This window comes from Solanum lycopersicum, chromosome 1 (assembly GCF_036512215.1).
Source record: "Solanum lycopersicum chromosome 1, SLM_r2.1".
Classification (NCBI taxonomy): domain Eukaryota; kingdom Viridiplantae; phylum Streptophyta; class Magnoliopsida; order Solanales; family Solanaceae; genus Solanum; species Solanum lycopersicum.
In genome coordinates, this window is record NC_090800.1 from 82,241,055 (window position 1) to 82,529,412 (window position 288,358).

At 31.7% G+C, this 288,358-nt stretch overlaps 37 protein-coding genes, 1 long non-coding RNA gene and 3 other non-coding genes across 59 annotated transcripts; 29 read left to right on the top strand and 12 right to left on the bottom strand.

Annotated features, from left to right (window-relative positions):
* The first annotated feature begins 2,813 nt into the window (after positions 1–2,813).
* LOC101267559 (heavy metal-associated isoprenylated plant protein 39) lies at positions 2,814–5,706 on the top strand. 2 transcript variants are annotated; one of them, XM_004229903.5, is made up of 3 exons: positions 2,814–3,227; positions 3,494–3,569; positions 4,896–5,706. In XM_004229903.5, the coding sequence occupies exons 1-3, from the start codon at positions 3,222–3,224 to the stop codon at positions 5,450–5,452; spliced, it is 639 nt and encodes a 212-aa protein (XP_004229951.2). In that variant the 5' UTR covers positions 2,814–3,221; the 3' UTR covers positions 5,453–5,706. The 2 variants fall into 2 exon arrangements, with proteins under 2 accessions (XP_004229951.2, XP_069144195.1); XM_069288094.1 differs by lacking the exons at positions 2,814–3,227; positions 3,494–3,569 and adding an exon at positions 4,250–4,703.
* Positions 5,707–20,024: 14,318 nt separating this feature from the next.
* On the bottom strand, positions 20,025–22,941 carry ACS2 (1-aminocyclopropane-1-carboxylate synthase 2). Its single transcript, NM_001247249.3, is given in 4 exon segments — positions 20,025–21,248; positions 22,127–22,287; positions 22,373–22,501; positions 22,600–22,941. Coding segments are annotated over 4 exon segments (1,458 nt in total). The 5' UTR covers positions 22,771–22,941; the 3' UTR covers positions 20,025–20,251.
* Positions 22,942–36,340: 13,399 nt separating this feature from the next.
* Positions 36,341–44,686, bottom strand: LOC101255628 (uncharacterized). 3 transcript variants are annotated; one of them, XM_010328367.4, is made up of 10 exons: positions 44,333–44,686; positions 42,832–43,102; positions 42,008–42,109; positions 41,800–41,882; positions 41,590–41,706; positions 40,534–40,636; positions 40,204–40,449; positions 39,783–40,125; positions 39,309–39,508; positions 36,341–36,649 (listed from the first exon to the last, which is right to left on the bottom strand). In XM_010328367.4, exons 1-10 carry the CDS (start codon positions 44,449–44,451, stop codon positions 36,536–36,538), a joined length of 1,698 nt encoding a protein of 565 aa, XP_010326669.1. In that variant the 5' UTR covers positions 44,452–44,686; the 3' UTR covers positions 36,341–36,535. The 3 variants fall into 3 exon arrangements, with proteins under 3 accessions (XP_010326669.1, XP_010326668.1, XP_004229910.1); XM_010328366.4 differs by having other exon boundaries at positions 39,843–40,449; XM_004229862.5 differs by having other exon boundaries at positions 39,783–40,449.
* On the top strand, positions 37,226–39,958 carry LOC112941843 (uncharacterized). Its single transcript, XR_003247498.2, has 2 exons — positions 37,226–37,549; positions 37,743–39,958. It is a non-coding gene; the product is annotated as an uncharacterized lncRNA (long non-coding RNA).
* Positions 44,687–65,286: 20,600 nt separating the features above from the next.
* Positions 65,287–67,128, top strand: LOC101261749 (WRKY transcription factor 22). Its single transcript, XM_004229884.5, has 3 exons — positions 65,287–65,877; positions 66,008–66,118; positions 66,253–67,128. Exons 1-3 carry the CDS (start codon positions 65,414–65,416, stop codon positions 66,743–66,745), a joined length of 1,068 nt encoding a protein of 355 aa, XP_004229932.1. The 5' UTR covers positions 65,287–65,413; the 3' UTR covers positions 66,746–67,128.
* Positions 67,129–69,164: 2,036 nt separating this feature from the next.
* Positions 69,165–72,121, bottom strand: LOC101265078 (pentatricopeptide repeat-containing protein At3g61520, mitochondrial-like). The gene has a single exon (XM_004231145.5). It carries the CDS (start codon positions 71,947–71,949, stop codon positions 69,664–69,666), a length of 2,286 nt encoding a protein of 761 aa, XP_004231193.2. The 5' UTR covers positions 71,950–72,121; the 3' UTR covers positions 69,165–69,663.
* A 1,149-nt stretch (positions 72,122–73,270) lies between these two features.
* LOC101249860 (alpha/beta-hydrolases superfamily protein) lies at positions 73,271–80,490 on the top strand. 3 transcript variants are annotated; one of them, XR_003246607.2, is made up of 11 exons: positions 73,271–73,670; positions 74,833–74,969; positions 75,041–75,214; positions 75,474–75,707; positions 75,836–75,936; positions 76,030–76,102; positions 76,968–77,036; positions 77,182–77,289; positions 78,530–78,655; positions 78,890–79,155; positions 80,193–80,490. XR_003246607.2 is itself a non-coding variant. In NM_001347165.1 (10 exons), exons 1-10 carry the CDS (start codon positions 73,343–73,345, stop codon positions 79,082–79,084), a joined length of 1,545 nt encoding a protein of 514 aa, NP_001334094.1. In that variant the 5' UTR covers positions 73,329–73,342; the 3' UTR covers positions 79,085–79,211. The 3 variants fall into 3 exon arrangements, 1 of the variants encoding a protein (NP_001334094.1); XR_743320.4 differs by having other exon boundaries at positions 80,263–80,490; NM_001347165.1 differs by lacking the exon at positions 80,193–80,490 and having other exon boundaries at positions 73,329–73,670; positions 78,890–79,211.
* On the bottom strand, positions 79,912–85,939 carry LOC101265377 (E4 SUMO-protein ligase PIAL2-like). Of its 4 annotated transcripts, none has more exons than XM_069288112.1 (13): positions 85,545–85,909; positions 84,749–84,824; positions 84,363–84,428; positions 83,091–83,156; positions 82,913–82,995; positions 82,299–82,350; positions 82,156–82,227; positions 81,609–81,676; positions 81,471–81,510; positions 81,265–81,349; positions 81,090–81,176; positions 80,881–80,932; positions 79,912–80,572 (listed from the first exon to the last, which is right to left on the bottom strand). In XM_069288112.1, exons 1-13 carry the CDS (start codon positions 85,697–85,699, stop codon positions 80,215–80,217), a joined length of 1,260 nt encoding a protein of 419 aa, XP_069144213.1. In that variant the 5' UTR covers positions 85,700–85,909; the 3' UTR covers positions 79,912–80,214. The 4 variants fall into 4 exon arrangements, with proteins under 4 accessions (XP_069144213.1, XP_010315453.2, XP_069144224.1 ...); XM_010317151.4 differs by having other exon boundaries at positions 84,749–84,821; positions 85,545–85,836; XM_069288123.1 differs by lacking the exon at positions 81,090–81,176 and having other exon boundaries at positions 84,749–84,821; positions 85,545–85,939.
* Positions 85,940–89,055: 3,116 nt separating this feature from the next.
* Positions 89,056–89,925, top strand: ER5 (ethylene-responsive late embryogenesis-like protein). Its single transcript, NM_001247009.2, is given in 2 exon segments — positions 89,056–89,310; positions 89,402–89,925. Coding segments are annotated over 2 exon segments (483 nt in total). The 5' UTR covers positions 89,056–89,113; the 3' UTR covers positions 89,688–89,925.
* A 1,977-nt stretch (positions 89,926–91,902) lies between these two features.
* On the top strand, positions 91,903–93,404 carry LEA14 (late embryogenesis (Lea)-like protein). The gene is given in 2 exon segments (NM_001247502.1): positions 91,903–92,180; positions 92,896–93,404. Coding segments are annotated over 2 exon segments (525 nt in total). The 5' UTR covers positions 91,903–91,977; the 3' UTR covers positions 93,218–93,404.
* Positions 93,405–93,476: 72 nt separating this feature from the next.
* LOC101254733 (pentatricopeptide repeat-containing protein At4g37170) lies at positions 93,477–96,229 on the top strand. Its single transcript, XM_004229860.5, has one exon. The coding sequence runs from the start codon at positions 93,831–93,833 to the stop codon at positions 95,916–95,918; it is 2,088 nt and encodes a 695-aa protein (XP_004229908.2). The 5' UTR covers positions 93,477–93,830; the 3' UTR covers positions 95,919–96,229.
* A 707-nt stretch (positions 96,230–96,936) lies between these two features.
* Positions 96,937–97,776, top strand: LOC778266 (plant cell wall protein SlTFR88). The gene is given in 1 exon segment (NM_001246985.1): positions 96,937–97,776. A coding segment is annotated over 1 exon segment (681 nt). The 5' UTR covers positions 96,937–96,996; the 3' UTR covers positions 97,678–97,776.
* Positions 97,777–100,098: 2,322 nt separating this feature from the next.
* On the top strand, positions 100,099–103,005 carry LOC138337782 (serine/threonine-protein phosphatase 7 long form homolog). Of its 2 annotated transcripts, none has more exons than XM_069288126.1 (5): positions 100,099–100,231; positions 101,028–101,207; positions 101,325–101,750; positions 101,831–102,358; positions 102,460–103,005. In XM_069288126.1, the coding sequence occupies exons 1-5, from the start codon at positions 100,229–100,231 to the stop codon at positions 102,667–102,669; spliced, it is 1,347 nt and encodes a 448-aa protein (XP_069144227.1). In that variant the 5' UTR covers positions 100,099–100,228; the 3' UTR covers positions 102,670–103,005. The 2 variants fall into 2 exon arrangements, with proteins under 2 accessions (XP_069144227.1, XP_069144226.1); XM_069288125.1 differs by lacking the exon at positions 100,099–100,231 and adding an exon at positions 100,425–100,929.
* Positions 103,006–103,539: 534 nt separating this feature from the next.
* On the bottom strand, positions 103,540–106,067 carry LOC138337784 (uncharacterized). Its single transcript, XM_069288127.1, has 2 exons — positions 105,449–106,067; positions 103,540–105,361 (listed from the first exon to the last, which is right to left on the bottom strand). The coding sequence occupies exons 1-2, from the start codon at positions 105,717–105,719 to the stop codon at positions 103,617–103,619; spliced, it is 2,016 nt and encodes a 671-aa protein (XP_069144228.1). The 5' UTR covers positions 105,720–106,067; the 3' UTR covers positions 103,540–103,616.
* Positions 106,068–114,058: 7,991 nt separating this feature from the next.
* Positions 114,059–115,258, top strand: LOC104649382 (RING-H2 finger protein ATL67-like). The gene has a single exon (XM_010328404.4). The coding sequence runs from the start codon at positions 114,177–114,179 to the stop codon at positions 114,954–114,956; it is 780 nt and encodes a 259-aa protein (XP_010326706.2). The 5' UTR covers positions 114,059–114,176; the 3' UTR covers positions 114,957–115,258.
* A 629-nt stretch (positions 115,259–115,887) lies between these two features.
* LOC101265683 (probable methyltransferase At1g29790) lies at positions 115,888–118,556 on the top strand. Of its 2 annotated transcripts, none has more exons than XM_069291800.1 (2): positions 115,888–116,326; positions 116,952–118,556. In XM_069291800.1, exon 2 carries the CDS (start codon positions 116,999–117,001, stop codon positions 118,397–118,399), a length of 1,401 nt encoding a protein of 466 aa, XP_069147901.1. In that variant the 5' UTR covers positions 115,888–116,326; positions 116,952–116,998; the 3' UTR covers positions 118,400–118,556. The 2 variants fall into 2 exon arrangements, with proteins under 2 accessions (XP_069147901.1, XP_010326694.1); XM_010328392.4 differs by lacking the exon at positions 115,888–116,326 and adding an exon at positions 116,364–116,760.
* Positions 118,557–119,977: 1,421 nt separating this feature from the next.
* Positions 119,978–122,972, top strand: LOC101262660 (reticulon-like protein B1). The gene is given in 5 exon segments (NM_001347166.1): positions 119,978–120,402; positions 121,380–121,560; positions 121,645–121,786; positions 122,355–122,424; positions 122,515–122,972. Coding segments are annotated over 5 exon segments (792 nt in total). The 5' UTR covers positions 119,978–120,173; the 3' UTR covers positions 122,685–122,972.
* A 203-nt stretch (positions 122,973–123,175) lies between these two features.
* Positions 123,176–135,972, bottom strand: LOC101247258 (golgin candidate 4). Of its 4 annotated transcripts, none has more exons than XM_010328416.4 (15): positions 135,512–135,972; positions 133,083–133,181; positions 132,417–132,509; positions 131,331–131,462; positions 130,395–130,533; positions 130,245–130,309; positions 129,314–129,481; positions 129,069–129,152; positions 128,805–128,948; positions 127,953–128,249; positions 127,744–127,809; positions 127,173–127,375; positions 126,333–126,387; positions 124,367–124,543; positions 123,176–123,718 (listed from the first exon to the last, which is right to left on the bottom strand). In XM_010328416.4, the coding sequence occupies exons 1-15, from the start codon at positions 135,737–135,739 to the stop codon at positions 123,398–123,400; spliced, it is 2,271 nt and encodes a 756-aa protein (XP_010326718.1). In that variant the 5' UTR covers positions 135,740–135,972; the 3' UTR covers positions 123,176–123,397. The 4 variants fall into 4 exon arrangements, with proteins under 4 accessions (XP_010326718.1, XP_004229882.1, XP_069147915.1 ...); XM_004229834.5 differs by having other exon boundaries at positions 128,805–128,951; XM_069291814.1 differs by having other exon boundaries at positions 130,395–130,482; positions 135,512–135,970.
* Positions 135,973–138,741: 2,769 nt separating this feature from the next.
* On the top strand, positions 138,742–138,892 carry LOC112940816 (small nucleolar RNA snoR145). Its single transcript, XR_003245081.2, has one exon. It is a non-coding gene; the product is annotated as a small nucleolar RNA snoR145 (small nucleolar RNA).
* A 7,128-nt stretch (positions 138,893–146,020) lies between these two features.
* Positions 146,021–151,524, bottom strand: LOC101244903 (U11/U12 small nuclear ribonucleoprotein 59 kDa protein). The gene is made up of 10 exons (XM_004229909.5): positions 151,416–151,524; positions 151,179–151,336; positions 149,812–150,157; positions 149,595–149,678; positions 149,227–149,292; positions 148,661–148,733; positions 147,660–148,042; positions 147,444–147,484; positions 146,635–146,723; positions 146,021–146,552 (listed from the first exon to the last, which is right to left on the bottom strand). Exons 1-9 carry the CDS (start codon positions 151,419–151,421, stop codon positions 146,645–146,647), a joined length of 1,236 nt encoding a protein of 411 aa, XP_004229957.2. The 5' UTR covers positions 151,422–151,524; the 3' UTR covers positions 146,021–146,552; positions 146,635–146,644.
* Positions 151,525–151,585: 61 nt separating this feature from the next.
* TRNAL-CAA (transfer RNA leucine (anticodon CAA)) lies at positions 151,586–151,669 on the top strand. The gene has a single exon. It is a non-coding gene; the product is annotated as a tRNA-Leu (tRNA).
* A 6,502-nt stretch (positions 151,670–158,171) lies between these two features.
* On the bottom strand, positions 158,172–159,020 carry LOC101266274 (probable membrane-associated kinase regulator 6). Its single transcript, XM_004231148.4, has one exon. The coding sequence runs from the start codon at positions 159,018–159,020 to the stop codon at positions 158,172–158,174; it is 849 nt and encodes a 282-aa protein (XP_004231196.2).
* Positions 159,021–159,231: 211 nt separating this feature from the next.
* On the top strand, positions 159,232–162,938 carry LOC109121376 (acidic endochitinase-like). Its single transcript, XM_019216172.3, has one exon. The coding sequence runs from the start codon at positions 161,898–161,900 to the stop codon at positions 162,792–162,794; it is 897 nt and encodes a 298-aa protein (XP_019071717.2). The 5' UTR covers positions 159,232–161,897; the 3' UTR covers positions 162,795–162,938.
* A 1,817-nt stretch (positions 162,939–164,755) lies between these two features.
* LOC101266570 (acidic endochitinase-like) lies at positions 164,756–165,887 on the top strand. The gene has a single exon (XM_019213282.3). The coding sequence runs from the start codon at positions 164,756–164,758 to the stop codon at positions 165,650–165,652; it is 897 nt and encodes a 298-aa protein (XP_019068827.2). The 3' UTR covers positions 165,653–165,887.
* A 112-nt stretch (positions 165,888–165,999) lies between these two features.
* On the top strand, positions 166,000–169,437 carry LOC101245497 (uncharacterized). Its single transcript, XM_004229911.3, has 2 exons — positions 166,000–166,692; positions 168,632–169,437. Exons 1-2 carry the CDS (start codon positions 166,316–166,318, stop codon positions 169,131–169,133), a joined length of 879 nt encoding a protein of 292 aa, XP_004229959.2. The 5' UTR covers positions 166,000–166,315; the 3' UTR covers positions 169,134–169,437.
* Positions 169,438–171,362: 1,925 nt separating this feature from the next.
* LOC101245797 (protein ABIL1-like) lies at positions 171,363–175,943 on the top strand. The gene is given in 9 exon segments (NM_001347037.1): positions 171,363–171,713; positions 172,465–172,547; positions 172,812–172,962; positions 173,047–173,146; positions 173,287–173,376; positions 173,464–173,548; positions 173,667–173,719; positions 173,806–173,909; positions 175,558–175,943. Coding segments are annotated over 9 exon segments (918 nt in total). The 5' UTR covers positions 171,363–171,617; the 3' UTR covers positions 175,714–175,943.
* Positions 175,944–176,547: 604 nt separating this feature from the next.
* Positions 176,548–181,359, top strand: LOC101246090 (UDP-D-xylose:L-fucose alpha-1,3-D-xylosyltransferase MGP4). The gene is made up of 4 exons (XM_004229913.5): positions 176,548–177,404; positions 178,250–178,411; positions 178,793–179,008; positions 180,744–181,359. The coding sequence occupies exons 1-4, from the start codon at positions 176,907–176,909 to the stop codon at positions 180,954–180,956; spliced, it is 1,089 nt and encodes a 362-aa protein (XP_004229961.2). The 5' UTR covers positions 176,548–176,906; the 3' UTR covers positions 180,957–181,359.
* Positions 181,360–181,734: 375 nt separating this feature from the next.
* Positions 181,735–181,806, bottom strand: TRNAG-UCC (transfer RNA glycine (anticodon UCC)). Its single transcript has one exon. It is a non-coding gene; the product is annotated as a tRNA-Gly (tRNA).
* Positions 181,807–190,561: 8,755 nt separating this feature from the next.
* On the top strand, positions 190,562–200,762 carry LOC101246380 (uncharacterized). Its single transcript, XM_004229914.5, has 14 exons — positions 190,562–191,453; positions 191,582–191,668; positions 192,627–192,736; positions 193,055–193,105; positions 194,169–194,340; positions 195,162–195,479; positions 195,627–195,830; positions 196,524–197,009; positions 197,186–197,395; positions 197,992–198,180; positions 199,033–199,196; positions 199,301–199,450; positions 199,558–199,636; positions 199,924–200,762. The coding sequence occupies exons 1-14, from the start codon at positions 191,019–191,021 to the stop codon at positions 200,383–200,385; spliced, it is 3,117 nt and encodes a 1,038-aa protein (XP_004229962.2). The 5' UTR covers positions 190,562–191,018; the 3' UTR covers positions 200,386–200,762.
* Positions 200,763–201,042: 280 nt separating this feature from the next.
* Positions 201,043–202,011, top strand: LOC101246963 (acidic endochitinase-like). Its single transcript, XM_004229916.5, has one exon. It carries the CDS (start codon positions 201,043–201,045, stop codon positions 201,949–201,951), a length of 909 nt encoding a protein of 302 aa, XP_004229964.1. The 3' UTR covers positions 201,952–202,011.
* A 740-nt stretch (positions 202,012–202,751) lies between these two features.
* LOC101246665 (BAG family molecular chaperone regulator 6) lies at positions 202,752–207,903 on the top strand. Its single transcript, XM_004229915.5, has 3 exons — positions 202,752–202,981; positions 203,596–205,525; positions 205,964–207,903. The coding sequence occupies exons 2-3, from the start codon at positions 203,654–203,656 to the stop codon at positions 207,797–207,799; spliced, it is 3,708 nt and encodes a 1,235-aa protein (XP_004229963.2). The 5' UTR covers positions 202,752–202,981; positions 203,596–203,653; the 3' UTR covers positions 207,800–207,903.
* Positions 207,904–211,978: 4,075 nt separating this feature from the next.
* On the top strand, positions 211,979–213,334 carry LOC101247259 (BON1-associated protein 2). Its single transcript, XM_004229917.5, has one exon. The coding sequence runs from the start codon at positions 212,287–212,289 to the stop codon at positions 213,097–213,099; it is 813 nt and encodes a 270-aa protein (XP_004229965.1). The 5' UTR covers positions 211,979–212,286; the 3' UTR covers positions 213,100–213,334.
* Positions 213,335–224,215: 10,881 nt separating this feature from the next.
* HWS (F-box protein HWS) lies at positions 224,216–227,349 on the top strand. Its single transcript, NM_001347312.1, is given in 2 exon segments — positions 224,216–224,677; positions 225,908–227,349. A coding segment is annotated over 1 exon segment (1,218 nt). The 5' UTR covers positions 224,216–224,677; positions 225,908–225,929; the 3' UTR covers positions 227,148–227,349.
* Positions 227,350–238,590: 11,241 nt separating this feature from the next.
* LOC101247859 (uncharacterized protein At5g41620-like) lies at positions 238,591–241,908 on the top strand. Its single transcript, XM_004229919.5, has 3 exons — positions 238,591–239,108; positions 239,407–239,535; positions 240,197–241,908. The coding sequence occupies exons 1-3, from the start codon at positions 238,764–238,766 to the stop codon at positions 241,682–241,684; spliced, it is 1,962 nt and encodes a 653-aa protein (XP_004229967.2). The 5' UTR covers positions 238,591–238,763; the 3' UTR covers positions 241,685–241,908.
* A 2,475-nt stretch (positions 241,909–244,383) lies between these two features.
* On the top strand, positions 244,384–249,257 carry LOC101266876 (BTB/POZ domain-containing protein POB1). Of its 2 annotated transcripts, none has more exons than XM_010328458.4 (6): positions 244,384–244,822; positions 246,069–246,191; positions 246,887–247,023; positions 247,114–247,177; positions 247,474–247,753; positions 248,131–249,257. In XM_010328458.4, exons 1-6 carry the CDS (start codon positions 244,567–244,569, stop codon positions 248,942–248,944), a joined length of 1,674 nt encoding a protein of 557 aa, XP_010326760.1. In that variant the 5' UTR covers positions 244,384–244,566; the 3' UTR covers positions 248,945–249,257.
* Positions 249,258–250,306: 1,049 nt separating this feature from the next.
* On the top strand, positions 250,307–251,991 carry LOC101248917 (S1-like RNA-binding domain-containing protein). The gene is given in 2 exon segments (NM_001347319.1): positions 250,307–250,671; positions 251,613–251,991. Coding segments are annotated over 2 exon segments (435 nt in total). The 5' UTR covers positions 250,307–250,416; the 3' UTR covers positions 251,793–251,991.
* A 926-nt stretch (positions 251,992–252,917) lies between these two features.
* Positions 252,918–255,621, bottom strand: LOC101248615 (uncharacterized). Of its 2 annotated transcripts, none has more exons than XM_004229922.5 (2): positions 254,722–255,621; positions 252,918–253,243 (listed from the first exon to the last, which is right to left on the bottom strand). In XM_004229922.5, the coding sequence occupies exon 1, from the start codon at positions 255,458–255,460 to the stop codon at positions 254,729–254,731; it is 732 nt and encodes a 243-aa protein (XP_004229970.1). In that variant the 5' UTR covers positions 255,461–255,621; the 3' UTR covers positions 252,918–253,243; positions 254,722–254,728. The 2 variants fall into 2 exon arrangements, with proteins under 2 accessions (XP_004229970.1, XP_010326781.1); XM_010328479.3 differs by having other exon boundaries at positions 254,717–255,621.
* Positions 255,622–256,043: 422 nt separating this feature from the next.
* Positions 256,044–259,395, bottom strand: LOC101248140 (protein CURVATURE THYLAKOID 1A, chloroplastic). Its single transcript, XM_004229921.4, has 5 exons — positions 259,005–259,395; positions 257,093–257,190; positions 256,756–256,863; positions 256,545–256,616; positions 256,044–256,367 (listed from the first exon to the last, which is right to left on the bottom strand). Exons 1-5 carry the CDS (start codon positions 259,171–259,173, stop codon positions 256,302–256,304), a joined length of 513 nt encoding a protein of 170 aa, XP_004229969.1. The 5' UTR covers positions 259,174–259,395; the 3' UTR covers positions 256,044–256,301.
* A 3,102-nt stretch (positions 259,396–262,497) lies between these two features.
* LOC104649398 (uncharacterized) lies at positions 262,498–263,775 on the top strand. Its single transcript, XM_010328490.4, has one exon. It carries the CDS (start codon positions 262,691–262,693, stop codon positions 263,597–263,599), a length of 909 nt encoding a protein of 302 aa, XP_010326792.2. The 5' UTR covers positions 262,498–262,690; the 3' UTR covers positions 263,600–263,775.
* A 1,305-nt stretch (positions 263,776–265,080) lies between these two features.
* Positions 265,081–267,420, bottom strand: LOC101249210 (GDSL esterase/lipase At4g01130). Its single transcript, XM_004229924.5, has 5 exons — positions 267,095–267,420; positions 266,123–266,332; positions 265,875–266,032; positions 265,490–265,760; positions 265,081–265,405 (listed from the first exon to the last, which is right to left on the bottom strand). The coding sequence occupies exons 1-5, from the start codon at positions 267,318–267,320 to the stop codon at positions 265,137–265,139; spliced, it is 1,134 nt and encodes a 377-aa protein (XP_004229972.2). The 5' UTR covers positions 267,321–267,420; the 3' UTR covers positions 265,081–265,136.
* A 10,927-nt stretch (positions 267,421–278,347) lies between these two features.
* LOC101249493 (transcriptional activator TAF-1) lies at positions 278,348–285,074 on the top strand. 4 transcript variants are annotated; one of them, XM_026032081.2, is made up of 14 exons: positions 278,582–278,725; positions 278,821–279,631; positions 280,860–281,025; positions 281,234–281,278; positions 281,369–281,461; positions 281,582–281,662; positions 282,406–282,462; positions 282,596–282,756; positions 282,973–283,039; positions 283,142–283,190; positions 283,689–283,912; positions 284,063–284,140; positions 284,268–284,393; positions 284,488–285,074. In XM_026032081.2, exons 2-14 carry the CDS (start codon positions 279,498–279,500, stop codon positions 284,719–284,721), a joined length of 1,515 nt encoding a protein of 504 aa, XP_025887866.2. In that variant the 5' UTR covers positions 278,582–278,725; positions 278,821–279,497; the 3' UTR covers positions 284,722–285,074. The 4 variants fall into 4 exon arrangements, with proteins under 4 accessions (XP_004229974.2, XP_010326797.2, XP_025887866.2 ...); XM_069291838.1 differs by having other exon boundaries at positions 282,991–283,039; XM_004229926.4 differs by lacking the exon at positions 278,821–279,631 and having other exon boundaries at positions 278,348–278,725; positions 282,991–283,039.
* The last annotated feature ends 3,284 nt before the right edge of the window (positions 285,075–288,358 follow it).

Below are 288,358 nucleotides of genomic sequence, written 5' to 3' on the forward strand. Positions count from 1 at the left end.
ATTGTATAAACATTATCCTTGTAAAAGTTCCTTCCAAAAAACTATTAGACTTCATTCTAATATTTTCTTAATTTTACACATAAAATATTAAGGACTCTGATTCTGATGTTAAATTTTTTGTTAATTTCATGATTCTTATCAAATATTTTTCTCATGAAAATTTCAATTTGTTCAAAAGATATTTCCAAAATTATGATTTGTGTATTTTATTTTATTTTGAGTTAAACAACGAGAGGGTGACTACAAAGTGACGAATTGAACTTCACTAAACTAGGTTTGTCTATTGGACGGATTGAATGAATAATTATACTTAATGATTTGATTTATAAAATATTTTACTAATTCGCTAGTCAATCAATAAGCTATCGGTTGGTTTAGTATCGGATTAAGAATTAACGTACGATTTTTAGACAGTGTATTGGCTCTATAATTTCATTCTTTCTTCTTTCACTTTCACTCACCAATATATTGATCTACCATCTAACGAAATATTTTTTGTAGCCCTACTTAAGCTGGTAATTTGGTAATTGTGAGTCATAGTGACACATAAAAGTCTAAATTTTGTGGGTACGTACACCTAAGTATTTACTTAACAAATATGCTTATGGTAAAAATGTAACTACGATAAGTCTTAACAACTTAACGGTTCACCCAACAAAAAAATTGAGTAATCCAACCCGCACTAATAAATCATTAACTATAAAAAATTAATTGTTAACCAGCCGTTAATTCGATAATCTAATACCAATAAATTAATTTTACGGTTGACTTATTGAACAATCCCACACTGAACAAAGTATTTCATACGGTTCAATTTGTTTGTCTTGTTTTCTTAGTCCATTTAAAAAATAATATTATTTTCATTTTTTAATTATTTTTTAATTTCAACTTTTTATATGACATATTAAATTCACAAAATCAAATGTCATTTTAATACATACAACACACAATACAAATTAATACTCGATAAATTAATAATCTCTCTAAAGTAATCTTTTTCTCGATCCCGACTTGAGCTGATGAAAAAGTACCAATGGTCCCATTAATATCATAAATGAATAATTCTTTTAAATAGTACAAATATATCTAAGACAATTTAGTAAAATATGATTCTATTATGTTTTGTTTTTTCGTAAAATTTAAATTTAGTTGAAGCTCATTTCTAACTTCTTATTGCATCAAAAAGTTTCAGTATTGTCTTTTCGAACTGCACCATAAAATTGTGAAGAGTTCTACATTCGATAAGTGCTTTCTTACGTATAACTGTTCCAAAGGTATATTGACATCTTCAACTTCATCATCAACATTGTTTTTTCGGATGGTATTCATAATTTCTTCTAAGCTCTGGACCTCTAAACATGTATCACTTTCACGTGGATAATCCAACAGGTTATTAACATCCATTTATTGTGGTAACCGAGATCATTAATCATGACTGCAAGTTCATAAATGACGTTTTCACAAGTAGGTTCATTCAAATTTCTTCGAAATTGCATCCCCCGAATGAATGTTACACTGTCGAAAACTATTTGCTATTGTCTCTTGCTAAACATTTGTTGTCCAAGTAGGGATTACAAAATTGATAGCATCCAAAACATGAATCTTTGTTGGATCAGTTTGTCCACTTCATAGCCTTGTAATTTTGTTACCATAATACATTTTGAAAATTCTTATTATCCCAACATCACAAGGTTAAATTTTGGATGTCATGTTAGGTGACAGAGAAAAACAATTCAACATTTTGTAGTCATTCAGTATTTCCATTATGGGTTGATCAATTATCTACCATAAGCAAAACTCGTCTAGCATGCATTTTGTGGTCAAACCAACGAATATATTAATATAAAGAAACACACTTGTCATCCATGCTCTTTCGTTTGCATGTTAGTGATAATTCAATAAATATGATACAAAAATTAATAAGATACAATGATTTAGATATACCCGTTGTACTTTATGTATAATATTTTATTTTTTTTATGTTAAATCAATAAATATAATACATAAATTAATAAGATATAATATTTTTAATGTATAATTAAATACTATCCCTATAAAATAACAAAATTTTATTGATTTATAGAAAGTTTACTTCACGTTTAATTTATTTAATTATAAAATTTAAAACTCTTTTTTATTTTTTAAAATTCTGGGTCAAATATTTTTTTTTTAAAACTGTAACGGAGGAAGTATAACTTAACAAAAGGTATTTTTGACTTTCACAGACTTCAATACCTAGAAATATATGCATAACGGATACTCTAGGGATTTAAAAAAAATTCAGCATAAGTTGTTATAAAATTACATAAGTTTTTAAACTTCAACATAAATTTATTATTTTTTAAAACATAAATTACTTATATTCTTTCCATTTCATATTTAGGAGTGATTATTGTCCTTAAAATAAAACATCGACTTACTTAGCATAAAATATGTTAATTTCTAGTTTCCCAATTTCTTTACTTTTATGATTATTCACATACTTTCACAAACACATTTTTTATTTATCGAAGAAAGAGCTACGTTGTTATTATTGTTGTGTCAGTTCATCAACTAACATTGGATGTATCAACTTTTAATATACAAAAAATTAAACAAACCATTTTTCTATTGATTATTTATTTGATCTATTTTTATTTATTTATATTTTAAATATTCTTTTTTTTAATTTAATTATTTTTTACATTGAAATAACTGTTTATAGATTTAATATACTTTTAATTAAAATTATGTAATTTAAATTTCGTATCAAATTAAAATTGATCGCGAAATACCACTGTGGCTATATGAAGAATAAGCATGCAGAGAGCTCCACTTGGATCAAAACATTTTAGAATAAATTTAACATGTAACCCCTTCTCTAAATTAATTTATAATTTAACTTTTAGGCCCCCACTTTTATTTTCCCTTACAAATTGCCACTGTTGCCCTCACTGTTATCACCTTTCTTCTCTGTAGCTCCAAATATATAATAACACCATAGCCCATAACACCTTTTTCTATTTTCTCTCTCTTATTCTGCATTTTTGTTCTGATTCGGAAATTTTTTCTCTATCTGGGTTCCTTTTTCTACCGTCAAATACTCAATTGAACTAATTAGAAAACCATATATTCGGTTTATGTCTCTTTCTATTCACTACCTCTTCATCATTTTCTAGCTTATTCTCTTTCTCTCTCTACAACTTTTTCTTCTTCTTCTGGGTTTTGATTCTGACTGCAAGATGAAGGTATCTCTGATGAATTATTTATTCCCTTATCTGATTTTTGCCCTTTTTTTTTTTTTTTTGTTATTCCACTTACGGAATATTTCATAAGATGCATAACTTTTGCTTTGAATTTATTTTTGGGTGTCGGATTTTTTTGGGGTTTTTTTGAATTTTTTTTTTTTTTCTTGTAAATTTTGTCGGTGGTTGATTCTTTTGTATTTTGATTTGTTTGCTCTGTTTTGCTGCTACTGTTTTTCATTTTTTATTTTTTCACTATTTTTCTGCAGAAATTTATCTTGAATTTGGAGGTGCATGATGTAAGAGACAAGCGCAAGGCCTTGAAGACGGTCTCTGCTCTTCCAGGTATTGAAAAAATGTTATTTTTACTGCATTTTTTCATATATCTAAATTTCAAGCTAAAATGGTGTGGTGGGGGTGGGGGAGTGTTTCCAATTAATTTATTTTGCAGTTTTAAAGTTAAACACTAGCGATTGAATATTTCGAATTATTAATGGTTGCCTACGGGTTATGTTGCTCGAACACTCTAAAAATGTTGCCATTGGCAGGTTAGATTCTTCGAAAATGCACTACTTTTTGATAATCCGATATGAATGTGGAAGAGTTCGAGCAACCTAGTCTCTTGGTACAAATGGTACTCAGTGGACATTTTAGAGAGTTCGAGCAACATAGTCTGTGGGAATTTCATATTATGATTTCATATCACATGGCCAGACGGACCCTTGATATTAAGCAAGTAGTGTCATCTAACACCTCTTTGTCGAACAATTTAATTGATATGTATGTGAATAAAATTAAATGAACTAAGTATAGGCATACCGGTTTAACGACTACAAGTAATTCTTTTGATGTGAACACATATTTATCTTTAGCAAAAAGGGAAAGAATTTAGTTTGGGTAATCAATTGAGTTGGTGGTGAGTCATTGTTAAAGGATTAGGAGGGTCTAATACTGAAGATGGTAGTTCTCCAACTTGGATTAGGTACTAAGCCATTTAGTACCAATAGTCTCCAAATTGGATTCAACTTTCAACTAATTGAAATGAAAATGAGAAGTCAATTTTTACATCGATTGTGATGTGGCGCCACGTCAAGTGGGGTCCACTTCATGTAAGCTGTCCTCCATTTCAATCTCCATATTCTTTCTTTGGGAGGATGAGTGGTTTTCGTTGAGCCGAGAGTGTATTAGAAACGGGCTCTTCCCAGACCGGGGATTGCTCTCTGTGTGTTGTTGTATATATATATTTTGATATATTTTACATTTTAAAGTTTTTTGGTGATGATTACGAAAGCACTACCTATAATAATATTATCCTAAGAAATTATTGAATGAGTGGTTGTTCTATCAACTTCAATTGCTGCATTATTTTCAGTAGTGGTCAATTCAATTTGCTGTAATGGCCTAATGCTCTTTGGAGAAAAATGATTTGCTTTAGAAATAACCAAATCATGATGGTTGTGCAGTAACAGTTAAAATCTGGTGAGAAAGTTGTTCCATAACTTTGTTTCCAATATAAGTGAAAATTCAGATAGTTGAACTCCCTAAAGTCCTCATCTTTTTTGCTTTCGTAGAGTTGGTGACGGTTTCTTGAGTTTGATTCAGCTATTTGCTGTGATGTCTAGTATTTTTAAAATGAGACTAACCAGGGGATGTTGGGATGAGATGTTGCAGGAATTGATGAAATCTCAATGGATATGAAAGGTAAGAAATTAACCATCATCGGAACAGTTGATCCAGTGAGTGTAGTGAGCAAACTTCGGAAATTTTGGCCAGCACACATAATCTCAGTAGGACCAGCGAAAGAGCCAGAGAAGAAAGAGGAACCAAAGAAAGAAGAGGCCAAGAAAGAGGAGGCTAAGAAGGAGGGCGAGGGCAAGAAAGAAGACGCTCCGAAGGAGGAAGGTAAGAAAGAGGAGGGTAAGAAGGAAGAAGAAGGTAAGAAGGATGAAAATAAGAAAGACGAGCCCAAAAAGGACGGAGAGAAGAAGGCAGAACCACAGCCACAGCCACAGCCACAGCCACAGCCAATGCCGATGCCTATGCCATTCCCACATCATCAAGGCTATAATCAATCCGTGGTTGGCATGGTACCTTATCGGCCATACTATCCTCCTCCTCCTCATATGCAAGCTATGCCCTATCGTCCATATTATCCTCCTCCCGCGCAAACATACTACCAGGTTCATCACAGCATGGAAGAGAATCCTAATTCATGTGTTATCTGTTAAATTGGTTCGGAGAACGAAATGGGATCATATATATTATATATACATAGCTCTCCGTTCTTCTTGTTTCGAGTTGGTCTAGGGTTATAATCTATTACCATGAACCGAGACTAGCATTCAAGAACAGAGAAAATCCATTGTGAATACACAATGATCATGTCATCATATTTGTCTTTGCAGAATTAAGAAATTGTGTATAGAGAATTAAATAAGAGTTTTGCTCTCTTCTTTTTTGCTTATAAATTCTTACAGAGAAATGCTCATTGTGTTCACGGACTAAGTTATTTTGAGATTATCCTTTTGAAATTGTAGTATTTCAACCAATTTAAGACAACATCAAGTTTGAAATTCAGGATTAATTTTTGGATGATTACGTTAGGAACCAAAGTAGCCTAATTTTATTAGGGAGGGACAAAATAGATTGTTAATTATTTAGTACAAAGAATGATTTGCTGGCAAGTTGCTTAATATATGTTTGTTTTTTTTCACTCTCTCTAGTTCCCCATGTTCCTACTTAATATTATTTGTTACAAGTACAACATAGTAAGACAAACTTTACAGGTGCATACTCCTTGTAATTCTTTTATCTTTTTCAGAAAAACAAATTTGGGTGCAAGTCATGCTTCATTTCACATGAAAATTAAGCCACTGGGTTGTTTTATTCGATTTTAATTATTCTAAAAACATGTGATTTTTTTTTTTAAAAAATGTTATTATCAATAAACCTCACTATGTTGTAACTTTATGACATATTCTTGTCAATTAGTCAATGATGAGTATTCTCGTATCAGACATATATTTAGTTATGTTTTTTTGTTTGGTATTCGTCTTTTTTTTTTTTTTTACGAATTTTACTAAATTGAGATTCGTACCAAAAAATTCGAGGACATGAACACTCCACCAAAAGCCTGATTGTGTATTTGATTGTGTTGAAGATGTTATAGAAAAATCTTTGACCGCAGGCTTCTGTGAAAGTGAAATTAGCCATCTAAAAGTTAGGACAATATGTTATAAATATAAAATAGAGGTCCAGATTCAAAGTGTGCTGAATGTCACTTTTTTCTTATCTTTACTTTAAGCAATGTACCCCACCATTATGATATATGACTTTAGAAAACAAAGTGTTAGCCATTGAGAACAAAGTAAACAAAGATCAATTACCCTATTGTTTGTGTGATGTAACATGTCACTTTTGGTGTTCCATGTTTTAATCTAATCTTAGTGCCAATATTGTTTTCTATTAATCTTTCTTTTATAAGTACATATATTGAATTTTCCATAGCTTTTGTTTGAAAAAAATTGATAAATATAGAAGAGATATGTGTAATATCGTAAATTATTATATCGGAGATAAGTGTCGATGGAGGAATATTTTTTAAATTTACACAATCTTCTTGTTGTTGTCTATGTTTTCAATATTTACTATTAACCATATCTTTTTCATTTAAAATAAATAAATAAATGGAAAACATGATCGCTTGGTGTACGGTTTATTTGTACGTGCCATGTACCGTTAATTTAAATATTGTTACTGAAAATTCTCTTTACATTTTGAAATTTTATTTTATTTTTTTTTTAAAAAAGGGATATGATATATGGTAAGGTAACCATCACGATTTTACACTTTATCTTTTGAAATTGTCACGTAAATGGATATATAAGTCGGCTTTTTCACTTTTTAAGCTTTTAATAATTGTTTCTTTTGCTCGTATAGCTATTTATACGTTTATTTAATATTGCTTCACTTTGTAGTAAATTGAGCTCAGAACATAACCTATATATGTGATCTACATCGAGAACAAGAATACTGGAGGATTCAAATTATATATTGATTCTTTTTAGACAAATTTTCACGATGAAATCAATGATTGAGATCTAATTAAATATCACAAGAATCATCACGAACGTGATCTATGCTTATCTTAAAGTTTTGAATATAAATCTTATATAAAATCTCTTCATAACAAGCTTTACTTATTAGTGGACGTATCATACACGATTTTAAATTAATCGAGTCAATAAATTAAAGGAAAAAAAAAGATGAGATAAAAGTGAATTTGTCGTTTCACTAATTAGTATCACGCGTTGTGAAAAAAATTAGTTTTCTTAATTAAGGCAGTCAAGTTCACTGAAAAATCTTTCTTGCTAGATATATTGGATTGAGTGGGACTTATTATAATCTCTCCGTAGATTAAAGGTACTTTATTTGTGTACGTTTAAAAGCAAATAGTGACAATTTTAATTTGGGAAAATCGTATATAATAGCAAACTAATAACCTAAAATAAATGGAGTAGCTAGGGTTTGATTTAATTGTGCTCCATAGCAAACGTTAGCCAAAATTTGCCAGGCGTCTCTCTCCCAAAAATCTCGCTCGCCACTCTCCCATTCTCGCTCGCCACTCTCTGCTCGCCTCTCTCGCTTTATACACAGAAGTGTATAATTTTGTTTCTGTTTTGTATAAAGCGAGAGAAAATTGTATATACACATGCAAAAACATATATCTCCGTGTTATACACTTAATTATACAATTTACAAACATTTTACTTCAATTCAATTGTAGACAATGCAAATTTTATACAAATATTGCAGAGAAAAAGGCCAACGAATTATACAATTGCGAATTATACAATTGCAGTGAAATACAATTTTCTCTAGCTTTATAACGACAGAAGTGTTTCTGTTTTTGTATAAAGCGAGAGAAAAACATATATCTTCTTTCTATACACTTATAATTATGTAATATACATACAATTGTGCATTATACAATTGTAGTGAAATAGGATAACGAATTTACAATTACAGCGAAATAGGCCAGCGAATTATACAATTTAGGCCAGCGAATTATACAATTGTATATGTATAGCGAATTATACAGTTTTACGTTTGCTATGAAGCGCAATTATGCAAACTTTGCTATAACATACAAATATGAATTTTTTATTTGCTATATGTGAAAGTTGCCCTTTTAATTTTAATTTTATTACGTGTTTTTATTTTTCAAAGACAGCTAATTAATTATAATAAGCATATAGATAATTTTCTTCGAATTTAAGAACTCAAAAATACTGCTACTCATGGTGTGGCCAAGTTGAGTTAAGAATGATGACTGAATGATTCATTTATGTGTCAGCAGAATGTTTGGACGGCATTTCTGGACAAAAGCAATGGGGCTCACGTGTACTCGTCTTAATTTACGTGATATCATTTTAAATAAAAAAATAATTATTTAAAAGAAATTATGATAAACAATAAAATCTTAAATATTTATAAAATTATAAATTATTTTACTAAAAATAAAACAGAATTTTAAATATTTATTATTTTTGCTTTTGAAGAGTATGTTAAATTTGGGAAATTTCTAATTTTTCACATATATGTGATATATTCTTGTCTAGTGGAGTACTACGTCCTGTCCCTTTTGATGCCAAATCAACCCATGCACACACATGTTTTTTCTTATAGAAGATCTCAAATTTCACATAGAAAGATTTGAAAATAAACATATTTTTAATTTTTATCTTGAAAGATTCGGAATAATAAAATATGTCACATGCTACGATACATTCCATTCCAAATCATCTGATATACAGCGATGGCCTAGTACTTCTTTCCAATTCATGTAGCTAATATTTTGTTTTATTTTACAGAATTTACATAAAGTTCATCACTTGCCTATTGGTCCATCTGCAAAAATTGGAGGACAAACCTTTTTTTTTCCTTTTATCGTTTTTTCGCTAAATTCAAATTTGATTCAAAAAGTTTTAGGGATTTCGAATTCAAAACTTCTGACTCTGATTGGTCTTTTGCTAGTGACCTTGTTATTTCCCTTTCTTATATTAAGTTGATTAACAAATACATGTAAGTAGTTTTTTCGTGTTATTACCAATTAAGTCAATTGATCAAAAAAGTCTTTAAAGAGATAATAAGGCCGATTTGTCAAATTGCCCCAATTTAGATGTTTGAAAAAGTAACCATGCACGTCATACTTTTTTTTTGAATTAAAAATTGTGTTTTTTATTATAAAATTTGAGTTACGAATTTATAGATTATATATATATATATATATGAAGGATAAAATAGGATAATATATTTATATAGGATAAAATAAATGACGAAATAAGTAGTATTCCAAAAGATCACGTACTACAATATGGTATATATTATAGGCATATATCAATGTATTGTATTAGGAAAGGACTCAACTAACACCACACAATTTTTTGTACTTAAATTTATTTTATGAAAAGAACAAAAAAAACAGCTACACATAATGCACAATTCTTGCATCATAGAGGGCATGAGTCATGTTAGTGATTTTTTACTTCACTTATTTGTTATTTTTAAAAAAACATTGGTGTTTACGTAATCAAGACAATCTACTTGAGCTGGTCATGTTTCCCACTATTTTATGAAAGTTTTGTTAATATCATACTCTATGCATGATAGAGGCGTATGTGTATCCGGGATTTACGGATGATGAGTGTGTTATTATAAAAACGTAGATTTAATTGGTTTGATATTTAAGTTTTTATCATTGAAAATAATTAAAATTTTAAAATTATATGTTCAAAATTAAAATGCTTAATTAATTGAAACGTCAAAGGTGTTGTCAATAAGCATCATTTAGAGAGGTGTTACTCAATTTTAGAAAGAAAAATAAAACAAGATAGATATAAAATTCAAATTTCTAACTTCAATAAAAGGTGCACCCAATCATCATCACATTATATGATATTTCGTGTGTGAATTCACACGTCCTAAAAAAAATTTAAAAAATTTAACACTATTATATATAATATCGAAATGGGATCATGAGTTCACGTGAACTCAATACCCCCCTCCTGCATACATTTCTGCATGTTAAGTGATGTTTTTTATCTTGTACATATTTACTTTTAGTTAGTAGAAAATCTTTTAATTAAATTAATCTTGATAGATTAATTAGTAGTAGGAATCAAATTATATATATAGTGAATTACTAATTTTACGTCTACTCATTAATTTAATTTGAGAACCTATATGATTACTTATAATTATAGTGAATGCTTTGAAAATCTTCAACAGTATATTTTTGTTCAATTACATGTTACACCATTTCATTATGAGATCTCATTCTCTCTCAAAGTCTAAATTAAAGGTCTACTCGCTTTCGGACAATTATTGATTACAGAAAGAAATTAGCAATAATATGTCTATCAAAACATCATAATATAAGTATAGAAAAATCATAGATTAATCCGAAATTTAAACTTTATGAGTTCACATTTTTTGAAAATATATTACTCGTAATTTAATATTTATACATATTCACTGGAATTTCTAGTACTCTTTCCGTCCAAATTTAAGTGACTGTTTAATTCAACTCAAATTTTTTTTAAAAAAAATTTCTTTAAGTTCCTGGTCTAAACTCTAAATCGATCCTTGATCATATATGTAGATATAAATCATTTTATTTGAAACAGACCAAAGAATAAAGTGTGTCACATAAATTGACACGTACATTAATATGTATGTATATACCCCATAATTATCGAATTTATCGGCCCTCAAGAAAAAGGTTATTGATGACATGGAATGGTAGCATAATGAGTCAGTTGATGGATATGCAAACCTAAAACGTGACAGTTATAATGTTAACGTCGTCATTAGCTAATAATATTCCTCGTGTCTTAATCTAATGAATATATAAATAATATTGATGTCATACCAAGTGCTACCTAGCTACATGACTTATTTCTATAATTTAAAAATTAATCGTATTAATTAAGTAATAATAGGTTCAAAACAAACAAAGATTTAACAACTAAATCTCTTGGCCTTTCAAAAGTTCAACACTATGTGCTTAAAAAAGTTTAAATTGAATATTATATTCATGCACATTACCAAAAGATTGGAACACCATGAAAACATTCCAACGGGAAAAAGTTTTTGCACTACTAATTGGATGATAAAAAGTAAAAAAAAGTTGTCTTGTATGGGCGAATTATCTAAAAAAATTATGCGTTTGTATTTTGAGAGGGAACAGATGAAGAGTTAACATTGTTAGGTATAGTTCGCCCATTTAGGGACAAACTGTATGTTTTAATTTATATTTTTAGGAAATTTTTTTTTAATATGTAATGTTTAAAAAGTGTTTATTTTAAATCAAACTCGTCAAATTATCGGGGCAAGACCACAAAATGCTATGGTTATAACTTATAAATGATGAGAGTCCGAAGTGGGTGCCTCTTCATGGTTGTAATGGGCCAATCAAGCAACTAGTACAACACGATATAAGCCAATGTATTCTAAAAAATATGTGAATAAAGAACAACTATAATTTATAGTGTGATTTCTGCAAATTGAAAAGGCATCCCACACGAAAATTTATTATAAAATTATGGGGCCTTATAAAGTTCCTACTATGGATGGATATAATAGGATCGATTGTCATGTTTCGGCATAAATATAAAATTTTATATTATATTTTAATATGCTAATTATTTGGGTTTGAGTTCCATGAGAAGATTCACTACTTGACATAATTGTGTATTTTGAAAAATGTGAAACCTGTAACTTGTTCGTAAATGTTGATAATATTGTATATATTCAGTATATGCATGTGATTATATTGTTGTAATAACTAATGTATGTTGCACTTAGTGGGATAGTCGCGTGATTCTGCCAGTATACTATGATTGTGCACTGATACTATACTTGTTTTTTCTTTGTTGAGTACAGGACATCTTCAGACGGCTATTGACATACCTCGTTTAGAAGATCAGTGAATGCCGATTGAATTCAAGGGTGAGCCAGTTCTTCCGGGCTGCCATGAGTTCTCCTTTCGTCTATGTCCACATTTCGGACTTAAACTTTTCTAGTTAATTAGTTATTAGTTCATTAGCTTGGGGTTGTGACCCTTCTTGTTAGACTATTGGCTCTTGTTAGATGTTTTGATACATTGACTTTCAGGTTCTAGGTTATTTCTTACGCATTGTTTAGTTTCGTTGTTAGATTGTTTGGAAGTTTATGAAAACTTCAGTTTTTAGTTATGTAAACCTGCTTCCATAGTTTTAAATTGTTTAGTTGAGTTATAGTAATAGTTCTCCCATCGAAGAATTAGTGTGAATGTCAATCACGATGGTTTGAACCATGACATATTGCAACTCAACCTATGACTCAAAAAACAAGAATATCATTGCATAATCCCTCAGCCAGCTCATTTGAGAAAATTTAAGAAATATAACTTCCTTTTTAAAAATAAAGTCTCTAAAATTCATTGACATAATCAACAATAGAATGTATACATAAAATTGATATCTATTATATTTATGATAAAATTATATATATATATATATATATATATATATATATATATATATATATATATATATATATATCTACCACAACGATTTACTACCCATGATGGATAACCGAATCCTTTTAATAAGATCAATTTCAGTAAAATTTGTTTATAATATCACTTTTAATTCTAGAATATGTAAATAATAGAATAATAAAAAAATATTAATTCAGATAAATAAGATGTTAGTTATTAATGTGCAATATTATTTTGGATGTTATTATAAATATCATATTTATAAATATATAAATTTGAATTATTTAATTTGAAGTTCGAAAATATTTTCAGTAAAAAATAGATACTATTATTAAAATATACATTTGGCGTTTTTCATTAGTTACATTTCCATATAGTTTTTAAGTGAAAATAAAATCATTAAATTCACTACTAAATTTTTTTGGATCTCGCAAGATGAGTTAAATGGTGAGTCATATTCTAATTTGTTCAATTCTAATCAGAGTTAAACAGTCGATCATAATACAATCAACTTAAATTTTAATTTCATTATTTAATTTTAATAATTTATTTAATTATGAATGGAAGGTCAAGAACACATTTAAACTATCTCTAAGTTATATACCTGCACTATTAGATGTGCGAGTTTACTACTTGAACTATTACTCAATAATTAGCAAAATACACCTAGACTAATATTTGATGGTGTGCATGTATACTATACTCTCTCATTTGTTTAACCATCACTAATAATTAAAGTAGAAAACTTATTTTCTCAATAGTTCATATAAGGGATAATTTAAATGTTGTTTGGACCCTTGACTCTTTCATTATCAAACAAATACTACTAGTTAAAAAAAGGGAAAATTGTATATAATAGCAAACTAATAACCTAAATTAAATAGAATAGCTAGGGTTTGATTTAATTGTACTCTATAGCAAACATTGATAAAAATTTGCCAGGCGTCTCTCTCCCAGAAGTCTCGCTCGCCACTCTCCCATTCTCGCCTCTCTCGCTTTATACACAAAAGTGTATAATTTCTGTTTCTATTTTGTATAAAGCGAAAGAAAATTGTATATACACATGCAAAAATGTATATCTTCGTGTTATACACTTAATTATATGATTTACAAACATTTTAATTCAAATATTGCAGAGAAAAAGGCCAAAGAATTATACAATTGTGAATTATACAATTGCAGTGAAATATAATTTTTTCTAGCTTTATACAACAGAAGTGTATATATTGTGTTTCTGTTTTTGTATAAAGCGAGAAAAACATATATCTTCTTGCTATACACTTATAATTATGCAATATACATACATTTTAATTCGATTCAACTGTATGCAAAGCTAATTATACAATTGCAGCGAAATAGGCCAGCGAATTATACAATTTAGGCCTGTGAATTATACACTTGTATATGTATAGCGAATTATACAGTTTTTATGTTTGCTATGGAGCGCAATTATGCAAAGTTTGCTATAGCATACAAATATGAATTTTTTATTTGCTATATGTGAAAGTTGCCGTAAAATAAATTCTTTTGTTATTGCTATGTCTAATAACTGTCATGTCAAAAAATAATTCTTTAAAAATAATTCGATGTATTCTATTATGTATTAGATTAGGTTACCTGCTAAGCCCAAATAAACCAACTTTGGGTTGTGGCCCAAGTGATTCTCCATAAAATATGAGAGTCGATCCAGAATAACTTATGAAAATTATAAGGGCAACTTTCACACGTAGCAAATAAAAAATTTATATTTGTATGCTATATCAAAGTTTGTATAACTGCGCTCCATAGCAAACATAGAAAATGCATAATTTGCTATATATATACAGTTGAAGCAAATTGTATAAAATGAAGTGTATAAAATAAGAAAGAGAAAGACACTTGGGCGGAGAACTGTATAAAAACGAAGTGTATAAAGCGAATTGTATTATAAGTGTGTAGAACGATTATATACAATTTGAATTTGTATAAAACGAGAAAGAGAGAAAGACAAAAGAGACTTGACAAGGAATATGCAATTGAATCGAATTGTATAAAACGAGAAAGAGAGAAATTAGATACAATTTGAAAATTGTATAAAACGAGAAAGAGAGAAAGACAAAAGAAACTGGGCAGGGGAGTATTTTTACTGTATAATTATAAGTGTATAGGACGAAAATATATGTACTTGCATGTGTATATACAATTTTCTCAGCTTTATACAGATAGAAACACAATTTATACATTTCGCTTCTGTTTGTATAAGCGAGAAAGGCGAGGGTGGTGAGCGAGATTTGGGAGAGTGGCGAGCGAGATCTGGAAGAGGGGAGAGAGGTGAACAAAAATATATGTATTTATACAATTTTCTCTGCTTTATACAATTAGAAATAATTTTTATACACTTGTGTTTATATAAAAAAGTGAGGAAGCGAGCGAGAGATTGGAGGAGAGTGGCGAGCGAGATATTTGGGAGAGAGACGTCTGACAATTTTTTGCAAACGTTTGCTATGGAACACAATTAAATCAAACCCTAGCTACTCTATTTATTTTAGATTATTAGTTTGTTATTATATATAATTTTCCAAAACTATAATATTGTAATGCAAATATGAACTAATGCTCCCTGAAAAAAATTATTTGTTATGAAAACATAAATTAAAGACCAGCAAAATATAGGGTCAAAAGGGTAAATAATCCCCAAATTTTGTGTTGTTTATGTCAGAAACAATAGATGTTTATCCGGCCCAAAAAGTATATACATTGTATTCCATTCAAATGTATAATTCTGATGTTATATACATTAATAATATACAACAATATGATTCGACTATTCAGATTGTTATATATCATCAGGGTATATAATTATGTGAGCTACACTCCATTGGTGTACAAAATACACAAACATGTGCTGTTTAATTTTTCAATAGACGAGTTCTGTAAATTGGCAGAGGTAAATAAAAAGTTTTATTTCTTTTAGAAAATAAAAAAGGTAAATGTATGTTGTTTATGTAAATATACATGTGTATGATCAACTTTTATAACAGAAAGTATATCAATTACAAATGACAAAATTAAAGAATATATATATGAGATAATTTTTAAATATTCAAGAGTTGCCTTCCAAAGAAAAGTCAAGGCTTGGAAAACAAACAAAAAAAAACAAAACAAAGAAATCAATGAAACTATGAGTTTTACTTCTTTTTTAATTGGTGTGATAGGTGGATTAATTTTAGTCAAGTCAATCCTAATTGCTTATAAGAAAATCATACTTCAATTTAGTAGCTAGATAGAAGTGTGAATGAAATAAGTTAACCTTTTGTTTTTGCAAGTATTATATTTGTTTTTTTCGTTCAAATTGACATATTTCAAGTTACCGCTAAACAATATTTGTGGTTGATGATAAAGGTTGAATTGAGGTGAATTATGAGATGATATTTTGAATTCGAATAGCATACCCTTCAAATGAAAAATGTGAAATATGTAGTGTCATTCCTATTAGGATTTAACATTAGATAATTCTTTTTGATAAATATTTATCCGTAATCTTGTGATCTAATAAAATGACAACAATTTTGAAGTTCTTAATGGATTGTTTGAATCTTTTCACAGCTTTGCATCAAATTAATAAATACAAGGAAAAATGTAGGCTTTCTTAAATTAGATCTATCACTTAATCATGATTGAATATTATATATTTTCATTTAATTTTTTTTATTCTCTCTAAACTTTTAGGTGGTGTTTGAATTGACTTAAAAGTTGATCAAACTTATTTTTAAATTAATTTTTTATTTCTAGAGTGTTTGATAAATATAAAAAAAATAAGATAAAAAGTATTTGGTATTATAAAAAATGACTTAAAATAATTCAAAAGTCTCCTCCTACTTTTTATTTTTTTAATTTAAAAATCTTTTAAAATAATTTTCTATTTTTAATTTAAAAACTATTTTTTTAAAGTCAATTCAAACGAGGTCTAAACACCCGTCACGGGATAAAACCTAATGTGACCTTTTTACATAAAAAGCAAAAATAACATTTTTTTATATATGTAAACAATTTTAGCAGATAAAAAATTGAGATTTGAAAAGAATGTCAAGATGTAAGAATACGTCCAAACCGACAAAAAGATTTCAGTATAGTTTATTACTCTTCTTTTAACTTGTTTCCTATTAAAAAATAGATCGTATTTTAATTTCATTTTAATCAAATACAACAATTATCTTTTTTCCTTTTTATATTTTACTCATAGTATTAATTATTTATTTTTATAATTACTTTTAAAATTGGATACTATGCTAAAATAATTATGTCAAATGTTATTGGTATGAAGTTCAAATATAACAAACAAAAGCAAATGATGAAAATAGTTGGTAGCAAAGAAGCTTTGAAAACATAATGCGATTGTTGTTTTTTTTTACTCTTTCACTTAGAATCCTATGACTATTTTAATTTCACAAGAAAAAGTCAACATTTGTAAGATCGTTTACTTGAAACTTAAGCAAAAACATTTCGATATTGCTTGCTAGCTATATGGTTGGTGATTTTAGTCTTTGATATATATCCAACTATATTCATACTTGTCTTTAATTAATTAATAAATTAATTGTGCTTTATTTAGGATTTAGGGGTAAAGATAATGAGTGATGATAACAATACACTCCCTATTGTTAAGTGGTAGTCAGGGGCGAGCTACTTCGACGAAAAATTATATTATTTATATATGGTTAAAATAAATTTTATATGTATATATAATAGACGTTGAACCCCTTTCGGCTATTTCTCTACAGATTTTGAACCCTCTTATTAAAAATTATGAATCCGCCTCTGATGATAGTGATAAAGTTCAAATTGACGGTGTTAAATGAATGGATTAAACTTTTTTTTCTTAATTTTGGGGTTCTTAGACTTTGTCATAATGTCACTACCCATTCATGGTCATTGAAGATTAACGGGAAAGATGGGAGCAAGTAGGGCTCCGTTTGAATCGGTTCGATTTTAAAATTTGTCAATTTAACTTATAAATTATTGATTTGTAAAGATGTTAAATTAATCATTAGTAATGAAGTCGTAAATAGATTAGACTGATTTTATATAATATATCAAATACATATTTTCTTTTTATAAATATTTCAATAACATTTCATCATATATTTGTTCAAATTAGAGCGGTTCATATAATTCATTATTTTATAGGTTAATTTTGTCACCAACCCTATAGTCCAAACTAAAGTATAATAAAATACATAATTATTCAACAATACGCATACCGTATATATACTTTTAGTCAATGATTTGGCATGTATTGGAACACATTCCACGTGTATATAAACCTAAGTCAAAATCAGAGTTTGTAGTACTTGAAAATTAAATGAATTTGAAAAAATGTCAATTAATGATATGAAACTCATGTTGTATGTAGCTACACATTTATTCCTTTCACTTTTCGTGTGATCATACAATATGTTTCGTGATTCATGCATTTTATTGTTAAAAAAATAATACTATTTCATAATTTCTAAAATAAAAACATGCTTGTTCCCCATCACCAACTTTTTTTTTTTGGGGTTATTTTACATTTTCTTATACTTGATCTTGTCTGTAATCTGAAGCTCATAAAAAGGTAATATTATCATCAAATTATCTTCCATTCACTTTTTCTGACCATATTTAGGTAAAAGTTTTATAATAAGTAATTATTTAGTTTCATTGTTAGAGGCTTAAAGTAATAAAGAAATATTTATCAATCTCCTTTTTTAGTGTTAAACAATATTAAACTAATATAATACTGCTAAAATTGTAGTATGAATAAGATCTTTTAATCTTTAAACGAAAGTTAAGTTAACTAGATCTGATTTCTAATAGAAAAATAATCAAAACTTGAATTCAACTCAAACAAAACTTTAATATGAAATTTGTTTTTTTACTTACCTTAGTCATTTCAATATAAATATTAAATCATGAAATAAAGCCAAGGAAGCAAAATCCATGTTGGAGACATCGTTAGCATCGTTCACATGAGACAATATTTTCATCTCAAAAGTCTTATTAATCGATATTTTTTCTATTCATTGTAATTGTCATATTACGTTTTTTAAAAGTCATTGATTAACTAAAGTTAAAATATATTCATTTAATATTTTAAATAAAAATTTTAAATATTTAAAAACTATATAAAAAATATTATAAATTATAATTTTTCTACATATCAATATGATAAAAAAATATATTATAAAATATCAATCAAAATTATTATCGTTTGATTTATCGAAGTTTAAAAGGCTTTGGGTGGGGTTGACTAAAATATTATAAAGTCGTCCGACAATTTAACTCTTTTCAGTTGGACCCTATGTCAGTTTGTCTTCCAATAAATCCATTTCTTTTGTCAACATTTTCTATTTACATATTGGCTCAATTTATGTGGCGGTTTGACTGGATATCAAATTCTATAATAAAAAGTAAATATCAAAATTTTATATTAATAAATATGTACGATATTCTTTTATAAATAGATTAAAATAAAATAAAATGTATAGTAGGAATAAATTCAAAATATTTGTATTTCTCTTGTCCAAGTCATGCCACACACTACTAGAAATGAATTCGAAAAACAAGTTTGATAAACAGTAATGTAGTATTACAAAATTAATCATATGTCAAGTTATTCGAAATCATAAACTACAAAGTATGATAAGTACTACTTATCAACTATGAAGATGTGATTAATTAGACAAACATGTAGATTGTGAATTTCTAATAATGTTTTTGCGTTTGATGTAATTGATTAGAGGACATTATTATCGTGTACTCATCTCCAAATGATAATTTCTCCAAATTTAGAGAAAATAACTGATTATAGTTTAATTTGTATTTGAACGTAGAGAAAATTCAAACTCCTAATCAAAATCATTACATATAAATACAAGTAAAAAGAGTATGTCAGACTTTATCTCTATTTAAAAAATAGATAAATTATTTTTGATAGACCCTCGATAAAGTAAAACATAAATAAAAAACTAGGAGATCCATTTCTACTCTATCATCTGGAGTCAATCCCCCACAAACACACACTGTATTTTTCCATTAAAATATATACAAACACCATAATTTCTCCATCTCAATTTATGTGACACATTTTAAATTTTAAAATTTATACAAATTTATCTTTGATTGTAAAGTTTTCATATATCTTATCAATTATTATGACTTACGACACTTTTTAAATATATAAAATATATGAAATTTAATAATAACAATATAATCGAGAAAGTCCAATAAATCAAAAGATTCTAAGAGTCATAACATAACTTCACTTTTGCATTCATTAATTAGCTAAGACAAATTATGATGTCTAAGTACATAGACCAGTTGTCAATACATACGCTAACAACTATTTCTGAAAATACTCCTCATCCTACATACTTATTTTCTTTTCCTATTATAATCTTATTCTTACAAATTTTTTTCAAAATATAAAAAAACATAAATTAAATTCTTCCCTTTTAATTAAGTCTTAACGAACTAATGGTGAGGGAGGAATAGGTGACGAAAGTGGTGACAAAACACTTTCATCATACATTCTTTTCGAAAAACTAAGTCTCAAATTATTCTTCTTCCATTGTTGCTTCTTTTCCATCGAACTCGATTTATCTCCACTTTTCTCAACACCTACGAACCTCCGAATCCTCGCGAGCGCAATATCAACCGTTCCATCATCCATATTTGCAAAACAAACTCGGAACCACCCTGGCTCTTGACATTCAAACGAAGATCCAGGCGAGACGTTAAGCTTAACATCGTTTATAATAACTCTCCATAACGACATTTCGCTATCGAAAGTCGATTCCCTTAAAAGTGGACGCAAATCCATCCAACAAAAAAGCCCCGCATTATTTTTCAAGCATTTAATTCCCACTTCTTCAAGTCCATTAGTAAAATGTTTGTGCCTTTTACCTAACCTCATCGCGCTTTCTCTTAGAAAATTATCGACGAATTTTTCGTCCGATAGCATTGCCGCTAAAAAATATTGCGTTTGTGTAGATACTAAACCGAAACTCGACATTTTTCTAGCACAATTAACGACATCGTCGTTAAAAGAATATATGATTCCGACTCTAAATCCTGGTAACCCCATGTCTTTTGAAAGACTGTAGACGATGTGAACTAAATCTTTGTTGCAGTAAGTCATTTCCTGTTCATCGAGGATTTCAGCTATACTGACGAATTGAGGCGTGTCAAAGACAGTGGCTGCGTAGATTTCGTCACAAACAAGGTGGATGTTGTGTTGGTTGGTGAAACTCAAGACACTTTTCAGTGTGTCTTTGTCCAAAGTGGTGCCCAATGGATTTGATGGATTGGTCAAAATCAAACCTTTTACTTTGATGTTTGATTTTTGTGCATTTTCATATGCTTCTTTTACTGCTTTTGAAGTAATTTTGAAATTATTGGAGCTCTCACAGTGAATTGGAATAAGTTGTACTCCAGTTCTCCATCTTAAATCTCTGTTAAATCTGCATTAGTCAATTGCCAAAAATATTGTTAGTTAGGACTTAGCAAAATATATATACTAATATATGCAACAATTGACTATTGTAAAATGTATAACGTGCTTTTACTAAAAATAAATAAGTACTAATAAAAAAGATATATATGTCAGATGTTATCTTATCGATCCTAATGAAATAACGAGACAGAATAACAAAATTTTGACTTGTGGTAATTACTCTCTAACAAGTCATAGTCAATGTTTGAAATTTTATTTTACCTCGATAAGCAATGGTCACGGGTCAAGCAAGAAATTAAAGTGGGGTTCAATTCTTCAAAAAAGTTCTCAGTAATAGACCACTATACCTTAATTCTTTTTTTTAGTATTTTGTGTATTTTTTATTTCTTTCCTTATTAGTCTTTTGACTATTATTTTTTTATATTTCTCTCTTTTCAATTACCACCAGATTTTATTTTTTGTTGTTTTATAAGTGTGAATACAAAGCTTCACGAACAAGCTGGATTCCACAAAAGAAAGATATTATGCTATCATGTGTTTAATATAAGAATAATAAAATTCAAGAAAGAGCTTGCGTGATAATCCAGTAATTAAGACTAATTAAACTCTCGCTGTCTTAAAAAAGAATGACAACACATCTATTATTAATTAATTAATTAATTAATACACCAGAATGTTCTTCTGATGGCTCAACATAAAAAGACAAATCCGCCAAAGGAATTAAATTATATACATCGTTAATATACTGAATCGTTTATATTATTAGGTACTTTGATGAATGTGTTACAATCTTGAAAATTAGACAATTTATTTGGTAATACAAATAAAAAAAAATGATTTGATGATTTTAATTTTTTTTACACATATATAATTAAATATACTTACGCTGGGTAGTATGGTGAAGGTACTAAAAATGCATCGCCAGGATCAGCCAAACAAAATATAATTGTCTCATTAGCTCCAGTGGCACCACCAGCCATAACAACTCTTTCTGGATCAAATCTAACTCTTCCTCCTCTTGTTTTCTCCATAAATTTCGCAATCGCCTGATTAAATAAACTCGTTAGTTAAATATATTAACGAATTTTTATACTATCAGTATAATTTAACTGACTATAGTACGATACGTACTCTTCTGAATTCAGGCAAGCCATGATAATCTTGAAAGTTGGCAATGGCCTTGAATGATTTGATTCCTTCAGAACAAATTGAACCTTTTGGGTTTCTCTTAATCCAATCTTCTATCAAGTCTAAACAAAGCTACAAAAGAAATTTAACGCCATCGAGGTTTCAGAAAAAAATTATAATAGTCTGTTTGGTCAAACTGCGAAATATATAAATAAAGGATAATTAATTACCTGATTTTCAGCAAGACCCATTTGGATAACTCCGTTGGGGTTTTTTAGAGGGTGGAAAGGATCACTATCGTATGCTTTCCACCCATCAAAATATGGCGAGTTTTCGCCATGCTCTTCATTAGTAGCCAATTTTGATAAGATTGAGTTGGTCTTTGCAATCTCAAATCCCATTTTTTTTTACTAAATGAGTTTAGAAGTGAAGAAATTAAAAACTGAAGAGAATTAAGAAGATGAAGATTAATAAAATGTACACAACTCACAAGTGCTTTACTTTAAATACTTCTAATAAATAACTAATTGTATTAAAAGTATTATGTGTTTGTTGTAGTTGTGTTATGGTGTAAGAGAATTAAGGAATGTGAGGGATATATATAAGGGGAAAGACTGAAGTATGTAATGAGAACATGTCAACTAACGTATATAAGAATTACATCAGAAAATAAAAATAGAAAAGTCTATTTTATTGTTCAAATCTTGGAAAATAAAAGTACGCATTAAAAGAAGATCTACGATTCTTACTTTTTTTTTTTCATAGCTCTTTTAAATGTTGGATATTTGACTAATTTAGGGTGCATTTGGTAGGAAAAAAAATATTTTTTATTCATATTTGGTAGCTTAAATGTTTTTGGAAATTTTTTTTTAAGAATAATTTATTTTTCTCAAATTTAAGAAAAATGATTTTCCTTCAAAAATTAAGAAAAATATTTTTCAAAATTCTATTTTATCTTTAAATATTTTTTCTTATCCAACCCAAAATCCGCCCCTCCCCAACACAAAAAAAATACAATTAAAACTTTTAAAATTTCTTATGTTTTAATTATTTTTACCCCTAGCCTCGAACCAACCCCCAACAACCAAACAAAAAAATATATTTTATAAAACTATATCATATTTTAAAATAAAATTATTTTTACGCCACCCTGTCAAAAAGAATTTATTTTTAAAAATATTTACTTGAATCAAGTTTTGGATCGGAAGTCTGGATCGAGTTTTGGATCAGATTTTAGGGTTGATTTTAAAGGTCATCGAGGTTTTATCCTAATTCGATTGTCAGAGTCGTTTCCTGCAACAATTATCGAGATTGATTTTCACATCAATAATTATTTTCATAGAAAGTATTTTCTCAAAAATAAAAAAAGATACTTCCTCAAAAATATTTTCGGCTTATTAATCAAATATGAAAAATAAATTAAAAATTTATTTATTTTTTAAGAAAATATTTTCTTTTCTTATCGAACATACCCTTAGTCGTAATTGCTTGCGTCTAAATAGTTATATGAAATTTCATGTTCAAGCTAGAAGCTACACGTGAGAAAGAAAAAAGTTGAGAATACAATGGTACTACTGGTAATTTATTTATTTATTCTTTTTACCTTTTTCAAGTAGTTTATATAAATAAATAAAAATATAATAGGGATAATTACTTTCCTGGGAAGGGACGAGAACAATGGACCGCAGATGATAATTGTAATTGATTTTGATTTGAAGATCTTACTAGGCACATTGAGATAGTTATGATTAATTTTGATCGAGCTTTTCTATCGTATTGCATTACTCTAGCCGGCCATTTAATTATCTAGTTTACAAAATATGTATAAAGTGCATACTGCATTAATAGTGTATAGTTTTTATTAAGCAGGTGTCTGGACATATTAATTACATATCATGATTTAAATTTTAAATTTTTGATCATACGATTTTATATGTATTAATTATTTATTTTAGATGTAAATAAATTTTTTAGTTGCAATTATTATTCACACCACCTTTAAACCCTTACATCATTTATTATTACAAAACATGAGAAGATTGTTTGTACTATGTGGGAGGATTATATTAAATATGTGATACTTTTTTTAGAATAGCTCGTTTGTGATTGTATGATTATACTATTGTAGTTATTAACTTTTATATATTTAGTAAGATTGCGTAAAGAATTAAGTAAATATTGATAATTTTACAATTCATAGAATTTTATATTTATGAGCAAAATATACAACTTAAAATCTAAATTATATGTTCATATAAAACTCTAGCTTCATCATTTCACATACTTATATATATAATATATATGTTAATAAACTATTTGACCAAACAATATATATTCTCAAAGTATCTTATAATAATACAGTGATTTTGATATTTCATTTGAATGGAGGCTTATCATGGGCTGCTTAATTGGCCCAGTCTTGGTTAGGCTCGTATTCCTTCCTTCTCCAGAATATTTTTGATATCAAATAGGGAATTAAATCTACAAAATAAAAATGTGGGAGAATTCATTCATTCTTTGTGTTACAGGAAGTTTCCCAACAAGCAGCACATAGAAAAATATATCAATGACTTTTCGAAGCTAATTGTATTGGTTTATACAAGACTAGTAAAATTCAATATACCAACTTTTTGACTTTGTTTAACTTAATATTGTTGAAAATCTTTACTATAGGAGGTAGGTTATTTTTATTTTGTACATATCTGGATCTTTTAATAATTAACATTCCAAATGAATTGTTAATTTCTTTTACAAAGCCGGTTTAAATTAACTTTAAAAAATTTGTAAGTCAAATTACGTTTAAACGACTTTTAAGTCAAAAAAAAAAAAAGAATAGGGGAGACCTACTTTTGGTTGATAAATTATTTTAAGATTTAACTTTGTCAAACACTTCCTAACTTATTTTTAGTTATTTTTATATTTATCAAACACTTTCAAAATTCAAAAACGGACTTCAAAGTAGATTTGATCATCTTTTAAGTCAGTGCAAACACCCATGGAATTCATCGCTAAATTTGAAGCCATAACTAATTTCTATTGCTAAACAATAGAAATATGATTTCAGGTCATCGATTCTATTAAGCCCTCGGCCTTGTATGTGTATATATAATGAATTTAAGTTTTGTGCATCATTAGTGTACAAATTATTGTAATTTTTACGCTATCAGGTAAATTGAAGGATAATATCATAACTTAGGAATAGATAATGTAAAACAATTATAGGCCTAGCTATTCTCTAATCAAATTTATAATTGAGTAATATCATTTCTTTTTTTCTTTTTTTTTTTGCGTAAATCAAATCTGTATCCCTCATTAATATCGTTAGGAAGTTGGTCAAAATTTTAAGTTCTTCATTTTATTTTAAAAGATCGTCACTATTAGTTGAATAGTCATTAAATGTGTTAGATATTGTGAATAATTCTTTAACACTTTAGCCATAGACAAGTAATGAGGATCCAAAGTGTGTGTATATATATATATATATATATATATATATATATATATATATATACCACAAATAGCCTAAGGTAACAGAGTTCTTTTTCTTCATTATATTCTTGTCTTGTAATACTGAACAGAGTGATTCATGCACTAGTACAAACTCGTTTATTACATGGCATTGTACCAAAGTGTATAATATAACAGGAAAGCCTAGATTTATTTATCCAATTTTACATAAGTAAAGAATAAACTGAAGTTGTTCGATTATAACATGTCTAGTGAAATCTGATTAAGTGGGGTCTGGAAAGAATAGAGTGTAGGCAGATCCTCTGCTCATAAAGTGCATCAAACCTTAGAAAAGACGAAGAAAAAACAATGGAGAACGCATAAGAGTTGATAAGAAAAATAAGTGCAAAGTCTACGAGAATAAACAGTAACAACAATAAAATATTGTAATAATCGAAATACAATAAATAATATATGATAAAAACTAAGGGTATATATGACTAGTACTACGACATGCACTAATAAACCAAAACCTTCTAAAAGAAGATAACACTTTATCCCTACTAACATTCTACCCTAATATGTCTTTTATGGAATAAAAATTAGGAAATCATAACACTTTATCCCTACTAACATTCTACCATAATATGTCTTCTATGGAATAAAAATTGGTATTTCCTACAAGGACGTGACTAAAAGACCTTTTGTCAAAATTATGAACGGAAAAGGGTCTCAAATACCCTTAAAGTATTGAAAATGGTACAAAATTATCTTTCATCCACCTATTGACTCCAAAATGCCCTTCTCATCCACTTATTGGCTCTAAAATACCCTTGTCATCCACCTTTGCATTCAAAATTGACCACTTATTTTAAATACTTGGCACTCAGCTATTGGTTATAATTTAATTCATTAGTATCATTTATAAACCAACCTACTACCCACTCAATTAATAAACCAATTCTAATATCAAAATCGCCTTAAACATTACTAAAACACGAAGAAATTACAAATCCTGAAGAGGTACATCCCGAATTAATTCATGTACTTTTTTAATATAATTTTTAAATATTTATGATTTATTTTAAATATTAAAATTTTAATATATTATTTTTTTTAAAAAAAAATTATCTATTAAGTATCATCACATAATTGAGACGAACGAATAATTAAGATGAACATAGTTAGACTTTTAAGTTTATCGATAATTTTTATTTAGACACTTAAATTATAATATATTTTGAGGACTTGAATGTATGATAATGTACTTCTATAGACATTTTCACCTCAAATTTTTGAAACTCATTGGCAAGAACTTTCATGTTGTTGCATTAGTAATAAGACGGGTTTATTAATTGAGTGGATTTAATTAGTAATTGGTGGTAGTAGATTGGTTTATAAATTATATTAATAAGTTATATTATAACAAATAGTTGAGAGTCATGTATTTAAAAAGAATATTTAAATAGTATAAATTTGAAACTGTTAAATAAGTTTTAAATTTTGAACCCAAATGTGGATGACAAGGGTATTTTGGAGCCAATAGGTGGATAAGAAGGTTATTTTGGAGCCAATGTGGATAGAGGGTAATTTTGTACCATTTCTAATACTTCAAGAGTATTTTAGGTCTTTTTCCGAATTATGAAATACATTTTTATTTTTATAAAAGTAGTAATTTATGTTTGATCAAGGTATCAAAAATATTTTTGAATTTTCTTTAATTTCAACATCAACTTATACTTAAAAATGCTCTTTTTTTTCTTCTTCTTCTACATCTTGGTCAAACAACTCAGTAAAATCTTGAAAATGAACATTTTTAAAGATTTAAAAACACTTAAAACAACTTATAAATTTGGTCAAACATTCTATACATCCAAATAATTGAATTAAGGGATAGCCAAAATAAAGACATAACTTGTAAAATCAATAAACGAGTTGTTTGTTCATCACATTATTATTACTTGATATATAGGGATACCTATTAGCTTAGTCCTATTTTTTGGGAGGTCACCAAAATAACGTGTTTGGAAATTGGGGCTTGACTGATCGATCACTAGTGTGTTTGTGTAATTTTTTTCTTGGATAACGTGTACATAGACTTCCAATTCTTTAGGATTAATCATACAATTCAAGATTTCATGTGCATGGGACGGTGAACAAAAGTAGGAACCCCCCACCCCTCAACACATATAAATGTGTTATATGATTATCTATGTTCTTTTAATTTGAATATGAAAAAATAAATCTTTAGATTTGTAAATATAAGCAGACACTTGTAACGTTTTATATGGCGTTTAATATGTATTTTGTCACATATGACACACATGTTTTCTTGTCAATTTTAGATAAGTTTACGTGTTTTTTGTGCACACCTATAATTAAAAGACATAGATGTCAGTTGAGTCCAAATTAAAGTACACATTCATGTTATAATATCTTCACATTACACTAACATGAATCCAAGAATTTGGGGAAATTTGATTTTCTAGTCTTTTACAAATTTTGTTTATAGTTTCATGTAATTTTTATAAGAGATTTTTAATTTATTTGTGTAAAAAATTAAAAAATTTAAATGGTAAGTGATCATAATAAGATCATTTTGAAAAGAATGAACAATTGAATGCACATACGTACCTAAATAATTCCCATGGAATGATGGAATGGGTCCATTTTTGGATCATGGTCGATTCTCTTCCGTATATGAAAGAACTAATTTTTTATTTAAAAAAAAAAACGAAACAAAACAAAAAACGAGTAATGCATGCAACACGAACATGGTGTTAATTATCGACCTAATAACAGTCATTTATATTTCCTAACTAAAATATTTATATTAAGTGGAAATATAAAGATTTTTTGTTAATTATCTATGTTGAAGGTGTAATGGAATTTAAATTATTAGTGTAATTGTTGAGTAATTATTATCACGAGTCAAATAATACATGCACAACACAATCTAAGACGAAGCAAATAGACAAAAAGAAGTAAGACCAGATTTTAACGAGTTGTTAAAAAGCGGAAAATTTATTTTTTAAAAAAATAAAATTAAAAAAAAATATAACAAATGAATTGAAACAAATAAAATGTGTCCGTTTATTATATATTATAATAATTGGAAGCCAGAACACGATTAAGTGGGTAACCGTGTAACGAAGTAATTAACTACATTGACGTATATAAATATAAATTAAGAAGATAAAATTACATTCCTAATCAAGCATTTCCTTTTGATTAATATATCATTAAAGAAACTCCATCTCAGACAAATTCTTTTCTACACTGAGGTAATGTTTTCTGTAGTTGACCATTTTCTATTAAATAAGCAAAAATGATTAAAATAATGCATGATATCAAATTCCAGCTAAAGCAACAATTTATAGATTTTAAAAAACATTTTGTAACATATACTTTTGAAAACATAATTAAGCTTTACGCCGGAATTCGCTTATTTAATTAATTAATGTTAATTAAGGAAAAGGTAGTTGAGATTGGGAAAGATCTCACAAGGTATAATTATTATTTTTTCTCACCTGACTAAATATAGATAGTCATATAGATCACGTACTTTACGATCCTTATAATTCATTACTGCATCACACTCATATGGATATAAATTACAATTACACGTAAAAAGCGAAGAAACATAATTTTATTGGTAAAACAAATATGAGTATAAATTCATTTATTCCTGTGATTTTCTCTTTTATGTTTTTTAACACGAGTGAAGTTAGTAGCATATCTTTTAAAGATATGATAATCTTTTTCCTCCTTGGGATTTATTTGATGTCCCGAGAGTTTTTGAATTTCTTTGAAGTATTTAGTTGTCAATTGAGGGTCGCATCTAAATCTGGTCTTTGTGAATATTCCATTAATTTAGGAACTTTTTAGATGTCTCTTCAAGAAAATATATTGCCTTAAAATTTAGTTTAATGTTAAATAGCTTTCAAAAATCTTAACTAAAATTGAATACATCTTGTAAAATCTCATTTGAAATGAAATAAGTCTTAAAGTGTCTAAAAGATGTACATTTGTCTCGCAAGGTATAATTAAGATTGCGTTCAAAATAACAAATATTTAAGTATAATATAGTCAAGTAGTTGGTATAAAACGACTTTGAAGACCTCAACTAGCTCAACAAAGATATGTTTTATCCACAAATTTTAAAATATTGTGTTCATTATTCTTCTTCTTTACTTTCTACAAATGTTTGAGAATTTTTTGGTACTATTATTAGAATTAATGGATAAAATTTTAATTTCTGTAACAAAAGTCAATGCAAGTAATTACATACGTGAAGCTTAAGAAATAATATTAATTGCATGCTTTTTGACTAACATGGCTTATTTGGCTTGCTGATTCCAGCCTAGCTCTGATTAAATTCCAACAATGTTCATACTATTAAGTCTACCTTTGAGAAATTTAATAGGTCTTTCATATGAGGACTTTGAACATTATTTTCTATATTTCCTGGTTGTGTTTATACTCATTCAGTGTTATAGGTTTGTTTTGATTGTAGTTGGTCACCTTGTCCAAGTATTAACGTGAAGATAGAGGTGGATTCAAAATTTTAAATTTATATATATATATATATATATATATATATATATATATATATATATATAATATTATTTAATCAATTACTATGTTGTATCAATAAATATACACACCGTTTGGAGTGAATAAGCCACAAATCGAGTTAAATTGAAAAAAGCTCTTGACTAGTGGTTTAGTTCAATTTTTGATCTGGTATTGAAAATAAAATTTGATTTTGCTTGGATTAATTTGATTTTAACTAAAGGAAATTAACCTGAGACTATATCTATATACTTTTATTTAATTTATAAATATTATTTTTTATATTTTTCATAGTTTTTATCTTTTGATATATTATTTCATATTTAAGACTTAGAATTTTGAATAGTCCAATAAATATTATATATAAGATGTATACAAATCTTACTTCTATCTTTGTATGATAGAAAGCTTTTTTCCAATTGCAACAAGTGCAAATAATTAGGGACGGAGGCGGAAGTCTAAATACGAGTTCGGATGATCTCAATGAATTTTACTTAAATAATAATGTACCATTGAGAATTTATTAAATATGTAAAAATATTAAATTTTAATCTCTTATTTTCCTCCTTTCACACACTAAATTAAAGAGGCAGAAGGAAGAATATATAATTAAGAAACACACTTAGGTGGAGGTTGTCATTTAATTAAGATATTGACTCATATTTCACGTTTAATTTATACATACGAGTATGAACTAAGTGTAAGATAGAATTTCAAGTATGGTCATTTATCAAAATATTTAATATTTAATTAATATGTAAACCTACTATCATGGAGAATAACTAGAGTCACACATATCTAAATCATACCTTTGTTATGTCTCTATTGTAACCTAATTGATCATAGATTAATTAGGTACGTCATTATAATAACTCTCTTTTGTTAAAGACGATAAGAACGTGATATAATTAGTACATATTTCTCCAACGTTGAAAAAATGCTTAAGTTTACCAAATTTAATTAATTAGTATAATTTTTAACTTAAGAAACGTCAACGTGTGCCGCAGAAATTTGGCTGCCCAACCTGAAACATCAACATAACGTGCTTATAGTTCCATCTTTATCTTTTTGTTAGACTATATAATAATATATTACAACAAAAATATGAATGGTGAATTAATTGTTTCTATAGAAAAATGTATAATTATTTACACAATCAATGAATATTATTTGAACTCTTAGACCCATAATTTCTTATAGTTTCGAATGGTTAGTTAGAAATTTTTCTTCGAAAAATCAAATTATATATATAAAAAATTGTATAAAGTATATAGATCAAAAAATATTTTAACGTATACATATATTAAATTTTAAACTTAGAATTTCTAATTTCATCACGATATTTTGTCACACTAAAAATAGGTGCCATCAGCCATGACCATAAAAGTATAGTATACAACTCCTTCTTGACGTGTGCAAAGTCAACTCATCAAAAATATCAGTGTGATTATGAATAATTACTTTTTTGATAAACTTTATAGATTTAAAAATTAAACAAAATGATTACAGAGCACAACATAAATAACTTAAACAATAAAAAGATTGTGATGAAAAAACTTTTTGACTTTTAAATACTATACGGAGTATTAAAGTATTAATTATAGTGTCGTATTGAACGGCCTAAACAAGTTACCTTGTAGTATCAATCGGATCCAAGAAAAAAAATTCAAAAGGACAAAGGGTGTGTTTCTTACTCCCAAATAATGTTTTTCATTTTTTTCGTCAAGTTCAATTAGTCAAATAAATTCAAATGATATTTTTATATAAAAAAAATAATTACAGTATAAAAAATAAATTTTACAAGTGATATTTTATGTGCTTTCAAATCTCACCTTTTGACACACCTTATATTCACTTTTACTCTCATAGCCCCACTATTCCATTCATAATTTTCGTAATATTTATCTAAATAATATATATATAAATATTTTTTGGATAATATGTTTTGTTTGCATATTATACACTTGAAAATTTGTTTAAAATTTTACCTTTTTTTTTCAATCCCGGTGTATGGAAAAGGAATAGCAAGGTGAGGATTCAATGCTTCACCAATAAACTAAAAATTGAGATAGCCAATAAATTGAACTATCAGAGTTCTCTGTAAAAAAAAAAAAAATTACCCTGAAAGAACTTATATCCTATCATACCGAACACAACAAAAGTCAAAAAGTGAAATATTTTTAAAGTAGAAATTATCTTAGTTTCAAAGCAAAATCCATGTTGTTAGCTTCTACCCCATGGCCATCATCGTTCAAACTTAAGTCTTAGTTTTACCAATAAATAAATGTAAATGAAGTCAAAGCTGGCTAGGCTTGTTGACTCATGCACGTATTTACAAGTCAACCAAGAATTTAATTGGACTAATCCACCTATCAGGTTGATTTCCAATAAATCAAATTCTTTTCTTGCCACGAATGCTTTTTTTTTTAACCCCTTCACGGAGCTCCCACGTATCTATGAATGCATTAATTAGTTGAGGGAGTTAGATGGCGTTCATTGTTTCGAACGAAATTATTATTTTTTTTTGTAAATTTTATATCTTTATTACAAAATTAAATAACAATACGTATATTAACATGTGAATTCACAAGTAAAATTGATTTAGAACTTCAAATTTTTAACTCTAGTTTCGCCTATCAAATTAATTAATGGGCAAATACAGAAATCACATATTTTTAAGGTAACGTTATAATCTATCCCTTAAAAGTTTATAATTATAAAAATTCCTCAAAACGAATACAATAATAAAAGCGTTGATACACTAATCTAATGAACGAGATACATTGATTTAATGCGCGAGATACACTAATATGATGCACGAGATACACTAATCTAATGTGTGTGGTACATTTCATACATGATACACTAATGTGATGCGCGAGATACATTAATTTGATGCGCGAGGTACACTAATCTGATGCAAGAGATACATTTTATGCATGACACACTAATCTGATGCGCGAGAATGAGAAATTTTAAAAATTTATAAAACTTATCGGAGATAATGATAATAAGTAAACTAAAAGATGTATTTCCGTAATTAATCCATTAATTAATGTACAATTATTAGTATATTTCAAAAACATAGTGTCCTGGTAATACTCCCCTGTCCCTTTTTACTTGTCCACTTATGAATTGACACACCTGTTAAGAAAATAATTAATGATGTAGTGAGTTTACCATTTTACCCCTATTAATCATGAAGTGGATGAAAAGTTATACATTTTTCAAAATAATTAGTCATTTAATTGTTGTATAATAGGTAAAAGATATTGTCATTTCTTGATTTATTAAAATGGACAAATAATTAAAGATAACTATAAAAAGAAAAAATGGACAAGTAATTAGGAACGAAGATAGTAATTTTTTTTAGATTTAGTCCCGTTTCGAAAACAATTTCAAGTATATATATGACTAATATTTGGCAATTAATAAATGCAAATTCTAACTTCTTCCAATAATCGCGCAAGAAGTTTGGCTTCCCGAGATCACACTTCAATTATCGAATTTTTAGTCGTCAATATTATCAAGCTTAATTTGTTCAAATTTAAAAATGAAATTCCATTTGCTTCATCAAGTATAATTTATTTATTTCTTTACTTCTTTTTTTGGTCATTACTAATCAATTTTTCCAAAATCGAATTTATATTCTTTTTGTCTGCGCTTGAAAAGTTTGTTGGTATTTTTCCATATTTACGAGCTGTAAAGTATAAGACACGCATGCATTTTATATGCATGTGAAAATTAATAGAGTTTTCCTCGAAACTACTTACTGGATTTTAAAGTCGATGTATCAACAATTATTTATCCTTATTAAAATTAATTATATTAAAAAAAATCAAGATCCTTCTCGTTCTCGATGTGAACTTATTAATCACGGAATTAATAGTGTTACAACATTAAAGTAAATCGTGAAATTGACTGATCATAACATTCAAGTGTCTCACTTTAGTGAAATTACACTGTTCACTTTTACTTGTCACGTTTTGATTTGACACACTTATTAAGAAAATAATAATGTATTGATATAGATATTTTATTTAACTATCCCCGATTAGATGATATTTTGAAAAATAAGTATTTAATATTGAGGGTAAAACATGAAAAAATTTATTATTTTTTCTTGATATGTTAAAGTGACAAGTAAAAAGAAAAATCTATTTTAGAACTAAATTACATGTAAAAGTGAACGGAGGGAGTATTACATGACATGATTTTAAATTTTCTCCTAGTTAGGAGTTTTGTGGTCCTTCAAATATTTTTTACTCCTAAATTTAGTTTTTTTGTCGACAAATTGGCAAATATTTGAAGGAAAAATTGTATAAAATAGCAAACTAATAACCTAAATTAAATGGAATAGCTAGGTTTTGATTTAATTGTGCTCCATAGCAAACGTTGGCAAAAATTTGCCAGGTGTCTCTCTCCCAGAAGTCTCGCTCACCACTCTCCCGTTCTCGCCTCTCTCGCTTTATACACAGAAGTGTATAATTTCTGTTTCTATTTTGTATAAAGCGAGAGAAAATTGTATATACACATGCAAAAATGTATATCTTCGTGTTATACACTTAATTATATAATTTACAAACATTTTACTTCAAATATTGCAGAGAAAAAGGCCAAAGAATTATACAATTGCAGTGAAATACAATTTTTTCTAGCTTTATACAACAGAAGTGTATATATTGTGTTTCTGTTTTTGTATAAAGCGAGAAAAACATATATCTTCTTGCTATACACTTATAATATGCAATATACATATATTTTAATTCGATTCAACTGTATGCAAAGCTAATTATACAATTGCAGCGAATTATACAATTTAGGCCAGCGAATTATACACTTTTATATGTATAGCGAATTATACAGTTTTTATGTTTGCTATGGAACGCAATTATGCAAAGTTTGCTATATTATACAAATATGATTTTTTTGTTTGCTATATGTGAAAGTTGCCCATATTTGAATTGTATTTAATAATACATAGGTACAGTTTTTTTTTTAAATAAAAAAACGTGGATTCGGTCGAATGTATAAAAAAGGAAAAGAATTGCTTCCAAACCACAATACTAAATTGTAGGTCTTGTTTAGACCAAGAGAAATTTGACACTCAAATGAATGAAGAAATTTGGATAGGTATCACTAAAAAATGTGGTGCCTGATTCGAGTACGAGTCCTAAATATGGAAAATAAATTTAGAAAGCGATTACTCATTCGAGAATTTAACGTCTAGAGAATAAATACCGGACATCAGGCGGAAAAAAAAATAGGTGGGCAGTTGGGCACTGTCTTGTCCTCTCGAATTGTCACAATCACAAGAAGAAATTAAAGAAAGTAAAGATGAGAAAGAATATATTACAAGAAAGTTAACACTTGAAAACTTCAAATGTCTAAACATGAAAGAAAAAAAAAATCTGGCCCAGTTTGGTATCTGTCTTGTGTGTTTATCTGGTGATAGGTTTAGCTTATCAATAATCAATTTTTATTTGTGCTAAAATGCTATAGAAACAATAAGATATATATTAATTTTGTTCGAAAATACACGTGAATATAACATTAACTAACAATAGAGGAGTAAGATGATATCAACTTTTCTTACTCTTTTAAACTAAAAAAGATAGTAGTATGAAATTTTGAGATTACTAATTCAAAACAATTAATTGGATGCCCTCCATCATAATATTCAATGTATTTTTCTATTTCAAATAAATGAGAATAATATTGTAAATTCTTAGGAATTGACGAGTTATCAAGTATAAAAACTAGAGAATCCATTTTCAAATCGATAACTTGTTTCTTTAGAAAATTCTATACCATTAATCCAATCATTCAAGAACACTTCTCCATTTGGATTATCGATTATGATTCAATTTTGAACACGATAGTATCTGCCGTCTAACTTGTTCAAACAACCTCAAGAAATCATAAAGTACAAAATTGACAAGTGACTACTTTAGCAAGATATGGAATTATGCCTGAATGAATATTGATGTAAACTACAGAATATGTACTTAATTTAGCTCAACACCTTGATCTCTTTGTTTCTGTTTCTTTCAGTAAAAAAATAGTAAAAACATATCTAGTAACACAACAAATCTAAAACTGAATGAACGCCCCATGAATATGCAGAGCAGAATTCTACAAGTGCTATTGACCAGCCCTTCTGAAGAAATGATCTATTTGCAAGCATCCTTGAGACTGTGAACTACCTGTTTTCGTGCCGGACTTGCATCTCTTTATTGATTCTGTACTCTCCTTGTCCTGATCAGGAAGTAAAGAGCAACAAATAAACTTCAACATTCAGATAATTAACCTCTTCCTATAACAGGGTCAAAGTATGAAATATATAATATTAGTTGTTTAAGATGCTCAAAACAGAAGGGAACAATGCATATGACCAAGAAGCAAATGATCTAGTTCTAAATGCAAACACAGTACTTCACAATAAAAATGCAAAGACGATAATTGGTTGGAACTTGGAAGTTGGGAACTTATGCTATCTTAGATACTACGACAAATAGGCTCGTTTATTGTCATTCCTCTGTAGTTGAGCTCAAAATAGTTTAAGCAAATCATAATAGGTGACAAGATGATAACTAAATTGTCCTTCTGAACTCTTACCACTTCCACTGAGATGGAGATAAAGCTTTACCACATGAAGGTTACTAATAAAGGTTTTGCTCATGAACAAAGAGGTAATGATGTTGAACAGCTTGGCTTTGAATACTACGGGGAACACAAAAAGCCCTATACAGTTTGAAGGTTTCTACCAGAAATGAGCTTATTAACAGACAAGTGAAGATTATAAAACAATGTTGAGCTTAAATGTACAACTCTGTCTTTCTCTTCTCACTTTGTACGTGAGGTAATGGCTTCATTATATAGTCATGTCTTCTCTCTACAATCTCTATCTTAGTAATGTTACTAATTTTAAGTTATGTCAATACTTAATTAGGCTCTACTACACGTTCTGTCTATCATCCCCCAAAGCCTTCAATTCCACGTTTGTTCCAGAGTACATGTGAACAAACCTTGTGTTTTCTGGATCTGAAAAGTCATTTCTTGATCAATATCATCCTTCTCTCATATCGAACTCTCTAAGTGCATTACCAAACTGAGTGAAGGTTGGATATGGGCCTTGCTCAGCATAACATCCTCAAGGTTTTGTATTTGTTTCCAATACCTTTATCAATATTATAACCTTGCTATCTCCGTCTAACAGTTTGTGTATAGCAGGGAGACTATCACAAATTACTTCAAATTCTTTTATGTGTTCATCTGCATATTTTAATCTCATTTTGATACTCTGAATTTGTTGCTTCAACTGAAATTCCTTATCTTTGGTATCTTGTAGGTAATTATCCTCAAGACTCCCCCAAATCTGTTTGGTCGAAGTGCAACTTATAATAAGTAACATCAACTTCTCACCATGACATCTTTTTCTTCCCATTCTATAAACTTAGATATTGATGTTTTCTTCATCGTCCTTTTCGTTTACCAAAACCTTAGACGGCAGTTCTTTCACAACAATATCACCAATCATCAGGGTTTGCATCAACTGGCTTAAAGAACGTGGGATAGGGTTTAGGATTCGGAATAACTTAGGTTAGAACCAAAGCTCTGATACCATGAAGAAGATTTATAAACCAATATTGAGAGTAAAAAACTTTTTATGCTTCTCTTCTACATGAGGTGATGGTTCCATTATATAGCCACGCCATCTTACTTCTTAGATCAGTAATATAACTAATCAAAAACTATGTCAATATCTAATAACTGATCCCAAATTAATTCAGTGATTAGAGTGCCTACTAACGTTCTGCCTATTAATAGGAAATACTAATACAAGTAACTTTTTTTTTGATTCGAAGAAGATCAACCACTTCAAAGATGAAATCTGGATAAAACAAAAAATTAGGAAGTCTCTTTTTTTAATAACTCTGGTGTCCGGGCTAGCTAGAGCACATCTCAACTAATTCCATGCAAGACCTGCCACCTCCCATCAACAACTAATGTTGTCTGCCTAGTGTCTCTGTGAGTTTTGAACAAGAGACCTTATAGTTCTCAACCCACTTCACTGAACATAAAGATTAGGAAGTTGCAACTGTGTTACTCCATATTTAATCATTACATCAAGAAAGAAACGATAAGAGAGGCTGTCTCCTTACAAGGTCTTGAGCAATAATTACCTCATAAGCTAGCGCAAAAGCTGAGTTATGACTTAGGGTCAATATCCATTTTCTTAATGAGTTGTCTTCTTATATAGTTTGGGCAAAATCCTTATCTCATAACCTAGGTTTTGGGGCGGTGCTAGACACAATAAGTAAGATTGACCCGAATTCTTGATTTACACAATGTTAGGCCCCTATATTATGTTGTCAACATCTCCAAATATCCATCACTAATTAAGAGAGGTGTTCCCAGAATGTTTAATAGAATGAGTAGTTGTCTCCTTATATGATCTTGGCAATCTTCACGTCATGAACTAGTTTTGTGGTTAACTTAGGCACAAAGTTCATTTTCTTATCATTGATAAATGAATTAAAAAGCAACATATATCAAGACTTCATAAAAAGGGGAAATTGATAAATGTCTCTAATTAGGATCTCAAAAATTAAAAAATAATAGAAAAAGAAATCAATAAATATCAAAGCTTTCTTGTTTTTCTCAAAAATCACTCGAAGGTAAGAAAGAGATCATTTTACATCCTCCTAGAGGAGTAGTAAATGATGAAGATAAGAAACCAGGCATCTCCGAGTGCAGACTGCTGATGCTGATCACAGTAAAATATGGGAAGGATCTACAGTGGATTCGGCAGAGACCTTAATGAGTAAAGCTACTTAATTTGGAATATGACAGGAACGTAGCAACAATAATTGCACATATACATTTGTAAGTAGAAAGATGAGTAGATACCCACCAGAGAGGCCTGATTTATAGATCGGAGAACTTTAATCCTACCACCTCTGCCATCAGCTCCCACAGAAATCAAATCACCTGAATTTGCACCTGATCCTTGCAACCCTGTAGATCCCTTGTTCTGGACCTTCTTACACCATTTTCCCAAGTGCCTGTTTGTTCCATCAGGGCCTAATAATCCACCAGAGAAGCAATGGTCTCCTGAAATTTTAGACTTACAATGTCAAGAGAGCCTTCTTATGGAGTAATTTTCTTTCCATAAGGAGGAAATGAATTTCACGACCTCCCTCAAGAAAAATCAAAGCAAAGGGTAAAGAGAAGCAATGGCCAATTCATATATATAATCAAACAAAGGGTAAAGTGAATTACGATCATTTGTAAACAGATAATTATTGCAATTCTTCTTCATCTAAACAACCAACGAATTTGCCAGCCCACCAACATCAAAGATGTGAGAGCGAGAGAGAGAGAGAACCTATTTCGGCAAGTGAAGTTGGAGCTGAAGTTCCTTTTCTAATGTGAAATGAGGGCTCACCCTGAGTAAAGTCTTTTATAGGGAGAAGATCATCATCATCGAGAATAGTTACAGGTGACATGTTTACTGCACTGTTCTTGCCACAATTCTTTAAGCCTGAGAGTTCATACTTGTTATATGATGCCTTTACTTGAGTTGCATCTGCAGTCCCCGAACTTACCTTCAATCTTGATAAAATATTCTCATGGACTGCCTTCTTATGGTTAACTAGTGGATTCAGTTTTCGATTTGATACTTGATGCATACAACTGGAAGTCTCAAAAATGCCACCATCCTTATTTTCCTGAAAAGGGGTTTTCTCCTGATTATCTTGGTCAAGACAACTAGTTATGATACGATCTGTGGTATCTTTTTCACTCACATCACTAAACATAACCTTCCGTTTTTCCCCTCGACGAGAATCATGACCATAGCCAGTGACCGGATGCAAATGCACTGCTGTATCGGCAAGTTCCTTTTTCTGATTCTCGTTTGAGCATTTGACAGCTGTCAGTTCTTTACTAACATCTTTTCCAGATTCAACTTCAAAGTTCTTGGAAGCTCTCAAAGTTCTCAAATTTTCATTGTCTCTTGCTTCAACAGCCATCTCAAGCTCTTGGACCCTTGCCTATTAATATTAGCACATTGAAGCATCTTCAAAGCTCGAAGTGAAATTAACAAAATTGGATTGACCAGGACATCAAGCACTTACCTTGAGCTTATCTATCTTCTCTATAGCCTTCTCAAGCTTACTAAGAGAACGCGCCTCCGCCCTCCCAAGGGTGTTGCACTTGGTCATCAATTCTTTGTAACTCCTGCCAGAAGCACACAGTAGTAGTCTTGCATCAAACTTACAGCTTCAAGATAAAGAATGCTGATGTGCCAGATAGAAGCAGACCAGAGTAAACCACAAACTGGACATCTCAAAACACTGGAAAATAACTTAACAATGTAAAAAGATGAGCATTTTAGGGGAAGGATCAGCTGGTGGAAAAACTTTCAGATCTCAATCACAAAACTTCTCTTTTTTTTTATTTTGACGACAAGGGAAACCCACAAGTGCTACCCTTTGGGTAAAACCCCTGCTCCTATGCAATAGCTCGCAAACCACATAGGAGAGGTAACTCGCACTAGGCAAGTCTGGTGCGATCAGCTCGACCCAGAAGGCAAACCCCTTGTTTTTGCTGGCAACGGGTTTCAAACTTGTGCTCAAATTACTGGGCCACCCCGAAAGGTAATCACAAAACTTCTTGAATCAATTCCCCCCATAATACTTTAAAGGATATCCTAACAAGTCCACAGACAAATTTACAATATATAACTTACTCCGCCCAAATTTATCTTATTAATAGTCGTTGAAGAAAATAATTAAATTCAGAATACTAGTCAGTATCTCTACTAAAAAAAATTAACAACTATAATTACCTATAGAGCAGAAAGAAGCCACTAAATTTTTTGAAATAGCACTACTTCCATGTAAGCATGACATAATGTGCAAGAACTCTAATTTTGCAGACTAGAAGTTCTAGTCCAACTATCTTTCAGACTTTACCACTCTGTTGGATGTAAAGAGTCCCAAGGGAAGCGGGGCTTTGATAGAGTTTCTAGGTTGAAGCTTATTTATTAATATGTAGACCTTCATATTCCAACATGCATATTCTGGTATCATGTCAACTATGACTTGCCTGAGCTCAAGCAGAAAACAAATATGATGTGTAACATGTAGTTCATTTCATAAATAAAAGCAACTCCAAAAATAAAATATTACTTGTTACGGATGACCAGTGACTTTTTCAAGACGTCAATCGTCTCTTTACTGTTGGCCTGATTGCCCAATGAAGCAAGCTTCAGGACTTCTTCTTCCCCCAAGTTCACATCACAGACTCTAAAGACAAGAACATATATGAGAAGTCGTAACAAATTCTAATACAACAAAAATATGATATAAATGCTTGTTTCCTTAATATAATTCACTTACAGCTTGAGTGCTGCCAGCTCTTTAGCTAGGGCCATACTTCTTTCTTGCAGTCGTCTGCATTCCAAGGTTGATTGATCAAGCTCCTGCAATACGAATTCTCCCAGCACATAGAACTTGTAAGAGTACATTTTTTCCCACTAGAAGGCATTCAGTTTAAGCATGCAATGCACAAATTTATTTGCAATAAATCAAGAGTCAAAACATGTACCTGAGATTTTACATGAAGTAACTGCTGACTGGCTGTCTTCTGTTTTTTAGCTTCGTTCTTTAAAGCCACTTCTACTTTCAACTGCTCTTTGCAACTGAGCAACTGAAAATTTCCCAGTACTAGCAAGATTAGTTGAGGGAAAGAAAGTTTTGAGAAGTCTTGGGAGGGATGAATGTGTAGGCAGATATTCTGACATAAACATCTCTCAGAACACTTGGCTGTACAAGGTATGCATCAGCAATCACCACGGGACATTACCTGAACTGGTCTATTTGCTCTCAAGAAACTTTTATGGTTTTGAGCAGAATATCACTGTTCAAATCATTATCCTAATGTTTTGGGTTCCACAACAATTTGAACACGAAATTCCTAGTTCTCAACCCACTTCATTGAACACTAGGTCACACCCATGGGTGCCTAATTGTTTTCTCTTGCTGTGAACATGTATACTATATTTAGAGACTAAACAGTCTTATCATTCTCTTCAATACCTCAAATTTTTAGTTTCGAGCTTGGTGGAGTAAAATATCTGGGAATGTACTTGTATTTTTCTGGAATCAAAAACTATCAAAAATGTAATGAAAATGAAAATAAAAAAATGTCTCAACTAGACAACAGATATGCAAACTTCTACAATCACCTCTTTCTACAAATGGAATACTACAATTCTAATTCTTTTTTAGTCAGATTAACAACAACTTTAATCCAGTCCTATTTCATGAATAGAAATAAAGTACAGTGAATACCATAACCAGTACGCAACTCTAAGCTCTGTATACTGCAAATTCAAGGCAATCAAAACAGGAAAAGGATGAACCATTTACCTCAGCATTAACTTCTTTGATATCTTTTTGTTGCTGTTCCAGGGTAGAAGCCAGTTTTAAGACTTTCCCCTCTAACCTTTTGACCTCATTTTGTAATTCACAGGGAGGTCCCCCTTCAACGTCATGTGGTTGCTGGGAAAGACTAGGATCATTTGGATCACCAACTGATTGAAAAAAAAGCCTATGTGTGTTTTTCTCTGTACAAGTCTGTTTGCAAACTGGACAATTCTTCTTTTTTCCATTTGTACAATACTCAAACCATTGCTGCAGACTGATTTTTACAACCATAACATGTGAGGCAGAAGCAACTATAGAGACACAATAAAAAAAATGAACCCAAATAGACAAGTTGAGATAAAAAATTATAATTTAATGGTGCAAAATACCATTGCACCACTCTTCCTTATGGCATTGGTGTAAAAGTTATATAAACACATAATCTCTCACACACACCAGCTGCCAAAGCTCTACATCCACCACTATACAGAGGCATATTTATAGGACAGTAGACTTGACTAGATTAACGTTAATGCTATTCATCTTTTCACATCATAGAAGCCGAACAGAAGAAACATTTGTAAAGGACATATTATCAGACTTCAAAATTTGCACAAACAACTTCTATAAACTGGTCTAACAATAGCCACTTTCAAATAAAACTCCAAGAACAAATGGGAGAAATTTTATAACAAGTAGGAGTACAATTTTAGGTAATAACTTTAACCAAATGCAATCCAAAACACATTTGACTAAATCTAGTCTCAGTATTTTCAATTTAAAACTAAGTACTATCCAAACCAAGGATATCTAATACATTTTCCACATATTTTCAATCTTTAATCAAGTAAATCCAAACCAAGAATACTAATACAAGTTGGTACCTTCTTCAATCCTTAACCAAGTATAATCCAGCCCACTGATACCCCGTAGAAGTCCCCAAGTATTTTCATTCTTTTACCGAATGAAATCAAAACCAAAGTTAAGTTGGTACCTTTTTCATTGATGTGCAAAAAGAACGAATTTAGTTGAAGAAATGATCTTTAACCAGGGTACCCGACACAAGTCATGAAACATTTCAAGTTTTACAACATTCCCAGGAATACCACAAGTGGAGTTAGGAGAGTATGGCGTGTACGCAACCTTATCCATGCCATATGAATATAGGGAATTTGTTTCAGATAGATACTCAGCTAAGATACAGAGCATTTCAGTTTTTAACCCAATAAAACCCAAACCAAGATACCCATCCAAGCTTTGAAACATTTTCAAATTAATTTAAGTGCAACTCAAACAAGAATTCGCAATACAGGTCATATACATTTAAACAAATTAAAGGTACCCAAAACAAGACTTCAACTATTTTCAATTCTTAACTAATTAAAATCAAAATCCAGAATACCCAACTCAAATCTTGAAATAATTTTACTAATGCAACATCAATAGCCGCAAATTAGAAACCAAAATCTCAAGAAACGGGAGTTTACCCAAATACATAACTCACCAGAGCTCGTGAAAGACATGGCCACAAAGAGAAATGGATTGAAGGTCTTCGACTACAGGTTTGAGATCCTCAAAGCATATTGAACAAATGGTCTTGGCAAATGTGTTGCCTCCTACCATTACTAGCAGCACCTCTTTTCTCTATCTTCTCCTTCTTCAGAAAAGGGAAATTGGGTAATGGTGAGCGCCTGAACGGGAAGAAGAGGGAAAATTGAATTCAGGCAAATGGTGAAATTCTTTTACTCCTTACACGAGACCTATTTTTCCCTCTTCTTTTGATTTTTCCCTCTAATTCCAACAGTATTTATGTCCATAGTTTTCTCCAAATCTTTTACTAATTTAGTAAGTTGTTCTCAATTTTATTCAATTACTAGGGTTAAATAAATATTAAATGATTATTTCTTTTAAATTAATTATATAGTTTTTTTTATTTTCAAACGTAATATTATTATTTTTTTAATTATATATTAATTATGAAGATAGTTTTGAAATGACGATTGAAATAAACTTAACAAATTTAATATTTATAATATATTAAATGAGTGATAGTACATTATTAATCAATATGTCAAGATATATTTTCTTTAATTTTTTTTTGTTTGGACAAGTATTGAATATGTCTGTACATTTTATTGGAATATCGATGAGTTTGAATCTTTATATTACAATATATATTTTGGTGTACTTTTTTTCTTGAGTATTTATGATTATATTATAAAAGGAACTGGAAAATAATAATGCAATACATCTACATGTTTATTATTCTTTTTCATATTGATATGATAAAACTCCTTAAAATATTTTGTTTTTCAAATGTTCTTGTTCCTTTTTCAAATATACAATTTAAATTTGTATAATTTATGCATGAATCACATCTATTGATATTTTTGACTCTTTTGTTGCATTTATATCAAAAGATAAATGTTATCACTCGTCAAATATGTTTTTTCATAAAGTTATCCAAAATGTTATGATACTGATTATTAAGTTTCAATATATTCAACCTCAAATGAGAATATGTTTTTTTAAAAAAAATTATTAACTCGTTTACTATATCTTTTATATGAACTATAAAGATAAATAGATTTATATAAAATACATAAAACTTGATAAATAATAAACCTCTTCACATATTATATATAGAGAATAATAAAATTAAAAGTTAATGAAATTTAATACTCTGATAATATGCTATCATTTCAAATATACTTATTGCATTCTCTAATCAATGATTGCACCTCTTTCTAGATGAAATTAATACATGAACACTCTAAGATATGATACTCATAACTAAGTATATTAAATATATTTAAAATTTTAGTCATAAAGTTTTTATGTACAAATTTTTGTGTTTTATTTTTATAATGTATTAAAAATCAAATCAACTTATTTAGTCACTTGTATTCATCTTTTATTTAAATTTTTCCAAACGTACATATTTAACAAAAATAAATTAATTTAACAAGTACGTGAATAAAAATTTTTGGCATATATATTTGTCCTATTTTTAAATTTCATAAAATATATATAATATATTTATATTCATTATTTTATTTATTTTGATAATTATATTTTAATATACTTCAAAAGAATCATAAAAATATAATTTTAATAGTATAAAAAATATAAATATTTAATCTTAAAATATATGCGTGGAGCGCAATTAATATATAAGTAAATCAAAGCAAAAAGATAACAGCTTCGACTCAAAAATTTACAAAATCGTCAGTTATGGGATCAATATTTTCATTTATTAGATACTTTTTTTTAATCACTTTTTTCAATTCATATAAAATAAAACGTGAAATAAACAATAGATAAACTAATATGGGATTAAAAATAATAATAAAAACGTAGTTCATCAAATTACACTATTTTTTTCAATTGTTATTTTTTATTTTGGTAAATAAATTAAATATTTTCTATCGTGGTTCTTTATTTTTCTCTTTAAGGAATAAGTTGTAATACAAGTTGAGAACTTATGTATTGCATGGTTTTAACTAAGTTCTTTCAAAATTTATTTTTAATATATTTCTTTTTAATTTTTTATTCTTTAATCTTTATTTCAATTTATATATTTATTTATATATATATATATATATATATATATATATATAAAATTCATGTTGATATTTGTTCGATACTATAAGAAGATCATCATGGTGGATTCTTAAGATGGAAGTGTATAACATTCTAATATGGAAGGTCAACATGAGTACTAAAAAGCAAGAAAAAATCAAATATGCATATTTTATAACATTTTGCTTATCATGAGTACATTAGACGTGAATAAAAAATGCATTAACATTCCCCTCAAAAAGGATTGTCTTATTGTGACACAATATTAAGGCACTAATTATTATTATAGGTTAGTTATAATTTTATTCTCGACTTAAAAGATCATGCAATTCCTCAAGTATAATAAATGTATTTTCTGGTTCCAAACAAAATGCATTATAAATTATTAGTACTACAAATTTGCTAGAACTAAATAAGAACATATTAGGAAAAAAATTATTGTCCTTTCTTGATTTCTTAAAATGGACAAGTAAATAAGTACAAATATAAAGGAAAATATGAACAAATAAATAAGGACAGAGGGAGCATTCATTAAGAAATACAATAAAAATTATTATAAGTTTACAGTTTACACATTTAAAATATGAGAGTTAAGAGGTGTTGTAAAGATTATGAAAAAAAAAAATTAGAGCCAAAGATTCCGTGCGCAAGAATTGATCTCTTCAACATGAGTAACTAAAAAGCAAGAAAAATCAATATGCATAATTCATAACATTTTCCTCACCATGAGTACATCAAATATGAATTAAAATACATTAACATTGAGTCCGGAGCCTAAAGGGTATAAAATATTAACAAAAATTCTAAAACCGTATATAAAATTTTATATTAATCAAAACGGTAAAATCGCTACACCAACAGCGACTTATCCTACCGGAAAAAGCATAATCTGATTATTTTTTTTTAAAAAAAATGAAATCGCTGCCTAAGCAGCGATTTCTAGAATTATTTTTTTTTACAAATCGCTGCCTAGGCAGCAATTTTAAATTATTAATTTTTTTTAAAAAAAATATTTTTTAAAGAATAAAGAAATCAGTGGTGGGAGCAGCGATTTCATAAAAAGATTTTTTTTAAAAAAATTAAGGAAATCGCTGCAGGGACAGCGATTTTAAAAAAAATTAAAAATATTAACTCGCTGCCGGGGCAGCGATTTAAAAAAAATAATTTTTTTTTGAAATCGCTGCCCCTGCAGCGACTTCCTTAATTTTTTTAATTAAATCGCTGCTCCAGCAGCGATTTCTTTATTTTTTTTTTAAAAAAAATTATGAAATCCCAACAGCGATTTCTTTTTTTTTTTTTTGAAATCGCTGCTGGGGCAGCGATTTTGTAAAAAAATAAATATATATTTTGCAAAATTGCTTTTTCCGGTGGGGTAAGTCACTGTTGGTGCAGCGATTTTACCGTTTTGGTTAATATAAAATTTTATATACCGTTTTGAAACTTTTGTTAATATGTTGTACCCTTTAGGCTTCGGACTCCATTAACATTTGCTTCAAAAAGGATTGTCTTACAATACACATTTATATAGATATTCATTAAGTAACATAATAATCATAAGTTTACACATTTAAAATTTGAAAGTTATGAGGAGTTATGGAGATAATGGAAATATAAGCTATGAAGATAAAGTGTTACATATTTCTTAGTTTAAGCACGGAAAATTAATGAGATTAAATTTAAGGAATGATAAATTCAAAGTTCTAATTATGATTGTAAGATTAGTTTCTCCATTATTTATTTAACAGGAGAAATGAAAAGGTAAGAAACTTAAAATGTTATTAATAAAAAATTACAATAAAAAAAGTGTTCTACTCGAAATTAATTTTATTAATCACAACTTTACATATGTTCTCCATACGGTTTCATTACTAACTTAAAAAATAAACAACAACAATGTAGTGTATTTCTTATAAAGTGATATCGGGTGTGCTCAATTAGAATATATCATTAAAAATATTCAATACTAAAAAGAATATTTATTCATTTATATTGTGATTGATTACTAATATAATAAACCATATCATATATTTTTAGAGACAAAAATATTCAATAGATATATAAAAAAATGTCCATAGATAATATACTTTTAATTTAATCATGAAAAAATCTAAAATATTAATTAGATAGAATAATCAATTTTTGTACAAAAAAAAAAATAAATAAAAGAGAACAAAATAATATTAATTAAAATCAAAACAATACAACAATGAATCTTCAAAATGTTTGAAAATCATTCAAAATTTTATATTATTATAACTCTCTAATTCTCTATGCATGAATCTCCAAGATAGTTAAGTTTAATTTATTTCTTCATTTTGTTGAACTTGTACCAAATAATGTGATGAATCTTTCATAAATATATCTATGATATTCATCAAAGTGAAGGTCATATCGTGACATTGTATTTTCTCTGTCTTCCTTTTTTATTACTTAAGTACATGATTGATGAAGAAAAAGATGAAGAAAATAAAAATAAAAGATTATACTACTAAAAAGAAAGAATGAAAAAATGAAAATTAACATGCAACATCTCCTGATTGGTATTTATAGATAAAATAAGTCATAAAAATAGTTAAAAGAAAATTGAAAAGACAAAATATTTAATCAGAGAATGTCAATAGATGAATTTTTTTTTAACTCATTTCATATAATTACATTATTAAATATAATTGAATTTTTTATGAAAATAATGAAAAAAAAAGAAGAAAAAATAAATGAAGGCCACATAGATGCCACATCACCTTGTTTTGATTCTCCTTTATATATTATTTTTTCTAATGTCAATAATTTTTCTTGTTTAGAGTCATTTTCTCTCCTTTATTTGTAAAACACAAATGATTAAATTAAATTAAAAAATACATATAATTTTATTTTCTTTTTCATTCATCTCAATATAACTGTTATGATGGTTTATTTCACGTTCTTAGTCTAATATTTTCATCTAAACATAAAATAGGTAATTACAAAATTATTTATTTCACTATTTATATCATAGCGATGAGATAAGTTATCTCAAATGCATGGTGAGTTAACTTATCTTAGAATACAGAAGTGTCTAATAGGCATATTGGGTTGAAATTGAAGATATTACAATAGGTTGAAATTGAAACTAAATGATGTGTCTTCACGCACTTAAGTTTATTACGAGCTTAAATGGGCGAAAAACCAGGTTGAGTCATACCTCGTCTAATTTGACCCGATTACTCTCAATAATTTTAACATATTATCTTTTATCAATTATAACCACAATTTGAATTTCAAGTCAAAAATTTTTATTTTTTTTTAAAAAAAAGTTACAAATGAATAGATAAATCCTAAAAGATATAAAACAGATAGTAATTCATACCTTCAATAAAGCAACATAAATAATATGAATGCAAATAAAAAGTGTTAAAACTAATTGAAATCAGAAATCAAATTGGGTTCAACTGAGGATTCTCTTAAAATGGATTAAAATTTGAAATGGGTTGAGATTGAACTTCATTCAAATTATCCTTAATTCAAACCTTAAAATTTTGAACAAGTTCGATAGTTACGTACTATTGATCTCATTTTTGACACCACTACTAGAATAACTGATATAATAACAGTTATAATTTAAAAATAACTTATTCTTTACCAAACGATTCAACCATCTAAAATCTTTATTCCTTATTCTTGGAGCCAAATATTATATTATATATAATAATGATGGATTTGTTAGTGTCTACGTGAATGTGTGCATGTGTACCAATCCAATCTGACAAAGAAAGAAAAGAAAAGAGCAGAAAGGAAAGCATTATGTGCAGAGATAATGATGAAGTGAAGCACAAACAAAGGCCCAAAACATCCCTCTTTAATTCAAGTACTCTTAAAACACTTTGAAGTGATTGAGATATGCACCAACACCTCTTATAGTGGCTATTTATGCAACTTAATAATTTTGATCATATAAGGTGTAGTTTGGTTTTTAAAAAATAAGAAGAAATAATATCCACATAAAAAAAATTATTACACTATTTGGTTATCTAGTGTTTGGTTACTTTTCTCTTCTACCACATAACATAAAGCATTCTAGCAATGTTAATACTCTAGGTTTGGACTTCCGTTCATGTTTTTCTTTCAAAACAAATTCATAATTAATACACGAATAAGTTATATGGAGTTTTTTTTTTTAAGATTATTTTTAAAAAAAGTTATATTTGTATAATATAATAAGAATAACTTAGTTTTTTGTATTTTTATTTTATTCCTAATAATTAACTTATAACCACACAAATATTTAAGATTTATTTTAGATCATGAATTTTAAAAACTTAATTTATTTTTAAATTTTTATACATGATCAAATAATGTCGCATGAATTAAGACGTAGAAAATACTAATCTAGAGTATCAATCTGCTTAGTCACAAAAAAAAAGGATAAAGAGTCTAAAAGTACTGCAACTTTGGTTGAAATCGTTGTTACGATACAAAATTTTACGGAGAACTTTTTACCCCAATACGCTATTTAATAGTGTATTTTAAAGGTGTATATGTGCTCATGTGGACAAATTACTGTTTATAATGACGCAATATTTATGGTGTCCAATGTGGACATATATATAACTTTAAAACACAATATTAAATAATGAAAGGGGTAAAAGGTCTTTTCCAAAGTTTGTGTATTGTTATAGTAATTTCGATCAAAATCCGAATATACTCAAATCTTTTTCCTAGAAAAAAAGGGAAAATGCACAGGTACCCCCTCAATCTATATCCGAAATCCCAGAGACACACTTATATTATATTAAGGTCTCCCTAAACTTATTTTATAAGTAATTTTCTACCCCTTTTCGCCTTACGTGACACTAACTTGAAAAAAAATCAACCAGCGTCGGGCTCACAAGATAGTGTCACGTAGGCCGAAAAGGGGTAGAAAATTATTAATAAATTAAGTTCAGGGGGTAATAGGACCTTAATATAGTGTAAGTGTGTCTCTGAGATTTCGGGCATAGATTGAGGAAGTACTTATGCATTACCCTGGAAAAAAAAAAGTAGAGAAATTCCATACATTTTGATGCTAATTGCATCATTTTTCAAAAGTTTTCTCAATTACAAAATTTTCATAATTTTCAAATACATTTTTTAGTTGTTTAACACTCCCATTATAAATAATACATTACTTAATAAGAAATATGTATTGGAGAGAGAATTTAAATGTATCTGAAATACTTGTGTTAATTTGCTTGACGTGCCATGCAATACGAAAGAACAATGATGGGCCTGGTCATTGGGGTTTGGCGATCTCATCACATGTCGTTGTCCCATATATGGGCCTAACTACTAGTATTCCATAGCTAAGCATTAATGTTTGAAATCTAGTCAAATTGGAACAAGCATTTTCACTTATTATAACTTGATAAGATATAGTTTTTTGGGAAAATTCTATTTATGAGAAACATATTTAAACAAATAATGTTTTCTAACTATTGTTTACTAATTATGTTTTATGATTATAGTTTAATTTGTTATGAAAATTTGTGTTTGTACATCTCGATTTTATGTGTTAAAATATCATACAAATCGTCCATTTTTAATTAATAAATGTATGAGCGCTAAGTACGATAATAAAGATAAAAATGAATCTCATTATCCACGCTAACAATTAATATACATGTTATTTTGTATATGTATAAAAAATTTATACATTTTATAGTATGAATTTATCATAGTATGGATATGTTTTATATGTATATTAAATTATATATGTGTAGGATAATATTTGAAAACGTATACAAATGGTTGAATTTGTGTATAATATAAACTGTGTGTATATACGAAATTTAGTATACATAGAATGAACATATGATTTATTTATACAAATATATAAAAACACTTCAATATAAATTAAAAATGTGAATGTGTAATGAATATGTTATTTACATATGCAAATATATAAGTACACTTTAACATAGTTATGTATATACAGTAATGAGTCACAATTATGTACATGTACAAATAATAACAAAAGAATATGCAAATTGTCAATTTCAATAAGAGCTTTTATTATTTTAAATATACAACCATGATTGGTCCTTAACCCTATAATCGATCTGATTTGGACGTTTAACTCTAAGATTGAAAAATCAATTATGAGGAGATAAAAAATTTCAAATTTCAAAATAGAAGTGTAAGAGTGAATTTAGGAGATAAAAGGAAAATGTTGTATAAATCATATACAAAGACAAGCAAATGTTTTCTTAGTTGGGTATACAATGAAACGTAATTCCTATAATTAATGGCAAAAAAATTGAAACTGTAACCGCTTATATTAATTAAATTAAACTATACGCATTTTAATTAATAACATAGTAATATTTCCCAACTCATGTAACTTTCCCAATTCTTGGATCCAATCAAAAATTTGTTCAATTCATTTAATTTATTCGACCTGCTCTTATTTTAAATTTGTTTTTAAAAACTGACGATAAGAATAAAAAATATTTTAAAATATATGACATATTTTAATTTAAAATTATAATTATAATTTTTTTAATTAAACCCTGTATCAAATTAAAATGAATTAAATAAACTAAAACAAAGAAAATAGCTTCAAATCTATAGTAGGAGACGGAGATATTCAATTGATGGCTTGATGCCCATATAATTTATTTATATTATGTTTTTCATGATAAAAAATAAATAAATTAGCGCATTAAGTATCATAATATTTTTTAAATTATGTTTTAAATCATCTCAGTTTTAAATAACTAATTAAGCTTTAGCAAGTATAAGTTTTTAAAGAATTAAAAGAAAATCATGTTAACGGAGATTTGTACAATTTCAACTATATGGTGCGGGGTGAAAACTTAGATAGGAAAGCACACTTCATTTAATTTTTTCAAATTTAAACATATTAGTAATCTGCTTATAAATTTACTTTTACTAATTCAATAGCTAATTAAATTTTGGGTTGATTTACAACTCAAATAAACTCATGCCTTATCAAAAATATTGTTGAAATGATTCTGTTGCGTGATATGTTATTAAAATTCACATACTAAAAAAACACACATTAAAACTAAATAAATTATATAAAAATAAAGATATTAAATTCTTTTTGTTTGAATTCATGAATGAATTAGACTATGATTCATTTTTTTAATCTTTTTTAACTCGACTTATTCAATAAAAATTACATTTGGACATATTAATGATTCAATTAATTATTAACTCATTTTATTTTACTTCAATTCCTAAGTTCGACCTGCCATGAGTTCTCGACATATTTTTTATTACAACTATATTTGATGATCAAGTCATATATATATGAATTTTATTTTTAGTAGTTAATCCAACCACAATATACTTATTCTGACTCATTAATTATAAAATTTGATTTATTCATAATATACACATCATGGATGTAAAATTTAAGTGTTTAATTTTAATTTACTTTCATAAAAACATAAGTTATAATATAATGAAATCCAACTCAAATGTCAATTTGCTCCATATATCTTTATCTGTTTTTATTCTCTAATCTCTCCTTGCCTATAAATTATTAGTGGATTGCCTCAAAGACTAAAGAAAGACATGCTATGTCAAGTCAAGCAAATTACAGCTCATCAATAGAGAGCAAATATATATATATTTTTTTTAAAATAATTAAAAATTACATTTAGGATATATTGAATAAAGTTACGTATTGATGTCGATATCGATGTGAAATATATTTCTTTTCTTTCCTAATAGAAATACATCTCCATCAATTGCCCATTTTTGTTTATTGGTCACAAAGCGTGATGACAAATAAAACACATTAATTGGTAAAGGAAAAAAAATGAATGGATAAGAAAAATATATATTATATTATATAGAGTACTATATACTATATGCTGCTTTTGATCGTGCAAGCAACTCCATTTGAGATCATTTTTAATTTGTTTGGTCCAAATTAAGAAAAATTAAGGAGTTTAAATTATGTACACTTGTCATGAATAATTTTAATTTTTACACCTCATGTTCGATTAAACTATAATAACAAGTAAATCATGTTTATATCATATTAAACATTGATAATATAGTTTTTTTTCCCATACGTCAATGTTATGAACTGTGTCCCACGTAGGTGGCTGGGATCAGAGCTATCACCTTATATGGTTGTCCAATCTTTCAAATTCTAATGGTCGGTTCAAAATCAATTTTCTTATCGTGATATTAAAATTAAGTAATTCGGGCTTTATTTTGTTTAATATTGAATTTTCTTGTTATTTTGTTCGTCCAAAGTATTGAATTGTGTGTTCTTTATTAGTAGGCGAAAAATCTTTATTTTTTAAATAATCCTTATCTTTTTCTTTATTTCAAAACAGAACCTCTTTTATTATTAAATCAATGAAGTACATAATTTAAACACATCTTTTGCATCTTGGATGATCCAACTTGGAAAAAACTCCTTCCAAGAGATATCCTTCAACAAAAAGATAGAGTATCTAGCTAAACTACCAGCTATATTGTTCACATATCTAGTAATATATGTAAATTCGATACGATTGAACATGCTTGAAAGCTTCCAAATGTCTTCATACAACACTTCTATCTCCCATGAAATTGTTACTCGTTTTTCTAAATGATATTTTACAAATACTCAAATGTGAAGGCGTGACCATTGGTCATGGCCGACATATATGGTCCATGCCTATGTTAATAAATCCATGTTGGGACTTCTAGACCAGTTCAACTTGTATGTGTCTACAATTTCTAGGTTTTGGGCATTTTGTTTAACAATTTATTAGAACAAGTCAAGTTCAACATGTCTCTGTCTAAAAAATTTTAGGCTTTTGACGTTTTTGTTAAGAATTTATTATTAGCGTGTATATTAATTTAATAATTTCACATAGATAATTCAAGTTTTGTCTTTTACGTATTCAGATAGTTTATCATTTATTCATTTCAATTTTTCTGACATTTTTATAAATTGGAGTCTTTGTCAAATTTAAAGGAAAATAAGAATATAAAAAAGTGAATGTAGTTTTTATATTTAATAATTATACGGAAATAGAAAAGGCTTCATTTATTTTCTTATGAAAATTCAACTAAAGATTGTATATAAGAGTATTAATTAAATTTTAGTAGTACTACTTTGTTTTGTTTTCAACGTACATTCATGAGAATTAAATTACTCATCAATTCATGGGTGAATTTCATTGTCTATCATTTTATATATCAATTATCGTATTTTTATAGTTCAGATATTATCTCATCCACCTTTCAGATGCATATTTAAGATTAATAATTGGGTATATCACAAAGAGCTTATTATTTCAATGTATATATTTTCTGTATTTTTGTATCTTGCCTTGATTATGTGTGTACTATCACTGTACATGGGGATTTCCCTGGAGATTAGTATGAAAATTTATAGAAAAATTTTCGTATAATTTATATTTTTCTTATAGTGTATTATTTTCATGTATAATATGTGTTTTTGTAATTTATATCCTTATTTGATTGTATTTTTATTAACGTATTCTTGCTTGAATATATTTTTGTGGTTATGCATATCCATGTATACACCCTTATGTTTTTGTTGTTTGTACATACTCTTTATATTTTTATATTTCGACTTGGTTGTATCATGTGACATGTACGTATTATTATTTTTTGGTTATGAAATATTACTTTTTTTTGGTGTATCCTCATTTGTATGTATAAGATCTTTAGCACTATTCTAATTTTATCATTACATGTGAACGAATATATATTTAAATAATATATAGTTGCTCGATAAATAATCAGTAAACTGCATTCGTTTTAGTAAGTTTTTCATACTCTTTAAGTTTTTTTTTTTTAAAAAAATAAATAAATTTGGAGGCCATGTTGGCCTTTTATTAATATTTATATTATGAGAGAATTAAGATCGTTTACCAAACTTTTCATCACATATTATTTCAAACAACTAATTAAAAGAAATAAATTCTAGTTTATCGTGATTTTCACATAGTTTAATTTTAAAAAAAAAAAGAAAAGGAAATTGAAGGCCATTTATTACTTAATATTAGTTTGAAGGAAATCCAAGAAAATGTTTTCACTGAAAAATTCAAAATATGAAAAAAAAAATAACAAACAGAAGGAAAAGTTTGGTAATTCAATATCTAGTATTTAATATATAAATAAAAAATAATTTTTAATTATTTATAAAATATAACTTTTTATCGAAGGAGATTCGGATAAACAATTAAATCATCTATTCCCCGATTACTATAGTGTGTCCCCTCTCTATAGTCTATACCAAACTAATTTTGCAATAGCCCCCCTTTTCATAACGCATACAAGTTACTATAAATCAAGTGTGGTACTGTACTAGCATTCTTAACACGTTTAGTTAAATTTCCACAATTGAAAAAAATTTGTTCAATTTTGACAAATCAAATCTTCTCCGTTATAATTTATGAAATCTATTTTGACTTGACATGAAATTTAAGAAAATATTTTAAAAATTAAATTTCATAATTTTAAATTAAAAATATATATTAAATATATAAAAATATCATTTAATACTTTAATCTTAAATATATCATGTAAAAAATTAAAATTAATAATAGTTAAAAATGAGAAGATTCAGTCTTTTATAAATGGGCAAAAAAGGAGACTAAACTAGCGTTTGGCCATAGATTTCCAAATATTCTTGGCAAATATTATTTGAGTGAAAATTTGGGTGAAATTTCACCATATGTTTGGCCATAAAATTTGGGAAATATATTTCACCTTTTTAGAAAAATATGATTTATACACACAAGTTTTAAAAACTATCAAAACTAACTAAAAGTTTGTATTACAAGTCAATTGAATGTTAGTTACAACAATAACAAATAATGTCCATGACACTGAAGCAATGTGGTAATTTGGAGTGAGTGCAACAAGAATTATTCCATACATCGTGAAGTAGATAAAGTACATGACTTTGTTACCTAAAGCCAATTTTTAATAATTTTCATCAACAATCATATCATTATTTAATATTCACTAAATATTTCATCACTATTTTGGTGTTCACGTAAAAAATGATGTAATACAACGCAAGCAACTATTAGAGAGGGTGTTTTTGTAAAAGATAAAAGATTGGGTAAAATTTTAATTTTTAAAATATCCTAAATAATGATATTTGGCCCAAATACTAGAAAAAACTAGTATTTGAAAATTTGGGATATTTGCCAAAAATATTTGCTAAATAATGACAAATTATATGGACAAATATTATTTGTCAAATTTTTCCCAAATATTATTTGAAAAATTTATGACCAAACGGACCCTAAGACAACAAATTATTAATTTTTCCATATTTTTCCCCAGTACGTATGATTAGTTATTTTGTCCACGCATAGTTCCTTTTCTCTTTTACTTGGTATTTTTTAAATAGTACTATGTAGTATATATTATTTTTAGGTTAGAATAAATAAACTCTAATAGATATATAATAAGAGAAACTATAGATATATGACTATTTATTTTTATTATAGAAGAGGCTACAAGCAGTTTCCTTTTTTTTTTTTTTTGTATTTTATGACTTTATATCTATTTAAGAATTATATAAAAAATATTATAAATCATAATAATTTATACCTCTAAAATATCTAAAAATATATCAAAAGATTTCGTTAACTTTCAAAATTTCATCTATACATAACATAAATTGGGATAAAGAGAGATATTATATAAATACATAAAATATATTGAAAATCACAATAATTAATAATTTAAATATCAAAAAGAATTTATAAAAAAAGCTAATTGACTTTTGAAATTTCATTTGTATCACATAAATCAACACAAAAGAATTATTATATATTATGTGAAAATTAGTAAAATAATATTATAAATCACAATAATTAACAATTTAATATCTCTCCCCATATAAAAAATAAATAAAATTTGTTAACTAATATATAAAAACATGATAAGAAATTGATTAACTTCAAATTTTACATATATCACATAAATAAGTTACCCCGTGGGATCCGTATCAATATGTATAATATATATATAATTGTTAGAGTAAAGTGGCAAAAGTTAAAGTATCAAATTTTAAGATATTGGATTTTATTCTTCGTATAAAGTAGTTGCTTGGGAGAACTTATACATTCTCTCTTATATTGGGTTATATATTCTGTATAGTGTGTTAGAGTTTAAATTATTTAATTCATAATTCAATTCCTCATCCATACAATTTTCTTTATTTTCCCCTAATTGATAAAAAATATAGTATTTTCTACTTCTATAAAAAATTATTTCATGCAAATATTTCCCTTCGTAAACGTACGTAAGCACACGTAGCATAATACAAATTAAAAATTGATTTCGAGTACTTGATTCTCTTTTTAAGGTGGAATTCGTAACACCTTTTTAATTATGCGATATCGAAAAGACGAAAAGACATTCGATTACATAGAGTATGTAACATATACTTTTTCCCCCCAAAATATTTATACGTTTTACTTTTCAAGAGTAAAATATTTATGAGTTGAAAAAGATTTTAATATATATTCTTCAAATTTTATATAGTTATTAAATATCTAAATTCTAATATGTTAGATTGACTTAATTTAATTTAACATTGAGAACCAACCTAATTAAGTATAAAAAAATGACAATTATTTAGTGATAGAAGGACTAAAGTAGAAGATAAATATCAAAACACACCTAAACTATTCTCTGTTTTTAAATTTCATATCTAATCTATTACTTATTAGTTTGAGAAACACATCTTAATGATGCGTGTAATGCACTTTTATTTTAAAAAATCTTTGACACATAACATTGCACATGAATAAAATATTTCACCTTAACAAAAAATAAATAATAAGTTATTGTATTAGTTTAGAAATTAAAAATTAAAGCATCGTTATCTCAAAAAGATTTTTTTTTTAAATACAAATTTAATTATTTTTCTTGTCATTTAATGGCGCAAAATTTAGTCGCAAATGACCATAAATGTAGCAGAGTTCGGCCTAGAAAAATGACAAGCAGTATAGCAGTTTGCATCCATATGCGGCGGTAAATTGAGAGTCGCTTTTAATACAGAACGCTTTAGTAAAATTTTTTGATTCAAATTTAATTTTAATCTAACTTTAATATAAATATCAAACATTAAAAATTGAAAAAAAAATAGACTTAAAATGAAGCCACTAATTTATTCAATACGCCTAAAAAGTGCAGCAATTGATCAACCTCAAATTTTCTCCAACACAACAGTCATTTGGCTTCGAATGCAACATATATATATGCCCAACATATACTTGCTCCCAAATTTACTTCAATATCTCCATCTTTGAAGCCTCCAAACAAATTCAGTAAAATGTTGCTAATATTAAAATCAATAGTGCTCTTTCAGATACAAGTTCATAATTAAAGGGTTTGAAGGTTGTTTTATCATTTAGTTATTTCATGGCAAATTGTGATGAGATTATTATACTATTTTTGGAAGGATAGCTTATTTTGATACTAATTATTAATTTAGTATAAGTTATTCCAAACTTTTTATTAAAAGCAAAATGTCTCATATCGGTGATTAATGAGATGGATGGACGGATTCCTTATAAGGCTTGAACTATCTTTTCCTTTTGAGTTAATTTATGAAGTGTGTATTAGGCCTAAAATTTAATTTAATATTTCCAATCAAACACTAAATTAAGTGTCACTAAATATTTATCTATTTATGCTTATCCTTCAGATCAAACAACCCTGAGTTCTATTTTAAAGAGTTAAAAGGCTTAGAGTGAATATTTTGATTGTTGTGCAATTTCAACGAGTTATTTTGTTTATAATATAATATAGAATTTAAAATAAAATTATTGAATTTGATCGAATATATATATATTTCATTTTAATTTTGCCACTAGTTTTAAATTATTAGATATATAGAGATGTCCAGTATAAGTAACTTGTTTCTAAATTTAACCATTGTATATAGTTAATAAATTTTTAAAATTAAAGTAAAACAATAATTTTTAGTATATCAAACTCATATTATTTACAAAATAAACGGTTTTTTTAAGTGTACTTTTTTCCTCCTATGAAGTGGTATTTACCAAAGAATGGGGTCAAACGATCTGAAGAGCTGTCGTGCCACTTTAGCACTATGTCGTACTATTTTCTGTTCAAAATAATTAATATTTTTTAATTTTTTTTTATGATCCACAATATTTTTCAAGCCAAAACTACATTAATTATTATTTCAAAAATTATCATTCTTTTAACTAGGATTTTCAACTATATCTATTTTAAAAAAGAGTTTGGTAAAAAAGTAAAAGATAATACTATAGTATTCGAATTATAATTTTTTGATTAATTTATTTTAATTTATATATATATATATATATATATTATCACATACTTAATTATAAAATATCCACCTTACTTTTATTTTGATTTTTAATTTGGTGTCCAACGTCTATATTGGATGATTTCCTATTCTAAAATAATCGAAACTTATAATTAAAAATAAATTAATATTTACCTGTTATTACTACATCACCTTACTTTTTACTTTTTACAATTTTTTTTCTTTTTGGTTGAATAAAGAACCCTTATTTATTCCCTAGGGGGTGAAAGGTCAGAGGTGCTTACATTGATTCTCCACTTCTATAAAAGTCAATTCCCAATTTCTAGTTTGTTCCTCTTCCTTCCACATTTTTTCATATTTATTACTCTTTCTTCAATGTTTTATTTTTATATAAAAAGAAAAAAAAAATCAAACTCATACTTCAAACAGATTACTTTATTCTTAAAAAAAAAAAGTATAAATCATTATATTTTTATTTAATATTTTCAGTCATATAAAATGATAATTGTTTAAATAAAAAATTCCTTCTTTAATCACCGTTAAAAGATAAAAATATAATCAATCAAAATAATTGTAATTGACTTGGATTTTTTATGACATCTAATCAAATATTTATTACTTTCAAAACAATTATTATCAGAACGAAAACGAGAATAATAATTTAATTATATTTTGATTTTTAAAATAATATTTATTTTGAATTATCTAAATTTTTTTATGTAGACGACAGTTAAAATAATTCAGATAGAGTATTAACTCAAAATTCCTTCGTCCAATTTACTTATCCACTATATGAAAGTAGATTTCCAAAGTTATTTCTTATTTTATAACTTTTTTTATCTATCTATTATTATTAAGTACTATTCATTTTCTAATTATTAAATTACTTATAATTATAATTATGAGTAACATGTTAAAACTAATTCTTTTTATTTAAGTACTTTTTATGGGGTATGCAAAATTAAGCATAAACCAGAAATTATGAATTAATAAAAGATTTATTAGGAACATATTTTATTAAAAGAAAATAATTAATAATTCTTGATTTGATAAAAATTAAACAAGATAAACGAATTAAAGTATATCAATCCTCTAAATCAAAAAGGGATACATATTTATTGATATATGATTTATTTAAGATTTCAAATTTCAAAATAAATTTTTTATTAGTTAATTTTTTTGTTCAATAAAATAATATCATGTATATTGAAATCGAGTGAAATAGCAGTTAAAATAAAAAAATAAAAGGAATACATGTCAATAAAACTATGTATGATGTTTTACTTTTTAGACGTTGTGGAAATTAACACAATTGATCATAGATTAACAAATCACAATTTCATAAAATAGGAGAATATTCAACATGCAAATATTATTATTGGAATAAAGAAAATTAAATCTTTAACAGTCTAAAGTTATAAATATTCTCTACTTAGAGTTAAGTCCCATGTAATGACAAATCAAATCATTAATTACTTTTCGCGTTCACAAGTATCCCTTAAATTTATGTCCGAAATCTCAGAGACACATTTATACTATACTAAGGTCCTATTACCTCTGAACTTATTTTATAAGTAATTTTCTACCTATTTTTAGCTTACGTGACACTAGTTTGAAAAAAAAGTCAATCATCATTGGGCCTACAAGATAGTGCCACGTAGGCTAAAAAGAGGTAAAAAATTATTAATAAAATAAGTTCAGGGAATAATAGAACCTTAGTATAATATAAGTGTGTCTCTGAGATTTCGGACATAGATTGAGGAGATACTTGAGCATTATCCCTTGTTTTAAAAAATAAAACTTATTAGACTAATCATTTGAAATATATTATAATATTAAAATATCTTTTTAGTGATGTCGTTTAAATATATTATTTGAATAATGAAAATTAAAAAGTTGTAAAAATAAAAATAAAATAACATGTTTTACGCATTGAAATGTAAAATTAAACAAACAAATCAAAATGAATGGTGCAAATAGATTTGAAGAGAGTAATACATACACAATCTTAAAGTAGAAAAATCAATTTTGAATGACCCTTGCGTTTAATTTATATTTATTTCATAGCTTAATACATAATTAACCTTTTAAATTTATCGAATATATTCTATTTAGATACTTAAACTAAGTCTTATTTCAATAGAATGATCCAACTCCTAATAAAGTGTTATAATTAGACACTTTCGATTTACGTTTAATTTTTGCAGATGTGTTCTCATTCTTGTATTATAGATAGTAAAGTTAACCATGTGAAATGTGTCCTTTTTTAGATTATATATATTCACCTTAATTATCGCAAAAAATTCAAGGTATTTTTTACTTGATGTTGATGCACGTGATAAAGAATATGATATATTTTATATAATTAACTTAACTAACTAATAGACGAATCAAAATACAAATCTTTTTTAAAAAATAAAATAATAAATCTAACTGAGATATTTTATTAAGAATTAAGATATTTAGTTAAAATTAGAGGTAATTCAAATATCTAAATTGAATATTATAACAAAAAGTTAAGTGGTTAGTTATGTATTAAATTTTATAGGGATAATGCCCAAGTACCCCCTCAATCTATGCCAAAAATTTCAGGGACACACTTATACTATATTAAAGTCCTATTACCCCCTCAACTTATTTTATTAATAATCTTTTACCCCTTTTTAGCTTACGTGACACTATCTTATGGACCCAACGATGGTTGACTTTTTTTTTTCGAACTAGTGCCATGTAGGCTAAAAAGGAGTAGAAAATTACATATAAAATAAGTTTAGGGGGTAATAAGACCTTAATATAGTGTAAGTGTGTCTGTGAGATTTTGGGCATAGGTTGACGGGCTACTTGGATATTTTCCCAATTTTATATTTATAAACTATAACTTAAATTCTGGTACATATTCCAAGTTTCCAACTTAGAATAGGGACACATAAAAAATAAAAATAAAAAATTAAAGACACTCCACATGAAGAAGCACCCCGTTTCTCTCTCCTCTCTCTTGTTTTTGTCGGTAAGTGCACGCACTCACGAGACTCGATGTGAGAGAGTGTAAACACATACCGCGTGGACCTTTTCTAATCTGCTAAACCACCATAGCCCCTTTGACATTATTAAAAGTCAACCCCCTCCAAAACGACCAATAAAAAAATACTAATATTTTTTATTTATTTATTAAGATGAGGACAAAAGATAAGTCCCTTTGAATTATTTAACACACTACAATAAATTAATTTAAATTTATATATGTTTGTGCTAACCAACAAACCACAAAATCCTTATCTTTTTTTCCTTTTTAGAATCTTACTCAAACCAAGTCTTAGCACTTTTATTAAACAATTGTTAAGTTGTTGACATGTTAGCTAGCAAATGCTTTGCTTATCCTATTTGAAAGATTGGATAGGCAATTTTTATGGCTTGACTATGAAAAAGTTATGTGAAAGATTGGATACAATTTTTATGGCTTGACTATGAAAAAGTTAAAAGAAGAGAAATAGATAAAAGCAACACCATTGTTGTCATCTTCTTGGAAAAATTCTACTCCACTTATATTTTTTGTTACATAGTAATGTAAAAAGTAAAAAGGGTTCCATTGAATAAACTTTTATGATTAAAATTATAATTTTATGTTATGTTGCATAAGTTATACTCCTTCAAGTAATGTATGTACTTTCCTTTTTAGCTTGTAAAGAAAGTGTCATATGTTAAAAATAATTAATTATTTCAAATATTTTATTTTCTATGATCATGGATATATTTATTAAATATTTTAGATCATTCAATTTTCCCCCCTTTTTTTCATAAAATTTGTTTTCGGCCAAATATCATAATTTTAAATCGAATTCTTTTTCCTTTTACTTTTATTTATTTTATATTGACTTAGCATGCCTTACACAGATTGACAAATAATAAATAAAATAATAACTTTATTATAGCAACATTTAGCGAGATATTATCTCCCATTATAAAAAAAAAGATGATTGAATTTTTTTAATTTTTTGAATTGAACAAGTAAAATAAATTTTTATGTCAATACATAAATAAATAGAGGTGTCGATGGAGTAATTAATTGATGCGATTTACTAGAATACTTCAGTTAGTACAATTAATACTATTAAGGGCTGTTTCTTAAAATATATAAGAATAATACTAAATAGATTATACTAATAATATTTATATTATCTAATTATATTATTTCTTATATATCATTCAATGTATTAAAAATAACGTATATTATATTAAAATATTTTTTTTTCAAAAAAACACTTTTCACAATTATTAATATATAAAATTAATGCCTACATTATTTTTAGTAATACAGTACTAACCCTTATTTTGAAATTATTATTAGTACATAAATTTCACCTTTTGAGAACTAAAATCTTGAACATATGAGGACTAAATATGGGTAAAAGTAAAACTCATTAACTCATTAAAAGAAAAGGTCCAATGTTTTCAAATAGAAATCAAAAATGAAAAATATTTGTTGTCCCCCACCTTCTCTCTCTAAACATATTATTAGTGAAAACCAGCCAAATCACACACAATCTCTTTCTATAAATAATAAATGTATTCCACTCATTTATGCCTCTCCTCAGATCCCTTTTCCATATCTCTCTTAAGCCAAAAGTCAGCGCCTTCTTTTGTTCTCTCTGCATTTCCTCTCTCTAACCAAAAAGTCAAGGCCGTAGCCAAGAAATTAACAAAATGGAAGAGGATTGGGATCTACATGCGGTGGTCAGAGGCTGCGCCGCTAGTTCCACCGCCGCCGCTGCTGCCGCCACCACCACAGCCACCACTAATTCTTGTTGCAGCAGCTTCCAACCAAGACAAGATGGCAACTTTTTTAGTTTTCAAGATCCATTTGTCCCAAGATTTGATAACCCCATAAGTGATTTTGAAGAGTTGCATAATCTTTACAAGCCTTTCTTCCCTAAAGCACAACAAATACCTCTTTCTCCTCAAAATAATACTAATAATATACCCATTTCACCTCTCTCTGTTCTTGGAGGACTACAAGATCTATCACCCCAACAAACACTAAAACAACAACAACATATTCATCAGCTAAACAGTACAAGATTAACACAACCCAAACAATCTCCTCTCTCTGCATATGGTTCCACAACTACTAGTGCTTCACATGTTCAAAGCCCAAGACCTAAAAGAAGGTAACTTTAACATTTTTTTTTATGAAGTTTTTTGATGGAAAGATTAGACCTTTGTTAGTTTTTACATAAACCCATATCACAAATTTTTATATTATTTCATTTTCACACATTTTAATGATTTTTTTCTCAGAAAAAATCAATTGAAGAAGGTATGTCAAGTACCTGCTGAAGGTTTATCTTCTGACATGTGGTCTTGGAGAAAATATGGACAAAAACCCATCAAAGGCTCTCCATATCCAAGGTAAATTCCTTAATCTCTCTTTTAATTACATTCTAAAGTTGGTAAAACAACTTAAATAAATTTAATTACTTTTTTTTCCCAGTAATTAAAGTTTTTCTGATATACTCTGTTTTCTTGCTTTTGGGTAAAAACAGGGGATATTACAGGTGTAGTACTTCAAAGGGTTGTTTGGCCCGAAAACAAGTGGAGCGAAATAGATCCGACCCGAATATGTTCATTGTAACTTACACAGCAGAGCACAATCACCCTATGCCAACTCACCGGAATTCCCTCGCCGGAAGTACCCGTCAGAAGCCGGCGAATTCCGAAGCTGGTACTGTAAGTGACTCTAACAAACCCACTAGTTCATCGCCGGTATCTTCGCCGGCGTGTCATTCTCCGGCGACGGAGAAGCAAGAAAGCAGCAGGGATGAAAGAGAAGACATTTTTGAAGACGACGATGACGAATTTGGTAGTTCAAATATGGGATTAGATAACATGGAGCCTGCAGATGATGATTTTTTTGAAGGGTTAGATGAACTCGCCGCTCAGACCACCGGAGATTGCTTTTCCGATAATTTTCCGGGGTCTATGCAGCTTCCATGGATGTCAAATAACGCCACAACCACCGCCGCAGGCGGCGTTTGACTTGCCGGATAAAAAAGTTGAAGATATTGATGCTTTTCTTCTTATTCACTTTTCTTTTTCACTTGTTAGGAGTATCTTTTTTTGTCCGTTAGAGATATAGGAAAATAGAAAGCAAGAGAGAATCTTGATATCTCAATGTCTTTTTTTTCTTTAATTATAAATTTTAATTTTTTTTTTGGTTCTCTTTTTGTACGTGTAAGGTATAATTCCATTCTCCATAATCATAGTAGAGCAAAAAGGAAAAAGTAAGAGTAGTAGGTTAATTATATTGGATTATACAAGGTACATAGAGATTAGAGGTAAAAAAATTCCATTAGTTGATAAATGTTGTAATTTTAATTAGTAGTACTAGTAATCATTATCAATGATTTAAGTTTTTTCAAGTGTAACCTTTTTTTATACCTTTTGTGGTGCTTGTTTCATGTTAGTGTTTTTGAGTGTTTGTGCTACTAATTATGTTTTGGTGATTTTTCAGTCCTACCAAATGGAATCTTGGGAAATTTGCTGGCAAATTTACCTCAAACAACCACCATTTTTGCTTATCGATTGAATTAGGTAGGTGTGTGAACATAGATTTGATTGAAATTTGAAAAATGAGTTCTGTTGTTTTGATTTGATGCGATGTTTAAAAAGTAAAAAAGATTTTTGATCATGATTATAATAGATATATAAAATGTATTATAATATTTTTTAATCTCGTGATTGATCGAGAAAGTAATAATTTAAACTTTTACACAAATAAAATAAAATAAAATATTTCTCTACAGATACTAGATATCTCTAAATGCGGGTGCTGTAGACTCATATCCAGTTAGGTACTGTACAAAGTGAATGTAATGTGTTCTAATGGAACTCCTATCTATTCAAAGTTAAAATTCAAGGGTTGAAGTTTGTTTTTTCGATATTTATTCAATTCTTTCAACTGAGTTAACAACCTGCTAATATGCAAAGTTAGGTAATTTATCGGAACGATATTCATCTTTTTTGACTTTTATTTTTCTTAAAGTTTGAAATAATTGTTTTGATCAATTTAAATTTGATTTACTTGTAAGGAAGTCGAGCCAATTGAAAATAAGCACTTACTTGATATCAACTAACGTCGCCATATTTATTCGACAACAAATTTAACAAAGAAAGATCTTTGAAAGTTGTACTACTATGGGACTATGGCTATAAATGAAACATATCATTGTGAAAAAAAGTTCAGAGTTAAAAGCATAACATAACATTTATCTTACTTGAGAGCTAATACCGCTAATGATCACTCAATTATGTACTCTTTCCTCATAAGATAACTCAAGTTTTAATTTTACTTCAAAAGTCAGTTTATTATGCACTTTTCTCTCGGAAAGTCACTCAATTTTAAATTTAACTCAAAAGTCACTCAATTATTCACTCTTCTCTCAAAAAGTCACTCAATTTATTTAATTATTTTTAATTAAAATTTGCTTATATTAAATATTTATAAATAAACCAAAATTTTAAAAAATAAAAAATATCATTTAAACAATTTGTTTAAATAATACATTAAATGGTTTGAAAGGTATTTTTTATTTTTCAATATTATTATTTATTATAAATAATTAATATCAACAAATATTAATTAAAAAAATTAAATAAATTGAATGACTTTCTGAGAAAATAATGGATAGTTAAATAACTTTTATGTTGAAATCAAAAGTTGAGTAATTTTCTGAAAGAAGAATGTATAGTTAAGTGATCATATAAGGTATTAACTCCTCACTTTGACTTAAAACTTTAGGTTATAACTTTGGGTAATTGGCATCTATAGTCTCTCAACAACTAGAACATAGTGGACAAGAGCATGAAAGGACGAAACATATCTTTTCAAAAGGGAAGCACCCACCAAAAGAACATTGGAATCTAGTAGATACATTCTAGCATATGGGGAATAGTATAAACAACATGTTGGAGCAGTACCTCAACAATAACCCCCAAAAAGGACAAAAAGAGAGAAAGGAACATGTTAAGAAGAGGCAAAATTTCACTTGAACTATGCTACTCAAGTTTGTGCACGTCTCAACTATTCTATCAAGTATATATTACTATTCACCAGCACATATTCGAGTAACTCTTGGCAGCTAAAACTTAGATGGAAACGAATCACTTGGCTTTTCTTTTTTTGATTCTATTGAAATTTCAAATCTGATCTTCATTTTTTTTCATCCCACTTCATTGATCGTTATACCTTTCACTTGTCAAATACACAACTTCATCAAACCCAAATTTGGACTCCGTAGAAACACAGCTAACTGCAGCAACAATCAGACGTAATTCATACACATCAAGAAGAACACTAATGTATGAGTTCCTAACAAACACTAAGATATTGATAGCAGAAGACCATCAGAAATCTGGATTTCAGAACTGTGCATACATGGAGATCAAAAGACAAATATAGGAAAGACGAACAGCATTAAGATACGTTCAAAGCCAAAATATTAAGCTTAGTACAGAGTTGGCACAATACAAGCATAACTTCTATTTCAACTTTATCTTGATTTTCATATCAATAAAATCATTATCCAAGAACACATAAGCAATTACACCAGTACAACTTGGATGAAATTTGAAAATTCAAATCAGCACGACCACCAAATTTGTGAAATCATTTTGTTGTGTCCAAATGATAATCAGTTCATTAAAAGGGCAATGAATAGAGATGTCTTCATAGAACGTGATTTGTGTACCTACACAACAACTTATGCATCAATGCAGGTATGTCAAATGATAGCACGGAGCTTGAAGACCAAATTAGACCTCTCACATTCCATTTGATCTTAGCCAAAAGGTCGAGAGACTATCCAAATGGGACCTCAACTGACTGCAAAAGAATCTCGACATGCCCAGTGAACATCACAGTAGAATTAGGGAAGTATCTTCAGTTCCAGTTAGTATTAGGCAGTTGAAGTAGAAACCTTGTATCCTTCCACAAAACTCCGCAACTTTTCTGTTTCACCAATGTCAGAAAGCCATGGAGTGAGGACTTCCATGGTAATGTAGTCAGGATTACATGCATTTTCAGTCATTTGGTCCATTATTTCAAGTGCCTTTTCAACCCAATTCCTCTCCCGAAGACCTTTAAAGAGGGCATTGAATGTTTTGGTATTTGGTCTTACCCCTTTGTCCTTCATATCACCCAACAAAGAAATAGCAGCTTCTAATTTGTCACTCTTGCGGAGAGTGTCAATCAAAATATTGTATATGACTGTGTTTGGTGGCACATTAATAGCTGAACTCATATTCTGGAATATTGTCATAGCTTCATCAAGATTTCCAGCTACGCAATATGCATGAATTAATGCTCCATATGTAACAACATCAGGCAAATAACCATCATCAATCATCCTCTTCATAATTCTACTGGCAAATGTAAATTGCCCCTTCTCGCTGAAATATGATATTAAAGTGTTGTAGGTGTAACAGTCAGGTTTGATACCTGCCTCTTCCATATCTTTAAGCATCTTCTGTGCTTCCTCAATCTTATTTTTCCTACAAAGTGCCCCAATCAGAGAATTGTAGCAGATAATATCCAAGTCAACCCCAGCTTCTTTCGCCTTTGAAGCAATACAGGAGGCCTCATCTGTTCTTCGAGCCTGGCAAAGGCCCATGATCAAACTGTAGTATGCCCTGGCATCAGGGAGACACCCATCTTCTGACATTTCATTGAACAAACTCATTGCTCTGTCAATATTGTTGACACTGCAAAAAGTCGTAATGAGGATGGTGTAGGTGATTGCATTCCCCTTTAAACCCCTCTCTTGCATCTCAGCAAAAAATCTCATAGCACTGCTAACTCTCCCGAACTTACACATTCCATGGAGCAAAGTATTCATAGTTATGACATTTGGCACAACCCTGTCCTTTTTCATCTGGTCAAAAAGCTCCAATGACCTCTCAATCTCACCTGCTTTGCAGTAACCATCTATCAAGCAATTGTAGGTAATAGTATTAGGTACACATACATTCTCCAATCTCATCTTCTCCATCAACTTTAACCCTTCTTCTTGTTTCCCTACCTTGCAAAGTCCATCAATCAATGTATTGTAGAGAACAAGGTCTGGTTTAACAAGAACCCCATCAGTTCCACTCCCTCCCATCTTCTCAAACACCTGAAGTGCCTCATCGACCCTGTAACATTTGCACAAATAATTGATGAAAATCCCAAATGTCACAACATCCGGGTTAACTTCCTTTTCCTTCATCTCATTCATAAGCAAATTCATCTTTTGAAAATCATGCTCCCGGCCTAACCCGCACAAAAGGGCATTGAATGAAGAAGCTTTCACCTGACCACCCAACTTCATCATATCATGCAAAAGGTCCCAGGCCTTATCACACTTCCCACTTCGACAAAACTTGGTAATCAATTTAGTAAACCACACATCATCCAAGAACACACCATGCTCGAAGAATCTCACAAGAAGTCCATAGATTTCCTCCACACTCATCCTTCTCCCCACCCAATTACTCTTCCACATAGCACTCAGAACAATATCCACCGTACTATTGTTCGGAGGAAAATCACTATCCCTTTTGAGCATTTCGTCGAGCACCTTGAACCCATCATCAATATTCCTTCCACGAAACAAACAGTCCAACAACAAATTAACCACATTTGTATTTCTTGAATCCGAGTCTAGCTCATGGTATACAGATATCGATTCCTCCAGCATTTTGGCTCGCCCAAAGCATCGCATAAGAAGAGTCCCAGCATTTATCGATAAAGGGATTTTTCGGTCTTTAGCAAAGGAAAACAGTTGAAATAGCTTCCGGGGTACGTCAGATTTTTCTTCACGCATTGCTTGTTCGAGAATAGCTTGAAATGTGAAGGAAAGAGAAGAGGGGTTTGATGATGAACTCGAACTATGAGTCTTGAAGAATTCAAAAAATTGTAAAGCTTTTTCAGTGGACCCCAATTGGCGAGTAATTTTGAGAAGGGAAGTTGGGGAAGGAGGAGTATGAAGATATTCAACCAGCTCGGAGTTGGAAATCCAGTCATTGTGATCGGTAGTTTTCAGAAGGGAGACTATTTCGGGAACGGCAAAGGAGATTGGCGGCTGTGGCAGAGGTTTCTGTGTATCGTCGATCTCGCCGGAGAAGCATCTCAAGCCGGAAATACTGCCGGTTTTCGGCAGTGCGGGGAGATGGAGGAGGAATTTTCTTGCAGCTGCGAGTTTCATAGTTATCGGATTTTCGGAAGTAGTAGTACCGACGGATAGTTTTAGGTCATAACATTTTGCGCGGGTCTATTCTTTTATTTTAATGATGACAATACACGAATTTTTATCAGCATTTTATACTTTAATTATTTTGTAGGAAAAAAAATATAAGACTCAACTAGATTGAACTTAGTACTGAAATTTGTTTATCTATCTTACCGTTATTCTTTTGTCTATTATAAAAAAATATACACATTAAAAGGGAGGGAGCACATTTTAAAAAAGTCTTCCTAAAAAAATCTGGACAATTGATTTACTTATATAAATTTCAATAAGTTTCACTTCATGAGCTGATTTTTTTATTCCCTCATATTAGGCCATTAAACTAATGCCTTAAAAAAGAATAAAAACTAAATCTCTCTGCATGAACTTATGATTGAGTTAGGTCATGAACTTACGATTGAATTAGGTCAAGATTTCAAAATTCATTTCTTTACATGTAAGTTTACTTTTCATATTCTCTTTTCGTTAAGAGGAAATACATTGAGTTTTCTTTTGTTCACCCATATTAGGCCATCAAATTAACACATTAAAAAAATGATGAACACTTAATCTCTTTACATGAACTTACAATTAAGTTAGATCAAGATCCCAAAATTCATTTCTTTACATAAGTTTACTTTTCATATTCTCTTTTCGTTAAGAGAAAATATATAATTATTCCACAAAACTTATACCTTTTTTTAAATAGATACCTTAAATTTGCGGGGTTCGATTTAAAAAAAAGTATAAGTTTAATGGGGGTAATTATGTATTTCCTCTTTTGTTAATAATAATTAATTATTATTGATTTGACACACTTTAAGAAATTATACCTAATATGACAATATTACTGTAGTATCTTTAAATTTATTAATTTTGGGGCTCGTTCTTTCTGAGGGATTAAAAGTAATAGTGATGGGATAAATTTTTTTATGTTGTTTGATTGTCATGTTTGAAGTAACTTATCCGATTATTTATATCACAGTGATGAGATAAGTTATTCCATATACTTGATGAGATAATTTATCTCAGAATAACTAACTCTATGATAAATTATGCTAAGAATACTTGTTCCAATCAAACTATCAGTATTTTAAATAATGTATTAAATATTAAATAATAAATAATATTTAATATCAAGAATAAAATAGATAAAGGAGAGTAAATTTTCTTTTGATTTTTTCAAATTAGATAAATTTTATTGAATAACTATTTTTAATATAATGAACAAGTAGAATTGAACAATAAAATATGTTCGTGATCAATTATAAATGAAATAGGAAGAAAAAAAACATATACTATCAAGGAAAGTTATAGTTCGTAAGATAAATAATTTTTCCAAGCTGCGAGAGTAAACTATAGGGAAGTCAAAATGCGGGCACTTCACTCGTCATTGATAAAACCCCTCATTCGTCTCCATTGCCCATTTTCGACTCCCATTATTTCACTATCTCCACTTCGAAAACAATTTCCCTATTTGCACTCCTCCGCTACTACTTCACTCCAAAAACTAACCGCCATGGCCGACAACAAGACGGCAGCCGTCGACGGCAACTTTACCTCTGACCACGTGTCCGACGCTTGGTACTCCGTTCCCGACCTCCGATTACGCGATCACCGATTCACCGTTCCTCTCGATTACTCTATTGATCGCTGTTCCTCTACTAAAATCACCGTCTTCGCTCGTGAAGTAGTTGCTGGTATTACTCTAATTTCGTCCCCGTTGTTCATCATTGTGGATTTTGCATTTGTTAACTCTATATAACTTATCTAAGTGGACTTCGCCATGTATACTCGGTTTGAAGTATAAGGATTGCTTGTAAATATATTCTAATTTTGAATAGATACTGATTATCTTCATATAGTGGTTGTAGTTGTTTGATTGATGGATTCACATTTGTTCGGTTTAATGCACATTATCGTGCTTATGTGTTCATTCTATTTGATTCGTATGTTTGGCAGTGTTATAAAATAGCTCTAAATTTCAGCTTAACTGATATGTAAAGTAGTAAGAGAAGTTTTCCAGATAAGTTTAAGCTAGTAGATTCAAAACTAAACACTTGTTCAACATATGTTCTGTTAACTTTTGCTCTTTGGCACGCTTATGTATTGATCTGTGTGATTTCTGTTTTAGGCAGTGTTTGGTGTTGATGTAGTTTGTGCGGTATGGTAGAATTTTGTTTTCTGAGGAAATAGGTCGTATCTTAGGATGGCTCGACATATAATTGGGGTTATAGTTATAGTTTAAAGACAAAAGTTTTGATTCACTTTGGTAGTATTATTGGACTAGCTAGTTTGTACAACTTACTGTGATGGAAATGACAAATGAAGAGCTCTGAAGTCATTGATTTTTCCATGAAGCTAGATTTAACTAGTACTCCTATTTAACAAGTTTACATGTCCATCTTTGCTTTTCCTGTCTGTCCTAAAGTGGTGGTTGCTAAAGTTAGATACATGGTTGTAGGGAAAAAGTAAGTGAAGCTCTGGCCACACAGATGTCTTAGTATGTACTGCTCCTTGTTTCACTTTGCGTGGCAGTTACTATTTGTGAGTCATAGAAGTTTTTCATCTACCACAAAATTTTAAAATACTTTTAAACAATATTTTGAATTGTTAACTATTGACTTATAATACTTTATGTAGTTTCCTAAAATTTAAATTTAATTTCAAAAGAACTTGAAGATTCTATGTAGTAATTCACACCGAAAATTAGGCAGTTTGATCCTCATACTCTGGAACATGTCATGTATGCTAGAATGGGGGTAGTAATTGACTTTGTCGGTGATTAACTTACTGATATTTTCTGTTAGGACCAGTTATTGGTTAATATGTTTTCTCTACTGATTATCAAGTAAACTGCAGTTGGTAAGGAGGAACAATCTCTGCCATATCTACTATATTTGCAAGGTGGACCAGGCTTTGAATGCCCAAGACCAACTGAAGCTGGAGGATGGATAAGCAGAGCATGCGAGGAGTACCGTGTTGTTTTAATGGATCAGGTACTCTCTCTCTCTCACAACCATAATGAAATAAGCAGTTCTGTTTCCTTCTGCTGATGCCTTGCTTGCAGAGAGGAACAGGTCTATCAACACCATTAACACCATCATCTATGTCACAAGTGAATTCTGCTGAGGATTTGGCTAACTACTTGAGACATTTCCGAGCTGATAATATAGTACATGATGCTGAGTTCATCCGAAAACGCCTTGTCCCTGATGCTGGACCTTGGACAATACTTGGACAGGTCACATAGTTTTTGCTCTTTCCCGTATTTGTTTTTTCTACCTAAACCCTTTTGTGCTATTCTCTCTACAAGTTGTTGAGAAGACTTACTGCAGGAACAATTTTTTCAATGATCTTGATTATATATTTTCTAGAAAATTATTTTAAAATCTCTTTTGAGGAAATTATAATCTCATGTAATGTGTGGGAGTCTTAATAGTGATGCTAGTTATGCTTATTGTCGGTGGTGTGATTAGAATATTGGATTGATTATCATGCAGAGCTTCGGAGGATTTTGTGCAGTTACCTACTTGAGTTTTGCTCCTAAAGGACTCAAACAAGCTCTTATAACTGGCGGGCTCCCTCCAATTGGTGAAGGATGCACAGCTGATTCTGTTTATAAGGCAGGCTTTGAGCAGCTTGTTTGTCAGAATGAAAAATATTACAAGAGGTTTCCACAGGATATTGAAATTGTTCGTGATGTTGTAAATTATCTGGCAGAGTCAGGAGGCGGGGTAAGGGAGCTATACTGATATTCTCATATTAGTCCATCTGATGCATACTTTTCCATGTTTTGTTAATGTCTCTCTCTCTCTCTCTGCACCCTGTCCTATCTCCCTCCTTTTCTCCATGTTTGACATAGGTACCTCTGCCATCTGGTGGCATCTTAACACCTCGAGGACTACAACTTCTTGGTCTCTCAGGTCTAGGATCAAGTACTGGTTTCGAACGATTGCATTACCTGTAAGCCATCATTCCTCCGCCCCCCCCCCCCCCCAAATAAATAAATAAATAATCATATTAGTGAACTTTTACCTTTCCATGCAATGCTTGTAGGTTTGAGAGAGTCTGGGATCCTTTAATAGTTCAAGGAGCAAAAAGGAGAATCAGTGACTACTTCTTGAATGCTGTAAGAAATACACATGCCTATTACAAAAAACACGGTGACTTTATTTTGATTACTATTGCAAAATCTAGAGACCTTGTTGAGCAATTAGTAAATATGGTTCATGAACTAAATACATGGGCATGAATATCATCCATATGTTTTGTACCATTGAGTTCAAATGCTTTGTGTTCATTTCCATCAGAATAATATTTTTTGATGGCCTACTTTCTTTATTTGTATACATGGTTCCTCTAATGACTATCTTTATGTTGATTCTTGAATACGATTATTCATGACTAATTAAACTAGCTTTCACATCAATGTTTCAAATGAAGAAATAAAAAATAGTGGCAGGAAAAGAAGAGAAGACATGAATGAACATCCTGATAAGGAAGAATGCGTAAATCTTTCATGTGTTGTAATCTATGATGAACCGTAACCTAAATGGCATGTTAAGCTATTACTAGATTTATTTATCTAGAGAACTTGAAATTCTGTTGCATTGTAAAAAGTTTAATTTAAGATGCTGGACAAAAATAAAGTACTTTCAGATATGAATCTTGGATACTGACATAATTAAGCCTTTAGCGCTGATGATGACTTAGAGGTCACGCCGTAGCTCACTTGGATTATCGTTATTACAGTTTTCACAAGGCTGATGCACTATAGAAGTGCTGTGTCTTCGAGTTAAAACAAGTAAACAAAGGTTTCATATTTGTTACAGTAGATTGAGATTCTTTTCCTTTTAGGAGATGCTTAGGATCTGAAACTTTGGCCCATTTTGTGCTTATGTGCTAGCATTTTCTTGGTGATTCTAGATGCATTTAGAAGTACAGTAGCTGGATGATGGATATCTGCTAAAATTGAGTTCTATGTGGTATTGCAGTATGAGAGATGGATCGGATTTGATGCAAACCCTTTATATGCTCTTTTGCATGAAAGCATATATTGCCAGGTAAACTTTTTAATAGGAGTATTGCTACAACAGTGGGGGTACTTGGCCAATAGGAATTTCTGTGTCTACTTTTATAGTTTTTGGAGACCTCAATTCTGCAGGCATGCATGAACTGTCTAATTCATTTGCTTTTTCTGATATGAAGGGTGCCTCATCCCTGTGGTCTGCTCACAGAATTAGGGCTCTAAATGACAACAAATTTGATGCAATTGAGGCAGCAAAAGTTGGCTGCCCTGTACTTTTTACTGGAGAGGTGAGACACAATGTGGTCGTTTTTGGTTAAGAACTGCCACAATATGAAGCAAGCGTCAAACAGAAAAAATTTTACTTCCACCTAAATTTCTCTGATACGTCTGCCACATTAAAGGGTTTTGTCCTCGAGAGGGCCCAAACTACAGCTTATATTTAACTAACCAAACCCACCTCTCCCCATAATTGTTAACGTAATATGTATGTCTTGTGCGAAAAAAAATCACTATATATTCATAATTATTGGAAGTTATTATAGATATATTACAAGAGCTGTAAATTAACTTCATTTTGTTCTCCTATAAAAATCTTTATTACATTTAAGTGTATTGTGTCCTGCTGGGAGTTGAATTCCAGCTTTTAGAAAAAAGTCTTCAGAAAAGTGTGACTGCTTTGTTCTTTTACAATGTCAGCCACACTTCATATAGTTGAGCGGAGGCGTGGTGCAGACCATAGAGAATGTGATATCATATTAATGCCCGTTCATGTATGAGCAACAATCATGTATATGCTCATCCTTACACATCCTACCTATTTCCCTTGGTTTAAGTTCTGACATAATTTTGTTAGTTTCTTCAAATGTATGTAGCTTCTGTTACCCTGTTCTTGATTTTGCTTCCACTGCAAATTGATTCTTTTTATAGTACAAATTTCTTCATCTTCAAAGAAATGCAAAGGAACATATGGTTAGAATTCAAATTGGTTGGCTGATAAAGCAACCCCTCCTGAAGTCATGTGGATATTTGGTTGGTGAGTGGAGGAAAGGATCAATTAGACAATATATTGATTTGGAACTACATATGATCAATCAAATTATCAGGGAATACATGCATAATGTAGTAGGTTTGAGGAGCTTCTCTCTCCTACATAAGGTGCTTATTGATCAGAGTTGTCACGTTTGTTTTTGTTATACAAAATTTAATATAACCTACTCTGTATTATTATGGACATTTTGATAAATCACATATTTAGCTCCCCGATCATAGCATCTTGTATAGGAGCTAGCATAACTATTATTGTAATTACTGCATCTTCTTGATGCCAATCAACGGAAGTAAATGGATTTGTTTTACATTTATTCTCAACAGACATCTATCTGAAGTTAAACTTTGCAGAATGCATTTATTTCTTTCAGCTGGAATTAAGAAGACCCCTTTGTGTTATCTTTTTGGGTGAAAAACAGAAAATTTGGACTTGTCTTGAATTCCAAGCAAGTGTTGATCACTTGTTAATTGATCATGCAGATGATATTCCCATGGATATTTGATGAGGTCCATGCGTTGAGGCCGTTCAAAGATGCTGCCCAGCTACTAGCAGAGAAGAAGGATTGGCCATCATTATATGACATTGCTGCATTAAAGGATAATAAAGTATGTCGTATTTCTGTTGAAGTTGGCAAGCTTAGATACCTGAGATTAATGTTATCCACCATACTGGTGTCAACCAATATGATAAGGATTTGAATCTACCTTGATGTCTGACTACTTTTTATAATACATAAATTGCCTCAACTTTAAGCAAAACTGAAGTAGTGGAGTTACACAATAACCTGATTAAATGATTTAGACTTCATGTAGCCACCTGGGTTCTTTTTGTTTTGATAGGTACCAGTTGCAGCAGCTGTTTACTATGAAGACATGTATGTTAACTTAAAGTTATCTATGGAGACCGCTTCTCGGATAGCAGGAATCAGGCCTTGGATTACTAATGAGTACATGCACTCTGGTTTGAGAGATGCCGGAAGTCGAGTTTTGGATCATTTGCTTGCTATGTTAAATGGAAAGAAGCCCTTGTATTAACTCTATTTTCCACCATCATACACACTTTCTCATGAACGTCAAAGGCTTAGACAATGCTCGTGCATTTATTGGTAAATTCTCTTTTTTATTTCCTTCTCACCTTTCAATAAATATTTTATTCTGTGCATGGGTACTGTGTGTTAGATATCTTCAAGTTCAAGCCTCAATCCCACACACCCACCTGCTCAAAAAATATTTGAAAGTAGTTATAATGAACATATCCCTGCTGAATGTCCTTTTAGAAGTTTATAGCTTTTAGATGTTCACGAGAGTCTAGAATATCTTACTCAAGGAGTGCCCCATTCTAATACTTGTACTTCTCTCTATATCTATGCATTATGTAAGAAAGTTGTTCAGCCTTCTTTGTTCTTATCCTTCCCTTCACCTCCCAATCTACCAACCTCGATATACACACCATATGGAAAAAGACAAGTATATGTTTATCTGCACGTTTTAAGAAGTGGAGTCCTCTTAGGGAAGGACAAGAAGTCACTTCTAATATATCAGAAGGGTTCCTATGCACCTTATGACTACTAAGAGGATAGTGTCATGGATCAGATTGTCAAATATTGAACCTTCTTTAATCATTTGAATATTGTCAGCTTGAATTCTCTCAAACATCTCATGATCTCCTTGCCAACCATACCCCTCTTTTCCGCGGCCTTATCTGTTCTTTATCTCTCCCCTACCATACCACCCATTTGGCAAAGGATTAATTCAATTGATTAATTATTTAGGCAACATATATAACCACTAAACCTGTTAAAGTGTAGTCGTCAAGTTAAACAGCTCATAACTAAAAGTTATTTTATGTGTTGAACTAGAGATTCAAAATCATTATGCAATAGTATATATTTTACAAAAGCGTTTAAAAAGATTGTGCCCAAAGACAATATTTATTGTATGTTTTATTGGAAATGAATAACTTCATATTAAAACAACCGGAGGAGATTATATGGCGTAAAATTAAAAGGATACTATTGATCACAAAACATTAAATTGCTAAGATGGAGCCAAGTAGACTTAGCTACTTATGCTGCCCCTCCCTCATTTTACCAGAGGGAATCCAGTTATTAGTTCTTGGTGTCACTAAGGCTCTTTGTTTCAGATCTATCTTTTGCTCAATCTGGTTAACCATGGCTGAGCACATTTTTTGACCTTCCTCCACATGTTGCTAGATGAGATGGCACCAGGAAGGCTCTTTGAGGTTGTTGACTATAGCTTGCCGGGGCATTTATTTTCACTGGTGTAACTTGAATAGAAGCATGCACAACGATTCTAGGTTTCTTTTGCATTTGAATTTCATCCAGAGTTGGAGGATCTACGCTGTATTTATTTTCATGCGCTAGCTGCTTATTGGATTGACTCTTGCTATATATTTGACTTGGGTTACCATCGTCCCATAATATTGGTTTCCGGGATCCATTTGCTGCTGTGATTATATCAACCAACTCGTCACCTGCCTGATTCGAGACCTGGCAAGAATTGCTGCGAGAAGTATAAAACACATCAACATTTAGATCATCCATCCTGGTTGGTAAATACTTTAACTGCGGTGGCATTTTAACCTGACTAATTCAACTTACGATAGTAACTTAGCTGATTAATGAAGTGAAAATATATCTTAATTAATTGTGATTAAGTGATAACTGTATGTTGAATCACATGTCATTCATCATTAGTTAGGAGTAAACAACCGTGGGGGTAACTCTTTACCATCCTGATTTTATGCAGCGAGAACACTGCATAAAAAAGTTAGTTAGTGTACCACATGATAGATCAAAAATATAATTTACCTGATGGGCCAATTAAGCGAGACTCTTGATGAGGTCTCAACAATTTCCAGATCTGCGATTAGGTAGAAGCAATAATTATTCAAGTTATACAAAATATCTGTTCAGATATAGTTCTCACATAAAATGGACTTGAAACAAATATGCATATTGCATGCTACTAACATAAAAGTACATGCCGTCTATTTTTATTTTATTTTACTTTAGTTTACCTGAATGAGCTAAAGGAGCTCTACTACAATCTTTTGACGCTAGAGATGGTAGTGAACTCATTGTTCCGATTACAGCAATATAATTTCCTGTAAAAGTTTTTCTCCAAAATACAGCACATAGATAAGCAGATATTTTATGAAAATGACATCATTTATTTAATAAATTGTGGCATACCATTAAATTTTCCAATGACTTGTAGAAGATTGACACCATACTTGAGCATTTTAGTGATGATGGTGGGAAACTGCTGCACACAGTCCTGTAAATTTCAGGGCGATGGAGATCTAATGAATTGTGTGGCTATAGCAGTTAATCAACACTAAAAATTGATAACAAAGTCATTTGAGAGAGAGAAATTAGTTGTTGGTAGAAACGGACACCTTAGTCGTCCCCTCGAGTCGGTTTCCATTTAAAAGAAAACTGCAGCCATGAAGAGCTGAAGATTAGGCCCTGGCGTCAAAGTAAGAATCCAGGATGAATTTAACCTGACAATTAGAATACAATAAAGTAGGTTATACCTTGTCTCTGGTGGAGCAATCATGCAGGAAGAGGTCTCCATGTTATCAACATTTGTTACAAGTAACAACTGCATGAAAATTTTAGACGATGAGATTGGAACATGGAGAAAACAGTAGCATTCTGTAATAGCTCGAACCTATGATGTAAGTATATTTAAAGCAGTAAAGTACAAAAATAAAGACCCAACTTCTTTCTTCCGAGTACTGGTAGTTGCTACTGGATGACTTGCATTATTCAATTAGAACAGTTCAAAAGAACTGGTAACAGTTCTCTAGATATAAATTATCTGGAACTCCCCAATAGTGAAGCAAAAAAATGTGAAACAATGAAAAGGTTCATTTGGACACAGGAAGCAGGTGTCTACTGAAATGTAGAATGCAAACATTTATACGAGAGAACCGCAAAAGAAAAGATATTAATAACAGAACACTCAATTCTTCTTCAACTAGAGTATAAGCAACGTGCAACATATGTGAAATAAACATGATGTGCTTTCAATGATCCATCTCGCTTTTACACCTCTAAGGAATATAAAAAGGTACTTACTATATCTTCCTTCCCTGGAGAGAACATTCCCCTTATAATATGAAAACCAGCATGAAAGGCTCCAAATCCAGGCTACACACAAATAACCGATAAGACCTCTATATTTTCAGCTTGCAGCAACTGCAGTAGATAAAGTAACCTGCCTTGATTTGAAAAGCGGCTATTATCCTGTCCATCCTCAGCTTTGGACAGAATCTGCATTTGAAAGCTTTGGCATTATTCTAACTTGAAATGTGATTGCGGAGATGGGATGATGATGGTGATTAGTGAGTAAAATACAGTGTGAGCTCCATGTATTGACAAAAGGGCAGAAAGAATATGACATGATCATGAAGAACACTGTATAAATTATAAAGAGGTTCACTCCAGAAGGATTTTTCCACCACACTCCAAGAGGATTACTCCAGCACTTTATCAAATATATGTCAGGTTTCCAACAATAAAGGCACAAAGAATGTTTTGTGACGATATCCAATTAAGGTATGGATAACCAATGGCTATCGAAACAACTTTCTGAAGTTTTGACTAAAAATTCACACATGACAAAGCCACTGCACATACATGAGTTTTAACTATCTAATATTGCTCAGGAATTGCAAAACCTGCTAGATTAGATGATTTGCTGTTTCATAAAATAGGTACAGAAAAGAAAAGAGAACATCATCTCATATAAATCGTGTGGTGTATTAAGGGAACTGTTGGTAATAGAGGTGCAGTTAGTATTTAGTAATGTCATAGTTTATACATTAGTACGGACCTTGGTAATACTCTTGAAACAAAAGGCTGAACACAGCGGGGTTCAACGTCAACATCTTCAGCACTAGAGAAGTATCTGCTAACCTGAGCAGGATCCAAAAGTAAGGTCAGAAGTCACAAGACACAGAGTCATTGCAAACCAAAAGAATCAGCAGGATTGACAGAAAGACTTCACTTACCTCCTGGGTAAGTTTAAGCAGATCATTAGCATCTTCATTCCGAAACCATCCAACCTTGCACGCACTCTGATCAGGACATAGATACAGCTAACCCGTTCAACCCAAAACTAAGTGCCAGACTATAAGAAACTTTGCCACATAAATTTATAGAAATGAACAAGATGAAGAGGTTTCTTCAGCATATTGGAAACAATTTAAATAACTATATATCTGTTCCTTCGGTTTACAAAAGAACTCAGTATTTGGAGAGAAGCATATTTGCAGTTTTATCTGATTTATTGTTGAATGCCTTGAATCAGACCCGCTACAAACATTGGGCCCTTTATTTTCTGTTGATTCTGTATGTTGGGCCCAAGCCTGTTAGGGCGTAGCTTAGCACTATATATAGACGCTATGGCAAACCCTATTCTGTAATTCTGTTTTTTGCCTCTCCATAATAAAACTGCTCCCCCTCTTCCCGTGGACGTAGCCAATTTATTGGTGAACCACGTAAATCTGTTGTCTTGTTTTTCGCGTTTATATTTTCTCGTATTATATCAAATTCCGCACAACATTTATCATGAGCAAGGAATGTTGTAAAGGAGATCTGTAGGCTTTTAGAAGTCAGGAACAATGCTATCTCTAACCTCTGACTAAGCAATGTGCCTTAGTTCTAGTATAAAACTAGAAAAACTGCTATCTCTAACCTCTGAATAAGCAATGTGCCTTAGTTCTAGTATAAAACTAGAAAAACTACCGTCCTATCTCTCCCTTACCCAAGTCTAAAACTACCATCCTCTCAAAACTGCAGTATTAGGAATTAGGATTCTTAATAGTTTTACTAACACTATTTGCTACTTAGCTTGATTATCTATTGGTGAAGAAATAGAGATCTTCCGGGGCAGAAAAGATCGTGAAGATGTGAGTATGATAGTGAAATTTATGGTGGTGGATCCAGCAGAAGAAAAAGTTCAGGCAGCATTTCTGTGAGCAACTCATCTTGAAGGTGTAGAAAAAGCACAGTACTTGCACATACAACACTCGTAGATGAATGACCACATCAGTATAACAACGGAAAGTTAGCGTATACTATTCAAGAAGCAATACAGTAAAGTTCTGCACTAAAAGAGAATAAATGGTATCAAGAGTATAAACTACATACAAATTCTGGGATGTGCCAGTAGAATTTTGGTATACAAGCTGCAATGAGAAACTTAGTATCTAGGACTTGAGGTTTCCATATTGGACACTATACAACAAAATTAATACGGAAACATGATAGATTCTGTATACCTTGACGTACATCAGTAGCACCATAGAAGCCTCTTGAATGGAAAAGTCACTCCTATACTTGTACACCTTGGAGCACATCAAGACAGATCATAAATTTCCAGAACATGCTCCCATTAGATTCAAACAAATCTGTCAAAACATATTCCAGAGCAGATGTACCGAAACTTACACTGTGAACCGATCACAGCTTTTAATTTTATTTTCAGCTTTTATCAACTTAGATTAGACTATGAATGATAAGTTACAAACATTATCAAACTACAGTTTAAGACACAAATGTAGTTTTGAGAGGAAGCATCCTGAAAATGCAAAAATTATATGCTGTTTAAATGTGCATTGTAAATTTAAGAAACTAATTAAATTTTTTGCATCTTGGTCTATCTTACCTGTTTCAACAGTGACGGTAGCTCATGTGATCTTAAGGGGACCTCGTTGTTAGCAACTGCATGATCAATGCCTCTGCTTTTGAATTACAAATAGAAGTTTACCTCAAGTAAGAAAATTAGGACTAAAAATGAACATCATAAGTTATTTCGAGATCAAGTTTAACTCGATTTGTCAAAGCAAAAAATATAGTGGACTAGAATAGATCTTTGCATGTTCTGTAACGAGTAATCGATTGCAAGTTCACAATATAATGTATATGTTAGTCTGTCTGTAAAGAGGTTTATGGATGCACATAAACTCCATTCCGCAAAAAATTTTATACTGTTTAAGCAATAAATTCCAGTCATATCTTTACACAATGCTAAGCTGTTGGAGGATATTAACTAAACTAAACTTGCCTCAAATTACTCCCTTTTCACTGTTTTGCGCATAAATAATTCCACTTATGCTTTTCATTTTGATGCATTCACATAGACAAATCCAATTAAACCTCGAAAATTCAATTACAAAGAAAGTCGCACAAGCAGTACTGAGTTTTCAGCTTATTCATTTAGGTCAATCCACAAACATATTAGCTTCAATGGCATAAATTGCTCGAAACCTGATCTGCAGAACGAATTTATCAACTTTCAATACGAAATACCTATTTATGTTAGTAAAACAATCCAAAGTTTAACAGCAACTCATACATAGTTCAAAAAATTATGTATGCCTGAGCTTAGAGGTACACATTCTGTGTTTGAATTCTAGATTACTAAGTGAGTTAGTAAAGCAGAGACAGAGAAGAGGACGGACTTGGCTAGAGAGAGGCAGAGGTCGCTGAAAACTGAGAGATTATTCAGGTGACCAGTCTGCATATACATAGACATCAAATCAGCCACCGTCTCCACCAGCATCGACGCCGTGCCGGCAGTGGGCACATTCACGGAGCTGCTCGTTGGTTTCTCCATTTCAGAGAGGGTGCAATCTGCTTCTTCTCGTTCCCGAATTTGCTCAACAGCGGTAGCAAATCAACAGATTATGGTGCTTTGGTTCACGTTGTTGGCGCTCCATTTTTGGATTTGGTTCGTTATCGTTTTGCATTCTGTTACGTGTAGCAATAAGTTAAAAACCGTTGTACAACAAATCATGAATTCCAAACTTGGGATGTCTTCTTCTCCAAGCCAAAAGTATGCATAACTGTGTGTCCTTTTTATTAAGAAATAATGGTTTTAGTTATTTATAATACTAATTCAATAAGCCACTGATTTGTTAGTACCGCCTTTTTGGGTAGGGCGGGAAATGGAATATTCAAATTTATTAGAACTAAATACTCCATCTATTGTGAAGTAATGCATATTTATTTAAAAAAATATTTAATTATATAATTTAAATTTTAAATTAGATTTTTTATTATTATTTTTGTGGAATCATATATATAAATTTGTAAGTAAGTGAAATTTATCTCTTAAAAAAATATCAAATCTCATCAAAAGGAAATGACAAATATAAAAAAAATTTAAATATTTATTGAATTTAGAAAAATAAAAAGACCCGAAAATTTCAAGTCAACATAGCAGAAGAGTATTTTGCATTATTCCTATTTTAGTGCTAATATTATTCGTGATAGAACAATCTATCTTCAATTTAAGGGTCCGTTTGGCCATAAATTTTTCAAATAATATTTGGGAAAAATTTGGCAAATAATGTTTGTCCATACAATTTGTCATTATTTGGAAAATATTCCAAATTTCTAAATATTAGTTTTTTCTAGTATTTGGGCCAAATATCATTATTTGGGATATTTTAAAAATTAAAATTTTACCCCAATCTTTTATCTTTTATAAAAACACCCTCTCTAGTATTTGCTTGCGTTGTATTACATCATTTTTTACGTGAACACCAAAATAGTGATGAAATATTTAGTGAATATTAAATAATGATATGATTGTTGATGAAAATTATTAAAAATTGGCTTTAGGTAACAAAGTCATATACTTTATCTACTTCACGATGTATGGAATAATTCTTGTTGCACTCACGCCAAATTACCACATTGCTTCAGTGTCATGGACATTATTTGTTATTGTTGTAACCAACATTCAATTGACTTGCAATGCAAACTTTTAGTTAGTTTTGATAGTTTTTAAAACTTGTGTGTATAAATCATATTTTTCTAAAAAGGTGAAATATATTTTCCAAATTTTATGGCCAAACACACGGTGAAATTTCACCCAAATTTTCACTCAAATAATATTTGTCAAGAATATTTGGAAATCTATGCCCAAACACTTGCTAATTGAGTGGGAATTATTAGTCCTTAAAGGCTAAAGCTAAGTAAATCTGACACTTTATTTACAATTACTAAAAAAAGCCAAACAGAAAACAACAAGTGCAATTTAAAGACCTTCAACTGCAAGTGCATGCATCCCCACGCTTTTCATTTCATTTATCTCCTCATCCAAATTCCAGGAAACACCATAGGACGCCTGCCCACACTACACAATATTTTTTATACGATATCGGTAGTTTTTTTTTCACGTGACATGTAGCTCTTTGAAAGTTCGATTAATTTAAATTTATATCGAGAAGTTCTACTTTAACGATAAAATATTCTCTATCAAAGATGATTTCATATTCAAAAATATAAATTCAAACTAAATTGAAAACGTACTTATCATTCTATTACAATCTTTGCTCAATTTCCAATAAACATGATTATAAAAACAAAGTTATGTCGTTAGCTAGCTTAAGGATTAAAAATGCATACTTGATTTAATTAAAGGTCGAATGTGCTATAACAAATAATATAAGGAGTAAAATAGAAATAGAAATAATTCAAAGTCTACAATGCTATTTTCCCTAAAATTCTTTGTGAATTGTGATGCTATTATTTTTTAAAAATGAATTAAGGTGTTAAATGGTGATGAAATATACATTACTCTCTCCGTCCGAAAATTTTTGTCACGTCACGCTTATCAAAAGTCAATTTGATTAATTTTCAAAGGTAAATTAGATCACATTAATTTGATATATTAAACAAAAAAATTAGATATTTTAAAACTATATAAAAAATACTATAAATTACAATTTTTTGCATATTAATATGATGAAAAAATGCATCTTAAAATGTTAGTCAAAATTTTTATAGTTTTAACTTTAAAAATAGAAATCATGACAAATAATATTGGACGGAGAAACAGACAATAACGAAAGGAGGGAGTAATAATATGGAGCAAATAGAATAGGTGAACAAAGAGAGAATGAAAGAGAGAGACCAAAAGAGAGACAGTAACTCATTTCAGTATATCCCTTAGATTGTTTACCTGAAAATCAAATGTCGCTAAAATAAATACGCATAGTAAACTAATTTCGACCGCTAAAAACAGTAAAAGAGGTAAGTTGTGTATCTAAAACTGTATAAGTTTATTTTTAAGTTAGCCCGCAAGAAATGGTGTGGTGAGTCTCTCATGTGGGAGATTTGAGATCAAATTCAGCCTCTAATTACTATTCAATCTTGATTTTATAATATAGAACTTATCTATAGTGGTTCTTTCAACTGTATTGGCTGAATAATAAAACGTAACTAAGACGTTTTACGAAGAATAATGAAGTTGGGGATTAAATAAAAAGAAATTGTATTTGAGAAGTATGAAAGCAGGGAACCGACTATTTGGAGAATTCGTATTAATTAAACAAAAGAAAGCATAATGGGACGATCTTTTTGAGACCAACGAAGAAGTCGGATCTTAAGCCTATTAAAAGTAGTCGACAGATGTTGAGCAATACTTAGTGAAATCTCAAGTGAGATAGTGTTAAGAGTCCACATTCCATAGAATCCATCCAATGCCATCTGCATTAATTAATTTCAGAAAATTTCTATTCATATAAATATCTACTATAATTTTATTTTTAGATCACAAATTTAAAACATAATTTTTTTTTTTTAAAAAAAATCATATTAAATAGAATTGTAACTACGAGAGGAGCAACTATTACAAAATCAATTCCCAGTGCATGCCAAGCATCATATTGACAACGACCTTCAAGTTTCAAGTTAATTAAGAGGGTACTTTAATTTCCCCCTTCCAACCAACTAAAGAGTAGAGCGTAACTAATGTTGAAGAGATAGGTCTGCATTGATGTGGTCAAAAGTGACATTGGACACGGCCTCAAGATACACCGACCCATCACGTGTACTACTCGTGTCGGCATTACAATTTTTTCCTGTAGAGAAAATATCTAGCTGCTCATATCATAACTTTTTTACGTGTATTAATCACGCAACCACATCCTATAAATAGACAACACTCGAGACCTAATATATATCATTTACTCAAAACACTAAATACATTTTCAATAATAAAAGAAATTCAAGCTATACAATGGCAGATTTCATGGAGAAAGCGATGAATTTCGTGTCTGATAAGGTGGAGAAACCGGAGGCTGACATCACGGATTTTGATCTGAAAAAAGTTAGCATGGACAGCATTTCCTATCATGCTAAAGTTGCCGTGAAAAACCCTTACTCTGTTCCTGTACCCATCATGCAGATCTCGTACACTCTCAAATGCTCCGGCAGGTACTTTTTTTTCATGCGTGTTAGTATGTTTCCTCGATTTTGGGTTATATACTGATGATTTTTATTTTTTTTTGTGAAATAATTAATGCAGGGTTATAGTATCAGGAAAAATTCCAGATCCAGGGAATATAAAGGCAAATGACACAACTATTTTAGATGTGCCAGTGAAGGTACCTCACAGTATGCTAGTGAGTTTGGGTAAGGATATTGGTAAAGATTGGGACATTGACTATAAACTGGAATTAGGTCTCGCTATTGATCTTCCAGTCATCGGAGATTTCACAATTCCACTCTCACATAGCGGCGAGATCAAGCTTCCATCACTCTCAGACTTATGGAACGGTGACAAACAAGAAGACACTGAAAAAGAGATCTGAAACTAGCGCGCTAATAATAATAATAATAATTACTAACTAATACTGTACTTGTAGTTTCATTATGTGTTTTTATTTTTTGTATTTTGTTTCAAAATCCAAAGTAATATTGGATTTTTGTTTGATTTTCCAAAACCCTGTTTTGGGGTTTAATTAAAAATTACAAGTAAGTTCCTTATTTTGTAAACTATAAACTCCAAACCAAATAATTGGATACCATATTCGAACGTATCACTTTATCTGCACCCCACTCTCCCTATTAATACAAAATCAATTCACTTTTATTTTTCTAAAGTTATATTTTTCAAAAGTTCAAAACTAAATTAGATTATATTAATTCGTTTTTTAAATAAAAATTTCTGATATTCAAAAAAATATTAAGGAAAGTATTATACATTGCAATCTTTTTTACATATCAATATGATGAAAAAATATATTTAAAAATATTAATCAAAACTTTTATAGTTTAATTCTAAAAATGAAAAATGAAAAATATGACAATTAATAGTGAATGGGGAGAGTATCACTACTCTTTATTTTAATTTATATATATTGGTAGTGTTTAACTGAATATTAAACGTAACGTTATTTTGTTGAGCATAAAATTTAGGGATATAAATCTTAGGTGATTATAAATCATTTTATCAAAAAAAGAAAAACGTAAAATTGTATCATGAATTAAATTATTCTTTTGAAGTATAACTATAGGACAAACAAAAAATTGTATCATCACAAAAGTTGAGAAGTCACTTTGAGATTGCCTCTCAAAAATGAGGCAAGGTAATGGGACTATTACGAAGAAATTCCAAAACTTTTGAAGGACAGATGTAGACCTATCTTTAATCATTCTAATTTCCAAAACTATTATAAAAGAAAATAATTTAACCATCTAGAGATCCACAAATCATGTTTCCATATCATGGTAGTAGTTGGTGCTACGAAGTATCTATAAATTATTGAGAAATACCTGGTGGAATCCCAAGTGAAATGGAAAGGCCCTTACTTATTAAATAAAAAAACATTTGACAATAGAAAATTGAGACCAATCTGCATATGAAACATCAGGATCCCCACATTTCACAAATTTTACAAGTTAATTAAGCCCTACTCTGTCCATATGGAGCTTTTCTGCACTTCCACGCACCAACGAATATGCTGAAAATTGATGTTTTAGATGTGTACGAATAAAGCAATCAAAGAACGCGGGCGCAACGCGCGCTGGAGATACTGCCATTCATGTGTGCCTAACGTGTTTTCTTTAGTCATTACGCTCCTACTACCGACTCTATATATATTAACTATAGTATTTTTTATTTATGACGAGAAACGTAATTTTAAATGTAGATATATTTTAACAAGCTATGATAATTACATCTTGTTGCCGTAGTCATAAATGACACAAATTAAGGTTTGATTTTCGTCCACTTCTAAGATTTCTTGTTCTAATACTAGTATATTTCTGATTTAAAAAGTTATTTAGTTTTTTTTGAATTAGCTGATAAATGCCAAAAACTGAAAATTAAAGTACTTTTTAATTTTATAAAAATAATATCATGGAAATTAAAACGAGAAATTAATGAAAAAGTAGAAGATTGCTTTGCCATAATATAGTGTTACTTTTCATATTATTTTATTAAGCGTAAAATTACATAAAGTTATCCGTGCTTAAATTTCTAGCTTGAGAGCATTTTTTGAAGCAAAAGTTTCGATAAATCAAGTTTTAATATAAAATTACAATCATCATTTCTAATTATATTAATTCTTTAAAAATAAAATTAAAAAAATATATACAATAATTGAAGCTCGGATAAATTAAAATATGTAACTATTAAATATTACTCGGATATATTAAATATTATTCGATTATATTAATATGTAGCTCAAAATATATTAAATAATAATACAAATATATTAATATATGTAAATCATATACATTAAAAACTATCTTAAATATATAATATGCAGCTGTAATATATTAACCCAGATACATAAGCACCTCGAGTACATTAAACAAATAAAAGAATTTAAAAATAATAAAAATAAGTGAAAGCAATAAATTGTATATTTCTATAATTTATCCCTTTATTAATACTAAATAAAGTTAGAGAACCTAAACAGGAAGCACAATTATGACACGAGGAGAGAATAGCGCGTCAATTGTGACCCTTTACGCGGAAGTATATGTAATAAATAGTAGACTCTTTTTCTATATTTGTATATCCCATAACAAGAGCAGAGATATTCGTTTAGCACAAAACAGGCATACTATTCAATTCCCTTTCGTTCCAGAAGCATGGATCTAATTGACAAGGCGAAGAATTTTGTGTCGGAGAAGATAGCCAACATGGAGAAACCGGAGGCAACCATCACCGACGTCGATCTTAAGGGGATCGGTTTCGACGGCCTTGCTTTTCACGCTAAAGTCTCCGTTAAGAACCCTTACTCTGTTCCTATTCCAATCATGGAGATCGATTACGTCCTCAAAAGCGCCACCAGGTTCCACTTCCTTTTACTCTTCAACACTTAAAACTATGAACTTTTCACTTGACAATCACAATTTTGCATACTGATTTAACATTATTTTATACTAATCTGATTACTCTACACATCGGATCGCCAATGTATAGTTAGATCTACTCTGTTCTAAATAATTGGCTGGAAACATAGCCAGAACAGAGCATACGTAATTTCTATTATGCTCTTGCAGAGTTACAGCGGAGGATCCAACTATAGAATCGCAATTCGGTAGAATTCAATATTTATCAGCCAAAAATAAGTAAATTAAATTGTATATACTAATCTCTCGATTCACAAGTTCAAAATTACATTTCACAAGGTTGACCCTCGTATTACTACATTTTAGTCATCACTTCCTATTTTATAGGATATTTAAGAAATGATAAATAAAACTTCCATTCTACTACTTTTATCATTTATTCGTATTGATCTAATTTACGAAAAATATGCTTAATAACATATAGTATATGAATAGATATCAATCCGATAAATACAAATTAATCGATGATCTTTTGGGGTAAAATGGAATTTTTTTAGTAAACGAACTAATAATTTAGGACATACATTTTTAATAAGCTGATCAACTTATACTAGATCGATTTTTTTTTTCATTTTCTTTGGATTGATTCTTTTTGAATGAGATGTACCATGAATAGAATACTCAGTATTAATGGGAATTGATGATGAACAACAGGGTAATCGCATCAGGAAGAATTCCAGACCCAGGGAGCATAAAGGCAAATGACTCAACCATGTTAGATGTGCCAGTGAAGGTTCCCCACAGTGTGCTAGTGAGTTTGGTTAGGGACATTGGTGGAGATTGGGACGTCGATTATACCCTGGAATTGGGTCTCATTATTGATATTCCGGTCATTGGCAACATCACCATTCCCCTCTCTTATAGCGGCGAGTATAAGCTTCCTACATTGTCAGATTTATGGAAGGGTGGAAAAGAAGAAGAGAAAAAAGAAGATGAAGAGGAGAAAGAAGATCCATCAAAGGTTGTTGAGATATGAAGAGTTATACCTATCTAATAATGTGGCTTTAATGTGCCCTGGTTTCTCTTCTGTTGTTTTAATAACATAAAGTTTGTTTACCTTATAAGTATCATTTCAAGGATACAAAATGCACAACTTTATGAAACTCACATTACTCTTATCTCACCTGATTTGATGATATGAAGATTTGATGATGTTAGGTTTATGTGATTGGATTTATATGGTGGAATTTAAATTTTGAGTCTCAAATCTCAATTGTGTCACATAAATTGACATAAAATAATAATAAAATATATTTAATCAATTGATATAACATGTTGTTATTGTGAACTCCCTTTCATGTATTCACTTCTCCGATTTTGAATTCGATCAAATTTCTGACTCCACGGCTGCGTATAACTATATTCCGTTATATTCTTAAAAAGTAGTGTTTCCTAAAGAACGTGGGCCGAAGTCATTGACTGGCGTTTTGGTTCAGCCGGCCCTGTCCAGCTGCTAATAGCAATATTAGTGTTAGAGAAGATATGTTCCAGGTTGCATTGATCAGACATCTTGTAAGCCCTTACACGGTTGCAGTTTGAAGCGTAGCGCCAAAAGAGAATTCTAAAATTATATCCTTTGAGCAATCACCATGAGAGCAAATCTTAGAGCATCAGTGAAGCTAACTTCACATTCTTTTTCACCCCATATTCATTCAGCATGTACCATACGATCTTCATCTTCTTTTTCTACAGCACACAAAGAGAAGACTTTCTTCCAACCCGCGAACAAAGACCAAATGATTACACGGTTATGTAACGAAAACAAATTCAACGAAGCCCTTCAAATGCTTTGCGAGCAAAGGCGATTGAAAGAAGCCATTCAATTGCTAGAACGTCCTGAAACACGTCCTTCAGCTACAGTATTTTCAACCCTTTTGCGGATATGTATAGATAACCGGGCTCTTGAAGAAGGAAAGAGAGTTCATAAAATTATGAAATGTTCAGGTTTTAGACCCGGGGTTGTCATTTCTAATCGTGTTCTTGATTTTTACTGTAAATGTGATAAACCCTTTGATGCACAGAACCTGTTTGTTGAAATGCCTGAGAGGGATTTGTGTTCATGGAATATTATGGTTTCTGGGTTTGCTAAATTGGGTTTGATTGATGAAGCTAGGAAGTTGTTCGATGAAATGCCTGAGAAAGATAATTTTTCTTGGACCGCCATGATCTCGGGTTATGTGAGGCATAATAAGCCTGAATGTGCATTAGAATTGTATAGAGTGATGCTGAGAGATGAGAATTTTAAGTGTAATAAGTTCACTATTTCGAGTGCCCTTGCTGCTTCTGCTTCTATTCAGTCTTTACGTTTGGGTAAGGAGATTTATGGTCATATTGTGAGAACTGGGTTGGATTCTGATGCGGTTGTTTGGAGTGCTTTGAGTGATATGTATGGAAAATGTGGGAGCGTGGACGAAGCAAGGCATATTTTTGATAGGACTAAAGATAAGGATGTTGTTTCATGGACGGCTATGATCGATAGATACTTTGGAGATGGGAGGTGGGAAGAAGGTTATTTGTTGTTTTCATGTTTGATGTATTCGGGAATTAGGCCTAATGATTTTACCTTTGCTGGAGTTTTGAATGCATGTGCTCACCAAACAAAAGAGCATTTCGGAAAACAAGTACATGGGTACATGATGCGTATTGGCTTTGATCCTCTTTCCTTTGCAGCAAGTACCTTAGTTCATATGTATGCCAAATGTGGGAGTGTAGATAGTGCATACAAGGTATTTAAGCGGCTCCCGAAGCCTGATGTAGTTTCTTGGACCTCACTGATTAATGGTTATGCTCAAAACAGCCAACCTAGTGAAGCTCTTCAGTTATTCGACTCCTTGCTTAAATCTGGCACTCAGCCTGATCATATTACATTTGTCGGGGTTCTTTCTGCTTGCACTCATGCAGGTTTAGTTGATAAAGGGCTCGAATATTTCTACTCAATAAAAGACAAGCATTGTCTAACCCATACTGCTGACCACTACGCTTGTGTGATTGATCTCCTGAGCCGATTTGGCAGATTTAAGGAGGCTGAAGAGATTATTAGTCAGATGCCAATGAAACCTGATAAGTTTTTGTGGGCTTCCTTGCTTGGAGGATGCAGAGTCCATGGAAATGTTGAACTAGCAAAGAGAGCAGCTGAAGCACTATTTGAAATTGAGCCCGAGAATGCAGCTACTTATGTCACCATTGCAAACGTATATGCCACTGCTGGTAAATGGACTGAAGTGGCAAAAATTAGACGAGTCATGGAAGAGAAAGGTGTGGTGAAGAAGCCTGGTATAAGTTGGATCAATTTGCAGAGAAAAGACTACGTCTTTTTGGTCGGTGATAAATCACATCCTAGATCAAAGGAAATATACGAGTTTTTAGGCGAGCTTTGGAGGAGAATGAAAGAAGAGGGATATGTCCCTGATATAGACAATGTGCTACATGATGTGGAAGAGGAACAGAAGGAGCAAAATCTTTCCTATCACAGTGAAAAGCTTGCAGTTGCATTCGGAATTATAGCAACTCCACCTGGAACACAGATAAAGGTTTTTAAGAATCTACGTACATGTGTTGATTGTCATACTGCGATAAAATATATCTCTAAAATAGAAGAGAGAAGAATTATCGTGCGAGATTCCAGTCGGTTTCACTGTTTTGAAGGTGGGAGTTGTTCATGCAAGGACTATTGGTGAGTTTTCCCTCTGTTTTTGGAAAGAAACGGTTGGGTTTGTTTAAAGGTTAAGCCTTACAAGATAAGGTGTAATGTGAATTGAGAAATGCCATGAAAAATGAAACTTAAAGAAAAATCATTTCTCTCTCAGTGGTAGTGAAGAGAGAGCTTTTGTGCTTTTATCTATAGAAGCACTTCTTCCAGCTCTTAAAAGAGATAAGAAGATAGTCTCCCTTGCACCATTGTCATCTTCGCTCGGTTTGGACAAATGATTGATTGATAAAATTATTTAACTGAGTTTGCGGATTTTTCTAACACAAGTGTGATTCACTCCGTTTGTTGAGTTTGTTACAGTTTTTGCAATTTTTTAGAACACAATATGATATGGACATAAGGGAATCGGAATAACTGAAAAAAGATATGAAGACTTTCAAATGTTTTTAAAATATGTTGGTAATCTCCCATAAACTATAGTGTTGGTTGGTGAATTTGAACACCTTTACTGTGAGAGAATTGACTATTTGGACATGGCATAATTACTAAGGTGAGCATTTCCTCCAACAGCCAACTAACAATCCTCCCATTCCGTTTAATTACTCACAACATAATTCTCAGTAAAATTCCACTTCAACTTTGTTCTCATAAAACCAAAAAATCCTTTTGTGCCGGAGAATTCGGTCAGAATAATATTTTACTTTTGTTATTTCATCTTTCTAAATCTTTGTACCCTTTTAACTTGATACTTTTTAATTTACTATAAAATAAAAAAAATATTATAGACTTCTTTAAATTTTTTTATCAAATTCTGATTAAATTTTTTTTGCCATTTAGCATCACTTAAATTCATAAAATTTAAATTTTGAATTTATTTCTTTCCGTAAAAAATAAGTGTTTGTTTGTATTATGAAAAGTTTACTCAAAAGGAAAATACTTTAGAGTCAACATCGACGGTGGAATAAACCTACCATATACCTTCTCCACTCACAAGACATTTTATTTATATATAGGCATTTAACACAATCTCAAACGCCAAAGCCCAAAATTTTTACATCACAAATAAATACAACCATTCCTCCTCTTAGTTTCAAGACTCAATAAAAATGGTGGAGAGAGATCAAGTTAGACCACTAGCACCAGCATCCGACCGGCCACATAGCAGCGATGACGACGATACAACGTTAAACATCAAAAAAAGGTTTCATCAAAGAAGATGTTTCAAATATTGTGCTTGTGTATCAATCTTTGTTTTCCTTGTAGCCATAATAATCATTATTTTGATCTTCACAGTGTTCAAAATAAAAGACCCTATTATTACAATGAACGGTGTCACAGTTGAAAAACTAGACCTCGTTAACACTAGTGGCACCCTTTTACCTATACCTAAACCAGGTTCCAACATGACCATAAAAGCTGATGTCTCAGTGAAAAATCCTAATTATTCATCATTTAAGTATAGTAACACGACCACCACTATTTCCTATCGCGATACGGTCATCGGGGAGGCACGGGGCCCACCGGGGAAATCAAAGGCACGGAAGACTATGAGGATGAACGTAACTATTGATATTATGACGGATAAGATTATGTCACATCCTGGCTTACAAGATGATATTAGTAGTGGTTTGCTTACTATGAATAGCTACACAAGTGTTGGTGGGAGAGTTAAATTGTTGAATATGATCAAGAAATATGTTGTTGTGAAGATGAATTGTAGTATTACTGTGAATATTACTAGCCAGTCAATTCAAGATCAGAAGTGCACCAAAAAGGTTAAGCTTTAGATAATTAGATAGATATTAGTTAGTTTTTTTCATGATATTTAATTTTTGCTACTACATCTTTTGGTTTAGATGTTACTATATATAAGAACTTTTTTATAACAGTCATTTTCGATTATAATATTTTATTATAACGATAATAAAATGGTTTTTCATGTATGTTGTATTATATGCTCTCCGTAATTATTAACATTACTGTCTAATAATAACTAGATAAATAACGATCGTACATATTTTGATACACCGGAAATGATATTGTGTGATTAAGCAAACCTAATTTGTGTGCTCTTATCCCTCTTCCTAGATTTATAAAATATGAGTATGATAACAAATACTTTTCTTTCTCCTATGATCATGTAAGTGACAAAAGAAGATTAGTAGAGTCAATTTTGTTAGAAGGGGGCAAGAAAAAACTATCCTAATTAATTAGGATGTTGACATCAAATGAATCCATATTTTTCATTGTATTAATTAAGCCCCCCTTCTAATTTCCCTTCAATTTTCAAACTACATTGAATTAAAGGAAGACAATAAGTTTCAACCAACTATATATCACATCGGATCGTTCTCAATAATGCGAAAGTACTTAATAATGGAAAACTTGTTGTTAGGTAGTAAATTAAAAGCATATTAAATACAAAAATAATGTGAAAGATTTGACTTTACATCATTTTACTAAACCTGTTATAACAAGTAATTGCCAGCATAATTTAAAACACTCCACATGACAACATGGGCAAATTTTTAATGACATATTTCATAATGAATGATTAATTTGGATTGAATGAATTAAAGCCAGGTCTTAATCATAATTATAAAAATAGATATTAATAAATATTTAATACGTATATGAGATATAAATATAAAGACTAACATTTAGACATAATAAACAAATATAGCAATTTGGAATGAACGTTATGGTAGGTAATGGAAAAAATCATTTGAAAAAAAAAATTATTTCTAAATTAAATATTTTTCTTCTTTGTTATTATGATTTATGACCTACCATTAATTAGTAAACAAATTTCACGACACGTCCTATTTACACGCAACCATTTAAATTGGAGTATTTATTTGTTTAAAATTATTTAATTTATATCCACTTTTAATAAGCTTCGGACAAATTTTGGAGACACCCGTCACCGGCTCACCGCCGCCAACACCGTCCGAAACTCAAATGGTAAAAAATATTAACAAAAATTCCAAAACGGTATATAAAATTTTATATAAACCAAAACGGTAAAATCGCTGCCGACGCAGCGATTTACTTTGACTGAAAAAGTAAAATCGCTGCTGAGGCAGCGATTTTGCCAAAAATTTTTTTTTTTAATAAAAAAATGAAATCGCTGCTCAAGCAGCGATTTCAAAATGTTTCTTCTTTAAAATCGCTGCCAGTGCAGCGATTTAACATTATTTTTTAATTTTCTTTTTTTTTTTAAAAAATAAGGTATATCGCTGCTCTGGCAGCGATTTACGAAAAAAATTTCTTTAAAATCGCTGCCAGTGCAGCGATTTATAAAAAAAAAAAAAAAAAAAAATTGCAATATAAATCGCTGCCTTAGCAGCGATTTATAAAAAAAAAAATTTTTTTTTGATATAAATCGCTGCTCTAGCAGCGATTTACAAAAATAATTTTTTTTTTTATGTAAATCGCTGCTCTAGCAGCGATTTATAGCAAATTTTTTTTTTTTTTTATAAATCGCTGCTTAGGCAGCGATTTATTTAAAAAAAAAAAAATTTGTTATTAAATCGCTGAGCAATTTTTTAAATAAAAAAAAATTTAAAAAATGTTAACTTATGTATATAATTTATAAGAAAATATACATTATTTTTAAAAAATTAAAAATAACTAAATATATTTTCTTTCTTAAAAAAAAAATATTATATTGAATTTAAATTTAAATAATATTTGAATTCAAATAATTAATTTTTTTAAATAAAAAATTAAATGAGAAAAATTATTTAATTTTTTTAAAACAAAATTATATACTTTTATATATATATATATATATATATATATATATATATATATATATATATATATATATATAAAGTGAAAAGGATCACATGACAATAGTAAAATTTTTTGTTTTTATTGTATAATTTGAAGAAAATTTTCACAAGTTAAAGTGGATGACATCACAATAGTAAACCTTTGTTTTTATTGTAAGTTTTAAAAAAAATATTCACATGTAAATAGTACATCATACTTTGAATTCTATAAATTGGTAGTTCAATCTTCCAATCCAATCTACTTTCAATCTTCCACAATCTTAAAATTCTTGTTATTCTTCAAATTTTCTAAAGTTTTTAAAAGCATTTTCCTTATAAGATGAGTTTAAATTTATTTTATTTTTAATTTATTTTAATTAATTTTATACTTTTATATGATATTGTTGATATATTCAATCGTTTGATACTTATATTAATGTTAATTTTTATTTTTATTTTTTGTGTATAGATATGGATCCATCAAATTTATACGTACATCCTGGTCCAGTAGAGCATGATGTATTAAAAATTCAAGTTCATCATCGTTCCGAAGGAATTTGGAATGGTAGCATAAAAGAAGAGAGATGTTGCTTATATACGCGTCGTGGTGATATTGAATTTTGGCAACATTTAAAATATCATCCGTTACATTCTCGCATCCTTCAATATTTTGAAAATTGTAGATTTAAAGGAATTCTTGATGTTGGATGTGTGCCGTATGACTCCGGATTAATTTCTGCTTTAATTGAAAGGTGGCGTCCGGAAACTCATACTTTTCACATGCGAACTGGCGAGGCTACCATAACTTTACAAGATATTGAAATTTTATTCGGAATGGTAGTTGATGGTAGTCCTATAATTTTAAATGGAGCTGATTCTTTAGGGATTATAGGTAGACAAGAAATGATTTTTCAATTAACAGGATGGTTACCCGATACTAGTTGTTTTTCTGGTGTTAGTAGATTGTCAACATATAAATTGATTGAGTATATCGAAGGTTTGGAAGTTATTAACGATAACTCAACTGAGCATGAAGTTCAACAAAGATTTAGATTATATTTATTATGGTTATGTGGTGGATCAATATTTCCGGATAAATCTAATAATAAGATTAATTTGGACATTTTGATTGACATGAGAAATTTAGATTTAATGTCAACTCAAGCATGGGGATCGGCCGCATTATCATATTTGTATAATTGTTTATGCCGTGCGTCAATGAAAAAATCAAATGAAGTTTGTGGATTTCTCTCTTTAGTGCAGGTATACATATTTTTTTGATTAAATATTTTTTATATACTAGTAATATGCACTTTTAAATTTAAGTGCATTATAAGTAATGGTGAATTTATTTATTGTAGATTTGGGCATGGGAAAGAATTATTCCCCTGCAACCATTGCCAAAGCCTCTAAGAACCAATCAATTTGAGGCTTTAACTGCACTTGCACGTAAATGGACGCGACGTAGAAATCATCAAAATGAGGCACGAACTGTAATCGGTGTGATTAGGGATGTACTTGATAATCTAACTGATGAACAGGTATTTAATATTATTAGTATCTTATACTTTTCATATTTTATTTTATTTTAAATAAGAATATATTTTTTTCTGCCAATGTTGTTTTTATAATTATCTTACTTAATTATTTTTTTATAGTTTATTTGGCAGCCTTATTCGGAAGATGTTATTAATGGATTGCCTGAGTGGTGTCGGTCAGGACAACGTGTCTGGATGGCGCAGGTGCCACTGATTTATGGAATTTATCGTGAGTGGCACATGGTTGATCGTGTTGTGAGACAGTTCGGTTATTTACAACATATTCCTGGACCGTGTACCCAATTTTCCGAATATCATTTTAAGCGTGATAAACGATCAAAAATAAAACAAGAAGATATAGATGTATTTAACTATACACAATATTTATGGGAACAACGTCAAAATCGTATATTTCGACCTCCATTTGTAAGTGATCAAACAGATTACTTCCGTTGGTACATGAGGCATACCCGCATGGTCATTGGAAATCCACAACATGTTGTACAAAAAGGGTATCAACACATGGCAGGAAGACATGAGGCATTAGTATGTATATTACATAAATTTCAAATTATTATGTCAATCTTTAATAATTTTTTTTATTAATATTTGTTTATTCATTATAGGCTAGAGGTCATGAAATGCAGTATCGTCGAGCTCGGATGATTGAAAATGATGAAAATCAATCTAATGAAATGAGACAATATGCAGCGGAAGTCGCTCGTATTTCAATGGAGTCAATGAATGCGGCCTTTCAGGGAACGCGATTGAGCTTTGATCATGATTACAATCCTCCCACTCAATACGATGAACCACCACCAGTACAAGTATCTCGCCGATCACGACAAACAACACCGAGAGAGGGTGCTCGTCGAGGTAGAAGGACCACTAGTGAAACAGCTGATTTTTCTGCAGGACCCTCTAACACTAATGTGGCGACTCCCGAGCCTTATTATCCCACATTTGATTTTTCTGTAGGGCCCTCTAACACTAATCCGAATTTTTCTAGTCAGCAAACAGTTGGTTTTGTAACTCCGCAGGTTCCAATATCTGGGTTTGCACAATTTAGTGGTTCTCAATATGGTTTTCAACATGGTATGCGTGAATTTCCGATACATAATTCTCCATTTGGTGGAAGATTGAATTTTTCGAATGTAAGTATAATTATTTTCATACAATTTTTTTAACTTTTTATAATTTTTTTTTATTTTTATTGCATGTTTATTTGATTATATTATGTTATATTGTATTATAGGTAACTGCGTTTGATGATTCAAGATTTAATGCTGGGGCTTCACAAAATTTAGTTCTTAATAGACAAAATCCACCTCGGAGAACATCTAGGCTACACAAATCAACTAGATGTGGAACAGGCAGTCACTATCAAAATGAGGAAGATTTTGAAAATGAAGATGAAAATGAAGATGAGAATGAAGATGTAGAAGATTCGGATTCAGAAGAATAATTTTTTTTATGCACTTTATTCTAAAAGGCTGAAGATTCGAATTTTGAAATATGTAAATTTTGTTGTTTCGTGCAAGTTTGAACAAAGTAATGAGATTATGTTTGAACAAGTTTGCTGGATTTACTTTTCTTTTTGTAATAGGTCAAATCAATACTTTTTATGTTATGTCAAATCAATACTTTTTATATTAGGTCAAATCATTATTTTTTAATAGAGTTCAAATCAGTAATATAATAATAATGTAAAGATATTATACGTACAATATTTAAAATGCACAAGACAAATTAAATTCATGTTAACAAATAAATATAAAAGATATATCATATGTCAAATCAATACTTTTTGTCAACATTTTTGTATGTTTGAACAAGTTTGCAGGATTTACTTTTTTTTATCTCAAATCAATACTTTTTGTCAACATTTTTGTATGTTTGAACAAGTTTGCAGGATTCACTTTTTTTTATCATAAGTCAAATCAATACTTTTTATGTTAAGTCAAATCAATACTTTTTATATTAGGTAAAATCATTATTTTTTACGTACAATATTTAAAATGCGGAAGACAAATTAAATTCATGTCAACAAATAAATATAAAAGATATATCATATGTCAAATCAATACTTTTTGTCAACATTTTTGTATGTTTGAACAAGTTTGCAGGATTTACTTTTTTTTATCTCAAATCAATACTTTTTGTCAACATTTTTGTATGTTTGAACAAGTTTGCAGGATTCACTTTTTTTTTATCATAAGTCAAATCAATACTTTTTATGTTAAGTCAAATCAATACTTTTTATATTAGGTAAAATCATTATTTTTTACGTACAATATTTAAAATGCGGAAGACAAATTAAATTCATGTCAACAAATAAATATAAAAGATATATCATAATATTAATAACAAGATAATAAAAACACATTAACCTTAAAAACATATACAAAATATTTAAAATCGAGTAGGACATCGTGCCTTTGTGTGACCTGTCTCCTTACAAACACTACATTTTCTAGTCATGCGAGCCGGAGCTATATCCATATCATTCTTAAGTCGGCTTCTTCCTTGCGTACCACTTGTCCGCAAATATTCAGTATTTGCAATTAAATTAAAAGGAGCTAGTGGCCAATACATTTCATCACCCACTGGATTAAATGTCTCACTGTATGTTCGTTTGTAATATTTTGCACTGTAGAATTTACTTACATAAGATTTTGGCTCGATTCCGCGAAGTCCACAAAATTTGATGGCATGCGAACAAGGCATATGATAGTTTCTCCATTTTCCACAAGAACATTTCTTACCTTTTGCAGTAACCTTGTGGACATTTCCACCTTTACCATCATGAGCAAAAGTAAGAATTTCAAAAACTCCATCACCTGTGTTGTAAGTCATCATATCTGTGTGCCCTTGAGCTCTTTGATAATAATCATTAAATTTTTTATCTATCGCAAGTGGCCATGGCATATTACTTTGAAGTAATGCAATTGCAAGATTGTTTCTTTCGACAAAACGATCAACGAGAGCTTTGAACGTCATTCGAACCATGGCAGTCACAGGAAGCCCCCGAGCTTTTTTCAATAAACCATTATATGACTCAGACACATTTGTCGTCATGGCACCCCATCTACGACCACCATCCTTATACATCGTCCATTTTTCCAAAGGAAATTCATTTAACCATTCATATGCTGCAGGAGACAATGTTTTGATTTGTTGCATCCGTTGCATAAACTTTTTCTCCTGATGCTCAGTAGCAGCCAACCACATTAGATTTTCGAGTTCACTATTTACAAATTTTTTATTAAAATTTGCTTTTAAGTGTCGAACACAAAATCTATGATATGTGTTGGGTGGACTCAACCAATCATAAGATTGAACGCACTGCAAGATTCCTTGATGACGATCAGAAATAAGACCAATTCCTTGTCGTTCACAAACTACATGTGTCCATAATAACTTGAGAAACCATGACCAAGACTCAAAACTCTCACGTGCAACTAAAGCATATGCAAGTGGAAAAATATTTCCATTCGCATCAATTCCAACCGCAATTAACAATTTGATATCATACAAACCATAAAGATGTGTGCCGTCGATAGAAATGACCGGCCTACAACTTTTGAAACCATCAATGCTCTGTTTAAAAGCCCAAAAAAGAAATTTAAAAATTTGCTCACCTTGCATTGTTGTAGAATGATGCTCCCACTCAATAATAGTGCCTGGATTGAATAATTGTAGTGCAGCCATGTATCGAGGTAACGCCTTAAATGAACTTTCAAAATCACCATAAACCATTCGAAATGCTTTTCTTCGACCTTTTTGTGCTTTTCTGTAACTAGGAGTATAGTGATGTTTTCCTTTGATAATTTCACGGATCATCTTAATATTTATGTCCGGATTTTGCATAACATATGGTATTAATGAAGTGGCAATCATGTTATCATTCAAATTGAAATGATCCTCCTTATAGTTATCTGTAAGACAAGTATGCGGTTCAATCATTTTTCCTGCCTTCCACATACCGCTTGAAATCTCTCTAAACCGAATCATCCAATCACACCCTAACTCATGACGCTTGCAAATAACTTTCCAACTTTTACTTTTGGATTGATCACAAAGAAATTCTTTTTTAATAGCAAGACTATATGCTCTTACTGCAGATTTCATTTGCATCTTATTCATAAATAACATACCTAGTTGCATATACAAATTAAATTAATCAACATGCAATAAATAAATAAATAAACAACTATAAAATATTTAGTTTTCAACAATCGAACCTGACTGGATATGTTTAGGATTGTTTGAATTCCAAAGTGCCATTCGAATGGAACCGTCATCTCTCGTGTACATAAAATCTTCTGCATTTTCGTCAGTGTGATCTAAGTATGGAATCGCTGTAGAATGATAATTAATACTTTGATCTTCAATGGATGCATTAGGTGCATTATCCACATTATCATCATCGCCGTCATACATATCATCACTGTCTGTTAATTCATGCTCGGAAGGTTCATCATTGTGCAACTCACCAACTCGTTCATCACCCATAACATTGTTATTTACAATTTGTGTACAATAACTCACTGCATTTTGAATTTGATCATACCTATAAAAATAATAATATAAATATATTACATATAAGAAAAATAATTTTTAAGAAATAAGAAAACATTACTTTATTTACCTATTAGTTGAATCCGATGAGAAACAATTCAAATGACTGAAATTTTGGCTAGACTCTCCCATAATATTCAAATGTTTTTACCTAAAATTGTTGGTAGATTGGAAGATTGAAAGTAATATGAATATGAAGGATAAGTTCCAATTTATAGAATTGAAAGTCTCATGTACTATTTACATGTGAACTTCTTCAACTATTTACGATAAAAAAACAAATTTTACTATTGTCATGTGATCCTTTTCACTTTATATATATATATATATATATATATATATATATAAAAAAAAATAAATATAAAAGTATATAATTTTGTTTTAAAAAAAAATTAAATAATTTTTCTCATTTAATTTTAAATTAATTATTTGAATTCAAATATTATTTAAATTTAAATTCAATATAATATTTTTTTTAGAAAGAAAATATATTTACTTATTTTTAATTTTTTTAAAATAATGTATATTTTCTTATAAATTATAAACATAAGTTAACATTTTTAAAATTTTTTTTTATTTAAAAAATTGCTCAGCGATTTAATAACAAAATTTTTTTTTTTAAATAAATCGCTGCCTAAGCAGCGATTTATTAAAAAAAAAAATTATTTTTGTAAATCGCTGCTAGAGCAGCGATTTATGTCAAAAAATTTTTTTTTTTTTATAAATCGCTGCTAAGGCAGCGATTTATATTGCAAATTTTTTTTTTTTTTTTTATAAATCGCTGCACTGGCAGCGATTTTAAAGAAGAAACATTTTGAAATCGCTGCTTGAGCAGCGATTTCATTTTTTTATTAAAAAAAAATTTTTTTGGCAAAATCGCTGCCTCAGCAGCGATTTTACTTTTTCAGTCGAAGTAAATCGCTGCGTCGGCAGCGATTTTACCGTTTTGGTTTATATAAAATTTTATATACCGTTTTGGAATTTTTGTTAATATTTTTTACCCTTTGAGTTTCGGACTCCTAAATAAAATGCCATCATTCTTTTTTAAAAAAATAAATAAAAAATACACTTGTCAACTTTTTTTTCCGTATATATATATATATTCTACACTTGCTCGATTTTATTTTGTATGAGATAATTTGACTGACATATAGTTTAAAAAAGAAATGAAGCCATTTAAAATTTGTGGTCTAAAGTGAATTATAGAAATTTGTATGGTTATAAATCATTTTATTAAGGTAAAATAGATGTTTTGAAGTTAAATTGTTACTCCTCTGTCTCTATTTACTTTTCCACTTTAGAAATAACATATCTATTAAGACGACAATGATTAGCGTATTGAAGTTATCATTTTACTCTTATTAATTATGGTCTTCAAAAAGAATTAATTAAAACTTAAAGATTTTTAAAAAGTTTAAACGAGGGCATATATAATAGAAAAAAGTTAATCTTTCCTGATTTATCAAAATAGACAACTAAATATGGATAACAAAAAGAGGAAATATGGACAAAGGGAGTAATACTTAATATAGAAATGTATTATTTTTCTTTAGACTGACTAATTAAGAAAGTAAGTCATATAAATCGATACAGAGGAATGTTTGAGTTTTTTTCTTTTATAATCTTTTTGAAATTCTTTTTTCAAATCTGAACGTCTATATGGATTCTGCAGGGATGGACTATAGTCAATGCATTAGCTGTTGCTCAAATCTTTTTAGTTATTGCATCACACACATTTTCTTGCAAATGGTATGAACAACTTCAAACATATATTTGCCCAACTCTGGTATATGTGTTTGAAATTAGGCAAATATATGTCCTGATCTCATGTCTAAATATCTAAAATTTGGCCTTTTCAAGGTCATAACTTTAGTAACAAATGTTTGAAGTCAGGCATTATTAAGGCTGCAATTTTAATAAAAATTGTTTGAAGTTAGCTTGGTCAGTCATCATATGTTTGAAGTTCTTTCAAAGTTAGAATTGAGTCGAATATATCTAAAGTTTGCCCTGTAAAATTCACAATTTTAGTAAAAATATTTAAAGTTGGCGTTGACAAACCATAGCATCGCCTTCACATGACCACTTCAGATATAACGTCCAAAATTGAGACGCAATTTTAGCTCATTAGTTAGAGTCCACTAATCTCAAGTCTCAATTCGACGTAAAGAAAGCCCAAAACTATTGAATTATGTAATTTGATTTTTGTTTGTGTTTTAGCAGCAAAAGAGGTTTGTTAATTAAAAATGGGAAAATAATATATAATGACAAGCTATTAATTTAAATCAAATGTCATAATTTCATTTTGATTTAATTGTGCCCTATAACAAACTATTTGATATTTGTCTCTCCCTCTCAAACTCTCGCTCGCCACGTTCTTTCTCTCGTTTTATACAATCAGAAATGTATAAATATATAAATTGTATTTCTGTTTGTATAAAACAAGAGAAAATTATATATATACACATGCAAATACATATATCTTTGTCCTATACACTTATAATTATATAATACAAATATTTCCTTGCTCAGTTCTCTTTTGTCTTTCTTTCTTTCTCGCTTTATACTAACACAAATTATATAAAATACAATATTTGTGTAATTTATGTTTGTATAAAGTGAGAGAGAGAACAATATTTAATATACAAACGTTTTATTTCGATTCAATTATATACAAATTCAAATTTTATACAGATATACAAGTACATAAAATTGAATTGAGAGGCTGTCAATGATTTAACGAGAGGCTACCAACGGTCTGCCAGCGAAATTATACAAATATGAAGAGGAGCGAGTGAATTATACAATTACTTCTTTTGTATATATGTATAGCGAAATAATCATAGCATATTTACTATAGAACACGATTATGCAAATTATAGTTCTAAACATACAAATATAAATTTTGTATTTGTTATATATAAAAAACTTTAAATTAAATTATAATACATCTAGAAATAACATTCAAAATGACTCGGTATGTCATATTGGGACCATCTTTAATGAAAACCAACACGTAAAGAGAAATAATAATGATGTTGAGAAAGACAATTAACTACTATTATAGCAACTTGGTAGTGATTGCTTCATGAATTTAGCATTTCCAAATACTCGAGGTTTAAAAGTATTGCGTTATCAATATAAATAATATTTCACTTATAGGCTATGATATTTATGTCGCACCAATAATTCAATATTACTTGGTCCCATCCATTTTACTTTTTCTGGTTATTAAAACTAACGGCTCAAATATATTTATTTTCATTTTTTTTTTCAATATTTGCTCTTACTCTAATGAATATGAAGAAAGATATTGACCATAAACAAATGTTTTTTTCCTAACATCAATTAGCTAGAAATTTGTGATATAAAACATAATTTACATATTCATATTCCCCGAATCAACTTAATAGAAAATAAAGGGTGAAAAATAAACTTTTATTAAAATAATAAAAGCTTCTTATTTATGAAAACGTTACTATTTTCTCTTTTTTTTCTTATTGCTTCAATTAAAAACTGCTATTGAAAACAGCCAATTTTAAGTGAAAAAATAGTATTTTTTAAGTAACAAGAATAAGTGAAAGAAAGGATGATTTTAAATGAGGTAAAAAAACATAAGGATAAAATGTTAAACTAATATCTTTTTACGGGGTATAGAACTATAGATATGACAAATAAAATTAATTGAGGGGAGAAAATATTAAATTAACGGCATGATTTTCAAGATTTGAAGTGTGAAATAGTATGTATAATCTAGTTGACAAAGATAGATTTTCTTTTATTGTTATTTGTAGTCAATCCAGTTAGCATATATAATTACGTACCAGTATTCATTATCATTTGCATTCCCGTAAGATTATTTTATCTGTTTCAATTTATTTGTAATATAAATTTTTCAATTTGTTTTTAGAAAAATCTCTTTATGTTTTTGATAACTTTTTAGTTTTATTTTTGACATATTATATTTAAGATCATAAAATTAAGAAACATTTTGATATATTTGACATATCTTTCATTAAGATCATAAATTTTAAAATTTTCTTACTTTATTAAACTTCATGTAAAATTAAAATAGGATTACTACATTAGTAGTTAACCTAGAGTAAACAAAAGTTTATAGATAAGGATTTTGGTGGAGTGATAAGTACTCTTTCATTCTTAATAGTGTCTCGAGTTTGAGTCTCTTTAAATACGAAATCACCTTTGTTAGGTTACATTTTACCTTCAATATGAAATTTTTCTAACACAAATTTAAATTTACACATCCGGAAAAAAAAAAGTCAATAAAATTTTATTATATTAGGTACATCATGTAGATTGTGTCTAATCCATTTATTCATCCTCAACAAACGAGAATTATTTATTAAACTATAAGTTTGTCTGTTTAAATATTTGGGAACAGTTTGTTTTCCCTTTCCATGTGGGGTTATAGTGTATAGATATCCTTTGTTTCTCACTTTTTTTATTAAAATAATAAAATAATTAGATATTTTAACTATAAATTGTCATAGACAAACTATATTTGATAGAGCTTTGTGTTTGACAAAAATAAGATACAAACAAAAGGAGATTTGAGATTTGAGATTTGTGATAATCTCTGTCTTTTATATGAAGCTGTCCTTTCAGTATAAGACAAGTTGAGACTTTTAAGTGTTCCCATTCGAACCTTCCACCTCCTTCTATTATGCAATATACGTAGGAATCGAGGTAGATTTTAATATACGAGTTTACTTAAATTATGGTTAAAAAATTAAAATTTTATTTTATTTAATAGCATTTGAGATTGTAATTTTAAAATTTAAATTTATTAAATTTAAATTATGAATTTAATTCTCATCGATCGTAACAAGGTGTGGTTTGTTGGACTATAGTACTTGATTTTGTTGAAAATTTTACTTAGTTTGACCAGATTCTGTTTACAATATTGAAGGTCAAAGCAGAAGAAAAAAACTATAAGAAGCTATTTTTAATTCCCAACATGTGGATCTCAATGCTATACTAATTATAATAAGGCAAATTCATAATTGTTTGAACTTAGATTAAGTCCTACTGGAGCGCACAGCTAAGCAGTGTGGTTATATCTATTGTTTTTCTTATTATAAAAATAAAATTAATTTATTAATTGTTTCATGATAGTAACTAATCATAAAAATTCTACGTTAGGAGATTTACATATTTTTTGTTATGAAACTGGATCTAAAAGTAATTATAATTTTGAGTTGTATGATTCTGACGAAGTAAATGATTCGCTCTATCTATAACTTGAAGTCTTAGATATTCTTTACAATGCGTTTATAGTGTATTTTTTGTGCAAACTTCTAGTTGTCATAATAGGATTGAAAACTTGTCTATTTTTTAACACGCATAATGATATGTAAGTTAAATTAAAGAGGAACACAAGCTAGTAAGATAATAATAGGTTAATATGGGTCAATTAACATTTGACGAATAGATCCGACTCAATAACCATTATATTTTAAAGTTTTCTTTTTTATAAAAAAGATAGAGGAAAAGATCGTATTTAAAGAGTTTAAAGCAGATTGTCATATATGACATGATGATAAGCCAAAGGAGCCGGCCTTAGAGCTAACTTTTTCATAAAACGTTTTCACTTTAACGTCATACTTTATGTATGATAATTAGTTTTAATGACATTAAAATTTAATAATAAATTACTTCTTTATTTTCAAATTATTTATCATGATTTTTGAAAGTAAATTATTATGTAAATCTAAATGATGAAGTACTTTCTTCTAAATCTCAACTAACTATGAAATAAATGTTAATTGAGAAAATAGAAAAATGGTAGGTAGTTATTTAATCAAGTTTGAAAGTAAGGTAGATATTTTATTAGATCCGTATATATATGTTGGGATCCAATCAAATTGCATTGAACACATAGAACCAAGACTATAAATTATAATACATTAATAAATTATGTTTGACACTTTGATCATTCAATTAGTGCTATGACCTTCTACATATTCATCAATTTCAAATCTATTCGATGTTATAAATTAGCCTCACTCTTTAGAAGAGTAATTTTACTCAATTTTTTCTAATTTTAAGTTTAGCTTATCAAAAATGATTTATATAATTTAACGTAATAGATTTGTTCTTAACGTTAATTATAGTTTCTTTCCTAGAGTTAGGTTACTCCGGAAGATATATCGTTTTGTTTAATAACTTTCCTTCTAGTTGCTTTCTCAAATTTTGGATTAAATTTTTATTTTTGGGACATAAATGAATATGTTGTTGATGTCTCGTGTTTATACCTTTAAGAGTATAGTGGAAAGGTGGGAATTTTTTATTTTCAATAGTTAAATATTATTTTTATTGAAAAGCATTTTAATTTCGTACTAAAATTAAAATTTTCACAAACGAAATTTAGAGCATATATATAATTTTAATTTATTTACATGATAACTATTAAGTAGATGTGTCAAATTGACTATTTTACTAATTAAATATGAGCTTCAGCGGTAATTAATTAGTAATTGTGCGTTGAATATATATTTTAAGCGGTAATTAGCATTTTTTGTTTATGTCTTTAGAAATATTAGATCTAATGACACTTTAAACCGTGCAGGTAAGACTTTAATATTCTTTATTAATGTTTCTATTTATTGCTGCTAAAAGTTATTTTTATTACAGTGTTTAGATAAGGATAGTTCCACCCCTTTACATCTTGAAGGGTCTATCATACTTGATTTGTCCGATATTCAATTTGATAATTTGAAAGTTTAATTTTGATAATGTCATAATTTTAATTAAAAGTGGATATTTTAATATTTGTATATTAGTTATATTATGATATAATAGGAGAATTCGGTATTATCGTACATTTAAAAAAATATATATTTATAAATTTATTTAACATTTAACATGTGAGCTAACAAAAATCAAAGTATAAAATTTAGATTTCTAATATCAAAGTCCTAACCTTGTGAATTTAACAACAAATATCAATCAATCACTCATCAATTTTTCTCCAATATATAATAAACAAACAATCCCTCCCTACACGACTCAAAATTCAAATGTAAATAAATAGTCAGAGTTCTCAAACTTTGTTTGTTGGTGAATTTGATATAAATCAATAACTATGATATATTTGGAGAATACAGAGGCTTAACATAATACCACTACTTATCATTATAAATATAAAAATTATTCACACGCAGAAAAGTGAACACCTCAATTGTTATCATAAACAGAAAGCTATAAACATTATCATTTGCGGTGAACTTTAGGTATTAGATTGATATTTTCAAAGTTTTTTTTTTAACAATTTTTTAAAAAAAATTACCTTAAATTCTCTTATTACCATTATTCTCTATTAGTTTTTTAAATCCCAATTTACTTCATTTATGCACATCAGATTAATATATCAGCGCATCAGATTAATGTATCTCGCGCATTAAATTAATATATTATTGTTTATATTATTGTATCAGTTTGAGAGATTTTTGTAATTATAAATTTATGAGAAACAAATTGTAATTCTGTCTCAAAAGTATGTGATTTTTGTCCTTTACCCAATAATAAATACTACATATCAAACTTCCAAAATATGATCTGGTATAATAAATTCTAATCCTACCCGATAATTCATTTTTGGACAGTCACATAGCAGTTGGGCCTAACTCAACATCAAAAGTTAGTCTTCACGCCTAGGCCCAATTGACGCATAGATCGGAAGTCTAAATCGAAATAAACCTGACTTTGATACCATGTTAAGATATGATACCGAGTAACTCAACCTCAAAAGTTAGCTCGGAATTGCCCAAGTCTATAAAAGGAGACCACTAGTCTATTCTCCAATCAATATGAGACCTATTACCCACTCTAACACATATTATGGAGAGAAGTATTAAAAGCACACTTAATTTGGTGTAAATTGTTAGTTTCGTCTTGAACTATTAATAGCCTTAAAAATGTTTCTCTACTTGACTAACTTAGTTTAAATTATCCTCGATATGTCACGTAATAAAGCAAATGGGCTCGAACTCTTATAGAAACGTGCAACTTTCTATTAAAAAGACGAGAAAAATATTAAAAACATCCTAAAATTGACGAAAATTTAAAAAAGTATTTCAACTATGTAGCAAGATTAAGGATACATTTAAGTTTAATCATTCAAATATAAAATTATTTTTAAAACGGATAATAATTAAAAAATAAAAACTAATAATTTTTTAAAATCAAATTTTAAGAGTGTTTCGAATACTTTGTCCCGGGATAGGTTATTATAAATGAGGATAGGAATTTGAAACAAAATTTGGTGAAGTAGAAATTAGAGGTGCAAAAGATTCATGGTCGAACCCAAACTAAAGAGAGAAAGTAGAGGGCAATTTTTATCATCAGTCATCAGCCCCCCATGTTGTCCATTAAATGACCTTCTCTGTTTTCCAAACTACACCATTAAATGCCGTAGCTGCAACTGCACTTAATCTACCCACCCACTCTCTCGCTACCCCTAAACCCTCCTTTTCTTCTCATGGACCTTCTCAACCCTTCTTCTCTCCATTCTCAATGTCCACCTCCGACATCCGCCGCCAAACCCCACCATCACCTGTGACCATCGCCCCACCAGATTCTACCTACACCCTTTCTCAAAACCTCAGCACCATCGGCCTCGGCTACGCAATTGCCATAGCTCTCGGTTTCCTTGTTCTTCTATCTACAGTCCTCCTTGCTTCTTACATCTGCTGTCGTTCCGCTGCTGCTCGCCGCCGCCGCCGCCAGGCTCGAGCTAATTCCCGAAACCCCAACAACAACATCGAAAACGGAATTTACCTACCCCGTATCATTTTCGTAGCGGAAGATGATGAAGAAAACGACGACGGATTATCACAAAACGCAACGTTGGGGCTTGATCAAGTGGTTATCAATTCGTACCCGAAGCTGATTTACTCCAAAAGGAACGGCGGAAGTGGAAATGGAAACGATGTCGTTTGCCCTATATGCCTGTGTGAGTATAAGGATGGGGAGATGCTGAGGATGATGCCGGACTGTAAGCATTATTTTCATGTTATGTGTTTAGATGCCTGGTTGAAATTGAATGCTTCGTGCCCAGTTTGCCGGAATTCGCCGTTGCCGACGCCGTTATCTACGCCGTTGTCGGAGGTCGTCCCTCTTTCTCAATACTCCGATGGCCGGCGAAGAGTATGATAATTGGAATATCGATTGATTTTTTCGGCAATTTGGAAGTGTAAAAAGTTTTAGTTATTAGGGTCAAATTAGTCATCTTTTGGAACTTACATTTTTCATTTTTGCCCTTTTTACTGTTAGGGTTAAATCATTTCTTAGAGGTGAAATTTGCTTTGGTGTTGTGATTATTTTGTCTTGATTACACAGAATGGATGATTGAGAATATCAAGCATAACAATATGGGAATTTCCAGTGCCATGATTTAAGTTTGTTTATGTAAAAGGTGAAATTAAGCTCTATATAATTTAACTCCTTTGGTCAAATTTTCATTTCAATCTAATTCAAGAATAATTTTATTAATCTTAACCTCACATGAGTTTACATTATTCCTTCATTTCTACATGTTTGTTTACAATTTTCTATTACTATGAAAATTCGTAATCGCTACTCTTTAAATGCGCACCGGATAAAATCTCTACTCTTATACAATAGCTTGTAATCACATAATTCCCGCTAGGTAAGTTGAATTCAAATGTTCTGTATAATTAGGCTAGGAAAGAACCCTTACTCCATCTTTTCTAAACAAATGATGGTTTTAGTTTCGACACAAAATTAATTTATTTTTAATAAAAATATCTCGTAAAAAGAGGTATTTCTTTAATAGTTATTTGATTAGGTAAAACTTTCTCTATTTAAAGAAGAATAAAATTGAAAGAATATTAGTTGGGAATCAAATTCCCTTCTCTGGCACAGCAAAAAAATATTAGTAATAAAAATTAAATTAAAAAAAATGGAATCAAATACTGGCTCAGCAAAATTATTAGTAATAAAATTAGTATTATTTTTTCTTTTTTTTAAAAAAAGGAGATCAAAGGTGTATTCCAATTTCCAGTCATAAAGAGAATAGGGAGGTGGGACTTAAAATGGGCTTTCAATTGAACTTTTGATGGCTGCTTTAATTTTTTTAGTTTTGGTTGGTCTTTGTGAATGCATTTTTTCCATGCACATTGAACGATATGAAGATGCGCTCTGCCTTTTATTTTTCCAATTAACACCTCTAGAGCTATTAAAAGAAACAAAAACCTCCTCCTCCTCTCATTTCTTTAAAGACTTTCAAGATTTACTTTTGGGATTGGTGTCACTTTTGTCTAGGATTTCTTTTATGCCATGTCTCTCTTCTATTTTTTCCAATATAAATATATTGCACTGTTGACTTTCATACTTCATCTTGTCTACTTATTTTTATTTATATATTGTGTAGTTCAATCATGGAGGTGGAGGATTAGGAAGAAAGATAATATAGTGTTGTCGTATTGTTAGTTTATTGTGTCTTTTCCTCTCCTACTTTCCTGGTTTTTTATGTTGACTATCGAAACAATTTCGAGTTAAAAGTAAGTCTACATATATCCTCTCCACTCCCAGTTATGAGATTATACATGATATGTTATTTTGTCGTATATTGCAGTACACTCCATCACATTGAAAATGCAGCTTCCTTTACTTTTCACTATTCACTCGTCTTACTTTTAAGCATGCTAGTTTAAGAAATCTAACATGGCATTCTTAGCTTTTTATTTGTTACAAACTTCATTCCTACTTTGTTAGTACTGACTTTTTTTGTGAGAAATGCACTTTCACCAACAAACAAGCTACCACTAGTCGTAGCAAATGCAGCCTTTTGGCAGCAGATGGCTATTGCGCCTTTGATTAATCCATATATACTTTGGAACTTTTCTCAAGCCACGATAAATCTATAGATTTTTATAAAGTGACTTCGGAGTAGATAAAGTTTTAAATATTTTTGCTGAGAATGCGGACTGATAAGGTAAAATACTTCTCCCAAGAACTTGAAGAGTACATCTTAAGTTAATGCAACATGTGGACTCTAATCTCAAGATCTTCATACTATAATAAATTAATCTTCATTATAATCCATATGATTACTCAATAGAGTACTGTTGAAATTGCTTCAATCATTTCTCTCTTGACTACCTGCCACATTTATAATTTGTTCAGGTTTTGCAGAGGAACTTATCGTTCGATCTCAATAGTACTAAGACTAGATGCGTAAATCAAATCTCATAAAGAAATTGGGAGCATGGAGAGGGATACACAGGTTAATCTTCATATTCTGTATACTTGCTCTTCTTATATGTATGGCTACTTTCTCCAAAATTTATTCTTTTCGATCTTTTCTAGCTTCGAATTCCTTCTGCAACTGTAACACTTCAATCAACTGTTATACTATCAATCACCACGTCGATTTAACACTGGATACTGTAATCCAGAAGATCCAACATGAGATTGATATTTTGCGACAGCTGCCAAATGAAAAAGCTTTCGGAAAACAGGCTATTTTTCTAGCAGATATTTTAAATCTAGTTGAATCAGTACAGAATTTACTAGTACAAAACAGTGAGCCTGGAGCAGTGTTACATTCCTTATCAAGGCAAACAGAACAGGTAAATGAACCTGCTGAATATTTCTTAACTGAAGAAATTCGAAAATATGTGAGGATTAAACCAAACAGGTTGAAGAAACAGAACTTTATGGGTGCTAATGGTACATTTACTAGCATAGGTCATGCTTGTTTCTCAATGAAATCGGAGCTCGAAGAGTACATGGATTATGACGTTGGCGAAATGTGTAATGATGATTGGAGATTAGCACAGAAACTTATGGTTCATGGATGTGATCCATTACCTAGAAGAAGATGTTTTGCTAGAGCTCCTCAATTGTATAATAAACCATATCCTATAAATGAATCAATTTGGAAGTTACCTGATGACAAAAATGTTAGATGGAGTCAATACAGATGCAAAAATTTCACTTGTTTAGCTAGAAATTCTAGTGTAAAAGGTTTTTTCAAATGCACAGATTGTTTCAATCTTACACATCATGAGTCTCCAAGATGGATTGTTCATTCATATCAAGACGCGAATTCAGAAATGACAGCTGATATATTGATAGCAGAAGTGCTTAATTTGAAGCCTGGAGAGATCAGAATTGGACTGGATTTCAGCGTTGGCACGGGCACATTTGCTGCTAGAATGAGAGAGCACAACGTGACTATAGTCTCTGCAACAATTAACCTCGGTGCACCATTCAACGAGATGATTGCTCTTCGAGGGCTAATTCCTCTTTACATGACGATAAATCAGAGATTACCATTCTTCGATAACACTCTAGATTTGATTCACACAACAAGGTTTCTTGATGGATGGATTGATTTTGTGCTGCTGGATTTCGTGTTGTATGACTTCGATAGAGTTTTGAGGCCTGGTGGACTTATATGGATTGATAGTTTTTTCTGTTTGAAGGAAGAGTTGAATGATTATTTAGAGGCATTCAAGATTCTCAGGTATAAACAACACAAGTGGCTTGTTGTTCCTAAGATAGATAAAGATGATAGTGAAGTGTTCTTCTCTGCAGTGCTAGAAAAACCACCAAGACCGTTCCGATGAATTATATTTATTTCATACAATAATGTTGGTACTGATTTTGTTCGTCGATTTTTTATACATTTTCATCCAACAATAGATAGGATACAATGTGAGTACATTACAACGTTACCAATAATTGTTGTACTAATATATAAAAAAAAAGATGTCTTTTCGTCAATGTGATGATTTTTATAGTCTACTTCAATCAACATTGATGATACTTGATGTATTTGATTTGCAAATTACTATGAAATATCTTGTGTAAGTTTGAAAGGCCCAAAGGTGTAGCCTAACGTCAATTAGGCACATTTTGGATGGGCCTAATTTGTAAAAGTGAGAATTGAGAAGTGCTAGAACAAATGGGCAAAGAAAGATGGACCAAATTCCTAAGATAGTATTACTAGAATTGAATTCTTTAATTTTTTTCATGGCGCTAAAATCAAACCAAATTGGTTGTTTACCTGAACTTTTACTTATCGGTGAAATCAAAATTCTTTGCTTGTAATTCCTACCACGTTTCCTATGTGATGGGATTACATCAGAGATCGACTTTTAGTTTTTTTTCTAGGTGATAAATTTATTAACTAGGATTATTTTTTAAAAAAATGGTATCTTGATGAATGTTGATTATGTACCTACTTTTTTAATATTTTATCATGATTTTTTTATTTATATTATTTCTTTTTTAAAATATTTTTATTTATGTTTAACTGATCCAAGGTTCTATTAAAAATAATCTACGTACTTTTAAGATAGGAGAAAGCTATGTCTACTCTTTATTTTATAGAAATTTTACTTTATAAATTTTACGCCTAATATATCGCTGTTTTCGCTTGTTATAAAATTGTTACCATTCTACTTTTGGGCCTTTTGTGCTGTTTTTCTCTCTTTATATAGTTTTATTTGCTGTTCTTCTCTCTCGTTTACTTTACCTTTTCAATTTTCATCTCTTATATAGTTTAAGTTTGTATATGCAACATGCTGTAAAAGGAAAATTATTTTTACAATAATAAATGAGGGAAAAAAAAGTGTTGGTGTTACTTTCTCAATCTGATCTCCAGGTAACGTGGAGCCCACAATGCTTTACTAAAGTCCAATCTCCACCGCCAAATCATCAAAAGCCCTACTTTTCTCCGACACGTGTCCCCCTCATTCATCACTAGTCGGCCACCCCCCTCTTCATAAATGAGGATATATATAAATTTTATTTTTCATTTTTTATAGAATTAAGATATAAATTTTTTATAGAATAAGGAAATAATTTTCAATAAACTTATGACTCACACTAAACATCACGCAAAGTCATATCAAATTTACTTTTTATTTAATATAAAATAAGCACATACATGCAAAAGATTTGGGTGAAGACAATTAATTGTTTTTTTATTCTCAACACATGGAAACAGTAATGCAAAAGGTTTAATTATAATGAGAAAAAATTCATAATTGTTTTTTATTCTTGACATATTAAAATAGTGTAGATTTTGAACAATCTTAAATCTTAAAATCTGTGATTGAAGTTTAGGTCTAATAATTTATTACGATGCATCATTGAAGTACAAATTTCTATATAATCTCTTTTCTATATTTGGACGAAAAAAAGGGGAGGGGGTATTTTCAAAATTAACTAAATTTAGGTTCGGAAAAGCCGAGCCTTAGGCTCGGACATTCCTCGTTCACTTCACCGTTTTTCAAAAACATAAATATCAATCTTTTCACAATTTTCTCGGCAGTACAGTCGTTTCTTTTTCACTCAGAGTATTGGGTTGATTGAATCGGAGCTCTGAATCAGAAAATGGCCGAGCACGTTGAGAATTCGGATCCTAAAGGGGAGTCGTTGTTGGAGAAGATCGCCGACAAGTTTCACGGTGACGATTCCTCGTCGTCGTCGGAATCAGAAACTGAGACGAGGAAACCGGCAGTGAAATCGGAGGTTGACCCGGAGACGGAGACGTTGAAGAACAAAGTTTGGAGGTTATTCGGAAGAGAAAAACCGGTTCACAAGGTTTTCGGTGGAGGCAAACGTATGGTTCTGTTATCTATTTCTCTACTTACTTGAACTTTTCTATGTTTATTTGTTTATAGACTGAAAATTCTGGATTTGGCGGTTGAGAGGGTTTTCAGGGTTTTGTGAGGATCGTAAAGAATATTCAGGTTCATTAACGTGTTTCTTAACTGCAACTGAGCGATCAAGAGTTCAAATATTTTACACTATATGCTTTTTTCGATTGTGAAGATTGATCTTTTTCCTGATCCAAGTGTGATTGGTGGTTGCTGAATTTGATCGGGCTCTAGGCGTTTGGCGGATCTTAAAGGATATGTTCTTTTTTCCAGGGACCTTGAAGAATATCTAAGTCCAGTAGTTGTGTTAAACTATTGGAGTTGAAGTGACTGGTTGTTGAGGAATTGATGAAGCTTTAGGGTTTAATGAATCTTTAGATCCAAATGAATTATCATGCTCGTGCAGATGCTTTTTTAAGTCAATTGAGCAAACAACAGTTCAAAATTTACGTACTTTAGGTTAAGGATTGAATTTTTTGAAATGAAAATGATAGGTGGTTGAGGTCTTGAATCTCTCTACTACAGTTTTGGCTTCTCGAGGTATCATAAATAATATTTAGATCTGCTTAACTTATTATAATGCTTGTATACGTGTTTGTTTAGAGCAACAGCTACCTAATATTCTTGGTTTGATTATTTATATATTGAAGGACTCGAATATTTGGTTAATGATTGGTGGTGAGGGTGCTGCTTACGGCTTAGAGTTCACGAAGTATCTTCAGATACAAAAAAATGTTATTTGAAAAAGGGTTACTCTAACATCTGGATTTGCTTAGATCAAATGAGGGACCATGAGTTCTTTGTCTGATCTAAGTTGAGCAGATGGATGCTTTTCATGTATATTAGTATTGTTTGGATAAGTATCTGATTGGTGATGCCAATTAAATTGTGATTGAGACATAGTTGAGTGATTGATTGAATATGCATCTTATTGTTGCAGCTGCTGATGTTTTCTTGTGGAGGAACAAAAAGATATCTGCTACTGTACTTGGTGGAGCAACTGCTATCTGGGTTCTTTTCGAATTGCTCGAGTACCACCTGCTCACTTTAATCTGCCACATTTTGATCATCACTCTCGCAGTCTTGTTCTTGTGGTCAAATGCAACCACCTTTATTAACAAGTAAGCTTATCCAGTTCTTAGTTTAGATTCTTCTTCAATTTATATTAACACTCTCCTGAGGATGTGTTTCTATCATTTTGACAGAAAACCTCCTCATATCCCAGAAGTCCACCTTCCAGAGGGCCCCATCCTTCAGGTGGCTTCTGCCCTGAGGATCGAAATTAATCGCGCTCTTGATCTGCTGAGAGAAATTGCATCAGGGAGAGAACTGAAGAAGTTTCTTGCTGTAAGTATGCCCATTTCTGCTGCTCTTTCCTGAGTGTAGTTTATTGGAATGTTTGCTGTAATTGGTGATGTCCGTTAGTGTGACACAGCCTTCCCTCGTCCACCTCTGGAGATCGATTGGTGTTCATCTTCTGTTGGGTTTCATCTTATATATGTCTGCTTTCCCCCATTTTGGCAGGCCTGCATGCTAACTCCCCCTCCTATTATTGATCCTGACTTGGTAGACAGTATTTAGGTTCTGTTTTAGTTTCTAGAGACATTAGATAACATAGTTGGACATGTAGTCTTAGAGTATGTCTAAAATCTCTAGATTTTTAGCCTGTTCCATTCATGCCAGATAAGAAGTCTAAATTGTTCTTTACCATGTTTGTGGTTTTCCCAAATTCAACACCCCAAAGGTTCATAATATCAGTCTGTTGTGAAATAAGTTACCAAAGGTGCTTGTTTCTATTTTTCTTTAGCAAAATTTTTTTCTGATCTTGTATGATGGCACAAAAGAGTAAATATGCAAAATTTCTTTGGCGTTCATTCATCTTTGTTTACTTACCATAACTTGCCCATGTTACCAGGTGATTGCTGGTTTGTGGATCCTCTCAATTGTTGGTAGCTGGTGCAACTTTTTGACTCTGTTCTATATATGTAAGTTTAGAAGTTCATTAGATGTATCTTTTATTTTTTCCTTTTTTGTCACTGCTTCTCATTTTGTTGATCCTCCTTCCAATTTGGCAGCATTTGTGCTCCTCCACACCGTTCCTGTTCTTTATGAGAAATATGAAGATAAAGTGGATCCATTAGCCGAGAAAGCAATGCACGAGATCAAGAAGCAATATGCTGTGTTTGATGAAAAGGTTTTGAGTAAAATTCCAAGAGGACCACTGAAAGATAAGAAGAAAGATTAGATGTGGTGGTGCTTCGTTCCGCTAGAAAGGTTTCAGAATGTGATAGTACTTCTCTTGTATTTACGTGAGGCTGAGTGTTATCCTTGCTTGTATTTGGGGTTTTATTAATTGGGGATAAATCTAGAAACAGTTGGGAGGTTTAGTCTGTTAGGTGTGAGTCTGTATCTGACTGTCGTTTCACAAGATGTCATTGTATAAGTTCAACAAAATTTACATTGTGTTCTTCTGCATTTGTTTGTATTGCTTTCACTTGTATCAAAGCTGGGATGGTCTAACCTGTTTGATCCACAGCCGCCTGAATCATATTTGATCTGTTTATTTTTCAGTTGGTTGATTCCGGTTTGTGGTTTCATTACTGGATTAGGGCTGGTATGTGTACAGGAAGAAATGAAGATATAAGGCTTGTCAAATAATTGGTGTAAGCTGTAAAATCTTGAGCTCTTCATTCATTTATTGTCTTTGTGCTGGTCGAGATAAGTAAGAAATCAATGTGATAGAGACATCCAAGCAGGTTATATTTTTGTTCATGAAAATATCAAAAGCTCCGTTAGATCTGTTTCTTTTTTTTCCTTTGATGTGTAGGCAGCTTCGGCCATAAGATAAAGATTACATCAAACAAACGCCTACTCATTTTTGGAAAGAATTGATTGAACAAAAGAATTGCAATACAACACAAGCAAAATATATACCTCCTATTAGTTACAGCAATGCTATCAGTATCTAGGTACTCTTGAGATATCATAATTGGTTTCCAATGGGGTAAGAGGTACTGTTGAGAATTCGGTATCGGATTGCTCAGGTGGCAGGATAACTTGCCGTGAATTTGGTGCCAAAGGAGGCAGGTTGTGCTTAGGAGAATATTGTGGTCTCGGGGAAACAAACGAACCACCAGCATTATTTGACCTATGTTCTGCTGGGGTTGCATCTGCACCCTTGATTTGATCTCCTGTATTTCCATTGCCAGCTTCGACAGCCTCACTTTTCTCTCTTTCGTTCTCCTTGAGAAGAAAATCAACCCAGAGATCTGCAAAGGACTGCATTGACAGTCCAGAAGCAAAGCAACAAACGTCAAATTTAAGGACCTATTTATAGTAAACAAGAACAAGTCCAAAGAAACTAAACCCTCATTTGATGATACATTTGAAATTTCACTAAACCAATATTTATACCCCCTCCTCATTTCTCCAGCAAACTAAATATTCAGAAAACATGCACAGAAACAGAGAACACAATGAAAAATAAATAAAAAATAACAACAGTGAAGTAGCATGGAGATGATACGAAACTCTACAAGATGCATCAATCTACTTAAGCAGGACTACAGGGGAAAACAAAGAATTGCATTCTAATAGTAGTACATCAAAAGTTGACTTACAGCCTTGTACCACAGTAAGTGGTGAGACATGTTCATTTCACAGTTCCACTGACAGCATATTTAAACGTATATGTGGGTCCAATTAACTTCTGCCAACTAGTTCAAAATGGAGAAATAGAACAAATGGAAGATACACCATTTTCTGGAAGTTGATAAATTGGAAGAATTGAGTAATTTAGAGCCAAAGTAAAGAAAACTAATAGGCCAATGTCATTTCTGTTAGTTACTTTTCTAGGTTACTATCTCCACTTGACAGGACAGTCATAAAGTAAAAGAAAGCACTATGATCAGTGGAACAGGAATTTACCTGATCTGATGCCGTAGTAGAAGGTACTGAACTTCCACCCATGATGCCACCAACTAGTCGGCCAGGGAGACCAAAGACACCCCGGACAACACCTTTACCAGATCCTTGCTGAGCCATGCCTATCCTCTGCTTGTCTTCATCAGAGAATCCTAGCATACGAACCATAAGATCCAAAACCTAAAAAAAAATTGAGATATAAATACATGCATCAAACAGAAACCCTTTCCTCCTATTATCCAATAATTCTCCCACTAGGGCCAACAATGTGTTTCCTCACAATTAGGTCCCTCAAGGTCCTCCATTATATACATAAATGTTACATATCTTCTTTGTTTATACCCCACCTAAATTAAAACTTCAAATGATTTTGGGGTCAGTAAACTGTAAAATAGTGTTACCAAGGCTAGATGGAATCTTTAACAGGGATTAGGCCTCTGGAAACTCTTTGCAGTTTGTGGCAGTCTTCAGAAACCAACATAAAGATAAAGGTGGGGAATGGTAGAAATACAAGATTTTGGCATGTCTTGGGAAGGTCACTCGCTGCTACAGCTATAATATCAGGACCTATATAACTTCACCACTAACACAGACTTCTTCTCGAACACCTGGAATGGTAGGAGCTGGTCTATTAGTTTCGGAAGGAATTGTTTCAATTGGAAGGTACTAAGAATGGCTCTTTTTGGAGGATTTGAACAAAGTGCCACTACATGTTGATGTTTCTAATAGTACCTCTGGACTAGGCAAAAGAATGGAACTTTTATGGTAATTCGTCCTATAAAACAATTGGCAGTGAGGGGACTTCACCACTAACACAGAACTTCTTCTCGAACACCTGGAATGGTAGTAGCTGGTCTATTAGTTTCAGAAGGAATTGTTTCGATTGGAAGGTACTAAGAATGGCTCTCTTTTTGGAAGATTTGAACAAAGTGTTGAGGTTTCTAATAGTACCTCTGAACTAGGCAAAAGAATGGAACTTTTATGGTAATTCGTGCTATAAAACAATTGGCAGTGAGGGGACTTCACCACTAACACACAACTTCTTCTCGAACACCTGGAATGGTAGTAGCTGGTCTATTAGTTTCAGAAGGAATTGTTTCGATTGGAAGGTACTAAGAATGGCTCTCTTTTTGGAAGATTTGAACAAAGTGTTGAGGTTTCTAATAGTACCTCTGAACTAGGCAAAAGAATGGAACTTTTATGGTAATTCGTTCTATAAAACAGTAGGCAGTGAGGGGAGCAATCCTACTAGCTAGCCATGGAAACAAGTGTGGAACTCCAAGGCCCCCCCATAAAAGTTTGTTGTTTTATGTGGTTGATTGCGCAATAGGCGTGCCCGACTCAGCACGACTACAGAGGAGAGGGTTTTCATCATGCAACTGGTGCTTTATGTGTAACAGTAGTGAAGAAAAATCCAGCCGCTTATTCCTTCACTGTCCTTGGCAAGTCTTATCTGGTCATTAATCTTTCTCATAGAAACCTATGAAAAGGATCTGGAACACCACACCAGCTTCTGTTTGTTGGATATTATGGAAGGAAAGAAATGCAAGATGTTTTGAAAGAAAAGCAGATTTTGTACAGAAAGATTAAGGTTAGATGCTTATGACTTTTGGCTATTTGGTTGATCTTCAAGAAGTCAAAGATGAAAATAGCTATATTTCATCAACTCATTATACATAAATGTAAAGAAGAACCCTTTCCTTTTGCTTTTATGTATAGGAGGGTTCTGACGATAATAATGTACTAGCGCTAACTTGGTGCTAGCTTATTTTTATTTTTTTCCTTGTGAATATATGCCTGGACAGATGGAATCTTTAGGATGAAAATGAGTTTTCCCATTGATTTGTCTTCTTCACTCTTTCCTTTTGCGACCAGGTCAGACCTTCTCAACGCACAAATAACTACCAATGGGTTAAGTATTCATCCAAGCCCTCCCCTTGCCTCGTACTAGTTAAGAGATTACTCATACCTCTTTGCTGTGATTCCTTTGGAAGTAGGTCACCAGTAACTTGATTACAATCCGCCTGCACATCACAGAATTGTGTTTTAAAATATTTCAAACCACTGTAAGGTAACTACTGAACAATGTTAGAACAACTGTAATTCACTACTGGCCGAGTAGCAGAGAGATGATGACGTAGGAAAAGGACCAAAAAGTAGACTGAGAGAGCTTGTTTTCTTTGACTGTGGGAAGAAACAGTCTGATGTAGCATCTAAGGTTCAACCAGAATATTCATGGGAAGAATGCCAAAAAAGTAATGAGGAACCTAGAGTCCAAATATTGTTACATCAGCCAACACATGACAAATCAATGTGACTTCATAAGATTGCAGCGGCAATTTCATAAATTACTAAACAAGTGAGTATATCAGATTATAGATGCATATGACAGCACTTCATCCATCCACTGCCTTGTTGATATTGTTTCTGTATGACTAAGCTACTTTAAGTTTTGCAGCAAAAATAAAGGTTTAATGACTATAGGTTGCCGCATACCAAACTATAGAAGTGGAAAATCTTTTATTATAATATTCTCAAACCAGAGGCATGAGCTTCATAGGTAAGATGATTAGTAAACAGGTGTAATACATGGTAATCAAACCTGCAACATACCAGTAAAAGTATTATTTTATTTTCATCTCCATCTTTACTGCGGCAGAAAAAATTAGAACAGGGAAAAAGAAATTGTTGACGAAGATCTCACACGTGTATCAGCTTTCGTAGCTGATAGATTTTGATGTTAGAATCATGAGACAAATGTTAGAAGAGATAAAAATATGCAACATTCCATGGTTTGACAAAGTCTCACCTGTCGACATAATTATCAGAATCCAGTGACATCCTATTCAGCCTAGTCATGCTCTGTTCAACAGCTCGCCGTAGCTTTTCATTGTCTTGTTCAAGCTTACTTATACGGCCCTTCCCTTCAGAAAGTCTTCTTTCCATGTCCGAAAGTTTCACTAACACCTCTTCCTTCTCTTTCTTTAATGTTTCTGACTCATTGTAAGCATCCTGATGGAAGCATAAATCACGTTTAGAAAGAGAGCAATAGAAACTATGAGCCGGAAGGTTGGATGAAGTCATGAAAATGAGCATATGCTCTTAAATTAGCTCTAATTATGCACAAATTACAAAAGCTTCTATGCATTTTCTGCTGGACTTGGAATCCCTATAAACCATAGGAACTTATGAAATATATAAGCTAAAAGACATCCATTTTAAGGTTTAATTCATATCTATCAGATGTTTGATAAAGCACATCTTCAGTTCAACTGCTGTCCTGAGGGCTGTCACATTATAGGAAGTTATGAAAGCATAATGAACGTCTTCAGACATAATAATTTACTCTCGTCCAGGAACACATTGAGAATGGATAATACCTTCAGAAGCCCTGACATTTTATGTAATTCCTCCTTTGCCATCACCAATTCTTCTCCAAGCCGTTCCTGGACATATCAAATTGTAGATAAAAAGATAACGCATAAATTAGAAAGAGAATTGGTTTGAGAATTTTCTATTCGTTTTGCAGCAGAATAGAAAGATACTACTATACCAAAGCCCCAGAGAATTGGTGTAAATTAGAGTTCACCTTGGCTTCAATCTCAGCGTAGTATTGGCCAAGAGCAGTTTGTAGGTTAAGAACTTCAATGTTTTGGGCTTCCATTGTGTTCAAACAGCTGGCTAATCTTTTATTTAGCTCATCGATCGTTTCCTTTGACTTCCTTAATTCATTATAATTAAGGGTTTTGACATCTTCTTGACCTGCAACTGCTTGCTTGAGAGCTTTCTCCAACTGTAATATTTGAGCTCGTTGATATTCGTTATTTTGACGTAGTTCTTCAATAATCTTGCTGTCCTCATCCATCTTTTCTGATTCTTCCATTTCCTGCAAGAACAGCAGCATTAAAAACTATCTTGTACTTTAGCAACAGAAAGCTTATTCCAATGTCACCCATGTATATTGTCTAAAGTGAATATAGAATGAGACTAAATCATCATCCACAAATGCAGATAATCGATACAAAGTTAAATTGATTATAACATGAGATATATTAACATGGAGAAGAAAACCAAGAAACATATATACTACGATGAAACCTAACATGTAGGTCACTAGACCAGATGAGGGCAAAACTTATCAGGAAAAGAAAAAGTTCATTGAGGGCAGAAGAGTCGAACAGTATACGGATGAAAGGACATACTCCATCCACATTAATATCCTATAACAGCACGAAATCATAGATGCAAAATAGGATAAGAATAAAAAAATGATCTGACATCGACAATACATCTAGAGTTCAACAAGAAATGCCTACTCTGCGAAGACACTCCTGCAACTGCTATTATTAACATACTGTATAGAGATACTGTCAACCAATAAAACCCTCCCAGATCCCCCTCTGAAGCTCAAAAAAAAGTATACTCATCATGCACTGTTAACCTTCTCAAGTAAATGCTGCTTAAGACGTTTCAATTCTTTCTGTGCTTTATCCCTTCCCCGGCGTGTTTCCTTCAATTCATTCTCCAAATTTTGCAAAGACCTCTTCATTTCTTCCTTCTCAGGAAATACCTCCACAGGATGCACCTTCTAAAACAAAAAAGTAGATAAGAAACAATACAAAAAATAATTTAGACAGTGAAGTATTGAAGACAGCAAATACAAAAAACTGAAAGTGAGTCCGAAAGGTTACCAAAACGAACCCACCTCATTTATACTATTGATGTTACTTCTATCGGCTGAAGTAACTCCATTTGCTTTCAATGAAGCTTCTAACTTATCTTTCTCGTTCTGCAAGAGAAAATGTCAAGGCATGTCTAAAATCAAGATTTGCCAGTTGTATTTTGATAATGAAGGAACTAAAAGATCACTTCAGATTTCCCAGTGCGCAAAGAAAAGAGGCTGATAGATGATAGATGGAAGACAAAATATGTAAATGCCACAACACTAACCTTAAGATTACTGTTTTCTTTTTGCAGTGTTTCTATCACTCTTCTCAGACCGTCTCTTGCTTCATTTGATTCTTTGTTATCTCTTTCATGAAGCTCCATTTGCAACTGCTTTAATTCAGATACTTTATGAGACAGCTCAGTACGAATTTTTGCCATCTCCGCAGTCATCTGAGATACAATGTACAGAGAGAGAAAAGGAAATTATATCAATATGACAGCAGAAGCTGGATTCGGTAAGGCGTGTAGAAAGGACAAGTCAAAAGCAGCACAACTTAGCAAAGAGTGCTATGATGTCAAGCAAAGCAAGAAAACTGGGATACACATGTGCTTGCCCATGCCATCATGCATGAAGATATAGTGTGAACTACCAAAACTTTTCTCACGCAACGAGTGAAGATACAAAGATGACAAAAGATATTGGTATATTCTACCGAAGTACATAGTCAGCCTACAAACATAAGTTTCTCTTTGAGAAAAGCCTCCAGTTACATAACTTAAACAAAGTATATATCTTTGATAAACTGATCACAAGATGGAGATGTAGGATCATCTCAAAATGGTAGGCTGTATTACCAAGTACAGTGACTGCTGATAAATGACTCAAAAGGCCAAGCAAACCAAGGTACTAGTGAAGAGACCTGATATGCTCCAACAAGATCGGATCAAATGGAAACAAAAATGAAAAGCCTATGATCACACACCAGAATAAATAGATTTCCAAAAAGATCAATTTATAAATGGAATCAATGATGCACTATTAACAAACAAAGGTATTCAGTTATAGGCGAAAAGAAACAGTAAAAGATAGAACGTAATGAAAGAGGGAAACTTCACAAGTTGAAGACTGGAATATAACATTCTATCAAATTATGACCATACGATGCAAGGACACATATGCATCAATACATAAAAAGCAAAAGATGGCACTCACTTTATCCTTGTCTGCTTTTAAAGAGTTCAGCTCATGTTGGCATGTCGAGCTCAAATTCTGCTCCTCTGAGAATGGAAGTGGTTTCAGACTGCATAATCAATTGAACTGCTAGAAAATTATAACAGCCAATACTCACAAGAAATTAAATACCTTGTAACCTAATTTGCATATTTGCCAGCTCTGCATGTTCTTTATCAAGCTTCATTTCTAATTGTTTTATTTGCAGCTCATGAGATGCCTGCATGGCTGACAGAGATTTATTTTTCTCTTCCAACAAATCTGCAAGCTCCTAGAAGCAGTAACAAATTTCTGTGAAGCTTGTTGATCGAATATAGAATCTGGTAATGAGGGACAAAAAATAACTAGGGAAAAAAAAAGAGGTCAAGTGACATTACTCATTATATTTCCAAAACCTCTTTTATATAGCACCAGTGCATAACGTAGGGACAAGAAAAGGATATTGAATCTTGTAAATTGCTCTCCCAATCCCCAATCAAATAAATTAGTGTAATTTGCTAAAAGCTTATACGATATGAATTAGGAATATTCACTACTTGATGTTAAGTGGAACAAATAGGATGCATATTTAACCCTCATTGGACATAAATGTCAGTGTAAAAGCAGATCATAAATTTTGGCTACTAATAGCCAACAAACAAAAAGTATGTACATATCTCTTTTAGAAAATATCTACAGTATGACGGACGTTTTGTCCCAATACAATGGCACAACTAGGCTGTTGTGTAGAGCAATGAGTTCTTCCTATTATAACAGTGAATGTTGCTCTTTATAATTGTTTAGAGTGGACATTTTTTCAACTAAGAAATCACTGACCACTAGTGTCCCACAGTTCAAAACCTCGGTGGATACTGGACCCAACCCTCTAGCCTTCTCCACTTAACAAGTTTTTGTTTGAGGTAGGGTTTGAAACCATGACATGCCCCTAACCAACACGTCACATGTTGCACTCTTACCATAGGTCAAAGCCCTGGGGTGACAATGGACATTATTCTAAACATCCGCATGAAAGGGCGACCCAAACAGTAGCTCATTATAAAGGGGAAGAGACTAATGTAGCCCATTTACCTTTTCATTGCCAAAAGTGGTTCCATTGCTTAGCCCATCCTGTTTCGGAGAAAACCCATTGTTTGTTCGGCTTCCAAAGGAACGATTAGCTAAAACTTTGCTTTGACGGTTTGGAGATTGATCACTGCTCCCCTAAAAAACAGATAATATCAGTCACTACCTAATACAGTAAGTTGAAGCATATATATGTGAAATTGAACAGTAACTGAAAGCAGAATAATTCTGTCACACAACAGTAAGACCTTAAAGGAGAAGAGGTGGAAAAGAGACATCTAAATAGATCATAGATTAGGGCAAAAGATTTGAAATTCCTTTTAATACATTGTAACTATTGTCTAGCCCTAAAATATTTTTTTTTTACTCAAGCAACTATAATATTGGTAAGATAGGGTGAAACAAGTCGCCCCTTCATTCATAACTAGGGTGAACAAGTAAGGGTTCATTGATCCCTGATGTAAATTCACAGTTGTGGGAACTCCTTTATATTTCCTACTATTGTTCTCAGACTAGTTATTGCTACTTCATAAATATCCTTTATGCCTTTTTTTTATAAGGATCACTTATGCCAGTTATATTTTTAACATGGACTGCTTTTTTCTCTGATAAGCACCAGATAATCTTTTGCTCTGTAATATGCTTTCTTTAGGTCAACTAACACCATCTGAACATACTGGTGCAGACACATGTGTCATAAAAAATCTAATACTAATAGATCATTACACCTCATAATTGGCACGAAGCACCATTCTAAAAATGGTGCATTTTACTTCCAGAGAAACCTAAGTAGGTAACATCAGGTGAGTTTTTTAAATAAAGAGGATATTTTTGGTCAAGGGTAGGGAGACATAAGAACGCTAAGGATATAGAGAAGACAAATATCTCGCCATTCAATATTGTTGTCTTCAGAGTAAAAGGTAACATAAAGAATGTTTTCAGCAACTAACTATAAATAAACAATCACTTAAAATCCATAATATGTATGGGTATCCTGAAAAATTAAACACTAAGCAGCAAGAATAATCATTAAAAAAAACTTTATTTACGAAATACCAATAAAAGAAAAAGCTTTATTAAAGGAATAGCTACCTTATGTGTGCTTCTAGATGCACTTGGAGAGGAACTTGATTGTCGGCTTTGCTTCAATGAACTATTTTCTTCATTTAACCTTGAAACTTGATCCTGTAGAAGTGACTTTTCAAATTGTAAAAGTATAATGAAAATTGTGCAGCAAATGTCATGGGGCAAGTGTCGCTAGACAATTGAAAATCATGTTTTTACACACGTCATGTAGACACTTCTTCTTTACTTGTTGTTTTTGGAGAAAGTAGCACAGTTACGAAGTTTTAACCACATGTTAATGGAACATCCAAGTGTTTTTAAACAAGATCATCCCTATTGGCTCACCGCCCCAATTTAACTACATTCTTGTAGTATTTTCATTTCTTAAAAAACATCCTTATATTTTTTATCTACTTCAAATAGAGCCTATTGTAAGTCAAGTAACTTCCTGCTGCTTTCTCTTTTCCAGACAAGCTCTTCATTCTTTTAAATGAACACCAAAAATAGCCTACCCAAGGTCTTCCTCAGTGTGAGGAATAGGAAATCCAAGAAATGGCAATGTGAGAGATAGTTAGGCCTCATTTGTTTGCAATTAATGAAGGTCTGAAGACATTAGGCCATTAAGTGCTTTTGTTTTTTCTACTATATGAGATATCATGTTAAGCTGCAAAAAGGAAATAAAAACCTGGTTACCTCTTTTTCCTTCAATAAAGCAGCATAATTAACTGATAATGCTTTGATTTCAGCCTCAGATTCTTTAAGTCTCTTAATTTCAGTTTTGTATTTCTCTATCTGCAACAAAAACAAATAAAACATCCCAAATTAATTATGTGCCACCTTAAAAAAAAGGAAAAAAGAATTTTAAACAACCATAGGTTATCTGCCGCAACAAAATTAGATTCCAAACAAAGTGATCTTTTTTTAATACAATTGTATTTGTTTCAGCCCTGTCCCTTCTCATCTAGAGTGTCTTGTCAATCAATTTCACTATCTAATAATGATTTTGAAAGAGAAGGTTATCAAAACCTAAGAAGAATTCCGATGAAATAGCATTTAAAGAACAGCTAGGATATATAAGCTAAATTGCAACTTAAGAGAGCACAATTAGTTCTCTGATTATCTCATCTAGCTCATCAATTGTTTATACTAAACCAGTTTTAGAAGTGACATATAACAATCCAGCTTTAGAGCTAATATAAGACTACTATACCGATGAAATTGATTATTTTTAATCATTGTAACATTTTGTATACATTGCTTCATGCCAACTTATCAATCTTAGAATCGCTTAACTGACAAAGCAATCCAGCTTTATAGCTAATATAAACTCTAATGAAATCGATTGTTTTTAATCAATAATTTATTTTTAGTTATCCAATAATTACAACCTAATAACATAAACAAAACAGGCCTTACAATTACATAATAAGAAAATCTTGATATGTGGAGTCTTTTTCAACCTCCAAGACATTACTGTTGCCAATGAATTTATTCCAACCAACATATTATATATCTCTTCTTTCATATTAACTAACATGAAAATCATCAATATAACATAGAAGTGTATTGAGAGCATAACTTCAGCACAATACATTCATCTATGGAACTCCCAATCCTCTCTCAAGCACGTAAATATTGACCAATCAACTACACCTCAATCCCAAATTAGTTATGCGCTAAACTGTACGAATTCTTTGTTAAACTACTTTTTAAAAAAAAACAAAATAGTTGCATGAATTAATTATGGCCATTTCACATGCCTAGGTGGAGACATCCTTATAAAATTACAGTTGGACTATATTTACATTAGGTTGTCAACCTACTACAGCTCTCAACCTCCATCCTAACGCGCGCACTAGCTATGTTTTGTGAAGCTCACATGGACGGTCTCAGCCAATATGATTAAACTCAAAATTATCAACATTACACAATCTGTAAATAAGTCACAAAGATGTAGCCTAGTGATCAATGAAGTGGGGTAGAGAACCGTGAGGCCACAAGTTCAAATCCAAATGAAACGGAGGTGCGCTCAAGCTGGCTGGACAGGCAGACACCGTGGTTATCAAAAAAAAACTATAATGTTTGGGTGGTTGTTACCTATTATATTGTATTGTGCTATTCGTTCAAATACAATGTTTGTTACTAAAACTTTATTGTCTCGTAATGTTAAATGCATCATTAGGTAAGGACGAAAAGTCCATTTTTAGCGACTGATTTGGTGTGATCACGTTTTTACCTTTTTCCTCATTTTATCAATCACCCTACCTTAAATAGTAGGGTTTTTTTTTTGATAACAAGAGAAACCGCAGCTGCTACCCTTTGGGTGCACACAGGATAAAACCCCCGCTCCTATGCAATAGCTCGCAAACCACATAGGAGAGGTAATCCGCACTAGACAAGCCTTGTGCGACGAGCTCGACCCAGAAGGCAAACCCCTCACTTTTGCTGGCAATGTGTTTCGAACTTGAGACCTCCAACATAGAAGTCCCAAGCTCAAACCACTGGGCCACCCCGAAGGGTTTAAATAGTAGTTGTACCTTGTACTCAACTTTTGTTGTAGGTTTATTCTTCAAATTATTGATGAGTGAAGATTATGTAATATCAGATAGCGATACAATCTATCCAAACATTTCGTTCATTAAAACAATATAGTACGACACATATAGCACAATACAATAGAATACATTATAAATAATATATAACAACCATGCAAATGAAATGTAAATAACTAAACACTTTCTAGATAATACGGGGTGGAAAGTGTGGTGGACACTCGCCACAAGTTCGAACCTACATTAACCAAGTCTATTATTCCAGTGGAGAAGGGTAGAGGGCCGCCGCGCCATTATCCACCGAGTTTACAAGTTGGAAAAAACAAATATCTGGGTTATCAGACAAACACCAACAAGAAAGTGGATCCCTTTTCCCCTTTATATAACTTAAGTGAAGCATTTTACATTATATAGCAAAGACAGCATAACAATAAGCATCGACCGGACACTCAATCAACTACACCTTAATCCCTAATTAGTTGGGATCGGCTGTATGGCTATATGTTTTTTTTTACCAACTTCTTTCTAATTAGGTCAGTTTCATTAGTAATTATAGATTCTCAAAAATACCTCCGGATTATTAGCAGAATCGAAACCATTGGCAATTGGTGAATGATATGTCGGTGTCTTTGAACGACTGAAATTCCTAGAAATTCTCCGATTAGATGATGAATTAGTATCCGAACGATCATCTGAATTGTAAATCGAAAGCTCTTCTTCATCTTCGTCGTCCTCATCGTGAATTTCAAGAGCGATCCTATTGAGATTCTCCTTTAAATTCTCGATTGAACTCCACATCTTTCAACCTAAATGCACAAATTTGTTTTCGAATAAGCTCGGGCAATAATCTGAATGATAGGATTTAGGGGTTGGCGAAGATCTTTCTGTTACAAATTTTAATGGAAGATGAAATGTGGTCCATTTTACATTTATGGAGAGTTTATAGGGTAGATCTGGAAAATAAGAAATCACACTCAAACTTTTTGTATTTCATTTTCATGCGTGCTTTTAATTAATTACGGGTCAGATGCAAACCCGCAGTTCCTTTTTTCATAGGTATTTATTCCCTCGTATTCTTTTTTTATTTATTTAATGTATGTATATATTAGCTAAAAGTTCATCTAGCCAATAAATTGTCTTATTAATATTTTCCATTCATATGTTTTTGTTTTGCTGTATTTTTCATAGAAAAAATTATTAAATGTTATTTTTTTACTTATCGAATTTCACATGATAATAATATTTTAATAAGATGTACAACATATAATATGTCAACTCATGACCCCAACTCTTCCATTACCTCTTCCATTCTTCTCGGGTCACTAACATTTCCTTCTCAATCACTAATATAATCAATGTTCATCCTTCATCGCTAACAATGTCAACGTTTTAAAAAGGGTGTTGTACAAAATACATAACACTGCATAGCAAAATGAAAAGTATCCAATCTTGTTAATTTTGAACAAAAGCAAAATTTAATCACTCAAAACACTTTAATAAAGTTATCAATATCAAACATATTAAATATTGTAAAGAAATTATAAAATATAAATATGTGAGTAAGTTTGAATTGTCCTTTTTCTCTAGCTTATCAAACGAATCAATAACTTATTATTCAGTATGACTTAAACTTTTAATCTATTAGTTAGGTTTTAAGGTGATCACTAGAGCTAACTTTACTTGTCAATAACACTAAGATTTTTACTTGTTAATAACCATGTTTTTTTTAAAAATGTTTACTTTTCAATGACAACATTTTTTTTTAAACTTTAAGCTTGATTACAAAATCGTTGTATCCAAATAGTTAGGGATGTGAGACTAGTAAGACTAAAACACATGATCTCAAAAAAATTCACTAACACCTTAATCACTAAACTAAACATTTAAGTCTGTGTCGAGAAGGGCTAATGCCCCTGCCAATATGATAGTGCATTTCACCTAACGGTTTAGGGAATGCACATATTAAGTCTCCACTGTAGTTGTGATGATTTATCCAACTCTGCAGGGATCTTATTTGCAATTATCGTCTTTGTTGAATTTCATAAAAAAACGATAATGACAATAATAATAATCTTTTTGGGTGATGGACCTATTAAGAGATAAGCAAATGTCAATCCAATCAGGCTTGATTATAAAATTGATTATTATTTACTATATGTGCATGGTCGAAGGAAATTAAGGAGAGTGTCCTTGTTTATATTTGGAAGCTTTAAAAGATTTTAGTTATTTTTAAAATAATTAGTTAATTAGTCAAAATATAATATAATTATTAAAAATATTTATACTTTAAAATAATTATTAAAATGTATATATTTCGTAAATAAAGTGTGCCTTAAATTAATTTCTACTTAATCTCAATTTTTTCTTGTCTAATTCTTTCTTCTTTAATTTTTAATTTCTCTCATCAATAATGTCAAAGATCTTTTTCCCCAAAAATTGAAAAAATATCTTAAAAAGACATTCGTAACAATCTCATTGATTAGGTATGTATCATTTTACGACTTTTATTTTTTTTAAAAAAAAAATTGATTATTTATTTAAATATTTCAAAAATATTAGTTCAGTTATCTAGTAAAAATTCTAATTTTAACTAGGATTTTAGATAAGGTAAACTTCAAATATTTCTCTCTAATTGGTACTCAAATAAGATTATAAGAAATATTTCTTTTAATTATTAATTTTCTAGAAATACATAGATGAGGGTAACATTACAAAATTTATTATATATTGTAATTTTTAACGAAAGGGTGTCACTTGACACCCCGTAAGAATGTGTTTGCCTTTACCTTAAAAAAATACTCCTTATTTTATTTTAATTTATATAAGACAGGTCAAAAAAATTGATCACATTTTCTTATTTGATAAAATCTTTAATTACACTATCAAAATTTCATCTATACGTTGGATCTCACTTATTTGACAAAAAATCATAAAAGTGTAATCTTCTATTTAAAAATTTATTTTTTAAAAGAGTAATTTTTAAACATGACAAATTTTTTCCATATTTTTTAATTTCATATTTAATTAAATTATATCGCATAAATTAAAATAAACGGAATAACAATTAAACATGCATCTAACCTTTGACATGAATATATAATTTTCGTAAGTGTTCTCATACAAGGTAGACATTAGTCATTTGTTGATAATTTCAAACAAACTAGCAAAGGGGCTCTTGTAAACTTGAGAAGTTAAAGAGGCCTCCCCAATAAGAATTAAGAAAACCTCATGGGTCAAATTGAATATTTTTCACATTTACAGGGTCAGTGACAACGCAGCACGGCTTTATATAAAGCGCGATACCCATGTAATGTATTATCATCGTGGAAGCGTCAAAACCCTAGGGTTTAGTTGGCGGCCGTGACTTTAGCCGGCAGCACTAGCAGTGGCCGCCCTGTATCTTCAATAGCTATAGGTAATTTTGTTTGTACTTGCTTGAATATTTTGCTGCTGCTATGAAGAGGAACGAAGAAATTATCGGATTGCGGTGATATTTCTCATCTCCGCAAGATGAGGTTCTATCTTCTATGGTTCGTATTCCCTGAGCAGATCTTCTCTTCTGTGTAGTTCGATTAAACATCTATTAAAAAATTCCTTGTAATTTAATTGCTGAGTTTTGATATTTATCGAAGGTCCTATGGACGAAGCGCTATAATACAATGCGCATTCGGCCAAGTTTGCTTTCGGATATCGATTTCTGAATCCAGATCTCCGAGCCTGAATCATTCTGGCTTGGACTGCTTTATAATCTGATCTGATTTCTGACATATGATTTCTTTTTATTTGAAAGAAGTAGATGAATGCGAAGGTACCCAGCGGAGAGGGTAAAAACTCTTGAACGAGACCTCTCTAACACTATAAACAATACCTTCGCAGATTTAACATTTGCCGAATCGTAGGAAGCTCCATATTTTCCATTATGGTGCTTCTTGAACCCTTGGCTAAATTTGTACTTCCATCTGTTTTTCTACTTTTCATACTTGCTTTTGAAGTCCCACTCCTTCGGTTTCTATTGTGTCCTGCCCAATGTATCGAATCAAATACTGCATATATCAACATAAAAAGTGAACTACTTCTCAACAGTTTCTTTCAGCTTAAAGAATGATAATGATAATCTCAATGAGAGGAATACATACAGTAATTTATAACACGAACAAAAATCATAGCTATCTAATGTCAGGATAGCAGACTCAAAATGAATCAAATTGTGTATTAGCGAAGGATGCCGAATATCAAGTTTGAGATCAATTGTACTATTTGCAATTGTTAAGCATTTTCTTCATCTCTTTGATAATCATCCTGATATTGTTGTTCACATTCAAACAATGGGCTATCATTTTTAGAGTCGTTGCATCCAAAAAGGATTGCGATGATTCATCCAGTCAGTGATCGCTTGTTGAGAGATGAGCAAATGTTGGTCCAATCGGTCTCTATGTTGGTGTTACGTATTTGAAGGAAAATATGTAGAGGGGTTCGATATAGTCAACATTTTTAATATATTTATTAAAAATATATATATATATTTTAAGTAATTATTAAAAATGTCAATATTTAGTCAATATAGTGTATCTTAAATAAATTTCTAATTTATCTCTTTTTTTTTTCTGTCTAATTCGTTTGTTCTTTGATTTTGAATTTCTCTCATCATTAAGTGTCAATTTTCCCCCCAGAAATTGAAAGAATATCATTGATTATAATGTATCATTTTGTGAATTTTAGATTTTTTTTGTTGATTTTATACTTATTGAATCTTTCAAAAAATATTTAGTTTAGTGAAGTTCCTAATTTTAACTAGGGTTTTAGATAAGGAAAATTTCAATATTTCTCTAATAGGGAGTCAGAAGATTATAAGTAATATTTCATTTAATTATCAATTTTCTAGAAATACATCGAATCAAAAGATAGAAAATTGATAATTAAATAGAATGTGTTTTAATCCTCTTTGGATTTATCATTAGATAGGAATCTTTGATGTTCTTCTTATCTAAAAATTTTATTGAAATTGAAAAAATTTATTAAGTAACTAAACTAATAAATATTTTGAAAGATTTAATAAATACAAAATTGAATTAAAAAAATCACAAAAAATGTGTATTTGAATCAATTAAATTGTTGTGAATATCTTATGTGATACTTTTACCAATTTTTAAAGAAAAAAAAGGTACTTATTGACGAGAACAATTGGAAGAAGAAATTAGAGGAGAATTTATTTATTGAAAAAATATGAGAAAGAACATAATCGTTTAAAAGTCTTTTATCAGATAAATTGGGATACACTTTGTTTGTAAAAGTATATCGAGTTAAATATTATTATCATTAAACCCAATAAATTATATTTTTCAACTAGTTGTTCACTATCTATGCTATTAATATTTTAAATATAGTTGATTTCGTATTATCTATTTGGTATATTATCTTTAGAAACATGTAAAAAAAGAAAAATAATTTCATGAAAATTTTCTTTTTGTTTATGCGGATGTAGTAAATTCTAAATTATATTTTAGGAGAGAGTTAAATTATATCGTGTTAATAAGAAAAAATATTAACGAAAAAAGTTACTCTAAATAAATTGATAACCAATAATTTAATAAATTAGAAAACATATCATATATATATATATGTGTGTGTGTGTGAATGAAATTCCTAGAGTGGAAATATACTACTAATTTCAACTCATGCTTATCATATTATTTTATCTAAAATAATTATATCTTTTAGAATCTATTGCTTGTAAAATAATAAAAGGTTGACTTTTATTTTGGTGAAAATCATCTTCGGTATATTGAGAAATCATGTCAACAATACATAAGCAATTCAATAGGAATATTATATTTTCATTATTCAACTAACAATATACTCTACTTAATTTTATAATATATAACAAACTGTTACAATATAACAAACTGTTAATAAACACTTATAAATTTATAATATATAAAAAAATACTAATAAAATACAAAAACTCTATAGAAAATTTCTTTAAAATTGTTACTTGTAGCAACTAAGTAAGATAAGAAAAACTATATAACTTGCACATTAATTACTTTAGGGGGTTATCCACATGAAAGGTTTTGAAGTCATGAATATTATTAATTAACAATTAAAAATAAAAGTTACATATATAAAAAAATGTTAATTATGTAAAATAATACTATTAAGTAATTATTTGAAGAGGAAATTTTGAAAATATATTTTACAATATCACACTAGTGAAGAAAAATAAAAAACATGCTAAATAATTTAGAGAAAAGATAAATGTGATTGAAGGTGATAGAAATGTACCACATCATCTTATTTATTTTTAACATTCTAACTTTATATATAAATAGATATATTGGTTGTAAGTAAATAATAAAGAGAAAATAACTTAAAATATTTTTTTAAAATTGTTATTCTAAAATTATAATCACAAGAAGGTCAAAAAAAATAAAGTGAAAAATTAATCTATTAGGATTTGAAATTAGATGTGAGTTATGAATGATTATTATTTACTCCTAATAAAGTAGTATGTGAAAAGTTTTTACTGTAAATGTTCTTCTATTAATAAAAATTATTTTTAATTAATTAAGTAAATTACTTTTACAAAAATTAATTAATTTAGATAAGAAAAAAGGTCAATAAAGAGAAGATAAATGTCACATCACTTTTTTTTATGTTTCTCATTTTCAATAATTAAGAGAAGTTAAATAAATTATACTTTTTAGTTTTAAATATAATTAATGTGATTAAGGGAAAAAATTTTCTTCATTCTTTTCATTAAATAATTTATTTATTCATTAAATTTTTTAAAAGTACTAAAAAATGATTAATTTATTTTTTGTTTAGTCTATGACTTTTTTTTAATATGATAAACTACATCATATATTTTTTAGGGATATCGATATGCAATAGCTATAAGAAATGTATCGTGTGCAATATTATATTTTTCAACTGTGACAAAAATTAAAATATTAATTAAAACTTGACGAAAAAATTACATAAAAATAAAACTATATAACTTTTCATCTTCATTCATTCACATAATAATAATAATAATAATAATAATAAAAAAAAATAATAATAATAATAATAAGAAAAAGAGCAAAGTAAAATGAAGAAAATAATGTTAATTGAGCTTTCTAATGTGTTGAATAGTAGAGTTTCATAATTTAATTTTTGTTGAATAACATGAAATTATATATCTAACTAAAAATATAATCAAAACAATACATGAATGAATTAATCTTCAAAATATTTGGAAATCATTCAAACTTTTTTACTAATATGACTATCTTCTTGATGAAATCTTGAAATAATTATGACTCCTTCTTCATTTTCATAAACTTGTACCAAACTAATGCAAACATCAATTTGATTAATCTTGAAGAATATATGTATGATCTTTATCAATATGAAGATCATATGGTGAACTTATTAAGTACATAATTGATGAAAAAGATGAAGAAAAAAATGTAAAGAAGAAAAAACTATACTAATAAAAAGAAAGAATGAGAAAATGAGAATGATCATTGAACATAGGTAGTTGTTATTTATAGTTTGTGTAAACCATAAGAATAGTTAAATAAAGTTGAAAAGACATATTATTTAAGTAGGGAATGTAAATAGATGGAGGTTTTGTTGTAACTTATTAGGTATAATTAGAATAATAAATATGAATGAATTTTTTAATTAATAAACAAATTATTTAATGAAAAGAAATGAAAAAAAATAAAAAAGGAGGAAAAAAAGAAATTGAAATGGAGGCCATAGAGAGGTGCCACGTCAGCTCCTCTATGATCCTCATTTATATATATATATTGATTGATTATTTTAAAGTTAGGTGTTGTGATAATTACGTTAGAAATTTTAATTAATTAGTTAATTTTTTCAAAGAAATATAATTGGCAAATTTAAAATGAATATAAATGCAATTTTTATACCTTCCTTGACTCTCTTTTTTCATTTACTATGGTCCCTTTTCTTTTTGATTTTTTGTTCACCAAATCTAAATCTAAATTTTATATATGTGTATTTAGTAAAACTCTACCTCTTCATCTAAACAAATTATGAAATAAAAAAATTCGTGTCAAACTTTCAAACAAATTAATGATTTAGCATCAATTTTGTATTTCACTAATTATCTTGAAATTTCAAGTTAATCTTTAATCTAAAGTTATTTATCAATGAAATTTTATTCGTTTACTTCAATATTTTCTCTTCACATAGAAAAAAAAGAAAAAATATTTTCTCTTTACTATCATTTTTTTCATTTACCATTATCCCCTATTAGTTTGAAATTTGGATTATAGATTTGGTGACATGTAAATAAATACTAATTGTAAAATAATTTATTCAAAAGCAAAATTACGTGAAAAATAATAAGAATATCTTATTGGATCTGTTGATTTACTCAATTATTTATAAGTAGGTAAAATAACAAAAAGGGAAAAGGGTCTGATATACCCCTCAACTTTGTCATTTAGAGCTGATATACCCCTTGTTATGAAAGTGGTTCATAGATACCTCTACTTGTAAACAAATGACTCATATATACCCTTTTCCTATAACGGAAATGAAAAAAAAAATTTAATCTAAATTTTTATTATTATTTTTAAAAAAAATATAATCACATATGAGTAAATTTAATCCTCGTCAAACATATTTTTTTGACTTTTTTTTGTTTCAATGACTAATTTATAATTATTATTTTGATAATCAAATTTATTTATGTTTCACAATATTCTTATAAAACTTATTGTAGATGACCAAATTTTTTCTTCGAATACGAAATTAAATTACAATACACACAAAAAAAATAGTTTAATTTTTTATTCTTTAAACTAAGGAATGAAAAAAAAAATAAGAATAAGAAATTCAAATAATTATAATAAAAGAAGTCAAAAAATAATTTATGTATGAAAAAAATTAAAATGTACCTTGAACTTTGATAGAAGAATCATATATACCCCTAAATAATTTTTTTAAAAAAATTAGAAGTAATCAATATAAATTTAAAACTAATTTTTTAACTTCCGTTAAATGAAGGGTATATGTGAGCCATTTTGTAACGGCAGGGGTATATGTGAGCCGTTTGTATAACGGTAAGGGCATATATGGGCCACTTTTATAAAGAGGGTTATATCAGCTCCAAATGACAAAGTTAAGAGGTATATCAGACCATTTTCCCTAACAAAAAACACTTCTTAACACTTTCTTTTATATCCCACTTTCAAGTGATCTATATTAACATAATTTCTAATTACATTAATAATAACATTCACTATTATTCGTTGTTTTTATGATAATATGTTTTTTTTTGTTAAAAAATTATATTTTATAAATACAATTTTATTATTAACATATTATAAGTTGAATTTACTTGTCTAATTATTGTTTTATTTATATTTTGATTTCTCTTAAAATGTACCCTCCAGGCCTCCACTACTAAATATATATTTTTTATTAAATTATTTATTACCACTTAAAACTTATATTGTATTTAAATCAATTATAATGTATAAAATTTTAATAATAATAATAGTATCTCTTTTACTTTAATAAACTTAAAACGGAAGTTTCATTTAAATAAGATGGGAGTTTTATTCTTAAACTAAGTAAGACGAAGGTTCTATTTTTAAGCTAAATAAGATGAAAAATTTATTTTAAAACTAGATAAGAAAGATGTTTTAACAAGATGAAAATTTAATTTTAAAAACATACAACACAATCATAGAAATGCACACAAAAATATATTTAAGCTAAAATAAAATGAAAAATTTATTTTTAAGAATGAATAACTAAAGCTTACAAAGAAAATGTAAAAGAAAAACTAAATAAGGTGGAGGGTATTTTTTGTTAAAACTTATACAGTGAATATAAGTTTAAACATGACAAACCAAACAAAGCAATAAAAGCTAATCTCAAATAATTAATGTAGCTCAACTTATTTAGTATAACTTATCAAGCATAATTATTCACAGCATGACTTGTAAAAATATATAACGCTTGTACTTATTTACTAATTTTATGCGGAATATAATGTATATTAAGAATTAGTGCATTATCAATACAAATATTAAACTATTTATAGATAAATACCTCTAAATAAGTAATTCACGCAATAATAATATTATGTATATCAATCCCTTTTATTATTTCATCATATAACAATAGTTTGATTATTATTTATAGTAAACAATTTCTGTAATATCAACATAACAAGTATGCACATCAAACGACCCCAAGTAAATTAACAAGATCTATAATTGTTCCCACAATTACTAATTAACTAAAGTTGAACATGTACAAATGTACTCTGCTAATATCACGTATAATTAAAAACAGTCTCAATGTCAAAGCTCCAGAGCCAGAAAAAATCTATATTAATTTCCACAGTTCAGATTTGAGCTTATGAGCTAAAGCAATATAGCAAGTCATTTGGTGTATGTCAAGGCAATAGTATATGCCTGGACTTCAAATTTTCAACGGTATAACTGATGCTTGTGTATTACTAATATATGAAAATTCATGGTATTGGTAATGCAAGCGGTTTTATGCATACATACATTAGCATGAGCATGGTTAAAGATAAATCCCCGTGTCCCTCAAAATCTCTTTTTAATAACATATTTTCCATCGTATATAATTGTGAAAGGTATCTTTATAAACAAATATTTGTGATACAAAGCGTGCTATTTTTAATATACCAAAACATTAATGATTTATGTAAATTAATGCAAAACATTACTAATATACTTTAGTTAGCATTATTCTTATACATCCTACCAAAGAACCGTAAAATTTGACATCAAAGAACCGTAAAATTTGTACTTGAGTCAAAGGGATTTAACTGTTTGTATATAACCAAATAAATTCATTCTGATCATATTTGCATAATATACTTTTTTGACTAAGGAAATTTATTTGAACCCCCTTATATCTAGCTTCGTCCCCAAAGGGTGCGATACACATTAACAAAAGCTTGATACTAACGAGTGTGAGACTTGCGAGACACTAATTCATTAATATGGTAGCTACGGATTCAAGATTTTCATTCAGGAGGTTCAAAAATAAAAGTATAAACATGTAAATAAGGCAACATAACAAAATTCCAAGTAGTATATAGTTTTAGTGGCCGACCCTTTGAATTTTTTTTTAGGTTTAAAACCACACTATTAGCACGTTTTATAAAATCAAAAACTAAAAAAAATGCTAACATAGGGATTTGAACCCTCAACGTGGAGGTTAATTTCAAGGGGACTCAACCGCTTGGCTATTAGTTTCTCTTTGTCACTGAGGGGGTTCAAATACAAAAAATTTACCTTATATATACGGCGTAATTTTTTGCCCGAACCCCGGAACCCACGTGGGATCGCCCCTGGGTAGCTACTATGGCAATATCAGCTCCTGCTATTTGATCCCCTTAGGAAGTCCATTAATGGCATGCCTGATCTCCTAGCAATTATCAATGTCTTCCTTGTACAGTATTGCACTTAAATCACCATTGTTTCAGACAAAGGTAGCCCCTCATGTTTGCCTTGGAGTTCTGTTGATCATGGGGGAGAGAGAGAAATTAGGCACAAGCCTTTTTGTCCGTGTCCGGATGTCCTCAACAAGCATCAAAGGCGCGGTGCTGAAAGATCACAAATCATTTAGTAGGATAGCCAGCAAACGAGAAAATCTGCAAAGGCGATGCTTAGGCACTAGGAAACCACCTATAAAATGTCATTTAGGCTTCGCCAGGTAGGATGCCCATATCGCATCTGCTGGAGGTGGTGGCTGGACCCAGTGCCCAGGTATTCGACTGCATCAACACACAGAGATTAAAGGGTGGGTGTTAGATATACCTGTTATTTGGCATATGCAGACACAACTTGTCATGAGAAATTGGAAAGAATTACATTTTGTTAGTTTTAAGAAAGTGACTCCAAAGAGAATAATGATTAGAAGGAGAACATAGTTCACGCAGAAGACACTAAAGGGTAAATAACAATAACATTTCTTTATCGTTGGTCGAGTAGAAATGACTTCACATTTTAGATGCAAAAGGTGCATACTTTCAACAATTCAAAAGCAGTGAGAGCCAATCACAACTATTTGTATCAAACTGGACCTATAGCTGGATTACTGCCCATTGGGATTCTATTACCACAGCCGATTCAAAGAACAAATCCTTACTATACTTTGATCATGACATTGAAATGATTTCTTTTAGTGCTGTGAGTGAAAAATGTTAAATCACATGCTTAAGTGAACTGACAAAATCTTAAAACTGGTGTGGTGGTAACAAGGGTATGAAATCTAGGCAAGAATATAACAGAGTTAAAAATGTGATTGATATATTTTTTTTGATAAGGAGTTAAGGACTGATTGATGTAAGCATCGAGAGAATAATGATTATTAATGAATGAAGCTACACTAGATGTCCATCTGACCAACAAATGCATCATGAGATTAATACAACTTTTGCTTTTGTGGACTAAACAAAAAGGGATACTAGCAGGATTTAGCAGGATATATTTACCTTCCTCCAGGTCTGATGTATGCATCCCATGTTCTTCTTACCTGCATAGAAGAAAGAAAAGGTTTCAAGTCGAGCATAATCAACTTTGACATTTCTTCTTGCAAAAACAACTCATAATTAACATAGAAAGAACAAAATGGGTCTTCAATCACAAATGATAGAGAAATGCAAATCTACTGCAGAGTAAAGAATTAACAAGGCAATAGCCAAATTCACCTCTATAAGCGTTCCCAAATCATGATTACTGCCATAGTAATAGTGATAAAATTCCATTGGTAGATTTGCCACAGAATCATGTAAGCTGGCTGAGCCTAGACCTTTAGATCCAACCTTTTCCAACTCATTGACAGGTGTAGGACCTGATTTATCATTATCCACAGTCATTTGGTCTGGATTTATTTTATCGTCACCAGTATTAGCATGCAGGTCACCAGGCTCTGGTCTTTGACTTTGGATTGTTTTCCTGGATACCTCAGCAGTTGCAATTGCATCCTTAGCAGCAGCTGTATCAGCAGCTGCCTTTGCCTGTCGCTCTTCTTCCTCGACTGCAGCTCTTACTTTTTCTAGAAACTTGTCATCCTCCTCAGGGAGAAAGTGACCTATTTAAGTATAAACAAGATGTTAGAAATTAAGACTGAAGAAGGCATGTCTTTGGGGCCAAAGGGGGATAGACAAGACTGAGGGTAAAAGATAGTGGAAGTATCTTTCACAAGGGTTTCTACTCTGTCATCCCGTAAAGCCAAATATTTACAGGTTTATAGAAAAACAGCAGTAACACTCACTCTCTGAGTATCGATGCTAAAAGATCAGCATATAAAAATAGGTACATGCTGAAGACACATCAACTGCATATATTTGGGTTAAATTCTCCACAGAACTCATGAAGCAGAAGAGGAACCTGCCAAATGATCCACACGCGGTCGCCGCACTAAGAAAGAAATTACAATCTCAAGGGGGAAACTACTGATTCTTTCACCAAATTCATTTTCCTATTGAGCATCTCATAGTTAACGAATAAAAAAACTCATTCATTACATACTATTTCAACAATCCAAGCAGAACACTGCATGCTTTTACTTAGGTGCAGCTTTCAACCACAAATATAAGCGTCCCACTAGAAGCAGAGGTAAAATAATAAATTCAATAGGAAAAGGATCAAACAAGCTAGATAAACTAAAGGAAACACAAAGACATAACAACATCATTAGGATATTTACCTTGCTTCTTCAATTTCTGAACCCTGATGGAACGTAATTCTTGCAATTTCTCTACTATCAATGCCAGCTCAAGCTGAAAGCAAAAATAAAAGTGACTCAACATCATATACCCAGAAATAAAGGGCATACAATATTATATTATTTGGTTGTCATCTCAAATAAACCATAAACCAAACTCACATATCTTGTGGTATTGAAAGGAACTTTTTTTTCTTTTCTTTTTGGGATGACGGTTAGGTTGGTCCGACCAAGAAAGGCATGAGACTTTTGGGCATTGCTTGGGTCGAGCTAGGTTACCTAATGATTTGCAAGTGCCCTCACTGCATACTTTCTATATAAATCTGTCTCCAAGGGTTATGTCTGGCAGACTTTGTTTACTGGAAGAGGAGCAGGAGCAAAACTCAACCACATGAAACACTGAACTGGAAGATAAATATGGTGCCTCACCATGTCAAAACTCTCACTAGTATCTAAAATCCTAAAGAAATTGCTACATTGTTGTGAAAAAGCTTTGGGAACTTCAACAGTCATCTCCAGTTGCATGAATAAGAAACCATCATCCTCACCTCAGATTCTAGTCTCTTTTTCTCCTCTTTTGCCTTCAGCTTTGCTATTTCCTTCATCTTTTCAACCTGCAGATACAACATGAGTTACTGAGCAATACAGAAGAAAAAAGAATAGATGAAGGTAAACAATAGACGTGTCATAAATCTAAGGGATAAATTTGTCGTCTAAGAACATTCAATCTGGCTATTGATTGTTCTCTTTCTCATTTCTTTTTCCTTAAATATTTTTGGGCTAATGATTGAAAAGTTTTCACAAGTGTTCAAACCCAGGCAGTACAAGCCAACACAGAGGGCCACCTCTACTTTTTCCATAACAGGATGGAAATTCTAAACCAGTACTTAGTACTATACAGTTTCAGTATTAATACCTTGCGTTTTGCAATATCCTTGGCTATCTCTCTCGCCCTCCATTCATCAGCTTCCATATCAATTTGGTCATATTGCTCTCGCTCCTAATGATAAGTGTGACATCAGAATCAGAATGCTAAAACGGATAACAAAAAGTCACAAAAACATTAGAGATTAAAATTCCAAAAATATAGAAGACACAAAAGAAGGGAATGCAGTGAAATGGTTTTATAGCACCTTTGCTAGTTTTTCTGCAACGTGTTTCCTCTTCCTCTTTCGCCAAAGTTTGTTCCTTTTGTACTTGTGCATTTTATTTGCTAATCCAACAGTTGCAGATTTTTCTTCCCATGGGGCCATCTCATCTGTGATAACTCTAAAAGGTTCCAACTGAGCTCTCAATTTTGACATTAAAGCATTAGCTGCTTCCAACGACAACAATTCTTGGCTTTCCATATTGATCTTAGAATGCTCCATAAACTTCACAAAACTATCAAGAGAGCCAGCACTAGCCCCATTTTCTGAACCCTCCTCAGAATTTTCTTTCTTGTTTTTCAATGTAATTAACATTTCCATCTCCTTTTTCCTGCACAAATTTCAAAATTCAAAAACCCAAAAAATAAACAGGAGCACATAAACTATCATATTCAAATATAATAATGCATATACTACTGATTTGAAGTTCTAAGCTTTAGTTACACAATAAAGCTGTTACGAGAACCATTTTCCAAACCCCTCTCATATTTTTTTAGTCTTCCACCCTAGCTAAAAAATTCCATTTCTTTTTGCCTGCTAAACCAAAAACCTAGAAGACCAAAATGCAGACACTTTCAAATAGTATCAACAATTCATACATCATAGTGTTTCTGAATCAAACTTTAGCCCCATTGTCAGAACCTTCATCGGATTTCCTTTCCTATCTTCCACCCAAATTAACATTATCAAGTCTATATAACCAGTTTTTTTGAAAAAGTTTACCAATTAACCGCTCAAAATGATCCAAAGCAAAACACCTAGAAGACCTAAGCACGAACACTATCAAGTTGCATTCTTTCCCCCCTCCTTTAAGCATCTGCCATGTAAAAAATCCACTGATGTGACTATACCTATTTATAAGGGAAACCCGATTAAGAGGGTAACACCTTGTGCACTGACAGGTTCTCCATTTGCTCAAACTCCGAGACTTAGGTTAAGAGTAGAGGGACGCTTACTATCTTCCCACCACCCTGGTGAATCAAATTTGCATTCAACCAATGCATATAATAGGTGCTTCTAGACAGTTTTAGCCCCATTTCCGAACTGTCACCATACTTTTCACCTTCATTACTCCCTCTATTGCATACATCCTACCCTCCCCAAACTCCACTTACAGGATTGCACTAGGTATGTTGTTGTTGTTACTCCCTCATTTATGTTTAATGTAACACTATTTCCTTTTTGATCTATTCCAAACATAAACGACAACTTTTCTATTTCTAGTCATTTCCAGCTCCTTCTGACTTCTCAGAACCCAAAAAAGATCTAAAGAACAACACATACAAATTCACATTCAATAATGTATATAATAGTGTTTCATCATTCAAAGTTTTAAGCTTTCTGTTACTTACAAAGCTGTAGCCAGATTCACGGTGTCGTGTAGGTTTTTGAGGTGATCAACCACATTGGTGGAGCTGCTCCAGAAAGCACTTGACGCCGGTGGAAAAGCCGGTAATGGCGGAGGTAACGGTCGTCCGAATGGTGGTGGCCCCGGTGGATTCATCGGGTACTAAAAATTGATTGCGAGAAATTACAATCAGCTGAAAATGTTAGAAAATTGAACACACAGTGTAATTAAATTCAAATACCTGCATCTTCCCCTCAGAAGTGTTAAACCCTAGCAGATGTGAATTGATGATTTCAGGTAACAAAAATTGGTTATTGATTGGCGCCTTCTATATTTTGGAGTGTGAAAATATAAATAGGACGAACGTAAAAAATATTTAAATATAATGTTTATCGAAATATAAACAACAAAGTCAGGATGGCCGAGTGGTCTAAGGCGCCAGACTCAAGTTCTGGTCTTCGTAAGAGGGCGTGGGTTCAAATCCCACTTCTGACATTATTTTTTTTAAATTTTTTTTTGGTTCAATTTTCACTTTTAATATTATTTTTTCCCTGTTTAAATTTTTCTTTTTGGTTCAATTTCCCTTGTAATATTATTTTTTCCTTTTTTTAATTTTCTTTTTGGTTCAATTTCACTTCTAATATTATTTTTTCCCATATAACTTGTGTTTTTTTACTCAATTCTTTTTTGGGGTTCAAATCTGACAAATTTTTCCATTTTACTTTTTCTTTTTGTTTTACTAATTTTAAAAATAAAATGGGTTTGTAAAATATAAGTGACAATGATGGAAAGAGTGGAAGAGATTTGATAAACTTGTTATCCTAAATTAAATTGTTTAGGAGTTAAAATACCGTGTTTGTATAATTTATTTAGGGAAAAGGTTCAAAAATTCATTGAACTTTTAAAAAAAATTATTTATGCTATCAGTTAAAAGTTTGACTCATTTATACCATTATAATTAAAGAAAAGGCTCATACCATTATTTTTTAACAATAGTTTTGCAAAATCATTTTTTACATGTGTCCAATTATAATTTGTCACGTCATCAAATTTTTTACTTTAAAAAATCATAATTCCAAAAAAAAAAATTGAATTAATTTTTTTTGATTTTTTTATTTAAAAAATAAAATTTTAAATAAAAAAAAATCAAAATTTAGAATAAAAATGGAATTCATTTATTTTAATTTTTTTAAAGAAAAAAAGTTGATGACGTGGCCGAATTACAATTGGACACGTGTCAAAAATGGTTTTACAAAATCATTGTTAAAAAATAATGGCATGAATGAGTCTTTTCTTGAATGGTAATGGCATAGATGAGCCAAACTTTTAACAAGTGACATAAATGAGCCTTTTCTAAAAGTTCAATAACATATTTGAGCATTTTTCCATTTATTTATTTACTTAATTTTTTTAATTAAATCCTACTTGTACCCTTTAATCTTTTTGAATTTTGAAATCATACCTTCTTTATCTTTTTAATCCATATTACTTAAGGGAAAGACATAAATTCATCCAAAAATTTGGATCGAAAAGTCAGTTAAACGCTTAAATTATTGAGGCGATCTATTACACACTTATACTACTCAAAATTGAATTTGATTCTACCCTTGAAGTTGACATGATTTTTTTTTAAAAAAAAAATCAGATCTTGCTTTTTTTTTTGTGTGTGTAAAAAGTTTTTGAATTTTTGCACGAAATTCAAAATTTTAATGTATGCTTATAGATCCTTCTTAATCTATAAGCATACATTAAAATCTTTACAATTAAAAAATTGCAACTTTTCATAATTCTCTTCTTTGAGCTTGAATGAAATTTGTATATTGTGATAAATTTTTTGTGGTGGGTGAAAAATTTGTGGTGGTATGACTTTTAATCTCGATTATGACAATGAAATTCATGATTTTGATGGGAATAATGAAATTATGATTATGATTGTGATGAATTTCAATGATAGTGATGGTTCCGATGGTTAATTAGTTAAATTTATGATGTTTGTTATCGATTTTTTAGGAGGACAATGGTTGTGGGAAGATTCCAATGGTGAATTTGATTATGGGTGGTGAAATCTATGATGGTGGAGAAGTGAATTTGATGACAATAGCAATAATGATAGTAATTTAATGGTGAATTTGATGGTATATAGAAAAGAAGAAGATATCGGGTGACTTTTTTTTTTAATCTGACGTAATTATTGATGTGGCAGTGACATGGTGAGTGTGAAACACTTTCTCATCATGTGATTGGTCTATGTGCGTCAGAGTATCAGAATTGAAATAAATTCACTTTTAAGTAATTCAAGTGTGTAATAGATCGTCACAATTGTAAAAGTGTGTAACTGCAATTTAGAGGGGGAATTTAAGCATTTTCCCTATTCCTTAATGGTAAAACAATGGCTAAAAGTTAGATGAAATTTTAAAATGTCAAAAATGATCTTTACCTCATTCTACGATAAATGATGCAAAGGGGAGCTATAACAATTTGTTCAGGTGTTTTTCTACTTATTAATTGTTCTTCTTTCATATTCTACTTGTTTGACCAAATTCGAATTAAAAATTAGATATTTGTTCAAGTGTTGGACTAAATGGCAAAATGACAGGAACATATAATAAGCAGTTATTATAGAGATGTAAAAGCTCACTCGAGTGTTTAGTTCGAGTTTTCGATAAATAAATATAATGTGCATATTTTTTATATACATATATTTCTACATTTTAAGTTTTATGGATCACTAATGTACAAAAATATTATACATCATCAGAATTTAAATAAAGCTGAGTGACATGTATTTCTATCTTATTTAGTACTAATTGATTAAGGTTCAGATAATAAATTGGATGTGAATATTTAATACGGATAAATATTTACCCTAATGGAGGTCTATCAATATTGAAATGTAAATTCTCAAAAGATTAAAATCATTTTTGCTTTGAACAATCATCTAAATATATTGGTTCATTCGATTAACAGGAGATTACATTTATCCTTTTCTTTAACAATTACATAATTACATCGTTATTATTTCTAAAAGTCCTTTTTTTTTAAAAAATTTTAATTTCTTAATAACAAAAAGTGACAATTACCCAAAAGAATCATTTGGTCATTTTAATTGGAAAAAAATAGCCAGATTTTTATAGACCTTCGCCATCTTCGTCCTTGTTCTTCCTCAAAGTGTAAATCAGTCTCATCGAAATATATATTAAAAGATTCAAAATATTGAGAGAAATTCATATCTAAAGTTTGGAACAATCTAGAGGTGATTTCGAGTTAATCGAAGATTGAATAGTCTTATACTTCATGTATAGTTAAACTATATTCATTTTCTGTAACAGTGTCATAATGTATAGTCATTGTATAACTCATGCATATATAAGCTATATTGTATAGTCAATATATATTTTATATCATTTTTTTCAAGCTATATTGTATTTTTATCGTAAACTACTAATAACTATTAAAAAGTGACTCTATCGTTGACAGTCGTACTGATTTCTTGATACTAATAATTTTCTCCAACTCCCACTTGTAGGAAGATTGTTCTGTTGATTTCATCTTCATTTTCATTGTTCTCCTGATACTTGACAAACAGTTTCTGTGCTTCAAATCGACCCATTTGAAAAGCTGACGCCTCTGTTTTTTCCCCCATTGTAGATGTTAAATTGTACTACATAATATTGAACTTGATGTGACTTTGAGCAAAATATTAGCACAAGAGTCATTTGGTCCCCAACTGAGAATCCTACAAGTCCTTCCTCTAGTTTTTGTCATCATTTTAACAAAACAATTCCTTTCTCACTATTGTTCATGCAATGAATCTAACAGACAACTAAACACATCAACAAACAGTAATGTCTTTGGTCCCCATAATTTCGAAAAAATAATTAACTGATCATCGATATTACCAGACTAAAAACATGCATTGCAAATTCTTGCTACTGTTATATTACCTACTTAATTCCTAGTTGTTCTTAAGATAACAAACCAACAAACAAAGATTGTAGGTGTTAATTATATTGCACAAACTTCAAGTAGACACGGTTCTTGATTTCTGCATATTAAGTTAGTTCTTGAATGGGATTTGGTACACAGGTTATCAAATCAATGCATATTTTATAAACACACTCGAATCCACCCTTATTCAAGGTGTCAATTGAAACTTCTCTCCTCCAAAAATTACAATGTAAAATTTAGTTATTTTTTGATAAACACTAGATGACAAGTCTGCAGAGAAAATCCTGACATGACCATTAAAAGTCGTTTGGTAGAGTGTATAGTAATTCTTGTATTAGTAATGAATAGATTATTTTTTATGCATTATTTGGTTTGATATATTAGAAATAGCATGCATCGTATAAGAATATTTATTTAAAAAAATATGCTCCACAATTATGATGGAAAAGATGTAAAAATACTTTTGAGGGGTAATTTAGTGTTTAACCATGCTAATGCACATATTAAATCTCTTTGCATTATTAATACCTAGATATACTTTTTGTTGAAGTCGTACAACATGAACATGTTGGCTTTGCATAAAAAATAAAATGAAATATTGATACTGTACGACTTTAACATTCTTCAATACACAATAAAGTGTATGACTAATGCAACATAGCATTAAATTAAAAATGTACCAAACAAGAGACTACTAATACACAAAGCTAATATATATATTATTTTTGCTAATACACTATCTTATTGCTAATCTTTATTGACTCGTACTTGTAACACGAGCACAAATGCACTTATATAACTAATTACAATTTACGTATACGAAACCGCTTTGCCTACAACTTAGAAAAGGCCAAAGCAACTTTCATGTTGCTGGAACATATTAAGCACATGGCAATTACACAAATCAGAATTACTTTGATAAAGTAGATACATTGAATTCCAACCAAATGCTTTCTAAAAAGTAATATAGTTTATTTAGATTTTAAAGGGTCCGAAAAATGTTTTCACTTATTTTTTTTATGTTCGGTTTATCAAAATTTTGAAAAACATATCCTTTAGAAAAATAAATTCCGGAAAACAACTTCTTCAACATTGATTGTGTAGTTCCTGACTCTCCAACGTCCTTCGTCTTGATCACCTCTTACCCTGCTTCTATCTCTCATAGTATTTGTCTAGATTATATATACTCTCTATCTTAAGATAATATCTTTTGATTACGTATTAAACTCACTAATTTTTTATATAACACCATTTTTTGTAAAGGGTTTTAATTACTCCACGTACATAAGATAGACAAATTAAAGTCATGTTTAAAGGTGCACCACTTAAAAGTGAGTTGGTAATTGAGATAAAGAATATTAGGATGCTTAAAACATTTAGCGGGGACAAGTAGCTTAGGACGTTACGTTGGTCCCCTCCTCAAAATCTCAAAAGAAGCAAAATCAATGTTTTCTATTTTTTCAAATTTCAAATGCCATAAAAAAAGAGCCAAATTTGTGGTGTTTCCCTTCTTGATAGGAGTGCATAGTTGTACATATATGTGTTAAGGATAAGAAAACAAATATTTTTGCATGGAAACAAAAAAGTGATGGGGATAAAATCTTGGATTTTCTCCTAACAAATGCCATTCATGGGGGACCCTCTTGTGTCTTTCTTTGTTTCCTTCACCAACTGTAACATGATTTCTGTCTCAATGCAGAATTAGCTTTCTCTTTAAAGAAAGTTTTAGCACTTATGTAGACTTTCTTGGGTTCAGTGTCACACTTTAGATAGCCAAACAGTTAGGAACAAGTCCACGTCTTGGAGTCTGAGAAGGATAGAGTACACGAGAAATTACTCCTATTTCAAAGAGGTAGACAGATTATTTCCGAAAGACTTCCAGCTTAAATGCAGTGAATTTAAGTAGTTATGAAAAGGATAACGGAAGTGAACGGAAATAAATGTTTAACTATAAAAAGGAAATCATCAGAGAGCATTGTGAATTGTTCTTGTCTATTTTCAGTACTTTATTATAGAAATGGAATAGTTATGCAGATAATTTAGTAATGTGAACACACAAGTTTTCCCACCTAGAATTATATTCTTGCTGAACTTTTTTTGTATTGCTTTAATTAACCTTCTTTCTTTTTATCACCTTTTATGTTAAATTTAATAACCAAAGTTAACTGATGGAGACAAAAAAAAGTATCCTCTTTGGCAAATTTAAAGAAAGAGAGATCATATTGAATCTATTCTCAAGCATAAGGGGCCCTTTTTGGTCATTTTCTCTTAATTACATTAGATTCTACTAATTTACTATGATTAAGTTGTAAATTAAAGTAAGAATGTCAGTAAAGATGTGTCACATATTCATTAGGCTAGTGTAAACATCAAGGGCACGTAAATTTTTATCATGAATATCGTAGAACCAATGGCGAAGCAATCTAGACTTGATGTAGCAGGGTTACATTTCTTAATTTCTCTTTATGAGGTCTGTCATATGTCACCCTATGAATCAAAAGATCAGTTGATGTTTATGGAGGTACTGTGAAATTTTTTAAAAAAAATTAGGCATTGCCAAAATGTGATATCATACTCCATTAATTCAACCAATATAAAACTCTTTAACTTGTAGTGGTGGGCCTTTCATCAAAATCCCTCCCAGCTACTCCACAAAATGGCACAGACCATCTCCAGTAAAGAACAAAAAGAGAGAGAGAAAAAAAAAATGAGACCATCTGAGGGTCCTGATGACATTTTACAACCTTATCCCCACACCGGATTAATCTAAATAAATATTCTGTCTATTCAACCGCTTAAACTAAAAATAGTCGATGAATGTATAATACACGTATACAATAGTGTATAATCATACTCTTTCATTTCAATTATAACACCATTCTTCAATTTTGACTTCAAAATGACAAACTAAGATAAGAGAAACAAAAGTATTATTAACATGATCTACACAAAATAAGTCCTAATAACTATGATATGTTTTGTTTTTTTTTTTCACCTCAGAATTGTACAAAATAGTGAATCTGAGTGATCTATGATAAATTAAACAGCTCTAGTAATGCTTTTTGCTGTCAAAATGATCATCAAGATTGATATCAGGCTCTGTTACCATACCAAATGATCTTTTACAATGAAGAATTGCATCAGAAACCGCGGCAGAATGATCATAGGATGGACTTTTTACAGGGGAATTATAAGCAGCCTGTGGTGACTTAATACTGCTCCAGCTTTTCACCTTTCTCAATGTCTTAACCCTACTTGTTTGATCGTTACGATTTCCAGCCCAATCAACAACAGAATGAGATTTCATTATTCGATGAGGAGGAGAATCAGTAGCTTTGCAGCTTTGAATTTCACTTACTTTTCTTTGAAGATCATCGACTTTTGCTGTACTTTTTCTTGAACTTGATATCCTTTTGGAAATTGGCCTGATGAATCCAAACCATTTAACCAACACTCTACGCGAAAATCTCCTCCATTTCTTAAGAAAATCATCAGCTTGAGTACTAGTTGTAGAATCTGAAACTCGCGGTGTGGGATGAAAACTACTACTTGAAGGTACCGATGAAATTATATTGAAATTATTTAAGGCTTCGCGAAAAGATTCAATCTTTGATTTATCAAGATATCGAGGCATGATATGTCCGTGAGAGAAGATTTCATCAGCGTGGACAGATTCAGAAACAGGATGGACATCAAAATTGAAGTTTTGAGCTTCTTCTAGGAATCTTTTCGAGTAAGCGATAAACTTCATATCTTCTTCTTCATCATCGTTATCATGATCATCATCACTATAAGAAGGTCTAGGAGATTCTGTTAGGCCATCAATGGAAGGTTTTCTGTTCAACAACCAGCTATATGAAAAACTCTCTGTGGCAAGAGGTGGTTGGGAATTTTCCATGGTGAATAGTACTATATAATATGTGAAGTGAAGAAAGGAAAAGGGGAAATGAGGTGTTTATATAAAAGAGTTTACGGGTTACCCGCTGCGATAGATTAAAATATGATGTATATAAGTTAAATTTGTATAAAAATAAAATGCTTGGCTGAGGATTGAGGCTCTCACGTGAGCTTGTTTTACAGTAATTTCATAAATACAATATTGCATAGATTTAAAAAAAAAAGAATTCAAACAGCAACACATGTTGCATTCATATCAAATTAACAAGTAATTAATTAGGACAATTCCTCTCTTTTTTTTTTGGTTTTATGAAAGTAATCATCATATTTACGTAATTATTTCATCTTTTGAATTCTTTTTTTTTTTTGGCTATATATGTAGCACCTAATGTTATCATGCCGTCCAACTAAATACAATATTAATATTTGCTAAAAAAACAACAAATGCATAGCTGCAAAGAATTGTTAATCCATGATCCTAAATCAAAGAATTTTAGCATTTAATAAAATCCCCAGAATAGCTCCACTTTGTATCTATAAGTTCTTTAAGAAATATTTCAAATTAATGTATTATTTACATTTAATTCTTCATATTCTGAGATTATTTTATTAAAGGGTTCTTTGACTAAAATTTTACTAAAGGCCAATTTGATGACATATGATACTCGTTTTCTGCAGGAAATGGAAAAAGAGATATTATTAAAAAAAATTTGCAAGTATTAGCAGACATGTTGAAGCCATTGGCCATGCTATAGATAGTGATATTATTTGGCCCTTTGCCATTTTTTATACAACTAAATTGTAGCTTCCTACATGCTTCTAGTAGAAAAATGATTGTTTTAAAGTATTAGTATTATATGTCTCTTGACTGTTAGGAGTTAAATAGACAAAAGAAAGCAATGAAGCAGAAAAAAAAAAGCAATGAAATTTTTTTTTAAAGACCAAAGATAATGACCCCAGAATGTAGCCAAAAGGTTTCAAATGCAACTATAGGTAAACTATTATAAAACTTAGTTAAGGTTGATAACACAGAGTTAAAAAAAGTCAATTCTTGATTGCAGAATCTTTTGCATTCACAAGTTCCGTCTATTCGTTCCCATTAGGTCCGAGTTGTACAAAAATTCGTTCTTGAGTCAATCTTCTCAGTCTTTATTGGCTGGAAGATCATGACTTTTTGTTCTATTTCTATAAGAAGATCCGTTTAATTCTAGTAGAAAATGTGTTTATTACCCTGAAAGAGGAATCTTGTCAATAACAATAAACTCAGTGTAATTCCATAAGTTGGGTCTGGGTCTGGGGAGGGTAAGATATACACAGCCTTATCCCTACCTTAAAGATTGTTTTGGATTGACATTTGACACTCAGCAATTCTACTCCTTTATACTGACGTGAGACTGGCAATGTGAACGAACTCATACAGGTAGATTTAAGGATGAGGAATCCTGTCATTTGTAGGATAAAATGAAGATGCTTTAAACAGTTAAAAACTCAGATTTTTGGAGTTGTAATGATTTTATCTTTTCCAGTATATACATTAGTGTATTAAAAACCAAAAGAATCTTGAAATTGTTATAAAAGGAAGAGAAATGAAGGAAAAAAGAGAAAAGAAGAGACAACAGACAGAACTGGGGTCCCTAGTTTGTTAGGAGAAAAAAGCAGAATCAAAGGCTAGAAACTGACATAGGAACTGATTTACAAAGGTCCCCTACTGGTTTGAACAAAGGGACAGGACTTGTCTGCTGACTAATTGCCTATTAGTTAGGTGCCAATTTATTTAGTAAAAATAGAACAACATATGGCAATATCAAGGACAAATATCAGCAATCTCAATCAGACATTGTCCATCATATGAATTCATAATTGTCTATTCTGACCAAACAAAAGAAAGTTGTTTATCTTATGAACCATAATGAAGGCCCCAATAATCAACACAAGAATGGTGAAGTGTAAGTTGAGGAGAATAAGTGATTTATGCATATACCAAAACAAGCCTATATTTGCTGCTGTATTGAACAAGTGAATAACAAGAAATATAAACAAACACTTCTGCTACTGAAGCAATATAGCAGCTCGTTCAGTAAAAATACTACTGTTGCTTCTTAAGTTACTACAATCCATTTCAGACTTACTATCCGTGAAGTCTGAACGAGCAAGTAGATGTTGCGTGTAAGTAGCCTGAGCGATTAAATTTTCCTTTATGGTGTTGAACCCATCTTCGATATGAAAAGACAGTCCTAACCACTAGTAGAACAGGATTAGAAAAAAATCGTTCTTCATATTATATACTTCTTTCAATATGCAATTCAAGAATTCATATCTCAACAATTATCTCACTTGTGCTATGCCAAACCTCTAAGTCTGTTTCAACATTTGAAGTTTAATTTTGGAGAGTCAACACCAGAAAACTGCACAATTGTTGCAGTCCCTAGTTTATAGACAGTTAATGATAACAATGGATGTCCGAAATTTGAATGAGTTCCATAGTAGTCTAGGCTAATAATGGGCCTTTTAAATTTTTCAGTTTATGAGACTAAACATTTAAAATGTGAAATCAAGTTTTTCAAGTGAGCTACAGTTCTATTTAGAAGGACAAACTTCGCCTTTGTTATAACATCAGCAAGACTTTGGGATAAGACAAGGGGTAAAAGACAACATACTAGCAAATCCAGAAGCACAAACCAAAGATTAATCCTCTAAAAAGCAATGATCTAATGCTTAACTGTGAAGCCACGCTTTACTTAGCATAAGCACAAAGTAGCAGTCTGAGTAAGTAAATTTTCATCCTATAAAAAGCAATGATCTAATGCTCTCTAAAGCAGAACAGCTTTATAGTTTTTCCTAAAGAAGTCATTTCAAAATTTAGCAAAATCAGCAAGGAATGGAACTCCAATCTAATAGATCACTTGCATTATTTTCTATAGTAATTCTAATATTAGCAGCTTCTTGTGATGCTGGTGGAATTGCTATTTACTGGGGTCAGAATGGAGGTGAAGGAACTCTGGCGGAAACCTGTGCCACAAAGAACTATGACTTTGTGAATATAGCTTTTTTGCCAACCTTTGGAAATGGTCAACAACCAATGATAGATCTATCTGGTCATTGTAATCCAAATGTTGGCCAGTGTACCAAATTAAGCACAGATATAAAATCCTGCCAAGCCAAAGGAATTAAAGTGATTCTGTCGATTGGAGGCGGTGCTGGGAGCTACTATCTTGCTTCAGCTGATGATGCTAGGGAAGTTGCCACTTATCTTTGGAACAACTTCTTGGGGGGACAATCAACAACACGTCCACTTGGTGATGCTGTTTTAGATGGAATAGACTTTGATATTGAAGGAGGAACCAATCTCTACTGGGATGTTCTTGCCAAGTCTCTTTCTGCGTATAGCAGTATGGGCAAGAAAGTTTACTTAACAGCAGCCCCTCAGTGTCCATTCCCTGATGCTTGGATTGGAAATGCCTTAAAAACAGGCCTTTTCGACTATGTTTGGGTTCAATTCTACAACAACCCTCCATGTCAATACAGTTCTAGTGATATTAGCAATCTTGAAGCTGCATGGGAACAGTGGACTGCAGATATCCCTGCCAAAAAGATTTTTCTTGGCTTGCCAGCTGCTCCTGCAGCTGCTGGCAGTGGATTCATCCCTGCTGATGACCTCACTTCTCAAGTTCTTCCATCAATAAAAAACTCTTCCAAGTATGGTGGTGTAATGTTGTGGTCAAAATATTATGACGATCAGACCAATTATAGTTCTTCAATCAAGAGTGATGTGTGAAGTTTTGAGCTATACCTCAGCCCTTATTTGTGATGAAGTTTGTTGTGTTAATATACATACAAGTATGTAATATGATAGCCACTTGTCTCCTGTGTAATTATGCTTCAATTTATGTATCTAAAGGAAATTACATTGCCACTTCAAGATTTTGCACTCTTCATGATCCATCAATGTAAATGACATAAAAAAGTAGACAGAAAAGAGAAGAATATCATTCTAATGTGACAGGAGCTAAAGTCAAAAGGTAAAATAACTTAAGAAATTCTCATAGTTGTTTTGGGTTAACTCGGATGGGTCGGGCTGTTAATTGTTGGGGCCACCTGGATCAATAAATCAGTGCCATATGTTTATCTAAAGCCACACATGTGCCATCTCATAATCCCGTTACGTGGAGGGGCATTTTGAACTAAAAAAATTAACGTTAAGGGCAAGTAGGGTCCAATAGGTGGAAGGAGGAGCATCTTTAACCTGAAAGTTAACTTAATGAGCGATTCGGGTCCAACAGATGGGATGAGTGCAAAGTGTAAGCCATTTTCAATATGTAAGGGGAATTTTTGACCCTTTTCCATAGATTATATTGGTTCATTTCTCATATCTATTCCACAGCATATTGACAATATAGGGGTTTAAAATTCTTAATGAAATGGATGCATTGATGCACATCCATTAGTTGTTATCTCATATATAGACAGGATAAGTTATAAGTCCTGAGGAAAAGCAAAGCATTACAATAAGCCATATATTATGTTTGCTTTCATGCTTCAACCTATATTGTTCATTAATGACTAAGACCAACTGTCTTCTGATTTGAGATAGAACGATGGAAGACGTGCCTTATAGTATACTAACAAATAATATTCATCTATGACTTAGTTCGAAAGACATCATGTTCTCAAACATAATGACAGACCTCTTACCGATCATCACTGTTTGAAGTCCACAATTTTGACATTGCTCCATCATCGTGTTATGTACTGACGTAAACGTACTCCAGAAGCTGCACCAGTACAATCTACCAGATCTCTTACCAGTTTTTGTGCGATAAATGTTACAGTAAGTTATCATCCTTAGCGCTCAAACTTCTTCTTTATCCCTCTCTTTGGTGAGTTCAGCTGAGTCTCATTGGAAGACATTGACTATACTAACACAAAAATAGATGTTTATGGCTTGCATATGATGAGTTGAGAGAATTACATGACAAGTTAATATCCCTCTTTCGGTCTATTTCTCCATTTTGACGTTGGTTTAAAGATATTAGTTATTATCTATGCCTATTTAATTGTACTCAAGCAAGTCTATTAGCAGCAAGTTACAGTTTAATGATCCTTCTAACTTAGACTTCCACCAAAAACTCTAGAATCATAACTAGGTTTAGTTTGCCCAACCAAAACCACCTAACCATCTTTAACAATTCATGTCATGAGTATTATTGTTACTTTATACTTCTAACCAAGTAATATTTCTTATGACCAGAGACAGATAATTCTGTTTTCCTATGGACTATTTTCAGTGCTGTAGCAACTGGTCCATTCCATTGAGGAGCTGGTATTTGGAAGAGGTAAAATGAACAAGGTTCATTGTTTTCTTTCCTAGTTTATAAGACTTCATTTTAAAATCTTAAATGTAGTTTTATCAAGTGGGCTAGTTTTATGTAGAAGGAAAAGCTTTGTCTTTGTTTAAACATCAAGAAACTCTGGGAAAAGACAAGGGGAAAGAGACAACATAATAATCCAGAAGCACAAATAAACGATTATTCATAGAATTTGAATAAAACTGAAAACTACTTAACCGTGAAGCCACGTCTTCCTTAGCATAAGCACAAAGTAGGAGTCTGAGAAAGCAAATTTCCCATCCTATAAAAAGCAATGATCTAGTGCTCATCTACCAGAATTCTAAAGCAGAACAGCTTTGAAGTTTTTCCTATAGAAGTCATTTCAATATTTAGCAAAAATCATCAAGGAATGGAAGTCCAACCCAATAGATCACTTGCATTATTCTCCATAGTGATTCTAGTACTAGCAGCTTCTTGTGATGCTGGTGGAATTGCTATTTACTGGGGTCAGAATGGAGGTGAAGGAACTCTGGCGGAAACCTGTGCCACAAAGAACTATGACTTTGTGAATATAGCTTTTTTGCCAACCTTTGGAAATGGTCAACAACCAATGATAGATCTATCTGGTCATTGTAATCCAAATGTTGGCCAGTGTACCAAATTAAGCACAGATATAAAATCCTGCCAAGCCAAAGGAATTAAAGTGATTCTGTCAATTGGAGGCGGTGCTGGGAGCTACTATCTTGCTTCTGCTGATGATGCTAGGGAAGTTGCCAATTATCTTTGGAACAACTTCTTGGGGGGACAATCGACAACACGTCCACTTGGTGATGCTGTTTTAGATGGAATAGACTTCGATATTGAAGGAGGAACCAATCTCTACTGGGATGTACTTGCCAAGTCTCTTTCTGCCTATAGCAGTATGGGCAAGAAAGTTTACTTAACAGCAGCCCCTCAGTGTCCATTCCCTGATGCTTGGATCGGAAACGCCTTAAAAACAGGTCTTTTCGACTATGTTTGGGTTCAATTCTATAACAACCCTCCTTGTCAATACAGTTCTAGTGATTTTAACAATCTTGAAGCTGCATGGGAACAATGGACAGCAGATATCCCTGCCACAAATATTTTCCTTGGATTGCCAGCAGCTCCTGCAGCCGCGGGAAGCGGATTCATCCCTGCTAATGATCTCATTTCTCAAGTTCTTCCATCAATAAAAAACTCTACCAAGTATGGTGGTGTGATGCTGTGGTCAAAATACTATGATGATCAGACCAATTATAGTTCTTCAATCAAGAGTGATGTCTGATGTATATATACTATAGTCTATACATATATAATATAATGGCTTGTGTAATTATTCATGTGCTATATTGTATCTAAAGGGAAATACATTGCCAATTAAAGATTGTGACTTTTAAGTTCCATAATCTATCTCATTGCTACTTAACTAACACATAGGACTATATTTTGTCATTTTCTAAGGGTGTGTTTTTCTTTTTCGTGAGAGAACATTATATTTTGAATGATATTCGCATACGTGAGTGTGATTTCAAAGTCTCATTTAATATAATTTATACGCAGTTTTTAACTAAAAGAAATCGTATATGAATATAACTTATAAATTTTATATCGAATACAATTTTGTAATTTTATTATTATTATTTGGCACAAAATACTATGCTTTTATTACTTAATATTCATATGAGAAAGCTGGCTCAAAGTATGCTCAGGAAGAAAACATAAACCCATTTAAAAGTCTAATTAACTTCATTTAAAACTGTACTTAATATTTGTGGACATTTTTTCAAGATATTTATGTTGAAAAAAAGTCTTTTAACTCCTAAAATATCTTCTTTATCCACCAATAGGAAAATTTTGTACCGGATCCAATCCCATAACTATTTCAATTATATTTCAGTTATCCTATTGGAAAATATCTTAACTAAATTCTTCGAAAATTTAATCTCCGATGGCCACTTTTCTACCATCGCTGGAAGTTTCATCATTCCCCGCCGGTCGCCTACCTCTGAGGATTTCTTCTTACTTAAACCCTAGAAATGCTCAGAAGCTCACTGTTTCTAGGTGTGGAATTAGGGGTGCTAGGGTTAGGGTTTATTCATACGTGAAGGATTTGGAGGAGTTTCCGTCTTTGAATTCAGAGAATAATTTGGGGTTTTACGCACAGCTCTCTGCGCATGTGCAGACTAGCACGTCGTCGACGGAAGTGAACGAGGAAGAGGAGGAGGAGAAGCGGAATTACTATCTTAATACGGGTTATGCTATTCGGACTATCCGAGAGGAGTTTCCTTCCCTCTTCTATAAGGAGCTAAGCTTTGATATATACAGGTTTGAGATTTTAATCATCCATTGTTGTTGTGATTAGGAATTGTTGATAATGATGTTACCTTTCTTTTTAAAGATATCCCTGCTTTCTGACCTAATCTCAACTTATTTTTCTGTTGCGCAAACCTTAGCTACTCTCACGTCAATAGGTTGACAATTTGTATTAAAAAAAATAGTGTAATTATGATGTAATATGTGTATTGAAGTCAAAATAGGCATGAATGGAGTGGAATTGATATATAAGGTACCTTAACTAGTTCGGTCTTGACGTGCCAGTAGATTGATACAGGTGCTGATCTGGTTGTCTTGTTCTAGCGATAACTCTAGAGATGAGAAATGAAAATTTTGAGGTTTTTTTTAAGATTTAGGTGAATTGCAGTAAGAATCATTAAACTATTTGGAAGTATCCACAGAACTTTAAGGATGGTGAGATTATCTACCCCTTCTTTTTCAATTAAGGGATCTGTTACAGTGTTTGAGGAATCGGAACAAGGGAAAGAAACTTCTCTCTGAAAAAAGTGTCCAAGGGTATTTAGAAAATGTCAATATTTTAAGATTCAAGTGAGAAGTGACTCAAGTCTCGTAGACAACTATCAATGGAGGAGCATTTGCAGATAGTAGACGCAAAAATGTTCAGCAGCCTTAAGTCGCCAAAGCAAAAGAAAAGAAATAATTTTTTTTATTTAGAAGTAGCACCATAATTTACAGTTCTTCTTATTGGTTCAAGTTGTAGCTTTCAAGTTTCAAGATCGAGCATAGGCAAATAATGAATACTGAAATAGACATATCTTTTGAAACTCAAGCTCCCTATGAAAACAAGAATTTATATGAGGAGGGGAGAAGTAAACAGTTACTTTTTCCATTTTAAGGCATTCATATGGTTTGTGTGGATTATCATTTTGATAGTTCTTTCCTTATTTTGTTTGAAGATTTTAGATTGCAAGGATTGACTAATGACTTAGTGGGTGAAAATGCTATTTTGATCTTTGGGATAGTTAATTGTGATTTGCTGCATACTGTAGTTCACTTTCAGTAATTGTAGCAGTTGAAATCACTGCTTTAGTTACAGAAGTCTTAAGGACTTTGGACTTCTAAACTGGGTTGCCTAAACTGGGTTTTTTATTGTATGAGCCATTTGGAACAATATACATTTGATAAATTGAATCATTTGGATGTCCTTAGTTTTGTAGGGAGGATCTTGTTGATTCTATTTGGATCATGACAAATAAGTGTTCTTCCAACACAAATTTGCAAACAAACATCTATCACGGTAGTCCTTTCCCTAGAGATTATGGGGAATGGAATTAGTCGTGTTGGCTGAATTTTCATGTTGTTGGATCATGGCGGGTGAGCAATAGCTGCTTTGTCAAACCATTGTGGTTTCACACGTCTAGCTTCCATCCAATTAACCACAAAGAGACTTCCTCAGTCTTGGAGTATCAAAAGAATGATCTCTTTCACATGTTCTATATTCTTCTTGTAAACTGACTTGCATCCAACTGGCTTGGGTTGAGCATTTGTTCTCATTGTTGTTGATAGTCAGTGGGCAGGCTAGGCCCCTTTCTAGTAGTTCACTTCAGACTTCAGAGGTTACATAATTAGGATGTAATTAGAACTTAAGATTATTATTAACTAGAGGCTGTCGGAACAGTTTTAGGGAAAAATAGTACAGTAAATTTGTGTTAATTGACAATGGTTAAGTGATAGAAGTGTGTGAAAACACATGTTATGCATTTATTAGTTTGGTGCAAACACCCGGTGCGGGTAATTTTACCCTTAATTATTTTGCTCCACCTCCTTGAATGCTGTATGAATTGCATATGCATGTAATTGTGCACTTAATTTAGTTGTGAATTAATGCAAGTGTGATGACATTGTACCCAATTGTGACTTCAGTGAAATAACTTTTGAGGTGCTAATGGTGGTCTTTCGCGCCCTACAGGGATGATATTGTCTTCAAAGATCCAATCAACACATTTACTGGCATTGATAATTATAAATCAATCTTCTGGGCGCTACGATTCCATGGCAGGATGTTATTTAGGACCTTGTGGATTGACATTGTTAGTGTTTGGCAGCCAGTGGAAAATATGATAATAGTTCGGTGGACTGTTCATGGCATTCCGCGTGTTCCATGGGAGAGCCATGGTCGGTTTGATGGTACTTCAGAGTATAAGCTTGATAAAGATGGGAAGATTTATGAGCACCGGGTTCACAACATTGCCCTGAATGCACCTCCAAAATTCCATGTACTTGCTGTGCAGGAGTTAATTGAATACATTGGCGGTGCCTCAACACCAAAGCCTACTTTCTTTGAAATCTCTTACCCTACCTGGAGAAACATTGCTCCAGTAATGAAATTATCATGGCTGAGGCGGCACCTGGGCTCAATTCTAGCCTCCATAAAGAGAAATGAGGAGAAACAATCGGACCACCAAACATAGCAAGTGAAGTGCCCAAAAGATTTGGTGTATTTTTTCGCTCTAGATTCCCAAATCGAATAATCCGTAAATACAAGTAGATATGTACTAATATACACCTGCAGGCAGAAGAACATATGTGGAGCTCTCTTTTCCTTTTTCTTTTTTTACTTTCTTCCAGAATTCTCTCTACTGTATGCTTCATTTGAGCTACAGCTACAGGCTTGTGTTTTGTAAACTCGACTCAGAATGTTGTAAATATGTGTATAGTATATAGCATACCACGTGGTTGCTTTCGCGTCGGAGTGTTAGCGCTGCATTTTGTGAAGTAGTACTCCATCCCTGCCAATTGCATACTACATGTCTTCTCTTTCCAGCCATTTTAAACTAGGAATGACTGAATTTGACGCCCCATCCTCCTGGGTTCCCTTCAATGTTAAGCCATATTTGGACATCCCAACTTAGATCAGAGACACCTAACAACTTACTGGCAGATGTAGAGCCCTGCATTTGCAAGTTTCAACTTATATGCACTTCATAATTCTGTTCATAACAAGAAATCAGCTCTGTTCATAAGAGTCAAATTAAAAGTAAAAGATAAATAATTCTGTATGGTTAATCTTGGTGCTAAATTATTTACTTTTGGAATAATCTCGATGTTTGATTACCGAATGTTGGTAGTTATTTAATGAGGCTTGCTCAAGTGTTTGAATATTCCATTCATCAACCATAAATTGAAAATTCGAGTAATATGCTTGAGGGTAAGTGATAATACTATTGATCCTCTATACGAGGTTTGTGTGGGAAAAAAATATAATACAGTATTTGTGTAACTAGCTCAAACAATAAATGGAATTGCGTAGCATGATTGTTTACATAAGGAGAAAAAAGGTTAGGTACCATTCTTAACATCAAAGCATTGAGGCTTGACCAAAAAACTGGTTGTAATTTCTTTGGTGCTACGGAAGTCTAAAAAGCTATACAAAGAGCAAAAAAATGTCAAAATCCTAAACCATTAATGACCTTATGATTTAGAGCTTAATATAAAACATAATTTACACTCAAAATTACTTTAAAAATATGAATGTAGATAAATCCTACACTTGAGTATAGTATAGTGAATAATTAAAAAAAGAAATGGTTTAACATGGTTGAGTCAGTCAAATTACATTGCATTCAATGTTACATTCAGAGTGATTAATAATTGAATTTTTTAGGTGTATTAAATGTGAAGAAGGTTAGTTGAATGTTGGGGTGGTTTTAATGTTCCCATAAACTATAAGGGTGCTAATGATAATTCAGTAAGTAGCTTATATGGGCATGTTAGCCATGTGGAGGTGCTCTAAAGACGAAAACGACATATTCCTCTTCACCTCATAAATTATAATATTCCATTTATTCATTCATCTTAAAATACCATGAAATGTGAAATACATAGAGGCAAAGACCAAGAAAATCCATAGGAAAAAAAAAATTAAACCTATCTAAAATCATATGAAAAGTGTTTTATAGAAATATTTTAAATTAATTATTTAAGAGCTTCAAATAATAAATTCAATTCGAATAAAGTGAGAGAAACTATTTTTATTGCTTTTCCGGCTCGAGGCTCTTTCTTTCTCTTGATTCCCAACAAGAATTTAATTATTGGATCCTACTAATTTCATATGGATCAATGTTGGCGCGCATAAACTTATTATCAAAGCAAATGTATAATAACTATCACCGTCTCAAGCAATAAAACAAAACCATTATAACTTATATTGGAGTAATAGTTACTAGCACATAAATAACTACAACACTTTTCGGTTAACTGGTGCTTTCTTCGTCTATTTTTACTTACTTAGTTGACTATAAAAATAATCGTAAAGCTTTATTTTTTCAACTTAAAAAATCAAGAAAATAATTGATATTTGATATCTGTTTCATTTTTATTTTTAAATATTAGAATATGTCAAGTCAAATTTGAGCAAGTGAAAAGTAGACGAAAGAGTATCGATTATCAAGTAGTACTAATTATATTAAATTGCATAATTAAACCTTCATAATTAATATTTGTAGTACTTATTATTTAATTATTAGTTTGGTGAAAAAGATAGTGATGATATATTTTAATTTTAATTTATTTATTTGAAATTGAGGTCAATGTCAATGTGGGAGGAGCAGCACAGTATCAGTTGAACCACTTTCTTATCTGCCTACAATAAATACGACGTCATTTTCACTTGCAATTAACTCCTTCAAAATTCCAGCAATAATAAACAATTCCCGGGATTGCTTCACTCACACACACACTCCTCATAAATTCTCCTACCACCACCTTCCACCGCCGTGCCCTACCGGAACCCTCCTTTTCTTAACTCCTAATCCATCTCCAGACAATTATTAATTCTGTAACTACAACTTTTTTTTAAATATAAAATGTATATCCGTATGATTTGTTGATCTACTGATCTGGAAGGATTTTTTTTTTTTTTGGAGAATTTGTGCGATTTTTGGAAGAGAGGAGTTATGGAAGTAGAACAATTGAAGTTTGGAAATTCTCCGGCGATGACGTTTGATGAAGTGTCAATGGAGCGAAGCAAGAGTTTCGTTAAGGCATTACAGGTTTACGCTACTTCTTTTTCAATCTCTTTTGCTAAATTTGATGTCAGATCTGGTTTTTGTTCAGTGATTGCTAGGATGATATTAGTTGTGTTGTAGCTTTGAATATTTTATCTATTTAAATAATAACTGTTGACTTTGCAATGTAAATTTTCGTCTGTGGTGCAAAAAAAAAATAAAACCATAAAATAAGTTGTTGATAGCTTAGTTGATGGAGGATACTCTTTACAAGTTCAGATTACCTTAAATCTGATTCAGGGTGTTGTCGCTGTTTAGTTACTTGTATGTATTATGTGTAGAGACTTTTAGCTATAACCATTTCGCAAAGCTTAGCTGGTCCATAGTTGGGCTAAAAGATGAGGGTTGTGGTAGGTTGATGGCTAGTATTTCCTACCGCTATGGTCATCTTTTGAATTCATTGGGACATGTTGAAAGGCTTAAATAGATAGAATGGGTTCATAAAACTGGCAAACCAATTTAATTTTTTTTAGGATTGAGGACTTTTTGGTTGATTGATATTGATATTCTGATAAGTGATTGATTGGTAGTCATAATATAGGTTAGCCCGATGCACTAAGCTCATGCTATGCATGGGGTTCACGAAAGGGCCGGATCACATTGGGTCAATTGTACGCAGACTTACCTTGCATTTTTTGCTAGAGGCTGTTTCCATATTAACCATTTGTCAACCTTTGCAAGAACTTTGTTCTAACTCAATGATCACGTGTTGCCTGTCTCATGTCTCATGTCTCAGGAGCTCAAGAACTTGAGGCCTCAACTCTATTCTGCTGCAGAATATTGTGAAAAGTCTTATCTTCAAAACGAGCAGAAACAAATGTAAGAGTTTTCCCATGAACATAATATTTCCAATCAATTTTTCATGCTTCTCCTTGGTATTACAGAATTCATAGCAAAAGTAGGTAGAAACAAATTATGTGCATAGGCTCTTTGATCCTTGGCTGTATGGGCTCTTTTTGCCTTCTCAGCAAGAATCTTTCCTAGCTTAGGGCAACTCGAAAATGCTGGTAACTTTTATTTTTGATCATGCTGTGTTCTTTCCTTGCTACTTCATGCTCATACTCTAATACTTCTCTTTTTCAGGGTTCTTGATAACCTGAAAGACTATGCTGTAAGAGCTCTTGTCAATGCTGTCGACCACCTGGGAACTGTTGCTTATAAGTTAACCGATTTGCTTGAGCAACAAACATTGGATGTCACAACCTTGGAGCTAAAGGTCACTTGTCTTGATCAGGTAACGTCTGGAACTTTCCCTAATACAAATTGTCTATTTGAGAATTAAACAGGATAGAACGGAACTTAGCTTTTTTTATTTCAGCGACTTCTGACATGCAAAACATACACTGAGAAAGAAGGCCTCAGGCAGCAACAGCTATTAGCCATCATCCCAAGGCATCACAAGCATTATATTTTGCCAAGTACGACTACTTTTTAATCCTTATTGCATTTCTGTTAAAGCTCTATCTGTTCTCTGCGGTTGTGTCCTCATCTTTTTTGCTGACTTGCACGCTTCTCTCTCTCTCTCTCTCTCTCTCTCTCATGATTGATGCACGATTAGATTCTGCTGGAAAGAAGGTGCACTTCAGCCCTCAAGTTAAGATGGATTCAAGGCAACATTTACAAGCAAGACCCCGCCTTTATCCTTCAGGTGGCCTGACTTCTTGATGATACTCACTCGTTCTCGTATTCTCTTTGGCATTGTATCTCGTTGTTCTTATAATATTTCCTAAATTAGGTACTCCTGCTGCGAAAACTCTCTCATGGCATCTGGCAACAGAAACCAAATCGACATTGAAAGGGAATTCACGTACTTTTATGAGGTTAGTGGTGCTATTAATCTTAAAGCTTTGAAAAGGAGATTACTATCATTTTCTATGGATAATATTCTCAAATAATTTGTAGAGGTTGTAGAAAACTGATCTTTCTTTACATTTGCAGTCCTGAGGAAGCAAAAGTTTCTGAAAAAGCATCTGCCGCGTTCAACTTGTTAGGTATGTGAAGGTTCCATGTTCGCTTTCTCTTTCTGTAATGGTGTGTTAGACTCATGGCTTCTCACTTTCAATTTTCATTTGAGCAGATGAAGAGAATACCCGGAAGAAATCATATGTAGCCCGTCCTCCGTCACCCAATGTTGGTCCAGCATCAAGTCTCGCTATGCAAACATTGGGGGTCACACGGCAGGTAATTCCAAATGCATTAATTGGAAGAACAGTTCCATATACAATCTATATCTATCCAAAATAAATATATTATGCTATCTGTTCCTTATATTACATATTATCCGTCCTGAAACTGCACCAAGTGTGTTATGTGTCAGGTGCTTATAGAACATCCTTACATAGCTGTCAATCCTGTTATCTGACACATCAACTTGCCCATTTTTCACTGATTATGGATACTTCCTATAGTACTTAATGAGTGGTTTTGAAGAAACTGATGTTGATCCACTTCCATAAGTAATAGAGGAAGATCGATGATGATTATAGCTGTCGTTGCATAAATTTGTGCTAGTAGTAACAAAATGTATCAATTTCAGCATTCTTTTTATCTTTCTGTTTACTTCAACTGATATTATTTGCTTACACATCAAGTGAGTGATCACATGTTATTCGTCTAACGTCTAACATTGGCAATGCAATTAACAAAGGGAGCTAACCAAAATGTCTATAATGCTATAGGCAGCATTATCTTGATTGTTGACCTATAAGTTTGTTCAGAAAATTTTGCACATACACAAGTAAATTCTCCTTTGAAGGCTCTAAGCAGTGGTGAGAACTGATATTTATGTATGTGTTAAAATTTCTGGTTTGTCTCCTAACATTTGGTTTGGCTTGTTCTCCTTGTGGGGGATATAGAGGGGACCAGGGATTTTATTCTTTCTTTCTTTTGCTATAATCTGTAATTTTGTTGGTTCTTCCTCCTTTTCATTTCCCTCAACAGCATTGCATGACAGGTGAACAGAAGGGTTTAGTTTCATTTATTGTAAAGATATCTGGATTTAACCCAGGTTCATCCTCCCCCTTTTTTTAAAAGCATCACTTGAAGGGTGGAAAACTAAAACTAGAGAAAGAATATACAAACTATTTCATGAATATACATTTATTCTCACAGTTGTCGCTTTTAATTACTTCCAGTCTGCGGTTTGCCTTTATAATCAAATAATTAACTTTACCAACCAACAAACAATATGACCAATAATCTAAAAGATATGTGTGCTTGTTATACAATGTATTATTTTCTAGAGGAAGTTAATGGGTCCAACTTTTTCCACTTCACTATAACTTTTATTTATCTACCTTGATATGTGGTAACTGTGGAATTTCAGAATAGGATATAATTTAGTGGGAAGTGGGAAGAGTATTAGACAACTTAGTGAATATATAGACTTGAGTATCATTGTTTAACATTGATATCTGAGGATCATAAGATAATTGAAATATTCCAATTGGTTAGATTTCTCTCAAAAAAAAAAAAAAACAATTCCATGAGGTACGTGTGCACTTTTGCTGGAGAGAGCGATAACTTGTTTGGTTTTGAAGTTGGTTTGTCTGCAATTTTGTCTCATCTCTTACTATGTAAAACATCTGTGAGCTTCTGTCTGTATGCGTTGACTGTTTGCCTCTTCTCTTTTTGTGTTCTAATTTAATATATAAATATCTTGTATGTTCTGAAATTTTGGTTTGTATTGGCATCATTAATCTTGAACCTTGTTTGGTCTTAAAAATTTGTTTGAAGTTACATACTTTGCTTGTGGAGCCTGTAATAGGACCAAACCACATTTGCACGTCGGAAATTGCTTTCTTCTTTAAATGAAGTTTTGCCTTTGCAGGGTACCCTGGAGGGTAGCAAACCTCTAACACCATTCAGATCATTTGATAATCCAAGGCGGGATATTATCCGTGCACCTAATCGTAGCAAGAGTATGCTCTCGGCTTTCTTTGTCAAGCATAAGACAACTAAGTTGAAGACCAGTGCTGTGTCGTAATCTAGGCTAAAATGGGAGCATGAGGTGCATCCATCTAACTTTCCATATGTAAAAGAGAAGTTGTACTAAGCCATCACCGTGAGAACACCTATTTTTAGGATCATTCACAAGTATCGTAATCATAGGCAATTTGTTTGGATTGAGAATCAATAAAGAGCAGTGTGTATATGTGTAAGGTAAACAAAGATGTTAATATCTGTCTTGTTGTAAAACAAATTGTTAGAAAAATAATTTTCTGGCTGCATTGTCCAGTATTCTTAAGCTGAGTGATCAATCCTCAATGGTTGCGTATCACTCCCGTTTGGATTATCTCTTGTGGGAAAAATTCCGATGAGCTCTTTGAAAAACTTTTCCAGAGAAAAATAACATAAAACGTATTAATGTTATTTTCTCAAAAGCTTATGTTTTTATTTTTGAGGATTTAAATATTTGATCTTCATTTCTTTGTAACTAAGACAATTGTTTTGTTGCAGTTCTATCTGATTATACATGTAATGTAAATATCCCCTAATAATAAGTTAATAACTACGGTTAATTGTTATAAAAATGAGATTGATTATGTGAAATCTGAACTTTTTGTGTACCAAGACTTTTTGAACAAACTGATGGAGGAAAATAGAGAATATATTTATATCAGTGTATATAGAACTAATCTCTTCTATGTAATACGTCGAGACAGTATACTACTTTAGAAATAGACAAGCAAGCTGAGTAGGCAGATTCAACATATCGTATTAGTTGATGATGAACTTCAGGAAAAAAAATTATTTTATTTAAATAGATAAATAGAATAATGAATAGTTAAATATATGAAATTCATGAAAATAAAATAATTTAAAGTAAATATAGCTCTAAAATATTTTTTTTTTAATCTCTTCCTCCTTTGGCACACCCTTCTACTCTTGAAGATAAAAAATATAGCTTCTTTTTCTAAAGACACAAATTTTTATTTTTATTTTCATTTGAGCGTTTGAGGCAGCACTAAGAAATTACACTCAACTAGTGTGGATCCGGTTCATAGTGCAATTTTGTTTTCAAACAATCCATTGTGAGATCTGCGTCTAATCTATAGAATTTCGCCAAAGTTCCTTTTTTTTGGAAATTGAATTTCACAGTACTGACTTCCCCTTTTGCTAGTTCGTATCTCCCAATTCATCATATTCTTGGATTCAGTTTTGCCAAATCTAGCAACAATGTCATCAGCGTCTTTGCATCAAAGACCTCTTCACAACCCTCTCAATGACCCAAATCCATTATCCCCACCATCTTCTCAAACTTCCCAAAAATCCACTTCATTTCTTCAAAGTCGCACTACCCTTTTGCTCCTTCTTTCTCTTCTAGTCATTCTCGGAGTTTTCTATCCATATATTGAATTTCCTCAAAATGGGTTTCTCTCCTACGCCTCAAAGTCTAGTCCTTTTGAATCCAAGTGGCGTGACTATTCCTTGTCTAAAGCTGCAGCCTTTGTGGCAAAAAATAATACCCTTATAGTCTGTATTGTCAGTGAAGCTTACTTACCCTTCTTGAATAACTGGTTGATTAGTATTGTGAGGCAGAAACATCACGACAAAGTGCTTGTCATTGCTGAAGACTATGCTACTTTGTTTAAGGTTAATGAAAGGTGGCCTGGTCATGCTGTGATCATTCCTCCAGTTTTGGAATCCCAGGCTGCTCATAAGTTTGGATCTCAGGTACCTTTTTTAGGAGATTTTTGCATCTGGGTTTTATTGTGTTTAAAGAACCCCTTATACCTAAAAATAATAGTAAATTACTTGACAGTATTCATAATGAAGGACCGAGTAGAGTACACATTTTGAGTTGCAGGTAGTTGATTAATTTACATTTGGGTTTGTTGTGTTTAGGAACCTCTAGATTTAGAGAGCCTCTAAAAGAATATATTGTTTACTTAGAATTGGATTAGAATGGGCTCAAATTAAGCAGAATATATAGAGGATGCATATTGGCAAACCTCAACTGATTTGAGTTTGGACATCGTTGGTTGATTGATTTACAGCTGATTTCGTTGTATTTCCCGCTGTTTGTCCATTGGTTTAAACAATTTTTAGTTGCTGTTCTATTATGTTTGTCTGTGAGCAAATGTGCAAATAGATACTTGGAATTTGAGTGTAGCAGCTTGGCATTATTTATCATGTATATTTAAGCTTTTCTCAAAAATAAATTTAAAAAATCATGTAGAGTTACTGCATAATGCCTTTCTTCCTCCATATTTTGATACTTGCAGTTTTGTACGTAGAATGTATTTTAGAGTTACAAGATTCTTGCAATTATCACTATTTATTATTCAGCTAGTAATGCTGATCATTGAAGCTTGAGAATATCAATAATATTCATGAATGCATTTATGTTGATCCTTAACTATCCATCTTTGACTATCCTGAATTGTAACCTTGTAGTTTGATTTAGGGAGGAAACCCTTTTGATTAAAGAGGGAACAAGAGCTTTCTGGGATGTTGTACTTGCTTGAGTTAGTTATTTTGTTTCTGCTGAAATAACATTGATATTTCAATTATATTAGGGATTCTTCAATTTTACCTCCAGAAGGCCTCGGCATCTTCTGCAAATTTTGGAGCTTGGTTATAATGTCATGTACAACGATGTTGATATGGTTTGGTTAGCGGATCCATTTCCATATTTGGAAGGACAGCATGATATATACTTCATGGATGACATGGCTGCGGTGAGTGCTGATGAGGATACAAATGCTTTAACTTCTCCTTGTATAGTTCTGATAAGTCTAATGGTTGGGAAGTTTTTTTTTGAGTGAGGTTCTTTTTTTTTTTTATGGTGCATGATTGAATGTACTGGCTTAATTTATTGTGGTGGAATCTCTTAACTTGCATCTTCTTGGTTCACTCTAAAATTATCTGATTTAAGCATTTTAGCAAACTACTATTTCCTTTTTCTTTTAACTTTTAACTTCTCCTCTCTTTTTTATACTTGGAAGGGTAGTTAAGATAATTTTATTTGGTTCCATCAATTTATATTTATTATCTTGACATTGTGGATTGGATTGTTAGTGATGAGAAGTCTGCTCTCTTCCTTTTTTTTGGAACACCAGGTAAAACCTCTGAATCACTCTCATGGTTTGCCACCTCCAGGGAAGAAGGGCCGGCCTTACATCTGTAGCTGCATGATCTATGCGCGACCCACTAATGGAGCAAAACTCATTATGAAAAAGTGGATTGAGGAAATGCAGATTCAACCATGGTCCAGAGCAAAGAAATCTAATGACCAGCCTGCTTTCAACTGGGCATTGAACAAAACTGTTGAACAGGTGTGTTGCTTTCTTTTTATTTCATTTTCTACTTCCATGCCTCAGCACCTGCTGCAAGAAACTTCATTTGTGTTGGGACGCCTTATTGCTTTTTCACTTCATGACTTATAGGCGTTGGTTCTCCCACAGGTCATTGAGTGGTTTCGGTAGGACATGTTAAAATGTCAGGCTTGTTTCAAATCCAAAATTAAGCATGACCAAAACTTAAAACTTAGCTAGCTTCTCAATTAGCAATGTTATTCTTTGAAGTCCAATGATTTAGGAAGGTATAAGCAGCCTTTATGCTTTAACCCCCTCCCTTTCTTCTTTTGTCCCTTGTTTTTACCCCCCATATTTTCTTTGTAGTGTGTCCCACTTGGCTGAATACTTATAGGCTGAGTTTTATGTGATTGAGGTTGTAGAAGCGATTTGAAAATTTGACATACGAAAATAATCTGTTCAATGCAGTTGCTTGGATCTCGTTTCGAAGGAAAATTAATTGATTGTATAATTAGGCAGCATTTCTCAAATAAATAATCTGCTATTTCATAATTATTGCTATTTTAATGCTTCATAAAAACCAAGCAATTACTATTTTAATGATCTGCACCAATTTTGCTTTTCTATCTTTTCCAGAAAGCTCACATCTAGTATTCTTAGGGTCATACTTGTAATGTAGATCCAAATCGGTAGTTGGTGATTGCACGCAACTCTCAGGAACCTTTTGAGCCTTAGTATGCTCATGCCTATAATAGCCACAAGAGGACTTCATGTGGTGAGCTGTGAGAATTAGCGAAGTGCCAAAGCCTTGTGTACTACTACTTCAAAGAGCAGCTAAATTAACTTGAAGCTATGGTAGAGGATATTTCCTCTCGCCTAGGAGCCGAGAGTCCTTCGACAGTCTTAGAAGTAAAAAAGGAGTGACTCGTTGCTTATGGATCATCAGCACGCTGGCTAAAAAAGTTTACAAGTGATCCTATTTCCATTTATCATGTGAGCTAGTCATACCAAGATTAATGAAAGAGAGAAATGGAACTAGCTTTAAACTTATTTGCAGACTAGACTGATGCAACTAAACTACTGAATCAAAATGTTGTCCAATTTGGGTTATTTAGATTTTGCTTGGTTAAGAGAATGAAATATGGTTAGCTTAATTGTGTTTTAGTCCAAACTAGGAATCACATAGTGCTCGGTTTTTCTGTTCTGTTATTTCTGCAGGGCCCTCCATTTCAGTGAAAATATAAGCTAGATTATTCAGCTCTCAACGGAATCAAACAGGAATTAGATGTGATCAAAGCTAAAGTAATAGTGTGATACAATGCATCACAAAATAGATATTCAAATAAAAGTGGGATATCTCAGACCAGATTATGAAAGTTGTCAGGCCTCTACCCTATACGAAGTCCACATGCATTTATCTCATCCAGTTGTCAGTCTTGGAACATAAATATGGCTATTTTTAACCTTCAACACAGAGTCTTGTTTTTGGAAAAAAAAAAAGAGCTAAATAAAGCAAGATAGAGTATGATAATAGCTCTTTCAATTGTCCATTTTCTTTTTCTATTTTGTGGACACGACATATGCAATAGCTCTTCCAATTTTTGTTGGGATGTTTATTTTAGTTTTTCGCACTTCTGCATCCTATACTTGTTTCTATTAGTGTTTATATTTCATTTTTCTTCTGAATACTATTTTAGTTACCTTTGATCAGGATAGGCAGTTAACTTGTTTGTGTAAATACATGACGCTGTTGCAGGTTGACATGTATCTGCTTCCGCAGTCAGGATTCCCAACAGGTGGTCTATACTTTAGAAACAAGACCTGGGTGAAGGAAACCAAGGGAATGCATGTTATTATTCATAACAACTATATTGTTGGTTTTGAGAAGAAGACAAAACGTTTCCGTGATTATGGTTTCTGGTTGGTGGATGAGTTTAGCTCTGAATCCCCGCTTGGCAGATTAGACTAGATAGGAAGTGAGTAAAAAGAACTCATGATGTCCTTTTGGCAAACCAGCGGAGCAGTAATTCGAACAGCAGCAGGCCAAATTTCTCTCTTCCTCTAAAGGCTTTGGAAGTTTTAGGTGCACATACATTACCAATATCTCAATCATTTCATTGAGTTGATATTCTGGGTTGCTAAGCGATGCACGCCAAAATGTTCTTTCCTAAATGCATAGATTTTGTAATTCAACCTTAGATTTATTGAGAACTCTGCTATTGTTTATCTAATGTTTGCTTTGTTCTCATGTAAAATGAGTCTGTATTAGGGACTCCAAGAATTGCTCTATTCTTCCCCTTCTTATACTCCAATATTGATTTGTATCTATTCAGTGTACAAGACACAGTAACTTTATGAAATGTTTTGTAATATTTGCTCCTGAGTACTATCATTTCAGTGATATGCATTACTCATATTGGTTTGCAAGCCTAAACATGAATTTCTTTTTTCTTCCTCAAGCATTCATTATAATTAACAAGATTCTAGGGAGTATTTATTATATATATTCAGCTCAGGAACCAAAAGTCTTTCTTTTTGAAAATTCGTGTTTAGTTAAATACAATCATATAAATGAAGTGGCGAAGTAATGATTTTTCTCTAGACCTAAATCTGAAACTTTTTAAATGGAATATTGATTTATGTCAAAAGGTGCATATTATGTATGAACAAAAGATTAAAATATATATCTATAAAATTAAAAAAAAATAAAAAGAAAAAAAGAAATTTGCAAAAAAAATAATTAAAAATGCGTCTGCCGGGAGTCGAACCCGGGTCTATTGCTTGGAAGGCAATTATCCTAACCGTTGGACTACAAACGCTAAGTTGTGAACGGAGTGTCTATACTTCAAATTATCACAAATAAAATAACAAATGATTAATTTAAATTAATGTGCTAATCACAATTTGATTTAATTATAATTCATAGCAAACGGTTGTTATTCACCTCTCTCCCCAACTTTCTAGCTTGCCACTCTCCTTTTCTCTATCGCTAGCTTCCCTCTCGCCTCTTTCACTTTATACAAACACAAAAATTGCATTTGTGTTTGTATAAATCGAGAGAAACTGTATATACAAATACATATAATTTTGTCCTATACAATTTAATTATATAAATCAGATTTTATACATTTTCGTCCTATACATTTTTAGTTATAAAAATGCACTCTTTTATCTTTCTCTCTTTCTTGCTTTATATAAACACAAATTATAAAAATTACAATGTATGATTTGTATAATTGTATATAAATTAAAATTTATTGCAAATTTACAAACACATAAAATTAAATTGAGAAGTTGTCAACGATTCATACAAATGAGAGACTGTCAACAATTTATACTAATCTAATGCTTCATAGCAAGTATACAATTTATTATGAAACACAATTATACAAATCATAACTATAATATATAAATATAATATTTATATTTTCTAAACCTAATAATAACAGATAGCATTAGATAAATAATATTAAATAATATTAGTATTTACTGTGTACTAATCCTAGTCCTATTAGGATTAGTACTCCTTAATCCTAGTCCTATTAGGATTAGTACTCCTTCCTATATCTCCTATATATATCTCCCATGTATCCCCTTATTAGGAAAACACTTCAATACAATCAATATTCATTCATGGTATCAAGAGCCAGAAAACCTAGATCTTCTTTTCTCTAGGTTTTTTTCTCTCTTTAGGGCACCGATCGTTCCCTCTCTTCTCTTGGGCGGCGGCAGCCATGACAACCGAGGTGAATCCTCTCGATTCACTTCCTTCTGGCGTTAAACTCCTTCTCAGGCATCTTCATACCCTGATGCCCGAAAAATTATCAGACATAAATTACCCTACATGAAAAATCACCGTTCTTACAGCCCTTGAGGCCAATTACCTTCTCAAATACGTCGATGGAAGAATACAACCGCCGTCGGCAGTCATCACCGCCACAGACAAATCAGAAAAAACCAATCCGGCCCATGCCGCCTGGAAAGCCGTGGATGGCCAGATCCGATCATGTTTGATTGCGGTCATCTCTCCCACGGTTCAGAAACACGTCCGATCCTACACAACTGCTTCAGCCCTGTGGACGGCCCTCGCAACACGCTATGCATCAATTTCTCACTCTCATATTTTTCAATTGCGTGATCGTCTCCACACAATTACCAAAGGCACGAAAACTATGGCGGAGTATTTAGACGAGGTTTCCACCATCATCACATCCCTCGACACCGTGAACGAAATCATTCCCGAAAAAGATCTCATCATGTGCGTCGTTCGGGGGCTCCCATTAGCTTACTCCTCCATTAAACAGGCGGTTCGCATCAGTCCAACGCCCGTTGACCTGGATACTCTCTCCTCGTGGCTAAAAAGTGAAGAAATCAACGTGGATCTGGAGAGCAAACTTCTTCTCCGAGAAGCCGCTGTTATGGAGCCGACCACCGCCCTCACCGCAAGCCAGAACTATCGCAGGGGGCGTGGTGGCGGGCGACAGGGGAGTCGCGGCGGCTACGGCAGAAAAAGCGGAGGCCGCGGGCGCGACGGTCGGCAGGGCAGTCGTCCGATGGTCAGCACCACGGCAGCAACAACAGCCTGCACTCCTTCGGCAGCGGCGGACAGTTATCTTCCAGCGGCGGGCAGGGCACTTACGAGCGGGATCGTCCAACTTGTCAAATCTGTCAGAAAATAGGACACACCGCTGTTCGTTGCTGGTTTCGGTATGAGGAGAGCCGAAATAGTGATAACCGTGCCAATTATGCATCTCAAGCCGGCCCCTCCTCTGAATGGTTGTTGGATACTAGGGCCAACATGCACGTTACTTCGGATCTATCCAAGCTTAACGCTCCAAATTCATATCATGACTCCAATGGTATTACTTTTGGCAACGGTGAGTCCCTTAATATTTCTCACATTGGCACGGGTACCATTAAAACCCCCACCGCTATCTTTCACCTAGGTAACCTTACCCACGTCCCTTCTATTAAAACCAATCTCCTTTCAGTTCACCAATTCACAAAAGACAATAATTGCTCACTCTTGTTCACCTCTAATGATTTTCAGATCCTAGACAATACTACCAAGAGGGTAATTTTTCAGGGCCCCTGTGAGCATGGTCTGTACGTTCTCCCTGGCACAAGTTCGTCTGCCCACCCAGTTTCAGAAAGCGTTCCTGTGGCTCCGGTGGCTCTTTTGGCTGATGGCCACAGTCTGTTGTGGCACAGTCGTCTGGGTCACCCGTCTACTCAAATAATAAATTCTTTAATGTCTCAATTAGGTTTTTCTTCCATTCATGTAAACAATTGTGACTCCTGTTCAATTGTTAAATCTCATAAATTACCTTTTACTTTATCTGAGAAGCGTACAACTGCACCTTTTCAACTTATTCATTCTGACCTATGGGATCCTACTGTTGTTCCTTCATTTGCTGGTTTTCGCTATTATATTTGTTTTGTGGATGATTTTACAAAATACACTTGGTTGTACCCATTAAAACACAAATCATAGGCATACACCACCTTTGTCATTTTTGAAAAAATGGTCAAAACACAATTCAATTCTCATGTTAAACTTTTTCGAAGTGACAATGGTAAGGAATATGTAAATAACATCTTTGGCCAGTTTCTGCAATCCCTGGGAATTATACATCAAACCTCATGTCTTTACACTCCCGAACAGAATGGGGTGGCTGAGCGTAAGCATCGCCATCTCATTGAAACGGTGGTTTCTCTTCTACATCAATCTCATCTCCCTGTCTCCTTTTGGGTAGAAGCTCTAGCCACCGCAAACTACCTCATTAACAGAATGCCCAGTCACACCCTCTCTAACAAATCACCCTATCAACTCCTTTACCAAGAACTTCCCAATTATACCAACCTCCGCGTCTTTGGGTGTCTTGTCTACCCTTGGCTACGCCCTCATATTACTCACAAATTACAACCCCGATCCCGTCCTTGTATTTTTTTGGGCTATCATCCTACCTCCAAGGGTTATCGCTGTCTTGACCCACAAACTCATAAAGTCTACATATCTCGTCATGTCAAATTTGTCGAAAATGAGTTTCCCTACGAGTCTATTTCCTCCTCCACAAATACATCATTCATTGGCGTCCTTCCCCTTTTTCCAACATATTCACAGGGTCCCTCACCACCTTCCCTCACACCTCCACCCACTACCCAACCACCCCTCACAGATGGCAGTATTTCCAGGTACAAGGCTCGTTTGGTTGCTAAAGGCTACAATCAGGAGTATGGGCTTGATTACTCCGAGATATTCAGTCCTGTTATTCGGCAGGAAACCATTCGCCTGGTACTGTCACTCGCCGTGCGCAACAATTGGCTCATCAATCAGTTGGATATTTCCAATGCTTTTCTTCATGGCATGCTTGATGAAACTATCTACATGACGCAACCACCGGGCTATGTTGATCCCCGCTTCCCTCAACATGTTTGCAAACTCCAGAAGTCTCTGTATGGGCTCAAGCAAGCCCCCCGTGCTTGGTACACACGTCTAAAAACGTTCCTCCAAGGACTCGGCTTCACGTGTTGCGTACACGACACGAGTCTGTTTATTCGACATTCAGCACACGGTACAGTCATTCTTCTTGTCTATGTAGATGATATCATTATTACAGGCTCTACTGCAGCTCTCATTCAGGATGTCACTCGAGCTATGCATACTACCTTCAAAATGAAGGACCTTGGCCCGTTACATTATTTTCTGGGAATGGAGGTTTCTCGGACAGGCAGCGGCTTGTTTCTTCATCAGTCAAAATATGCTCGAGATCTGTTGCAGAAAGCTGGACGGGAAAAATGCACCAGTCAACCAACACCGATGGCAGTCTCTTCATCTACGAATGGAGCCGACACCCCCTTTGCCGATATCACCCACTTCCGCAGCCTCATTGGGGCTCTACAGTATCTGGTCATTACCCGTCCTGACATCCAGTTTGCTGTCAACCGAGTTGCTCAGCGCATGCATCAACCAAGTGAACATGATTACCATTGTCTAAAACGCATTCTCAGGTACATTTTTGGCACTCTTGGTCGTGGTTTACTCATTCGACTCGGGGACTTGGAGCTTCGGGGGTTCTCAGATTCAGATTGGGCGAATGATAAAAATGACAGAAAATCTACATCGGGGTTTCTCATTTTTTTAGGGCCGAACCTGATCTCCTGGTGTACAAAAAAACAACCCAAGGTCTCTCGGTCCTCGACTGAAGCTGAATACCGCGCCCTTGCTCTTCTCGCTGCTGAGACCATGTGGGTCACATATATTCTTCGCGAACTCCGCGCCACTCACACTGTTCCTGCTCTCTATAGTGACAACAAATCAACCATCTGTGCGGCTAAGAATTCCGTCCTACACACCAGAATGAAGCATGTTGATACCAATTGTCTCTTTGTTCGCGATGAAGTTCAGGCCGGCACCATGACTGTGCAGTATGTACCCACTGAAGAACAACCGGTTGATATTCTCACCAAGCCTCTCCCGAGCCGACAACACGATTACCTCAGTTCCAAGCTTCCGTTCGTTTCCGCTCAGCTCAGCTTGAGGGGATAATAACAGATAGTATTAAATAAATAGTATTAAATAATATTAGTATTTACTGTGTACTAATCCTAGTCCTATTAGGATTAGTATTCCTTGATCCTAGTCCTATTAGGATTAGTACTCCTTCCTATATCTTCTATATATATATATCTCCCATGTATCCTCTTATTAGGAAAACACTTCAATACAATCAATATTCATTCACCTAAAATTTACACTTATCAAAAATTAAGCTTGTTATTATTAGTTTTAATGTATATATCCACGTAAAATGCGGTCACTATTCAATCAATGTCCAATAATTAAATAATATTAGAGATTTTTTGTGTTGCACGCAATTTATACTACTAGTGTCGGTTCACACAAAGATTGATATATATCATATTTTATGTATAGAATTATAGATATGAGCTGCCATATTCCTCACTGTTCAATTTTTTTATTTGTCAACATACCTACTTGTTCTATTTAAAATTATTTTCTTATTTTAAAAGTTATTCTTTATTAGAAGTGCTTTTTTTTTTTGTTGAAAAAATACTTTTGAATGATAATAATTTTGTATTTTGGTTAATTGATTTGAAAAAAAGTACTTTTATCAAGACAATTTATGCTAGGCTATCAGCCTATCATTCAAGAGTTGGCTGGTTTTCGAGGAAACAATTACTTTTTTCTAACTTTTTCTTATGATTGAAATTTTTTATTAAATATGTCAATTTTTTAGTTTTTTTTTTAAAAAATAAATAATATTTTTAGCGTTTCAAAACTTAGCCAAATACATTATTATATCGATCATCATCTAGGAGAATTATCTAGATTATTTGCTAGAGTCGTATAATACGTATTAATCACTATTATTTAGAACTGTATACGCCTCCTTGTTAGATTCTTAGTCAACATAACTCAATTGGTCAATTGCTAATAAATTGACCAATTGCTAATTAATTTAGGAGTTTGGACAATATTCAATTGAAATTAAAAAATTTATTTAATATTTAAATATGAAAAAGTGTATTTTTGAGTTGAAATGAGGAGCCCATTTTTCCTATTGGTCCTGTTTTTACTTGCAATAACAGCCAAGAGAAAAGAGAGTTAATCGTGTGTCTATATATATATATACAGGTCAGATTGTTCCACTTTTAATTAAAGAAAAAAGGTTCAAATATGTTATTTAACTCTAGTTTGATCATTCATGTCATTATTTTTTAATAGGAGTTTTGCAAAATGATTTTTGACACGTGATTAATTATAATTCGGTCACGTTATTAATTTTTTAATTTAAAAAACAAAAAAAAAAGCAAATCAATTTTCATTCAAAAATTTGATTTTTTTATTAAAAAAATTGATGATGTGATCGAATTATAATTGACCATGTCATCAATTATATTTAATAAAAAATAATAAAAAATTCAATTTTTTCAGAATTACAATTTTTTTAATTAAAAAAATTGATGACGCGACCGAATTATAATTGATCACATGTCAAAAATGATTTTACAAAACCATTATTAAAAAACAATGGCATGAATAAGTCTTTTCTTTAACAGTTATAACATAAATGAACATTTTCTAAAAATTTAATGATATATTTAAATTGTTTTCCTTTAATTAAAAATTTTGAGTTTGAATCTCAAATATAGAAAAAATTTATTAAAAATATCGCCATTAATTTTATTGAAAATGTCATTTTTAATAAACACTATAGCACATGATTCAAACTTATCATAACTTTATGCAATTATGTATTTCGATCCCAAAGGAAAGTAGTATCCACTTAGAAAAGGTCATAAAGGAAATAGAGTTAACAAAAATGATATTATATAATATAAATAAAAGAAAGAGGAATATCAACCTCACAATATTTAAAATATCTAGTTGAATTATTGACAAAATAGAATTAACAACTTCCAAATAATAATTATTGTTTTAATTATTATTTTTAATTCTATTTTTGCCTGGCTAATTTAAATTTACAAAAATTATTTAATTTTAAAAATAAAAAGTGACTTCATACTTAGAACTAGAATGTCGATCCTTTAATTAAGATCATAAAAAAATATTTATTACTTTATTACAAATTTTAATACTTGATTTATAATTTTATGCTAACTATTAGTATGATAGCTACACAAAATAAAAACAAAAAGTTGCATATTTTATTTATGTTAATGTATTCAAACCTAGTTAAGATAATTTCAATTTGATTAATTCAATCAGATGTAGAAAGTTTGTTTTTTTGATTAATAGTTTGAAAGTGAAAGTCGAACTGATAAATTTATACATACAATATTATGATTATTTTTTCACTTCAAAACTCTTTTAATTTAACATCTTCTTTGTACCAACTAAATGTGCTATTTTAATTGTATGCAAATTAAAAGTAAATATTCCAGATTCTATTAATAATTAAAAAATAGTATTTTAAAATTCATAGTTGAAATTATAGCTAATATTTGGTATCAGACCTAACGTCTTTCTTTGTTTACCTTATCAAGTAAAAAGTTCAACAAAATTTTTGCTCATTAATTACCATATTACTTTTTCATTATTTTTTAGCATACCAAATTTCTTGCTTATTAGTTTAAAAATAAAAACTTTGAGTTTTCTATTAAATTTGTCAAATTTCGATATCATAGCTAAAGATCGTGTTTGTAATAGACAGTACTTCTGAATTTTTCTTTGTCATTCTTAAAACTTAAAAATTGAGAATCGGATTAAGAATGAAGGGAGATCACACTACTCTACCATAAAAATCATATGTTGTCTTCTATATTCACATTAGCAAATCAGAAATATTAAAGGATGAAAAGAAAAAGAAAAGAACTATTCGTGTCCACAGAACCCCCCACCCCCACTATGTTTTCTTAAAAAATTTAATTTCCTCAAGTATTCGAGGTTGCAAATTAAATCATCCCAAGATAAATAATGTAGAAAAAAGATTATAATTATTATTTCAGAAATATCTTTACACCAATAATAACAATATGATTTAAAGCAAAAAAAAATTAAAAAAATTAAAAATGCCAGGACATACGTTTTTACGTCCAGAACTTACGTTTTTATGTTCAGGACGTATGCCTCAAATTTTAGGACTTATACCGTATGGATATTAATTTACGCCCAAAGCGTTTTTGGTACACTCCCCTCGGGACTGACCCAAAAATATTTTTAAAAACATTAGGCACAACCTTCGCCATAATCACAACCCTTTAGAAAAGTTATACCTCTTCATTTTCGATTTACGCCTTTAAAATCCAACACGATAACTTGAGTTTAAGCATTATTAGGATTTAGGTGGGACCTTCAACTTCATCAAGTACTATGGTAAAATTAAGGTATTTTTATTCCCCTTAAAAGGTTTTTTTTCCAATATTGTCCATAATGTAAGGGACAATTTTTTAAATGCATTTTAATAGCTCAAATGGGGTCAACTTTTCATATTCTAAAGATTTAATCTCATAAACATCATTCCATATTTACACAAAAAATAAGCTAGCAAATATTTTTTCTAAATCATTAAGATACGCAGAATTAATGTCTTTGTCATTTTCATCTCTCGTTGTTTCATTATTTTAAGGACTTTGAAAAAAAATTTAAAATAATGTAAAAATAGTATTTTCCTTTAAAAGATGTATTTATAATTATCTTCAAGAATTTCCATAGTAATTTATCTTTTCTTTAATAGTAGTCACAATTTTAGTCTACTATATTTCCTAAATATAGTAGCAAGAAAATAGGTCATATTTTCACCTTTTCAATTTCTCATCTATTACAGTCCCTTTGTCCTAATTTTTTTTTTCTTTTCAGTATAATTAATTTTCTCTAATTTTAATTTAATGAAAATTAATACAAAATGTCATTTGAAGCTTCAGTTACCTTCCACTATTCTATGTTACATAGATATAAAAGTCAAATTTAATTTTAGAAAAATTACTCATAAGAACTTGCGGCATTGATTATGCGTGTATATATATATATAATATTTTTTTTTAAAAAAAATTCGCTCCTATATTATAGCTCGCAAAATTAGATAAAATACGAAATTAAATTGTATATAACGTTTGACGACAATGCCACGGCAACAGAAGAGCCACATGGGTCTATCTACTGTTCTGTTCATCTTCTTTCTTTCAAAAATAGCTGTATTTCTCTTACTTTCCTTATTCATATTTTAATTTAATTATTATTATGCAGTAGATCTTTTTATACATTGAATTAATGTGAAGCTGCTTCTTTAAAAAAGGAAAAAAAATAAAAAAATAAAAACTCACAAGCATCTTCTTGATTTCTTTAATGGTAGAAAACAAACAACACTCTGCTAATTCTTTATTTTGACATCACTAGAAATATTTTAGTGTTAAAAATGAACAAGAACACTACTAGGTGAATTGGGTGTAGCTGTGTTGTTTGATTTCTTTTTTAGTTGTTTTGCTTGTATGAGTTGGTCTGTATGTATATGTACAGATTTTTGTGATTTTTTTTGACGGGATGTAAATGGGGTCTCTTGAAAATGGGGTTTCTTTGAAGAAAGATCAGAACTTGCTGCGTTCTTCATCAGCAACTGGGAGGAATGCATTTGGTCAAAGACAAGTCAGATCGAGATTCGCAAGATTCTTGTTTGTTAAGAAGATTAATTATTTACAATGGATTTATACTGTGGCTGTGTTCTTTTTCTTTGTTGTGCTCTTCCAGATGCTCTTGCCTGGTTCTGTGATGGAAAAATCTGGGAATTTAACTCTAGATAGTGAAGTGGGGTATGGAGATTTGGCTTTATTGAAAGAGTTGGGGGGTTTGGATTTTGGGGAAGATATCAAGTTTGAACCTTTGAAGCTTCTAGCTAAGTTTCGTGAGGAGGCTGTGGAGGCCAATGGAACTGTTGCTTCAAGGATTGTTGTTAGATTTGGTTATAGAAAACCTAAGCTGGCTTTGGTAAGCATCAGTGTTCCAGTTCAATTCTTACTTCTGTGAAGTAAATCTTGATTGTGCTTATGTACTTGGTTAAGTATGTTTTTGTTCCTTTGAAGTATTTTCTGATTTATTCTGCTTGCTGCTTGTAGGTATTTTCAAATTTGTCGGTTGATCCATATCAAATAATGATGGTTAACGTTGCAGCTGCATTACGGGAGATCGGCTATGAAATTGAGGTAACTTTTGAGGTTTTTACTTTTTACTGAAGGCTCATAAAAATGGAGGCAATGCCAGCTTCTATGCAGTTAAACAAGGTTGTGGATGTTTTACTCCGAGATTAGTGGCAGTGATAATACAATTAGGGATGTTGGATTCATTCTTCCTCTAGCTTTAGACTTCTAAGTAAGGATATAGAGTAATATTCTTCCTGTACAACTGGTAATCGATGGGACATATTTCAACTCAGAGTACTATTGACTACTGAAATCAACGCTTGAAGTTGAACTGTTGTATTTGTTGAATCTGGTGAAGAGTACTTCCAGGATTTTCTTTGTATTGAAATTTCTTTTAACTTGCAAAGGATAATCACACAGGGAAATCTTTGGGCCTGGTTTGGGACATGGTTATGCAATCTTATGGGAAAAGGTTAAATCTTGTAATCTAAGGGAATCAGAAATGTGACTCAAAATCAATTATCTAAGAAGAAGTGATTAGATTAGTTGTATATACTTGGAGAGATGATCAAGTATCTGGAACCGGTAAAAAAGGATTGAAGAAGACTTCACTAGAACACTAGAGAAATAAAATGACTGGCAAAATTCACTGACATCAACTTAGCTCATTGTATGAAGATGCCTGGTAATTGACTTTCAGCTTTTTGACACTTAGTGGTTTAAGAATGGGCAATGTGGAAATCTTCAACTTATGTTCGGCACTGTAAAAGATGCTTCATGCAATACAATAGGACATGTATATAAGTTCATCTCAATGATGTATGTTCTAAAAAGTTACTGTTTAGATTCCCTCAAAAAAAAAAAAAATCCAGCACAAAGGAGTGAATGTTGCTTGGTTTCTACATCTGCCATTCCCTGCTAGGTTATATTAGTATCAGTAGCTACAGAAAAAAAAAAGTTGCCCCTTCTTACAAGAGATGCTCATTTCTTTGGGCACTTATGATCTTCCAAAATTCTGCAGGTGCTCTCACTTGAAGATGGTCCAGTGAGGTCCATTTGGAAAGATATAGGAGTTCCAGTCATCATCATGAACACCGATGGGCATACAAAGATCTCCTTAGATTGGCTAAAGTATGTATCTTTTTACCATTTTCTAATTATTGGATAACTTTTGATTAATGTTGGTGATTACTGATGGAAGAAAACTTTTTGTCCGTAGCTCAAGAATCATTTTTCTATTTCTTATATAACATTAAGAGGTGTCTTGAAATTCTCTGACTAAATTTTGTCTACTTTTCCTTAGGTATCTATTTAGAGTGCTTGGTATGCTGAGTTGTAGTTCCCTGTGCCTTAGATATTTAAAATATTTCATCACTGAGAATCCATCTATTACCAAAAAATAATAATTGGAGTGACGCAGTTTCTGATTATTTTACATGCTCTTTGTAGCTATGATGGCCTACTTGTGAACTCTCTTGAAGCTGTCAATGTCTTGTCTTGGTAAGCACTCTTTGCTTTTCAGTCTCAAATATCTTTCTTAAGTTTCCTGTTGGTTAGATGCTTTTGTGATTTTCCTTCTTTCATTCTTCGCGGAGCATGCTAATTGCTGCCAGATAGTATCTTTGTAACTTATTCAACTCATTATTGTTTGAGATTACCAATAATACACACAAGAGTATAAAACATTGAATTTAGGTTAATTTATGTTCTGGTTGATGGAATTGCTGATGCTTTCCAAGTTGGGGGTCTTCAGGAGTGATTTTGTGGGTGTTTCCATGATTTCGTGGGCTGAAGATCTTCAACTCCCTTTTCTTTTGGTGGAAAATGACCTAATCTGGATTTTGGTTTGTGGGGTGCATATCTGGTGTAATTTTCTAATTTTTTTTGACAACAAAAATCTGGATTTCTACATATTAGGACTGGATTTTCTCAAGCTTTAAGCTAGATCCTATCAATCATACTGTGATCCTAGACTGTACAACCATGCATTTTGGAAATAGTGTGGGTGTTTATAAGTATATACAATATGTCTTTGACCTAATCTGAAATTGTGGGGTGCATATCTGGTGTAATTTTCTAATTTATTTTGACAACAAAAATCTGGATTTCTACATATGGACTGGATTTTCTCAAGCTTTAAGCTAGATCCTATTAATCATACTGTGATCCTAGACTGTACAACCATGCATTTTGGAAATAGTGTGGGTGTTTATAAGTATATACAATTATGTCTTCCTCTTTCTGATTCATAAAAGAACTATTATGTCTTGTTCTGAAGAATTGATAGTTTTTTTATTTCCAGATGAAGGTTTGATTTTAGATTGATCTTTTTGTCAATGCATCTCACATGTGACATAGGCATAGAGACAGTCTTGTTAGATAACTTTGTCACTTTAAATGATCATGTTCTAATAACTATTTCCAATTTCTTGCATATTTCTTTTTCAAAGCATTTGTATTATGTTGCACTTTCTTAACTATGGTGATAAGAAGTCTGATGGGCCTCATTTTCCTTTCTCTTCGCTCTTTTTTCTGGTGCCCTTCTTCAATATATTTGTGACAGTGTAATGCAGGAGCCTTTCAAGAATGTACCTCTGGTATGGACTATTAATGAACTTACACTTGCTTCTCGGTTGAAGCAATATATGTCAAGTGGGCAGAATGATTTTGTGGACAACTGGAGAAAAGTCTTCAGTCGTGCCAATGTTGTGGTCTTCCCAAATTACATCCTTCCGGTACTGTTCTTTATCAAAGATAGAACTCTCCTTTGTATTGATGAGTCTAGTTCGATGCATGTCGAAATGCTGAAAATTCTTGGTTGCACTCATTTTATGTATTGGGTTCTGTTACTCATATAGAGTTGTCTTGGTAGAAGTCATCGTACAGACTCAACACATTATATTGCCTTCCCAAGAAGGAAGTAGCATGCATCTAGGATTATGGTCTAGTGGTCAATGAAGTGGGAGGAGGAGAGAATTATGAAGTCTCAGGTTCAAGTTCAATGGAAGCAAAAGACACTAAGTGATTATGTCCTTTATGCCTAAGACTTGGTGGGTAGAGTTGTCCAGTTCTTGTGTTGGTCGATGGTAGGAAGAACACGGGGAAATAGTCGAGGCGTGGGCATCAAAAAGAAAATTAGTACTCCTTCCCTCTCAATTTATGTGAAGATTAAGAGTGAAAGAAAGACCTTTGGAACCTGTGGTCTAAAACAAGGCATGGTTATAAATCATCTCATTAAAGATAAATAGAAATTTTAAAGTTAAAATTGTTACTAAGCATAGAAAGGTCTCATTCTTTTTGTGACTGAATAAAAAGAAAAGAGTGTCACATAAATTGTGATGGAGGTAGTTATTAGATATCCTTAAATTTTTGCTTAGCTCAATCATCTTCTCTAAGTAAATACAATTTGTATGTTCTCGTCATCAAAGGTTAAAATTATATTCCTGATGAAATGGGTGAGTTATTCATACTCCCTTTTGCATATTCTCATACTTAGTTCTTATTAGTGAGGAACCAATATTATCTGTATGCTGACTACGAGTTGTACATTATTTAGATAGGTTATTCAGTGTGTGATGCTGGAAACTACTTTGTCATTCCGGGTTCTCCTAAAGAAGCGTGGGAAGTTGATACCTTCATGGCTGTATCCAATGATGATTTACAAGCCAAGATGGACTATGCAGCTGAAGATTTTGTTATTGTGGTTGTGGGGAGTCAGCTTTTATATAAAGGCCTCTGGCTAGAACAAGCCCTTGTTTTACAAGCCTTATTACCTGTTTTTCCTGAATTAATGAATGATGGCAATTCGAATTCCCATTTCAAGATTGTTGTACTGACAGAGGGTTCAAATACCAACTACAGTGTAGCTGTGGAGGTAAAGGATCTTTTTTTCTTTTTCTTGAGTAAATTGTGTCTTTTCTTGGTCTGCATAATTTAGCAATTTGAATGTCTTTAAATTTTTTCCCTTCTCTTTTGTGCTTCTCATATGTACTATAGTAACTTGGCAGTGTGATTTCCATAGGCTATTGCACGGAACCTGAGATATCCCGAGGGAATGGTGAAGCACATTGCTCCTGCCGAAGATACAGAGAGAACTTTGAGTGTGGCTGACCTTGTTATATATGCATCTTTCCGTGAGGAGCCATCTTTTCCAAACACTTTGCTAAAGGCTATGTACTTGGGGAAACCTATAGTAGCTCCAGATCTACCAATGATAAAGAAATATGTAGGTATCTTAATTCATTAAATGTTCCCGTGGGTATCAAATTTTTTCCTAGGTTGACATGTGCATCATTGTCAGTGTGGTTGAGAACATGTATTACTACTGTCAAGTTATTTTTGTGACTTCCTTGAATCAATTTTGTTTTCACCCATCATCTCGACACACTTAGTTCAACTGCAAGAATTCATTCCGTGCATGGAGAAGTGTTTGAAGATGATCACCTAAAGAAATCTTTCCAATCTGATAACTTAGTTCCTACAAGGATGGAAAAATGATTTAGCTATATAAATAGTCATACTTGTTCTTTTGGCAGACTGATAATGGTCGGTATTTGATTTTCTTTAAGAAACTCATAGCTTTTCTTTGGCTTAAATTTAACTTTATTTTCTCTTGTATCCATTCTCAAAACTTTTATGTTTAATTTGTCTTTATCACACCGAATGCACAAATCATTTGGTCAAACATATCTGATGAACTGATAGTTAAGATTGTACTCCTTATCCTTTGTCATTTATCTAACCCAGTGCTTTCCGGGCGACAATTTACAATCGCTACGTCTTCACTGATTTAAATGCATAATGATATGTTTTCGAATTTTAAAGCAAGGGATTACATGTTTTACTCTATTATCAGGTTAGATGATAGGATGGTTTTTGACTTTTAAAGCAAGACTGATTATTTTCACACTATTATTAGGTCGATGACAGAGTGAACGGCTACCTTTTTCCCAAAGAAAATGTCAACGTTATAGCACAGATCATGTTGCAAGTAGTATCAAATGGTGAACTGTCACTTTTAGCCCGCAAGGCTGCTTCAGTTGGACAACGTACTGCAAGGAACCTTATGGTTTCAGAAAGTGTGGAAGGGTATGCTCAGTTATTGGAGAACATACTCCGATTTCCATCCGAAGTTGCATACCCCAAGGCTGTCACTGAAATTCCTGAAAAACCAAAAGCAGAATGGCAATGGCAACTTTTTGAAGCAATCGAGACAAAATATTCTCAGAACAACCGTTTGAAGACCTCAAAATATTTGAATGAGTTTGAAAGGCAATGGAATCCGACCCAAAAAGAGGATTCTACATCTGTGATGGAAAAGAATGAGGAGTTTTTGTACAGCATTTGGGAGGATCACAGAAGTACTGAGATAGCGAATGTGAGAAAGCGAAGAGAAGACGAGGAGGTAATCGATCTTGGCCTTGCTGTTGTTTCCTTTACTACTTCTGTTTGATCTGCCTTAAATGCTTGACTTTGTGAATGGTTATTACTTCAACCAAAAAAGAAAAAGCAGTTGTTTGATAACTGGAAATTTTTGGAAATTAATGTCTCTTATTATTTTGCATTTTAAATTCGATGCAGTTGAAGGGCAGAACTGATCAACCTCGGGGAACATGGGAGGAAGTATATAGAAGTGCCAAAAGAGCTGATCGGTCTAGGAACGATTTGCACGAAAGGGATGAAGGGGAACTTGAAAGAACTGGTCAACCATTGTGCATTTATGAGCCTTATTTTGGAGAAGGGACCTGGCCCTTCTTGCATAGTACATCACTTTATCGTGGCCTTGGACTTGTGAGTAATCTTGCTTCAAATTGCTTCACACTTCTCTATAGCTTGCTTGACAGGTTATGTAGGATGAAGTATTAGTTCTCTCCTTAGTTTTTATTTATTAATGGACCATATGCAAAGAAATCTAAAATTTTGTCCCTCTGAAAGAATACTGAATTGAAGATAAGTAATAGATCTTATATGTTCATTAAAAAATGACATTTTTGTAAAGCCTGTCACCAGTTTGCTTTATACATCTGGTGGTTTTCTTTTTCCTTCCCTTTTATCAGTTTTTCCGTGGTAAATCTTTTCAAAATGAATTGGCAATTCTCTATGTGAGGGTTGTTTCTTTGGCTTATCAGTTCATAACTGTATCTCCATTGAAATTCGATACCTGCCTGAGCTACAGAGGAAGTATCACTTATAAGCAAAATGACATGGTAACATCCCTGATTGGTGGAAGTTGGCTATTATTTCATCTAGATGTATCCAGTTGTGATCTTTTGATGTGAATTTGCTGCCAAAACTTTTGACAGTTGATTTATTATCTCCTTGAAGTTGGTAAGTAAAAAAAATGTAATTCATCAGTCTGATATGTATCTGAAATTGGCTTATTACAGTCCAGCAAAGGGCGACGACCCGGTCATGATGATATTGATGCTCCTTCTCGGCTTTCACTTCTTAATAACCCTTACTATAGAGACGTTCTTGGTGAATATGGAGCTTTTTTCGCTGTTGCTAACAGGATTGATAGGATACACAAAAATACCTGGATAGGGTTTCAATCTTGGAGAGCTACAGCAAGACAGGTAAATATTATTCATGGATGTTTCTGCTTTCATTTTTCAAGGCAACTTGTTCTTTTGTTAGCATGATAAAATTTGGTAGCATATCCACAGAACACTGAAACGGGCTCTTTTCCTTAATTCAGCTTAGGCGCGGCTTAAATGCCTTTATGCAATAGGTTGTGTTAAGCATGATTTCTCTTTACGGGAGTGTCTGATTAATGTGGGCTTGTCGTCTGGATACTGAGTCATCCTTGTCTTTTGTCTTTCTTCCAGGAAATAAGCAAATGCTTGCCATGAATAACTATAAAACATAGCATCACTCGCAAACGAACAAAATACTTTACTACCGGAAAAGTAGCATGTGTATGCATATACTACCTCAAGTATTACACTATCCTTGTTGTTCATGAACATACAATTTAAGCTCTAACTGGATAAGTGACTGCCAGGAATCCTTTGGCGAGCCTATATTCTTCCGATCTCTTTAACTAAAATTTAATTTAGAGTGGATAGATCTTAAAATATACTGAAAAAACAATTTTAGTGTGTTAAAAGATAGGAGTTTGGATCTTGACTCTACCTAACTACTGTCCAGTGTGACTTGTCAAGTTAATGAGTGCTAAATGATACTCAAATTTACTGCTCCAGGCCTCCAGCTGAAGCCTGTCAAGATTTTAATGGCCAGTGGTTCTTCACTTCTGCCTTGAACAAAACAAGGAGTAACTTGCTGAATTGTTTTTGTAGATCTTTTAGTCGTTTGGTCTCGCTTGACAATTGAATTTAGGTCATTTATGTATTAAATGCAAACACATTACTTCACCTATCGAACTTTATTTTGATTTACAATTTACGCTAACATTATTACTTAAACAGCAATCATTGTCCAAGGCTGCTGAAAGGTCACTACTTGATGCTATTGAAGCGCGAAGGCATGGTGACACACTCTATTTCTGGGCTCGTATGGATGTGGATCCAAGGAACCCACTGAAACAAGATTTCTGGTCATTTTGTGATGCTCTTAATGCTGGAAATTGCCAGTAAGACTCCATACATTATTTAATTTATTTTCCCATATTGCAACACCCTGCTTCAAAAACAAAACTTTTATTTGATACTGTTAATGATGTTTTACGTATTGAAGGTTTGCTTTCTCTGAGGCCCTCAAAAAAATGTATGGGTTAAAGCAGAATTTGAGCTCTCTTCCTCCCATGCCTGTGGATGGCACATGGTCTGTCATGCACAGTTGGGTTTTGCCTACCAAGTCCTTTGTAGAATTTGTAATGTTTTCAAGGTTTGAACGCTTTTTCTTCTTAGCAAGTTGTAGTTGAATCCTGAGATTGTTCCCTTGAATTGCTTTCTCATTGAACGTACTCCTAAAAATGCCATCTTTCTTTGTAGGATGTTTGTTGATGCACTCGACTCTCAGTTTTACCAAGATCACCATCGAAGTGGCCGTTGTTATCTTAGTTTGACCAAGGTACTGATGCTAATTTTGGAGGCACACAACATTAAAATGTGAATAAAATGCACTTGTTTTTGATGTTTATGTCATGCATCCATGCATGGTAAAACTCATGTTTCCGAAACCTGATTGTTGAACTACTAGCGGAATGAGATAAAGGAGTGATGTCTAATAACTAGAGTATTATCGAAATAGAGCTCTTAAAAGAATATCTCGGAATTCATTGTCTTACTTGCTGATATTAGGCGAATATTCCCTTGGACTTAGCTTGTAACCATTAAAATTTTCTGACATGTTTTCAGGACAAACATTGTTATTCAAGAGTCATTGAGATGCTTGTAAATGTTTGGGCATACCATAGTGCAAGAAGAATGATGTATGTGGACCCACAGACAGGCTTGATGGAGGAACAACATAAACTGAAAAGCCGTAAAGGTAAAATGTGGGTGAAATGGTTCCAATTCAACACTCTTAAGAACATGGACGAGGAACTGGCCGAGGAGGCAGATTCTGACCGCCCAAAAAGGAGCTGGTTGTGGCCGTCAACTGGTGAAGTTTTCTGGCAAGGTATCTATGAGAAAGAAAGAAATTTGAAAAACAAAGAGAAGGAGAAAAGGAGGCAACAGAGTAAGGATAAAATCAAAAGGATCAAGAATCGAACCCATCAAAAAGCATTAGGAAAATATGTGAAGCCTCCTCCTGAAGATTTGGAAAAATTAAACGCAACGACAACAACAACAGCAACAGCAAGGCTAATGAGGTAGCACTAGTCTACAGGTAGTCTGTCCAAAGTTAAATAGTCTAATTTGGTCAATATATATATATATTTTTCGAAATCCCTACCATTTTTTCATTTTTGTTCAGAGGGATGTCATAGGTTTTTATTACATGTATGTGAGGGTATTGAGCATAGATGCATCCTTCTGATATTGTTGCCAAGCATGTATCTTGTTAGTGTTTCTTTTCTACAGTTTGTTAATTCTTTTTTGCATCTCATTTTCTCTCCCAAGCCTTACTCATCCATATAGGAGAATGAGAAGGATGGATTTGTAAGCTAACAGTCACACGCTGAGCGTCAGCAATTGTAACTTAGAAAACTCTCTATACCTTTCTGCTAAGTGAAATTACGTTGGTTACTCGACATGCAGCTTAAATCTACAGTAAGTCTTGATTGCCACGTTGCAATTATCTGAGGATTTGGCTAAATTTTTCTTTGACAACTTTGGCAGCATGTGGTTACTTTTGCTGTCAAAGTTTCTTTTGTTTAGCAGTCAAATATTGAACTTAATTAACAACTGCTACGCTACGCAGAGGCACAAAGAGTGACAGGGCTTCTATTTTGTCTACACAGCCATTCATTTTTCCCTATAAAAAGCATGTAACTTACTGCATTATTCCAACATTGAAATCCATTTCAGAAAATGGCAATCAAGACTTCATTCTTTCTTCATTATGTTCCAATATTGTTGATTTTGGCACTAGTGGCAAGGTCTGAAGCTGGGGGAATAGCTATATACTGGGGACAGAACGGTAATGAAGGGACACTAGCTGAGACTTGTGCTACAGGGAACTATGAGTTCGTGAACATAGCATTTCTTTCAACGTTTGGAAATGGTAGAAACGCGATGCTCAATCTAGCAGGCCATTGTGATCCATACACTCCAAATGGATGTGTAAACGTGAGTTCTGATATAAAATCTTGTCAATCTGGAGGAATCAAAGTCATGTTATCGATCGGTGGAGGAGCAGGAGCATACTCAATTGCCTCCCCTGACGATGCTTATCAAGTTGCTGCATATCTGTGGAACAACTTTTTAGGTGGAAAATCTACCTCTCGCCCTCTAGGAGACGCGATTTTGGATGGAATCGACTTTGATTTGGAGAGTGGTGAAGGACCCTATTGGGGTGATCTTGCTAAGAATCTTGCAAGATATAACAGCAACAGAGGAAGCAAGAAAGTGTACTTAACTGCTGCCCCACAGTGTCCATTTCCTGATGCCTGTGTTGGTGGGGCCTTGAACACAGGTGTTTTTGACTATGTTTGGGTACAATTTTATAACAATCCACCATGTCAGTACAATCAAGAAAATGTAACTAGTTTTCAAGATTCATGGAAACAGTGGATTTCATCAATTCCTGCAAAGAAAATATTTCTTGGATTGCCTGCTGCTCCTGATGCAGCTGGTAGTGGATTTATTCCAGTTGCTGATTTAACTTCTCAACTACTTCCAACTATAAAGGGTTCTCCCAAGTATGGAGGAGTTATGTTGTGGTCCAAGTATTATGATGATCAAACTGGTTATAGTTCCTCCATTAAAACCCATGTCTAAACTATTTATACTCTTCTCATAAAATTAGTATAATATCACTTTCTTCTTTTTTCGTTTCTATTCGTGTGATCGCATTTATGTGTTCAACTAATAAAAAGAATTGAAAAATATAAATTTTTAAAAACTACGCATGTGAAAATGACTTATATACTAAAATTTGGACAAATAAGTTTCACAAAAGATATTCTATATTAATCATATTTTTTCCATCCTTTGACACCGCCCTCACTCTACACCACATATTGTATTTGTTTACATTATATACAAATAATTTTAATTGCGTAAATTAAATACAAGAAAAATAATTATTCTTTTAAAAAACTTATTGTTTAAAGATATTTATATGGTTTATCTTTATTATCTCATTGATGATAAAATGATGTCTAAAAATGAATATTGTGAACAGTTCTTTTTTTTTAATAACACATGTGAAATATTACCATAACACAAAAAAAATTAAAAAGAATTACATAGATGTAACATGTAAAATAATCTCATTTTCTTTTCCTGCTAGTTAATTTATATAAAAGTTACTATTAAAATGATAAAAATCATACCACGAAAAGAAAAATTAAAAGTTAAAAAGACAGCTGGCAATGGAACTATCTAGAGTTCAAATGGAAACTCTCGATGATTCCGGTTACTGTATAATTCAGAAACAAACAAATAACTAACTACTGCCAACTCATCCGTTAGACACGTGTCATTTAACTAGCTTAGAAGAACATGGGAATAATCTGTACCCCGCCGTATCAGATAATGTCTCCGCTAGAAATACATGTTAACCAACGTTGGCGCGCGAAACATCTCGAAAGACGTAGAACTTGTTAAACTTTTTCATATAAATATGAAAATGGCTAAGCAAACTAATCAGATTGAAAAAAAAAAAGATTTTCAGAGCAGTTTTATAAAGAGAGAAAGCGAAGTTTGAGTACTGAAGAAGTTGGGTTGGTGGAGAGATTTGTGCTGGAAATTGAGTTATTTGGATTTTGTGGAACCGATTGGACGGAGCTTTTGTTCTTTCTTAACTGTAAGTTCATCTTATATTCTCTTAATAAGTAAATGGTTTGTTTCCAGCTTTTCTGTGTATCCTTGTTCTGAATTGCTCTGGTTTTGATTTTATCTTATTGAGTTTTTGGTATTTATAACCATGGTATTTCTAGGTTATAAATATGGCCCTCTGTTTCCTTCATGTTATTTCACTCTGATTTTGCGGTTTTTATTGTACCAGGCATATCCTTTTAGCTTGGTTTTAGTTTGAGCGCTTCAATTTTTGGGTCTATAGCTAGACATTTTAATTTATATAAATATACGCATGTCCTATTTGATATAACGCAAATCAATTACCATGTAGGACGAGTGCATCTCACACGAATTGTTACGTCGTATGTGTGTGTCTTATTCAATTTCATATAAGTTAACATATCTTGGGGTTACACTGAATGGATAAGTTGTTGGTAGTATTATTTTAGTTTTAAAAAAGGTGATATAGTGGTGTCCATAGATTGATTAAACTATATGTACTGTCTACTGCAAGTGGTGATGGAGATGCTGCTAATTTTGTGCGGAAACGCCTTTTACTTTTGTTCGTTTTTTTCTTGGTTGAGCATCTGCTGAAGTTCCGTGGTCTTTTTTTTTCCATAGGTAATTCTATATACACACAAAAGGGAAGCTTAATTTGGACCTGCATTTGAACCAAGCTATGTATCCTACGAATCCTTACCAAAGGAACCAAGTACCTTACAATCCTCATTATTTTCCCCGTTTCGAATCAAATCCTCATCATCATATGAACATTGATCCAACTAGATCTACTTTACCTTATGAATCTTGGCCTTGTGGTGGTAGCAACTATAGGCATCCTTATCCACCTGAGTGTCACAGTTGCTGTATCCATAACACTTCTCCGAGCCAGTGTGCGTTTAGCCCTCCATATCCTTACCTTCCACCATCTACCTACAACAACTGTAGTTATCCTACATATCCTGTGATGTATCCTACTCATTATGTTCCTCATCCCCATTTTACTATGGAGCAGCCCCGGTACGAGTATGAAAAGAATATGGGCAGAGATCATCACTGTTGTGGTTGTTCAAATCATCAATGTGGCAGTAAGAAAGGAGGGAGTAGTGTCAAAATAGAAGAACATGACCAGGACAAGGGAAACGATTGTAACGACTCATTGGTTCCTTTTGGGTTCAATAATTGTCCTTATCCAGTTGTGTGCTTACCACCTGATGACATGAAGAATAGGGAGCGCATGAAGCCTGATGGATCCAATTGTAAAGAGCAGGAGGAGAATCCACAACTTTTGAAGCCGCTTGGTGATTTCAGGCCTTCCCAGCAACCAAATTTCTGGAATTTATGGCCTTCTCATTATGGGAACAGCTCGGGATCACCAAAGGAAAACGGAGATTTCCCTGAAAAGCAACATCATGATGATGCAATCAGGAAGCAGTTTCCATTTCCAATAATCTGGATGCCTTATAGACCTGAGGAAGACAAAGAGGAAGTTGGTAAGGAGACCGAGTCTGGCCTCATTGCTGAGAAGGAGCCAACCTCCCCCTCAAAATTAACCAAATTAATGTCACATGATTCTGAAGACAAGAGAATCAGTTCTAAAGAAAACGAAGTGAATAATGGAGGTGATTTCCATGGAAAGGGACTGAATAAAGGGTCTGTTGTGAAAACCATTCCTGTAAAGCAAGTGGAGCAGAATGAGATCTTCGATGGAAAAAAAGAGGAGGCTTCCCAGAGGCATGAAAGTGATGCTAAACAGAAGAAAATCACTCAAGAAGCTGGGAGAAAACAGTCGACTTCTCCTACAAAGTCATCGAAGTTGCCTCCTGTTTGTTTAAGGGTTGATCCCCTTCCTAGGAAGAAAAGCAGTAGTGGCAATTCTAGGTCTCCTAGTCCTCCTCGTGGGAAAGGGAAATTAGTAGAATCGCGCAGTGACAGCTCCAAACCTCCCATCAAATCAAATGAGAAGGAGAATGTTCAACTAGACAAATCATCAACAACAAGCATGCCAAGAAAAAGCACAGAAGTGGAGCCAAGTAAAAGCAAGGCAAAAGTTGTTGAAGTTGCACAAGGGACAGCTAAAGAAGATATACTTCATGATCAATGTACTGTTTTCCCTGATCTGAAACGCCAGGCAAGGAGCAAAATTGCTGAGGGTGATACTGGTAAAGCAGCAAATAAGCCAAAAGATGAACTTGATGCAGTAGTTGCGAAAGCTCAGTCCAGCAATGAAGGACATCAGAGAGGTGAGGCCAGACAAGCAGTAAATGAAGAAGTGGATGCAGGCAATAAGACGAAACGAGAAAAGAGGAGTAAAATGTCCAATGATGAGGCAGCTACCAAGATTCAATCAGCATACCGAGGTTTCACCTTGCGGAGATGGGAGCCTCTGAAGAAATTGAAGCAGATAGCCAAAATAGAGGAGCAGATGGCTGAGCACAAAAAGCATATTCAGACTTTGGAGAGCTCAGCTGACAATGGGGTGGACAACAAACAAAGAACTTTCCTCACAGAAGTCATAATGGGTCTTCTACTAAAGCTCGACACTATTCAGGTATGTGGATGAAATAAATTGCAGAAACCATCATGCAAAATTCGATTCGTCCATAGCATGAGTAGTTAAAGCTGGTGGATGATTTGAGATTTGAGTTACTTTACGGAATAGCACTCGTATATTATATTGAGCTCGGAATGATACATCGTAAATTCAAAATCTATTCATTTCAGTGGGAGTCATGTTATAATATTCTTACTTTTTAACTCGGTTAAGATGAAAGCAGTTAATGATTATACAAAATCAGCTTGATAATATTGCTTCTTTACTCCATGATTCACACTGTCATTTTGTTTTTTGTAATTGCCTAAACCACTGAGATTTGAAAATTTCAATGTACATGTCGACTAAGTTTTTCGTTGCCTGATTTATTTTATTAGGTTTTCTTTTCTCTCTTTTATGTTGAATAATTAAAATCTCTACTCACTTTTTTGCCAGGGGTTGCATCCAACTGTTAGGGAATATAGAAAATCCGTAGCGAAGGAGCTTGTTAGCCTGCAGGAGAAGCTGGATCTTCTAAACTGTAAAAAGCAACCAGCAGAAAGTGAACAGACTGTTACTGCCAAATCTAGCGAGGACACAAGCATGGCGGTGGAAGACAACCCTTCCTTGCAGGGTGGCCAGGAGGTGCAGAAGTTGGAAAGAGATGACGATTTTGTGAAGGGGGATGAAGGAATAAAGTTTGATGCAAAGGGACTTTGTGAAGAGCAGACTCTTTGTGCAACAGAGCTGCTAGCCAACTCTCATGATGTGGGCAATGCAGTACTAGAGGGAAAAGAATTAAACAAGGACGTTGAAGAGGTGATGGAGGGTGTTTCGGGTAGCAGTGCAGTGAAGACCGGAGATGGGGCATCAGTACAACATTTTGAATCTGAAGAAAAAACAGATAAGTTATTTGATGAGAACACAATAGTAGTGGAGAAATTAGAAGAGCATGGAGATGGTGTGGATGAGTTGGGAGAACTCCCTCGAGGAGTCCCTGATGAAGAGACCAGTATTCAAGGTTCTGCTGAAATCAGACAAGACACAGTAGACCTTACTGCACTTACCCCTGAAGAAAGAGTCTCTGATACAGAGAGTCTAGAGCACTACCAAGCATTGGGTGAAACATCAATTATTTTGGGGCTGGAGAACACGCACAGCAGCAATGGAGTAGAAGAAAATGCAGATATTGTGGAAAGAGATGCAGCAGTACCAATTGACATTCTCAAACGAGAGAAAGAAGTTACAAAACCATTAAGTGAAGATGCAAACATGTCCGAGGTGGATGACAAGGTTGGTATGGAGAAGAACGGAAAAAAGCTTGATCAAGGTGGTAGTGCATCAGATGGCTTTTCAGTACCATCACAGGAAAAGGCAATCACCATAGAGCAGCCTACAGATACTACCAACACGGAGGAATCAGAAACAATTGAGGTTCTGCAGGAGAAAATGCAAAATGCAGTTGACAGAGATATTGAAATCCTTGATTCAGGAAAACCAGTAGAACAATCGCTGGAACCTCAACTATCCATTGGTACCAATGATGAAGCTCGGGAGTACAAGCAGAAAATGGGGGAGGGACATAAGGAGGTGCAAGGTGAGGAATTGCAAGCTTGCGATGATGTTGTCGTCTCTGATCATGACAATGAAGGAAAAGAGCATAATGTGGTGGTTGAGCAGCGGCATGTGGAGAACTTCGAGATGCAAGCGAATGAACCAGTAACTGCCTATAATGCAGCACCTGTGATCCAGGAACCGGTGGATGGAAGTAAAGCTATTGCCGCTCCAACGTCAGAAGCTGCAACTACCGAGACAGAGATGTCAAGGGAGAAAGAACTCGGTCTAGCAGATGACCACAACATACATCCATCGATGTGTGTTGCCTGGGAAGTTAATCCTGCTGATGCTTCCCATTCTTTTGGTTCTACGCCTATTGAAGTCCCAGGTAAGAATGCAAACGAGCTTAAGGAATGGAAGAAAATGGACATGTTACCGGCATCTCCTACTGCCAGCCAAGTATCCTGTGATAGTGATGCCCTGTCTGAAAGCGACAGAAAAATTATAGAGGAGAATGAAAAATTAAGGGAGATGATGGAGAAGTTAATCAAATCAGGGAACGAACAGCTGAGTGCCATATCGAGTCTTTCTGGAAGAGTTAAAGAGCTGGAGAAGAGATTGTCCAAGAAGAAGAAGCTAAAATTGAAACGAAATAGGGTACCAGCAGCTGGATCAGCCTGTGTAAAGCCATTGAATGACTCACTTAGAAATAGGAATGTGGGGTTGGCAATGTAAAAACAAAAAGCTTGGTCATTCCTTTTCATAGAATAGTAATTTGGTTCATGTGGTCTGTTTGCGTTCCATTGTATGCTATGTATAAATAAGGCTTCTTCTGCTCAGTTGTTGTTCCTTGCAATAGCTACTTTGAAATTACTTTGTTTGGCACTGAGGCTGACAATAAGAACGAACTTCAAAATTACTTGTTTGGTATTGAGGCGCGACAGTATTTTAATGTCCAAGATGTTCATCGTCACTTGAACATCAGTCTTTGCTAACTTTACTTTAAATTCCACCTTTAAATGGTCAACAGATGATCACCTTTTCGAACAATTTAAGTGCATTAGTAAAGGAGTGACTACAAATATAAAGAAATACCAAGTCTAAGTGGCACTATGAAATATCACTAATTAATAACCACGAATTAACGATGATTCTTCTGATGAAAAATTGATATATATATATATATATATATTGTAATTTAAGACTAGTAAACTATCCATTGTAAAAATTGAAACATGATTCTTCTGATGAAAAATTGATATATATATTGTAATTTAAGACGAGTAAACTATACCATTGTAAAAATTGAAACAAGAAACACACATAATCAGGCTAGCTATTGGATATATGGATCCCCATATTTAGTAGCTTTGACCTAAATTTTGTATGTGTTTCTACTAAATATGCATGTCAATTGTTAATACGTGAAATCATCATCTTACAATTTTGTAAAATTCAAATTCCAATATGTGAAATCATGTTACAATTTCGTAAAATTCAAATTCTCTGCTCTGCAACAGGAGCAAAACACATACATGCACCGTATCCGCGCGTTGATTCTTCCATCATAAAATCTTTATACTTCATACCAAATCTCTTCCAGTTAAAATCACCAACCATTGACGGATTTTTCCCCAATTCAATCTCTACATACAATTCCCCCTTTGAGATCCTACAATCATTACCATATCTCCATATCTTCAAACTCTTCGAAGCCCTAAATTTCGAACAAAACGACGGATGATCCTCATCACAATCACCATTGCTATCCGATTTGTACTCTGTATCAGTATCATATGCAGCACTTTCCCTTTCTCCGCTCAAGGAATCAAATCGATATTCAGCAATGCCTAGTAAAGAGTCTAGCGATAAAAACTTACCAGCTTTAAAAATTTCGAAACGAAGGCTAAAACTTTCACTGGACGGAACGAAGAAGACAAACTTCTCTCTCCATTGTTGATTGGTACACATCTTAATCTTACTTGTTTTGAGTAAATTTTCTTTGTGTGTGGAGACTTTCACGTAGTATTTGCCCTTCTTTTTCACATCAAATTTAGCAGATTTTACTTCTACAGTAAGCAATTTGTACTTTGCTGATGAATACGCCATGGTAGTAATGATATGAACACACGTAGAAAAAAAAAAGAATGGGGGAAGAATATTAGTAATTTTAAAACTTAAAAGTAGGGTAGAAAGTGAATCAAATTGATAGGGATTCGTATTCGTATTTTATTATAGAGAAGATCTCCTTTAATTTTGGGACACATAAATCATATTTTGACATGTAAATAGAATAATTAGTTCATGATATTACGTAATTTCATGTTTGATTGAATTTTTTCCTAATGTATAGGTTTTCCTTTTCTTTTCTTTTTTTATAGACGAATTAAAGACTTATTTATTATATATGTTTTATCTTATTTAAATTTTATATATATAGAAAAATTACGTGGTTAAGTACAGTTTTATTACTTAATTACTCATCATAGTTGTGATTTGTTATAATTATTTCTCGTAACTAACATTAACTAATAATTACGTGAGTTGACTTCAAGTTGTATAATTAGTCACTGTATAGTCTGCAACTAGCAATTATTCTTTTGATTTATGCTAGTATACTATGATTTATAATTCGCAACTGGCAATTGTTCTTTCGATTTATATTTGTATACGATGATTTATATTTGTATATGACGATAATTTCCTTTAGTTTTTTACTTTGTCATCATATACATTCAATCTTCTTGTGTATAGCCTTTTAAAGTTTGTATAAACGTGTAGTTTTTGAATTTTTAATAATTAATTTATGTAATGTAATTTGTATAATATATTTTGTATAACTGTGTATCAATTTGTTATTTCAAGTTTTATCATATTGTATAATTTCAAATTTTATATTACTCAATTATACAAAAATACGCGAATTATACAAATGAGATGTGAATTATACAAAATATTGTTTAATCTCGCTCGTCTTCTTCTCCTCTCACAATCTCGCTTGCCATGTATACAAATATATATGCATAATATACAATTATCTAACTGATTTACATATACAATGCATTTCTCTCACACTCTATGTCCTCTCTTGCTAGCCTTTCTCCTCTCTATAACATGTAGCTACGAAATGTAATTATCAAACTATAGCTATAGAAAATATTAAGTTATTTTTGAGTGGTTATGTGCGAAAGTTCCTCAGTTGTACATATTTTTTGTAGGGAGGTTTTTGTTAAATAGGAGCTTTAATTTCCATTGAAATTTTGACCAGCATTTAATTTGAATTGAGATACTTGTAGATATTGAAAATTTGTGAAACTGAACAAGATGTTCAATTTGAGTTGAACTCTACAGTTTGGTTTCAATTAGAATTTTTGGAGGTCACTCAACATTAAATCTTAATTCATGTCAATATCCTTTAAAAGGCATCTCAAATATTTTAAAAATTCTAAAACATTCATTAATAGATCAAATTCAAATCATCATCATTTCAGAAATACGAAGTATTCTTCTTTCTTCATACTTTTATTGTGATTAAGTTTTTTTCTCTCACTTTAAAATTTATTGCAAACAATATAATCAAGCAATATCAAATTATATGTGTTTTTCCTTCAAATAAGCTAATTTTTTTTCCTTTTTATTAATTGAACTTATGTCTAGAGAGGCATAAGTTATTTACAAAGTGAAAACTTGTTTAAGCTAAATCTATGCACTATTATGATAGAAAAATAATATTTATGATTAAATATTAGTGTAAACAACACAAATCCACCACAATAGGAGCAAATTACTTATCTTCACACGAGTTTTCACTATTATAAATTTTATCAATATTCGAACATCAATATATGAGATTGAAATTAGGTATAATTTATTCAAAATATAATATATCCAAATGTATTTACATATATCAGACTCTTTCACTTGTCTCTCCGCTACTTTCGCTCCCTCTCACGCTTACTCATATTTCTCCCCTTCTATCTGCATAATAGAATGTATTATGTATTGCAGATACTTGTATCTAATATGTTTGTGTATAGGGATATACTCGCCAACCTTCTAGCTCGCCTCTGATAGTAAAAATATATGTATTGCTATAATTAACTTGAAATTTAGTATGAAATTATTGATTGATGAAACTAATATCGTATTTTTAAATTATAGAAAAAAGGGCAACTTTCACATATAGCAAACAAAAAATTCATATTTGTATAATATAGCAAACTTTGCATAATTGCGCTCTATAGCAAACATAAAAATTGTATAATTCGCTATACATATACAAGTGTATAATTCGCTGGCCTAAATTGTATAATTCGCTGGCCTATTTCGCTGCAATTGTATAATTTGCTTTGCATATAGTTGAATCGAATTAAAATGTATGTATATTGCATAATTATAAGTTTATAGCAAAAAGGTATATGTTTTTCTCGCTTTATACAAAAACAGAAACACAATATATACACTTCTGTTGTATAAAGCTAGAGAAAATTGTATTTCACTGCAATTGTATAATTCGCAATTGTATAATTCGTTGGCCTTTTTCTCTGCAATTTTTGAAGTAAAATGTTTGTAAATTGTATAATTAAGTGTATAACACGAAGATATACATTTTTTCATGTGTATATACAATTTTCTCTCGCTTTATACAAAACAGAAACAGAATTATACACTTCTGTGTATAAAGCGAGAGAGGCGAACGAGAATGGAGAGTGGCGAGCGAGATTCCTGGGAGAGAGACGCTGGCAAATTTTAGATAATGTTTGCTATGGAGCACAATTAAATCAAACCCTAGCTATTCTATTTAATTTAGGTTATTAGTTTATTATTTTATACAATTTTCCCTTAGAAAAAATTGGTAAATATAGTAGACTTGTTTGTGCAATTAGATGAATTTTCCCTCAAAATTACTCCATTTATTATGATCAGCCTAGCCCAGCCCAGCCCATTATCATCACAGGTCCAATAATCAATTAACAGTTTACAGAGTATATATGTAATTGCAACAAGAGACAAATTCGCCGGCGAGCGGGGAGGAGAATCCTCTCTTTCTCTCTCTATCGCTCGGAGTAGTAGTTAGCTCACATTATGAATTGAATCAAGAAAATTTTCGATTCTTCTTCTGGTTAAACGCACCAATCTTCAATTGTTCATCAAAATGTATTATTATTAGCACACGGAAAAGCAGAATCTGGTGAGAAACAACAAGCGAAGCTCCGCCCCAAATGGAAGAGGGAACTCAAATTCTGGAGATCAACTTGATCTCTGCTCAATCCCTCAAAACCCCAGTCGCTAACTTGCGCCGTATGCAAACTTATGCCATACTCTGGGTTGATTCATCAACCAAGCTTCGTACGAAGATCGATCATCTAGGCGGCGAAAACCCTACATGGAATGACAAATTCCTCTTCCGTGTTTCGCCGGAATTCATTTCGGGTGAAACCTCCGGTGTCTCTGTTGAAATCTACGCCGTCGGCTACATCAAGGATTTTCTCATTGGTACTGTGCGTTTACTCATAAGTAGTTGTCTTAAAGGAATTGCGAAACATGGAATTACTACTGCTACTCCGGCTTTCAATGCTGTACAAGTTAGGCGACCTTCTGGAAGATTCCATGGAGTTCTGAATATTGCTGCTGCGGTGTATAGTAGTTCGGATTTTTCGTTGTTAGATGGATTATCTGCCATCTGCTTCGGCGATTTGATGGAAGAAAAAGAGAATGGTAGTCGATGGCGACGGCGACGTCTTAGCCGTGGAGGATCTAAGCGCAGCGAGCCGCCACCATCATCAGGCGGCGAATCTTACGATTTCTCCGACGGTACTGATTCGACGACTTCTTCGTCGTCGTCATCGGCGGTGTCAATGGCGTTGAAAGATTGCAACTGTGTACCAACAGTTACAGAAATGGCGGGAAAGAAGGATTTGAAATCTGACGGTGGAGGTTTGCTGTGTGGATTGATGTTGCAGAAGAAGATCCCATTCTGTCCGTTCGATCAAAATTCATCGTTCTGGACTGATTCCTTTGAGAAGGAACCATAATAAACGGTCCAGATTCTTCTTATACAAATCAACGGTGATGATCGACTCAAAATCATTTCATTTGCAAAAAAATCAAATCCACCCCTTTGAGTCTCATTAATTGCAGATTTCACCCATTCATTTGTTTTTCCATTGCTATTTTTTGGTTAATTTTGATTAGCAATTAACATTTTGTGATGTAACATCTTGTTCTTGATTCTGCATTGAATCAAACTGTGGTTTTGTGTTCCTTTAATCTTGTACTCAGATGCTCAAATTGTAAATATGATTAGTTTTATTCATGGAAAATGGATTAAGTAAATTTGAGACCTATAGATCACAATTTTTAAGATTAAAGATAATATAAAATCTTTAATAAATCTGTCTTATGGCTAATAAGATGTAGTAGAAAAAATATATCATTGTTTTTTGGTGAGGAGAAAATTATTGATTTGTAATGAGTATTTATGGTCCTTAGCTAAAAACTGTTTCTTTAGGGATTCAAAGAGGAGAAAAGCTGAGCTTTATCCAAGATTAGGTGATATATTGATAAATTAGTTTCATCAACAAACCAAAATTAGACATAATGTAATAATTAGTGTTATTTTACTTAGCACTAACTAGTTAGATCAGACAATTGAGTTTCATTAGTCTCAACTCTCAAGCATCAACGAGATGTTGTCATCAAAATTTGACTGTTAACTTGATATCTCTAAATATTTAAGCAATAAATTAATGATGTATTTCAATATTTGATAAAAAAAAAACATATTTGCCTCTTTGCTCATTCATTATGTATTTTTCTCATTCAATTTAGAGTGTATTTACGATTAAGTTCCCATGTCTCCAATTTTACTTAAATTTCTTATATGGCGCTTAAGTAATGTCTGAATGATAATTTTCAAAAAATTAAACCTACCAACTTACTTGAACTCCTCTAATCTTCCTATTCAACCTAAAATTATAGGGAAATCAATAAATAAGTTGAACTCCTCGACTCTACCCAACCAACCTAAAATTATAGGGAAATCAATAAATAAGTAAATCATTAATCTGCCTAACTATTACTTATATCAAGATAAATTAATCAAGATGGATAAAATTATGAATTATTAAAAACACATTCAACTCTTATCAACTTTTAAATTTTTTCATGAATCTTGGGTCCTACTTAATCCCAAAAGCTAACTTATAAGGGAATGTTTATCCAAATTCATATAATAAGGAAATCAGTTCATGACTTATTGGGGGGGAGGGGGGGGGAATTGTCTAAGTCCATATAAGGAGATCAATTTCTCATCGATCCCGCTACAGACGTGAGACTTCTTAACACTTTTACACATGCACAAACCTCAACTGAAATGTGAACACTTTAAATTCTATAAAATATAGTTTGATTTAATTGTACCTCATAGCAAACTGTTGCTATTTCGCCTCTCTCCAGGTGAATCTCGCTCACTCACTCGTCTCTCTCACTTTATACAATAATGCAAATGTATAAACTGCATTTGTATTTGTATAAAGCGAGAGAAAATTATATATATACATGTATTTTCATTTCCCTCTCACAGATCTCGCTCGCTCACTCGTCTCTCTCACTTTATACAAAAACGCAAATGTATAAACTGCTTTGTCTTTGTATAAAGCAAGAGAAATTGTATATATACATGTATTTTCATTCCCCTCTCTCTCCTCTCCCAGATCTCGCTCGATCACTCGCTTCTCTCACTTTATACAAACACAAATGTATACATTGTGTTTGCGTTTGTATAAAGCGAAAGAAAATTGTATATACAAATAAAAATGTATATATTTTTGTCCTATACACTTATGATTATACAAATACGATCTTCCTCTGCCAAGTTTTCTTTTGTCTTTTTCTCTTTCTCGCTTTATACAAACACATATTATACAATTGATCGTTTGTATATGTATACCAAAACAGATTACACAACTGCTTTCTTTTATATATGTACAACGAAATTATATAACTGTTTTCTTTTGTATATGTATAGCGAAATATACATATTTATGTTTGTTATGGAGCTCTATTATGCAAACTATAGTTATAACATACAAATATGATTTTTATATTTGCTATATGTAAAAGTTATTTAACACTATGGGACATATAATTTACACTTATATAAATAGAGGCCCAACATCGATGAACAATAAATTAATAGAGAATCATGTAAAGATTTTGGATCTAACTCAATCCATAAGCTAGCTTACAAATGATAGATTTGCCTAAATCTATATACGAAGATCGACTTTTCATACCTCTACCGATACATTACTTTCTTAATACAAAGCAAGTAGTAATACTTTTGAAGGACCAAAGATGATGATCCAAATATTATTATCAAACTTGTTTTTTTAAAGTTTTATAAGGAGTACTACGTTTTAAAAATATAATAATAATATATTTTTCAAAATCTTTGAGTACAAAATATACAAAATAAGAATATTTCTATACTGGTCACAACCTCTTCACTAAATTTACGTAATGGTTTTTTAAAAATTTTTTTACAGGGTAATGATAAGGTTAATGTACAATCTATTTTGATTATCCTTCTTCACTATATTCGAATCAAAATAATTTAAAAAATAATTTTTTTATTTTAAGAAATAATAATAAAATCCGTACATCGTAGCTTCTTACTTTGCTTGTTGAATTATGTTATTTTCTTCGCTGCAGTACTTATGGCACCCTCTCAATGTGTATTCTGCAAATTGATTTTGACCTTACCTTCAACCTCCACCTCAAAATAGAAACCCCTTTTCACTTAGATTTACTACGTGTCTATAACAGATTGGTTTTAAAAAACAAACATGTACTTTTATGTGAAAATATTTAGTTGTATTAAATATTTACAACAAACCAATATATAAGTCAACTTTTATCATAATAAAATTTTGAAATTCATGAAATAGTTTACCATAATTGAATATTAAAAATTAATGTATAAGTATATTATACACACATCTATTAAATTGGTATAACAATTTGATACATATATAAGTGTTATATATATGTGTGTGTGTGTGTCTTTGAAAAATTAAAAATTAAGTGCATTAATAACTTTTTTTCACAAAATTTTATCAGATCGTTTATTTTTTATATAAAAAAGTATCAATTTCAAATTTATAATATAATTTTTCGTATGTTAATTCAGCAGGTCAAAATCTTAAGAGTCTCACAATTTTACTAAGAGAATATAAAGTATAAAAGAAAATATAAAATGTTATATATACATATAAATTATTTATCTTACATATATATATTCCATCAAAAAAGGCTCAGGTGAAACACTTTCAACTCTGATTCCATTACAAACATCGATTATTATATAGAAAATCAATAAAAAAATCACTTAATTTAACTTTTAGAAAATAAAATAATTATAAATATCTTTATAGAACACAAGTGATTCATTAGGAAGAAATCCATATATAGAATATACAAAGTAATACTAAAAAAAAACAATCTTTTTTGAGAGGATAAAACAAGTGCTTCATCATGAAGAAACCCCCTTAGATTATACAAGAGAAAAAAAAATGAGAAAAGAGTGACAAAGATTAAAAGAAAAAGATGCTATAGTACAAGAATTTAGAAGGGTACGTATTAATAATACTATTGTTTTTTTTGTCTCTTATATTTTTGTTCCAAAGGGGAGATTATTTTTTTTATCAAAAAATAATATTATTAGTATAATATCGATAAAAAAAAGTGAATGAATCTTGGTGAGACCCCCCAAATCACAACCACTATAAGGTAAAATAGGTATTTACCCCATGGGATATCTTAGGTCCGATATGACACATAATTTTTTTTCGTAATTTACGTGATATATTTAATCTGAAATAATCTTTTAAAAAAATATTATTATAATTATGAAATAATTTGTTTTAAATTAAAAAAAATATATTTTTAATATTAGTAATGTAAACACTTTTTTTTAACAAAACTTTACTCCTTTATTTTTTTTGGCACACGTTTGTTTTTACTTGTATACTTTTACTTTATTCTTAATGTCAACCCTCAACTTATGACTAAGTAGACTATACGCATTTCATGTGTTTATTCAAACAAAAAAACAACTTTCTTGATTTATTTCTTCTATTATCTATCCCCCACCATCATCTGATTCACCTGCTTATTCCTATAAATATCATACCTAGAAAATTTTGTACTTTTCATAAAAGTTTTAGTAGATGATGTTTTGTGATATGTCTTTTAATTCACATGTTCATGCGTATTAATATATCAGCGTTGAAAATAGAATTTACAGTTGTATATCATAAACATCATGAAACGTGTTGTTGATTGGCGATTATATTTTTTCATTTTTATTTTGAAATCGAGTCCGAAAAATATGAGTGAACTATATGTTTACATGAATACATCAATAAAATTTGTCTTGATCTAGTATATATGTGTTAAAAAAGTTACAACATATCTCATCCCTTGTATAAGACTTCAAAACATGAATTAGATTAATCAGAACTCAAAGCAGATACTTAGACACCTACGGGATTTTTGTGATCAAACTTATATATTATGGTGGAGATCACTGTATCCAACTAGTTAATCTAAGTACAAGACTATAGGAACTTAAGATAATTAATGTTTGGCATATATATAAAGTATTATTATGCATGGAATAAAATTTGATGTAATTGACAAGACATTGTAGTCCTCAATTGGTTGTTCCTTCAAATATGATTGCAAAATTCAACTATATACTATAAAATAACTATAAAGTCGAATAGCTAACATTTATTAGAGTGGTTCAAAGGTCTATCAGGTTAATAATATTATATATAATTGCTATATTCTAAATCTGTAATCATACATTTAATATTCAACTTTAATTTACAAGTGTCTTAAAAACTGAATTGCATGTCTAATGTCTTGTCCATGAGTTGTTTTAGCAATTAATTAGTCACTTGTTTAGCATAAAAAGACAAATTAATATAATAGTTTAATATAAACTATTGAAAGTGTGACATGAGTCATTTGTGACACAAAAAAAATAAAAAAGTCTTGGCTGGAAAGAAGTGTTAGTCATGTTACAAATTTATAAGTGGGGTGCCCACTAATCACTGCTGCTACTTTCAGTTCTTTCGAGGATCGTATTAGTTCGAGGGATTAGGTGAGTTATTTCGATTTAAAATTTGATATTTTAAATTTATTAGTTAAAGTCAAAATGATTGAGTGTATATAATTTTGATTAGTTATCTTTGTATAACAAATTAGCAAGTGAAATAAGTTATTTATTTAGATTATAATTCTGGAATGATTTCAAACCTAACAATTACCCTTGAATTCTTTAATTAAAAATAATGATTTTATTATAGTTGCAAGTTGAATGTGATACTAATTAGGTTAAAGTTTATTTGAGGTCAATGCCATTTGTATGGACCCAATGGGGAGTGTTACTTTATGCATTGTTTTTGTTCCATAACATTAATAAAAGGAAGAAAATTTTACTTTATTTGTTTCATTATCTAGATGATTATGAATTTTTAATGTACTATCAGACGATTTCAAACAACTTCTTCTGATTAAGAAATGTAATATTTTCTAGTTTACGATATTCCATTATCAATTAGTATTCTTCAATTGTTATTTATTGTAGCTATAATTTTCTTCTCCATTAATTTTTGTATGTTGTATTTATTTTACACACTTATTTTTAGTATATTTTATTTGACTTAACTATCTATCAAAAACAACGTTATTTTAACTAAGAGTTGGAATAATTTCTGTCGAGTACTCGTTTAATTGGACCTTTTGCTATATATATATATATATGGGGAAAAAGTAACTATTTAAAAAAAAATGAAATAGCAAAAATTTAGTTAATATTTTTTTTTTTGTAAAACAAAAAAAATTTAATATTATTATTTTGTACCATGTATCTGACCATATTTTTGGTTTCAATAGAGATTAATAGTGGACCATGTATTCTGATTTCTGCAAGATCAATGTTCTATTCCTCTCTTTTGTTTTTTCCCCATGGAGGTTTTTTCACAAACTTCAATATTAATTAATTAATCACAAAAACAAGTACTCTTTTATCCTTTTTAAATTTGTTTGTCTTAGATTTTTTTTTTAAATCACTGAAAAATAAGGAAAAATGGTCAAATATGCTCTAAACTATTCAAAAAGGTCTAGATATACCTTTCGTTTAAAGTTTGGTTCACTGATGCCCTCGCCATCCAACTTTTGGTCCAAATATGCCCTTATGGACGTTAGTTGCCATGTTGGACATATCCAACTCATTTTTCATTTCTTTAAATGTCACATGGAATTACCATGTCATTTTCGCCTTACCACATAACATTTATATGAAAAATGGAAAAATGTTTGGACTCATAAACACCTAATCCGTTCCATAAATCAACCCTCTTTTAAATAAATTATCCGACCAATTTTCAACAATTTTGTTTAATTTTTTTTTCCCGATAAATTTTGAAAATGGGTAATTGATTAATTAAAAAATAGGAAAATATGAAAAAAGTATAAAATTAATGCCAAAAATTCATAAATAATTATAGTAACCTTAATTTCAATTTAAACATTTTTTTTTAATTTTATTTTATTTTTTCGATAAATCCCGATATGAGTAATTGAATAATAAAAAGTATGAAAAAATATACAATTAACGCCAAAAATTAAAAAATAAATACAGTAACCTTAAATTCAACAATTTTAATATTTTTATAATTTTTTCGACAAATCCCAAAAATGAGTTTATTAACAAAAAATATGAAAAATATAAAAATTACGCAAAAAATTCGGAAATAAAAAATAGAAAAATATGAAAAAAATATAAAATAAAAAAAAATTGTTAAAATTATTGAATTCAAATTTACTATATTTATTTGTAAATTTTGAAGTATATTTTTTACTTTGTTTTCATATTTTTCCCTTTTTATTAAAAAATTAGTCATTTTCGGAATTTGCTGAAAAATATAAAAAGTTGTAGATTGAAATGTTACTATATTTATTTGTGAACTTTGGCGTTAATTTATATTTTTTTCATACTTTTCATAATTTTTATTAATCAATTACTCATTTTTGAGATTTATCAAAAAATAAAATATTTTAAAAAAATTGAAATGTTAGATTTAAGGTTACTATATTTATTTGTGAATTTTTGGCGTTAATTTATATATTTTAAATATTTTTTTCTATTTTTTATTAATCAATTACTCATTTTCGAGATTTACCGCATTAATAAAAATTAAACAAAATTATTAAAAATGGGTCGGATAGTGAATTTAAAAGGAGCTGATTTATGAGTCGGATTGAGTGATTATGAGTCCAAATATCTTTTTATTTTCATATAAATGTTATGTGGTAAGGTCAAAATGACTTGGCAATTCCATGTGGAATTTAAAGAAATGAAAAATGAGTTGGATATGTCTAACATGGCAACTAACGCCCATAAAGGCATATTTGGATCAAAAGTTGGACAGCGAGGGCATGAGTGAACCAAACTTTAAACGGAGGGTATATCTAGATCTTTTCGAATAGTTTAGGGGCATATTTGATCCTTTTCCCAAAAAATAAAGCTATCTTTTCACTTTTAAGAAATAGTGATCTTTAATCGTAATATATATTTATATGGTGTGTTATATGTTTAATATCGACATTTAAAAAGTAAAAAAAAAAAAAAATTTAAATAAGGAAAATACTACACTAAAATACAAACTTCAGAGGAAAAGCAGCAATAAAAAAAGAAATAATTTGAATAATAGAACTTTAATTTTTACATCCAACTTTAAAATTGTTAATTTAAATCATCAAAATAAAATATATAAAAAAACTTTCGAAAAGAGTAAAAATAAAATATAGCATTGCGTGGACGCTGCGTGGTTATCAAGGCTGCCTGAAATTAATTGTAACTATGAATTAAATAAATCTAATCATGTCATAATATAGTTTTAATATTAAATTTAATTGAGAGATGAAAATGTCATCTTCTTAAATGACCTTTCAAGAACAGGCCCACTGGCTTTCACTATTAGTACATTGTAAATATTTTAATTAAAGTTAATTGTTATTATTATGCCTGCAGATCTCACAAGCCAATAAACAGAAAAAGGCAACAGAAAGGAGATTATTGTTAATTAGCAGTAGTTGTTCTCATGTTGTAAGTTGTAATAACTAATATGTCTTCATCAGTTAATTTAAATACTTAATTAACAATACTAATAAAAATTAATAAGTGTTTAACTTGAAAGGATTTTTAAATAAAAAAAATACTATGCTGACATGCACCAAGCCCCCCCCCCCCCCAAAACATATAATGGGGTCAAAATAGGTCATCTTAATTTGCATTTTTAAATTAGCTTGATCACAATGATAAAAATAAAGTAGCATAAATTATAGAGGCGGAAAAAAAGGTAATTATAAAATATCAATAATCCAATTAGAATTATTTTCTTGTTGAACCAATAAAAATGTTTGATATAACTTAGAATCTTAACCGTTTGCTATAATAAATATGATAACGACATAGTATCATATAATACATAATATTCACTTTTTGTAACAATAAAATATGATTGTATATGAATATATAATTTGAGTTGGATAACCAAATAATTTGATTACGTTAATTTCTTTACATAACAATCAAATTTGATTTACTTATTTTTAATTTTTTGATATTAAACTTTTTGTAAGCATGCGTGGGGTAAAAAGTTGATTTAGAGGCGAATCAAAATTATCTTTTATATGATTTAAATAAAAAATTAAATTTATATTTTATGATCGGTGAACGCTCTAAGCTTTAAATCTTTGTTGTAATTTTAGTGAGCAATGTTCATTTGAGATATAATAAAGTTTTGGATTATAGATTAATAAGAAAATAGGTGGTCCTTCTTACTCCACGTATATGCATCTTTTGTCCCTTTAGCATAATACGTGATATAAAATTATAATTTAAATTTAATATTTAAATATATAATTAGGAATCATAAGTTGAAATTAATATTCAATGATATGAAATTAATATTTGAATATATATGATTTGGAGTTCTAGTTCGAAATTTTAAATGGTGATTTTTTATTTTTTAAATTATTATTATTCACTATTATTAAATTTTATATTTGTGAGAATTATACAACCTAAAGTATCAAAATCGTATATCCAAATAATAATTTTAACTTCGAATTAATTTAATTTTATAACAATAATTTTAAAATCCATAATTTTATATTAGATAGGGGTCTCATTTACATTTATTAGTCGTGTAAAATCAAGTTACTGGGACTAATAATACTTGTACTATGAATCTGTTTTTTTCCCCAGATTTTTCGTACTTTAACACTAATATATAGTTGGGGCTCAACAAGTACATAAAATCATAATTCACAAACTATTATAGCCGAATCTATTTCTACTACTCCATAAACAAACTTTGTAATACACGATATTATATTCAATAAAATTTCAATTTAATATCAAATATATTAAACGAGAAACAAAAATTATATTAGTAATTTTTTTGGTACATATATAATTGAATACAACCATACAAAAGAATATATTTGAAAAAAAAAAAAGAGCAAAAAAACAAAATAAATAAGAAAAAAAGAAGAAGAAGATAGAAACGTATCATAAAAAAAAAAAAGTAAGAATTTTAAGATGTGACAAAAGAGTAAAGAGACATTAATTAGGTAAAGTAAACCTATTGGAGGAAATCCCTATGACAAAACCAAAAAAATAAAATAAAAACACAATTTTCTACAAAAGCAAATCAGAAAAGAAAAAAAGATTGCTTAAATATGTTGGTAAAGTGGGACATATATAGATACTATCCTTATATGTGTTGGTAAAGTATATTCCATAAATATGTTGTAAATTAAAATTAAAAAAGAAAAGAAGCTAATGTATAACTTACCATTAATAATAAAAATAAACAGCAAAAACATTAATAATGGATATATTTGAAAATTAGGAATATAAAATAATATTAACTCTATTTGATATAATGTAGTAATGATTTTCCTAAAAGATCTTTTCTATGAAAAGCATCTTTTTACACTGTTGGATTAATAAAAAAGATATTTCTTTTACTTTTAAATTAGAAGATATTTTTTGTTATTTGATTAGTATGTGGAAAATATACTTACCAGTGAAATTATGGAGTATTTTTTCTTTTCTTAAAAGTCTTGTCTTTAAGTATTACTTTTTTTATTTCATATTAATGAAACGTGAGAAAATTAATGTACATTTATTAAGAAAAATCATTATCAGTAAAATTATGGAGCATCTTTTTCTTCTTTTAAAGCTTTCGCCCTTAAATAGAACTTCCATTCCATATGTGAGACAATTAACGTACTCGTATTAAGAAAAATTGTTTAAGGACATAATTTAAATTATATTTAGGTTATTATTTGTCTGAAATATAAATGTAGCTTTATTAGTAGTGCAATTTATCACTCTATTTGTTTTTACTTGTCATATATTATTAAAATAAATTTTTATTATGACATATAAAAAGAAACAATAAATTTTTCATTTAACTATTTATTTTTTAAAAATTATATTCTAAGACACCATTTAATAATGATTTATCATAATATCTATATCATTTAATTATTTTCTTAATAGTGTGTCAAGTCAAGCTCTGAAAAGTAAAAATAGACGGAGAAAGTATCTTCTAAAAATATCAACCTTCATTAAAGTAAAATATAATCTGAGAAAAATTTCAAACATTCATCATAAACTTTGAACGATGAAAAAAATCCCAAAGGTTCGAATTAATATAGTATATAGGGAGTAACATATAGAAACAAAGGAAAAAAATAAAATTATAGGGAAAAGAACCACAAAAATGACATGAAAATCAAAGTATGTGGTTAAATGTAAACTCATTCATGATTATAGGTTTAGGATTCTAAACTAGTATGAAAGCACTTTTAGTAAAATTTTCTCTTAATATAAGTCTAAATCTAAATTAGTTAAATTTTTAAATTGAATTTAATAAAATATCATATGAAAAATACAATTAAAAGAAAAAGAAAATGACATAGAAACTTGATATGATGAGCAAGACAGCATTATATATCCTTTTAGAGTGTTTTCTGGATTGTGGCCAAAATCCCAATGTTTTTTCCTTCCCCCATTAAAACCCCCATCAAATTTTCCTTTAAAAACACCACTCCTCTTCTCCCAATATCCCCCTCCTCTCCTTCTCTCTATGCCCTATTAAATACCGCCTTTCCCTGTCACTCCAAGTGCTGGTAGTTGTTGTTTTTAGCTAAAAAAAAACAAAAAAGAGTAAGAGGGTCATCAAGAAAAACTCCCTTTCCTCTCTCTATGCTCAAAGGGTAGATGTATTTTGCTGTAAAAATCCAGTCTTTACCATTTTCTTTGAGATTTGAGGGATAATCTTGGATACCCATTTAGTTTTCTTTGCTGTTGGATGTTGTTTGTGTCTGAAAAAAAGGGTGTTTTTTTTAGTGTTCATTGTTGTTTTTCTTACTGTTTTACTGGTAAATCTTGAGGATTCGTAAGATTCTGGCTGGACTCATTGGTTTGGGAGCTGGTGAAAGGAGGGTTTCTTAGCAAAGGTATAGTTTTTGATTTCATTCATTTCAAGAAAATTTTAGTTTCTTCAAAAATTGATTTTTGAGATCTATTTATTTGAGGACTTGTTTGTTTCTTGTAGTTTCCATTGCTAAGGTTTATGGTTTATTGTGTTCTATTGATTGTTCTGTATTGTTTGCTTAGTTTGTGGTTTCTTCTGGTTTTCTTTTCCCCCTTGGCACAACATGTGTGTATGGGAACAAAACCACATGTAGAAATCTATGAAAGTGGTGCTCCTTTCTTGATTAGCTAAATCTATTGTTGTATGTGTTTTTTGGGGATATTGCATTTTCTTCACATTTTGCGTCTCTTTTCATTAAATGCGTTTTAACTTATAGTGGTGAAATACTAGAGGTGGGATTTCCCCTTTTTGCTTGTAGGTGCTAGGACAAGATTGTTGATTTGTGTTTTGCTTGTGCTTTTTGTTTATGAAATAGTATTCTTCATTATGCATCTGTTTTATTGCCTTCGAACTCCATATGATAGGTATACGAGGCATCAAAAGTGCATTTACCTGTGTTATTAATTTATGTAAGTGTCCTCAATTTTGGAATGAAATGAAGTGTTGAAACTAAAAAGAGAAGATCTTTTGGTTTTATCTGTGAACTTGTGGTGAAAAGTCTCTCTCTAATATTTTTGGTTGTCAATATTTTACTTGCTTTTGAATGAAATGTTGCTTCTCCATGTCATTGCTCTTGATTGATGTTTCTTCTGTTAAGTGAGCCATGGTTGAAGTACAACATCACTATTTGACCTTTCATAAAAACAGCTTCATTAGATTGGATTTATTGATGTTGCTCAATCTGCTCTATTGAGCAACACTGTTTTGCATTGTACAACCTGGCCTATAGCCATCTCTAGGTCTTGTGATATATTCTTTATTTAACTTTCTCACAAATGCTTTGTTACAAATATGTTCATTTTCATGCTTTTTTATAAACCCCTCTTTGGGAGCTCCCACCACTTTATTCCCTCGGTGACACGAATCCACAGCCTTAGGGTTGGAGGTGGAGGGCGCTTACCACTTGAGCAACCATCTCTTGTCCTGCTTTAGGTTTTGATGTTGGATGATCTTGTAATTCTCTGATCTGATGTGTAATGTATTTGTGCACTTACTTATAGTAAGGATAACTGTTGTTTAGTGAATGAGATGGGGTTAATTTTTGTTTCATATAGTACATCTCACTCAATTTTACTCTTCTTTTTGCCTGTAGGTTTTCGTCCCTTTCCGTCATCATGGAAGGGGAAACCTCTTGGGTCAGTCATTGCCCTGATTACGTTGTACCAGACATGGTTGAGTTTGATTCATTTTCAGAGCTTAATGATGAAGAAAATAGAGAGGCTTCCTCAGTTCCTGTGGATTTGATACTGCCTGATGATTTACTGGAACGCATACTGGCCTATCTTCCCATTGCCAGCATTTTTAGGGCAAGTTGTGTGTGTAAAAGATGGTGTGAGATAGTGAATTCAAGAAGGTTCTTATGGAACTTCTCTCAGGTGCTGTCTCAAAAACCGTGGTACTTTATGTTCACAAGCTCAGAGGAGCCAGTTGGTTATGCCTATGATCCTTCCCTTCGAAAATGGTATAGTATTGACCTCCCTTGCATTCAGACATCAAATTGGTTCATTGCTTCTTCATGTGGATTAGTTTGCATCATGGACAATGACAGTAGAAGCGAACTATATGTTTGTAACCCAATAACCAAATGCAGCAAGAACCTTCAGGAGCCTCCTGGTCTCAAGTTTTCTGATTACAGTGCATTGGCTATCTGTGCAAACATGAAAACTTCTTGTTACAGTGTCGCCATTGTTAAATCTAAGCAAGTACCTGGTAACTTCTATCAGTGGGATCTCTCAATCCACATATACGATTCTGGAACAATGAAGTGGTTGACCCCTTTGACAGAGGTTCTAACAGGCTGGAGAGGTGGGGATGAAAGTGTCATCTGTGATGGTGTTTTGTACTTCCTGATCTATGCAACTGGAGGTGGTGGTCTAGAAAGTCGTCATGGTCTGATCACTTACAACCTCTCAAGCAGATCATCCCATTGTTCGTTAATAAAGACTTTCATTCCCGTGCCATGTTCTCTAACATGTGGTCGATTGATGAACCTCAAGGAGAAGTTAGTAATGGTGGGAGGGATTGGGAAACCAGACCGTCCTGACATAATTAAGGGGATTGGCATATGGGCACTTCAGGGGACAGAATGGCAAGAAATTGCCCGCATGCCACACAAGTATTTTCAAGGTTTTGGGGAATTCGATGATGTTTTTGCCAGCAGTGGCACTGATGATCTCATATACATTCAGAGTTATGGAGCTCCTGCCCTTCTTGTTTTTGACGTGAACCAGAAACAGTGGAGGTGGTCACAGAAATGTCCAGTGACAAAGAGGTTTCCCCTTCAGCTCTTTACTGGTTTCTGCTTCGAGCCAAGGCTTGAGATGTCTCCCTGATATGTGATTGGCACACCTTTGAGAATCCTATCATCATTTCCTTTCATGTCTTTTTGATTTTGTACTCCCTTTGTTGCTCTTTTCTTCCCTAGCTCCTCTCAATGCAAAGATTTCTGTGTTCTTGAAAGGTTTATACATCTTGTACCAGCCAATGAGGCTGCTAATTTATGAAATGAGAAATATTGTTAAAATTTTTTTGGGTACCACTCATTTCTGCTTTCAAAGGTTAATATTATTATCTATGTTTATAAATGTACTATGTCACACACATTTTTGAAGAGTCGAAGCATCGAGGGGTTATTATTACATTTCTTTATCTCTAGTTTCTGTGTTTGCATAAGCTAAAGTTCTCTTTCCCAAGACAGGGACAAGTTGTCTAAGCAAATCTCGAAGTCAAAACTGGAAGATGGGCTATCTTAACTTGTGACCTCATACTTTGCTCTTTACCAAACCAAAATTTCCCTTTCTTTTTCTCTGTTTCCCCAATGAATCCTCCATTTGGCAGCACATGATTGGCTTGTTTATGGACCTTTTTGCTCTTTTAGGCTTAGGACCACAGCTACTTACCAAATTGAGTTGATGAACCATGAGAGTTGGCAGCATACCTTCCACATGGGTCATGGAATAAGTGAGCTGTTGTCAAAAACCATTGGTGTTTCAAGATTTCACATCTCCCACAATAAAGTCTTTTCATTGGCTAATGACATACTCAATCTATTTTGCTAAAGTCATACTCATGCCCATGCCTTGAGTGTGTTTTGAGTTTTGGTACATCACTTGTTTCTTGTTACTATACCAAGAAAATGATGGTTTGGTTGCCAAACTGACCTAATTGCGAGGTACCAAGTACTCTATATAATATATCTGTTTATATTAAACCAACAAAGGTTGTGGTGAAGTGATAAATATTTCTTTATTTTTAACTAGAGGTCTCAGATTCAAGTCCTCTTGAATATGAAGTCGCTTTTGTTAGGGAATACTTCATCTTAATGTGAGACTTTTTGGTTTGAATTCGAATTTAATTAGACTTCAAAATGATTTCCATGACTGAAAATATAATAATATAAATAACATTTTTACTAGTTTATATTACACCTTTTCCATCTAGAGGGTTTCACAATTTATCACTAGCATTATTTTTTCAATAAAACTTTGGCGCTTTTGAATAATTGAAACTTTTTTTTAATTATTATAAAGAATACTCACCAATAATGATAATTGGACATTTAACAACTCTTGATGTGATATTTTTTTTTTTGCAGCAAATTATATTTTCATTCTTTCTACAAAGGTAACACTTGAATCAAAATAATATATAATATTAACCAAACTTTTTCATATATTAACTTTGATGAGTGGAGTGATACAAAAATTCATGTTGTTGCAAGTTTCATGCGTTTGGATGACTATTTTAGTTTGATATGTAAAAACAGATAAACTAGACTAGAATTTAAAATTAGTTACTATATATTTTTGTTACCTTGTTTTAAAACAAAAATTGGAATTTCACAGTTTTGTCTTCTTCACACCAAACAATTACACAAATTCCTAGGAGATATGTCTTATTGTCCGCTGAAGTTTGGATCACAGCCAAAGTAAAAAACAAAAAAACAAGTAAATAATATTAGTACTATATGTCTTAAGATTAATAAAAATCAACAATTTGAACAATTACTCCTTTACCAAGAGATAAGTTGGCATTTCAGATGTAAAATTTATGTCAAACTATTCATATAAAATAATATATATAGATATATTACGATTAATATCTGTATTATTAATTTCTGTATAATTCTAACCAACTACCAAATGATCCATATACTTAATGCTTAATGCTCATTTGATCCTATATAAATTATACGTCTTCCTTCGTTAACACTTTTGATTTTTGTATCTTTTTTAACAAATAAAGAGAAAATGATATAATACACGCCTCAACTTTGACATTTAGAGCTGATATATCCCTTATTATAAAAGTGACTCATATATATTCTATTGTTACACAAATGACTCAAATATATCGAATTTGTCTAATGGCCCATGCTCTTAATATCTAGTATAAAATACACAAGTCACAAACATTTGAAGCTAATTACATTCTATTTCGAAAGTTCATACGTTTAAAGCTAATTACATTCTATTTCGGAAGTTTCTTCAATATAACCAAAAAAATAAAAATAAAAAACCATTTTTTATTTGTGTTTTCTTTATACATCATTTTTTTGGTGGGCCTTGGGCTTGAAAATATCTGCTTTCCAACTGAGGCCAAATATTTGGGCCTTTGAGGAAACAATGAACCTCCATATTATAAGAGTATATACTCTATTAATAACAATTAACAAACAACAACGATAAATAACCAAAACTGAAATAAAAATGTTTTTGAAACCTTAAAAAAGTATATATTAATATTAGTGTCGCAGTATTAAATATTTGTCTTATTTCTAATTCATTGCATTTAAAGGCACCTAAAAGGTCCCTTTCACATCTTAATAAGAACTTATTTTTTCAGTCGATATATATATATATATATATAGTGAGAAAAAGAATGATACATAAAATGATAATTAGCAATACTTTGTTGGGGCAAGGCCCATGACTTGTCTATTTGTCTCACATTAAGATGGGCCCCATGTTTAGTTGGATTAGCAATTGAAGTTGAGCCATTTAGTATGGGCCCACCGGTTCCTTTCGGGTCCATCAATTCTGTCTGTCTTCCCCCCCTTTTTTTTTCCATTTTTGCCCCCAATAATCTTCTTTCATCATTTTTGAATTAAATGATTTATGGTGCCATTTCTCATGACCCGCCACTTTTTTATTAAAATAAAATATGAATATAAAGGGGGAAGAAACTAGAGTTGTGCTGAGGTTTGTGGAAGACTCTAGATATCCCTAGATATTTCCTTGGAAGACTAACATTAGAAGAAGAATAGTCCGTAGTGAAATATTCTAGAGAAGTATGGATATTTCCTAAGGAAGGTTATGGAAAAGGCCTTGGAATATTCTAGAGTTGTAGAAAATTCTAGAATAAGGACTAAAGTGTAAATATATAGAGACTTGTTATGATATCTCGTAACTCGTAATAGCCAAGAATAAGTTAAGAAACTAAATTTATTATTTTTGGAAAAAATAGGAAAAATCTGGAAAAATTTTCTAAGTTATGGGGACTAATTATTCCTAAGGAGATTTAAAATGTTTTCACATTTTGAGCAGGAAAGGAAGCTAGACTTCCAACAAAGCCCTTGGGTAGTTTTAGTAAAGAAGAAACTATGATTTGCAAAAGAGCTTTTAAAAGCTAAGTTTGAGCAAATTATCTCAAATGAGAGAAGAAGTTGTTTTTAAAACATATGAGTTAAGTATTTTGGAAGTATTATTGAGCACCGATATGGGGATACGAGTTCATATTAACTCAAGCCCCCATAAACCATGTAGCCAATATGGACAGATGAAGGGTCATTCTTTTTAGATGATTCCTTACTGTTTTTTAGCATAGACTAGTGGATCCACTTAGTAGTTCAGGTTCTATACTGACGGCAAGGTATAGCCTAGGTAAGTTCTTCTTAATCCTTTCAAGCTTTAAGTTGTTTCGCATTCCTATTCACATACTCGTACATTCAATGTACAAATGCAGTTGACCTGCATCGTATCATGATGCAGACGCAGGTAACAAGGATCAACATCCAGTGCCTCGTTGATCCAGTTTGAGCATCCAGAGTTAGTGGTGAGCCTTCTCGCATTCGGTTAACCTATTAATTGTTTTCAATCTTTTCATTATAGAATGTTGTAGGGTTTATCCTAATATTCAACTTAGTATTTTTAGAGGCTTTATAGATAAATAGTGTTAGTTCTGGATCTTTTCATTTGATTTGTAAACGATGAGACTTAATTGCCATTTTGGCCAGACTATTACATTTTAAGTTTTTCTCTTGAGAATGTTCCTTATTTTTATAAATGAGTTAAGTCAAGTCTTCCGCTGAGTTGAGTAAGCCAGGCCAAGGGTCCGCTCAAGGCCAACAATGGTCATTGGGTGCCTGCCGGCCACGTCCAGGGTGTAGGCTCGGGACATGACACTTGTGTAGTAATTTTTCTTTTACACTTTAGCCACATAGGAAGTAATATAAATAGAGGAGTTCTCATTTGTAAATGATCAAGCAAGTTGTAAAGCATTCTCCAAGTAATACAAAACCTTCTTCATAATCTTTTAAAATCTTTCTATGTCTTTCTTTGCATCTTCTTAGTTGTGTAGCTTCAATGGGCTTACTTGAGCTTATAAGATCATAAAAGATTTGTGAGTAAGTTGTCAAGTGTCGCACGATACATTAGTGCACTCTAAGTACGTAACAACGTGGTATCAGAGCAAAGGTTTGCATTAACAGAATGACTAACGAAGGGGACACAAACGCCGCTAGCACCATTAACACCGGGCTGGAAGCTGGAAAGAAGAACAACAAGGGAAAGAAGCACCAAAAGAGAAATAAGGAAATGTTGCTCGACCCCACACCAAGCGAGGCTCTAACATCTCACCCACCTTCGACCACCGAAGCAAGTGACAATAAACTTGGCTAGGAGGCCATCGACGTCACCGCTGGAGAGAAATGAATCGCACTGGTCTAAATGATGAGACAATCCATGAAGTTATTAGGCCGGCGTTTGAAAGTGACCGATTACAAGTTCAAGACTCTCGAGGACTTCACCTTTTAGGAGACATACAACCTTCACAAGGAGTTGGAGGGACGCCAATGTGCCGAGATTGGGATGAAGGAGACTATCACTTTCTTGGTTGTCGGCTCATGGAGGCATTAAACATGATCGAGACCATGAAAGCAGAGATGAAAACACTTAAGAAAGGCGTGGAAACTGGAGGACCTACGTCATTCGACTATGATCGGGAGGCCAAGGTCGAGGCTTCCAATCCACTTATATTCAAAGGAGTTTGTGACGCTCAAGAGGTGCAAAACTTTTTGTGGAACTTGGAAAATTACTTTAAGTTTAACCTAGTGAAGAACGACGAAAACAAGATCAACACCGTTGTGTTGTATCTTTCGAAAATGGTCATGCTGTAGTGGAGGCGTAAAGAGTCAAAAATAAAGAAGGGACTTTGCACAGTTGACACTTAGGAGCAATTACAAATGGAGTTCGAAAGGGTGTTCTTCCCTAACAACGCCATCTATGACGCGAAGCACAAATTTAGGGAGTTGAAGTAGACAAGCAACATTCGGGTGTACGTGAAGGGAATCATCACCCTTACGCTTCAAGTTCCTAACCTCACGGATGATGATATATTGTTCCATTTCATGAATGGGCTACAAAATTAGGCCAGGATGGAGTTGGAATGCCAACAGGTCAGAAATATCAATGAAGCCACCACGTAGGCCGAAGCTTTGAAAGACTTCAGACATAAAAAGCCCGAGAGGCAGAGGAGAAGAAATGAAAAGTTGTGACGACCATGTGGGGGAAATCGTGGCAAATTTGAGGAGCAACAACCACATCTCAAGAAGCATGATACTTATTAATCTGATGGCAAGAAGTTTGGACGTCAAAATGATGTCGAGAAAAAGGAAAAACCTACAAAGAAAAATGGTTGCTACATATGCGGTTGGCCGCATGGTTATGCAAGGTGCCCTGAATTGAAGAGCCTTGGTGCTATCGCGCGGTAGCGGATAGAGAAGGATGCATAAGAGCAAGGACAAGGCGTAAAGACGACATAGTTGGGCTTAATAGGAATTTGCGGAGCTATCACCTAGCAACCAGGAAAGTCGGAAGAATATGACGCGTAGTATGTCGATATCACGATCAATGGAAGACCTGCTCGTGCTATAGTCAGCACCGCTGAGGAGGCCAATGTCATGACCAAGACGGTAATGACAAGGTTGAGGCTGAGTTACAGTCTAAGTAACGCCTAAGTAACGTCCAATTCAGGACAATCAATACACCACCGACTCTTGTGAGCACTGAGCAGAGTCACGCATGACGTAAGCATCACGCTCTGCGAGTGGCAAGGTAAGACCAACTTCACTTTCACTCCTTTAGACCTTTTCGCTATAATTCTAGGGAAGGAATCCTTCCAAGAGTAACACGCGATGATCGACCCTTACATCCAACCACTTTGGTCATGAAGAAAGGAGAAACATGCATGGTGCCTGTCACGACCGGAATCTAGACCCCAGACGTGACCGGCGTCGTTGACCTCTCAGAGGTCGCAGACAAGCCTACTTACGTCATTCGTACTTTACATAGATCAATTTTTAGCGGAAAATTTGAATTTTTTTTATTCTTTAATCATACTTGCTAAACATTCTTTATATTTCGTAATCGTTCATCATCAACCATCTAACATTTAAGAGATAAGCAACTGAAAGAGATAATTCATTAAGTATTAATTGTATATCGGCCAAAATAGCACCAATACAAAGTCTGAACCAAAACAGGAAAGAAACGCTAGTGGAACATGCTCCACTGGCTCAACTCTAAAACTACGCTAGAATGTAAAACAGTAGCATCCTCGAAAGCACGAGGACATACCAAACTCCGGATGAATGCTGACGTCCAGATAGCTGCAACAAAGAACCTGTAGCTCTACCGTCCACCTGTGCCTGCACCTAAAAGTAGATGTTTGTATGGAATTAGTACACACTTGTACTAAGTATGGGTATATGCAAGCACACACCAGGGACATGCATGAGAAAGAATAGCTCTTTCCTAACAACATGATTTTTGGAAGTCAAGTCAGTGGACTTGCCAAATTGAGATTGGGGAAAGTTATGCCATGAGTGTGATATGCATCATTATAATTATCGTATGGCACACAACACATAACATATTCATATAGCACATAACATATAACACATACTTTCTTTCGTATTATTCATTCATATACCATGAGACCTTATTATCATAGACTTAACTTTAAGACTTTCCAAAATGAGGGCTCAACATATGGGACCTCAACTAGGGAGCCTTCTTTAGCAAACACAGAGTCTGCTTCATTCATTCATACATATTTCATTTCAATTCATTCATAGGCCAGTGCGAACACCAGCTATACCTAGGATGTAGTTTAAGACTTTTATCGGGTTTGCTGTGCAATGATCAAGAATAACCTAATGTCATTACCTGAATCTAGCTCACCTCTTGATTATCCTATCCTAACACCTTCGGTATCACTTTATATGATTCATTTGAGGCTGACCTCATTCATTCATTGGGAACTTTAACTTTAACCGACATAGATCATGTAAGCATCATGAAATCCAGTGTCTTCCCCACACCGAAAAGAGGTGGAATCACCGGCCAAAGCGATTCAATAATATGCTAGCGTATATGGGAATTTAACCCCGCCAGATCCCTATAGTGGCAATATAGGTTCAAAGACTAGGAGATGTATGGAGACCCATACCCGGCAAGCCGGACAGTCTCATCTCATGAGAGTTACGTGAACCTCCGCCCTTTCCGAAAGAAGGCATCACCGCTCATAGCTAGCCTATCGGTGCTCAGTATAAAGTTCCATTACATTCAACTCATACATCATAGAAGTTGGCTTCTAGTATGAGAACATCATAGCTCAATAGATGATTTCTCATCTCATCATTAGTATTAAGTGTTTTAAACTCAATATTTTCATTAGAGTGTTCATAGAGACTGGTCTCTTCATTATCTTACACTCACATTGGTAAGTACGTATTGGTAACATTTACTTAGGCTCATTTGAGATTGCTCTCATCATATACATTAGTCTCACATCATGGTTGTCACCCCATTCTTCATTTCATTACGTATATCTTAGGTTCACTTATTTTTGAACGTATGTTAAACTTATGTGTTTATACATACAAGCCATGGGGCTTCACTTATAATTCGTTAAGTGATTCTTATTTTCCTAAGATTATGCATTACAAGACTTATGTATCTTGTATATATACCAAGATCTTGAATTTTTTTTTTCAAAGTAGATGACATTATTCTTGAATATTTTTACTCACGTATGACTTATGTATCAATACGGAAGTTTGGGCACGGGAACCCAATTCTTGAATCACTTGGATATCATTTATATTTATATATATATATATATTTTTTTATTGCTTTTATTTCTAATATTCATAACATTAGAACTCTAATTTAAATCTTACAATTTAGATAACGAATATGTTGTATTGCGTACTGTTAACCCATTGTTAATTTAGCTTATATCAACTATACGTGCCTCTTTTTTTTTTTGTTAACACCCAATATGGTACAGCAAAGGAACACCTTATTTAGAGTATAAATTTTATAATGTAAATATTGTAGTGACCAAAAAAAAATCATTGCTTGTTCTAGTTGTACTTTGTGTCACATATAATATTAGTATATTAAACATCATTAGATATAGCAGTAGCTAATTTACAATAAATAAGTATATGAAATCACCAAATTATCTTGTACTTAATTTTGTACAAACACGTCACTTACACTGCTAGTAAGTAAATATTAACTAATTATAATCTTATAGATGTTCAAGTCACTGACAATATGTTCAAGGCGCCTTTTTTGTGACAACCCCCTCGGGATTCACATATTCAGGTATTGTCTCTGCCGTGGGCGACCATTCGCTCTTTTTAATCCCCTCTTATTGGCATGCAGCCTCAAGGGAGAATCGAACCCGTGACCTATGGCTCCTTTACATCCCTCCCAAGGAGATCGCCTCTTACCAATTGATCTGCAGCTCAATTGGTAAGAGGCGATCTCCTTGGGAGGGATGTAAAGGAGCCATAGGTCACGGGTTCGATTCTCCCTTGAGGCTGCATGCCAATAAGAGGGGATTAAAAAGAGCGAATGGTCGCCCACGGCAAAGACAATACCTGAATATGTGAATCCTGAGGGGGTTGTCACAGTGCCCCTAGTTAAGGTACCGAAGATGGAAGAACAAGTCCGTCTAACAACCATGCAGCTCGTAGGAGACCCTAAAAAGAAAAAGTCAGTGTTTATAGACATCATTGCAAGTTTGGAAAAAGACAATGGTGCCAAGGAGTCCTTGCTGCTGGTACTAGAGAAGGTTCATAAGGAAAACAAGGTCGTGGTGCGAAAGAAGTCACCAAGGCGCGTGCCTCCTAGGAATGAGGTAGATTGTAATATTGTGCTAAAAATGATCAAAAGGCAATTGAAGGAGTTGCGCGAGGGAGTTGATTGAGTAAACGGACTATTGGTTGCGCATACGAGATGACAAAACTCGATTATCCATGCAGCAGCAATGAGACGCGGTCGTCGAATCAATAGATGGGAGAGACTTTCACGTCCTACCACTTGCTATTCAAATTTTACATTCGGATAGGTGCGGAAGTGTCTAGAGTTGTGGAGAGGTTTATAGAAAAATCTAGAAACTCTTAGATATTTCAAGAAGGCTTTGGAAGGTCCTAGAATGTGTAAAGAATTCTAGAACATGGACCAAAGTTTAAATATTGTTGTCAAATAATTTTTATTACACTTTAGCTCCTAGGTTGTAGTATAAATAGATTGGACATTCATTTGTAAATCATCCAATCAATTGTAAGTAATCTTCTAAGCAATATAAAGTTTCTTTCAAATATTTCTAAAAAGATTAATGAGTAAGTTTTCAAGTGTCGCAAAAAGCTTTAATACTAAGTCCGTGATACATTTCTCATAATTACAACATGAAGAAAATAGTGACAATGATGTTACAAGTCTATATAAAAGTTTAATTTGTTAAAAGAATAAGCAATTTTGCGTATTTAAGAAAAGATTTCTACATGTCCCCTCATGTGTGGTTCTTGTTATTTTCCTTGATCAAGTTTGTAAAATTTTATTTGATGATGAGTGGTTGTGTAATGTATAAGAGGCAACAAGTTTGTAATTTTTAATATTTAGAAAAATACATTTTATCCTTCATTAGTTTTGTAAGGGTCTTCAGAGAGATATATATTATAATATATTTAAATTACAGTTTAGAAAAACAAAGAAAAACAAAATATTTTTGTGTTGACGCATATATAATATATATAATATATATAATATGATCACTCACGAAAAAATTTAGGAAGATTCAAATTCACTTACAATATCTTCACTTGTTTGACTTGTTCAACAATAATCATCTTGACTTGTCTCATCTAAAAAAATAACAATCCAACAATATTGATGGCTTAAAAACAAACTCTGACTACATCTTGTTCTAATTGAACACATCAATTCCTGATAAAGTGTTACAACTTGATACTTTTCATTCATTATAAGAAAATGTTATGTTTTTTTTTTCTTTCAGTTTATGAGATAGTTGAATCAACCAAATAAAATATGTCATCTTTTTTAATTATGTACATCAATCTCAAATAAAAAACGTTTAAAATTCTACGACTTATTTAGTTGAATACCTATAATCAAAACATTATTGTAATTTAACTAATAGACGAATAAAATATATACAAAACATTTTTCAAAAGCTTAATAAAAATATCTAATTAGAACACCATATTAAAAGTTTATAACACACCTAAAATGATCCAAGATCTAAAAGTTTATAACACACCTAAAATGATCCAAGATCTAACTACATTCAAATGAATCAACACGCGTATGTTATCAATCATCACTTGACAAAAAAAGAAGTCTCAAGTGTTTTTCTTTTTTAAAGAACAAATAATTATATATCAAATACTAACAGCTTTAAACATAGGAAACAGTAGTTATTATGTTAGATGTAAAATCTTGCAATCCTAGGATCCATTAGGCATGATTTTACCCTAAAGATTCCTTCTAGGGTTGAATCTAAATAAAAATGTATCCACGTTCGATATTCATATAAATTATAATAAATATAAATAGAAATATTTACTCCTTTATTAATCAATTATAATTTACTGCTTAAGGTGATATATCTAAAATATATACATATTTTTTTTTTTTGAATCAAAAGGAGGCAAGAATGATGTAGATCACACCAGAGCTAGCAAGTCATACATACAAATAGCCTATGGACCACATAACCCTTTTACTTTTAGTTTCCTCAAATTTGTACTCCTGCTACCAAAACTTTTGGCTTTTCTTAGTAATTGCCAGTTTGCTTAAATCCTATGGCAAAATTAGTAGTTTATTAGAGTTATATCGATATTCAATTATGAGTAAATTTATGTATTATTTTATGTAAATATTTTTATTTTGCATAAATACGGTTATACAATTACTTTTTGGTTACGTAGGTTTATAAATTATTGACAAACTTGCCTAGCAGAGTAGCTGCTGCTTTGCATGTGTCTGAATCTTGGTGCTTTGCTAGTGATGACTGTAACTTGAACGTGTCACACTCACCAATAATCCTAATGATTAAAAGCCTAAGTTATATATTACGATAGTAATTTAGTTAGTTGATTATTTGCGATTAAACATTAAAGTTGACGAAAAGATGAAGAGTGACATAAAGCAGACTAGAGATTTTAAATTGGGACAATACTGTATACAGTATGTATGTATGTAAGAAATGGTTGAGCTAACATGAACAATTTTACCTTTGTCCGCGTGTCTCAGAGAGGTGAAAAAGTAGTCTAAAGTAAGTGGACAGCATCAAACAGTTTGAATTTATTTTTTGTAGAAAAAGGAAGACTTTTGAGTAAGACAACCAACAAAATGGAGAGAGAGGAAAAGAAAAAGCAACAACAAGAAGAAGAATTGTTGAAACAACAACAAGGTGTTTTGGTAGGGAAAAGAGGGGGTACCTGTACTACTCCATCACTTACATGGAAAATTGGTTTGGCACAATCTGATGGTTCTCTGCTTCAAGATTTACCCTTTTCTTCTAATTCTGCTTCACTATCTGTCAGAAAACTTGGTGCTAATCTCTGGGAATTTCAACCACAAGTGAAAAAAGTTGTAAACATGAGCAAGAATAATGGCCCTCTACCTCAAAATCACAAAGACAAATCTAAGCTTCATAGACAAACAGCTGCCCCACCTGATAGCCCACCACAGCAGGTCAAGTACAAATAACTTAATTCTTTTTTTAGTCCAAACTGCATATTGTATTATTTTATATATATATATTATAAATAGGAGTTCTGTTAGTTCAAATTATTGCTTTTTTGCTCAACTAATGTACTCTAGATCCTGAATTCGCCTTAACCAACATATATGTTAGTAGTCAATGGTGTTCATAGTATGTCAATTTCACTGAAGAGGCAGAAGGATGTCTATTTGGTTCATTTCTGCTAAACTATGAAGTGTCTAATCAGAAGTTTCCTAACTAGTCATGTTTCTTTTTTTGTTTTTGCAGCCAACAAGCACTAGTAGTTTAGGGAGGGATATTGCTGCATCACTTAGACAACATCATCGTCATTTAATTGCGAAGAATGGGGGCGCTCAATCGCTTGAATCACCAGCAAGTTATTGTAGCTCAATGGAGGTAAATTTTTCTTTTTAAAGTACCTTTACTCCTTATTTGACAGTAGTTTCAGGAATGAATCAGTACTTTGTAAGAAACAATCAGTATTGTACTTTCTGACTACACATGCTTATTTTCATAGTTCAATTATTCTCTTTTACTCACTCTCCCTCCCCACCCCTTTCTCGGGTTCACAGATTTCGCTGGTGATTACCTGAAAGTTTCATGCATTTTATACATATGTTTAAGCAAATTGAAGTATGATGCCTTCAGTAACACATGATAGTTTCTACATGAGTAAGGGATCATGAAATATTTGGCTTTTGATTATAGACGTGAGCCGTGGCTAAATATCAGTTATTCATTCAGAAATATGTGCTACGATCAACTGATTTCATACAAATTTTCTGGTGAACATAGTCGGAGTATTGTATGTAACTTCTGAAAAATTCAGATATTGTTCTCTGAAGTTAGCTGGATTAAGTCTATTATGAACCTGCATTTACTGCTTGAGAAGTAGCCTCTCCTGAAATGTAAAGATTATTGCCTGCACCCGTCAAACGTATTTAAACGCATTCAAGTCCGTCTTGCACGTGCTATATTTGATTACTTTCAGAATATTTCTTGACAAACAATTTTGGTATAGTAATGTCTAAATTTCTTCCTGTTCCTTGACATACAGATGGCTCCTTTTAAACCTGTTGAGACTCCCACCAGCTCAAAGGACCTTAAAGCTAGAAGTGGAAAGTCAAGCTACAGCCTGAAAACATCAACAGAGTTACTTAAGATACTTAATAAGATTTGGAGACTTGAAGAACAACAAGCATCAAACATGTCGTTGGTGAAAGCATTAAGAAAAGAAGTTGATCACTCCCAACGACGTGTTAAGGAACTACAAGAGGAAAAGAAAAGAGACAAAGAAGAAATAAATGACTTGGTGATGCTAATTGATAATTACAGAATTGGAAGAAAGAACAACAAGCATAACAGAGCCGAAGAGGCAGTCAAGACATTGATGGATCAGCTAAGAGATGAAAGAAAGTTGAGGAAACACTCAGAGAATCTTCACCGTAAGCTTGCTCGAGATCTTGCTGAAGTGAAATCATCTTTCGCTACTGCTTTAAAAGAACTTGAAAGAGAACGCGAGGCACGGGGTATGCTAGAAGAATTATGTGATGAGTTTGCCTACGGAATTAAGGAGTATGAAGAAGAAGTTCGATTCTTGAAAAGCAAAGTGAGAAAGGATCAAATATTGACTGAAGAGAAGGATGGATTGGTCATTCATATTTCTGAAGCCTGGTTAGATGAAAGAATGCAAATGAAGCAATCCCAAAGACGTCATGATCCTGCAGAAAAGAAAACCATTGTAGACAAGTTGAGGTCCGAAATACAGACCTTCCTTAAAGCTAGACAATCTAGTGATTACAAGAATAATGTCTTAAACCTGAAAGGAGCAAAGGAGAGTAGTTTATGCCGACATTCTTTGGGATCCTTTCACTTGAACAATCCTGCAAGTGCCCCCAGAGTAGAGAAGGAAGATGATGATTCATTTGACAACGTTAAATGTGCTTCTGAATCTAATAGAGGTTTAAGTGGAAAGCATGATGGCATCAATCAACATGAGGAATTTACTCCAAACATCCATGTCGAAAAGATGAAAGAATCTAATCCACCACAGACAGAGATTGGCACTCAGCTTTCGAAGGACCCTGACGTGACTAGCTCAAGAATTCAACCTGAAGAGAAAATTTTCGAGGCAATGGTGATTAAAGAGACTACGGTTGAAGGTAATGATTCATGTGTGCTTAAGAAACGTGTCACGAAACAAAGAAAATTCCAGAAGAAAACGAATAGCTTAATGAGAAGTGGAAGTTCTTTGCTGAATAACTTGCTTAAAGATCATTCATTGCCTTATGAAGCTAAGACACTTTCAAATGACGATAAGCACATGGAACATTCTTTCGATCCAACGACATTTACTGGTCCTGCCAGTCCAGTGCAGAAGTGGACATCAAAAGTAACAGCCCCTGATCGTGAGGTGATTGAACCTTCTTCAAAATTACCACTAGGTGTGAAGGAGAACACACTCAAGGCAAAGCTGCTGGAAGCCAGACTCAGAAACCAGCAGTTGCAGCCAAGAGCTATCAAAGGTTTGTCTGAGGTTTCTTGAACTGTAAAATATCAAAAAGTGTTTGATACTTTATCATGAGTTGCTAAGGCTGGCTTTGTGACTCAAAAATTTTGGTACATGACAAATGTGAACTGTCTCTTTTTTGTAGTTTCAGAGTTTTATCTGTAAATGAGAGATGTGTACTGGTTATTAACATAGTCTCTTATTTCACCTGGAAATTGTTGTTAAGTCTGTTGAAGTATGATTACAGTAATTTCCTTCTAGCTTGAGGCATGTGGTCGTGAATGACATTATAATTTAAGAACGATTATAAGTATATATATATATATATATATATATATGTTGAGAATATCATTAATAATAATAGTGTGCTTTCTCTAATCTCTTAAACTTTTAGATGAGATGGTGACACACTTTAACATAGTGTCCTTAGATTGAGTCTCACCGTCATTCAAAATTAAAAAGAATTCTCCGTGCTTGGTCCATGAAAAAGAATCAAGCTCGCATATGAGGGGCATGAGATAATCACACACTTCAACCATATAAAGGTGATTGAACATTACCGTCCAAAGATAATGACTGAAATGATATCAATTACATGGATTTAAGACGATCAGAATGGATTAGGCCTCGCACATATCTCGCGTGCAGGGGGAGGGTGCAAATTCACCTATTTTGCCTTCAGAACCTTTTTTCAAGTGAGCGAGTTCACTTTTGATTCTCATCTTGTTTGTGAGGGTTCAATTTTAGCGAGAAGATTTTAGTAGTTCAAGTGGTTAGTTATTTTAATTTTCACTTTGTTGGTGAAGATTCAGTTATTACCTTGTAATTCCTCCTCCTTTTCCCCTTCCACTGCCCCAATTTTTTTAAAAAGAACGAAGAGTTCCTCCTATTCTACGAGTGCACTAGTTACAGGGAATTAAAAAGACAAATATATCAACACATAAGTTTCATATATATTTATCTATAACAAACTAAATTGTCAATAAAAAAGAATAAATATGCTCTTAAATAATGATATGCGCATACCCTCCGTCATACTTTTGGGATACTATTATCCTTGCCGTCCAAAAACTAGAGCATATGACCTTCACTCTAACGGAAGACTAAATAGGGACACGTGACACAATCTTATCCATCGATATAATGTGCGGATCAGTGGATAAGATTATGAGACGTGTATGACCGTTAATATAAAAGGTATATATGCTTTAATTTTTTGAACAACAAAGACACCAATGTCCGAAAAATGTGACGAAGATACGATAGTTTAAAAATATAATAATTCTTTCCAATAAAAAATAATAAAATATAACTAATCTTTATATTATTATTCAATATTATTTTTATACACTCGTCAAAGTGACAATTTAACTTGTATTCGATGGCATTGAGCAAGTCTAGTCCAATGGAGGATGGAGGACTACTAATGGGGCTTTTTGGTAAGTTCAATATTAGCTTTAATACTTCTCTAAAGGTCCGTTTGGATGAGTTTAATAAAAACAGCTTTAAAAAAGGTACTTTTGAAAGTGCTGAAACTTATTTTTAAAATAAGTAGTTATGCGTTTGGTAAAAGTGCTAAAGTTAAAAAAAAGTTGTTGATGTGTTTGACAAATAAGCGCTGATAAACAACTTTTTAACTCAAAATGTCTGAAATACCCTTAAAAGTTGTTAAAATAATAAAAGTTAATTAATTTATATTTTACAGCCATAAATAATTATATTTTGCTATCATTCACATATTTCTTTCTCATCACAAATCATTTATAAGAGGTTTATAAACTTATTATAGATTTTAAAGATATATAATTTGAATAGATCAAAGAACGATTTAAAATTTTATTTTAGTTTCATCCATAGGTAATAATAATAGTCTATCATTCACATATTTCTTTATTATCACAAATTATTTATAAGAGGAATTTATATGTGCAACTTATTTTACATTTTAATAATATATAATTTGAATAGATCAATTGAAAGATTTAAGATTTATTTTATTTTCATTCATTAGTAATAGTAATTGTCTATCATCCACACGTGAAAAGGGAAAAATAGAAGAAAGAGATGTTAGGGTTATGTGGGTAATTTGGAGATTGTATAAAAATATTAAGGGTAAAAAAGTAAAAATGTGGTCAACTTAAAACAGCTTATAAGCTGGAAAAAAAAGCACCCCTAACCCAGCTTTTAACTTTTGGCTTAAAATAAGTTTTTCTTTAACTTAAAATAAGTTATTTTGAGGATTGCCAAACAGCTAAATAAGTCAAAAACTAGCTTTTAAGTCAGTTTGATCAGCTTTTAAGCTGCGCCAAACATGCTCTAAATGGTTCGAATTAAAGCTAACTTTGACCTAAGAGGAAAAGAGCAGCCTAGTTGACCGTTGACTCCACTTGGGGTATTTTATTGGAAATATTTTTTTTCTTTTTATTAATCCTGCATATTTTAAATGATTTATCCATAAGCCATGTCTTCTCATAAAATAATAGTCTAAATCATTTGCCAAATAAAGATGTTTCACATTATCAATTTTTAAAGTTTATTTTTCTTGATTAAAGATTATCAAACTGATTAAACACGTGAAACTTAAAAAGAAGAAACAAGCTGTGTAAAACGTAAAAACGAATAGATAGTTTCCTGCATAATATCATGCATTAAATTATAGTATAATTAGACACATATACTAATACTTCATTATTAATTTTTTTACTATAAATTTAAAATAATTAACAATTTCAAATATTTAAAATTTAATTATTCGATAGAATCAAAAGCCACGTGTCTATCTACTATAATTTAACCCCGCGCCTCGTTTTCCTCCATCTTCCCCAAACATTTCTCCGCCTACTTCTCAGAGACATTATAAAGCAAAATCCGCCGGATATTTAGAGAGAAAGAGAATCTTTATAGTTGAGTTTACAGCCATGAAGGATCAGAATTTGGATCTTTTCGACCCGAGAACGGCTGTTATGGACCCTGAATACTCACCGAGTAGTACCCGGGACCCGGATTTTGGCTTTGCCTTCAACGATGTCAACTTCTCCGATCGTCTACTTCAGATCGAGATAATGGCTGACTCGTTTGACCCTCAATCTGATTCAGATAGTTTTCACTCTCAGAGTCTAGCTGATTGGGCTCGTAATCGCAAACGACGTAGAGAAGATATCAGGAAGGAAATGGGTTTGTCTCTTTACTCCTTTTTCTCTTTATCTTAGCTCTGTAATCGGGCGTTTGAGCTCAGTTGCGTGAGTTTCTAGCTATTTATGAACTCGGTATATATATAATCTTCAGTTGCTTGAGTTTCTAGGTAATATATGAACTGGGTATCTGTTTGAGCTTCAGTTGCTTGAGTTTCTTGGTTATTTATGAACTGGGTATCTCTTTGAGCTTCAGTTGCTTGAGTTTCTAGCTAATTTATGAACTGGGTATCTATTTAAGCTTCAATTGCTTGAGTTTCTAGATAATCTATGAATTGGGTATCTGTTTGAGCTTCAGTTGCTTGAGTTTCTAGCTAATTTATGAACCAAGTATCTATTTAAGCTTCAGCTGCATTCATTTATGAGTAATTTATGAATTGGGTACTTCTGTTACTGAGGATTTTGAGTTGAAAATTGGTGGACCTTGTTTTTGGCTATGGATGATCTCCAAAGTGAAAGGGAGGTTTTGTGTATGGAGATTTGGAACAGTGGGTTTATGTCATACTTATTTGTTGTGGGATTGTGATTTTGCTAGAAAGAGAAAGGAAGAAAGGATTGAAAGAATAAGAAAGGAGGTCTGCTTGCTTTTTGTCATCCATGTTCAACAGTATGATTTAACAGAACTAAAATGATCTTTGAGCTCGTCACATGTTAGCTTACACATGTAACTAATCCTAGGTTGAAGGAGTAAGATTGCAATAGTTGACGGTGTAATGATTGTCATCGTAACAAATAATCTGAATGAATGAAAGGAACTAGGTTGAATGGATTTGATAGATGATTCATATATCCAACCCTAACTGATTTGGGGTTGAGGCATAATTCTGTTTCTAAAGGATCTTTGACTCCACTAGACAACATCATACACTGTCCAATGCTCTTGTTCTTATATTAAAATGGTCTAGTTGATATTTGATTGTTGTTGTTAGAAAACGTGAAACAGATGATGTTTTAACAAATTTGTGTTACTTCTTTCTTTCTAAAAGAGGTTGTTTTAATAAATTCTCTTATTCCGTTTGAAAAAGGTGCTGTTAAATGTTTATTACATATTTTCTTTTTCTTATGTTGGGGGAAAAGGATTGTAGAGAGGGGGTTATGAAATACAACTTTGCTTCCCTTGAAATGAACGTTATGCGTATAACATATTGGTTAGACTTCTGATTTTGTTATGCTGGCATGGGTTTTTCTTGTTCTATGATGTTAACCAGCCATGTGCCACTCGTTTGCAGCTCTGGATATCACTGCTTGTCCTGAAGAGCAGGTTATAAGTTGTAATCAAATTGATACTGAAGATGTTGAGAATGAAAATCAAGATGAATCAGTTGTTGCAATGATCGAAGAACCACACTCGGGTATTTAAACCAAATCTAGTCCTACATTTCTTTGCCGCCAGCTTCTGTTCTTCGATAAACAATGAGGTTTCTTTAATTTCCGTGTATTCTGTCGAAATACTTGCTACTTCAGTGCCACTTTGCTAAATTAAAATATAACTATAAAAGAATAAAACATAAAATTAATTAAGTCAGACATATGAAGGGCTTACCAATGAGCCAATAGTTGATCTCTTTGGAACCATGACCTTAAGCTAAGGCCGGTTTCTTTGTTCTTTATACTTTAAATTTGAATGTGGATGCTTATAAAAGAATTTGTATGCGGATATCGTATTTTAAAGTATGGTGATCTCCAGGCGTACTGTAAACAAATTCTGACAGTGTTTCTGTTGCATAAGGACACTATCCCTTGCAAGGGATGGGTATACATATACTAAAAAGGAAAGGAACCATACTTAAAGAGAAGTACATCTTTACTGACCTTTTATTTCTGCTATATGTTGCAGAACAGAGAAGCAGCATTTCTTTGTCTGTGTTCTTTTAACATACTGTTGCATTGTCCTTCACTTTCTTTCTGCTTTCTAGTTTTGATGCTAATCTTATTGCAGAATCATATGACATGTTCCTCTAGTTGTTCCTGGTGTTCATAACTTGTATTTTGTTTGATTCCCACAATTACTTCAAAGTACCTTGAGAAAGATAATCAAGCAATGCAGTGTTTTGTTCCGCAGGAGATGAAGCTACTAATGCTGATGATTCATCTTGGAACTTTGATTCTCCAAGAATTATTAAAGTTGAAACCTTACATATCAGCTCCCCCATTTTAGCAGCAAAGAGCCCTTTCTTTTACAAGGTAAACATTCTTTTTCATATGCAAGCTGCTTATGCACTGTCTTGAGTATTATACATGAAGAATCAACTGAGCTTTCTTGTATTTATGTAGCTCTTCTCCAATGGGATGAGGGAGTCTGAGCAAAGACAAGTAACTCTAAGAATTAATGCTTCAGGTACCAAGAAATTTAAGACACATTATATCATTTTACTGACCTCTTGACGGTTGCTATATTGGACTGCACTTAGCTGTGTGAGCAACTGAGCATATTTTTGAGCTTCCCTTTCTTATGAGAAACTTGCAAAAGCACAGAGGAGAGAATTTTTCTTTCATTTTATGTTCATTGTTGTGTCAGCATCTAGTGGTAGTGATTTGACAATTGTGGGTCAAATATTGTCACCTTAGAGAAGTTGTAGGATTCCTATCAATTTCATGAGAAATAATGTTCTTTTTTTCATTCTCATGGAGCAGAGGAAGCTGCACTGATGGAGCTCCTGAATTTTATGTACAGCAATAAATTGACCACTAATACAGCACCTGCTTTGCTGGATGTACTCATGGCTGCCGACAAGTTTGAAGTTGCTTCCTGCATGCGGTATTGTAGCCGGCAACTGCGTAATTTACCTATGACTCCAGAGTCCGCTTTGCTGTATTTGGAGCTTCCTTCTAGCATCCTGATGGCTGAAGCAGTTAAGCCTTTGACAGATGCCGCAGAACAATTCCTAGCTGCAAGATACAAAGATATTACCAAGTTTGTCCCTTTACTGACCACACTCTATCTCTTCTTTGTTCTGTTCTGATGCAGCTGTCTATTTGCCTTGTGATGATATTTCAGTCTCAACAGCATACTTTGTTCAATACAGTGGTGACAATTTATGTTCTCTAGAAGACCTTTTTTACCCAGTGCCAGAAATTTTCTCAGAATTCTGTCCGACATTCCATCACTCAAATTACATTGCATTTTCTTTATTATGAATTGTTAAACAATGAAAAGTTTCTTTCCATAGCCCCTCAGTACTTGTTTTTAATGTGGGACAAGTGAAAATTTTGATTCCATATACTGCTGCTTTTGGTGAGTTTTGATTAGCTGTCACACGCTTGATAATGAGCTCATTGTCTTTTTAACAGGTTTCAGGAAGAGGTCATGAAGCTGCCTCTTGCTGGAGTAGAGGCTATTTTGTTCAGTGATGACCTTCAGATCGCCTCAGAGGATGCAGTGTACGACTTTGTGTTGAAGTGGACAAGGACTCATTATCCACAGTTAGAGGAACGGCGAGAAATCCTTAGTTCACGACTTGGTCGTTGCATCCGTTTTCCTTTTATGAGCTGTAGAAAGCTTCGGAAGGTTCTGGCATGTAATGACTTTGATCATGAATTTGCATCCAAGCTTGTGCTTGAGGCTCTCTTTTATAAAGCTGAGGCTCCTCATCGTCAGCGAAGCCAAGCTGCAGAAGACTCGTCCTCCACTAGTCATCGTTTCGTGGAACGTGCTTACAAGTATCGACCTGTGAAGGTGGTTGATTTTGGACTTCCACGGCAACAATGTGTAGTCTATCTGGATCTTAAGCGGGAGGAATGTGCTAACCTCTTTCCTTCAGGAAGAGTGTATTCTCAAGCATTTCATTTAGGAGGGCAAGGTTTTTTCCTGTCTGCACATTGCAACATGGATCAGCAAAGCTCTTTCCACTGTTTTGGTCTCTTTCTGGGGATGCAGGAAAAAGGTTCGGTTACTTTTGCTGTTGATTATGAATTTGCAGCAAGAACAAAACCAGGGGAGGAGTATGTCAGCAAGTACAAAGGTAACTACACTTTTACAGGGGGCAAGGCAGTTGGATACCGCAATCTATTTGCCATACCATGGACTTCTTTCATCGCTGAGGACAGTCCATATTTTACTAATGGTATGCTCCATCTCAGGGCTGAACTTACTATCAAGAGTTGATACCTTTGTTAATGGATACAGTTGTTTTTGCTTCTTGGGTGAGTTCAACACTCTTGTTTCTTGGTTTAATAAAAGCCTGTAAGACGAGGTTTAGATGAAGGCACTAACTGCCATAAGCTAGGTATTGAAATATTTAGTATGAAATCACTTTTGCCATGCTCTGCAGAGATGGAAAAGGATGTAAATGGAATTGATGAGCGAAAGAACGCTGGTTATTCTGAAATGCTCAAATGTAATACTAGTACAGGTTGTCCTGAAATTGTGTACGTCGTTATTTGAAATGTCATATGCTGCGATAAACATTGTTCAACAATGTAGAGCTGAGTTTGTATCAACTCCCTAGCAAACTTTCTTCTGCTAAACCATGGGTACCATATAGAATGTGACCCATAAACTTATTGATGTTGTATGGATTACATAGTCTATGCTTACTGAAATTTGGAAGTGAGCGTTCATAGCATTGAGTCATCTCGTGATGGTGAATGGTAAACATTGCACAATACATGCAATTTTAGCCATATCGAAAAAGAGCGATTTCATCGATTGGTTATGCCTCCAGCTGTCTTATTTATATGCCTTGAATGTGGCAAATATAAGATGCTCATCCAAATATACTATTCCCTCGATAAAGCTTTTCGCATCATTTCCGCGAGATTCTTCTAAACTTCCCCAAGTTTTCGACACTTGTGGTTCTTCTTTTGCTTTAAAAAAATAATATTGTAAATTTATAGTATTATTCGTGTAGTTTTTGAATAGCTATAAATAATTTTTTGTTAATTTCAGTATCGAATAAATTGAGATGAAAGAGTAAATGAATGTTATACGTGAAACATTTTGGAACTTCACTGCAGGAATATCTTTATACTCTGAAGTTTGCAGAAAATAACAGGAAACAAAAGAATTTCTTATTTATTTGCTTGTACATAAAAATCACTATAAAATAATTGAGTGTAGTACAATTATTTTGAGTTGACAGTCCCCCACACGTTTGATACTTCCTCCAAATTTAAAAAAATATAATTTTCTCACCCCGTATCCAATTTTATAATAAAAACTGACTAATTCAAAGTTGATTACAAGACATATAGCAACTGTTATTGCTTCGATTATACTACTAGTTTATAATAATAATAATAATTAATATTTAAGCCAGCAATCTTATTATTATAGAGAAATTTCAAAAAAAAAAATTGAAAATGAAATACATCAACAATTTTACAGTTTTGTCCCTACGTAGAAAGTCCAATTAGCCAACCTGAAAAGGGTAAAATAGTCTAATCATCTACTCTCCTAGACCCTAGTAGAAAAGGCCAACGAAAATTTTCTAATATAAAGAGGAAAACTAAAATTAACAAAATCTCTTTTTTTTTTCTGAAAAGAAAAATTTGAAACTCTCTTGAGATATTTCTAGGGTTTCATTTCATCGTTGAAATTAGGGTTAGGGTATCCATCCATCCATCAAGTAATCAATCATGCCGAAGAATAAGGGAAAGGGAGGAAAGAACAGGAAGAGAGGGAAGAACGAAGCTGATGATGAAAAGAGAGAGCTTGTTTTTAAGGAAGATGGACAGGAATATGCTCAAGTTCTTCGTATGCTTGGAAATGGCCGATGTGAAGCTATGTGTATTGATGGGACGAAACGTCTATGTCACATACGTGGTAAGATGCATAAGAAAGTTTGGATTGCCGCCGGTGATATCATCCTTGTCGGACTCCGTGATTATCAGGCAAGATTCTATTTTCTTTTTTCGATTTAATCTTTTTTATATGTTTTTTGCAGATGGGGACAAATTACTTAGCTGTAATCGACTCTGTTAAAAACTGATATTTTCCCTCTTTATTTCTCGCGTCCCATATGAAAAATTGAGGTTTTGATGGACCGGAATTGAGCGGAAAAGAGTACAGAGGTTCAACTAGTTCAGAATTGGGATGAAATTATTGATTGATTGGAACTATGATTTTGTTTTTTCATTCCCATCTTTTGAGCTGTGTTTTATGTATTTGTATACGGATTTTTCCTTTTCCAAAAGTTGTGGATTTCTCTCATTCATATTTCTTGTTCGTTCACTCATTGTAATTTTTTTGATAACCTTGTCAATAACACATGAAATGCATTATTGCAATTTGTGTATTTGGCCAAAGCTAATTTAGTTCGACAGTCTTAAAGCCTCTCTAAGGGCTGCGTACACTCTGCCCTCCTCGAACTCCACTTGGGTCTAGATGGGGTATGTTGTTGTAATCTTTTGCTTGAAGAACAAAGATGATACTTCCATTTCATGAGAGTATAAATGTAAAATATGAAGTCTCGATATCCAGTTGTTGGGTTCAATGGTGAATTTTGGTTGTCCTACATGATGTGATGTAGATGGTATTATAGATACAATAGAGGATCCGCGCGATCTCCAATTACCCTTTGTTGCACTGGCTTAGTTCAAGTATTTGTAAATCTCAGATTACTTATCCCAAAAAAAAATTGTTATAAGAGTGCCAGGGAGATCTCTGGGTTTCTAATTGTGCCTCTTTCTCATGTGAGGATCTTCTCTGTAATGTTTTACTTGGGCGATCAATCTACATTGGGTTGCTTTGTTTATGTTTTCTCAGTTCTTATATAATGTGAACTGGGATTCTCTTTGCTTTCACTAAACTTTCCCATTTGGGTTTTTGCCAGGATGACAAGGCTGATGTTATTCTGAAGTATATGCCAGATGAGGCAAGGTTGTTGAAGGCATACGGAGAGTTACCAGAGAACACTAGGCTCAATGAGGGTATTGCTAATTTGGATGAAGAAGATGAGAATGCCGCTGATGATTACATTGAGTTTGAAGATGAAGACATTGACAAAATCTAAAATTCCTTATCTAAACAGTGCTATCACTGGGGTTTCCTGTTGGCCTCACAAATATTTCCTTGGAGCTTGAGTTCAATACAAAAAGAAAGAGAGACCTTATATGTACCATCTTAATATGATTGAACTTTGTGCACTAGTACTTCTGTATGAAGATTTATGCTTTGGTGAATTAGATACAATAATAGCCACCTGTTCTCTATTCTACTCATGCAACTCTTGATTTATTAGATGCAATAATAATGTGTTGATAAATGAAAAAGGAAAGCACCTTCTGAGTTACTTGCTCCAAGTTTTACTAAGACACTGGTGAAGGTACAGTTTGCTATTTAGTGGTGTCTTTCAGAGTTTGTTCTTTTGAGTACATGTTTGTAGCCTGTAGGTTTGTAACTAGACTTAAGATTTGGAAACAATTCTTTGTAGTGGAGTGGTGCTGGATATCTCTTGCTGCATTTGATTTATGGATTATGAACTTTAGAAAAGAAGCTTTTATGTTAAGTGAGCATGTCTCAGCCTAGTTTTATTGTTATTTTGGTTGTAGTTTCCATGTTGGATAAGTGTCCACTCGGTTGAAATTAGTCTCTCACATTTTCCAGTATTGCATCTTGGGGGTTCTTTCCCCCAGAATACTAATTCATGCATTAGAGGATTAGTGAAACAATAACACCCCAATTTTTGCCATTTCTTCATGCCTGTTATGTTGCGAGACCGAAGAGAATGCAGGACATATTGGTATACTGTCTACTGAGATGCATAACTATGCAGTCAAGCTCACAGCAATATTGTTCTCATTATTAGTCCAACAACCTGCAGAGTTGATGTTGAATAGCTGAATTTGAACTTTTCTTGTTCATTGAATCTGCACTCTTCTTTTGCTTATTCACCACAAACTGATTCTACTATCGTTATGATTTGGCATAAAGCTGTATAGTCGTTAGTTCTCCTATAGGATGCCTATGCTTTAAGAAGATCTTCACTTCATGATAATGAAAAAATTACAGGAGATTCTCCTCTACTAATTCAAAAGCTTACATTTTAGAATCTCAGCAGTAGAACTGCTTTCTTACTATTAATAATATTAAAGGAAGAAGACTCCATATTCCAAAAAAAAAAAAAAAGACAATGAGCTTTGTTAGTTAAGTAGTCTCGTATAAATTGGTTGGCAGTTTGACCAGAGTGAAAGGGAAAAAGCTAAGACTCTTGTTTTTCACAGGTAAAATAAGAAATATACCAACACAAACCTAGTGAAAGGAACACTAAGCATATAGTGGCATAACGACAAATGGCATACCACAAAAGCAAAAAAAGCCAGTTTAACCAAAACAAAGTGAATTGTTACAAGGCTTATTCAAGTTCTTCTTTTCCAGTGTCATCTTGCTGCTAAATAATGGATTCCTAATGCCACAATATCACCAGCAAACCTTGCTATCTCTGTGAAAAACTTTCAACTGCATCTGGAATCAAATTACTAAAGTCAATGCATGTAACAGTCACTAGTTTCCTATCACAACTAGAAAAAGAATCTAGCTAAGAAAAGGAAGTTAAAGGAGGTGGAGAAGCTGTTAAGCTCATCAATGCATAACCTCAATGACAGAAAAGTTTAAAACATCTAAGACATAGAGGTTACAATAAAACTTAACTGAACTAGCATGAAGTGCAATATATTCTGTAACAACAAAAGAAAGAGATATTGAGTTCTCTACCAAATAGGCTGTTCAACAAAAGCTGGTCTTTTAGCCTTGGACAAATAATCTTATAAAGTAGCCATCATGCTTATCAGAGAATATTAAAGTCAGTACAGGAATCTAGTGAGATAAGGTCAAATACCAGGAGAAAATTCACTGTCGCTGCGATATTAGGTTTGTACTACTTTATGCGGTAGCTTCAATGTCATTATTACTAGCTGGATGTCAATTTTATCCACAATTTAGCCATCTAGGTCACATATCCATCTTCACATAACCATGGTGAAGACCAGCACAAAATTCAATACTTGGAAGATTATCAATACGGTTAACACCATAGCAATCAAGATTAACTACTACTTCTTCATGGAATCATTTTTACTGATTAGCCTCCATGTAAGGATTTACCATGGTGGTGGGAACACAACTTATATTGCTTAAGGGCATAGTCATTCTCTGTTACAAGTATCTCAATTTCTCTCCCATATGACTTACTCATAGTCATGCAGAAACCTTCACAAACTTTTGCTACTTCAGATATCACCTAAACACTTCACCCAAACCCAATCACATCTTCCACTACTGTCATATGTGATGAATCTCTACACTCGACCAAACATTCAAATAGTGAAGAAATAGTTTTTCTAAAAAAATTCAGACGAGAATTATCTTCTATGGAACATTATACAATATACAAAAACATTGTATTATGTACATTGACAAAGTTCACATTTTGCCCCACTAAATCCCAGGGGAACACTCACCACCACCACATCCTAAACGTGAATGACAAATGAAATACATAAAGATGGAAAGTATCCTTGAACAGATAGTATGCATGTTCCCAAATAATCTGTAAACAGCAAGCAGTTCTAATAAGGAACAAGAGCCTAGATAATCTAAACGACAGTAAGCCAATGTTCTAATAATATATTACTAACATAGAGGATCAAACAGTAACATTTCTTAATACTAAACCTAGTGCTTTCTTTAAACTCATAAAACGCCTTTGGATCATATCATCACACAAATAAAACAAACACCAAAGGTACATATTCAAGATCAAAATCATTCAACTACAACCAATATCAAACTACTTAAAGAAATCCTCCAATCCAATCTAATCTATTTGGTCCACTTCTTCTAGTCGGGCCTGTTGCAAAATAATGCTCATAAAAATTGAATTTTTATTGCAAACTAGGGATTCTCAAGAAGCAAACACAAGGTAGCATTAACTATCACCTTACCCTCCAATCATCTAAGCTTCTCCTTTGCAGAACTCTTCTTAGCTGCCTCCATAACCTTCTCAAGATAACCTTCAATAGGTGGCGTCAACGTAGCCATAAATCGATTCACAGGAAATGGTGTCATATCAGGAACCAATGCAGCAGCTTTCAAATTCTCCGGTAATGCCTCAATCGCCTCTTTCTTCAACCTCAACAATGTAGTTTCAGCAGCCTGCCTCTGCCTATGCTTGCGCATTAAAACCCTACTATTCTCCTTTGCCAGCCTCCTTCCATCTTCAACAGTCAATTCATACTTAGGAAGCTTCTCTACATCAACAAGCCCAAGTGAAATCAAATCCAAACCCGGTGGACCAATTGGCCATGGATTCGCAAACTCCTTCTTCACCTTGTTTATCTTTCTCATCTCTTCATCTTTGGCTTTGCTAATTAAGCCCATTCTCTCCCTTTCAGCTTCTCGTGCTTTTTCTTTGGGCTTCAATGATCTAACTGGAGCTGTAGAAGACAAACAATCTTCAACCATTTCGTCGAATTCGCTTTTCCTCCTTGGTGGTTCTTTTTTCGCAACTTCTGCGCCTTTCCTCGTTGTAACTTTTGATCTTTTCAATGGCTGCCCTGTTTTCAGTTTACCTTTTCCCTTTGCTGTTCGACTGACGAAGCATTTCTGTATGAATTGGTGTCCTAGGGTTTCGATTGATGAGGTCAAGGGTTTGGATTTTGCAATTTCTGTTAATCGCATCATCTTGATTTCACTGTGTAATGAAGAATCTGGCTCTGCAAATGAAAAACCTAACTGATGAAAGTGACGATGCAATTGAAACCCCCTCAAAAACCCTTATTGGACCGGGGCAAGTATAGAAATTAAGAAACTACAAGGGCCTTCTTCAAATTATATATATTTGATACCACACAAAATTTAAGAAATGAAAAACAAAAAACACTTTTAACTCGTGATTTCTAAGTCGAGTTTTTATCGAAATAGCCTTCCCACGTTATAACATTTCTCGATTTCATCGACTGAAATTAAATTGGACATATTATTTTTTAACATTTTAAATGTATTTACAATACGTTGAAAATATTGTACTGGAAGTAAAAGTTATTTAATTCTCCGGAAAAAAATATAGGTAAAAACTAGCTCAGTTAGTTTATTTTTTTTGGAGATAATTTTAACTTTTAAGATATGAACTCATTAAATAGAGATTAAAGAAAGGGTTCATATTTAGATATGTTAAAACTAAAGGAGCTAGGATTGCCTTCTTGGTTACTAATAAGAATTGAAAAAGAAATAGTGTTAGAAAAGTTGAGGTGTGCACAAACTAATCGAACACTTGAAAAAGGGAGGTCTTTCGTTTATTAGTCTCCATGCATTACTATAAAAACTTTACAAACAAAACAATCGGTTGCATTCATAGAAACAAAGGAAATATGTACTAGTATATGATTTATAAGTAACAATGAACTGTAAGGTAAATACAGAATTTTATTTGAAGATGTTGCTCTGATAAAAACGAAAAATTACATCAAAATCTACTCTACTTCACATGAGCATATGCCTCATTGTACAGAATTGGTGCTGGCATTTACTCAGTTCCTGCAATCTTCTTCTTCAACTGCTCGATATCTTCAGCCAGTTCTTTTCTACTTGACTGTCACCAAGAAAACGAAATGTAAATCACTCACTCGTAAGTACTATTAACCATCTCCTTAACGAAAGTAAGATAATGGCATGCTGATATAGGAAACAGGCACTGTACTGCCTGTCGTTGCTTGAGTTTGGTACGTAAAAGATGATATCGAGTAGCTACACAGTCAAAAAAACTTACCTTGAAGAGAAGGTAGCGGTAGACAAACCACCCGCTATATCCAAGACCTACCAACTCCATGATTTTTGGGAGCTGTTGAAAGAGGAAGAAAGATCAGCTAATTTAGATAGGTGAATGGAAACCACATAAGAAAATCTAAAAAGCAACACAAAATCTCGCTTCACTTTACAGAAATTAAACAGATGGTATCGTAACACATTGATCAACCTACCAAAGGAACTGAGTTGATAGCACTAACAACAATTGAAGACAGCCAAACTGCAACAATTGCCCCACCTCCATAAACTATGACCGTAGACTTGTTGTCAAGAGCATCCCACTGTAAGCGATTAACCAAAAGCGCTCATAGGGTTAGAACCTAAATATCATTTATACACAGCCAATAACTACAAAATAGAAAACAAACACTAGTTTGGACTATGTACAGAACAATCTTATTTATTCTGAATAACCTTTAAGGTACTAATGCAGCCGAGAGTGTGTGTGTATATCAAATGACTGAAGTGAGTGAAATAGAGAAAATATCAGCTTGCAAGTGTCCAGTTTACCTTTTCTTTTAGATCCGTCAACAATTCACTAGTATCAACAGCACCAGATTCTTCTGATGAAGAGGCTTTGACCTGGAGTAGCGAAGACCTCTTGGGCTCTGTAAGAATATTAACATAAGATGATGAGCACAGCAACATGAGGTATTGACTTCAGTATATAGAAAACAGCACAGTTCGTAGGCGATGCTTCGTAGTTTATTAAGTAACAATACTAAAAACAGCAAAGTGTATCACTTTCATCTCATCTTAAACCTTTTCTGCACCAGATTCTTAGGACTACACGGTAGAATAGAGCTCCAACTTTTGGGAAGGGACTTTCTGTATTCTTGGAGATAACATGATAATATCCACGACATATTCCTTTTCTCATCACTCATTAGACCTCTAAGATAAGTCGATGTTATGCCATTTTATGCTCTGTTTTAAGACATCCAGTTGAGAGGCTGTTCAACACATCATACAAGGTTCACTTCCAATTGAAGTATGGTATCTGACATAGATATCCCTCAGCTGTTACAAAAAGCATGACAAAACTTTGAACCTCTGAATCAAATCGCAAGTAACAAATAAAATCTACACAAGTTTCAAAAACGGGGTGATGTCAATCTACTTCATCAAAAAGAATCCGAAAACATGTGAAAGATAGTACATGTAGGTAAGCTACAGTAGGTTCCACTGAAGCTATCAAAATGTGTAACATTCATAATTCTACTGAATGTGAAACAGAAGTCTAAAAGTATTGGCTAGTTCAAGTTTGTTGACAATCGTCAATTATAGGTATCATTTTCCCTTTTTCTTTTGAAAGATTTTTGTGTCCAGGTCAGCTTGTCACACCACTATTAATCCACAATACAACTAGCTACAGGTCACAAGCACAAGTGTCTGGGGGTCAGGTCAACTTGTAACGAGTATTCGAGTAGCTGAACCTACACCGAGTTTAGCTGTTATCCGAACCTTTGACCTCAAGTTGTTACTGCTATACCTCAGGCACTCCCACCATTTCTTTGGGATGATATTAATCTCCCTTAATATAAAGACCCTTAAAGTGGCGCCAAAATGCATTTGTAGAAATATTACTTAACTCTATAACTTGTTGAAATTGTACACAAATCAAAATTTTGAGTTAACCAGTAGCATGGGGTATATAAGAAGGCTCTTTCATCATAATCAATCAGTAGACGAGCGCATTGCAAATGGAAAGAGCATCAAGATAACATCCTAGCAAATGTTAAAAACATTTTGCCAACATGGCTTTCAAAGAGCAGAGAAAGTAAGCTTCTAAACCAATTCATCAACAGTATGGAAGCAATTTTGTCACACAACCGCACAGTCCAGCAACAATCACTTCACATTGTTTTTTATACATACAAGATAGAAATCAGAGACAAGTTAACACCTATTTAAATAGAGGAGTCTACATCTGCACAACTTTCTTAGTATAGCAACAGAAAGACTACTGTACAAATGTTCAAATCATAGTTAGGATTTAGAAAGACTCTAAAAACAAAGCACTCTGTGTCCAAATTAATTGATTTCATTGAATCAGGAAAACGAAGTGAAAACAACTGCCCTTAAATTCAGTGTTTCAGTATCATGCCTCCAAGTGTAACCCCACTTCAAACTGCTCAACAAGCACACACGAGTGAAATTGGGTTAACAAGTTAACACCTTTTAAACAAGGGAATCGACATTTTAACACAATGAATGTAAACTTTCAAGAACAGACAGAAATAATACAAAGAAAGGATCTTTTTAGAAAAATACTACTAACCCAAAGCACCATATGTCTAAATTTAATTGAGTTGGGTTCTTTTTAACCCCCTAATTACAAATGCAACCTCAATAGGCAGTCCCCATCAATAAAGAAACATTATAACAAGAACCAATAAGAGGGGAAAGAAAGAGTGGGTACCAGCAATTTTGAGAGAAGATGGGAAGGCAATAGCAGAAAGACGGGATGGAAGGTAAGGCAAGGCGGAGCAGCGAGCTGGGGCAGCTTTGGTGGTGGAGGAAAGTGGGAAAGGAGAGGCAAAGACGGCAGTAGCCGCCATGGAAGTAGAAGCTGCTGCTGCTGCTGCCATTTGGCCAATCTTTTAGAATCTTGGACTGAGTATGCTTGGATTCTTGGCCTCTCCTTCTTCTTGATATCCCCAAACAGTACCCTTTTTTTTTTTTAAATCTTGTGAGAAATTTTGTGTGCTTCTCCTACTTCTGGTTATCCATCAATAGAATTTGATTGTGGAATGTGAGTACGTGGAACCTCTCACCTTTCTCATTGGTCACTTCCCTATCTTCAAAATCTTGATTTTCCTCTTCATTTCTAATCTCAATATTAGTTTAGAAAGAAAAAAAAAACAATCTTGATAAATAAATAAAATTAATACTATTAAGAAAAATAAAACTAGGAACTATTTGTCATTTTGATTATTATCTATACACTATTTTTTTCAATTATAAAAGAATTGATTTATATTTAGTACGTTTATGAAGTTAATTGTGTTGGTTAAAAGAAATTTAAAAGATTGTAACCATGTTGGAGATTTCAAACATGAGCAATATTGTAGTTCCAACTTATAACCAATTTATTTTGCTATATATATGTATATATTGCCAATAATATGCAAACGTATGATCGTTTCGTAGAGTTATGCATATATGAATTATAAAAAAATTAAATTGACACATTTTAATAAATAATTATTGATTTTAGCAATATTTTTTATTTATTACCATTTAAAATAATATTGTGTTAAATCTGCAATATGTATTAAAAGTGAATTATGTATACAATATATATAAATTATAATTGTTTTAAAAATATATTATGTTTGTTTGATAAAAATTTGACACATTGTATTATAAGTGTATTAAAATATGTGATAAATGAATTAACTATCATTAAAATTTGTATCATATGTGAATAAAAAAATTGTTCTTTATAATATGAATTAAACTTATATTATAAATGAATTAAAAGTGACCAGATAAAAAAGAAATATTATTGCTATAGATGGTAAATATTTTTTTATTATAGTATATTTATGTAAGTTTCCCATTTAATGTATATCTTAATTATTTTATTTTCTATCCTATATTAAAGAATTATATTAACTTTAAATTACAAATTAAATACAATATTAATTTTATTTATAAATAAGTTATCCTAAAAATGAATATTAATATTTTAATCAGATTTTTAATCCGTTTCAATAAAAAATGAAATATTTCTATATTAAATAATAATTTAATTTTAAAATATATATATTATCCTTATATAACTACACAAAATTTTATCATATTCGAAATAACTTATATCTATATAAGAAAATGTTCTGATTTGTTACTTTTTGCAGTGTTTAGCACTAACTGATGATGTGAGCTTTCGGCTGGGTATGCTATCTTGAGTTGGCTTTGGCCACTTATTCACTCACCATAAACATCCACGTGTCATTTTGCCGGCCAAACTTAGTATCCTCGTACCTAAGAAAAAAAATAGAAAATACAACTTCCTGATTTTACCGTAACAATTTTTAAATTTCGAGATTTAAATAAATTTATTTTTATTTTCATACGAATTTTAAAAGTTTTTTTTTTTTTTTAAGTATTAAGTATTGTATCAAAGTTAAATGTCACCGTATAATATTGAATGGACGAAATACTTAGCTTGACGTATAAATTGTAAGGTTTGAAAGTTATAATTATAAGTTTTAGTTAGTTGAAAATTGATATTCGTTTACGAAATATGTGTCAGATTTCAATATAAGTCTTCAAATTTTCAAAAGTAGAATTTTAAATTTTAAATTGTGATTTCAATGTTGTGAATTTTAAAAAGATTCATCATTTTAATTTCACCATTAACAAAAAAAGAATTGCATGCTCGAGCCGAATAAATTATGTATACTATATGAAAAAATTATATTAAATAATACTCTCTCCGTTTTAAAAAAAAAACCTCCTTTTCTTTTTAATATGTTCAAAAAAAATGATCTTTTTCTTTTTTTTTATAATAACGTTTCATGTGGCATGTTTAAGACCACAAGATTAAAGGGCAATTTTTTACATTTAAATAACTTTAATTTAGGATCACGTGATCAAAAATTTTCTTTATTTTTTTAAATTTCGTATCAAGTCAAACTAGTTCAAGGGAGTAGCTAGTTATTACCATTCTTGTGTTTTGGACCGTGTGGAATTTTTGTAAAATTATGAGCATTAAAAAGTTTGTAATAACACGTAAGGAAAAACATCTATTTATAAATAGAATAGGTAGCTATATGATTTATTAATGTGACGTTTTACATATTTTATTATTTTATTTAAGATTTCTGCTTATATAATAAGATTATATTAGAATTGATTTAATCTTAATTCGTTTTCATAAATTATGAGATTTGATGTTTAAGAGAGAAAAAATACGATTTAAATAATTTAATATATATTTAAATAAAATTTTAATTTCAGATTACTATGATTTAAAATCAGGTAATATTCTTAATTTTCACCCTAATCACATAAAATTTCGCTTAGTTAGATATAAATCAAGGTTAAAATATAATTTAAGTGATTAAAATGTAACGTTAAAATTCACATGGTTTCCTAGCGTGTGTAAAATAATTTCTCATACCATATGTGTACATTTATCCCTACAACGAAATACGCCTAATTATCGAAAACACATAATTCCATTTGTAGACCAAAACTGAAATAAATTTTGTTAACAAAGTTAGGCGTCCTTTAGTTCAAAAAAATTGAAATAATTAGAGGGGTCCTAGCATGAATTAAGATCTCTTCAAATTGAACATATTTTTTCTATTTTAGTATACGCATACAAGATCTCTAGATGTCAGGTCTGAAATATATTCTATTTGACGTGAATTAATTAAATTCATTAAATTTAAAATACCAAATAATATTCATTTTTGTATCGACTTCTATTTTCTCCTCCGAGATTTCTTTCCTGTACGTTGATATTCTTCTAATACACCAAAAAAGGTAAACTTAATATACAGATAGATTTCACCAACAAAATGGACCATTCAACCCACCTCATTAAAAAATAAGCTTTTTATACAAATCTTATATATTTATATAAGTTTTGTCCTTCTTTGAAGATTAATTGTGATCCCAACAAAAGTCCAGTTGGCACAATTTATAAAGTACTAATGAATTATAAGTATAAAAAATTACATATCTTATTTCCAACTAATCCAATTGACACAAACTTTATTAGAGTAACAAGTAACAACATAGAACAATTCTTAAGGGGCCCCTCTTTTTTTTTTTTTTTTTTGTGCTTTTTATTAAGGTTAGGCCCCTAAGAATATTAGAATTAGAACCACATTTATGTTAGATCCCAATTTTTTTCATTATACATAAATATCCATAATCATTGTTTGTTAAGAGTCCATCCCTTCTCATACCCCTCCAAATCTTGAAGATTAGCAATCTCAATTCTTGATTAATATCCCTAAACCCCCTTTTTTTTTTAAAGAGGGTTCATTTATTGTTTCATTAGTTATGATTTTCCATGCCTCTATATTGCATTAATTTATGTCACATTGATCAAGATTTGGAAGAAATGGGAATGAATGAGGATTATTGATGGGGTGTAATAATAACAATATATGTAACGCGATGTCTTGGTGGTTATTGTTATTGTTATTGTTATTATCGTCCTTAAAAGTTGCACGAGGATTGGATGGAGAGTCATTGGATTCATATATTCATGAATTTTCAATCAAGAATATGTCGAAACGATATACGGGTAAATTGTATGATATTCCCCTTCCTACAAATTTTTCAGGCATGGAAAGTTCAATTGTTCGTCTTAGAAGTTCAAGTTTTTGGAGAAGAGGAGCTAATTTTAGCTTCTTTAAAATCCCACACAAAGTGTTACCATGGCCTTTTGTTAAGAGATTTGATATAATTTATGAAAATCTTGGGAATTTATCGTCCAAATACTATGATGTTACAAATTACACATTTGTAACACCTGTTATAGGCTTTTTAGCATATGATGCAAGAAGAAGCAGAGAAAATTATGGAATGGTTGAGCTTAATACCATGGGAAAAAATCACATTTTGATTCGTTTCCCTGTGCACGACGACAACAACAAGAACAAGAACAACAAGAGGAAGAATGTGACGATGAAATGTGTTAGATTTGTAACAAATGGAACAATAGAGTTCAGTAATGTTACCATGAACAACACATGTATGTCGCGAGGACAAGGTCATTTCGCGATAGTAGTGAAGGCAGAGGAGGAGGAGAAAAAGGGGAAATGGAAATGGTGGGTAATAGGATTTGGAGTAGGAATTGTTGGATTACTATTGTTGATTGTGATGGGAATTTTGATATACAAATGTGTTGGGCTAAAAAAGAGATGTAATATGGAGAGAGAATCTGAAAAAAGTGAGGCTTTGGATGATTTTTGGGTTGGGAATAGCAGAATGCCTTCTGCTTCAGGTATCAGAACTCAACCAGTTCTTGAAAATAGTTATGTTCCCTGATTCTTAATTTTCTTTTTTTTTTTCAACTTAATTTTTGTTGTTTTCACACTTTTCAATTCTGCTATTCTTTCCATTTTTAGGGTGTATATACATTCAAGATTCATTCTTCTTAGGAAATCAATGTAGTTTCTTGAAAAATTTTACATAATTCAAACAACAAAACACCCTTCAAAGTCCTTCACTATGGCACAACTGGTTTCGAGAGTGGTTATTCACATGAATGATTCGGGATCAATCCCCCTCAATGCCTTTGAATCAAGCGTGTTGCATAGGATTTGTCTAGTATTATTTATGGTTTATCCCGTACGCATAAAGTGTTCAAATAAATGAATAAAATATAAAGGCAATAGGCTCTCATATGAATGAAAGGTGAGATTCCTTTTTGAGTGTACAAACTGTCATCAAATAAACTTTATGGTTGGTTGAAGATAATCATTTAGTACAATAAAGAAACTCCAAAATGATTAGAATGTTCTAAAGTGAGATCATTAGCTGATAATGTTTTAAATAATGCTATGCTATTAAACTAATAAGTTGACTGTTTTAAAGTGTGAGAAACATTCAATGTTTAACACTAACTGTTCACATACTTGTTTGTTTTTTATTTTTTTAAAAAAATACTAACTTTATTCTTGACAGGAAGAAGGCACAATTAACTAAAACTTTAATTTGTAAAACAAAAATTTTATAATGTATGGGCCAATCTGAAATCTTAGAATAATCTTCTGTTGAGCTGTCTAATTGGTCTGTAAGCTAAGAGTTTTCTTTTAATAGTTATTGCACTTTGATTAAAACCCTTAAAGAGAAGTCAACAAAATTCTTAAAGGACTCGTTTGGTTGGGGAACAAGTTATCTCATTCCCCATTAGTCATTTCAGGATTGTTCAACACTGCGATGCCAGGATAACTAATCTCGGATAAGTTATCTCGCGATTTTATTTCAACCAAACATGGGATAAATTCGTCCTTAAATTATTCCAGGAATTAGTTATACCTTATCCTTCATACCAAATGAGCCCAAAGGCAATAACCACTTAAGCCATTTGGAAAATGGTGTTTCTGATGCAATCAGGAGTATCTTTTGCTGGTGTGCATTAGTTTAATCACAATTTGAGAAGGATAAATACTTTTATATATTCACAAACTAAATCCATACCTAATGATTAAATTCAACTCATGTAGACACAGATGGATTGCATTTTATTCTTTTTAATAAAATTAGATTACGATATGGATCACAACTCATAGATGAAGTTTGTTGTTATGGGATGATGCAACTCAATAATCTTTCAATTATCAAGTTCTTGTTTTAAAAGTTCCATCATTATCTGTCACAATTTTAAAGATAAGCCATATCATTTACTGGAAAAGCTGTTCGTCGTCTTTATGCCAAACTAATAAATGAATGTCATGTGTTTGCATATGGTAAACATAACATGGTTTGATGTAAACACTGAGTGCAGATAAGTGACGAGTAATGTGTACTCATAAGTGGTGGTTTATTATTATTGCTAAACACAAGAAATTAAACAACAGTGTCAACCAATCGGCTGGATATCACAGTACTTGTGAAGTGGAAAAGGAGGATCAAAATAAGAACCATTGAGAATGGCATATGCTGTGAGTTTGTTTGCTGCATCAGTAGCATGAATTCCATCCCAGCTTACATAGTTTTGTGGATCCTTACAGGCTTTTGCTGTTACCGTTGTTCCATTTACTTGTTTCGTATTTCCACAGAACACTTGCTGGTTATAGTTGTATAAACCACCTCCATATCCACAACATGCTTTGGTTCCATACCTTAGCCCTGCAAACAAACAAACAAACTTTCAACATTTGAATTTTTACTGTTTGAGTATCTGAAAAAGAAAACGAAAAACAAGTAGTATACCATTAGAAGTGGGGTGTTGAAATAGCTCCAAGAGCACAGTATGAGTGTCGACATATACAACACTTGCATCAACAAGTTCCTTTCTAGTTTTTGCTAATGCTGCTTTAAGCATGTTGTTATAATCCGCCACTGCATTATTGTATGATATTAAGCAACCAAACTGGTCTATATCAGAAGTGTTATGAGGCAGTTGCACCAGAAATGCAGGGTAACATCCAATTGGTGCTAGATTTAGCACCCAAAACGTTCTCCCACCTAATGCATATATCTCCTGGAAAGTGAAACAGAACAAGATAGCATCAAATAGGCGTTCAGTTAGTATGAGAACGAACAATAATCAGATGCTTGTATTCATCGGACGTTGAAGTCCAAAGATGTTTGTTACCTTGATGGTGCTGGCAATTTGTGAAACAACTTGAGGTAGAAACTCTTTTACTCCACTTATTCCTAGTCTTGCCAAATTTCCAGTAAAGTCATTTTGGCCAATGTAGAATGTATATAGTGATTTTCCAAATATGTTTGGAGAAGGCAAACTAGTTTTCCCTGAAAATACAAACATATTTTGGTTATGGTTATCAAAACAACGTTACATTCATCGAACTATTTTATAGAATGAAATGTTAATAATATTACCTTTACGAGGAAGTTCATCGACTTTAGCCTTAAATTCTTTCATCTGTCTAAGCTGAATCTCAAGAGAAAAAGGGCTAACACCAGTAACAAATAAGGAAGTTTGTGGCAAGCGAACTGTGGATGCTAATGTTGCGAAATTAGCACCGTGTTTGTAATCAGATCCAATTGATTGCAGATATGGACTCAAAAATGGCAAATCTAATGCTTGAGCTGCACAACCAGGAATAATGGAACTTTCAAAAAACTGTCACAGGTTTAAACAAACAATTGAAACAAGACGAAGAAAAAGGACAAACATTTTCCTATACATACATTATTGTGTGAAAAATCTTTCTTGTAAAATGCTTCTAGTTTAACTATGTGACCATCTCAATCTAAACGTTTAAGTTGTAAGAGGGAGTACACTTTTTGTCCACTCAATTATATCTTCAACACGTCCTAATAGCCGTTATAGCTGTGTATATACAAGTTTTTACCCCACCTCCCACTCCGATAAACATTTATTTACTTAATTATATCTCCAATACTAGTTGAACACTGTAAAAGGCAAACAATGTAGGATAAAATTAAGCCAGATGATGAGGTCACAGGTGCAACAGTTAGGATAAGTATGTTAGGACAAACAAAGCCCTCCAATGAATATGAGAACAGTACATAGACATGGACAAATTTTACTACTTTTTTCCAGCTAAGGCTATTTCGTTTTCTTCCAATAATACTTCTATCCTCACTCTAATAAGTTCACAGATCCTTAAAAGCATGAACTTGATGAGCAAAAAACGAGAGCAAATGGTCACAATGTTCACTAAGGCTTAAATCCTGAATCCGCCTACTCTGTATATACATTCCTTCTTCAGAATTCAAATAACATTTAACATCTAAGACAAAACCATAACTCTCTTTCTGTAACGTAACGTTTATAATAGACAAAGAAAAGAACATAGTAAAAGTGAGACATTAGTGATATTTCACCTAGAAAATCGACGACGACTCTGCCATCAGTTGCCCTTCCAACAGGTTTGTTGAAGTAAGTCATTCCATGAGGAGGGGCTTGAGCTGGAAAAGCTGCCCAAAAACCACCAGTATCAGTATTTGAATCACCAAAGTTAAAAATAGCCTTAAATGCACATTTTTTGCACTCTGTTGTAGCCACCATAAACAACAACAATAATAATATCATTGCTCTCAAAGTAGTCATTGTTGATTTTTGGATATTATTGGAGTAGTAATGGGATAGAATGAAAACAATTTTTGTTATTTGTAGACACTAAGGGGGTGACGTACGTCAAAACAAACGTTGTTAGTAACGCTTTCCAATTGGATATTTCTTATCTTACTTTTTCTGAATTTATTCGTATCAAATGGGACCTACATAGAAATTTCTGAATGTATATTTCTTAAATCGAAAAAAAAATTGTTGTTGCAGTCAATTTTTACATATCGAAAATCTTGAAAACAGTTTCCCCTCTCTAGGATGGACGGATATATAAGATAAAGTATTTGTTCAACTGATTCTAATAATTTTTGCTCAAATTATATAAATATTAAAATATCTAATAAATATATTTTTAAAAATTATTTAAAATGAAATCCTATATTCATGAATCATCCATCACCTTGAAAATAAAAAATGACTAGTATGAATGTATTAGAGTCTTCAAAGTTAAAGATTTGAATAAAATGCACATTTTGCATTCTATGAGGTATCACCACTAACCTTATTGGTAATGTTTATTAACTTCATAGAGAAGAAAAAAAATGTCTCTTCCTTTTTAGGGGTTATTCAATATTTTTGGGATACAAAAATAGATACAATTAAAAGGAGAAAATTTGAGAAATAGCAAAAATAATAGACATAATAAGTTTCTATAGCTATAATTTCGATAATTATACTATATAGCTACAGATTCTGTATGTATACATTAAGGAATTTATCAAAATTTCGTTTGTATATTTCTCTGACCAATATACAAATAGGGTAATTCATTATAAAAAAAAATCATAAATCGTATACAAATGGCTAGGATAAGCTTATACAAGATTTTGAATTTAAATGATACAAATCAGATTAATAGCAAAATTGGGTGAAACTAAAGCTTTGAATTAGAATTTCCATAAACAATTGGTATAGCGTTTAATATGATTTAAATATTTGCTATTCCGTACAATTTTCCCTAAAAGAAGAGAAAATAGTTTGTTTGTTTTTTACAATCTGGGCTAGGAGAACAAAGCAACAAATATAATTTTGGGCTTAATGAGCCCATTATAATATCAAATTGGTTTTTAGGGCCCAGCAGGTACATCCTATCTCCAACTCCAAGGTCCAAACCAGGGAAGTGCAAATTATTATTTTTCTGAGAATGCATATTAATTTGAAAAAATTACGGAAAGTATACTTATTACCATTATTCTTATAAGTTCTAAAAATTTCTAAATTCCTTATTTTCGCACGTATTAATGTATCTCACGCATCAAATTAGTGTATCATATATAAAAATGTAATGTATCTTACTTAACAATTAATATAACTCGCACATCATATTAATGTATAAGTGTTTATATTATTATATATATTATAATTTGTCTTAAAAATATGTGATTTATGTAATTTTCCCTATTAATTTTAATAAAAAATCATAATACAAAAACGCATAATACATTTATTTATTTGATACAAAATACAATAGTACATCCCCACTCTTAGACTAATCTAATTAGTGCTATACATAAATGGGAAAATTTCATATATGACAAACTTATTTGATTAAATAGCATTATATGGATATAGTTTACCTAATTACATTCTATGGGTATAGTTTAGTTATTTTAGGTATCTTTAATTTTGTATATAAGGTTTCTTTTGTTTTTTGTTTATATAATTTTATTTTAAAAAGTGGTTTGTAACTGAAGCGTTAAATATGCTAACAATAAATATAGATAATGGCATAATTTAAGGTAAAGGTCCCTTTTTTAAGGTAAACGTTCAAATTCATATTTTTTTTTCAAAAAAATTAAGAATTATACAGAAATTGAAACAAGAGATAAACTTGTTTTTGTTGTTTATGAAACAACAGTTCATCAATTTTTTTTTATTTTTTCTTTGTAATCGAATTCAGGTAAGTGTTCATTGGATGAAAATTCATGTTTATTATTGCAATTATTATACAATGTTTAATTGGATTTACAAATTTTGATTTATGTGCGTTTGTTATTGTGGTGTCGTAATTTCTTTTTTTTTGAAAACTGATTTCAAAATATGATTATTTTAAGCAGAAAATTTGTACTATACAATTATATACTTTTTGTTGATGTAGTATTTGTATATTATAAAGAAGATTAGTGTAAGCGAATACAAGTAATCGTTGGTGATAATTGTATATAGCCATGAAGTAAGTGTTTTGCTTTTGATACAATTATATACTTTTTTTGATGTAGTATTTGTATATTAAAAAGAATATTAGTGTAAAATTAATTCAGTTATTTGATTGTATAACAGTATTGTATTAATTGTATATATGATCTCTTTGAATGATTTGAAATATATTTTTTTTAATAATTGTACAGATAACGGCTTCATTGACTATTTTGGTTATGCATTCTGGTTAATATGTGTACATGAATATAGTAGTTAAACATGACAATATATACAATTGTCTAAATGACTTTGTAAAACTTAATATATACTAACTTCAATAATTTGTATATAACTACTAAATATACAAAGTACAATCATATATGAATTTTTTTTATCTGTATAGCTAAATCCAATTACTTTGTGTATATATGTATACAAAAACAAAAATAATAATGAGTCTTTAATATACAATCCGCTACTTCCACTGTTAAAACTTAGTATATATGTATACAAAAACAGTCAATTTTGAAAACAGTCATGGACAGATCAATTTTTGTATATGTATATAAACTTAATATATACTAACTTCAATAATTTGTATATAACTAATAAAATATACAAATTACAATCATATATGAAATTTTCACATCTGTATAACTAAGTCCAATCACTTTTTGTATATATATAAGAAAAACAAAACTAATAATGAGCCTTTAATATACAATCTGCTACTACCACTATTAAGACTCAGTATATAATTCATTATACATAACTTAAAGTATGTATAAAGTAATCAAATCCACAGACACATATACAAATATATAACTAAAACAAGTGTGTACTAAACATGCAATATACTATATACAATTACGTGAATACAAAATTTACTTAAACAATATTTTTTTGTATATTGACATCTAAGTAACAAAAAAATTGTATCTAAATTTGTGTTTTAAGCCACTACCTCATAATTATGATGTTCTTCAAATCCTTCAACTTCATATGCATTTTCCTCTGAATCAATGTTTACTGCTTTCCTCTTTTTTCCTCTTTGTACAATTTTAATGCCTCTAGCTTTAGCATTGTTAATAACTTTTTGAACTGCCGTAGGGTCATATTTTTTCTTTGATCTCAATTCTTCCATTGTTTGTTCATGTTGAACTTGTTTTGATTTTACCATAGACCCTACATCAACCCCAAAATCTTGAGTTAAACCTATTGAAAACGATTGTAAATTGTCAACAAAATTAACATGCAATAGAATACCTCTGATAATCCTCATAGATGAAGATGATTAATTCATTCTGTAACTAATTTGAGATCTAATAAGAACAAACAATCGATTATTTCATCAAAAAAATATGAAAAAACATAAGAAACACAATACATATACAATTGTTGAATAAGGAAAAAAAAAAGGAAAACGACTAAAATTTAGGAGTACCTACGAAAATTGAATTCAACTTCGGGAGGGAGTAATTGAAATTTGGACAATTTAAATTCAAATCAGATAGAAGTATTAATTGTAGGAGAAAAGGTGGAATATGAATAGGAGAGATAATATTGTTTTGTGTAAAATTATATACAAAATTAAAAAAAAAGTTTTTATATTATTGGTTATATAATATGTGGTGGACCCCATTAATTATAGCAAAAAAAATAAACTATAATTATAGAAAGTAAATAAATTAAACTATACCCCTATTATATAATTACTTAGGAATGTTTGTCATTCCATATAATTTTCCCATAAATTAACATAAAGGGTCTACTAGTATTATCCATCGACCAGATACCCCACCTGAGTTACGATCATTTACACTGTTATCTCTATTTCTGTTGATTTTAAATTTACTCACTTCATAATAGATATTCTTTCATGGAATATAAATTCATATTTATATTGTTTCATAATATTCCCATAATTAACGAAACTCGTTTAAAAGACAAAAAAATTGAAAGGGCAAAACATGTAGCTTTATGTCCAAGTTGAGGTTGAGGAGGGATTGTTTGCATAAGAAGCCACTTATGTGGACTTGTATGTAAAAGTTAGCCACTTATTCAAAATTAGATTCATAGTTGTAATATTTGAAAATTGAGGCCACTTAATAATACTTTTAGAAGGACAAAAACCCAATATTAGTTGAAAAAATATGGTTGTTAATGTAAATTGTAAATATGTGGAAAATGTAGTTTCAATTTTGTAAGTAATGACTAAAATATAAATATGGAGAGATCGGATCTCAATTGTATGGACCCATAGGTAAAACCATGTGCGTGTGACACGTCACACTGTCGGTTAGCGCCAAAGGTGTCACACGTCAGATTCCTCTTAGTCAATTCTTTTGTTTTCTTTTTCTTTAAAAAAAAATTCAAGTAAAAGAAAAATAGATATGACTCACCATCATTTGTTTATATATAAATATATATATTGTATCGAAGCATATTTGCATGTATATGGTACTATAAAATAGATTTTACACGCTATTTTTGGGATATCTGATATCTTAAATACATGATTATCTAGTTTGTCTTTGTAGTCTCATCTCACTAGCTTCTTTCCTTATTTTAATGTATCTAGACTCTACTAAATAATTAAAATAAATTTATAGGCGAAATCAAAATTAGGTGTTTGGGTTTCTAAATTAATTTGTTTAGGGGTTTACAAGTTCATATATATAATTTTTTTAAGTTTTTAATATAAATATAGGGTCTACCAAAAGATTATGGAATCGTCCAAAGCGATGAACTACTACGTAGCTCTGCCATATATATATAATATATATATCTATTTAGATATTCTTTTAATATAATAAATTAATTCTTAATTAATAAAAATATATATAATTATTTGAAAATATAGATAACATTTCAATTATATATGACATAAATTTTATGTCTAACAAGTTCTAAGATAGTTTCTCCGATATATTTATAGGTCTTGAACAGATTAGCTGAAATGTATTTTTTTCTCCTCCTGTATTGCTAAATTATTTTTGGGCGAAAACTTTTGTGAAATTAAAATCGTGAGATCATTTTTTTAATTATTTAATTAAGAAATTAACACTTCCAAAATTTCCGTCTTTTAATTTAAGTTCCTCAATCCTCACATTAGCGGCCGAAAAAGAAGAAGATATCAACTGTAACGTCATATCTAACCAAAGCCATATGTCATATCAGATCATTAATATTTACTATTGGCTTGTTTGGCTGGCATAGAGGTGGGTATCGTATGAAATATATTAAATATCATATCATGTCAAAAATATTATTATCGTACTTTTAGTATTATATATTATTTTAATATGATATATTTTATATATTTTAATTTTTTAATATGTAAGATGATATTTGATATTTAAAAATGACATAATTAAAATACATAATATTATACTGAACTATAAATATATCGGAGAATATTTAAAATCATTAAAGGACATTTTGATACATTTGACATAACTTTAATTTAGAACCACAAAATTAAAAAAAATTCTTTTTTTCTTAGTTCATTCCAAGTCAAATTAGTCATTTTTTTCTAAACGAAGGGATAATTTCACATCTCCCAAAAAGAGAGTACGGATTAGCCAATAATGTAGAAACACGTTTAGATAGACACGTGGAATCATAGAGGTGACACGTGGGCCAAGCAACAAGTTGTATCTAGAAGGTGGTGATGGTGAGTTGGCCTCTGCGAAAGGGCAAAAGAGGTGGGCTCCACTTATGTCACTACAGGTTGTGGGTGGTACACGTCATTACGGTGGACCATAATAAATTATTGGGCCCACTTTCCATGTACGTCTTACCATGCTTCGCAGTCCACCTTACCATTTTTCTCTGCCGTCTGATCTCATCGATCATCAACATATATATATATATATAAAAAATACTATAAATTACGAGTCTTGATATATTATATGTGATCTTATTTTAATTTTTTTAAAAAAAGAAAATGTAATTGGGATGGGATAAATATTTTGTTTGTTTTAAAATATGTATGTTTTTAGCTTGGATATATCTTTAAGAAAATTTCTCATTCCTAAACTAAGATGTATATTTATAAGTATAACTTATTTTTAATCAATATCTTGAAAAAGATGAAGATCTTTAGCAGTTTCTTGCAAGTTGCATATAAATTTCTTTTGATTAAATAACTATAAAATTTAAAGACATCATAGATACTTTGAAATCTATTTATTTTCAAACAGCACAAAAAAAATAAAAAAAATATTACAGCATATTATTTTGAAACGAATAATATTTATATGCAAAAAAACAAGCTCAAAATTGGTGGGGCATGAGTTTCCGGAGCTCCTTGACTTATGAATTGTGCTGTTAAATCAACAATGGTGTAATAGGTTAAGTATCATCCAAAAAAAAAAAAAATCACACATAAAATAGTAAATCATTAAAGATGACTTTTTCAAATTTTAATTAAAAATAAAAAAATCTTTACCACCTCATCAGAACACTTAAAAGGTTGTTTAAGTGAAAATAAATTATCTCAAAGCTAATTATTCTGATATGAATTATTATATCATTTATGTACATATTTCATCACTGAGATATACTCTTCGTGTGCCGAATTATTCATTTTTATTTTTTAGTTATTTCTAATTACCCGGCTATTTTGACCAAATCAAGAAATGTCAAAATAATTTAACTTATTAAACGCTTAATTAGTTACTTTTGAAAAAAATATGATTTCTTGAAAACCTGATTTTTTTAATTCAATTAGTTCATAATAAACAGGAATAAAATAATAAACTCACTATTTCAACCAAAAAAAAAATTTAACAAGTGTGACTATTTAAAAATATATGAATAATTTGTTCTATCCGTTTGAAAAATAAATAATCTTCTTTCAATTTCAATTTGATTAAGAAAATGACCTTTTCCTTTTTTTTTTAGCAAAATTTTACTTTTAGCTTTTTTATTAAGACCTTAAAATTAAAAAAAATTAATTTAAACTTTATATTAAATTAAAAGTTCACTTTGATTTTGGCAAAGAAGAATAATAGGTTTTCCAAAAAGAAAGGTGGGGAGTTAGGGAAATCAAAATGGAGCCCACATTTTGATTGAATTTTGAAAGTAGCCCTAGCCTAACGCGTGGGTCACCTTTTTGAGATGACTAGGAAATCTACATGATGTTTAGATTTCAGAATCCCATAATCAACGGTCACGATTTTTTCTTATTAAGTGCGCTGGTGGGCCAAAAATAATATATTATTTTTTTGGTCTTATTTTATATGATATTATTTAACTCAACGTAATATTTAAAAAGAAAAAATTTTTTTAAGATATGTAATATTTTTTTAAAAAATAAAAATAAATTACATAAATTAAAACATGAAAATATATATCTAAACATTATTAGATGTTTCACATTTATAGAGGAAAAAAATAGAGTTTTCCTATTTAATAGTGTTTCGTTTGTTCTATTTTTAGTGATACTTTTAGTTACTTTCTCTATTTCAAATTAATTGAATTATTAAGGTGTTTCAAATCTTTAAAGAAAATAAGATTACGATATAAATTAGGCATAACTTTTCATTTTTACGCTTATTAATTATTGTCAAATTTATCAATATTAATTAATAACTAATTTCTATACTAGCTAATTAAGTGTGACATTTGAACAACATTATAAAAATAGTCTTAAAAATTAAACAATTACGTTAATTTAAAAATTATTTTCAAACTTTTTCATTATTAATTAAACTAATGAGTTTTGAAACAATATATATATTCTCTATTAATACACTCACAAAATCCAATTTCACGTCAAAGCAATATTTTTAAAAAAAATTGTATAAGTAATTCGATGATTAAATAGAAAAATAATATAACATTTAAAAAAAATTAATAAATTTATTTATATATTTGACCTTTTTATTGTTATCACGACTGATAATTTGACAGAAGGTTCAAATACAATTTCATTTATGGTTTTATGAGTTGGAGTATCTTTACAACACTATTACTCTAAAGGAGCAAAAAGTTGTTATATAAAGTAGTTTGTCATTTTATGGCCGTCGCATAGGAAATTCAGACGTACATTTCTATAATATATTCCATTATTAAGCCTCTAACAATTCTTCACTAATTAACCCAACGAACTTATTAAATTTGCCATATATTTTCTTTTTCATATTCATGTTTGTATGGATATGACTTAGAACGGATAACAAAATCATTAGAACATCAAATTCATGAGATTGCAAATTAAATTGTAGTAAATTTCCTATTGATTTGACACAAAGTTTTAAAAAATAAATATTATAAAAATATAATTTTAAATTAAAAATACATCAAATATTTTAAAACGTATTTTAGTTGTACGACTTTAAATATATCAAAAAATATTGAAATAAAAAAAATTATAAAATAGATAAAAACACAAATTTAATAGGACACGATTTATATAAATTTTATTATTATTTCATAAAAATAGAATACTTTTTAAAAAGATATTAACTCAAATACATCAAACACAAATTTATAACTATAAAAGTATTCTTCCATTTAATTTATAACTTGTTAATAGGCACAAAGGATCATTTCCTTCTCTTTTTTTTTCTCCTTTTGTGTCGTCTTCTTTCAATTTTGATAATAATAAGAGAGTTGGAAAAAACGACGGGAGAAAGGCCAACTTTGACTTTACATTTATGAATCGCTTTTAAAAATTGGAATAGTTAAAAAGTGAACATAATCGAAAATATCTAGTATTCGTTACCATTTACTTGTTATTTAGATAAATCAAGAAAGATATTATATTTTATTTATTTAAAATATAAAATCTCTATGATGAATAAATTAATATTTATTAATAAAAATAAAATTTTAATTAATTATAATAATAATTATTTATTTAATAGATGTATAAGATTAAAATCGAATAAATTAAATAAAAATGGAGAAAATATGAGTTTGGGACTTTCATGTTGGAAGTCTCAAGTTCAAAATTCTTTACCGGCGAAAGCAAGAGATTTGCCTTCTTGGTCGAGCTCGTCTCGCCAGACATGCCTGATGCGGGTTATCTCTTCTATGTGATTTGCGTGTTATTGCATAGGAGCAGAATTTTATCCGCATCCTAAAAAATAGCAGCTGCGGTTTCTCTTGTCGTAAAAAAAATTAAAATTATTAGCTTGACGGACTTGAAATGAGGTATCCAATTTGATTAAATCTTCTTTTGCATAATTATAAAATGTGGGATTAAATTAATTTGGCGATAAAAAGGAGCACGTCAGCCACATGACTGGTGGTATTAGTTGGCCAATCCACGCCAGCGACGCGTGAATCGACTAATTACTCGACACGTATTATCTAATAATTTAATAATAATACACAATAACCGATGCGCCAGCTTATCCTTCCTTTCTCTTGCCATTTTTTTTTCTATTCACTTCGTTTATAAAAAAAGACTTAATTTAAAATTTAACACGTAGCTTAATAAAATAGATAATTTTTAAATCCTATGATCCTAAATTAATGTCATTTTAAATGTACAAAATTATTCTTTAATCTAGTGACCTTAAACATTACACGTAAAAAGTTGAAACTAAAATGTTATTAGAAAAAAAAAATATTTCCTTTTTAAACAGACTAAAAAGGAAAGGTGTCGTTCTATTTTAAACGGAAGGAGTAATATTTTTTTCTCTTAGAATATTAGATTCGGATTAATTTTGAATCACAGATAGCAAGATATATTATTAAGCGCGAAGCAGTTTTACTATTGAGTTGTAATAATTTTATTTATCACATTCTCGAATACCAAACGTCTCCTAACACTCTGGTTGGATGGTTATTACGTATTATTTCATAATGTATCATTGTGTTGTTTTAATGGACATAAAATTTAGGTAAACTGTATCGTTCTCCCACGTTATATAATATCATATATCCATAATTTAAAGGAAGAACCTCAAAAACATAGTGCATCTAGGGCTACTATGAAAAGATAACATAAAATTAAAGATAAAATATGATTATTAAATAATAAATAAAAATAGAATGAGAAGAAAATATTAAGATAACAACGAAATCAAGCTAAATTAATCAATCATTAAATAATAATCTTTTGTAATGATGAATTTAAACTACAATTAAAAAAAAAAAAACTACAACAAATGTTTAATATTTGTATTCAGTTTATTATATTGTGCAAACCCTAAATCTTTATGAGTTAATGTTCATTCTATCTAAATATCAGATAGTCTATTTCTATATTCTCAGAATAATTTAAGCATCCATTTGGTAAAAAATTGAAGTATACAAACTTAGCAAAAACCATGACATAATGGAGAGGGAAAAATAAGTTGGAATTAATTGAGAATACATTTTTTTGTCTTTGTTAATTAATTCTCTATCATTATTACTATTATCATAGGTCCCAATTGTTATTTGGACATATTTTATAGCTATATTAAAGATCCTCGTACTGAAAAGAAATATAGGGGAAAACACATTAGTCAAGTTATATACGAGTAATGAATATGTTAAGAGAATTATTTTCAACAATTAAACAGGACTTTATAAATCACAAGCTGGTTAATAATACGAATTGATTAAATGAGTGAGTGATCTTATTCGAACAGGGTTCCCTTTATTCAGTGTTCGAAAAAAAATAATTGAAACTATTCAAAACGCATTTAGGAGTTCCTTTTTTGGTCTTAGAAGGAAATATAAATTATTAGCTTAATAAAATATCGTACAAATTCCAAAAAATATATTTAAAGTTATTTTTATGTGGTATTAATAATATTAACTTAAAATGAACTGTAATTTCTGTGTACTTGACCTATAAAATAAAAATTCAGATAGTCAGTAATTTTATTTTTTTTATAAGTTTCTATGATCAACTAAAACAATACGTTGTATTTCTAACTTGTAAGTTTGAACTTATGGTTCCTTTTCAATTTTGGGTTGAGATGCCACGTATGATGTAACAGAGGCCGTATGTATACGATCCAGGTATACCGTATATATAAAATATGTATATAAGGTTTATTTAAAGTACGGACACGTGTTGCATGACGTGGAATGTTGCCTTGGCGCTCCTCCTCTTTCTTCCCCCTTTCAGTTTCTCTCTCTACTATCTTTTGCTCACGCCACACGCCCTTTCTCTGTTCTTTTTTTGAAGTTCCTTTTAGAGAGAGAAAACATACACAGAGAATGCACAAACACTGAAACTTTTCACTACTAAAATTTGCCTCTCTCTTTCTGCTACTCTCTTCTACAGTTTTTTGAAGGTATGTTAAATTTCTCTTTATCACTATTTTTTTTTGAATTTTTTGAAATTGAATAGAGTTTGATCTCTGTAAATTCTCCTGAATTTTCTGTGCAGTATCTTTTGACAGTTGTTAATTTTGGGGTTCATAAGAAAAAAGTTGAGTTGAGATATAGTTGTAACTGGAAAAACGGGAGGAGAAGGAAAAAGAGTGTAGTTGTGAAAAAAATTGAGTTCCGAGTTTAAGAGAATATTGAATTTAGAGTTGTTATGGGGGAATGGTTGAATTTCGAAACGTAATTTGGAATTCCACCTACTTTTTTATTTGATGGTTACTGGTTGTGATTTGGTTGGTCTGACGGGGATAAATCTGTCATTAAATCATAAATTTTCCTGTAGATTCCATCTTTTGTTATGTTTGCGTCTTTACTTGGTTTCCTAGGTGGGGACTGTGAAATTACTAATGTGCCCCTTACCTTTCTTCTTGTTCCTCGGGTTATGGGATGTGTGTGAACTTAGCAACACAATGAGTATATCCTGCTGTATTGTGGTATTGAGCTGAGATTATGGGGTGTAGATCCTGTTTGGAGTTTGAAAGCAAGTTAATTTACCAAGAAAATTACTTCTTTTTTGTCTTGTGTTTTTGCCTGGCTCTGGGATGAGGCCTTATGCTACATGGAGGAAATCATCTAAGGGTATTGAGAGGTTAGAATTATATCTTTGGTTGGGGGAAAGAGAAGAGTGGCCTTTGGATATGAACATGATAAAGATTTCATCTTTTCTTTTGTTTGATAATGATTGCACTTTCCATTGCCACAATTTATGTGGCCAATCAAGAAGGATTAAGTGGAACAGAATTGACGGATCTGGCTAACATTGAACTTGGTAAACTGATATGGATTTATAATTGGAGAAAAGAATGTCAGAGGTATTTACAGTTATGGCTATATAAGCTGCTACATCAAGAAGAACTTAAGTTATCAATATTTTTACACTATCTAGTAGTGTGGTTTAACATGATGTAGTTGATCCTTTCCTTTTTCAATCAGTGGGTTGTATAAAAAATTTATGTAGTTAGTTTTTAAGTCAAAGAAGTTTACACTATCACGTGTATATGAATTAATCCTGCATATAATTTCAAGCTCGAATGAACTCAGGAACACCAGCTGACAGATGAGTAAGGTGTTAAAAGTATTAATTATGGGCAACAACATCACTACATACATAATTTGCGAATGGTGTTTTGTGAGGTAAAAATAGTTGAAATTTAAAAGGTCGAGTGGGAAACTGTAATAATGTGTTCAATATCCAATAGGACTAATTTCACAAGATAATAGTAAGTTGTATTTTAGGTTCCAGAATCTGGAGCACAATTTTTCTCATAGTCTCGTCAATTTAGGCCTATGATAACACAATCAGCTAATTTCATAGGATATCTTGTACTGCTGCTTATTTAAACTTTCTACTTCTCGTTTTCGTGGAGAGGCAGGGAGTTAGTTTCAGTATATCATCTTATCCTTCCTTTTTACTATTATGTGTTACCTAGTTTGCTTTGTTTATATTGTTATTCTGCTATCAATATTTCTCTTTCCACCTTGCGTTGATTACACTTCTTTTGGGTTGACGGTCTTTCGAAAACCACCTCTCTACCCCACTAAAGGCAGTGGTAAAATCTGCATAGGTTCTAGCCTCCCAGGCCCTATTGGGTATGTTTTTTGTTGTTGTTATGGTCATAGAAAGCCATCTCTGTTACCTCACATGGCATGGGATAAGATTCACATGTGAAGACTGATCTGCAATAAAATATAGTAACTAGTATGCCAGCAGGCAATAAGTTCAGTCCAGTCTCCAGATGTGTATCATGGCATGAGTACTCAAGTCTGTCCATCTTTGAATAACTTCACGCCAATTTCTGTTGCTATACTGGTTTCTGATGATGATGCTGTGAATATGTTTGCTGTGTTGGGTTCTTTTTACTGGTATATTATATTTTTTTTACTGTTATAACTTGCAATGGATTAGAGAAAATTCGGAGAGTCGTATGTTTTCCCAGTATTCTGGTACACATTCTCTATACCTTAATATATTTTTGAAGAAAGTATGGATTACTGTGTGGTCTGTGCATGTTGTGAAATCTGTTTCTCACTCTATGACAGGGTTGCTTTTCTGAAGCTAGTTGGGACAACACTCTTATCAGTGACTATAAAAGGAAATTCTGATTGCACCTCTAATTTAGTACGACATCGACTTGGTTCCTATTACATGGGAAATAGTGAGGATGGGAAATCCTGTAAGCTTGAGAAGCCATCCTCGCCTGCAGCGGTAAGCAAATTTGATAATGATTATTGGTTTAGTGCCTGTGAGGCATTTGACTTTCTTGACCCGTGATTGATACGGTCTTTGGCTCCATATAAGTCAGTTTAGCCTACATTTGTGCATATACAAGATGTATAGTATCCTATTCCTTTTATATGTTGTGAACTGTTTTAGAATTTCATCTCTGACTAGTCTTTTATATTCACATTGACAGGACCAGAGCAATCTCCATGTCTATCCAGATTGGGCAGCCATGCAGGTTAATAATTTTTTAAATAGTTTAATATAAATATTAAAAGTTGTAATGTCTTATGAATTATTGCAAGGGTTTAACTAGTTAATGTTTCAGGCATATTATGGTCCTCGAGTAGCTGTTCCTGCATATTTCAATTCAGCAGTTGCACCTGGTCATACCCCTCACCCTTATATGTGGGGGCCACAGGTATTTACTCGGCAGAAATGTTTCTGTTTTAGTTGTTGAAGTATACTAATTGCTTTGCAAGGTAACTTATCCTCGAACTTCAAGTACTTCATGACTAAGTTTGGTCCTTTACTCCCACAGCCTATGGTACCACCTTATGGTACCCCTTATGCAGCAATATATGCTCATGGTGGGGTTTATGCACATCCTGGAGTTCCAATTGTGAGTTTGTTTTCCCAGAGTTCTATTTCCATGTTATATTAAATGTCACAAATGCTCCTTGATTTCTATTATTTTTGGCGAGTTCTTCAACCTGGAGTTTGTGATCAGGGCTCTGGTGGAACCATAGTCAGAGCACTGATATGTGTCAATGTTGCTGAACCTGACACTTAGAAGTTAGATATGATATCAGATTTCGTTAAGACTTCAGGGCATTGACTAGCTACTTGGATGGATTGGTTTCTTGTATGAACTGTGGACAAGTAACTTGTAGGACAAACTAAACAGTTTTAACAGTGGTATAACTAACTGATTCAGAAATTACCCTTGAAATTGAATAATAATCTTGTCCAGTATCTGTGTCATTATAAGTACACTACTCATTTTGTACGGAAGTTGGGGTATTATCTATGTTCCTTAAGATGAGGATACAATAGGATCTCATTTTGGTTCTGTTAGTCAGCTGAAAATTAACACATTGGGCATCTGACTTCGTGTTCATAATTTATTGAAGTTTTTGTATAAACATTTGAACCACCTTTTCTTGTTCCCTTTGTCTGTGGGGAAAATGGGATTTTTTGGTTCTACTCCTTTCAAGTGTTACATTTGTACTTGAGATTACTTCTTCTTTGACAATGCATGTATTCAGCATAGGACTGCATATCTGCATAATGTACACTTTTGAGAATGTATTGGCTCTCTTACTGATTGTATTTTGTTTGTTTTATTTTTGAAAATAATTTCAGGGATCTCATCCTCCAGGTCATGTGATGGCGACATCTCCTGTTGTCAGCCAAGCCATGGTATGTATGCCAGTTTTTTCTTAAAGCCTTTCAGTGTATTTGAACTTAATTGTTTCCAGAATGGTGTTACTGTCTGATCTATTGCTGTTAACTGTATGAATTAATAAAGGCTAGATCACTCTACATTGTGTAGGATGGTGCTTCTTTGAGTTTAGATGCGTCTGCGAAGTCCTCGGGAAATTCTGATAGAGGATTGATGTCTAAACTGAAGGAATTTGAGGGGCTGGCAATGTCACTTGGAAATGGCAGCACTGACAATGTTGAGGGTGGAACAGACAATGGACATTCTCAAAGGTCTGTTAGTTATCATTTGTATTAAAGATCATTTGTGTCATGCAAAAGGAAATCAAAGATCATTTTCTATTACAAAAAAAAAAGTGAAAAGGTCTTGTTCAGTTATTTCAGTACAATGCTCAACTTACTCGGAATCTGATTATTTTCCAATTCTGGTCTGCAATATGGACAATATTTTGTAATTTTTCTTCTTGAACAAGTTGAATCAACTTTCAGTTTTCGTGTTGTGACCAGTGGGGAAACTGAAGGTTCAACTGATGGAAGTGACACAAACGGAGCTGGGGTTTGTTCTTTTCTGATGATAAATCTATGCACCTCAATTTAGTAGACTCATTTGCATCGAATGGAAGCATTGGATACTGATATTCTTCTTCTTGTATTCTAGGTCAGTGAGAGAACTAAGAAAAGGAGCTGTGAGACAACTCCTGATAACTGTAAGAGTTTGATCTTTCTCAGTTCTTTATTCAACTGACAGTTTAGAAGAGAAAGAAGAAATAGTGAAAGAACTCTGCATCAGCCGGAAATTTCTTTACAATTTCCAATTTTTTCATGCTTGAGTATTTTATGGAGGCTTTTGACTACTCCATATATATCAAGCAAAGAAAGTACTTATCTAGTCACATGACATTGCAGAATGACATAGGGCATTCTTGATTAAAGGTTTGTAGCTTTGATGAATTCAGTGATTAACCTCTGGGATTGATATTGATCAAACTTCTGGACCATTTTGTTCTTGATCTTTTCACCTACTTCTGGTTTTAGCATGTGTTTGTTATGTTGGGGGACTTATTATGTATTCATCAACATTGTTTTTCCACATTGCGCTATAGATATTGAACTTCTTTTTATCACTGTTATCTTTTCTGGATTTATATACAAAGTAATTTGCTTGATTTCATTTTCTGATCTGTCAGTTCTTCGATTTTAAACAGCTGGTGATGATAAAAGCCACTCACAAAGATTTCAACCTACTGGGGAAGTAAATGATGATGCTGAGAAGGCAATCGTTGTTGCAGCGAAAATGACGGGAACAGTACTTTCTCCTTGCATGACAACTTTGGAAATGAGAAATCCTGCTAGTGCACATATGAAATCTAGCCCAACTAATGGTGGTTCACCACTCAGCCCTGCACTGCCTAATGACACGTGGTTACAGGTATATAGCACAAGTACCAGGTGAAATTTTATTTATTTATTTTTTCACAGCGACCTCCGGTCCTCGACATGTCTGTACGATTCTTCCTGAATTTTCTGAGAATGTTTTCCCCGTCTGAATCTAATTCCTACCATATGTGACTATGTTCAGAATGAGCGTGAGCTGAAGCGGGAGAAAAGGAAACAGTCTAATCGGGAATCTGCAAGGCGATCAAGATTGAGAAAACAGGTAAGAGGGTAGTGTGCATACGGCATATAGAAGCAATGGTTATTGATACATTTACGTAGCCGATGTTTAAGTATGGCTAACTACCATTCTAATCTCGAAACTGTTCCTTATTTCTCTCTCCCTTCAGGCTGAAGCTGAAGAATTGGCAATACGAGTTCAGGCTTTAACAGGAGAGAACTTGACACTCAGATCCGAGATTAACAAATTAATGGAGAACTCGGAGAAACTGAAGCTAGACAATGCCACTTTAATGGTATAAGCTTGTCCCATTTCAGATTCTTTTTATTGTTGAATCATTACCCTATAGGTTGTGTTTGGAATGTTAATCCTCGTTTGGATTGTACCAGGAGAGACTGAAAAATGAACAGCTTGGACAGACAGAAGAAGTAAGTTTAGGTAAGATTGATGATAAGAGACTGCAACCTGTAGGCACAGTAAACCTGCTAGCACGAGTGAACAACTCAGGTTCCTCGGATACAACGAACGAGGATGGTGAAGTTTATGAGAACAACAGCTCTGGAGCAAAGCTTCATCAACTACTTGATACCAGCCCCAGAACTGATGCAGTAGCAGCTGGGTGATCCCCTAAATTTAATTTGAGATGTTAAAACTTAGTCTGATTGTGTAATTTTGGCGTAATTTTAAGTCCAAAATTGCTACTAACTACGGGAGAGGAACAGGTGAATAGGATTACGAGATTTCTAATTTTACATACCTAATTGTAGTTTACAGGTCAGTAGAACCGATGTGTGCTCTTTTTCTGTTTTGCATTTCTGAGTTGAATGAATGTGGCTATAATAGCGTATGTAAAGTTTAATGTTCGACATACTAAAGACTTGATTTGAGGAAATACTATAGAACCGAAATGTCTTCAGTTTGGACGATGAAAGTGAACTTCATATTTGATAAATAAATGTGGTATGTTTATGATGTTGCATCCTACTGTTCCCTTATTTCTTCTCTAACCATCAAAAATTAGAAGATTGTAAGAGTCTTTATATCTTTTAAAATCACGCACTATCTTGCTTAGTAAATTCCCTATAATGATAATTCCAGCCCCTAACCAGCCAGGTACCACTTTTTTGTATAGTAATTTGGAATAGGGGGGGGTGCATTTGCAAAGAGGGTAGACTTTGTTCAGCTTTTGAGAGAACATTTTTACACAAAAAAATCAACTAAGGATCATTTTCTTTTATTTATTTCGTTCGATAAGGATCATTTTCTTCTATTCATTTCGTTGAATAAGGATTATTTTCTTCTATTCATTTTGCAAGAAAGACCATCTTAATTTGTTTCGATTTTCTGTGATGTGGTGCAGACATGATCACGTGCTTGATCTTCAAAAGTCCACCATGCACATGCCATATGATGAGAAGAATGCATTGCTACCCAAAAATAAAAAACAATTTAGTATGGGGAAATTATCGTGTTTGGAAGATATAAGAGCTGAAAGGACCACCGCTACTAAATTAAATTAAAAAAAAAAGAGTTTAATAATTATTAGTTATTCCCTCTGTTCTATTTACACATGTTTAGTTTCTACAAAATGAATCCATATTTAATAGGATTCGATGAACTTTTTATATGGACAAAATATGGGTTGATATTTCATGTTTAATTCATAAAATATGGATAAATATGACTTAGTCAAATGTATTAAGCTTTTAATATTTATTCATTCAAAATTTATGATATTACGAAAATGGAAATTGTAACCTCATGAATATATGGATAAATTATTATTTTACTCAACATATTTGTTACCCAATATATTGTTACTCGTATTAAATATGAACGTGTTGAAATTATTATTTGTTTTATGTTGACCCATCTTTAATCCGTTCAAATTTTATCAACCCATTCATTTGCCATCCCTACTTTATGTCCTTATTAACTTGATACTTTATTATAAAAGGGAAAATGCACAAGTATCCCCTCAACCTATGTTCGAAATTTCAAAGACATACTTATACTTTACTAAGATCGTATTACCCCCTCAACTTATTTTATAAGTAATTTTCTATCTCTTTTTGGTCTACGTGGCACAATCTTTGGGGGGGGAGTCAACCAGCGTTGGGCCCACAAAATAGTGTCACGTAGGCCGAAAAGGGGTAGAAAATTATTAATAAAATAAGTTCAGGTTGGTAATAGGACCTTAGTATAGTATGAGTGTGTCTCTGAGATTTCGGGCATAGGTTGAGGGGGTACTTGTGCATCATCCCTTTATAAAATCATTTATTAGGATTTTTTGTTTGTTTGTTTTATTATGTTCTGCAAATCTGATCTTGACTATATTATTTTACATAGATATGTAATGATAGTGTTGATAATAATACTCCTTCTCTGGCTTTCTTCATTTTCATTTTAGTTCAATTTTTTTTTTTTTGGTCTTAAAATATATTTTCACTATAGGAATTCAATACTAAAGTTATAATCGTTTTTAACTAGTATCCATAACATTAAGGAAGTATGCATAACATCTAAAAGGAAAAAAATGTCTCTCTATTAAATCGAGATAATTTAGTAAACTATAACTTGTATTTACTATTTCCTTAATGAGCATAAAAAAAGGCTAATTAATACAATACTTGTAAAATCTTCTTGATTTGTTAAAATTAAGGTATCATTATAACTCTTTAGCAAGAAATCATGTGTTGTATTATATTTATGCTTACAATATTAAAATAATTTAGAGAACATGTATGATTTACGTAGCAAGTGTATGTACTCTGTGAACATGACAGATCTAAACAATTATTTCTTAACGATATAATTATGGAGTGTGCATTCATATTTATGGGCCAAAGTTAGAGGAAGCACATGGTAAACTATAAAACGCTCCCATGCACCAATTATTTAAAAATATTGGCTTCCGTACCTTTTCCAAATTCTTAATTTTACCATGATTTTGACCTTATTATATATATGTGACAATGATAGATTATATTCTCTCTGTGTGATTAATTTATTAACCAATCAAATATTGAACGAGACGTATATTTGGGTACTATATATACTATGAATCAAGTTCATGTATTTATTTCAATCTATCCACGTATAAATGTTTCATGTCAAGCCACATATATATGATTGACAAAAAACTATTGAACAATCACAAGGATCTAATGTGACTGTAATATCAGCCATTGAAACTTTAACCCGAACTAGTTGATATTTGTTTATATGGTTTTTTGTAATTAGGGGCGGAGATATAAGGGCTTCACTCGAATTCTCTTAATCGAATATATATATATTCATTATATTTTGTATGAACACACACAAAAAAGATATAATAACCCAAAAAAGTGAATTCTCTTATGATGAAAATGTAAATTTGAATATTAATATATGGGAGAACTTTGTACGAACAAACTAAAAAAAAAAAATTAACTAAGTGGCTAAGTCGTATTTACTTCCAACGATTATTATTTTTTTTTAAAAAAAGAAAGAACTAGCTAGTGATAAATCGTTCAAAGCTTAGTGACTTGCTAAATTAAAAAAAAAAGTATGATTAAAGTGGATAAACGGTCATTCGACCAACGTTAATTAATTTGGATAAGTCACTCAAAACTTAAAGACTTATCTGTTTATACCCGAAATCTCAGAAATCTTTTTCATTAATATAGTGGATCTTCCAAAAAAAGACTTTATATCGAATAAAGTATATATTTCGACTTTCTTGTGCTAGAACTTTAGCTCGGAAACACAAAAGTACTGCACGCACTTTTTTGAAAAGATCGGGCTCGGAATTATTGGAAGAATTCTTAACGTCGGAAGAAGAAGTTAAACTTATTTTTAAAGTAATTTTTACCCTTTTTGGGCCTACGTGGCACTATCTTGCGGGCCCAATGTTGGTTGACTTTTTTTTCAAGCTAGTGCCACGCAGCCCGAAAAGGGTAGAAAATTACTTATAAGATAAGTTTAGGGGTAATAGGATCTTAGTATAGTATAAGTGTGTCTTTGAAATTTCGGACATAAATTAAGGAGGTATTTGTGCGTTTTTCCTTATATATATTATCTTTTTCGGTGAAAATTCTGCTTTTGCGATTTATTTATTTTTAAATAGTAACCATCATGCATATTGTCCCCTATGAGTCGTTTTCTTTTCCTCTGGAATTAAACTTATCATTACAACCACATGAATATAGGAAAGAAATAATATCCACCACAACTTTCATTATTTGTCATTTTTAAAAATATTTTCGTAGCTAGTAATAT

Coding starts and splice junctions, on each gene's coding strand:
- LOC101267559 (XM_004229903.5), top strand. Junction 3,570..4,895: donor GACGGTCTCTGCTCTTCCAG/GTATTGAAAAAA, acceptor GAGATGTTGCAG/GAATTGATGAAATCTCAATG.
- LOC101255628 (XM_004229862.5), bottom strand. CDS start 44,451: ATGGTAGGAGGCAACACATTTGCCAAGACCATTTGTTCAATATGCTTT. Junction 41,883..42,007: donor TACTTCATGTAAAATCTCAG/GTACATGTTTTG, acceptor TTCGTATTGCAG/GAGCTTGATCAATCAACCTT. Junction 36,650..39,308: donor CTATAAATCAGGCCTCTCTG/GTGGGTATCTAC, acceptor CTTCCTGATCAG/GACAAGGAGAGTACAGAATC.
- LOC101261749 (XM_004229884.5), top strand. CDS start 65,414: ATGGAAGAGGATTGGGATCTACATGCGGTGGTCAGAGGCTGCGCCGCT. Junction 65,878..66,007: donor AGCCCAAGACCTAAAAGAAG/GTAACTTTAACA, acceptor TTTTTTTCTCAG/AAAAAATCAATTGAAGAAGG. Junction 66,119..66,252: donor AAAGGCTCTCCATATCCAAG/GTAAATTCCTTA, acceptor GGGTAAAAACAG/GGGATATTACAGGTGTAGTA.
- LOC101265078 (XM_004231145.5), bottom strand. CDS start 71,949: ATGAAACTCGCAGCTGCAAGAAAATTCCTCCTCCATCTCCCCGCACTG.
- LOC101249860 (NM_001347165.1), top strand. CDS start 73,343: ATGCGGGCACTTCACTCGTCATTGATAAAACCCCTCATTCGTCTCCAT. Junction 73,671..74,832: donor CGCTCGTGAAGTAGTTGCTG/GTATTACTCTAA, acceptor AGTAAACTGCAG/TTGGTAAGGAGGAACAATCT. Junction 74,970..75,040: donor GTGTTGTTTTAATGGATCAG/GTACTCTCTCTC, acceptor CCTTGCTTGCAG/AGAGGAACAGGTCTATCAAC.
- LOC101265377 (XM_069288112.1), bottom strand. CDS start 85,699: ATGGAGAAACCAACGAGCAGCTCCGTGAATGTGCCCACTGCCGGCACG. Junction 84,429..84,748: donor TACCGTCACTGTTGAAACAG/GTAAGATAGACC, acceptor ATGTGCTCCAAG/GTGTACAAGTATAGGAGTGA. Junction 80,933..81,089: donor AGCTCCTTTAGCTCATTCAG/GTAAACTAAAGT, acceptor ACCTAATCGCAG/ATCTGGAAATTGTTGAGACC.
- LOC101254733 (XM_004229860.5), top strand. CDS start 93,831: ATGAGAGCAAATCTTAGAGCATCAGTGAAGCTAACTTCACATTCTTTT.
- LOC138337782 (XM_069288125.1), top strand. CDS start 100,447: ATGCGAACTGGCGAGGCTACCATAACTTTACAAGATATTGAAATTTTA. Junction 100,930..101,027: donor GATTTCTCTCTTTAGTGCAG/GTATACATATTT, acceptor TATTTATTGTAG/ATTTGGGCATGGGAAAGAAT. Junction 102,359..102,459: donor GAAGATTGAATTTTTCGAAT/GTAAGTATAATT, acceptor ATTGTATTATAG/GTAACTGCGTTTGATGATTC.
- LOC138337784 (XM_069288127.1), bottom strand. CDS start 105,719: ATGGGTGATGAACGAGTTGGTGAGTTGCACAATGATGAACCTTCCGAG. Junction 105,362..105,448: donor TCCTAAACATATCCAGTCAG/GTTCGATTGTTG, acceptor ATATGCAACTAG/GTATGTTATTTATGAATAAG.
- LOC104649382 (XM_010328404.4), top strand. CDS start 114,177: ATGACCTTCTCTGTTTTCCAAACTACACCATTAAATGCCGTAGCTGCA.
- LOC101265683 (XM_069291800.1), top strand. CDS start 116,999: ATGCGTAAATCAAATCTCATAAAGAAATTGGGAGCATGGAGAGGGATA.
- LOC101247258 (XM_004229834.5), bottom strand. CDS start 135,739: ATGTGGAGTTCAATCGAGAATTTAAAGGAGAATCTCAATAGGATCGCT. Junction 131,463..132,416: donor CATCTAGAAGCACACATAAG/GTAGCTATTCCT, acceptor TCTGTTTTTTAG/GGGAGCAGTGATCAATCTCC. Junction 130,310..130,394: donor TATGCAAATTAGGTTACAAG/GTATTTAATTTC, acceptor TTCCATTCTCAG/AGGAGCAGAATTTGAGCTCG.
- LOC101244903 (XM_004229909.5), bottom strand. Junction 150,158..151,178: donor GTGAATCTGGCTACAGCTTT/GTAAGTAACAGA, acceptor AAATTTGTGCAG/GAAAAAGGAGATGGAAATGT. Junction 149,293..149,594: donor AGGATATTGCAAAACGCAAG/GTATTAATACTG, acceptor TTGTATCTGCAG/GTTGAAAAGATGAAGGAAAT.
- LOC101266274 (XM_004231148.4), bottom strand. CDS start 159,020: ATGGAAAATTCCCAACCACCTCTTGCCACAGAGAGTTTTTCATATAGC.
- LOC109121376 (XM_019216172.3), top strand. CDS start 161,898: ATGGAACTCCAATCTAATAGATCACTTGCATTATTTTCTATAGTAATT.
- LOC101266570 (XM_019213282.3), top strand. CDS start 164,756: ATGGAAGTCCAACCCAATAGATCACTTGCATTATTCTCCATAGTGATT.
- LOC101245497 (XM_004229911.3), top strand. CDS start 166,316: ATGGCCACTTTTCTACCATCGCTGGAAGTTTCATCATTCCCCGCCGGT. Junction 166,693..168,631: donor CTAAGCTTTGATATATACAG/GTTTGAGATTTT, acceptor CGCGCCCTACAG/GGATGATATTGTCTTCAAAG.
- LOC101246090 (XM_004229913.5), top strand. CDS start 176,907: ATGTCATCAGCGTCTTTGCATCAAAGACCTCTTCACAACCCTCTCAAT. Junction 177,405..178,249: donor CTCATAAGTTTGGATCTCAG/GTACCTTTTTTA, acceptor CAATTATATTAG/GGATTCTTCAATTTTACCTC. Junction 179,009..180,743: donor TGAACAAAACTGTTGAACAG/GTGTGTTGCTTT, acceptor ACGCTGTTGCAG/GTTGACATGTATCTGCTTCC.
- LOC101246380 (XM_004229914.5), top strand. CDS start 191,019: ATGGGGTCTCTTGAAAATGGGGTTTCTTTGAAGAAAGATCAGAACTTG. Junction 191,669..192,626: donor AGATCGGCTATGAAATTGAG/GTAACTTTTGAG, acceptor AAAATTCTGCAG/GTGCTCTCACTTGAAGATGG. Junction 198,181..199,032: donor GGAGAGCTACAGCAAGACAG/GTAAATATTATT, acceptor TTACTTAAACAG/CAATCATTGTCCAAGGCTGC.
- LOC101246963 (XM_004229916.5), top strand. CDS start 201,043: ATGGCAATCAAGACTTCATTCTTTCTTCATTATGTTCCAATATTGTTG.
- LOC101246665 (XM_004229915.5), top strand. CDS start 203,654: ATGTATCCTACGAATCCTTACCAAAGGAACCAAGTACCTTACAATCCT. Junction 205,526..205,963: donor TAAAGCTCGACACTATTCAG/GTATGTGGATGA, acceptor CTTTTTTGCCAG/GGGTTGCATCCAACTGTTAG.
- LOC101247259 (XM_004229917.5), top strand. CDS start 212,287: ATGGAAGAGGGAACTCAAATTCTGGAGATCAACTTGATCTCTGCTCAA.
- LOC101247859 (XM_004229919.5), top strand. CDS start 238,764: ATGGAGAGAGAGGAAAAGAAAAAGCAACAACAAGAAGAAGAATTGTTG. Junction 239,109..239,406: donor CTGATAGCCCACCACAGCAG/GTCAAGTACAAA, acceptor TTGTTTTTGCAG/CCAACAAGCACTAGTAGTTT. Junction 239,536..240,196: donor GTTATTGTAGCTCAATGGAG/GTAAATTTTTCT, acceptor CTTGACATACAG/ATGGCTCCTTTTAAACCTGT.
- LOC101266876 (XM_010328458.4), top strand. CDS start 244,567: ATGAAGGATCAGAATTTGGATCTTTTCGACCCGAGAACGGCTGTTATG. Junction 247,024..247,113: donor AGAGCCCTTTCTTTTACAAG/GTAAACATTCTT, acceptor GTATTTATGTAG/CTCTTCTCCAATGGGATGAG. Junction 247,754..248,130: donor AGATACAAAGATATTACCAA/GTTTGTCCCTTT, acceptor TCTTTTTAACAG/GTTTCAGGAAGAGGTCATGA.
- LOC101248615 (XM_004229922.5), bottom strand. CDS start 255,460: ATGATGCGATTAACAGAAATTGCAAAATCCAAACCCTTGACCTCATCA.
- LOC101248140 (XM_004229921.4), bottom strand. CDS start 259,173: ATGGCAGCAGCAGCAGCAGCTTCTACTTCCATGGCGGCTACTGCCGTC. Junction 257,191..259,004: donor ATCTTCTCTCAAAATTGCTG/GTACCCACTCTT, acceptor ATATTCTTACAG/AGCCCAAGAGGTCTTCGCTA. Junction 256,864..257,092: donor TGACGGATCTAAAAGAAAAG/GTAAACTGGACA, acceptor AATCGCTTACAG/TGGGATGCTCTTGACAACAA.
- LOC104649398 (XM_010328490.4), top strand. CDS start 262,691: ATGGGGTGTAATAATAACAATATATGTAACGCGATGTCTTGGTGGTTA.
- LOC101249210 (XM_004229924.5), bottom strand. CDS start 267,320: ATGACTACTTTGAGAGCAATGATATTATTATTGTTGTTGTTTATGGTG. Junction 266,033..266,122: donor CGATGAACTTCCTCGTAAAG/GTAATATTATTA, acceptor TTGTATTTTCAG/GGAAAACTAGTTTGCCTTCT. Junction 265,761..265,874: donor AAATTGCCAGCACCATCAAG/GTAACAAACATC, acceptor TTCACTTTCCAG/GAGATATATGCATTAGGTGG.
- LOC101249493 (XM_026032081.2), top strand. CDS start 279,498: ATGATTGCACTTTCCATTGCCACAATTTATGTGGCCAATCAAGAAGGA. Junction 282,463..282,595: donor CTGTTGTCAGCCAAGCCATG/GTATGTATGCCA, acceptor TACATTGTGTAG/GATGGTGCTTCTTTGAGTTT. Junction 283,040..283,141: donor GTGACACAAACGGAGCTGGG/GTTTGTTCTTTT, acceptor CTTGTATTCTAG/GTCAGTGAGAGAACTAAGAA.